The 224622-nt window shown below is 44.2% G+C and overlaps 1 protein-coding gene across 3 annotated transcripts; it reads right to left on the bottom strand.

The window, feature by feature from the left end:
• Positions 1-6129: 6129 nt before the first annotated feature.
• On the bottom strand, positions 6130-201874 carry SYNPO2 (synaptopodin 2). 3 transcript variants are annotated; one of them, XM_033938008.1, is made up of 5 exons: positions 201678-201874; positions 112576-112727; positions 77431-78077; positions 38890-41018; positions 6130-8672 (listed from the first exon to the last, which is right to left on the bottom strand). In XM_033938008.1, the coding sequence occupies exons 1-5, from the start codon at positions 201780-201782 to the stop codon at positions 8148-8150; spliced, it is 3558 nt and encodes a 1185-aa protein (XP_033793899.1). In that variant the 5' UTR covers positions 201783-201874; the 3' UTR covers positions 6130-8147. The 3 variants fall into 3 exon arrangements, with proteins under 3 accessions (XP_033793899.1, XP_033793907.1, XP_033793916.1); XM_033938016.1 differs by lacking the exon at positions 201678-201874 and adding an exon at positions 120976-120993; XM_033938025.1 differs by lacking the exon at positions 6130-8672 and having other exon boundaries at positions 37821-41018; positions 201678-201870.
• Positions 201875-224622: the final 22748 nt, after the last annotated feature.

Genomic DNA, 224622 nt, shown 5'->3' with positions numbered 1-224622 from the left:
TGCCAAGTATTTACATCTTGGGCCCGATAGTCAGAAAATCTGAGCTACTAAATTTGTGTCCTATTTTCAACTAGACTTTCAGCTGAAAGTTTATCTTCATTTGGGAGCTTCAAAGTCCAAGCTAAAAGCCCACTTTTTGGAAGATGCTTTCAACTCTTAATTCCCACTCACTGTAAGCAACCTATACCCATTGTATTATTCCCTCTGCCAGGAAATGTCTTGTCTATCTGTCCAAATTAGATTGTAAGCTCTTTTGAGCAGGGACCGCCTATTGAATGTTAAATGTACGCCTTTCAGTGCTATAGAAATGATAAATGGAGCAGATGAGAGCATGCCAGGGAGAAGAAGGACCAAAGCTTGAAATCCCTAAAAGGACCCTAGGAGGCGTAAGGTAGTAGTGGTTGGTGATTCCCTTCTAAGGGGTACAGAAGCGTCCATCTGCAGACCAGACATAATATCCCCCAAGATTTGCTGTCTGCCTGATGCCAAAATCCAAGATGTTATGCTGGCTGCTAACCAGGCAGGAATTTTAGCCTCTACTGGTCATTTAAATTGTTCTAAATATCGGGCCCTTTGAGTAAATGTTTATGCACTTGACACAACTTCTTTGACACATATGGAAGGTCCGTGTATATAAGTGTCAACTACAGTCTTTGCATATCTATAGTATTTCTGTGTTCAACACGTTTGTAGCATATCTGTGTCTGCTTTCATTGAGGAAGGGATCGGTTCATTCCCTCTCACCTTGTCCTCTAGGAATGAGAAACCTAGTAGGGAAAAGAGAGTGAGAATATTCGAAAAGATGACATCCTCAGTCCCGTGCTTGGCAAAATCATTTTATTATGTGAGACAGGAGCACAAGCCAGTGAACTGCACTTCCCCTTCTGTGGTTTTTGCAGTGAACAAAGAGCTAAGTGAAGGGGAAATTCCCCGAGGTTTCCCAGTGGTGCTAACGTCTCACTGCCCTAGAGCCCATGGCAGGAGTCAAAAGCAAACCAGAAACACAGCTACTAACAAATGGGGAGAGGAGTTAAACTTCAGCAAGGGATGCTAGAAACATTGCTGAGAGTTTTCTTTGGTGAAATTCTGGCAGGGACGACTCATGTGCATGGCACAGTTAAGGGTGTGAAGATAGGCAGGAAGGACTAGATATGAAGCCCCTGGTACACAACATTTTGATTCAAAAATCCGTGTCAAAAGCTACAAAGCAATCAGTGTGTGTGTGTGGCTCTTTCTCTCTCTCAGGCACTCAGATCACAGACATGTCTATATTTGGTTTCAGATGAGGCTACCTCACTGCACAGCGATGAGTCCATGCCAGAGAGTGCCAGGTTTGCTTTTGCTGTTAACTGACAGGCCCATCTCTTTTCCTCTTGCGACTATTTCCAATAAGTGCCACAGAATAAGCGTTTTAATATGATCAGTTAAGAAGTGTTGCTTCTGGTTTGTCTTGTAGTATCTGGTTCACCAAGCTTTAAAACTACAGAGAAAAAGATAATGGTTACTGTGGATGGGCCTTTTGGTCTTTATCTGCTGTCATGTTTCTATGTTAAAGATAGAAAAACCGTTGTCTAAGGCCTAACATGAATATCCCAGGCTGCTTGAAAACCTGGCAGAGGATATTAGCTCCAGGCAGACTCTTGGACACTGAAGTCCATATTCATTGTCATTTTCATGATCTGCATTATCCCGCTGCTGCGAGCCTCCCTGTTCTTGCCATCTGTGGGGTGTGAAGATGTCAGAATTCCCCCCACTAGCAGCTGTATTTACAATATATGCTGGCTAATTTGCGCCATTTCCCACTACACGATTTTTAACCAGACTCCAACCATATAACACATAATAGGGACTTTCATTCACACCATGCACAGGACCTCAGAGGATTCCTAAGATCTCCCTATCCTCCACCTATGTGCTGAGATAAGAAAGCCCTGCCCCCACAAAACTAGGTGCGGAGTTAAAAAAAACTACTTTTTTTAGCGTCAGAGACAAGTGGAATAGCATACATCTATCAGCAGGTGGAAATAGAGAACTTACTCAGGTGTATATCTTGGATGGAATCCCTCCTGGCCAGCCAGTATGCTCTATCTCCAGCAGGTTGGATGACTGCTATTCCTCTAGGCTCCTGGCTTCAGCTAACGGCTTCAACTTCCTGGATCTGAAAGGCGAAATCCTCCTGTGGCTTAGGCCTCAGTTGAGCTGCGGGGTGTTGACTGAACGGTGCCAACTTTGGGGATAATATCTGGGCCCTCCCAGGTACCTTCCCCATCCTCTCTACCTGAAGAACCTGAATACCTGAGGAGCTTCGTTGGTTTGAGGGCTTCTTTCCCATAAGTAAAAAAAATCCCGAGTCTGGTTTTACCGGTGGTGTTTGCCTTTCAAATTCAGGAGGAGTGTGAACAGTAGTTGTGCTGGGAATGGTGGCAGAAGTAGTTAAGCGAGGTAAGCACCGCACACCTTCAGAAGTGGCATCCACTATGAGTTCAGGAGATGTGGCAGTGGTTAGTTTGACCCAGGAGTATGCGCTGGCGCCATGGGTAAAAGAAGCGCTGAATGAAGTGAAGACGGCGCCCTCACGAGAGTGGGACATGGCAGTGAGTGAGCTCCACCCGTCTTCTTCGGGAGAGGGGGTGGTGAGTGCATGGATGTCACAGGGAGAGGCAGAAGGGGAAGATTCGCAGGCAGGCACACAGCTCTTCTCTCCAGAGTTTGTCCAGTTGCTACACAATGCTTTTTGCTGCAAAGGACAAACCCGGAGGGGGGAGGGCTCAGGTGGTGGAATGACCCAGATATCTTTGTCCCAGCTTCAGTTAGGGGTGGGGGAGGGCCAGCAAGGTGACACACAGCACAAGGTAGTGCAGGATGCAGAGGTTTTTCAGTCTGCTAACTCTGAGCTCTCGTTTCCCCTGTTTGACCCCGATCAAGATATGGAGGTAGTGGAGGTGGGAGCACAGGTGGATAATCCCTCTGTATTGAGACTTTTTTATAAAGAGGAGCTAGTTGCATTTATCTCCAAAGCACTAGAGTGCCTGCATATTTCTCCATCTGACTCAGGGGTGACTAGGGTATCCAATCCCCTGATGGATGGAACGAAGAAGCCTCCTAGAGCCTTCCCGGTGCATGAGGCCTGCAGGAATTAATATCGGAGCAATGAACCACTCCGGAGTCAGGTCTCAAGGTAGCTAAAGCTATGAGGCAGTTGTATCCTGTGATTCAGGAGGATCTAGATAAGTTTCAGTTTCTGAAGGTGGACACGTTGTTGGCAGCCATTTCTAGAAGAACCACTCTTCTAGTGGAGGAGGGAGTGGGACTTAAAGATTCACAGGACAGGAAGCTTGAGTCTACCTTGAAGGCTTCATTCAGTGTGGCAGCCCTGACTCTGCAGACAGTGTGCAGTTCCTATGCGGCACGGGCCTGTCTTTAATGGGTCCAACGGATCACGGATGGTATGGTAGAGTCCGGGGTGGCTATACCTCTGGACTTTCCAGATGTGGAATCAGGGCTGGCATATCTAGCAGAGGCCTTATATGATATAATTAGGGCCTCAGCTAAGCAAATTTCCCTGGCTGTGGTGTCTGGGAGGCATTTATGGTTGCGGCATTGGGCAGCGGACGCAGCCTCTATGTTATGTTTAGTTCATTTGCTATTTAAGGGTCAATTGTTGTTTGCAGAAGACCTGGAGAGGTTAGTTAAGGAATTTGGAGACTCTAAATCTCAGACCCAGGAGTTTGTCTTGGTCACCACTGTCCAGGCCACGTTTTAGGGATACCAGGAGGTATAGCCCAGGGAGATCAACGTATAGGGCATCATATGACCCATCCTACAGTGCCAGGCCAAGGTTTGCTCAGAGGCGATCTGGGCATCCTCCCAAGCCTTCTTCCGCCCAGTCAGATGGTCCTCAGATGTCACGGTCTGCTAAGTGATGGGTCAGAGAATCCTTCCGTTGATTGGGTAGGGGGACGGCTGGCCTCCTCTGGGGCTGTGGGCCAGTTGGTATAAGACATTAGATCCTCATTGTTATTTTTGCGAGTTACGCATTGGATTCTTCTCTTGCGGCATAGATTGTGTTGGAATCCCCTGACTTCTAATTATCCGGTGGGCTACATGGGGTCAAGCAGGTTTTACTTCCTCCTAAGACTGCTTGGTTTTTTTTTTTTTCTTTTTTCAGAGTTTTTGGATGAGAGGACTTAAAGTGCTCTGGCATTATCCATATGTTCTTTATGATTTCAGAGGTCAGTTCACCTCTTTATACTGTTCCTGGTAGTACCTCTAAGGCCTTAGATGTTTACATCTGTTGGAGGCGGCAGATTTGTCCCACCCGGTTTCAGATTTGCTTTGCTACATCCCACGTCTATGGATTCATCTGCTTCCGGTGCTAGGGAAGGTAAAATTATGTCCTAATTGTTCATTTTATTTCCTTTAGACGCAACAGATAAATCCAGGACCCCACCCTGGTGTGTTCTCGGAGGGGGGGGGGGTGTTTTTTCTCTCGCAGGTTGGTTTCCTTGGTGGATCAGGTTGTTCTTTTTGTTTATGGGAAAGAAGTTTGTTGATATGGGGCTGAATTATTCCTGATGCTTTGGCAAGAGCGATACTGGCTAGTCAGGAGGGATTCCATCAATTCTCTATCTCTACCGGCTGGTAGATGTCTGCTATCCCACTTGTCTCTGGATTCATCTGCTGCATCTAAAAGAAAGAAAATTAACAGGTAGGACATAATTTTACCGTCTTACACATGTATACTGAAATAGGGATGCTGTGCCCTTTGTATGTGTGACCCTCAATATGTGCTGGGACAGCAAAGTCATACCCTACATATGTGTATTTGGATAAGAAAACCACATTCTCCATATGAGTGCTGGGATAGAGATACCCTTCATTTGTGCCGAGATAGCCTCATTTTCTTTGTCTATGCTTAGGTATGAAAGTTATGTTCTTCTGTGAGCGCTTGGCTAAGGAAGTCTCACCTCCATTCCATTGGCTTATTGCCACTAGAACCTCAGATGCACTGTGAGCCTGTGAAAAATCAAAATATTATATAAGAATATAATATGGGTTAGATCAATGGTCCATCTAACCTAGTGTCTCGTCATCACGGTGGCCAATCCAGGTCACCCAAATAATAGTAACATTCCTTGCTACCAATCCCAGGGTAAACAGTGGCTCCCTCCTTGTCTGTCTCAATAGCAGACTATGGACTTTTCCTCCAGGAATTTATTCAAGCCTTTTTTAAAAACCAGGTACACTAACCATTAGTACCAGTGATGATTTCACTACTATGAAGTATCAAAGGGTCCATTTCTAGCTCTAGTTTCTTTTTGGGTTAAGAATGTCCCTAAGTTAGGACATCTGGCCTTCATTCTCAGTTGTGTGAGGAGATCATGCTGACATGCTGAATCTTTCTGACAAGTTAGACGAGAGGATAGGTGAAGTCAGGTTCTGTGACGCAGGCAACACTGCTGTGAACTACTTCAAGGGGGAATCTGATTCAAATTACAAATGCCTGTTGGTGGAGATTGAACCTGGGTGTTCTGCCGCTCAGGGAATTGTAATGTGCTTTACAACAGTTTGGTTATTAGTAAACAAAGGAGTAAGACAAGGCTGTATTCTTTCATCATACATATTACATGACAATGAACATGGATTCAAAACAGGAGGAAGGACCATCAACAATCTCCAATATGCTGATGACACCACACTTATAGCAGAAAGGGAAGACTTAATGGTCCAACTGATCAAAATTAAAAAGAAAGAATCAGATCATATTTGGTTATGACGACAGGTACAACTACCAGAAGAAGGCTACTAAAATGGTGAATGGTCTTCCTCATAAGGCGTATGGGGAAGGGAAGGAGGTTTTTATTTTTTCTTAGTTTAGTGATTATATATACTTTTGAGGAAAAGCGGGAGATGGGACATATAATAGAGACATTTAAATATCTACGGAATGTAAATGCGCATGAGTTGAGTCTCTTTCATTTGATAGGAAGCTCTGGAGTGAGAGGGCATAGGATGAAGTTAAGAGGTGATAGGCTCTGGAGTAATCTAAGGAAATACTTTTTTACAGAAAGGGTGGTAGATGCGTGGAATAGTCTCCCAGAAGAGTTGGTGGAGACAGAGACTGTGTCTGATTTCAAGAAAGCCTGGGATAGGCTCTTGGGATCTCATGGAGAGAGAAAGAAATAATGGTTACTGCGGATGTGCAGACTGGATGGACCATTTTGCCTTTATCTGCCATCATGTTTCTATGATAATGAAGGCACAGAAGTCATGGACAGTTTCTGCCTCCTGGGATCAATCAGTAAGAAGGACTCCAGCAGTCAAACAATGCAACAGCATTGAGGTCCGTATCCACTGTCATTTTCATGATCTGTATTATCCTAAGAAAGCTGAACACCTACTGTACTTGGTAGGTCTTAGAGAAAATGTATAAGAGCAAGGATTGTCCTTACAAAGATCCAAATTCTATGTATCATGGTTTGTTCTATTATACTCTATGGATGAACAAGTTGGAGCATCAAGAAACAAGACACAAGACGTACTGATGCAACAGAAATACCATGGACAGCTGAAAATAAAAACAGCTGGATCTTGGACCGTATCAAAACCAAGCTCTCACTTGAGGCACATATAACCAGATTGAATCTTAGAGAAGAATATTATGTTTGGCAAGGCTGAAGGCAAATGAGGTAATGAAACTAAGATCAGCAGCAAAATAGACTGATTCAGTTACATCAACTAAGAAGACTCCATTGAGTAGCCTTTAGAAACAAGCAGAAGATAGGACACACTGGAGAAAGTCAATCTATATAGTCACCAGGAGTAATTCTTGACGATAGCACTTGACCATCAGCATCATTAGAAGTTGGGGGAGTCTGATTCAGATTTCTACTGACCATTGGTGCTCATTGGTCCTGAGCAGGCTGCAGAGGTGGCATGCTTAAAACTTGATACCTTGCCAACTTACAAGCAACATTGATGGTGCATCATAAAGGAGGTGCCCCTCCAAGGCCAGGTGCAAGTGAGGGCATCCTGTGCCATTCTGGCAAGCTAACATGGGGACAGAACTCACAGAGACCACTGAAGGAGAACTTAGGGAAATATTATTTTTTTAAAGGGAAGGAGTTAGAGAGATCTATATGGTTGCTCCAGAGCAGGGTAGGATGAAGAAAAGGACAGAGGCTTCCAGGGAACGATGAACATGCAACTTGGGGGAATTGTGAGGATTCTGTTGAAATCTCCAATAAAATTTCTGATATGGTAAGTGCAACTGCAAAGATCAGGGCTGATAACTGATACATACATCAGTTCTGCTACATTGAGTCAGACCAATGGTCTATCTAGTCCAGTAGCATGTCCTCACGGTGGTCAGTCCAGGTCAACACACCAAAAAGTAGCAACATTCCAGGACACAGCTCACCACGGCAGTCACCAACACGCAAAGAGCTTCAGCTGCTATTGGCACACTTCTCTGCAACTGGTTTGAAGCCAACTGCTCTGTATTTATGGGATAACTCCTTGAAATATAATTTTCTTTCTTTCACATAAGAAGTCCATCAGGCCCAGTATCTCATTTCTAACCATTCCAATCATTGTATTTCCTACTCTGTGCCCTCTACAGCCATCTAGTGCCAGGCACTTACATTCTGCTAACATGCTCTGCACCCACTTTACTGCTCAAGGTACTTTTGTGGGGTCCATTCTCAGCTTTAGTGTGAGAGGCAAGGGGGCATCTCATGACATTCTCCTGACTGCTTTTTCTTTTGTGTGTGCTTACACTGTACATGTGCCCTCTGTTTTCCTCTCCAGCTATTTTCTTGCCACAGCTCCTGCTAGACAGGACACCACTGACACTTAAGTGTGTAAACAGCCATGCACTTAACAGGTGTTCCGAAGGAGAAAGTTACAAGTGACGAGTATCCAGGCACAGGACAGGGAGCTGCTGGACTGTATGAAATCTCCTCAAGAGCCAAAATGACATCTTGAACAAAAGACTGGGACCATGAATGGCCAAGTGCAGGCACTGATACATTTGGAAGGCCACCCACATACATGTTTCGAAAATGTTTCTTTCTTTTTTAAAGAGTCTATATCAGTTCCAGCTCTCTCCCTTCACTCTTCTCTAGCAAAGAGCACACCGCTTCTACTCAGTGCCTCCATGCCCTGGGATAGGGGTTGTAGTTTGAATCAGGCAGGAAGGACAGGAAATTCTCAGGCCTGGTCTCCATGCGAGCCATACCAGGATAGGTGAGAGAATGCTGGCCACGGTATGGATGCCTCCACTGAAGTGATGCACTTGGGGCTGACACACTACTTCTTGGAGGTGACACTACCCCTGGCTGCCTTCTTACACCCAGGCCCACACTGGAGAATGTGCTAGGGGCTGCATAGGAGACTCGCTGCTTCCAGGCTTCTGGAGGTTCAGGCAGAGTTTTGCGCCGTGCTGCAGATACCACATTGGCTGCAATAGATTCCTGAATGTTTCTGGGAGCAAATGCATCATCCACAAGACCGAGAGGAGACTTTGCTGCTGCTTCCCACGGAGACAGCCTCCGGCCAAGAGGATCAGAAATTTGGGCAGAGTATCCGGGAGCAGGATGGAATTGAGCAGGTGAGGTCACAGACATTGTGCGTTGTAGGAAGCCCGGTGCTGATCGACGACCATCCATATCCTAGAAATAAAGAGAGTGCTAATTACTTTTTATATGTCATCAAAAGCATTGAGCAAAGAAAGGGTTTAAGAAATATATGTTTGAACATGGGGCTCTTTCCACAGGCATTAGGTACCACATTAGGTGATATGGTGCAGTGGAGTTAACATCCCAGCTGTTGTGAACATTCTCTGAGGCATCTAATGTCTACTTTGAACATCAGCCTTTAGATTCAATTTAAGTTAATGTTGGGACTTAATATCCTCCTTTTCATTCTAAGAGTAAGATAATAGAATATTTTAAAACATTAACACAAGTATCCCAATGCCTTTAAAAAATAAAAAAGGAAGAGAAGCTGGGTGGGATGGGAAGAATGGCCTTGGAGGCAATGGAGCTGGGACTGAAAGGATGATAAATGCAGTGGAGGATCGATGAGGGCCAAAAGGGTACAGAGGACTAAGAAAATGGTGATGGATAGCGCCGGGAGCCAATAGAAGAAAGAAAGAAAGACATAAAGACAGACAGGGGTCAGGGAGAGAGACAGAAAGAAAGAAAGAAAGAGAGAAATACAGAAAGAAAGACAAACGGGGCAGGGAGAGAGACAGAAAGAAAGACAGGGACAGGGAGAGAGACAAAGAACGACAGGGGCAGGGAGAGAGACAGAAAGAAAGACGGGGCAGGGAGAGAGACAGGCTCAGTTTGTCGGTGTGGTCCGCATAATCGGAGTCGCCTGGCAGCAGCAGCAGGTGGGGGGGCAGGTGCCCAGCGTCCGGGGTCTGCAATGCGATGGTGCGGGCGCACGGAAGGCAGACATTGTGTGAGCAGGGCAGGATGACTGACTCCCGAAATAGGCAGCTGCACACTGGGTTCTTCAACTCTTCCTCCATGGCCGCTCGACGAAATGTGATGAAAGGGTAACGATCCGAATAATTAACAAGCAAAATAAAACTGCAGGGAATGCCTTTTCTGTGACACTTGGTGCGATTCCTATGATCTGTGCTACTGGTGGATGGGTGCACACACTCCCTTAGCCCGTTGGCTCCGGTCCTCTCCTACGTGGACCACACCGACAAACTGAGCCTGCACAGTGAGATGGACAGGGGACGCTATCCACTCTTACCACATCCTCTGGCAACGTGTTCCAGAGCTTAACTATTCTCTGAGTGAAAAAAATTTCCTCTTATTGGTTTTAAAACCTGTAACTTCATCGAGTGTCCCCTAGTCTTTGTCATTTTTGATGGAATGAAAAATCGATCCACTTGTACCTGTTCTCCACTCATGATTTTGTAGACTTCAATCCTATCTCCCCTCAGCTGTCTCTTAAGCTGAAGAGCCCTAACCGTAGCCCTAAATCGAAAAACTGTTGACAGGATTTATTTGGCGTAGTAAACAACTGCGCATCACATTGAAGAAACTTAAAGCAGCTAAGGACAAAGGAGAGGTGAATTTTCCTGACTTTCACGGCTACCATATAGCATTTCTAATGAGACAAGCTACTCTATGGCTTATTCCTCCTCCTACTGAGGAATCACCACGTGGTTACTACTGGAACAACACATTTGTGGAGCAAATATATTAAAATATAATATGCAAAATTACTCTAATAAGAAAGAGAACTTAAATTTGATTATTGTTTCCACTAATAAAGCTATACTTACTATTAATAAGTTAGTACCAGTGAAATGGAGTGCAACTAAACTGTTTCTATTAAAATCCAAGGTAATAATAATAATAATTTTATTTTTATACATCGCCAAAGCCATGAAAAGTTCGAGGCGGTTTACAACAAGAAGCGCTGGACAATCAGCGAAGAGGTCAACAATTCAAAGACATCTATACAATCTTATATAATGGAAGAAGTAGAAAGCTATATAGTTCTTAAGGTTGATGGTTGAATTTGCAGTGCTATAAAATTCTTAGTTTACAAATCGATTGAACAAACTTGTTTTTTATCAATTTTCTAAAACTGAGGTAGGTTGAGGAGTGCGTGATAATGTTACTCAGCCAATCGTTCCATTTGCCTGCCTGGAAGGTGAGTGTTCTGAGCAGGAATCTTTTATAGTGGCAGGCCTTTATTGTTGGGTAGGTGAACAGATGTAATACTATTAGCTGGAAAATATGGCAAATGAAAGGCATATGGAACTTACATCATCTAGTTAAAAATGATGAATGGATGACATTCAATGACATAATGACATTGTATAATATTCCTGGTCACTTGTTTTACCAGCGGATCAAATTAAGGCACTGACTTACAAAGATCTATACAGATTTATCCTCCAGGAATGTTCAACCAGATGTTCTAATGTATTGTAAAAAATTCTATAATGGGAAAGGAATTGCTTCCAGCGGGTATAAGTTAATACAAGTACATTCTTTTGGCAATCCTGAACTGCTGAATCAGCTTGGAATGCAAATTTCGGCACGACTATTGATTCTGACAGTTGGAAAAAGGTTTGGATACAAGCATTTAAAACCTTAAAATCTGCCTTGCTCCTACAATCCATCTACTTTGTTTTGCACCGCGCTCACTGGACCCCACATAAGTTAGCCAAACTAAATGTAGATCAATCTGATAAATGCTAGTCCTGCAATAAAGCTCCAGGCTCACTGCCACATATGCTCTATGATTGTGAACTACTGCAAACATACTGGACATCGGTATGGAAAACAATATGCTCTATACTAGACATTAATGATAAACTGACTTTGAAAATTTTAATAATGGAGTTATGGGAATCTGAGTCGTCACTATCAATGGATGATCATAAAGCTAAAATACTCCGTATCCTTTTATACCTAGCGATTAAGAATGTATTATCATCATGGAAAGACCTGTCTAAGGTTGATTCAAACATGCGGTGGAATTCAGTGTGCATGTCTTTCAAATACGAAAGGGTATTTGCGGAAAAATTAATGTCCACTACGAATTTTACTAAGCTGTAAGAAATTATTGTGTTCTCTCTCATGACATTTATATGATACAAAACTGATTACTACTTTCAGATTACCCTACTTTTGGCGACTGATATATTACTGTTTATGTAGGCATTTAATTCTATTTCTCATGAATCATAAATATGGTAATACTATAGCACACCTTACTCCTACTTGAAACTATGTTTATTGTATAGCTATGTTGAGCTTAGAAAATTGATTTTGCCTTGTTGATGCTTCATATTAGCTATGCTGTATTTGCTCATTGCTGACGCAGAGTTAAACATGGATGTATAAGTATTGTTGCCTATAATTCCAATAAAAAGATTTGAACTAAAAGTATTTCCGTATAAGAACATAAGAAATGCCCGCACCGGATCAGACAGTGGGTCCATCTAGTCCGGTGGTCCGCACCCGCAGAGGCTCAGCTAGGTGTTCCCTGACAAGGACCTTGGTCACCTGTATCCCTCAATGTGTCTTGCAAGAAGATGTGTGTCCAACTTGCCCTTAAATCCTAGAATGGTAGTTTCCGCCATAACCTCTTCCGGGAGAGCGTTCCAGGCGTCCACCACTTGCTGTGTGAAATAGTACTTTCTGACATTTGTCCTGGTCCTGTCTCCCTTCAGTTTCAGTCCATGACCTCTTGTCCGAGTCACATTTGACTTCATCGAGTATCCTAGTCTTTGTAATTTTTGACGGAGTGAAATATCGATCCACTTGTACCTATTCTACTGCACTCAAGATTTTGTAGACATCAATGATATCTCCCCTCAGCCATCTCTTTTCCAAGCTGAAGAGCCCTAACCTTTTTAGTCTTTCCTCCTTCGAGAGGAGTTCCATCCCCTTTACCATCTTGGTCGCTCTTCTCTGAACCTCTTCTAGCGCTACTATATCTTTCTTGAGATAAGGAGACCAGAATTGAACGCAATACTCCAGATGAGGTTGCACCATGGAGTGATACAGGGGCATTAGAACATTCTTAGTCTTGTTAATCATTCCTTTTTAAATAATTCCCAGCATCCTGTTTTCTTTTACAAATCTAATCTATGCCCAGGTGTCAATGCTTGTGCCTACAACATAAACACAGTTTCTGCCACTTCTGTTCGTATTTTACCAGCACAAGACTCATCCCAGCCTACTTGTGTTTATAAAATCAACTTACAGTAGGTACCTGAAAGCATTCTTCAGCTTTGTGATGACTTATAAAATTCCTCTCTTATTGTATTACTAAGCTCTCATGCCAGGAATGTTATGGAAGCCTGAATCTGTATTTTGCTAAATTAATATTATTATTTTAATTTGCATAGTGCATACTAGAAGTGCAAAGATCTGTACTCCTACTTTGTGGATAGGAACTGTCTAAAGTAAACCTACCAGTTTTGTCTCTGAATTTCTGCTTATACAGATAGTTTAGCTAGGTTGTCAGTCCCTATAACGTCATTGACTCTTGACCCAGGTGAGACTGAGTAAAGCAAAGAAACCCCATTCAGCAGCCTTCACTCCCTCCTCTTTGGTGGGATATCCTTGGATCTGATTCTCTCCTAGTTCACAGTGATAATGCAAGTAAAGAGGTTATGTCCAGATCTTAAAATCCTGAACAAAAGTCAGGGAGTGGAGTCTTGGCACTGGGAAAGGGAACGGATACTGCCTTTTTGTTGCTTCGGGCACTGGAGGATTAAGTGACTTGCCCAAGGTCACTCACAACCTCTGGGAGCAGAGGCAGCAACTCAACCAGTCAGCCACAGTTTACTAGTACAGAAAACAGATTGTTAGTGAAAGTGTTGAAGATCATTTTTATGGTGGACTAAAGCTGGCATGTGGCATGCGTCCGTTCTCTGGATAGCTGGGACTTGCAATCAGTGTTCCCTCTAAGCGGGCGGGTGTTGTGAGCAAACTTTTTTCACTGTGAGCTAAAAATATCGGGCGCCAGCAAGTTATGAGCCAAATAAATATGTTGCTTTCTACCACAGAACTTCCTTACGTTTGTATGGAATCTATCCCCTTTCAACTTTAGAGAGTGCCCTCTCGTTCTCCCTGCCTTAGCTACTAAGTCTATTCCCTTCAGTACCTTGAATGTTTCTATCATGTCCCCTCTCAATCTCCTCTGCTCAAGGGAGAAGAGGCCCAGTTTCTCTAATCTTTCGCTGTACGGCAACTCCTCCAGCCCCTTAACCATTTTAGTTGCTCTTCTCTGGATCCTTTCGAGTAGTACCGTGTCCTTCTTAAAGTACCAGTGCTGGACGCAGTACTCCAGGTGAGGGCGTACCATGGCCCGGTACAGCAGCATGATAACCTTCTCTGTCTCTTCAGTCCAGCATCTGCCCCTTCCCTTCACTGTCTGTCTTTCCCTGCCATCTCTCCTCCTGCCCCCCCCCCCCCACCCCCCAATTTGGTCTAGCATCCATCATCTTCCTTCTGTTCCCCTCATGGTCTGGCATCTCTATCCTTCCCTCCCCCCTGAGGTTTTTAGCATATCTCTCTTCTCATTTCCTCCACTCAGATCTGATCATTCTCTGCTCTCTCTTCCCTTTTCTTCTCTGGTCTTCCTTCTCTATTTTCTGCCTCCATCTAAATTAAATTCTTTCTTACTATTTAGTCCCGTTTCCCTCTTTTCACTGTGTCTACACACAGCTTGTCACCCCTTTCCCTCACCCCTCCATTATCTTACTATTTTCTTCCCCCTTTATTTATCTCCTCCTTCCATCCAGTATGTGTTCTTTCCCCACTTCCATTCAGCATCTGCTCTCCCTTCTCAACTGACATCCATCTGCCTTCTGCTCTCTCTCCCTTCTTCTCACTTCCATCATCTGTCCCCTTCTCTCTCTCTCTCATCTCCTCCATTCCATCATCTGCCCCTTCTCTCTCTCTCTCTCTCTCTCCCCCCCCCCCCAACTTCCATCATCTGCCCCCCTTCCCCTCACCTTTGTGGGTCACTTTCTTTCCCCTAAGGGTGGCTCATGTCACAGGGGAAGCTTTGGCCGAGCAGAACCGCTTGATTGACAGTGGAACTTACTTGATTGATGTCGATGCTGGGGCCCGTTGCCGTTTGAAGGAAAAAAAAAAAGGTGGAAAAAAGGAACCTGTAAAGGCGAGAGGAAGGGAAACCTCCAGGACAGCTGCTTTTTGCCCTCCTTCAGCGGCCCAAGAGTTCAGACCAGCAGCGGCAGCTCTGTATGCTTTTAACTTCGGCACAGAGCTGCCCCTAATCAATAGTTTAGCGCGGTTTCATGAGGCAGCCTCGGGGCCTTTGATAGCCGGCCCGCTTCGATGATGCGATGTGGGCCGGCCTAGCAAAGGCCCCGAGGCTGCCTTATGAAACCGTGCTAAACTATTGATTAGGGGCAGCTCTGTGCCGAAGTTAAAAGCATACACAGCTGCCGCTGCTGGTCTGGAGGTGCGGAGACAAGGCAGGAGGCAAACGCGGTGGAAGGCAGGAGTCCCGGCACAGCGACTGCAACAGGAAGTTGCAAGTCAGCTGACGCCGGCCTTTCGTTGCGGCGGGGACCGAATCCTTCGCGGACCGGCAAGATTTTGTTTGCGGACCGGCGGTTGAAGAACTGTGCTCTACACTGTGTGCGCTGTGACGAGAAACTTGTGCGCTGCGAGGTAATATTTTGAGCGCCAGCGCACCCCAGCGCAGCTTAGCGGGAACACTAGTTTGCAATATAATTTGGGATTAAAGGTCTCTCTTGCTGAACATAAGGCACTCCACTCACTACTAGTACTGGATGAATATTGACCTACAACTATTGCAAATGTAATATTTTTTAATCTCAGAGCTCGTAGATAGAGAATGACACAGGGGTCAAATTTTTCCCCATACCTGTGGGAACTCATTTTCCCGTCCCAGCGAGTTCTTTTCCTGTCCCTGCCCCATTCCCGCAAGCTCCATCCTCATCTCCACAAGTCTCAAACACTTTAAAATCATAAGTGTTCGAGGCTTGTGCAGTTAAGGCAGAGCTTGCAGGAATGGAGCAGGGAAAGGGACAGCGACAAAACTCATGGGGCAGGACAGGAAATTGAGTTCCTACAGGGATGAGGACAACTTTGTCCATTTGTCATTCTCTACTCATAGGTTTGGAATTCTGTTTTGTTTCAATCTAACATCATTACACTGTTTGACCTGATGCCTATAAACAGGACAAGCGGAATATAATTTTTTAAATTTTTTTTAAAAAAATCTGTATCACTGTATGTGCATCATCTACACCCCTCCCCTGTTCCAGCAGGGGAGAGAACTACAGGAGGAGCAGCGCTGACGGTGCTCGGCACCAACGGCCAGATCGGGAGCCCTTTCCAGCAGGGCACCTAGCATCATCTACACCCCTCCCCCATTCCAGCAGGGGAGAGAACTACGGGAGGAGCAGCGCTGACGGCGCTCGGCACCAACGGCCAGATCGGGAGCCCTTTCCAGCAGGGCACCTAGCATCATCTACACCCCTCCCCCGTTCCAGCAGGGGAGAGAACTACAGGAGGAGCAGCGCTGACGGTGCTCGGCACCAACTGCCAGTTTCACTAGTGGCCAGATCGGAAGCCCTTTCCAGCAGGGCACCTAGCATCATCTACACCCCTCCCCCATTCTAGTAGGGGAGAGAACTACAGGAGGAGCAGCGCTGACGGCGCTCGGCACCAACGACCAGGTCGGGAGCCCTTTCCAGCAGGGCACCTGGCCTTATCTCCACCTGTTCCCCGTGCCAGCAGAGTTTGTGTTTTGCAGAGAACTGGAGAAAATACTCCACCCCTCCCCCGATCCAGCAGGAGAGAGAACTACGGGAGGAGCAGCGCTGACGGCGCTCGGCACCAACGACCAGATCGGGAGCCCTTTCCAGCAGGGCACCTAGCATCATCTACACCCCTCCCCCGTTCCAGCAGGAGAGAGAACTACGGGAGGAGCAGCGCTGACGGCGCTCGGCACCAACGGCCAGATCGGGAGCCCTTTCCAGCAGGGCACCTAGCATCATCTACACCCCTCCCCCGTTCCAGCAGGAGAGAGAACTACGGGAGGAGCAGCGCTGACGGCGCTCGGCACCAACGACCAGGTCGGGAGCCCTTTCCAGCAGGGCACCTAGCATCATCTACACCCCTCCCCTGTTCCAGCAGGAGAGAGAACTACGGGAGGAGCAGCGCTGACGGCGCTCGGCACCAACGGCCAGATCGGGAGCCCTTTCCAGCAGGGCACCTGGCCTCATCTCCACCTGTTCCCCGTGCCAGCAGAGTTTGTGTTTTGCAGAGAACTGGAGAAAATACTCCGCCCCTGCCCCGATCCAGCTAGGGATAACTGTGAGCAAGAGGGAGACACCAGGGCAGCGCCGAAACCAGCGGCAGGTAGTAGAAGCAGCGGCGGAGACTTAAAAGCACAGCTCCACCCCTCCCCCGATCCAGTAGGGGATAACTGTGAGCAAGAGGGAGACGCCAGGGCCACACCGAAAAACAGCCGCAGGTAATATTAGAATTGACTAGGTATTATAACTGTCCAACCCTCAATCCTATACCATACTAGATATGTCAGGTACAGTGACCTTTGCATCTTGCACCACCATGAGAACCACACTTTTAAGTTATACACAAGCAATCCTTCTGATACTTCTGCTCCTCACAGACTGGAAAACAACAGCACACAACATTTATCCAATACCTATCATAGCAAACTCCAGAGGAATTACCCAGCCAAATTGGCATCTCATATTAAACAGAAACACAAACTATCAGCCCTTCACATATCAACCCTCCCCAAAATCAACGACTAGAAACCCAACAAATCCATACAATTCCACAATACTACCCCACCAAAGATCACTCATATACCTGAAAACAACGAACAACTCACCAATAGAATACACCCCTCTCAAATGCGTCTATATGAACAACAGAGCCATTGGCCCTAGAACAGAACTGGATAGAAGAAGATAACCTTGACTGCCTTTTCCTCACAGAAACCTGGCTCACCTCTGATACAGACCCCAGAATAACTGAAGTCTGCCCAAAAAGCCACAAAATGACACTGGTATGCAGAAAAAATAAGAGAGGAGTAGGAATTGCCATCATAGCCAGAGACACATTAAACATACACCTACCTACAAGACAAAATAACAGACCAATACATGGATTTACTTGCCTGTCAACTCTCAAGCACATCACTTAAAGGAACACTCACATGCATACTATGCTACATAACCCCAAGTAACTGGAGCATAGCCAAACCAATATTTGAAGAATTTATGTATCGAAACTCCCTAGCAACTACCTACAACCTCCTCCTTGTAGACCTCAACCTTCACCTTGAAAACCAATCCTGCAAAAATGCTAAAACCGTACTAGCATACCTAGAAGCCTTAACTTATAAAATCTTAGATCCTCAGGCTACACATGAAAAAGGACACCAGCTAGACATAGTAGCATACATGTCCCAACAGACCTCACACCCAGAAATTCAAACCTTAAACGGAAAATGGAACCGTTCCCTTTGGTCTGCTCACTACCCCTACTCCTTCAAAATCAATTGGTCTAGTAACAAATACACTCCAACTACTCAACCACTTGAAGACTACCTTCTTCTCACGCAAACATATAGATCCCACAGTATTCTGGACAAAAACAGACACCATAATCCAATACTACACACCTAAAGACTTCATCTCAAAATGGAACCTGCTAAGTAAGGCCATCCTAAACGAACTAGCCCCAGAAAAACCTAAAACCAAAATCCACAGAAAATCAGACAAGTGGTTTGACAACGAACTACTCCAACTCAAAAGACAATGTAGACAACTGGAAAGAAAATGGAGAAAAAGCGACCAAGAATCCACTAAAACAGCATGGATAGCAACAAACCGAAAGTACAAACAAAAACTGAAAGAAAAAAGGACATACTACTCGAAACAAATTGGAGATGGACCCCAAGACTCAAAAAAGCTATTCCAGCTACTAAAAGTCCTCACAAACACAACATCATACATAGCAAACAACAATAAGCCCCCACCTACAGCCACCCTTTTAGCTACCTACTTCAAAAACAAAATCGCAAATATCAGAGCCTCTTTCAACGGAACACCCTCACACATAGGGACATCATTTCCACCAACAGAAAAAGAATCAGTCGCAGCAGATAGAACCTGGTCCCATTTCTCACCTATAGAATGGGCAGAGTTCAACAATCTTTATAACAAATATAGCCATGCAGCCTGTGACCTCAACCATTGCCCCCCATACCTACTTAAAACATCAAGCACATTATTCCGCTCCCTGCTTCTTCAATGGATATACTCATCACTACTTGAGGGTTATTTCCCACAAGAACTCAGCGGAATCATAATAACTCCAATATTAAAGGACCCTAAAGGAGCAACAGACCAACCATCCAATTACAGACCCATTGCCTCAATCCCATTGTACATCAAACTGATGGAAGGTCTCGTAGCCAAAACTTTAACCTCTTACCTAGAAAATCACAACATACTCCACCCTACACAGTCAGGATTCAGAACCAAATACAGCACGGAGACACTTCTAGGAACACTAATGGACACCTCAAACCTTTTAAGGGTATTTGTACAAATTGAGGGGGGTTTGAGGCAGGGTCTGTGTGGCTGGGGAGTAGGAGACACTCAATGAAGTTATAGGGAAATACTTTTAAAACCAATAGGAGGAAATATTTTTTCACTCAGAGAATAGTTAAACTCAAGAATGCTTTGTGGTAACAGAAGTTAGCATAGCTGGGTTTAAAAAAGGATTGGTCACGTTCCTGGAGGAAAAGTCCATAGTCTGCTATTGAGGCAGACATGTGGTGAAGCCACTGCTTGCCCTGGGATTGGTACCATGGAATGTTGCTACTATTTGGGATTCTGCCAGGTATTTGTGACTTGCATTGGCCACTGTTGGAAACAGAACTCTAGGATATTTTTATTTCTGATTTGAAGAATTGACCATTATGGGAAATGTTTGATTATTGCTGCAAGACGTCCAACTCGAAGCCTGCCAAGATCACACCTCCAACATGCCCTTTAGTTTTGGACGCACTGCAGGTAGAACACCTCGCAAGATGTCCAGAAAGATGGTTTCAAAATTAGCACTTGGACATTTTGCCAAGAAAAACATCCAAGTGCCAATTTATGCCATTTTTGGACTATCTTAGTTATTTTCAAAATGCCCCTAATAGTATGCTATATTACACTGTCAACACAATGTGTGGTAAAACATTTTAATAGATAGAATAGGATATTAGCAAAGATGGAGAAGCAGGAGTAAGAAAATAAGGCAACTAATTTCAAAGAAGTTGCACATGAGATCAGAAAGGTGTTTGAGTATTATCTTAGCTATGTCCTGCTTTAGTATCACTTCGGTGTAAACCGCTTAGACATTTTGAACTTGCAAATCCCTGATGCAGGCAGCAGGAGAGCTGTTTCAGCATATGAGCTTGTGACTCTTACTACCAGGCTTGACTGTGTCCTGGGTGTCTATCATAATTAGATTGCAAGCTCTTGCGAGCAGGGACCATCTCTTGCGTGTTTAATGTACAGTACAGTGCTGCATGCATCTGGTAGCACTAATTAGTCGTACTAGAAGCTTCAGAGCAGCAGGAGAGAAGAAAGTTGAAATGCTTTTCCTGATGATTCAAGCCAAATACTCCTGGCACTCTTGGTTCCTTAAGAATTACCATTAAACTGCACTCTTCAGCCCACAGCTAAGTTTGATTATTATATTCATTTGGCTTAATTGTGTCAGTTAAGGTATGAGCTTGTCAATTCAGCTCTAAAGTTCAAATATATATAAACAGGGAATTTGGGCCCTTTATTTTGTCACCTACTGGAAAGGAACTGATGGCGAGTGAGCCACTAAGACTTTCCAGTTTTATTAGAATATTATTCATAGGTTGATTAGTTTTGAGTCTCAGTAAGGCTTTTTTTGTTTTGGACATGGAAGGACAGGATTGGGTGATGCATGGGTATTTCTGGCACCCTGGCCTGACCTCCCAGCACCATCCAGTGTTGTCTGCATTTCTATTTTTCCCATTACACACCCATGCTACTTGCTTCGTCATTAAGGAAATGCAGTCCAGTGCTCAGATCTGGTATCAACTACAATGTCTGCTATTAGGAAGAAACATTTGCCTTTGATTGCACAGAATCTCTTGAGAGTGATGCAGACAGCGTGTGGTTGTTTTTAGAGGGACCGCTTGTGGGCAATTCAAAACAGGAAAATCCTGGACTCTCTTTATTTCACTCATCAGAACTCACAAGGAAGGGGGCCACACTGGACTTGATACTTAACAAAAAAAAAAAAAGGCACCTGTGGGAAACAGCCAGCTTCAAAGCAAAAGACTATGAGGGGCATAATAAAAAAAACACCTAAGTCCCCTTTTGGCCTAACGCCTTAATGGAATTTGCTCAGAGGAAGGAATGGTGAGTAGTAGACTCCCTCAAAGATTGGTCCTGGGGCCAATTCTGTTCAATATGTTTGTGAGCAATATTGCCAAAGGGTTAGAAGGAAAGGTTTGCTTTTTTGCAGATGATACCAAGATTGGTAACAGAGTGGACATCTTGGAGAGAGTGGAAAACCTGAAAAAGGATCTGCAAAAGTTGGAAGAATGGTCTGGAGTCTGGCAACTAAAATTCAATGCAAAGAAGTGCAGAGTGATGCATTTGGGGTGTAGTAATTTGAGGGAGATGTATGTGCTGGGAGGCGAGTGGCTGATATGCATAGATGGGGAGAGGGACCTTGGGGTGATAGTGTCTGAGGATCTGAAGGTGACAAAGCACTGTGACAAGGCAGTGGCTGTAGCCAGGAAGATGCTGGCTTGTATAGAGAGAGGCATAACCAACAAAAGAAAGGAGGTGTTGATGCTGCTATACAGGTCATTGGTGAGGCCCCCCTTGGTGTATTGTGTTCAATTTTGGAGGTTGTATCTGGTCAAGGATACAAAAAGACTTGAAGTGGTCCAGAGGAAAGCGACATAAATGGTAGGGGGTTTGCGCCAAAAGAAGTAACTAGAAGACCTCAACTTGTATACTCTGGAGGAGAGAAGGAACAGGGGTGATATGATACAGACATTTAAATATTTGAAAGGTATTAATATAGGACCAAATCTTTTTCGGAGAAGGGAAATTGGTAAAACTAGAGGACATACATTGAGGTTGAGGGGTGGTAGACTTAAGAATAATGTTAGGAAATTATTTTTTCATGGAGAGGGTGGTGGATGTCTTCCCAAGGGAGGTGGTGGAGAGGAAAACTGTGATGGAATTCAAAAAAGTGTGGGATGAACACAGAGGATTGCTAATTAGAATTTGTATGGGCTAACTTTCACAGTCTGAATCCCGCAAATAAGATGTTTGGAATAGGCTGGAGTGAGCTTCAATGGCAATTCCAGTAGTTGAAACCTAAGGTCAGTACCAGGTAGACTTCTAGGGCCTGCCGGAACTCCCACCATCTCCATCTACCAAAGATCGATGGCAGGAGGGATACCCAGTCCCTCCTGCCAGAACCGCCCCACCACTTCCTGAAGATCAATGGCAGGAAGGATGCCCAGTTCCTCCTGCCAGAATCTCCCTCCCGAACATTGCAGGCATTCCCCACGCTGGCCTCCCCCCACCTCCCATAGGAGGGGCCTTAGGCACCTGGGCCAACCAGAATCTTAGGCCCCATTTGTAGTGCATTCTGGAATGCACTGGGAGAGGCCTATGATTATGATTGGCCAGATTCCTTAGGCTAATCCGGGGGGTGGGGAGCTGATGGGGTCTGGGGGGCTCCGGTGGGGGGATACCCATAATGTTTAGGAAGGGTTGGGGGTTCCAGCAAGAGGGAGTGGACATCCTTCCTGCTGGCAATCTGGGGGGGGGGTTCCAGAAGTTGCTAATGATGTTCAGGGGGAGAGTTCCAGCAGGAGGGACTGGGCATCCCTTCTGCAGGTAGTCTTCGTGAGGGGGGGGGCAGGTTGCCTCTAAACTTATTGTGGCAGGGAGATCCCTTGCCATGATAAGCTCAGCGGCAACCTGATTCTCTAACCAGCGCCTGTGACATGGACACTGGTTAGAGAATCAGGTTATTATGGACAAACATGATACTCTATCGGCGCCCATGTATGATTCTCAAAAGCTGCTTAGGCGGCTTCTGAGACTGGGCATCCTATGCAGAAACTGGCCCCTAAAGTTTATGGCCCAAAAAGAAATAGATGTTTTAATTTAATTATGAATTGTGATTATAATGCAGACTGGATGGATCATTCAGGTCTGCCATCATTTACTATTTGCAGGATTATCGCAACTCCGGCCAACTGATCTTGTCCTTCCCAACCTTGAAAAATGTGTAGCCCAAGCCAGGGCTACAAATATAAAATATAAGACATCCCACTGCAAATCCTTCAACTATCAAATTGCAAAAGTGTGGAGCTCATCCCCATAGAAATCTGGACGACTGCCACAAAGGTCTAGACCAGGGGTGTCAAGGTCCCTCCTCGAGGGCCGCCATCCAGTGGGGTTTTCAGGATTTCCCCCATGGATATGCATTGAAAGCAGTGCATGCAAATAGATCTCATGCATATTCATGGGGGAAATCCTGAAAACCCCACTGGAGGAGGGACCTTGACACCCCTGGTCTAGAACCATGGCTTTTCAGGAAACATCTGCTGGGGCTTAAGGAAATTTAGACTTTCAACTGAATGTGTACTCTGCAACATAATGTTAGTAGAAACTTTCTGTTTTCGTGATCTTATTTTATATTGCATGTACAAATTTATGTAGCCTGTATAACTCTAGGTAGTTTGTCTCTTTCGAGTTGATCTGTCCCCTGCGGTACTGACTGCAGCGTAAGTACTCACCTCAGACTCAATAATGGAGTGTTTACTTACCACACCAGGATGAGAATGGGTTCCCTCCCCCAACTCACCTAGTTTAAAGCCCTTTGGAGCAGATGAGCCAGTCGTCTACCGAAGACATCCTTCCCTCTTCTGGTTAGGTGGAGCCCATCTGATCCCTGGTCACTCTTCATTGACTCTTTTCTAATTCCATGACCAAAACTGAACACAATACTCACGGTGAGGTTGTACCATGGAGCGATTCAGAGGCAACATAATATTTTTGGCTTTATTTACCATCCCTTTCCTAATAATTCCTAGCATCTTGTTTGCTTTTTTTGACAACTGCTACACTCTGGTCAGAAAATTTCAGCATATTGTCTACAATGACACCTGGATTTTTTTCTTGGGTGATAACTCCTAAGGTGGACCCTAGCATCAAATAACTATGATTTGGATTATTCTTCCCAATGTGCATCACTTTGCATTGTTCCATTTTAAATTTCATCAGCCATTTGAAAGCCGTGTCTTCCAATTTCCTAAAGTCTTCCTGCAATTTTTCAGTCCACAGGTGTTCTGACAACTTGGAATAGTTTTGTGTGATCTGAAAATTTAGTCACCTCATTTGTCATCCCAATTTCCAGGTGATTTATAACTATGCTAAAGAGCATTGACCCCAGTTCAGATCCTAGTGGCACTCCACTATGCACCCTCCTCCATTGAGAAAAATGGCCATTTAACCCTACCCTCTGTTTTCTACTACTTATCATTTCTATAGTGCTGCTAGATATACACAGCACTGTCCATTAAAATCATTCAAGAAAGACTTCCAGCTTACAATCGAATCAAACAGGAAAAGTAGAGGGTTAGGGAGTTTGTCAGGCATGAGTACTTTGCAAGTGAGTGTGGGTTAGGAGTTAAAAGCAACCTCAAAAAAGTGGGCTTTTAACTTGGATTTGAAAACTGCAAGGGACAGAGCTTGACGTAGACTCAGGCAGTCTTTTCCAGGCGTATGGTACAGAAAAAGAGAAGGAATGTAGTCTGGAGTTGGCAGTAGAGGAGAAGAGTACAGATGAGAGAAACTTGCCCGATGAATGGAGTTCACAGGTAAAAGTATAGGGAGAGATATTGAGGAACTGCAGAGTGAATGCACTTGTATGTCAATAAGAGGAGTTTGAACTGTATGTGGAAGTGGAAATGGATTTGGAGTCAATGAAGTGACGTGAAGAGAGGGTTGATGTGAGTATAGTGACTTTGGTGGAATAAAAGTCATGCAGCAGAATTTTGAATGAACTGAAAGGGAGAGAGATGGTTACGAGAAAGACCTATGAGAAGCAAGTTGTAATAGTCTAAGTCAGTGGTTCCCAACCCTATCCCGGAGGACCCCCAAGCAGTGGCGTACCAAGGGGGGGGCGGGAGGGGCGGTCCGCCCCGGGTGCCAGCCCTGAAGGGGTGCTCCCGGCCTTGCCGTTCAGTCCCCCCACACCCCCGAAGGACCGCTCGCCCCACTGACCTTCCTGCACCACCTGTGAAGCAGCCGCAGCAGGATCGCGAGGTCAGCTATCCCTGAGCTGCTTGGGCGCTGCTTCCTGCGCCGCGGTCCCGCCCCTCCTCTGACGTCAGAGGAGGGGCGGGAACGCGGCGCAGGAAGCAGCGCCTAAGCAGCGCAGGGATAGCTGACGTCGCGATCCTGCTGCGGCTGCTTCATAGGTGGTGCAGGAAGGTCAGTGGGGCGAGCGGTCCTTCGGGGGTGGTGGTGGTGGTGGTGGGGACTGAACGCCAAGGCCGGGAGCATAGGTAGTGCTGCTTCATAGGTGGTGCGGGGAGGCCAGAGGGGCGAGCAGTCCTTCGAGGTGGGGCGGGTGGGCAGGCGTTCAAGGGGGAGGGGGGTGACAGGCAGGCAGGCCTTCAAGGGCGGGGACAGGCCTTCGGGGGGGGTGTGCAGACCTTCATGGGGGAAGGACAGGCCTTCAAGGGGAGGCAGGCAGGCCTTCAAGGGGGGACAGGTCTACAAGGGGGGACAGGTCTACAAGGGGGTGGGCAGGCCTACAAGGGGGTGGGACAGGCCTTCAGGGGGGGTGCAGGCCTTCAGGGAGGGTGCAGGCCTTCAAGGGGGAGACAGGCCTTCAAGGGGGGGGACAGGCCTTCAAGGGGGGAACAGGCAGGCAGGCCTTCAAGGGGGGGACAGGCCTTCAGGGGGGTGCAGACCTTCGGGGGGGTGCAGACCTTCAAGGGGGGGGACAGGCCTACAAGGGGGTGGGACAGGCCTTCAAGGGGGGGACAGGCCTTCAGGGGGGGTGCGGGCCTTCGGGGGGGTGCAGACCTTCAAGGGGGGGGGACAGGCCTTCAAGGGGGGGACAGGCAGGCAGGTCTTCAAGGTGGGGGGACAGGCCTACAAGGGGGAGGGGCAGGCCTTCAAGGGGGGGACAGTCCTACAAGGGGGTGGGACAGGCCTTCAAGGGGGGTGCAGGCCTTCAAGGGGGGACAGGCAGACCTTTAAGGGGGGACAGGCCTTTGGGGGGGACCCTGGTTTAGAAGTACACGGAGGGAATGGGGTGTTCAAAGAGACGTGCATATGCCAAACTTTGGGGGGGGGATGAAGAAATAATGGGTCTGAAAATAGAGGAGAGGGAGAGAAATGATGGACCATGGGATTTAGGGAGGGAAGGAACTGAAAGGGAGAGAAATTGGACACAAGGGATGGTGTGGAGGAGGGATAGAGATACTGGATAGGAGGGTAATTGGGAAAAGAAAGGGAGAGATGGTGGACTCTGGGGTGGTGGGGAAGGAGGGAGAGATGCCGGATGAAAGGGTAGTTAAGAAAAGGTGGTTCTGTGGAGGGAGATGAAAAAAAGGAAAGATACCAGACTTCCTGGGGAGGGAAGGGAAATGGAAAGGGAGGACAGAGTTGGCAGATGGATGGTTAGCATGCAGAAAGAAGAAAGAAGGAGACCCTGGCAAGCAAGTTATCAGAAGAAAACCAGAGCCTTGGACCAACAAGATTTGAAATATAACCAGACAACAAAAGGTAGAAAAATTAATTTTATTTTCTGTTTTGTGATTATAACATGTCAGATTTGAAATGTGTATCCTGCCAGAGCTGGTGTTGGACTGCAAACGTGAGCTAGGATTTAACAGAAAGAGGAAAAGTCCTTTTTGTTTCTTTATTTTATTTACACCACAGCGCCAGTGTGGTTAGGAGAAGCCAAAGGGGGTGAAAAAGCTATAAAACCCACCAGGAGTTTTGAAAAAAATCACCCAACTGGGCAGGAAAATCGAATTGAAAAACCAATTCAATAGGGCTGAATCGAATCAAAATTTTTTTTTCCTGTATCTGGCAGCATTAGTTTGCGCTACTGTCTTAGACTTTAGGACCTGGGATTGGGGAGAGATGGCATCCTCAGTACTTTATAATGCAAGTGAAACGAGGATTTGGTCAGACTTTTGAAGGGTCTGCAGAAAAAAAATATTGTATAGGCCGGGGACATGAAAAAGCAGGAAATGGGAACTTTTCTTCCTTCTATTTTTGTGAATGGAAAGGCTGAGGATGTCAGAGAGGTCAGTTAAAATATGTGCTTTATAAGAAAATATAATAATGTGTTTTATAAAGTTTATAGCATAGCTGGCCTACCCAGTGAGGTGTTCCTAGTGGTGGTGGTGGCAGCGTGTCAATGTGTTTCTTGTTTATAAAACATTAATCTCAAATGAACCCCAATTCATATCAAAAATGATAGTTCCATATAACCCTTCTCGATCCCTAAGATCATCTTTATCTAATCAGCTCTCAGTCCCTTCATTAAGAATAGTCGGCACTAGACGTAAAGATATGTTTTCAGTGGTGGCTCCCTCATTGTGGAACTCCCTCCCAAATTTTATCAAAAATGAAAAAGACCTTATCTCTTTTAAAAAATTGTTAAAATCTTACTTATTTCAAGATGCATTTGATTTATGAAATGATCTATTTTAGACTCTCATATGTCTCTAATATTCTTTTCTCTTGCTTCATCCCAAATATACCTACTGTATTATCCATTCTATGTAAATTTTAACAAATAATGTAATTGTAACTTTCCCCTTCCTTCCTACCTAATCATGTTTGTCCAAATTGTTTTGTCAATTGTATAACTTAGATAAATTATATGTATTACCACAATCTGCTGGTTTTTAAATTGTACATCGCTTAGAAATTTTTTATAAGCGATATATCAAATGTAAATAAAACTTGAAACTTGTTGAGAGGAAGAGGTGGTCTGGGAAATTCTGCTGAGCAAACTCCGGGCCCATTTCCACCCCCCAGTTAGTCCACTCCACTCAACTGGTTCACACACTGAGTGGGTCTTTGGGTGTTGTGTTGGGATCTCTTCCAGTGGTTTATCAGTATCTCATTCTGGTCCAAGGAAGGAAACTTTGTTATCCTTAGCATTGACCTACAGAATATGTTTGTAACAGCGCTGCTTGTGTGGCATTAGGCTATGTAGTGATCGAAAGAAAAAAAACAGACCTTTGCACATTTTTGCACTATATGGTGGGTGTATGAGGAGATTCACATTTCCTGCACAGCTAAGTCCATGTGAAGTTACCTTGTGCTGTATTTGACATCTAGCAAGGTCTCTGTTTGAAAGGAAAGATCTAAACTTAAAAATGAAGTGGCCAGAAGTTATGGTAAAAGCAGATAGTGTAGCTGGTTTTAAGAAAGATTTGGACAAATTCCTGGAGGAAAAGTCCATAATCTGTTATTAAGACATGGGGGAAGTGTCTGCTTGCCCTGGATCGGTAGCATGGAATGTTGCTACTCTTTGGGTTTTGACCAGGTATTAGTATCCTGGATTGGCTACCATGAGAATGGGCTACTGGGCATGATGGACCATTGGTCTGATCCAGTTAGGCTATTCTTATGTTATGTTCTCATCTGTAGGGGCCTTTGTTTTCACTTCTTATTTTAATGTATTTTTTTTCTGGGAACTTATCAGTGTTTTTTATAATGGGAACAAAAATGGAAGAGAATTAATGTGTGTGGAATGGGGGGGGTAACTAATTTCTTCAGCTAAATAATTCAATCCACTTCAAACAGACATAGGAGAACTCACGCACCATTCACACACCCTCCAACCAAAAACGTCAAAAGAAAAAAACTGTTCGACAACCTCCTAGCCATTCGAGCTGCAACACTCGACCCCCAACTCTACAACCAATTGACATCGACCACAGACTGCAAAACCTTCAAAAAGAAATAAAAACCCTTCTATTCAAAAAACACATAAAACTGAACTAACACAATCAGAACTGTCCCAAGCATCACCTGCAACTACTCCATATGTACTTCTGATGTCATGACAATTCAGACATAATTTATGTTATGTTATGTTTGGAATATAAGAAAATTTTCACTGCCTGTTTCTATTCTGACCATTTATTCCGTTTCATGGTCATTACAAAAAATATTTTTTTACATGGGGGGGTGTCAAAAAATAATGGGCCCCGGGTGCCACATACCCTAGGTACGCCACTGCCCCCAAGCCAGTCTGGTTTTCAGGACAGCCCTAATGAATATGCATGAAGCAGATTTGCATGCCTGGCACCTCCATTATATGCAGATCTCTCTCATGCATATTCATTAGGGCTATCCTGAAAACCCGACTGGCTTGGGGGTCCTCCAGGACAGGGTTGGGAACCACTGGTCTAGGTAACATAGTAACATAGTACATGACGCCAGATAAAGACCCAAATGGTCCATCCAGTCTGCCCAACCTGAATCAATTTAAATTTTTTCTTCTTAGCTATTTCTGGCAAGAATCCAAAGCTCTACCCGAAATCTCCGTCAAAACCTACTGCAGCCCATCTATACCCTCCCAGCCATTGAAGCCCTCTCCAGCCCATCCTCCCCCAAACGGCCATATACAGACACAGACCATGCAAGTTTGCCCAGTACTGGCCTTAGTTCAATATTTAATATTATTTTCTGTCACTGTTCAAAAAAGCGTGGGATGAACACAGAGGATCTAGAATCAGAAAATAAGTGAGAGATGATATCCATTTCTTCAAAGGGTTCATTTTTAGAACTGTCCAATAAGCAGTTCCTAGTCCACTACAGAACATTGCTTCCTATGCCATGACTTTCTATACTAATTTCCTCAGGAGTCTTTCATGAGGTTCTTTGTCAAATGCTTTTTGACAATCCAGATACAAAATATCAACCAGCTCACCTTTATCCACTTGTTTATTCACACCTTCAAAAAAATGAAGCAAAATGGTGAGGCAAGACATCCCTTGACTGAACCCATGGTGAGTTTGTCCCATTAAACCATGTTTCTCTACATCAGTATCCCGCAAACTTTCTTGAGCCGTGGCATACTACAGGTAGTGGCCATGGCTCGAGGCACCTGGAAGTGGATATTGTCATGATGACATCACATGCATGCATTACATCATCATGTCGATGTCTGCTTGTGTGTGAAGGCCCTCCAGGTGTGCCTTGAGACGCCAGTGGGGGGTGCGAGACGGGAAGAGGGCCAGAGAGAAGGATAGGTGCTGGCACCCACTGATTGCCTACGGGACATGCCTCTCGCCAGAAGAGGCACGTCCTGTAGGCAGTCAGCTGGTGCCAGCGCCTCTCATAGAAACATAGAAACATAGAAGATGACGGCAGATAAGGGCCATAGCCCATCAGGTCTGCCCACTCTACTGACCCACCTCCAAGTCTACTATCATAGGGATCCCACTCCTGGTGACAGGTTCCCTTGGCTTAACCCTCTAAGGGATCCCACATGGGCATCCCATTTGCTCTTAAATTCTTGCACGCTCGATCACCTGCACCGGGAGCTTGTTCCAAGGATCAACCACTCTCTCGGTGAAGAAATATTTCCTGGTGTCGCCATGAAATTTCCCGCCCCTGAGTTTGAGCGGATGCCCTCTTGTGGCTGAGGGTCCTTTGAGAAAGAGAATCTCTTCTTCCATCTCGATACGGCCGGTAATATACTTAAAAGTCTCGATCATGTCTCGTCTCTCCCTACATTCCTCGAGTGAGTACAGCCTCAAATTTTTCAGCCTTTCCTCGTACGATAGATCCTTGAGCCCCGAGACCATCCTGGTGGCCATCCGTTGCACTCAGCACATCTTTTCGGTAGTGTGGCCTCCAGAATTGCACACAGTATTCCAAATGAGGTCTAACCATGGTTCTGTATAATGGCATTATGACTTCAGGCTTCCAGCTGACGAAACTCCTGCAGACGCAACCTAACAACTGTCTTGCCTTAGATGAAGCCTTCTCCACATGATCAGCAGTTTTCATGTCTGCGCTGATGATGACTCCCAAGTCTCGTTCTGTTGAAGTTCTAGCTAAGGTCTCACCATTCAAGGTGTAAGTTCTGCACGGATTTCTGCTGCTGAGGTGCATGATCTTGCATTTCTTAGCGTTGAAGCCCAGCTGCCAGGTCGAGGACCAAAGCTCCACAAATGTAGGTCCTGTGTCATACTATCGGGTGAATTGCCGTCTCTCACTATATTGCATAGTTTGGCGTCTTCAGCGAATAACGTTACCTTACCTTGAAGCCCCTGAGTTAGGTCCCCTATGAATATACCGTGGCACACCTGAAATCTCAGGAGGAACACTATTATGCCTTGGCACATAGTTTGAGATACACTGCTCTACATGGTCTGTAATTTAATTTTTTTATAATAGTTTCTATTATTTTGCCTGACACTGAAGTCAGGTTTACTGCTCTGTGATTTCCCAGATCAACCCTGGGACTCTTTAAGTGTTGCCATACTGGAATAGACCAAAGGTCCATCAACCCCAGTATCCTGATTCCAATAGTGGTCAATCGAGGTCACAAGTACCTGGAAATATCCCAAACAGCAAAACAGATTTTATGCTGCTTATCCTAGGAATAAACAATGGATTTTCCCAAATCTATCTTGGTAATGACTTATGGACTTTTACGAGGAAGGAAATTAGCCAAACCTTTTTTACCCTGCTACGCTGCTTTCACCACATTCTATGACAGCAAATCCAGAATTTAATTACACTGACTGAAGAAATATTTTCTCCAGTGCATGTCCCTTTGTCCTAGTATTTTTGGAACGAGTGAACAAGTGATTCACATCTACCCTTTCCACTCCACTCATTATTTTATAGACCTTTATCATATCTTCCCTGAGCCGTCTCTTCTCCAAGTTGAAGAGCCCTAGCCCCTTTAGCCTCTCCTCATACAGAAGTCATCCCATCCCTTTTACCATTTTCGTCATCCTTCTCTTTACCTTTTCTTCTTCTGCTGTATTTGTTTGAGATATGGCGACCAGTATTCAAGATGTGGCCGCACCATAGAGCAATACAAAGGCATTATAGCATTCTCATCTTTGAGGGTTTGAACGCATCTTCAACAATGACATCTAGCTCATTTTCCTGGGCAGAGACCCCTAACACGTAGCTATAGTTTGGGTTTCTCTTTTCCATAATGTATCACTTTGCACTTGCTCACATTAAACGTCATCTGCTATTTTGACGCCCAGTCTTCCAGTCTCACTAGGTGCTCATACAATTTTTCACAATCCTCTTGCAATTTAATAACTTTGTGTCTTCAGCAAAAGAGATTATGTTCGTACTTTAAAAAATATCTTTGCCAGTAGATAGATGTGTCATTCTAGACAAAAGAGTTATCTTCCCATGGCCACAAGCCATCTGCAGAAGGAATTCACTCCTGATTTTTTTCTATGTCTCTCCTGCTTCATTGTGAGCTCTACTGCCACCTGCAGTTAGTACCCAAGCATGCTAAGTTCAAATTAAGGATGTGAAGAAAGGATAAAGAAGGGACACCCCATAACAATAGAATTGTTCTGCTTTAACATAAAACACACTAACAGGTAATGAATTAGCAACAGCTAACAGAAGCATCAAAGGAGCTCAGATAGTACCCCTGGAAACACTCAACCCATTATTTAGTATTCTTCAAGGCCCAAAGGACAGACTGGCATCCAAGATAACTTGGAGAAGCATTAACAGAATGAGACAGTAGGCAGGTGCAGGAAGGACAGGGAAGGAGACTAGAATGACACACCTATCTACTGGAAAAAATATTATCAAGATAAGGACATAATCTCTTTTTCCAGTGCAACAGGTGTGTCATTCTAGACAAGCAGGATGTACAAAGGCAGTCCCAGGAATCTAGGCTGGGCTGATTGCGCCAGCCTATAACACGGAGAAATCAAAGACAGAGTCCTCTCATGCCAAAACATCTACCCTGTAAAACTTTGCAAAGGTGTGTAGTGTAGACCACAGTTCTTCAACCGCCGGTCCGCAAAAAAATGTTGCCGGTCCGCAAAGGATTCGGGTCCCCAGCCGCAGCAAAAAGTGCCGGCGTCAGCTGACGTGCAACTTTCCTGTTGCCGTCGCTATGCCGACACTCCTGCCTTCCACCTTCTACTCCTGCCGCGGTATGTCTCCGCACCCCCAGACAAACAGGGGCAGCTTTGCATCATCAAAGCGGGCCGGCCTACCAAAGGCCCCGAGACTGCCTCATGAAACCGCGGCTAAAATACTGCTTAGGGGCAGCTGTGTGCCGAAGTTAAAAGCACACAGAGCTGCCGCTAGCCTACATAGAGGAAACATTTGCTGGAGAGGGAAGGAGGGGAGTAGAGGTGCTCCTAGACAAGGGAGGGGAAGGGGCTACTGCTGACAGGGGAGAAGGGAAAGGGAAGGGACTAGAGTTACTGTTGGATAAGAGGAGGAGGAAAGGGAGAAGGGGTACTCCTGGACAAGGGAGGGGAAGGGGCTACTGCTGACAGGGGAGAAGGGGAAGGGATGAGAATTACTGTTGGATAAGGGGAGGAAGAAAGGGAGAAGGTACTGCTGGACAGGGGAGGAGGAACATTGGAAGGAAACAGCTGGCAGGGAGATTAGAGGAGGGGAAGGAGTCAGGATGGAATGGAGAGATCAGATGAGGGAAAGGGGAGAGACAGAGGAATGACAAAGTAGAAAGAGATTGATGCTGGGAAGGGGGATCAGATGAAAAATAAGGAAAGAGGGACAAAGATGCTAGATCTGGTGTAGGAGAGAGGGGCATAGAAAGAATGCAGATACCATATGGAAGGGGGAGGGGTAGAGGGCAGACAGTGGATGGAAGAGGCAGATGCTGGATTGAAGAGACAGAGGGCAGACGCTGGATGGAAGAGAGTAAAAAGAAGATGAAAGCAGAAACCAGAGACAACAAAAGGTAGAAAAAAATAATTTTATTTCTATCTTGTGATTAGAATATATCAGATTTAAAATATGTATCCTGCTAGAGCTGATGTTAGACATAACTGTGGAGTGCAAAGCCCAGGCAGTGCGTCTTTAGCTTCCAGCTGGCTTAGGGCTCTCTCTGACCAGGAGGCAGTTGCCCTAGTTCCACTCCCCTAACACCATTCCTGACATGTGTGACTATGGTATTCTGTTAGCATGATATTTGTGTAGCATTCTGTAATAATTTGGCTTATTCAGTTTTCTTGATAGTAGAGGGGATATATGTGAAGGAGAGGGGAGACGGGGGTTTTGTTGATCCTTGCCCTGTATTATTTATATTTATAAAATGACAATTGTACAGAATATTGTTTCTTTTTATACTTTAATAAAATATGTTCAATATAAAATCATAACTATTTGAGGCTTGTGCGGATGGGATCAGATGGTTAATGGGACCGAGCTCGCGGGGATGGGGCGGCAATGGGGTTTTTAAAAATTTCAGTCTTATTAGTTTGCCGGTCCACAAAATAATTATTTTATTTCCGCCGGTCCATAGGTGTAAAAAGGTTGAAGAACACTGGTGTAGACCATGTTGCTGCTTTGCAAATCTTCTCTGGAAAGACTGCTTGAGCCTCGGCCCATGAACCTACACTTCTGGTCAAATGCACCCTAACAGAAACAGGAGACTGTTTCCTACAGACAATATAGACTGAAGAAATGACCTTACAGATCCATCTGGAGATCGTGGCCTTGGAAGCAGGAGCATCCCACTTGGATGAATGAGCCAGAACAAACAGATGGTCTGAAAGCCTAAACTCATTAATGACCTCAAGATAGCGAAGGAGCACTCTTCTGACATTCAAATTCATCAAAATGTGGTCCTGCTTCCTAGAACCCGTAGGTTGAAATACAGGCAAATGCACTTCCTGATTCACATGAAACACCGAAACCACCTTCAGCAGAAATGAAGGAATAGTGCACAAGGAAACTCCAGTCTTCTGAGGAAAGGCTCTTGACAAAAGAGCACCTGGAGCTTCGAAACATGCCAATGTCATTGCGACAAGGAAAACCACCTCAAGCGTCAAGTCCATTAGGGACGCTGTTTCCAAAGGCTTAAAAACCTTATCAAGGCCTTTGAGAACCACATTGAAGTCTTAAGCGGAGATCTAACATGGAAAACACCCCTCAGAAATCTGGTAACATCTGGATGAGATGCCAACATGGAACCATGGTCCCAAGCTCTGAAACAAGAGAGCCCAGTGACTTGGACCTGAAGGGAAGCCATGGTGAGGCCCTTGTCAAGGCCTGCTTGGAGAATAGCCAGCATCACCAAGACTGGAACCAAGAAGGTCTCCACTCATTCTTGGATACATTACATTACATTACATTACATTAGGGATTTCTATTCCGCCATTACCTTGCGGTTCAAGGCGGATTACAAAAGGTTAATTTAAAAAAGCAGAGTTACAATGATTAGCTAGAGAGGTAAGTTGTAGATCTTATAAACATTTAACGTGTTGTTGTGGGTGAGGTGGTTTGTAAAAGAATTAAAAGGTGGTCACAGTGGAGGTTTTTTTGTTATTATTAGTGCGGTAATGGGTAGATCTAATGTCAGTTTTAGAGTTACTAAGAGGTCGTGATGTTATTGCTGCTTCAGGAATTTCTTGAAAAGTATGGTTTTTATTTCTTTTCTGAACGTCCTATAGTCTGGGGTGGTCATCAGAAGGTTGGAGATTTGGTTGTCCAGTCTTGCGGCTCGAGTGGCTAGGAGGCCGTCGTGTAGTTTTGTTCTTTTGACTTCCTTGATTGGGGGGGGTATGAATGGGGAGTGCGTTTTTCTGTGTCTGGTAGTGGGTGCTTGGATGAGGCGATTGTTCAAGTATGATGGGCTGTCTCCGTGTAGGGTTTTAAATAATATGCAGTAGAATTTGAATTGGATTCTTCCTTGGATTGGAAGCCAATGTGAGTTGATGAAGGCTTCAGTGATGTGATCATGTTTTCTCAATGAATAGATGAGTCTCAAAGCTGTATTTTGGATTGTTTGGAGTTGTCTAATCGTCGTTGCAGGGCAAGGAAGGAAGAGGATGTTGCAGTAGTCCAATATACCTAGTATTAGGGATTGCACTATAAGTTGGAATTGTGTTCTTTCAAAGAATTTTCGGACTTGTCTCAGATTTCTCATGATTGAGAATGATTTCTGGATTGTTTTATTTATTTGCGGTTGCATAGTGCCGCGTCTGTCTATGGTCATGCCAAGTAGTTTTATGGTGGTTTGGATGGGGTATTTGATTGCATTTATATCTAGGTTGATTGTGGTTTGGACCTTGTCATTTTCGAAATGTCATGTTGGAAAGTTTTTCACGCCATAGCTTCGGCAGAAACAGTAGTTGACTTCTTAGACTTGAGAAGGGTGGCAATAACTATTTATTTATTTTAAAAATTTCTAATAATCAAAATACATTTCCCTCCCCCCACCCCACCGGATGTGTAAGGAAATCCCAAAAAATACGTGACAATTATTGTGATGCAACAAATGCAGTCAATGGGCTCCACACTCTATTAAATGTACTACTAAACCCCAAACACTCTGCATTCATTCTCTGATTGTTTTATGTATGTATTTAATAGTACGTTTCATTACTAAAAAACATAAACTCCACTATTTATAACTGAGAGCACTATCCCCATGGAAGAAAAAACCTCAGGTTATGTTTTAGGCAGAGCCTGAATGCTCAAACCTCCTCCTCCCACATCATCGGCAAAAACCTTCTGTAGGGGTAAGAACTAAAACAGCGATCGCCTCTATATCGTAAGGAACTGAGTGATATTTAAATTAAAGGCTGTTTCTTCAGGGCTTGTAGACTTTCACTTTCCAATATGTTTTTCTGTGAAAATAAATAAATACAATCTGTGTCTAATTCATTCACCGTGAAATGCTGAATGTACTCACTGAATTGCTTGCTTTTGCTCACCCGCATCTTGTCGCTGCAGCCATAACTCATTGATCTTTTAAAGAGAGCTACATCTACAGATAGGGAAAATACTTAGACTACCTGATTCCTGTTCAACGTATTGTAAACTGCTTTGGGTGAACCTCTTTATGAAAAAGGTGGTTAATACATCTAAACAAATAAGATCTGATGCCACACATATCTCATAAAGGAATGGAAAGTTAAGGAAAATGCATCAGGATTGTGCTGTACACACAGCTCCCCCAATGGAAATTCTACAGTCCATGTCTGGAATCCACAGCAAGGAGAGGCTGCCGAGACCTTCAGAGCTCTTTGCCTGAGATTCCAATAACTGACCGAATTTTGACCTTATCTGAGTCACGCAGAAACTTGCAAACTGATTTTACAATGTGCTGTCAAAGAGGGAAGATTCTTCTGACTGGCAGACATGGGAGAGCTGAATAGGAAAGAGAACAGAGAGAAATCCAGAAAGTGTCTTAAAAAGGGAAACTTCAGGGAGTTTGGGGAAAATGGATAGATGTTAGGAGGGGGATTCAGGTACTCATTCCAGAAGAGAGACTTTTCTGCCAACCTCATCCTGGTGCATTATGGGATTTGGAATGGACTACAAAATCTACACAGCTTTGGGATGTAATTTTAAAACCAAAAAGTTTCCCTTCTGGAATGGGTAACCTACAGGCCTAGTATATTGCAATTGTACAAAACCAGCTGTACTGAAGGCTTGCAAGTGGTGCAGTCACACAAGGGAGGATGGGGCTTAAAACTCACTCCCTGTCCTGTTGTGGCTGTGGGGGGTGCTAGAGAGCTTTGGACTCTCCTGCTAAAGTCACTATATTTATTATCATAAGATGCAGTATTTATGATTTATGATATGAGAAACGTGCAGCCATCGTTGGGCTACATGACAAGAACAATATTACTGATATACTAGGATGATGCAATGGCCCAGTGGAAGGCATTTTCTGCTACCTAGATGGATCACAGCCCTTGGGGAAGGATTCCCACTCATCACAGTCAGGTTTCAGTTCCATCCCTTCTGGCTATAGATGGTTACATCTCCCATAGCAGTGTGTAGAACCATTCCCTGCGTCATATCCTTACTCTAGACCTCCTCCCCCACCATACTCAGTCCCACATTTTCTTCATCATCACCAAAGCCTGATCCCATTACTTGCCCTTCTCCTGGTACATGGAAGACAGACAGAAAGCAGAGTGAAGGTGAGAAGAAACAGAGTCAAAGTAAGAGGCAGAGAGAAAGAGATGATGTAAGCAGGTCTTCTTTTTATATATTATACAGCTTGAAAATCAACTTACATTGAGCCAAAACCTTTCATCTGCTTCACTCCTGACTGCCTATCACTCGACCCCCCCCCCCCCTCTAACATACTCTTCCATCCTCACCTGTGCTTGGAAAGTGACCTGTGGTCATCCTAGGGAGGGAAGGCGTTTACCTACTTCTCCTGTCCCTGTTATAACAAGATGCAGCCATTCACAGGGCACCATGTAGCCAGAACTGGAAGTCCACCCGCTCAACCCAAACAGGGTGTTCTAGGCATGGAAATGTGACTCTGCCTTTCTTTTAGGAACTCCGACCCTATAACTGTGTGAAATGGACTCCTGCTAGGATTAACCTCTTCTCCCTGGTTGCTGACCTCTCTGGTGCTCTATGAGCACCACTCACCCCAAAACAGAGAGGGTCAGAAACAGTGCTATCATAGCAGAAGAAACAATTTTAAAAGGGAAGTCTGTAGCTGGGCACAATATAGCAAAGTGCTCTTTTCCTTTACATGCCTGCAGTTTGCAGTTACCTTAGAACTGCAGCCAGATAAATGGAGAAAAGGGCTATCACAATTCCATTAAATCTGTCCTTTAACTGTACCTCCCAGCAACAGCCACACCTGGAAGTAGCCAAAGGTGGTCGAGAAAGAGAGCTCCAAACCGCACAAGACAGACTTGTGGCTTTTGGGGTTTTCATTTTAAACCAATGACTGTTACTGTAATGGCACTTGTACTTGTGGGCCTTGAGCACACAATTCTAAAAAGACATTTTATAAGACTGCTTCCTAATAAGTAGCTGTGGGTCCTGTCTAGGGCGGTGATCTCCCTGAAGAGAAGTCCCTATCTTTGCTTATGCTGCCGCTAATTTGGTATTCATTTCTGACTCATTTGAAAACTTTGGACCCAGAGGTGCTATTTATGATCAATAAAGCTTGGACTGTAAAAGGCACTCAAGGTAGGCCAGACAACCACTGCAAACGATTCATTCCAAGAAAAGAGCTCTCAGATGTAGACATCAGATTACTCTTCACCAACAGCTGGCTTCCACACCTGGGCTGTGACACCAACTTTCTTGGCGGAAAACTTTGGCCTTGGAGGAGGAATCATAGATGATGCCATGGGCTCTTGCTTGGAAACCACTGGATATTCCACAGACTCATAGGATTCATTTGCTGGGGTAGACAGGAAGGATGGCTGTGAGCTGTAGGCTGGCACAGAATACACTGATGATGCCCTGAAGTTAGTATGAGAGCCATCACTAATTGGCTTGGAGGGCTGTGCCCGCTTTAAGGAAGCTGGGCCATCAACTTTAGGAGAATGCTGTGGAATCACATCTTCCTTGGCTTCTGAAGGAGGCTGGAAACTAAATAGAGATGCATTGAGTTGATATGGTTGATGTTTCATGACATCTAAAGCATCCAGAGTTTTTGTAGGTTTCTTCTTGGTTGACTTTTTAGCTGCCATTGACTTGGGCTGAGATTTGGAAGCTGCCAGAGGATACATTGGGGACTGGATGGGATTATATGCCACTGGTGGAGGTGCTCTAACATTGGAAGAATACTTCCATGAAGGTGGTAAGGATGGAGTAGGAGAAGAGGAACGGACCTTGTTGGCTTGCACAGTTGATGAATCTACTACATACTTTTCCATGCGAGATTGCCTCTTGGCAAACAGCTCTGCTCCTCTGCCTTTCAGAGCTGGCATCTCATAGGCTGTTCTCCCATTTCCAGGTGGTGTTTTGGGAGTGTGCCTTTGGTTTGCTGCTGCTGCTGCTACTGTTTGAGCCCCTTTAAAAGGACCAGTCAAGTTAAGAGTGCTTGGGGGCTGGTAATAATGATGAATATGATGTGCTGAGCTCACTGGTACAGGAGCATTATCTTCAGATATGTTTTGGTTTGGGAAGACTGGAGGTTGAGTTGAAGCCACAGCAGGTGAAACTGGAGTTACAGCAGTAGGAGAGGCTTTAACGGCGGGCTTTGGAGCTACAGGCGGTGGGGTCTTCTGTTTGGCTGCTTGGATATGCATAAAATTGCAAGCCTCCGCACCCAAGCTGAGGTAATCTTCTTCAGGCCCTGATTCATTACCAGCTCCAGGACCTTTCTTTCCTTCTTGATTTTGAACAAGAGATAACAGGGCAGGATTGGGACTTAATTTGGGAGATTCTTTAAAAGTAAACATGGGTTTTGCAGTGCTTCGCTTCTTGGCATCTTGCAGTATTCCTGTTTTTTTGACTGGCACTGCAATTCTTTCATCTCGAGATGCTATCTGTTCCATTGACTCAGATGGTGACCATACTAATGGAGGAGCTGTACCAGCTACTGGGGATGTCATTTTGTAGAGAGGAATGGGTGGTGGGCTGATAGAGGAGTAAGGAGGGGGTGCAGGCAGGTCTGAGAGAGGGCTAGTCACACTTCTGGTAGGAGAAAATGGTGCTGCTGCCCGATTCTGCACTGCCGAGAATGGCTTGGCTGTTCTGTTTAATGCAGCTGATTGCACAGCGGCAGCCATCTCCTGCTCCCCACCAATTCCATTTGCCATCCTCCCATAGTTGTGGCTTACTTCTATATAGCTCTTGCTCACACAGGTCTGGGGTTTTGATGTGCTACTCTGTTGTGCCTGATAAGATAAGACGTTTTGGACACTTTCTGCCGTAGTGGCTTCTCGTGGCTCGTCCATGGGTATCCTCATGCTTTTCATCTCCTCTTGTTCTGCTGCAATCTGATCCATTCTCTGTTTTCTTCTGGCAAACATCATCACCCCTTTGCCCTTCGTTTCTGGAAGGCTCTCCATCTGGTCTCCACTTTTTAGTTTTCTTTCAACCTCTAGCAAATTGCTGTCCCAATCAAACTTTACAATCTGGGTTTCGTCCTCAGGATCAGAGTAGAAATCGTCATCAATGTCAGACTCACTTCCTCCAAACAGAGTCACCTGAAAAGCCTGGTCTTTATTACCTTCCACACCTTCGTCTCCCTCCTCTTCCTCAGCTTCGTCTTTCTCTAGCTCCCCAGTGCCGTAGCTAATTAAAGTGTATTTCTTGGCCCTCTGGCGACGCTTCTTAAACATCAGCACCCCCTTGGAAGTTGGGTTGGGGGCTGCCGTCAGCAGTAGGGCGATGCTCTTGCATTTAGACTTCGCTTCCTTCAGCTGCTTTTCTGATAGGCTCTCACTGCGCCGGAGCCCTAGGAAAAGATCAAAAAGAGATTATAAGTCTTTGCATCAATCAGGACAACAGAAAATCTGATCTGAAGAACAATAAACTGCCAGGTGCTCGTGTGCCATCCATCCTCACTCTGCCCCTTCTGAGCAGTGAATTGAGTCTACTGAGATCACTATTTATGATTTCTAGAAGCACTGAAAATATAAAAATAGGAGATTTTATCTATGCTCAATGGAACTTATAACCAATTATACAAGCTATACAAGGCAAATAGGACAAATAAGAAAATTTGAGTTTCATCTATTATGGGAGGCAAAAAAAAAAAAGTAACCCCTTAGAGATTTTTGCTGTTTTCAATTAGAAATTTACATACTTATTTAGACATCATACTTACATATTACAGCATGATTTTTAGTGACAGCCAGTAACAGCTCTGATGCTTATAGAATTCCTAAAAACTGCGCTATGGTTTTTTAAAAGGGGGAGGGAAAAATTATGTTCTTACCTGTTAATTTTCTTTCCTTTAGACGCAGCAGATGAATCCAGAGACCAATGGGATAGCACACATCTACCAGCAGGCGGAGATAGAGAAACTGATTAACAGGTGGTCCTATTGGTTGGCATTCCTCCTGTATCTTCAGTATAGCTCCTTGCCCAAGCATCCGTAACCATCAATAGGCATAACATGTAAAAAACTTCTTTCCCATAACAAATCTCAAAAGAAACCAGAGGCGAGAAAGAAGCCACGCTGCTACCCCCTCTGACTCCCACTCCCTGTGCCTGCCAAAGAAGCTAGGAAGCTTAGAATTTCGAGATGAGGCCATCAGGTCTAGTTCCAGGAGATCTCACTTCCATACAAAGAACTGGAACGTCTGAGCCAAAATTCTCAATATCCAGGATGTAGAAGATTTCACTATTACTAACATTTACACTTTCTAGAGTGTACACAGCGCTGTACACTGTAACATACAATAAATGGGCCATGCTCAGATTTCGCGGAGAGAAAGTCTATCCAAACTTTGTTCCTGACCTGTAAAATGATCTGCCAACAGAAGAGGAAGATGAGGGTCCACCCATTGAAGTAGAACCACAACTTTACCCGCCAACTGAGTACATCACCTACTGCCCAGGCTGTAGAGAAATACCCCCATCATAATACTGACTGAAAAGACCTTCAGCGTCATTCCAGAAGAATGGTCTGAAGCTCCAGAAACGGTAGCCTGACCATGCTCCAGAGTAGAAGAATGAACAAGTACTGAGTTGCCTCTTAAGACCAGACTCACTTTCAAATCCCTCTTTTATAAAACTCCAGCATTCATTTATAAACTATTAATACCTTATTCTCCAAATAGAATACTGAGATCCAATGAACAGAATTTATTGACGATTCCATCTCTTAAGGTTATTAATACAAGACGGCAATTTATCTTTTCTGTTACCGCACCTCAAACTTGGAACTCCCTTCCCATTTACTTAAGGGAAGAGCGCAATCTGGAGAAATTCAAAAGTAATTTAAAAACTTTTCTCTTTAGAGATACCTTTGATACTTAACTAAGCAGTTCACAGGTTCAATTATATTTTTTATTGTATTATACTATGACTTTTATTTGCTTCCCTTTTTGTATTTTTCCTTGATTGTCCTGCTTTTCTTTAATGATTTTGTATTTCACCTCCCTTCTTTCTTTGTGTTTATGAGTTTGTTAAGTTAGTCCATTAGTCCCCTTGGACGTTATATATAGTTATGTATTGTATTGTCTCCCAAATATTGTAATTTTAATATGTTCATCACTTAGAAATACGATTAAGCGATTAATCAAAAAACTATTAAACTTGAAACTTGACTCCTGGAGCTGTGGATGGAATGCACCGAGCCCCCCAACCTGACAGCCCAGGATGTTTGGTGACCATGAGCTAGTCCAGCAAAGATCGAGGCATGCCTTTGAAAAGAGAAATCTTGCTGAGCCACCAAATCATACAGAGCGATGCTTGAGGAGCCTACCAAATAATTGGAGCCCTGAGATACCGGGAACCACCGGAACAAAAGCGACCATTGTAGCGTTATAATGGGAAAGCAAGCCAAAGTTCCCAGTGGAGTCAGCAACATGGATCCTAGAACCTGTATAGAATCCCATACTCTTGGTCATGGTGACCGAAGAAGAATGCAAACCTGAGACTGTGACCCATCGCCTTAGTCTCTGGGAAGAAACACATTTCTCTCCTATATGAATAAAACATCTCCCCGATATACCTATAAATAGTATAGGAGAAAAGAGCACTGTGCAAATTTGAAGATTCACGTCCAAAGAACTGAGGAAAAGAAACCACCCTTTTCGTGTCAGTCAAATGACCCGACTGGAAGACGTCCAAATCAAGCGATCAGTCAAGAAGAAAGTAAGTGAATCGCCTGGTAGTGCCAAAACGGTACCACTGCCCACATTTTCTAAAATGTTCGTGAAGCCTTGGGTAGGCGAAATGGCATGTGCCAAAACCGAAAGCACTGCTCCAAGAGAGGCAAGCAAACTTAGTGCCGATTCGGAGTCCATAGTGAAAATGTAAATATTCTCCCAATTTTTCTGCAGAAATGTGTAACCCTGAGAAACTAATTCAGCAGAATGGGAACCAGCCTGCTCAATGCCCCCGTCTTGGGCACCGTGCAGTAAGTGGAACAACGTCCCTTAGTTCCCGAACTACAAGAACTGCCCTGAGGACCAGTAACACTTAAAAGGGAAACACAAAACATAGAGATCCAAGAACGAACCGGAAACATGTGGAGGATGCAAAGTTGCAAGCATCCTGAAAAATGTTCAGAGCCCCCTGACCTGACATTATAGAGTCTTCCCCCTCATGAGAAATCCTGAAGAGTCATTGGAAGAAGTCAAGATCCCCTCAGAATGAAGTGCAGAAGGTCAGGGAATGGCAGGATGAGAACTGTAGGATCTGTAAGAAGAAAGAAATTCTCCTAGGAAAAATCAAGGTTCACAATGTAAAGAGGAGTATACTGGAACCATGAAAACAGTACTAACTCCATGCAACGTGAGCGAAATACATATGTCCTTTAAAGTGAATACGTACTAGACGCAATTAAGATGCTGCATCTATCTCCCCATGGAAAACAACAGCATCCTAACAAGTATCAGACAAAGCTCACATCGCTAATGAGAGCTTCAGGGATGAGGCTAACAGCCACATAGCACGTGATCCTCCGCGGGTTTGATAGAATAGGTAACTGGCTCCTGGTTAGATGGAGCTGTACAGCCCTTCCTGTCTGGTCAGGGGGTCCGTCTAGCATGTGCCATGAGAAAATGGTGACAGGAGAAACCAGTGTGATAAGCATAGAAATCTGAAGTCCAGGCCCCCTCAGAAATAGAGAAAGAGAGTCCTGGCCACAGGAAGATGCAAAGTGTCATTATGCCCATAGAGACAGCCCGAACTTGGAAACTGTTAGTACTACCTTTAGGCATATATATCCTACTAGTGTTTTAGCCCATTACATGTGTTACAGTAACGGGTGCTAGAATAGCCCCACCTATACCCTGTCCCCACTCATACTCTGGTTCTTCCATGCCCGGACCCTGCCTCCCACTAATCCCAGTTGCACCACCTCACATTTCACCATTTCCGTAGTCCTCTGTACCCTTTTGGCCCTCATAGATCCTCCACTGCATTTATCACTTTTTTAGTCCCAGCTCCATTCCTATCTATCCTTCCTTCTCTTGCCTCTAAGACCATTCTTCCTTTCCCTATATTCCACCCCCAACCAGCTTCTCTTCCTTTTTTACCCTTTCTCTTGTACCCTACCCCAAAGCAGTACTCCTTCCTTCTTCCTGGGAAACCCCCTCCGCTCAGCTTCTGTCATTCTCCATGGAGTCCTGCTGACCTGCTCATTCCTACTCATGATTTTATTTCCAGCTTCTCTTTCCTAGGACTGTCCAGCATTCATTCATCATTTGTTTACTCCTTCCTTCTCCCTATCCTAGGTTATCTCCAGCATGTCTGTCCTTCATTCAGCACACATGTAATTTACAGCATGTCACTCCTTCTTCTCCTGCTCCCTTACATAGAAACATAGAAACATAGAAATAGACGGCAGATAAGGGCCCACGGCCCATCTAGTCTGCCCACCTTAATGTCCCTCCCCTACCTTTGCCCTGTGAATAGATCCCATGTGCCGATCCCATTTGGCCTTAAAATCAGGCACGCTGCTGGCCTCAATCACCTGTAGTGGAAGACTATTCCAGCGATCAACCACTCTTTCAGTGAAAAAGAATTTCCTGGTGTCACCTCGTAGTTTCCCGCCCCTGATTTTCAACGGATGCCCTCTTGTTGTCGTGGGACCCTTGAAAAAGAAGATATCTTCCTCCGCCTCGATGCGGCCCGTAAGATATTTGAACGTCTCAATCATGTCCCCCCTCTCTCTGCGCTCCTCGAGCGAGTATAGCTGTAATTTGTCAAGCCGTTCTTCGTATGGAAGATCCTTGAGTCCCGAGACCATCCGGGTGGCCATTCTCTACACCGACTCCAGTCTCAGCACATCCTTGCGATAATGCGGCCTCCAGAATTGCACACAGTATTCCAAGTGGGGCCTCACCATGGATCTATACAATGGCATAATGACTTCCGCCTTACGATCTTCAGAATGTTCAGAAGGCCCCGGAAACAGGATGTTCCGCTGTAGGTGGCGTCCGACTTGCCACCAAAGCACACCCAGAGCCTTTCCTCACAACAACGGCACAATACCCGCATGGATCCCTCGCCCTGCTGCTCCCATAGCAATGGCAACCCCGACACAGCTCTCTCCCGGCAGCAAGCGCACCCTTCCCCCCAAACCAAAGCAAGATCGCATCACCGCTTCTCCTTCCAGACGGTAACGCCCACCTTCCGACCACGGCTGTCTCTTGGCAGTGGCGGTGATCAAGACAGGCTGCCGGCGTCAGCGCTTTCCCTCTGCGAGTCCCGCCTCTTTTTTCAACTTCCTGTTTCGGCATAGGTGGGTCTTGCAGAGGGAAGACCCTGACGCCGGCAGCCTATCTTGATCGCCTCCATTGCGAAGTCGCCAAAGAGGGCCACAGGGAAGCACCCCATACCTCCTTTAGCGTCTGCACTCCGCCAACAGCTGCCTCGCCTCGAAGCCCTCCTTCTGCCTTAGCGCGCATGCGCACTCTGCTGGCCACATCCCGACAGATCAGGACTCAGGGAACATGGGTTAAGAGTACGCATGCGCACTTAGCATTTTATTATTATACATGCCACTACTAGACACATGCAGCTCAGCACAGAGGCCCAAATAAGAAGGACAGTTACCAACAGACAAAGGCTCAATCTGCAGGGACCCCAAGAGAGAAAATGAGATACCCATGTGAAATACAGGGCACTATCTTACTGCTGCTCTCACTGTGCCGTGATTTGCCATATGTCGACCCAGTCTAGAGACAAACCGAGACTGGGTGACCTAGCACAGGTGAGAGTCTCTCTGGTAATCTCCTTGAGTGCTAACCCCAGAATCCGATTAAACTAGCAGCTTCCTTCAAGGGAATACAGCAGGAACACAGACATAGACATATAAATCTGCCCAAGCTTGTCCCAAAGCTTGTGAAACACGTACAACTTGTCTGAACCGGAAAGGAGAGAAGCCGCGGCATACCCTGACCAAAGTCAGCTGGAAATAAACTACCGGAATGCTGCAGCTCTCCCACCAGCGCCGGAGACCCAAGCACACGCTTGATTCTCGCCGACACATGGCAGCTGCATCAACACTCCTAGAAACATAGTCGGATTCAAGCCCCGCAAAATTTACCCCGCCATGGCCTGCATAGAAAGAAAATCAGACTCGGGGAATAACTAGAAGAACGGTGCGGTGCTTCCCACAGCGCCGGAAAAAACATGTCCCATCTCATGCGCGCTGCTATAAACTGGCACCTGCACAATCAGCTGCACATGACCGTGACAAATACCGAAGAAAGAGAGCCTTGGAATAAACAGGACTACTACTGCTGCACTGAAATCCAACGAGGAGAACAAGTGCGAGCATGAAATTGCACCGCTACTGCTGCGCTGTAACCAACAAGGAAACCAAGCGAGTGCATGCAAAGGGCGGGGAAGTCCCAGCTCCCTCAATGGATTTCTAGTCATAAAACTTAGCCTCGATAAAATATCCATTCCTTAAACGTACGTTGACCGAACCCACAGTACTAAGACTCCCATACTGAACCTGAAGTTCAAACAATAGTAAAAAAACACATACATACTCACAAGCTTGTTGTTAGGGCCGGTTAAAGCCAGTAAGAGCTGGTTGTCCAGCACTAACAGGGCAGAATGTAGTAACTGTGGTCTCCCTTTTTTTTTTTTTTTTTTAAATAGAGAAGGGAAAGAAGATAAAATCGAGACCCAGTCAGACCCTCTAGCAATGGAGGGAGGGTGAGGCAGGGACCTGGGGGGGCCCAGGTATAACCCCTAAAGCCGGCACCGTTCAGTCGGACACCCCTGTTTCACTGAAGAGAAACCTCAACAGGAGAAAATAACTATTCAGTCACAGCCAGAATCCAGGAGCTAGTTGAATAGCGACCATCACCTGCTGGGAGATAGAGCATACTGGAGATACAGGAGGAGTGCCAGCCAATAGGACCACCTGTTAATCAGTTTCTCTATCTCCACATGCTGGTAGATGTCTGCTATCCCATTGATCTCTGGATTCATCTGCTGCTGTTGCTAAGGAAGGGTTAATTATCTTACGCTCTGTTGATTTTACTGCCATTTCAATGGCAGATTTACTACCTAGTGATTTTTGTGTGTTTAATATTCGAGCTAAAACACATTAACAGCTAGCTATGAGAAAGCAAGTGAACAAACTAGTTCAATAGTATTTTATATACAAATTAAGCACTATTTTGCTACTGAACATCAGACTCTCTTGGTGCAGGCAATTATATTGTCCTCGCTTGATTATTACAACCTTTTGTATGTTGGTTATTCTGAAGGGTTTTTAGATTATCTTCAATTAAATTTACTTCAGGGGATAAAACGTGTGATAGTGTTACCATTGGTTACCAATTTGTGCTCTAAGATATTTATTTATTTATTTATTTAGATTTTTATCCCGTCCTCCCAGTAGCTCAGAACGGTTTACAAGGAAACATTCACAATGGAGTGAATTGGGCATACAAGATTATACAGTAGATTTAAATACTTGGACATACGAGACTGTACAGCAGTTTAGATATAGGGACTATACAGCAAATTAAGAACAGTAGTTTAAATATAAGCAGTTTAGTTTAGATACAAGTTATTTGAGTATAGGCTGAGAGTGGACTATATAGAAATTTAGGCAGAAGATTGGAATGGAGAAAGAAGGGAAGAGGTGGGGTTTAAGGGGGTTGGGTGAAGACTGAGGGTGACCTTTAGTTGAAGAGGATGGTCTTTACCATTTTCCGGAATGTCATTAGTGAGTTCTGTAGTCTGAGTTGAGGGGAGAGTTGGTTCCAGAGATGGGGAATGTAGTGGCTGTAGGAGCATTTGCGGGCAGTTTCTGAGAGGAGGGACCTTCCGGGGGGAATGCATAGGCGTATCTCCGTTTCTGAGTGAAGGGTGCGGGTGGGGATGTAGATGGGTAGCTTGGATTTTATGTAGGAGGGGGTGGTGGCATAAATTCTTTTGTGTGCTATTGCCAGGGCCTTGAATGCACAGCGTTGGCTAATTGGGAGCCAGTGTTCAGCGTGGAGTGCTGGGGAGATGGGATCATGGTAGTTGAGGCTGTGTAGGAGGTGGATAGCTGCATTTTGGACCGTTGGAGGCGCTTGAGATCTTTTTTGGTTATTCCATTAAATAGAGAGTTGCAGTAATCCATTCTGGAGAGGACATATGCGTAGAGGAATTGGGTTAGGTCAGGTGTGGAGATGTAGGGTTTGATCCTTCTCAGTTGGCGGAGGTAGTAGAAGGAGGTAGAGACTACTTGGGATATGTGGGTGGATAGGGATAGGTGTTTGTCTAAGGTTACTCCTAGGCTGCGTACTTGATCTGTTGCCGTTAGTAGAGTGGAGTCCCCTGATAGTGTTGGGCGTGTGTATTTGGTGTTTTTTTTCCTGATCCATAAGAGTTCGGTCTTAGAGGTGTTCAGTTGTAGTTTGTTGTTTGTCATCCAGGTTTTCATGTCAGAGAGGCAGTGTTGGAGGTTAGCAATTTGGGACGATCGGTTTTCGCCTAGAGGGAGGAGTAGCTGGATGTCATCGGTATAGGAGTGGATTTTAATGTTGTACTTCTGCACTATATCAATGACAGGTCTGATATAGAGGTTGAATAGGAGGGGGGATAGAAGGGCGCCTTGGGGAACGCCATATTTGATAGGCTTGGGGTTAGATTTGTGCATCCTTAGTAGGACAGTTTGGGTCCTTTGGTGGAGGAAGGAGGTGAACCATTGGAGGGCAGAGTCCTTGATTCCAAGGTCATAGAGTCTGGATATGAGGAGGTGGTGGTCGACCGTGTCAAAGGCAGCATGGGTCCTTCATGAGATGGCACCATCTTATTTGCCTGCTTTAGAACTGTTAGAGAGTAATCATTTCCCCAAATATTTGCAACTTTTATTTCCATTTTCATCCTTCTCATAACAAGCTTTAAATCCTGCAATGCTCTCCTTGTGGCTCTGAGAACAGAACCTTATTATCACCCCATTTTATCAAGCCGCATTAGGGTTTTTTATTGCAGATGAGTGTCTGAGGTTTTACCGCTGCGGCAAGCGATTAAAAAACTCTAACGCAGCTTGATAGAAGGAGGTGGGTAAATAAGATTCCATAAATTATTGAAAACATATCTCTTTAAGACATCATTTTATTTGCCGAGTGTATTTTAGGTATTACTTAAGCTGTCTAAGGAATTTATGTACGTATGTAAATCAGGGAGGATTGCTTCCTTCTATTTAATTTTATTCTACTCCGCATTAATAACTTTTGACAATGATATTGTATTGTAAATGGGCCCCTTTTACAATGTCACTGTAAATGCAAAAAGCCTATTCAATTCCTATGGGCTTCAGTGCATGTAACATGCCAGAATCACTACAGTGGCTTTGTAAAAAGAGCCCAATGTGTCAGAATTTCAGTCACTGTGAATGCTTGAAGGGGCAAATTCTATAAATGGCATCCTGATTTTAGACAGCGGAAGGTGTCTTACTGCTGTCTAACCAGCCAATCGGGATGCATGTTTTTAGAAAAAACTTACCAGAGGCAGGCGGCCTACGCTGTAGGCGTTTTCGCGGGTCTAGGGAGACATGTAGGAACAACTAAGCTCACCCAAAGATGGGCGTGGGTGTGGTTTCACTGGCCTTAGGCGAGTTTAAGCAGCCATAGGCATCTCCCTCGAACCACAACAGTCGTCTGAAATGTAGGCCGCTGAGCCGATCGTGGCAAAGAAATCTCCCTGTCGCGATCAGCTGAGCGGCTGTGGCAGAAAACCCCCAAGCCTCACCTCCCTCTTGCCACCACCCCTGAACCCCCACCCGACACTGTTCCTGGCAGGAGCGATGCCCACTCCCTCCTGCAAGCAGACTCCTCCGAACCCATGACCCATCCAATCTACAACCCCCCCAACTCAAACTCCTCACCTCAGCACTCCTCCCAGACTTGAACCCTCCACCCCGGCACCCCAAATCCCCTGACTCCTTCCCCGTACCTTTGTACTCCCTCCGGCTGCCAGGCCTACCTTTTCACAATGGTGGGCCTTCCCCTTCCCAGGGAATCCACAAAAGTGGAAGTAAGGAAGAAGTAAGGAATTACAGACTTTTGAGGTAAGCAAATTAATGGAAACGCTTTTAAAACAGAGAATGACCAAGTTTCTGGAATCCTGTGGATTACAGAACTGGAGGCAACATGGATTCACTAGAGCCAGGTCTTGTCAGATAAATCTTATCAATTTCTTTGACTGGGTGACCAGAGAATTGGATAGAGGATGTGCACTAGACGTGGTGTATTTAGATTTTATCAAAGCCTTTGACAGTATTCCACACAGATGTCTAATAAATAAACTGCATGCCCTCGGGATGGGTCCCAAAGTGACAGGCTGGTTCAGGAACTGGTTGAGTGGAAGGCGACAGAGGGTAGTGATCAATGGAGATCGCTCTGAGGAAAGGGATGTTACCAGTGGTGTGCCTCAAAGTTCTGTTCTTTGGTCTATTCTTTTTAACATTTTTATAAATGATATTGCTGAAGGGTTGTTGGGTAAGATTTGCCTCTTTGTGGATGATACCAAAATCTGCAATAGAGTAGACAGGCCGTATGATGTGAATAACATGAAGAAAGACCTGTAGAAGCTTGAAGAATGGTCTGAAATTTGGCAGCTAAAATTTAATGCTAAGAAATGCAAGGTCATGCATTTGGGCTGCACAAACCCGAGGGAAAGGTTCAGTTTAGGGGGTGAAGAACTTATGTGCATGATGGAAGAGCGGGACTTGTGTGTGATTGTATGTGACGATCTTAAGGTGGCCAAACAGGTTGAAAAGTTGACGGCGAAAGCTAGAAGGATCATAACAGGCTCCAAGATGGCCGCACACTGGAAGTGCTGAGGAACACTCCTCAGAGTTCGACCGATATAGGAAAGAAAATTTCGGGGAGTGAGATCACTACCTACCAGGAATACCGAAGAGACGAGGCCGGAGTACCGCTGCTGCCTCTCGGCACACCGGAGGAATTTCGGTTGGGAATATAGATGAACTGTTGAGGAGGATGCAAAGTGCCCCGTCGGAGTCAATAGTTAATCCGCTGGAGATGCTGGGAGAAGGCGGGACTGCGGCGACTCTGCTTGGGCCAGATACCACTCTTAACCCTGACGCAAGAGCACCGCCCTCGCAGCCTCGGACCACAAGCTCTCCACGGAGTGGGGAGACCCCGCGGATCGGATTGTCTCCTCCTCTGGAGGCAAGTATAACATCGGAGAGCCTGGGAGATGGGGAATTTCGGTAGGAGAGCCCCATTATAGAGACTGAGGCAATATCAACGCTGAGTGAAGGACATGCCCAGAGGGGAAAATGTCAAGCAGATTCAATTGACGATGAGCATTTTTTCACTAAGAAAGAGGAAATTCCTATAACTAAACCTGCTGAAGTGACCCTGGAATCATTATGGGATTTTGTGGCTAACTTTGGTAAAGTCATAAGTCCCCATTTTCAATATATAGAAGGGAAACTAATTGAACAAACAAAAGAGATAAAATAACTTAAAAATGATATGCTTTCTTCTAAAGTAACTAGTGGAAAAATGGAACAGTATCTTTTAAAAACATTCAAGAGACATTAATCAAAGATAATACAAATCTTAGGAGAAAAATTGAGTTTTTGGAAAATAACGCTCATGGTAACAACCTAAGATTGATTAATTTCCCAAGGGTCGCTATGGTGTCCCCTAGAGAAAAGATTAAACAATATCTACAGGAAATACTGGGAGTTTCGGAGGAATGTCTACCTCCACTCTCTCAGGTTTACTATTTGCCTACAAAAAATCAAGTTCAACGTCAAGTGATTAACAACCAGGAGGTATTAGATGTTTCAACTTTACTTGAGACATCAGATAAAGAAATGGCAAATCCAGCGACATTAATCTTAACGGTGGCTCTTCAGCCAGATAAAGCATGGATTTTGAGACTATTCTTCAAAAACAGACAAAAAGAATTTCATGGACTTAAAATTCAGATGTTTCCCGATCTCTCACATGAGACGCAGAAGCGCCAAAGTGAATTTCTTCTTTTGAAGCCAGGTGTTTTAGCTTTAGGGGCTACATTTTACTTAAGGCACCCTTGCAAGTATATAGTGTATCACCGTGAAATTAAGTATGTTTTCTTTGAACCTTCTCAGCTAACTAATTTCTTGGCATTATCTCGTTTGAAGGAAGAACATCATTAGTTCTTTAGATTAATTTAGGCATTAGCTCTCAGCTCTACAGTTTTATATCCTTGACTATTTTCTTAATTTTCTCGCATTTTGTTAATCTTGGATCCTTTTGTAGGACTTGAGTAAAGTTAAACATATATATATGTTCTTTTTTGGTTGGTTTTTTTTTTTCTTTTCTGATTGTTGTAATGTCAACTTTGATGGAATTTGTTCTCATGTTTAACTTCTTTCTGTACAAGTTAATATGATTGATATAAGTTTGAAAATGATAAATAAATAAAAAAGAAAGCTAGAAGGATGCTAGGTTGCATAGGGAGAGGTATGGCCAGTAGGAAAAAGGAGGTATTGATGCCTCTGTATAAGACTCTGGTGAGACCTCATTTAGAATATTGTGTACAATTCTGGAGGTCACACCTTCAAAAAGATATATAAAAAGGATGGAGTCGGTCCAGAGGAAGGCTACTAAAATGGTGTGTGGTCTTCGTCATAAGGCGTATGGGGACAGACTTAAAGATCTCAATCTGTATACTTTGGAGGAAAGGCGGGAGAGGGGAGATATGATAGAGACGTTTAAATATCTATGTAATGTAAATGCGCATGAGTTCAGTCTCTTTCATTTGAAAGGAAACTCTGCAATAAGAGGGCATAGGATGAAGTTAAGAGGTGATAGGCTCAAGGAAATACTTTTTTACAGAAAGGGTGGTAAATGCGTGGAACAGTCTCCCGGAAGAGGTGGTAGAGACAGCGACTGTGTCTGAATTCAAGAAGGCATGTGGGATCTCTCGGAGAGAGAAAGAGATAATGGTTACTGCAGATTTGCAGACTAGATGGGACATTCGGCCTTTATCTGCAGTCATGTTTCTATGTTTCTATACTGGGTTGTATGCCAGATACTAAAGGCCAAGGGTGGTTAGGAGGGGTTAAGCGTCCGTCCCTTAGGGCAGATTCGATTTTGTATAGGACGCCAGTGTGCGATTCTCAGCCACTTCTTAGGCGGCTGCAGAAACTGGCGTCCTATACAGAATTTCCCACAAAGTGTCCACTCCCAGCTTTAACACAGGCTTTCAGTCACATTGGGAAGTTCTTAGAACATAAAAACATAAGAGTTGCCATACTTCAAGAGTCCGAAGGTCCATCAAGCGCAGTATCCTGTTTCTAACAGTGGCCAATCCAAGCCACAAGTCCCTGACAAGATCCCAAAAGAGTAAAACAGATTTTGTGCTGCTTATCCTAGAAAAAAGCAGTGGATTTTCCTAAGTTCATCTTAGTAATGGCTTATAGGCTTCTAGAAAATTATCCAAACTTTTTTTTAAACCCTGCAAACTTAACTGCTTTCACCACATTCTCTGGCAACGAATTCCAGAGTTTAATTACATATTGAGTGAAGAACTATTTTCTTGGATGTTTTAAATTGACTACTTAGTCGCTGCCTTGCATGCTTCCTGGTCCTAGTATTTTTCAAATGCAATTCACATTGAACCGTTCCACTTCAATCAGTATTTTATAGACCTGTATCATATCACCCCTGAGCTGTCTTTTCTTCAAGCTGAGGAGCCCTAGTCGCTTTAGCCTTTCCTCATTTGAATTTTGTCCCATCCCCTTTATCATTTTCATCGCTTTTCTTTGTACCTGTTCTAACTCTGTTATGGAAGAGAAAAACCTCCAAAAAGCTACATAAAGTGGCAGATAGACATTTTTTTCTCCAAAATGTCCAAATCGCTATTCTCAAAACCCATTTTGTAGACGGTTTTCTATGCTGTTCATCTAGATCTCAATGTGGCATTTTTCAGCTGGGACTGGGGCAAGTTAATGATTTGGATATTTTTCTGTAAGAAAGACCATTGTAAAAAGCGCCCAAGGTAAAAATTTGGACCTTTTAGGCTAGACTTGTTTTAATAATGAATAAGTGCCAAAAAGATGTCTGTGTATGGCCGTTTGGTGGAGAATGGGCAGGGGAGGGCTTCAATGGCTGGGAGGGTGTAGATGGGCTGGAGTAAGTCTTAACAGAGATTTCGGCAGTTGGAACCCAAGCATAGTACCGGGTAAAGCTTTGGATTCTCGCCCAGAAATAGCTAAGAAGGAAAAAAATAAAAATAAAAAATAAAAAATTTAAATTGAATCAGGTTGGGCAGACTGGATGGACCATTCGGGTCTTTATCTGCCGTCATCTACTATGTTACTATAACTGATCAGTTGACCACAGGATGGATTAAGGCATTACCCCCATCTTAATCCCCCAGTGGTCACTGACTCCCTTCCACCTACCAAAGGCTTGAAAGAAACAGTGCATACCAGCCTGTATGTTATGGCAGCAAGCAGGGTACTAGAGATGGGGACCTAGACCCATATTCCAGTCTGTCTAGTACACTTTTGGTGGAATATGTGAGCCCTCAAAAACTTATTGTATTGAAATATAGGTGACACCTGCAGCTATAAGGTCTATTGGTGTGGTGTAAGTTGGGTCCAGTAGGTTTGGGGTGGATTTTGGAGGTGACTTTTCATGTGCAGTTCACTGCAGTGGCCCCTGGGGCCCCACTGCTCTGCTGAAATGTCCTAACCCCCACTCACTTATAAAGCACTCCTGCCTAGGAAACTGACTCCCTACTTGTTCTTTTTGTCTGTTCGATTAGACTATAAGCTCTACTAAGCAGGGATTGTCTCTTGAATGTGTCTAGCAGTGCTATATAGTAGTAGCAGTTGTACATTCTGTATGGCCAGTCTACTGCTGGCTCCTCCTACAGCCCAATGGCTTGTTTGTATGTGGTTTTCTTTTGGACATTTTTTTATTTTTCAAAAGTGGCTCAAATAGATAGCTGCAATGAGCACAAAAGCATCTTAGAAATGGCCATTTTCAAAATTAAAAGATAGGAGTTTTCCTCTTTTGAAAACGGTTATGTTTATTCCTGGATTTGGGGATGTTTTCTGCAAAACATCCAAAATCGGATTTAGACACCATATTAAAAAGAACATAAGAACTGCCATACTGGGACAGACCAAAGGTCCGTCAAGCACAGTATCCTCCATATCTATTTTGAGATGCAGCAGCCAGAACTCCACATAGTATTTGAGGTGTAATCATACCATGGAGTAATACCAAGGAATTATAACATTCTTCTTTTTGTCTTCCATTCCTTCCTTGATAATTCCTAACATTCTATAATATGCCTTCTTAGCCGCCACTACACAGTTGATGGATTCAACGTATCCTCAAAGATTACACCTTCCTAGATCCTTTTCCTGGCTGGTGGAACCTTGCATCACATAACTATAGTTCGGGTTCCTAATTCCCATATAAATCACTTTGCAGTTGCTCACATTAAATGTTATCTGCCATTTTGATCCCTAGTCTCCCAGTCTCGCTAGGTCCTCTTGCAATTTTTCATAATCCAATTGCGATTTAACAACTTGGCGTCTTCAGTGAATTTATAGTTTATATATTTCTATTCCACCTTTCCCAAAGCAGGTCACAACAAATACATACATAACCATCATCATGACAACACACGTATAAAAAAACAATTACAAATGATAAAATGACTAATCAAACGACCAGCGCTCGCTCACATAATTCAAGATTCAAAGTTCAGGTACCATACTTCATTTTATAGAAAAGATGTTGTTTCAATAATCTTTTAAAATTCTGCAAGTTTTTCTGCTGGCAAATAAATAACGGAAGCTCGTTCCATTTCCTGGGACCTTTACATGAGAATATACTGGCCCTAGACACCTTCAACCTTAATTCCTTAACAGTTTGAATCTATAGATCCACACGGTCTACAGAACGCAACTGATGGAGCAGAAGATGCAGCAGAATGTTTTCCACCAAAGTGGTCCTAGCACAAACCCTTGGAGAACCCCGCGTTCTACCGTCTCTATTCAGAATACTGGCCATTTAACCCTACTCTCTATTTTCTATCATTTAACCAGTTCTTAATCCACAATAGGACATCACCTGCTATCACATGACTTTCTAATTTCCTGAGGAGTTTTTTTGTTGTATGTTTGCATTGTTCCTCACCTAGATTTGTAGATAGGCGGGTTACAAATAATTTTTAAATAAATGCCTTTTGAAAATTCAGATACACAATATGGACTAGCTCACCTTTATCCACATGTTTATTCACCCCTTGAAAGAAATATAGTAGATTGGTGAGGCAAAACTTCTCTTGACTAAATCCATGTTAACTTGAAATAAACATGTGGATAAGGAGAGCCAGTTGATGTAGTGTACCTGATTTTCAGAAAGTTTTCAACAAAATTCCTGATGAGAGATTCCTGATAAAATTAAAACTCATGAAGTCTCTTAGAGTTGGATCTGCTCCAGGTAGTGATGGTTTCACTGTAGAGTTTTACAAATCATTTCAAAGTACCCTATTACCTCATCTATTAAATTTATATCAGGTTCAACTGACTAAAGGTTGCATTACAGGTACTATGGCAGAATCATTAACTATTGTTTTGCTGAAGCCAAATAAAGATCCTATGTTGGGTTCAAATTACAGGCCTATTTCTTTGATTAATGTAGATGGCAAACTGTTGGCTAAGTTATTGGCTTTGCGCTTGGCCAAGGCTCTCCCTTATATTATTGGTATGCACGAAACGTGGTTTGTTGCTCAAAGACATTCTTCAAATAATACCAGGTTGGCTTTTCACATGTTAAATTTAACAAAAGTCATGGATGATCCAGCCTTCTCTGTATCCTTGGATGCAGAGAAGGCCTTTGATCGTGTGGAGTAGATCTTTATGTATCAAGCAATGGATTGGTTTGGTATTGGTTCAGGATTTATACAAATGATTCAAACCTTGTATAGTTCCCCTTCTGCCAGATTATCTATAAATAATACTTTTTTGTAGCATTTCTGTCTGGAGAGGGGAGTTAGACAAGGATGTTCGTTATCTCCTTTGCAGTTTGATATTGTTTTAGAACCCTTGTTATTAGCTATACAACAAGCAAAGGAGATCCAGGGTATTCCTTATGCAGGTCGGGAATACAAGGTCTCTGCTTATGCAGATGACATATTGCTTCATTTGAGGAATCCTGAAACAACCATTCCACATTTACTAGATTTGATTGAAAGATTTGGAAAATTTTCAGGATATAAAATAAATTGGAGTAAATCAGAGATTCTTCCGCTTAATGTACATTGTCAAAAAGGATTGTTGGATTCATTCCCTTTTCTTTGGGTATAAAGTATTTAGGAATTTTGATTTATAAAACGCTGGAAGAAATGATGAAAGTAAATGAAAAATCCTTATTGCTAAAGGTCACAGAAATGTGTGAGCAATGGAACCCATTACATCTGTCTTGGTGGGGGAGAGTTCAGACGGTTAAAATGATGATTTTGCCTGTGGTATGTTACCAGTGTTTTTTCAGGGGTCCTTTTACAAAAAATTAAATAGTATTCTTACAAAATTTATTTGGCTGGGGAAAGCAGCAAGAATTGCTTTAGTATCCTTACAAAAGCCAATTGTACAGGGTGAGGCAAATTTTCCCAATTTTTATAGGTACCATCAAGCCTTTATAATGCGTCAGGGTATGTATTGGATCCTCAATATTGTATGAAGATGAAAGTGAGGTTATTCAAACCTTGACAAATCAAAAAATTCACCTCACTCTATAAGAAGAGGAAATCAAAAAATTATTACGGCTAAATCTCCGAACTGAGATATGCCACAACCTCCATATCCAATATGTTGTATGTCTTTAATTCCATCATCTTCTAATCATTTTGGCATCTGGTGGTTCATTCATTTATTGATCCTTAATAATGCAGAATTACTAGCATGCCCCGACGGGACCCGTTTCGCCCACATAGGGCTTTATCAAGGGTTCACAGTAGGTGCTCTGCATAATACACAAAAGAAGTTTTAATACAACCTATTTTAATTTTTTTAAACAAATTAATTTAAATGAATCAATTTATTAAATATTATTAATATCCAAATCTATTAAGACTGTATAAACTGTCTTTCAAACCATATACATTATCATTCATATTCAATCGTTCTTATTTTTAAATGGAAAAGTTAAATATTTATAATAAAATGTTCCTGAAAATATAAACTTACATTCATAATTCCTATACATTCAATTTCTTTAAAATGTTATCAAGTCAGAAATTCATCATTAATTTATACAAAAAATATATAAAACATGCCTCTATTTAAATTAAAGTAAATCTAAATAACTCACTTATAAATTTAAACCAATCTCCATATTAAATAATAAACTCATTTCTTTTTAAAAATATATAAATCCAAAACCATTCTTAAATAGTTACTCTAATTATTTAAAACTCATTATCTACAAATTGAATCATTAACTCCTTTATTTTAAAATTACTTTAATTGATTATATAGATCCAAAATCAATTATAAATAGTTACTAACCTTGTTCAATTAATCTCTTAATTACTCTAATTCTTTCAACTAGTGGTCTCATTACTCCTATATAATTAGTAAGTGCTTGTTATGTAAATTAGAGATCATTCTTTATAAAAATGCTCAAAATATTTATGTAATGTTTTAATATTAAAACGAATTATCTCTATACTTTTGTCTAATATTACCTCTTTCAAGGAGTGTATTTTAAGGCTCAATAAATGAATGAACCACCTGATGCCATTGGCTTGTCTTACTTCTGAAATGATTAGAAGATGATGGAATTAAAGACATACAACATATTGGATATGGATGTTGTGGCATATCTCAGTTCAGAGATTTAGCCGTAATCATTTTTTGATTTCCTCTTCTTATAGAGTGAGGTGAAGTTTTTGATTTGTCAAGGTATGTATTGGATCCTCCCAGAGCTCATGGAAAATCTTCCAGACTGGGTATGGTTGGAGTGGCAACTCCTGTCTCCATTGAGATTGTGTCACGTTTTGAGTTTCAAGTTACTTAGGTTGTATAAGGACAATAGAACATAAGAACATAAGCAGTGCCTCTTCTTTAAAACAGCCTACCGGCTGTAACATTTGTTTCCTGTGTCTCTCTCTCTCCTTAGTGTTTTGTTATTTTTTTCAATACAAGTTTACAAGTTTATTAGTGCATTTGATTGATCGCCTATTAAAATTACTAAGCGATGTACATAATCTAATACAATTAATAAAAGAAGGCTGACATTTAACAAAATTGTTACATATTTACAAACATGACTCGGGAGGAAAAAGAATAAAGTTACATTTTAAGTTGTTGGTAGAAAAACAAGGTAAAAACAAAAGGAAAGGGTTATATAAACCATAACATTATTAAGAGCATCTTCAAAAAAAATAAAAATTTCAAGTATAAATAAGTTTCTAGGAGATATAAAAATTTCAAGTTTTAAACGCATCGTTAAATAAGTATGACTTCAATAATTTTTTAAATGTTATAATGTCTTTTTCTGTTCTAATGTATTGTGGTAAGGCATTCCACCATTGAGGCCCCTTGACTGTGAACATATCTGATCTTCGTGTTCCAATAATTTTTAAAGAGGGTACTGAAAGAAGATTTTGTCCTGAAGAACGGAGTGGACGTTGGGTGTTATGTGGGGTTAAGTATCTGAGTATAAAAGAAGGTTCGTTTGCTGCTAATGTTTTAAAAATGAGTAGTATTATTTTGAAAGAGATCCTATGACTGATTGGTAGCCAGTGGGCATCTATTAGTAAAGGTGTAACGTGGTCATACTTTTTTGCGTTATATATCAGTTTGATGGCCGTATTTTGTATTAGTTGTAATCTCCTTTTTTCTTTTTGGGTAATATTGAGAAGAAGAGCGTTACAGTAATCGAGTTTTCATATTACTAAAGAATGTATAAGAATCTTAATTGAAGCCCCCTGTCCTTCTGTGAGTGTCTGTGTGTCTCTCTCTCCTTGTCCTCTGTGTTTTGTGATTATTTCAATCTGTCTCTTTAGCCCCCTGTCCTTCTGTGAGTGTCTGTGTGTCTCTCTCTCCTTGTCCTCTGTGTTTTGTGATTATTTCAATCTGTCTCTTTAGCCCCCTGTCCTTCTGTGAGTGTCTGTGTGTCTCTCTCTCCTTGTCCTCTGTGTTTTGTGATTATTTCAATCTGTCTCTTTAGCCCCCTGTCCTTCTGTGAGTGTTTGTGTGTCTCTGTCCTTGTCCACTGTTGTTTGTTTGTTTTTTTAAATCTCTGTTTAGCTCCTGATCCCCTGTTCACGGATCTGGGCCGTTTTGTAGGGCCGGGTCTGGTGGCGCCGTGTAGGGCGGAAGTGGGAGGCGGGACCTCAGCACCGGCCGGGCGGCTCGCGCCGCCGGCCCCCAGGAGGTCCCGGGCGGCGGCGGCGTGCCATGGTGCAGGAAGAATAGAGATCGGATCAGGGAACACGGCACCGTGAGAGCCGGGTGAGAGCTGCTACCCTCAGCTGTTTTTGTTTTTTTTGTTTTTGTAGTTGAAAGCCGCCGCCGCCGCAATTAGGGTTCGCCGGCCGCCAGCGCTCAGCCGCACCGTGAGAGCCGGGTGAGGAAGGCCGCCGCAGCTGTGTAACTTTTTTTTTTAAAATTTGAAAGCCGCCGCAGAACTATGCACAGTGAGAGGCGGGGCCATAGGAGGATGGGGAAATACATGGAAGGACAAGAAGCTATATTGCACTGATGGGCTACATATTACTACAGCAGGAAAAAGAAACCTTGCAGAGAAATTTAGACAATATTTTTCTAGGCATTTAAACTAGAAGGTGGGGGTGGTGTATGTACGAAGGACAATTATAGAGACTACCCCCGGCAAAAGAAAAGATGTGATAGTAGTAAAGATTGCAACATAAACAATATCAGCAACTCATTTCTTAGCATTGCAATGGAAAGTGAAACGACACAAAAATCCATAAGAAAAAGGAGATTATCGCTGAAAAATAGCTGGAAAGCGATGACCACAAATGCTCGCAGTCTAAGCAACAAAGTTCATGATCTGCAAGCCCTGATATTAGAGGCAGATCTAGATATTGTTGCTATCACAGAGACATGGTTCAGTGAATCACATGGATGGGATGCAAACATACCGGGATATAATCTTTTTAGGAAGGACAGAGATGGTCATAAAGGTGGAGGAGTAGCTCTCTATGTAAAGATCAATATCCAAGCAACCGAAATGCAAGGGACCTGGGGAGAGGAAGAAGCGATATGGATTGCTCTGAAAAGAGAAGATGGAACTTCTATCTACGTGGGTGTAGTCTACAGACCTCCGACTCAATCGCAGCAAATTGATAAGGATCTGATTGTGGATATCCAAAAGTTTGGAAGGAAAGAGGAGGTTCTGCTGTTGGGAGATTTCAACTTGCCGGATGCGGACTGGAATGTTCCGTCTGCAGAATCGGAAAGAAGTAGGGAGATTGTGGATGCCTTTCAAGAGGCTCTGCTCAGACAAATGGTGATGGAACCCACAAGGGAAAAAGCGATATTGGATCTGGTCCTCACAAATGGAGAGAGTATCTCTAATGTTCGAGTGGGTGCTCACCTGGGTAGTAGCGATCATCAAACGGTTTGGTTTGATATAACGGCTAAAGTGGAGAGCGGCCGCACGATACTTAAAGTCCTAGATTTCAAACGTACGGACTTTAATGCAATGGGAAAGTACCTGAAGAAAGAGCTGTTAGGATGGGAGGACATAAGAGAAGTGGAAAGACAGTGGTCTAAGCTGAAAGGAGCGATAAAAATGGCTACGGACCTTTATGTGAAGAAAATCAATAAAAACAATAGAAAAAGGAAGCCGATATGGTTCTCCAACCTAGTGGCTGAGAAAATAAAGGCGAAAGAGTTGGCGTTCATGAAATATAAAAAAAACCAAGACGAGGAGAGCAGAAAGGACTACAGGGTGAAACTGAAAGAAGCCAAGAGAGAGATACGTTTGGCGAAGGCACAGGCGGAAGAACAAATGGCTAAAAATGTAAAAAAGGGAGATAAAAATTTTTTCAGATATATTAGTGAAAGGAGGAAGATAAAAAATGGAATTGCTAGGCTAAAAGATGCTGGGAACAAATATGTGGAGAGTGATGAGGAGAAAGCAAATGTGCTAAACAAATACTTCTGTTCTGTGTTCACAGAAGAAAATCCTGGAGAAGGACCGAGATTGTCTGGCAAAGTTACACGAGAAAATGGAGTAGATTCTGCGCTGTTCACGGAGGAGGGTGTTTATGAGCAACTTGAAAAACTGAAGGTGGACAAAGTGATGGGACCAGACGGGATCCATCCCAGGATACTAAGGGAGCTCAGAGAGGTTCTGGCGAGTCCTATTAAAGACTTGTTCAACAAATCTCTGGAGACGGGAGTGATTCCTGGGGGTTGGAGGAGAGCGGATGTGGTCCCTATTCATAAAAGTGGTCACAGGGATGAAGCAGGAAACTACAGGCCGGTGAGCCTCACTTCAGTTGTTGGAAAAATAATGGAAGTGTTGCTGAAAGAAAGGATAGTGTACTTCCTTGAATCTAATGGGTTACAGGATCTGAGGCAACATGGCTTTACAAAAGGTAAATCGTGCCAAACGAACCTGATTGAATTTTTTGATTGGGTGACCAGAGAGCTGGATCGAGGACATATGCTAGATGTAATTTACTTGGATTTCAGCAAAGCCTTTGATACAGTTCCTCATAGGAGGCTGTTGAACAAACTTGAAGGGCTGAAGTTAGGACCCAAAGTGGTGAACTGGGTCAGAAACTGGCTGTCGGACAGACGCCAGAGGGTGGTGGTTAATGGAAGTCGCTCGAAGGAAGGAAAGGTGACTAGTGGAGTCCCTCAGGGTTCGGTGCTTGGGCCAATCCTGTTCAATATGTATGTAAGTGACATTGCTGAAGGGTTAGAAGGAAAAGTGTGCCTTTTTGCAGATGATACCAAGATTTGTAACAGAGTAGACACCGAAGAGGGAGTGGAGAATATGAAAAAGGATCTGCAAAAGTTAGAGGAATGGTCTAATGCCTGGCAACTAAAATTCAATGCAAAGAAATGCAGAGTAATGCATTTGGGGATTAATAATAGGAAGGAACCATATATGCTGGGAGGAGAGAAGCTGATATGCACGGACGGGGAGAGGGACCTTGGGGTGATAGTGTCCGAAGATCTAAAGGCGAAAAAACAGTGTGACAAGGCAGTGGCTGCTGCCAGAAGAATTCTGGGCTGTATAAAGAGAGGCGTAGTCAGTAGAAGGAAGAAGGTGTTGATGCCCCTGTACAGGTCATTGGTGAGGCCCCACTTGGAGTATTGTGTTCAGTTTTGGAGACCGTATCTGGCGAAAGACGTAAGAAGACTTGAGGCGGTCCAGAGGAGGGCGACGAAAATGATAGGAGGCTTGCGCCAGAAGACGTATGAGGAGAGACTGGAAGCCCTGAATATGTATACCCTAGAGGAAAGGAGAGACAGGGGAGATATGATTCAGACGTTCAAATACTTGAAGGGTATTAACGTAGCACAAAATCTTTTCCAGAGAAAGGAAAATGATAAAACCAGAGGACATAATTTGAGGTTGAGGGGTGGTAGATTCAGGGGCAATGTTAGGAAATTCTACTTTACGGAGAGGGTAGTGGATGTCTGGAATGCGCTCCCGAGAGAGGTGGTGGAGAGTAAAACTGTGACTGAGTTCAAAGAAGCGTGGGATGAACACAGAAGATTTAGAATCAGAAAATAATATTAAATATTGAACTAGGCCAGTTACTGGGCAGACTTGCACGGTCTGTGTCTGTGTATGGCCGTTTGGTGGAGGATGGGTTGGGGAGGGCTTCAATGGCTGATGGGTGTAGATGGGCTGGAGTAAGTCTTAACAGAGATTTCGGCAGGTGGAAGCCAAGCACAGTACCGGGTAAAGCTTTGGATTCTTGCCCAGAAATAGCTAAGAAGAAGAAAAAAAAAAAAATTTTAAATTGAATCAGGTTGGGCAGACTGGATGGACCATTCGGGTCTTTATCTGCCGTCATCTACTATGTTACTATGTTACTATGTTACTCGTGTTTCCGCGACAGATCAGGGAACAAGACTTTTGAGTGCGCATGCGCGGCCTAGCATTTTATTATATTAGATACATCAGTTTTGGAGATCCATTTGGGATCAGGTAAACAAAGTAATGGAAAATCCAGTGGCACTAACATATGACACTGTGCTATTTGGCATTTTGATGAGAGCTAAAAGCCAAATATCATCTCATAATAACAAACTTCTCTTTATTATGACAGGAATTGGAAAAACTGGGATCAATTGAACTATACCTTTTGGTGGGAGTCTCTGTGTCACGTTTTTAAAACATAGTAACATAGTAGATGACGGCAGATAAAGACCCGAATGGTCTATCCAGTATGCCCAACCTGATTCAATTTAAATTTTTTTAATTTTTTCTTCTTAGCTATTTCTGGGCAAGAATCCAAAGCTTTACCCAGTACTGTGCTTGGCTTCCAACTGCCGAAATCTCTGTTAAGACTTACTCCAGCCCATCTACACCCTCCCAGCCATTGAAGCCCTATACAACAGGGACATTATAAGAAGTTTCTGAAGATTTGGGAGCCTTTGACAAAGTTTTGTAAAGAGTGATTATTGATTTTGCTCTTTGGTCATGCACGTCCAGGGTGGGTTGGAACATATTTTTAATTTCTTAATTTAAGTGTACTTTTTGAATATAATTAGGGGGGTGATATATCTATTTGTCATAGATTACAATTTTAATTGTATTTAAGTGCTTTTATAGTGTAATGTGATTCTATTATATGTTGCACTTACTTATGGCTTCAAAATGAATAAAGATATTTAAAAAAACAAACAAAACAAAAACAACTCATGGGATAGAAGGCAATGTTCTGTTATAGATTAGGAATTGGGTATTCGATGGGAAATAGAGGGTAGGGTTACATTGCCATTTTTCTCAATGGAGGCGGCTCCACAGTGGGGCAGGAGTTTGTACTGGGACTGGTGCTATTCAATATGTTTGTAAATGATTTGGAAATTGGAATGGCTAGTGAGGTCATTAAATTTGCAAATTTATTATTCCGTTTTCTATACCCTTCTCCCCAGAGAGCTCAGAATGGTTTATATGAGTTTATTCAGGTCCTCAAGCATTTTTCCCTGTCTGTCCCACAATCTAGCTAATGTACCTGGGGCAAAGGGGGGATTAAGTGACTTGTCCAAGGTCACAAGGAGCAGCATGGGTTTGAACCCACAACCCCAGGGTGCTGAGGTTGTAGCTTTAACCACTGTGCCATACTATTCAAAGTTTTTTTTTAAACAAATGCAGACTGTGAAAAATTGCAAGCAGACCTTAGGAAATTGGTAGACTGGGCATCTATATGGCAGATGAAATTTAATGTGAATAAGCCAAATCATAGTTATCAGATTGCTAGGGTCCATCTTAAGGGTGAGCATCCCCCCCCCCAAAAAAAAGATCTATGTGTCATTGTAGCTAATACACTGAAATCTTCTGCCCAATGTGCAACAGCGGCCATACAACCAAACAGTATGCTAAGAATCATTAGGAAAGGGATGGTAAATAAGACTAAGAATATTATACAAGGGGCCACTGAAAAGTTCTCAGCCCAACCAAGAAGAGAATGATGTGGAGCCATGACATTTACAAGTAATTCCACACTTTTCATTTCATTTCATATCATTAAAGGTGAAGTGATACTAGTTTTATTCCTTGACATTAAGGTCCTCTTTTATTAAAATGCGCTAGCGGTTTTTAGCATTCAGCACGGCTCCTGGTGCTAAAAACTGCTAGTGCAGTTTAGTAAAAGGGGGTATAAGTCTGCTTTTGATTATTGCACAAGGTGGGTATTTGTGGGACGGTACTGTCTTGGATGGAACGTTTCCTGTCTGCTCAGACTTTTTCTGGAGTGCAAGCGGGCTTGCAATTCTGCTATTTGAATGCTGCCCTGTGGAATTCCTCAGGGCTCACTGCTCTCACCTATCAAACTAAACGAAACGAAACCTGTAGAGGGCCATAATCAAAAGGAATGTCTAAGTCTGTTTTCAAATCATCCAAAGTAAAAAAAAACAGCTTAGGACACATTTTCAAAAAATACGTCCAAATATTTTTTAGTTTCGAAAATCGTCCAAGTATATGTCCTGCCGATCTAATCATCCAAGTCACTAAATCGTCCATCTTTATACCACATTTTCGTCCAAGTCAAAAATGCCTAGAACAAGCCCTGTTGGACGTGGGAGGGGGTCTGCAAAGTGATACATAGAATACATAGAGTATGATGGCAGAAAAGGGCCGACGGTCCAACAAGTCTGCCCACTCAAAGAACCCTCCCCCTAAAAGAACTCTCCCCTAAGCATTTCCCCGGAGTGAACCCACATGTTTATCCCGTTGTTTCTTGAAGTCGAGCATGTTGCTGGCTTCAACTACCTGATGTGGAAGACCATTCCATTGATCAACCACCCTTTCAGTGAAGAAGTACTTCCTGATGTTGCCATGAAGTCTCCCACCCTTGAGTTTGAGCGGATGTCCTCTGGTTGCCGTGGGACCTGTAAGGAAAAAGATATCTTCCTCCAATTCAGCACAGCCTGTAAGATATTTGAATGTCTTAATCATGTCTCCCCTCTCTCTGCGTTCCTCAAGATAATATAACTGCAGCCTGCTTAGACGCTCTTCATAAGGGAGATCCTTGAGTCCTGAGACCATCTTAGTGGCCATTTGCTGAACCGATTCCATTCTCTTCACATCCTTTTGATAATGTGGCCTCCAATTCTGAACACAGTACTCCAGATGAGGTCTCACCATGGACCTGTACAACGGCATTATAACTTCAGGCTTTCGGCTGAAAAAACTTCTTCGGATGCAACCCAGCATCTGTCTAGCCTTGGTTGAAGCTTTCTCCACCTGATTGGTAGTCTTCATATCTTCACTAATGATTACACCCAGGTCCCATTCTGCGACAGTTCTTGTTAAGGTTTCACCATTCAGGGTGTATGTTTTGCAGGGGTTACTGCTACCTAAGTGCATAACTTTACACTTTTTGGTGTTAAAACTCAGTTGCCAAGTATTTGACCATTTTTCCAGTAAAAGTAGGTCCTGTCTCATAGTGTCAGGCACTGTTGCGCTGTCCACTACGTTGCATAGCTTAGCGTCATCGGCAAATAATGTAATCTTACCTCAAAGTCCTTGGGGCAGGTCTTGTACAAAGATATTAAATAGTATCGGACCCAAGACCGAGCCCTGCGGCACTCTACTGGTCACTTCCGACATTTCTGAGGGAGTACCATTTACCACCACTCTCTGAAGTCTACCACTGAGCCAGTCTCTAACTCATGCAGTCAATGTTTCTTCTAGTCCCATTGTATCCATTTTGTTCAATAACCTACGGTATGGGACACTATCAAAGGCTTTACTGAAGTCTAAATACACTATATCCAGGGACTCTCCCCTTTCCTCACCGAACACTTCTCTCTTTTCTCACTCCCAATTTACCCCCCCCCCTCTGAAATCCTTATCAAACCGTATTTTGCAATTTGGGACATATCTTCTAATATGCCCCTCTGAAAATTTCCTAAACTGTATATTGTAATTTTTCGATGTATTTTTATAATTCATGACCTTTTTCCTAACAGGTCCTCTCGAAAATGTCTTAGCGTACTGTACACTTTATACTTTCACATTCTTAAAGTTGATGTACTCTGTATTTCCTCTAACTATCTGCATATTGTAACTCGCTGAATGTCCAGCTCTCTTGAATGTAAACCGCCTAGAAGTCGCAAGATTGTGGCGGTATAGAAAAATAAAGTTGTTATTATTATTATTATCTAGTTCTTTCATTACCCAGTCAAAGAAGCTTATCAGATTGGATTGACAAGACCTTCCCTTTGTGAATCCATGCTGGTGGGGAATCCTTCAGCCTCACGTCATCCAGAATCAAATCCAATCTGTTTTTAATCAACGTCTCCATAGGTTTACACATTATTGATGTGAGACTCACAGGTCTGTAATTTTCAGCCTCTGACCTCCATCCCTTTTTGTGGAGCGGAATGACGTTAGCAATTTTCCAGTCCAAGGGGACTTTTCCCTTGTTTAGGGGAAGATTGATAAGCGCAGCTAATGGCTCTGCCAGGGCCTCTCTCAATTCCCGAAGTACCCTGGGGTGTAGATTATCCGGTCCCATGACTTTGTTCACTTTTAGCCTCAATAGCTCATGGTAGACGATGCTTGCGGTAAACTTAAAGTCCCGGAACGGGTCCTCCGAGCACTCCCTTGTCTGCATCTTCGGTCCAGATCCCGGTGCCTCACAGGTAAAGACCAAGCAGAAGTAGCCATTGAGTAGTTCGGCTTTATCTGAGTCCAAGTCTACATAGTTACCGTTAGGTTTCCTGAGGCGTACAATCCCGTCAGTGTTCTTTTTTCTGTTGCTAACATACCTGAAAAATGATTTCACCCCTTTTTTAACATGCCTAGCTATATTTTCTTCCATCCGGAGTTTGGCTTCCCTGACTGCTGTTTTAACAGTTCTAGATTTCACCAGATAGGCTTCTTTATTTTTCAGTTGTTGTAATTGTTTGAAGGATACAAATGCTCTTTTCTTCTGCTTTACTAGTTCTGAGATCTCTGCGGAGAACAACTGGGGGTCTATTATTTCTCCGTCTTTTACTCACGGTTTGTATGTAGAGGTTGGTTGCTTCCTGCAGGGTAGATTTCAGAGCCGACCACAGTACCTCCACATCGTCCGTCGTGTCCTGGTTTTGCAGCACCTCATAGACAAAATCTCCCATGCTCTGGAATTTAGCTCCCTTAAATTTAAGGACCTTTGTCGATGTATTTGTCCTTGTGACTCCCTTCCTGAGGTGAAACCACACCATGTTGTGGTCACTGGAGGTTAAAGCATCTCCTACCGAAACCTCCGTGACACTGTCTCCATTGGTGAGTAACAGGTCCAGAATCGCCTGATCCCTGGTGGGCTCCAATACCATCTGTTTGAGGCATGCTCCTTGTATGGATGCTAGTAACCTTCTGCTGCTGCTGGTCGTAGCGATAAGTTTGTTCCAGTCTACATCAGACATATTGAAGTCCCCCAACAGCACAGTGTCTCCACGCAGAGTGATGGTCTCGATATCTCCGATTAATTCTTTGTCTATGTTGTCTTGTTGTTTTGGAGGTCTGTACACAACACCAAGATACAGGCATTTGTCATTGCCCCTGGCAAGGTTCACCCAGAGGGATTTCCCGGTATACTTGACGTCTGCACCCTCACCTGGAGTACTGCATCCAGCACTGGTCGCCGTACATGAAGAAGGACACGGTATTACTTGAAAGGGTCCAGAGAAGAGTGACTAAGATGGTTAAGGGGCTGGAGGAGTTGCCTTACATCAAAAGATTAGAGAAACTGGGCCTCTTCTCCCTTGAAAAGAGGAGACTGAGAGGGGACATGATCGAAACATTCAAGGTACTGAAGAGAATAGACTTTGTAGATAAGGGCAGGTTGTTCACCCTCTCCAAGGTAGGGAAAACAAGAGGGCACTCTCTAAAGTTAAAAGGGGATAGATTCCATACAAACGTAAGGAAGTTCTTCGTCACCCAGAGAGTGGTAGAAAACTGGAACGCTGTTCCGGAGGCTGTCATAGGGGAAAACACCCTCCAGGGATATAAGACAAAGTTAGACAAGTTCCTGCTGAAACAATGTACGCAGGTAGGGCTAGTCTCAGTTAGGGTGCTGGACTTTGACAAGAGGGCCGCCGCATGAGTGGACTTCTGGGCACGATGGACCCCCAGATCTGAACCAGCAGCAACAGTTCTTAAGTTCTTAGTTTATCTAGATTTTTCAGAAAGCTTTTGACGAAATCTCTCATGAGAAGCTCCTCAAAAAATTAAAAAGCCACAGGATTGGAGGATTAGGAAATGGTTGATAGAAAGCAGAGGGTAGGGGTTAAATGGTTAGATTAGTGACAACCTCTTTTCAGTTTTAACACAGACAGATAATTGCCCATAGAAAAAAAATAGCCCCCCCAAAACTGGAGACCTGTCAGTAACACAGTTACCTAGACCTTCCGATCTGATTCTGGCATGCAAAGTTAAGTATCATTCGGATGGCTGATTTTAATATTAATGCCTTCATTTGCATGCCAGAATCGGAGAATAAGCGATCGTACGGAAAACCACGCATTGGGTCAGCAAATATGATTGATTGCTAAACCAGTCAAACCAGTTTAGTGGCGATCGTTAGATGATCGGAGACTTTAGTGCATCTAGCCCTAAATTTCTCTGTATGTGGATTAAGAAAAATTGCCGATTGGGCATCCAAGTGGCAGGTGAAATTGAATAAGGGAAGTATAATCCAAATCTGATGCTAGGGTCCATTTTAGGAGTCAGCACCCAAGAAAAAGATCTAGGTGTTATCATAATCAATATGCTGAAATGTTTTGCCCAGAATGCAGCTGCAGCCAAAAGAGCAAACAGGATGCTAGGAATTATTAGTGAAACTCTCATGGGACAGAGCGTAGAAAAGACGTGTTTGTGAACAGTGGATTTGAACCCAGCAATTATCTGCCTATATTAAAACTGAAAAGGGGTTTCTGTCTCTCACTTATCTGACTGCAAGGGAATTTATGAAAGTTATATGGCTGAGTGTGCAGAAGGCATGGGTAACTCCATATGCAAATCATGCACTGAGGGATGAACACCCAGACACTTGGATGAAATGTTATGCATTTTAAGAGGTTTTTTAATGAATGGGAATAAAGCTTGTAGGCTCAAATGAATGTGAACATGTGAACTGAGCAGAGCTAGGAAGTTCTTCTTTACCCAACATGTGGTGGACACCTGGAATGCGCTTCCAGAGGGCGCAATAGGGCAGAGTACGGTACTGGGGTTCAAGAAAGGATTGGACAATTTCCTGCTGGAAAAGGGGATAGAGGGGTATAGATAGAGGATTACTGCACAGGTCCTGGATCTGTTGGGCCGCCGCGTGAGTGGACTGCTGGGCACGATGGACCACAGCGGAAGCATTGCTTATGTTCTTAAGCAGATATCTACTCTCCACAAGTTCGAAAGAGAGAAAAATAGTGGGAGTGTGAGAGCCACTGGAATCTATGAGTTTTCACTGTATAAAGTGATATCTGTGCATTATGCTCAGTTGGGAGGTAGCTCCCTACATGGGAAACTCTGTCACTGGCTGACACAGAGCTCTTTTTAGAGCTGGTATTCTATGTACCAGCAGAGGTGTACCACTAGGGGCACTCTTGAAGAAACAGATCGGGGAGCAAAGATTTCAGGGTAGAAGACCAACAGCCCTTGTGAGCTGGGCTGAAGGCGGGCAGTCTAGAGTAGAAGAAAAGGGCCTTTAGAGGCACTATTAGTGCCTGAGAGCTGAAAAGAACAAAAGCAGCCCTGTTACTACTACTACTACTAATAATTTTATTCTTATATACGGCCAAAGCCATGATAGTTCGAGGCGGTTTACAACAAGAAGCGCTGGACAATCAGCGAAGAGGTCAAAATTCAAATTCATCAATACAATCTTGCATAATGGAAGAAGTGGAAAGCTATATAGTTCTTAAGGCTACAGGTTGAATTAGCAGAGCTATAAAAGATTCTTAGTTTATAAATTGATTGAACAAACTCGTTACTGATGGTCGCCAAGCCCTGTTGAGGGCTGGTAACCGGGACCCTAGCAGGAAGCTAGCCCAGAGTCTCCTCTCAAATGAGGGGAATCAACACTAGTAGACCAACAAGGGAAAAGGCTCCCTGGAGACTAGCGGTGGAAATGGAACATGATTGGCAGGGCTAAGAGATATTTATTTATTTATTCCACTTCTATACCCTTCTACCAGGGGAGCTCAGAATGGTTTACATGCATTTATTCAGGTACTTAAGCATTTTCCCTCTCTGTCTCAGCAGGCTCACAATCTATCTAAGGTACCTGGGACAGTGGAGGATTAAGTAATTTGCTCAGGGTCACAAGGAACAGTGTGGGTTTAAACCTACAATCTCAGGGTACTGGGCCACACTCCTGGATAACCACCACCAGCTGGGAAGGACAACATCCGCTACTCCTAAGAGCTTCCATGGATTGGGTGAGAATTTGGGGAGTGGGAGAGGGTGAATTGGAAAGGAGGGGTCTAGGTACACAAAGGCTTTTGGAAATGCTGACTTTGAAGGTAAGAACATAAGATTTGCTGCTGCTGGATCAGACCAGTGGTCCATCGTGCCCAGCAGTCCGCTCACGTGGCAGCCCTTAGGTCAAAGACCAGTGCCCTATTTGAGTTTAGCCTTACCTGCATACGTTAAAGGTTCAAGAGACTATAAGCAAAGGGTTTGAATATCTGAATAGTATATAAACACTTTCGAATTAACTGCGCAAGTATTGGTATAAGTGTGGAAGTATTGGAATTGTTGAAAGCTATTCTTGACCATTTGTTTCATGATTAGGCCTATCTACATAGCTCAAATAAATCAGTTTAGTTTATTAGCAAACCTTGATCACAGAAGCTTTTTGAATTTTTCCTGGGGGGAGAAGAGGGCGAACCCACCCACTAACACTTCTTTTCCCCAGGTAGAGGCACCAAGCACAAACCAATTGAGGAAGGAGATTTCATCCAAGTCAGGCCCTGGACCCAGAGCTACCCTTAAGGGAGTGTTACATTAGGAAAGAGTTGGAAACTAACACAGAGAATATCACTCCATGGTACGACTTCACCTTGAGTGTTGAATGCAATTCTCATAAAAGAAATATAGCAGAATTGGAAAAGGTTCAAAGAAGAGCAAGCAAAATGCTAAAGGGGATGAAACAAAAGACTAAAGAGGTTGGAGCTTTAACATGGAAAAGAAGCAGCTATGGGACATCCTGAGAATGGGAAAAGGGAATAGAGGAGGAGTGGTTAGTGCAGTGGCACTGGCTTTGATTCCCATTGGAACTCTAGGCAAGTCAATTAACCCTTAATTGCAACATATAAAATGCCTGGGGACACTCAATGAAGTTGCATGGGAATACTTTTAAAAGGACATTTTTTTTGTCACTTAACAAATAGTTAAGCTCTGGAACTTGTTGTACAGGATGTGGTTACAGTAGTTAGGGTATCTGGTTTTAAAAAAGGTTTGGACAAGTTCCTGGAGAAAAATTTATCGAGATAGGGGAAGCCACTGCTTACTCTGTGATAGCTAGCTTGGAATCCCGATAGTACAGTATTTGGGTTTCTGCAATGGTACTTGTGACCTGGACTAATCTAATGTGGCCATTTATTTAGATTTCTATCCCATCCTCAGAATGTGTTACAAAAGGACATTCAAAGTGTGGGAGGAAGACATGAAGCTAAAGACAGGGACTACAGAGGGCAAAAGAACGATAAAAGGAAGAAGGGATCCCGATAGAAGCTTACAAGGATTCATCTGACTGGAAACCCATAATTCAAGGCTTTCTGATTCATCTTCTGGTACAACATAGTTCATTTTTTGGAATAAATAGATATGTCTTTCCTTACACTTACCATCTAAAGCAGGGGTGTCAAAGTCCCTCCTCGAGGGCCGCAATCCAGTCGGGTTTTCAGGATTTCTCCATGAATATGCATGAGATCTATTTCATTGTATGCTAATAGATCTCATGCTTATTCATTGGGGAAATCCTGAAAACCCGACTGGATTGCGGCCCTCGAGGAGGGACTTTGACACCTCTGATCTAAAGTGAGTGTATATATTATAAACAAAAGCAACATTTTTATTTCTCCTTTGCCTGCCCCCAGCTTAGTAGGTTGTCCCACCCTGGGGAACTACCTTTTGGCTAATGTGACAGATCTAATATTTGATACCGCCAATTGCCACTAGGAAGCGCTACAAAAATCCCACTTCCAATGCAATCTACTACTACTACTTATCCCTTATGTAGCGCTGAAAGCAATCCATTGTACCATTTAGGAGGAGGAAGGAATAAGAACATAAGAATGGCTGCTGCTGGGTCAGACCAGTGGTCCATCGTGTCCAGCAGTCCGCTCACGCGGCGGCCCTCAGGTCAAAGACCAGTGCTCTAAATGAGCCCAGCCTCTGCGTACTTTCCAGTTGAGCAGGAATCCCTGGAGGATGTTTTCCTGTAAGTCAGACTCCGGAAGAGCGTCCCAACTCTCCACCACTCTCTGGGTGAAGAAGAACTTCCTTACGTTTGTACGGAATCGATCCCCTTTCAACTTTAGAGCGTGCCCTCTCGTTCTCCCTACCTTGGAGAGGGTGAACAGTTTGTCTTTCTCTACTAAGGGCCTGTTTTACAAACTGCGCTAGTGACTGCCGTGCAGCAACAGCCTCGAAGCCTTTGAAATCTCTATGGCCTTCAGGGCCTTTACCGAGCTGCAGCCACTAGCGTGGCTTTGTAAAACAGGCCCTAAGTCTTTGGCTTAGGGTTACCAGATGTTTGCGAAAACCTGGACATGTCCTCTTTTTAGAGGACTGTCTGGATGCACAAATGGACCTTCCAAAATTCAGTAGTTTGTCTGGGTTTTGGAAAGCCCTGATCTCTGGCCGCATCTGGAGGGCCTCTGAATACAAATGAGCACATTAAAAGGGTATCATTTGACCTTCTTTTCTTTTACTTCTATTTATTACCTTGAAAAGCGGATTAACAAGGCTACCACCCCACCCTTCTCTCATCGAAATGCATTGGGCCATTTTGAGGGGGGGGGGCATTTTTGAACACAACGTGCCATTTTACCAATTTTCCCCATGTGTCAAATTTTGACCCTCTCTGTTATCTATACTACGGAAGCTGAAACTCATTCTCCCCCATTTATTTTTTTTGGGGGGGAGGTATTTCTCTGGGCCCCCCAGTCCAATTTGGCCTATTGCTGAACTCATTGTGTCTTTTTATTGTTTTTTGCCTCATGCCAAGTTTCATCCCATTCCATTAAATTTTTGGACAATCCCTGTTGTATAATTCTAAAAAGCACTGAGATAAATATTTATCACAAACAATGAAGTGAAATGTAAGAATGGACTGATTTACTGAGCCAGAGAATCCTCAATTCAGTTAAGGGGTTGGGCTGTGTGAAAGCTATTTCTGCTTGATTACTTCTTCCATTACAGAGCAGAGTAAATGTGGATGCTGCTGTCCTGTTCGTTATCAACCCTAATTGCTCCAAAGCCTGTGTATAGCCAGGCTGATATGTTTTTAGTAACACTGGCTTGCCAAAATAGAGCTAAATAGAAGGCCAATTTGGGAATAGAACTTGCAGAGGAAGAGGCAAACTCCATCACCAGCATGTTAGGTCTCCAGGCTTCCATGTGTGGCTTGAGAAGGAATCTTCGGCCTCTCTTTGCTAGCAGCAGCCTAGGGCCATTTTTGCCTCCTCAGTGCTTATGGAATAGGGCAGAAAGGAGATCTGTAAGCCACAGACCACATACTACAGTCCCCTAGCGGCACCGACTTCTGGCTGTGCTGTAAAGGGGACTAAGGGTGAGTGGAGCATGGGCAGCCGAGATCCTGGCAGTGAAAAGTACATGTTATTAAGGTTACCATATGGCTCCAGAAAAAGGAGGACAGATTAAGACATCCAGGTTTTGCTTCCATTGAAAACAATTTGTCCTCCTTTTTCTGGAGCCATATGGAAAACCTACGTATTACTCCACTGCATCCTGACTCTGCTTTATGGGTTGTTGGGTTGAAGCTGATTTTTGCAGAAGTCCCAAGTGAGCGAAGCAGGAGAATTATTACTCTGGATTTTTTTACTCATACTAAGAAAGTGCCAAGAAGGCTCCTTTCATAATCCAGTGTACTTCTGAACAGAAGACTCAAGTGTGACCAGATTGAAAACTTAGATTTATTGCCATGTCAGAGAATGCAAGCGCAAAACCATCCTAGACAGAATGTATTTATCATAAGAACATAAGCGTTGTCCATCCTGGGACAGACCGCAGGTCCATCAAGCCCAGTATCCTGTACCTAGCTCAATCAGATGTGATTTGCACATGTACATTTCTGTCAAAGCAAACATTTCCCTAGGTGAAGCTGTTGAAGAGATCTGAAGGAAGGCCAACAGGCTGTGGAGACCCTACCTAGACAGTGCCTGAATCTCTTTGGCCTCTACCTCTCAGAACCTCCAACAGCTGATCACATTGAGCCTTGGACCCCCTCCACCTTCCTTTTTAGATCATCATTGTGGGCTCTGAATAAATCTTATCTTGGTCTTATACAAACTATCAGACCCTGATAAAAAAAAAACCTTGCCCCCCAACCCCCTCCTCTGTCTGAAGTGAAGCCAGCACAACAATAAATCCTTGCACCTATCCAGATGGATCAGACAATTCACTTAAAGAGAGTCCAAAAGCCTGTGATCAAACTAATATGGACAAGCAGTCAGTGAAGCCTGCGGCGATCAGGTAACCCGCAAGCCTTGCACATGCTGATGTCTGTCAAGCAGCTGTCCTTCCCTCCTCTGGGCTACTTATAACTCGGCATAAAACAGGAGAGAGAGGCACGGTTAACTCCGTTTCAAAGAATCCATGCACACATAGAAAGTTTCCTCACTATTGTTTACAAAATCCTTTACTTGAAACTTTTATTCCTTATTGGCTTTACTTTGCCACAGATGAATTGGTCAATAAAAAACTAAAGGACAAATGGAATAAGTGGAATGAAGCTATGATATATTTCATCCTAGCGAGTACATCGGTCAGCATTGCCTTGATGGGAACACTTACTTGCGTGTCTGGCTCGGTGCTTGTGAGGTCTGCTGGAATCCCAGGCTGAGTGCAGCTGGTCTCCTATCTCCTGCTGACTGCCCTCTGAGCAAACTGCAGAGAGGGTTTCTGGAGGAGGTGCTTGTGCCTGCCCCCCGCCTCCTTCCACTTGAGATTCAGCACTCCCCTTGGCAGGCAGAGCCCAGGACACTTCCTTATCCCTATCGGAACAGCCCAGGATGACTTGTACTCGGGGCAGAGATGGCGTCTCAGCCTCCGCTCTGACAGGGACCACTGCTGACCCTTTGTTACCGACAGAACCATTTTCAGCTCCTGAAGGGTGATGTCTCTCTGCAGAACTGATGCTTTTCCCTCCATCATGTGCAAAGTCTACATGCAGATGCACCCCATGAACAGAAGCCTCTGCCTTGGGACCTTCAATGACTTTAGGTGTAATTCTGTAGCACTCTGTCACCTTCTGTGCATGTCTTCTCCTCTGAAGGCCAGTGCCATTCTCCACCTTTCCACTGCACTCAGAGACGGAAGCTGGCTCTAGATAAGGCTTCCTTTCCAGCATGCTGCATGTCTTGTAATCCTCTCGGTCCACAGTCCCATAGGTTCTAGCCTCTGTGCCGGGTAAAGGAGCCCCATTTCTTCCACTGGCTGATCTGTAATAATGAGAATAAAAAGAGGAATTAAATATGTCAGAGGGAATCTTTCCTCCTTGTTTCTGCAGGTTTTATATTCTTGTACCAAGCATCAGTACCCAGCTTTTTCCAGGTCCAAATGGGTTCATCCTCTGTGCTTTAAAGCCTATCATACAATTCCTAACTCTAGATGGATTCTGTAGTGAGTATAATGTCTCTGACCATTAACTCCACTAATTTGTGTCAGGAACCTAAGAAATGAAGAATGTGCCTCTGGTGCCCTCATCTCGTACACAAAGGTCAGTTATGAGTGTTGCTGTCACCTAAAACTAGAAACCAATAATCAAGGTAAAGCAAATTCAACAGATGGCATTCCACAAAGGAAAGCTTGTTATGGACCATGCATGACTCCTCACGGAACTCAATGGAAGTCCTGCATCACCAATTTGAATAAACACGTGGAGAAAGGTGAGCCAATGGATGTAGTACCGTGTTTCCCCCCCAAATAAGACAATGTCTTATATTAATTTTGGATCCAAAAAATGCACTAGGGCTTATTTTCGGGGTAGGTCTTATTTTTTTCATGTACATGATCACCTCTCCCTTCCACTCCTCTACCCCAATTCTTCCTCTTCCTTTCTCTCCCTCACATGTGCTGCATCTTTCTATCCCTCTCTCCCATCCCCCCCGCACAGAACCACGCCAACCCTCCCACCACGAGACCAACATACCTTCCTCCAAACAGCAGCGTTGGTAGCTCTCTAAACAGGCTTTTTTGCAGCCTTCTCCCGCAGGGGCTTTTCCTGTGCCGTGTTGCTGATGATATCATTGATGATGTGGCAGAGGGTAGAACCCAGTGGGAGAAGACCGTGAAGCAACCTGTTTAAAGTGCTACCGATGCTACTGTTTGGAGGGAGGTATGTCGGTCTCGCGGTGGGAGGGTCAGTGGGGTTTGGATGCGAGGGAGAGATGGATAGATGCTGCACAGGGGGATGGGTGGGAGGGTCAGCAGGGTTTGGCTGTGGGGGAGGATGCGTTGCAAATCCAGGGATGGAGTCGGGGAGCCTCGGGGACATTCGTATGGGTTTCAGGGGTGATCTAACTAGGGCTTATTTTTGGGGTAGGGCTTATATTACGACATAAGAATAGCCTTACTGGGTCAGACCAATGTTCCATGAAGCCCAGTAGCCCGTTCTCATGGTGGCCAATCCAAGTCACTAGTACCTGGCCAAAACCCAAGAAGTAGTAACATTCCATGCTACCGATCCAGGGCAAGCAGTGGCTTCCCCCATGTGTTTCTCAATAACAGACTATGGACTTTTCCTCCAGGAACTTGTTCAAATCTTTCTTAAAACCAGCTACTATTAAATCTCTACCTACTTCTTCCATCTGTGAAGGAAGCCTGTATATCATACCAATGTAAATACATTCACCATTCCCTCTTTCCAAATTAATCCACAGTACCTCTTCCTTGGCCTGCAGATCCTGCAATTGTGTGGCTTTAATATGATCTTTAATATATAACACTACTCCCCCCCCCCCTCCTTTTCTTTCTACCCTGTCTTTCCTGAACAGATTATAGCCCGGTATAACTACATCCCAGTCATGATTCTCTGTGATTGCCACTATATCCAACTCCCCTTCTTCCATCACAGCTTCTAGATCCAGAATCTTGTTTCCCATACTTCGAGCATTAGTATTTACTGTTTTCCAGACATTGCCCCCCTATAGAGGTATTCAATAATTTACTTACCTGAGGGCTTATACTCACCCAGGAGCTTTGATCACCCTGCCCCATCATTTCTAGTTTAAAGCCCTCTTCAGTAGATTAGCCAGCTTGATGGAGAAGATACTTCTTCCCTTCTTTGATAGATGAACACCATCCCTGCTCAGCAGCCCTTGGAAAATCATCCCATGGTCCAGGAAGCCAAAACGCTCTCAACGACGCCATCCATGTAACCAAGCATTCATCTCCAGGATGCGAGCTTATTTGCCCTGGCTTTACCCTCGACAGGGAGGATGGACGAGAATATCACCTGCGTACCTGACTGCTTCACTTTCTCTCCCACTTGTGACACGTTCGCAGGGATACCTGGCAGTATCGTTAATGCTAATGTGGATAAGCAGCATCGGATAGTAGTCATCAGGCGTGATGAGTCTTGGCAAGCTCTCAAGTTTCAAGTTTCAAGTTCATTAGGATTTTATGTACCGCCTATCAAGGTTATCTAAGCGGTTTTTACAATCAGGTACTCAAGCCTTTTTCCCTATCTGTCCCGGTGGGCTCACAATCTATTTAACGTACCTCCATAACATCTTGGATTTTGGAACCAGGCAGACAGCATATCTCTCGTGACATCATGTCTGGTCTGCAGATGGATGCTTCTGTACCTCTCAGAAGAGAATCTCCAACTAGCACTACCTTACGCCTCCTTGTGGTCACGGATCTAGTAATTTTGGGGATTTCAAGCTTTGGTGCTTCCTCTCCTTGGGATGCTCTCATCTCCTCCACTTCCAGGACAGTATACCGGTTCTTCAGTTCAAGGGTGGGGGGAGTCACAGTACCAAACAGGGCAGGGTTGCATAATGTGAGTCCAGCTGCCTTCCCTCAGCACAGCCTCTTCTTTCCCACTGCTGAAAATCTTTCACACCTCATGAACCATTTCTTCAATGTACCTCTCATTCTCATGGAGGCTTCTCAGTCTTGCCACCTCCTCTCTCAGTTCCTTTACTTCCTTCATGAGGGATTCTGTAATTCATTGTATAAGAGCATCACATAGAAAGAATTGAGACTACAAATAATACAAAATACGGCAATAAAAATCATCACCAATTCTAAAAAATATGATTATGTGACACCACTTCTGAAAAAAGCACACTGGCTGCCGATTTCCTATAGAATTACATATAAAAATCCAGCAATCAAATGGACCAAGATTTCTAGGACGTTAAGATCAACAGAGCAACTTACTATTTCTTCCCTGAAAGTTATTGGCACCAGGTGGTCAACCATTTGTTCTGTTCTAGCTCCTCAACTTTGGAATACTTTACCAGGTTATTTGTGAAATGAAACATCATTGGATCAATTCAAAGGCTGCCTTTGAGATATGGACAAGAGAATTCTTCTGGGATTAAGGCTCCATATTCCTGTATTTTCATTTGTCTCCATTTGCTGGATTCAACTCTTCATTTTGTCCTTATCTTTCTCTTTACCTCTCGCCCCACCCTGATGTTCTATCCATATAGGTTCTGTCTTTGCTTTAATTATTGTAGTTCATCCCTATATCCTTTTGTACCAGTCCGGAGTTTGTTTGTTTATATTATTTTGTATTAATTTATTGCAGTTTCCTCCCCCATTTTTAGATTTGTAATACGCTTTGAAATATTTGACAGTGCGTGCATATCAAATTTTAATAAAAACTTGAAACTTGAAGCTGAAGACAGCTTGTACATGGAACTCTGCCTGGGTAACACTTTCTGTCTGCACAGAGACAGAAGCTGTAACCTGAGCAGCAGCTTTGGTGATACGATGTTTCCCAACCATACTGTGGTGCAGAAATACTTACACCTGGAAGAATAAAGAAAGGGCAGAAAAATCCTACCAAAGTAATGCCCTGTTCCTGGAGAGCCTATAAATCAAAAAGCTCTACCTTGGAATAGGTGAGAGGGAATTAAATTAACATCAGAGCCTTTCCTCAACAGCTATTTGTACCCAAATCTGATGATATACCCTGAAATGCAACCTAAATCATTAATCTAGGCTAAAACACTGTTTTGTAATAAACTCTAACAGACTCTAAAGTCTACACTATTGCCTGACTGATTTTGCTGAGCAACCTCTCTCTTAGAACCAGGCTTACTAAGGGTTAGGCACAAGGCCAGCATTCCTCCCTCAAGGGTCACCTGTGGAGTCTGAGCTCTTAAGAAAGTCCTCAGAGTTCAGTCTCAAAATGTCCTTGTAATGAATTGTTATACATTGTGAATGTCCTTTTGTACCCTGTTCTGAGCTCCCGGGAGGACGGGTTAGAAATCAAAGCAAATAAATAAATAGTTTTGAGTACAAGTTTTTTATGAACCATTAACAGCTGGAGAGTGCGTGACTCAGTGGTTAAAGCTACAGGCTCAGCACCCTGAGGTTGTGGGTTCAAACCCACCTTGCTCTTTGTGACCCTGGGCAAGTCACTTAATCCCCAGGTACATTAGACAGATTGTGAGCCCACCAGGCAGACAGGGAAAAATGCTTGAGTAAACCATTCTGAGCTCCCTGGGGGGGAGAACGGTGCAGAAAAGGGAATAAATAAATAATTCACTCTGCAACTGAAAGTTATTGCAGCTTCCAGAGAAAAGAAGAAATATGATCATATTTATCCAATCGACACAAAAGCTGAACAGATGAATTTTGCAACACCTGCAAGGAATAAACCAGAGCTGCTGGTAGTCCCAAATATAGTACATTATAGTAATCCAAACCAGACAGCAGGGCCAGCAGGGCCAGCTTAACCGGGTGTCAAACGCCCGGGCCTTTGATATCACTGACCTCTAAGTCAAGCTATAGGATGCACTTGAACACTCTCCTCTGAGACTGCTGCCTGATCCTGATAGGATGCAGATTCAAAGGCCAGCTTCCATGAGGGGGAAGGGCCACATCAGAGAAGGGAGGAAGGAAGTGCAGCATTTCCTTCCTGCTCCGTTCATCAGGCAAGTCTCTCTTATCTGAACCTTCTTCTCTACTGCCAACTCCAGACTACATTCCTTCTCTCCTGTTGCACCATACGGCTGGAACAGACTGCCTGAGCCATTATGTCAAGCTCTGTCCCTTGCAATATTCAAATGCAGGCTAAAAGCCCACTTTTTCAAGGTTGCTTTTAACTCCTAATTTCAACCATACCTGAGAAACTCCTTGACCCCCTGCTTGTCCTTTTTGTTTGTTTGATTGGATTATAAGCTCTACTGAGAAGGGACTGCCTCTTGAATGTTTTAATGTACAGTTCTGTCCCCATATGTCTAATGACGTAGACCACCAAGCATTTTAGTAGCCTTCCTCAACCAGTGATCTCAAACTCGCAGCCTGGGGGCCATATGTGGTCCACCAGTACTATTTTGTGGCCCGCGGTCTGTACTAGTGCTGCCTGCTCTTTGCGGCGTCCTCCAGCTCTTACCTTCTGATAATTATTGCAGCCTGCAGAGAGGATTGCTGGTACTGTAGCAATCCTTGCAGGCTGCTGTCGTCCTCAGCAGCACATTCCCTCTGCCGTGATCCTGCCCCTGACATCAGAGGAGGGACAGGACCGCGGCACAGGGAAAGTGCTGCGGAGGCTGATGGCAGCCTGCAAGGAACGCTACAGCACTGGCGAGCCTCTCTGCAGGCTGAGGTAATTAGCTGAAACTAAGACTGGGAGGCCAGGGGGGAATATGCAGGCCTTCGGTGGGGGGGGGGGGGGAGATTTATAAATTATAAAGAGTTTTACCTCATGTAAAATTGTCATTTGTTTAATAAGACATTAACTAATTTTTTTCTGCGTCCTCTAAGTACCTACAAATCCAAAATGTGGCCCTGCAAAGTGTTTGAGTTGGAGACCGCTCTCTAGACTGACTCCTCCCTGCAGTGATTCTTTTCAGAGAATCCACAAATGTTAGATTCATTTCTTTGAGGAGGTAACGTTACAGGAACCCACAGATAAAATAATCTTACAGCTTAACATTCTTCAGTCATCTGGAGAAGCTCACAAAAGCCAATAGTAAAACATTGTGAGGGTGTTGCTTCCTGGATAATATCAGATGGCCTGGGAGGATCCCTTGTGGTGGTGGTGGTGGTGGTGGAGAAATGAGCGAAACAAAGATGAAGGTACCTTTTAGGATAAGGACCTCCGCTAGTAGTGCAGAGACTTGAGCCAGAGACTGAAGAGATTTAAAAAGGCTTTTATTAAACAAGCATATATGCTGGACTTCTGGGCAGAACTGGCTGCATAAACAGAAGACCCTGAGAATTTCAAACACAAAGATTATATAGGGTCCTAACCAGTCCGAACCAGTTTGACCAGTTCTGACCAAAAGGTAGGAGCAAAGAGAAAAACAAAACCATAAATCCATCCTATAATCTACACATCTTAGGCTAACTAGCATCTACATTCCTCTGCCTCCTGGCTGTACCAGGCACTAAGACAGATACATAGTACAGGCCTGCATGCATACGTGATTTCTCAGAGCAGTAAAATGGAGTCACAAGTTGTTCTTTATACTAATTATGACCCATTGATCTAAAAGGAATTTCTTCATCTACACTGTGACCCAGCCATGTCAGCTAGCTAGGGATCCTTCATTCCCAACTTTTCTTCTGTAGGCTAGCTGACTAGCTGGGTTACGGGAGGTCAGGGCCATCTGTATCAGAGGTGGGGACTGGGTGATAGGAGGAAAGGGCCAGGACTAGGGCGGTGGTACTTTTGTCAATCGTAGTCCTAATAGTATGGTTAAGGGTTTTCAATAAACATGGTAACAGGCAAGGAAGAACACAAAATATGACAGAGAATACCAGGAAAATTATGGTGAGGGCTTTAAAGAGTCCCGGTTTGGAGGCCCAATCAGTCAGTGAGTTAAGTCCAAACATATCAGCAGAAAAACCCTTCCAAGTCTGGACAGGAACGTGAGCTAATCTGGTAATTTTATCTATGACCTCTTCAACCACAAATCCTTCATCATCTAGTTGTAGACAGCAGTTGGAGAGATTGAATTTGCCACATACCCCTCCTTCAGCGGCCAATAGATAGTCTAAGGCCAGTCGGTTCTGATAGATGGCGGTACGCATCATAGTGTTCGCTTTGGCCAGGGCTCCCAGGGCCCTAGCTGTTTCATTGGTGATAACTTCTAAAACTGCCTGCAGTCGTATGAGGCGGTTAAGCATGTAGATTGGGGTCCGGTACCCAAACATACCATCATCAGCCCAAGTAGCAGGACCGTAGACAGCAATGATGCGCTCCGGGGGCCAAGTGTCATCCCATTTACCGATTTCCAAACTTCTTTCAGGACGGGCCCGTTGATCGAATACTGGGACAGCCAGATGTTCTCCTTCGGATAACGGGAGGAGGAAGAAGGCTGGTTTGATAGTGCCCAGAACACAAGTGCCAGTCCAATTTGAGGGTAGAGTGGGGTATGCCGTTTTCCCACAGATCCAGTAGTATCCTTCCGGTGCAGCCCAAGGGGCAGAAGCAGGCAGGTTGAGGTAGACATTTAATGTGGTAGCGTTGCCAGTAGTATTCCATCGTCTGGGTATTTTTAACTTAGGATCTCCGGTCCAATAAGTCCAACCGGGCTGAGAGGTGCTGTTTTTAGTCCATAAGGATTGGCACTGCAGGTGTCCAACACGAGTGGTAAAGGATGGTCCGAGACGCTGTATGCAGTGTTTTGCCAGAATGGAGTTTTTCAGGGGCCAGCTGGGTGCCCGCTGTAAGTTGGGGGTGTAGTTGAAAGACGGGAGGCTGGCCAGCCGGAGCATGGAAACCTGTTTAGCCTCCCATGGCCATTTCTCTCCCATATTTGTGCCCCCGCAGACATAACAGTTTGTCAGATTTAAGGTGGCTCCTATGGCTTCAGCGAACTGTATGAAAAGGTTGCGGGTGGTGGCAGAGGGCACAAAGTCTTGTTGGTCTAGTTTCATATGTTCATAAAAGTCAGGAAACACAATGCTGTGTTGTTCAGGGATCCGGTGTCTCTCAACGAGTTTGATGTGTAAGACAGTACCAGGGTCCGTGCCCTTACCGTATATCTGTAGGCCCACAAGATAGCGAGCTTTCCGGAGGCTATCATCGAGGTTCCATTTAAACGGCTGTAGGATAGTGAAGTTAAGTGGATTACAGTTCTGGAGGCCACAGTCAGAGGTAGTCACCCCCTTGGATAATATGGCTCGGGTGGTAGGCAGTCGGGTCATACCCCAAGTAGCCCAGGATACACATCTCCAGTAGTTACAGTAGTAGTGTTCGGAAGACCCTTCACAGTGGGACGGCTTCTGTCCCGCCAGGCACATGTATTTATCATTGTGCATATATTCCCTCCTCCATGCCAGGGCACCACAACGTCCAAGGAAGGTGGGGTTTTGGTCCATGGCATGGCAAGCATCAAAGAGGACTGAGGCCGGGACATAGGGATTAGTGACCAGGGTTTGTTGAATCAGGGGGCCCTGATCCCAGACTGACCTGACCTCTATCCAAGTATCCCTATTAGTTGCTTTGGGGTCGAAACAGATCTGTGAGTCTCCATTATTACATATAGAATATTCAACCTTGTTATATATACATACAGGGGTCACTAGTTGACCCTTACACTCATAATTAGTTTGAAATCTAATAACATTTTCCGTTTTGCCCCCATTGTCCACTAGTGCCACACAAGGGGCACACCCAGGCGTGGGAGGGGTAGGGGACATGGACAATGTTGGCAAGACGCAAATCACAAGCAGTATATACACAACAGAGTTCATATTAAATATCTTGACAGATCTCTGGATCAGACGTGCGTGATTACTCTTCCAGAGTGTGGGGCAGCCGTGTGATTTTCAGTTGAAGGTCAGTAGGCCCTTTTTCACAAATATACTCAGCAGCGGGCTTCACACGGCTGTAGTGAATCCAAGACTCGTGGCGGGACAATTTGACAGCTGTGGGAGAAGCAAGTAAGACAGTGAAAGGCCCTGTCCAAAGGGGTTTCAGCGGTTCTTTCTTCCATACTTTTAGCCACACTTGATCCCCAGGTTTGTAGAGGTGAACAGGGGTTGTAATTGGTAGCGGGGCTCTAGAAATGACCCAGTTCTGTAATTTCATAATGGTCTTTCCTAGCTGCTTTATCTCTGCGTCTGTGATAGCGTTCCCTATCTGTTCAAGAGACTCAGGGTCTGGGCTGACTATCGGCGGAGGTCGGCCATACATGAGCTCAAATGGGGACAACCGATTGCGTTTACCTGGGGTACAGCGGATGCGAAATAGAACAGAAGGAATCAGTTTGGGCCATGGCAGGCGGCTTTCCTCTGCCGCTTTTCCGAGGAGGGTTTTAATAGTTCTGTTGATGCGTTCAACTTGGCCAGAGCTCTGGGGGTGATAGGCCGCATGTAATTTCCAGGTGATTTGCAGAGCCCGAGAGACAGCTTGTGTGACTTGTGATATGTAGGCGGGGCCATTATCGCTGCCAATCACTAGGGGCAGGCCATAGCGAGGGATGATGTCATGGAGTAAAGCCTTTACTATTTCCCTACTTTTCTCTGTGCGCACTGGGTAGGCCTCTGGCCACCCAGTGTGGGAATCAATGAAAACCAGGAGGTAACGGAACCCATGGGAGGGGGGCAAGTGGGTAAAATCAGTAGAGAGGACTTGCATGGGGTGTGAACCGATAGGCTGGTGACCAGGAACGGGGGACCTGACAGAAGAGGGGTTGTGTCGGAGGCAAATGACACAGCGGAGCAGGACATGGGAGATGAGTTGAGAGAGATTCGGGATATAGAAATTCTGTCGGAGAAGAGTGCGGAGAGCTGGGTTACCGGCATGAGAAAAATCGTGTGCACGTTGGACAACAGTGAGGGCCAGGAGTTGAGGGACGTACAGGAGGGGGGTGGATGTGTGAGAGGAAGGTATAGTAATCCATCCAGATGGGAGGGTGCAATGGCCAGATTGCTGCACGGCCCACTTGCGCTCGGGGTCAGTGTACTGGGGGGAAAGGGAATGAAGGAAAGGTTGAGGGGAGGAAAGGGATAACAGAAGAGGGGGTGTGGACGGACCTTGGAGGGCCGCCTGGCGAGCCGAGCGGTCAGCCAAGGCATTACCGCGGCTGATGAAGTCACGGAGGCGACGGTGGGCCCGGCAGTGCATGATAGAAACTTTGGAGGGTAGCAAGATAGCATCCAAAAGGTCCAGGATGAGTTGGTGGTGTTGGATAGGGGATCCAGAGGAGGTGAGGAAGGAACGCTGGCGCCAGAGGGCAGCGTGGGCATGAACAGCTAGAAAGGCATATTTAGAGTCAGTGTAGAGGTTGCAGGTGTAGTTAGCACAGTATCGGAGGGCAGCTGTGAGGGCCACAAGTTCGGCTGCCTGGGCTGAGGGGGCAGGAGTTAGGGAACCCGAAAGGATAACTATATCTGTAGTGGTCACCGCATATCCGGAGCGACGAGTCCCGGACTCGTCCAAGAAGGAGGAGCCATCTGTGAAAAGGATATAGTCCGGGTTGGACAGTGGGCGATCAGAAAGATCAGGGCGGGAAGAGTAGACAGAATCGATAGCATGAAGACAATCATGTGACAAGGAAGAGGGGGCTGCGGTGGAAAGGAGTGACAAGGAAGAGGGGGCTGCGGTGGAAAGGAGTACAGGAAGTAGGGTGGAGGGATCAAGGGGGCTCACAAGGACGAGGGAAAGGGTGGGGTTCTCAGAGAAGAGCGCAGTATATTTCAGGAGACGCTCATTTGATAACCAGAGGTGGGCCCGATAGTCCAGGAGGGAGAGGACATCATGCGGGACATGAACCGTCAAGTGCTGACCAAAGGTAAACTTAGAGGCATGGGCTACTAAGTCAGCGGCAGCGGCTACGGCCCGGAGGCAAGGGGGCCAACCAGAGGCGACAGGGTCAAGTTGCCGGGAGAGATAGGCAGCAGGGCGTTTCCAAGAACCGAGGGTTTGCAGAAGGACTCCTGAGGCAATTCCGGACCGTTCATGACAGTATAAGTGGAAAGGTTTCTCAGGATCGGGGAGGCCCAGAGCAGGGGCCGACAGAAGTGCAGAGCGCAGGGAGTCATGGGCCTTTTGTTGGGCGGAGGTCCAAAGGAAAGGTGAGCGATCAGGCCCTTTGGTAGCCTCGTAAAGGGGTTTAGCCAGAGTGGCAAAGTCAGGTATCCAAAGACGACAGTACCCAGCTATGCCGAGGAAGGTGCGGAGAGATTTACGGTCAGTCGGGGTGGGCAGAGAACACAGTGCCTCAGCCCGATCAGGTGGTAGGGAACGCTGGCCCTGTGAAATGGTGAAGCCGAGGTAGGTGACTGAGGGCAGAGAAAACTGAGCCTTCTTGAGGCTGACCCGATATCCACAGTCGTATAGGTGGAGGAGCAGGGAAAGGGTGTGTGTGTGCGCTGAAGAGAGGTCAGGGCAACAGAGGAGGAGATCATCAATGTACTGGAGAAGGCAGGCAGGGGGTGGAAGGGAAAAGGAGCTGAGGTCTTGGGCTAATGCCGTACTGAACAGGGTTGGGCTGTTTTTGAAGCCCTGGGGTAGTCTGGTCCAGGTTGCCTGGGTAGGGGATCGGGAAGGGTCAGGGTCCGGTCGCTCAAAGGCGAAAATGGGTTGACTGACCGGGGCCAGTCGGCAACAGAAAAAGGCATCCTTAAGGTCCAAGACCGTGAAGACAGTGGCAGAGGGTGGGATATGGGACAGGAGGGTATAGGGGTTGGGAACCAGAGGGTGGATATCAGTGGTGCGAGAGTTAACTGCACGAAGATCCTGGACAGGGCGGTAGTCAGGGGGATCTCCAGGTTTGAGAACCGGGAGGAGGGGAGTGTTCCAAGGGGATGTACAGGGACGGATAAAGCCATCTCGGGCAAGGCGATCCAAATGAACAATGATAGAGGTCAAAGCCCGTTTAGGGATATGATACTGTTTGATTGAAACTGGGGTGGCAGCAGGTTTCAGGTCAATCACAAAAGGAGGAATGTTGTGTGCCAATCCAGGAGACCCAGACTCAGCCCAAAGATCAGGAGGAACAGTAAGGAGGTAGGACGGGACAGCGGGATGAGGAGCCGGTTCCCCGGAGGGAGACTGCATGAGGGAACAGAGGCGGGAAGACAAATGCCGATCTAGGGGTTGACTAGCGAGGAGAGGATCGTCAGGAATGTGCAGGGAAAATCCTCGTGTGGTTATGGAAATGGAAGCGTGCAAGGCCTGTAGGAGATCGCGGCCCAGCAAGGGGATAGGGCAGGAAGGCATATATATGAACCGGTGAGGGATAGCATGGGGGCCGAGGGAAACTGGCAACGGTTCAAGAATGGGGGCAGCGGCTTGGGATCCCGTGGCGCCGGAGACCTCAATTGTATCTGGGGAGAAACGACTGAGGGGTTTAGTGAGAACGGAGTGCTGAGCACCTGTGTCAACCATCATGGTGACTTTGTGGTTCCCTATTTGGACATCGACCAAGGGTTCAAGGGAACCTAGGGAGTAGACGGGCAGGACATGGGTCAGTCGTACTCCCGAAACCGGTCTGTCTCAGTATTCACCATCTGAATCAGGGGCAGTGTCCTGGACCATAGCGATACTAGGGAGTGGTCGGGGAGCCAGAGAGGGACCGGCACGGGGTCCAGGCCTACCGGAAGCGGCTGGGGGTCCGGATCGGGGATTAAACCGATCCTGAGAGGGTCGATTAGGACATTCATTTTTCCAGTGTCCTGATTGTTTACAGTAAGCACATTGATCTCGGGCCAGATCAGGGCGGGTTCCTGGACCCGGTGTGAACCCTGGACCAGCGGGAGCAGAAGGGGGGCCAACCTTATAGGGAGTGCGGAGGGCTAGGGCAAAGAGGTCTGCCTTTCGGCGGAGACAGCGATCAGCTTCCCGCCGAGCGGCAGTGTCGCGGTTCATAAAAACACGCTGAGCTATTTCTAACAGCTGGGTAGTTGTCATGCCAGCGAATCCCTCTTGCTTTTGAAGCTTACGGCGGATGTCAGGCTGGGCTTGGCTGACAAAAGAGGTATTTACCATGCGTAGATTTTCAGGGAGTTCCGGGTCAAAAGGGGTATAAGTACGATAGGCTTCGGTCAGGCGTTCAAGAAACGCAGCGGGAGATTCATCAGGTTTTTGCATGATTTCGGCTACACGAGTAACATTTATGGGTTTCCGAGAACTCTGAACTAAGCCCTGTATAATATATTTGCGATACGAGTCTAGTAAAGTCATGTGGGCAGGTTGGTCAGGTTGCCAGGAGGGATCTGTGTCAGGGAAATGTATCGTAAGCCAGTTGTCAGGATTCGGGTCCACGGAGGCTAAAGTTTGGGCATGTTTCCGGGCCTCAGAAAGGGCTCGGCGCCGTTCTTCAGTGCTCAATAGGCAGACTAAAAGTTGCTGACAGTCTGCCCAAGTGGGCAGGTGGGTCTGGAATATGGAGGTAAGGAGATCAATAGTAGCTTGAGGTTTTTCAGAGAAGGGCGGACAGTTCGTTTTCCAATTATAAATATCAGTGGTTGAAAAAGGGGTGTATACCAGATGGGTTATCGGAGGTCGGGGAAACCCTCGGTCATCCGGGAGCTGGGCGGTGAGAGTATGTCGGAGGGGAAGTATGGCAGCGGGCTTATCAGGACGATGTCGAAGACGAGATTGCAAGGGGGGGCTGCAGGATGCCTGGGGGTCAGGTTGAGGGTGGAGGGCTTGTTGGGGAGGTAAATCAGGGGATGGGGGTAAATCGGGATCCTGAATATCACGGTCACCAGGACCGACAGGAACGTTCAAATCGGGTCGAGGGGTATACGAAGGAGGGGGCGCTGAGGGTTCCAACGGATCCGGTCCACTATCTAATGGCTCGGATAAAACTGGGCAGTTTTCCTGGACCTTCCGCCGGAGGGCCATTACATGCACTAAGGTAGCTTTGTCCAATTGGGGTTTAAGCCAGGAAGGTTTTAGTCGGACCGTATCCAACCAACTATCTATATAAGGGAACTGATCAGGATGTCCCTCAGTGGGACTGGTGACACGGATATATACCTGACGTATAATATTCAAATCCAGAGTACCCTCGGGGGGCCATCCTACACCGAAAGTGGGCCATTCATATGCACAAAATTTAGTGAGGGTAGATTTTGTCATTTTAGGGTCGCCATAATCGCCAGAAAAGGCGGTAGTAAAATGGTTAAGCATAATCTGAAGGGGGTCGGTGGGCTTGGTGCTGCTCTGACCCATATTATACAATCTGTATATGCACCCTACAAAAATTCCAATTTCCAGAAACCAGAATCCTATATACCTCCCCGCGCTTCACGTCGGATTAAGAAGTTACTAGACAGGAAAGGTAGAGACAGGATAGAGAAGAAATCAACTTCTCACTTACCAAGACAGGTCCGGTACCGGCACAACAAAACCAGGAGCCAGAAATCTCCACCGATTCGTTCCTTCTCGAGGTGCAATCCGTTGTCTTCGACGAGAAAACCGTTCCTGGTCAACCACCAGGTTAATGCCGGCTATTACGGGTCTCGTAGGAGGCAAGGTTTGAAATCCTCCGAGGGAGACGATCGTGCCAAACAGGCTCAAGTCTGTAGATCAAGTCCCTGTTCGGCTGCGCCAAATGAAGGTACCTTTTAGGATAAGGACCTCCGCTAGTAGTGCAGAGACTTGAGCCAGAGACTGAAGAGATTTAAAAAGGCTTTTATTAAACAAGCATATATGCTGGACTTCTGGGCAGAACTGGCTGCATAAACAGAAGACCCTGAGAATTTCAAACACAAAGATTATATAGGGTCCTAACCAGTCCGAACCAGTTTGACCAGTTCTGACCAAAAGGTAGGAGCAAAGAGAAAAACAAAACCATAAATCCATCCTATAATCTACACATCTTAGGCTAACTAGCATCTACATTCCTCTGCCTCCTGGCTGTACCAGGCACTAAGACAGATACATAGTACAGGCCTGCATGCATACGTGATTTCTCAGAGCAGTAAAATGGAGTCACAAGTTGTTCTTTATACTAATTATGACCCATTGATCTAAAAGGAATTTCTTCATCTACACTGTGACCCAACCATGTCAGCTAGCTAGGGATCCTTCAAAAGACTAAGCACATTCCAAGCTCTTCTTCGCCTGAATTAATAGAGACAAGGCTCTCTTTTCAATCAGAGCTGCATCCTGTTAAGGTTTTTTTGTTGTTGCTTTATTTAAAATTGCATTGCAAACCTTTTTTTAATTTAAGCTAGTAGATATGGCACTTCTTTTTTTCATATCTTTAGTATTTGTTATGATGGATGATTGGGTGAGGACTTTTTTATATTGGAGTTCATGCGGATTGGAGCGCAGAGAGAGGGGGGGACATGATCGAGACGTTCAAGTATCTTACGGGCCGCATCGAGGCGGAGGAAGATATCTTCTTTTTCAAGGGTCCCACGACAACAAGAGGGCATCCGTTGAAAATCAGGGGCGGGAAACTACGAGGTGACACCAGGAAATTCTTTTTCACTGAAAGAGTGGTTGATCGCTGGAATAGTCTTCCACTACAGGTGATTGAGGCCAGCAGCGTGCCTGATTTTAAGGCCAAATGGGATCGGCACATGGGATCTCTTCACAGGGCAAAGGTAGGGGAGGGACATTAGGGTGGGCAGACTGGATGGGCCTTGGGCCCTTATCTGCCGTCTATTTCTATGTTTCTATGTTTCTATGGGTTGTTTAATTACTGTAGTCAATTTTCTATACTATTCTCCCAGGAGACCTCAGAATGGTTTACATGAATTGATTCAGGTACTCAAGCAATTTCCCTTTCTGTCCCAGCTGGCTCACAATCTATCTAATGTACCTGGGGCAATGTGGGGATTAAGGACCAGATTCACTAAGCCCACCGATCAAGTTCCGACCATTTAGTGATCCCTTTGCGACCTGATTTCCCTCCGACCAGATTCACTAACCTCTGTCCCGATTATCCTGTGATCCGCGAATGCAAATGAGGGGGGAACGGCATTCAAATGTAGGCAGGCAGTGATTCACTAAAAAAAAAAAAAAAAGAGGAACACCAACTGGGCTGGCCGATCCCAAAACAAGCAACTGCTAAAGACCAGTCGCACACGTCTCTGCTGACTCTCCTGCTCCACTGCCGCCCTGAAATCCCTGCCAACTTCCAGCCCTGCTCTCTGCCCCGCTCCCTGTCCCGATTTTCCTCCCTTCCCTGCAGCACCAGCCCATGGTTTTAACCCGCGAGTTAAAACCACGGGCTTGCAAGTAAAAAGTACAACCCCCCTCCCCAAACATACACATACAAACATCAAATGCATGCGCCGACCATCTACAGGCAAAGTAGATGGTCTGCGCATGCATCTGGATCACTAGAGAGCGATCCGTATAGTCAGGCGTTTCTCTGATCGCCCCCATTTGAATCAGTTGGCCTGCGTCGGATTGGACACAGAGCAGAGTGAATCGGGCAAGTTAGTGACTTGCCCAGGATCACAAGGAGCAGTTTGAGTTTGAACCCATAACCTCAGTGCCACACTCTTAAGCATGTAAACCACTTGGATTGTGTTGCATTGAAGTGGCATATCAGTTGTTTTAAACATTTATTTTAGTAAGGGTTTTTGTGCAGTTGCTTCACTAAGCAAGGAGGTCAAAAATCACCATAGATGCATTATCAAAGAAGGATTTTGATATCTTCAATAAAGTAGGAAAGGCTTCCTGATAGATGACTTATGTAGATTTGAGGTGAAAAATCAAAAAGGAATGGAGGAACGATCAAACTAATTCAGAAACAACTCCACAAAAATAGTCGCACAGGTTTTCTTAAGGTGCGCTTCCTGTAATTAATATCACCTACTGAAGAAGTGGTCAGTATACCATGAAAGGCGGGTCTACATTGGAGGGGAGTTTATTTTGAAAGGTGCTCACTTGGTTACATTGCTTTTAATTTCTCTCTCATTAGCTTTCCGGACATTTTTTAGGCCAGAGATTGTCTGGCTCTCTTTAAACCTGAGACTTTTTCCTCTGTTTAAGAAAACCTGTTTTGCTTTGAGCAATGCCGCCAGTGTGATTATTTTTGTAGAGTTGTTTTTGAATTAGGAAGATTGAAGTTGACCAAGCTTTTGATAAACCTTGGTTTTGGTCCCAAAACTTTTTCAAGCTCATTTGGACTTGCAGCCTGACTGAGGCTTTTTACCTTCATCCTCTGATCTTAGTGAGTGACAGTCCCCTACTTGTGGGATTTAGCCTGCAGATATCTTCAGAGTTTGGCATATACAGAGCCCTCTGCAAATGACAGTGTTAATGTGTTAATATTTTTCTCCATCAAAAATGAAAAAGACTAGGGGACGTTCAAAGTTACAGGGAAATACTTTTAAAACTAATAGAAGGAATAGAATAGTTAATATAATACTTCGGGACAGTAAGGGAATTTTTCAAGTACCTTTCTTATTTCTAATCTTAATGTATATTTTCTGTAAACCGCTTAGAACCTAACGGATGTAGCGGTATATAAGAAATAAATTACATTACATTACATTACATTAAGCTCTGGAACACATTGCCAGAGGATGTGGTAACAGCAGTTAATGTAGATGGGTTAAAAAAAGGTTTGTACAAGTTCCTGGAGGAAAAGTCCATAGTCTGCTGTTGAGAAAGACATGGGGGAAGCCACTGCTTGCCCTGGATCTGTGGCATGGAATGTTGCTACTATTTGGGTTTCTGAAAAGGTACTTGTGACCTGCTTTGGGCACTGTGGACACAGGATACAGGGCTAGAGGGACCATTAGTCTGACCCAGTATGGTTATTCTTCAGTTCTAATGGCTGAGAATCCCACAGGTTTCTCCAAAACGGTTTCAATCAACAGCACGACAAACTTAGAAAAATACTAGTTTGGTCATAGTATTCATAAGGAAAAGACAAAGACTGTGTCTAATTTCAAGAAAGCCTGGGATAGGCACACGGGATCTCTTAGAGAGAGGAAGAGATAATGGTTACTGTGGATGGGCAGACTGGATGGGCCATTTGGCCTTTATCTGCTATCAGGTTTCTAGGTAACACAGTCCAAAGAAGATTCTGCCAGATCATTAGATCCACATTCTGATTTTCTAAAAATCTAAATCAGACTATTTAAATATGTTTCTGATTTTTTTGGTTTCCCTTCCAACGGCACCTAGATTAGCCAGGGAAATCCAACAGATTTCTTTGTTTGAGAATGTCAAGATCTCTCTCTTTCTTGGATCCTTCTCAGGGGCTGTGACGAGTTTCTCCAAGAACCTCCAGAAAAAAAAAAGCTAGATCTCCTATGCAAAAGCTTTGCTGATGTGTCATGGAGTTGCCCACATCTTAAATGCAATCTCTACTGGAAAATAATGGCCCAGAAATAGCAGCAAGAGCTGAGCACAGAAAGTAAATCAGTGCCTGTAATGCAGACACCCTCACACCCTTCCCTTTTCTAACTTAATGACTCTCTTTCTGATTAAAGCATCTATCTCCACTAGGAAAAAATACATGACATCTCTGTACTGAATATGGAAAGGTCGGCAGAGAGCAATTGACCTTCCGTGCTGACTACAACTGGGTTCTATCACTGAGTGGAAGCAGGGCTATGCATCATTTGGTTCAGGATGACTGAACACTAATTCCTAAACATTTCCTTGTAGGATGATGAGTGCAGGTTAGGAAGGAGGGGGGCAGCAAGTCAAATGTTATCCTTTCTTGGAAAAGCAAAGACGTTTACCCAGTCGTTGATATTAATTACCTTTAGAAAATTAATCAAATGATTTGTGAGAATCTGAGCAGGCTTAACATGTTTCTAATTACTGCATTCATGATAACATATAAAAAAATAAGGACATTTGTATTACCCATTATTTGAACAGGTTTTTTATTAGAATGGTACTGTTTTTAAGTATCTCCCTACTTCTAGAAGACCCCGCTATAGTAGGGATAACCCAATCAACATTTGGCATGTTAAAATCACCTATTAGTAAAACTTTAATATGATATTTAGCATATAATGCTACTCCCCCTCCTTTTCTTCCTACCCTGTCTTTCCTGAATAGATAATAGCCTGGTATAACTACATCCCAGTCGTGGTTCTCTGTGATCGCCACTATATCCAACTCATCTTCTTCCATCACAGCTTCTAGATCCCATACTTTGAGCATTAGGATATTCTGCTTTCCAGACGTTGCCCCATTTTCCCATCTGTGTAGAGGTATTCAGTGATTTACTCATCTGGAGGCTTTGATCACCCTTTTCAGTAGATTAGCCAGCAATAGAATGGCCATTGGCTTTTAGATACGGTATTTTGACCATAGTAGACCTGTCACCTTTCCCAAGGCCATATCTGGACAGTTTCCTCCTCCTCCTTGCCAAATCCCAGCTTCCTCTGCAGTCCAGCTTGCTAGTCTTTAAGCCTAAACTTTGTTGTTCTAAAATGGTCCCAACAAGATCTGCCGTTTAAATTATGTCCAAAGTTGTATGGCAAAGTAGGTTGATTGTGTATAAAGCACTTCTCTCCTTTTGCCAGGTAAAGTTGTGGTGCAGGAAGAAAGAAAAGAAGGAGAAATCTTGAATCAACAGGTCTTGACCTTGTAATGTCTAAACTAAACTAAACCTTAAGCTTATAGACTGCATCTTCTCTATAAAAATAAAGCTTGACACAGTTTACAATAAACTTAAAAAGAAAAAATACAATAAATTTGGATAAAGTGAAAAATAGGCAAGAGTTTACAGCTTAGAAAATAACCAAGTTTTCAGATGTTTTCGGAATATTTGAAAAGAACCCAAATCAGGCAGCTGTAGAGGGAGATTATTCCAAAGCTCAATCATTTTGAAATGTAGAGCCTGGTCACAACAAACAACCTTCAGGTAGACAAAGAAATGAACTTTGGGCTATATTCTATATATGACATCTAAAAAATTGGTGCCAGAAAGGACGGTACTAAGCACAACTCTCTACAACGCTCTTGAAGCTTATAGAATCATGCATACTTGACTACCATTTAGGCACAACCATTTATGCCAATGAAAATCAGGCCTAAATACCTGCACCTAGGTTGTACTTGAATCGGGCATGTTCGATAACAATGTACCTAACTTTACGGAACGCCCATGACCCTCCCATGCTCCTCCCTTAACCACGCCCCCTTCTGAGATCCATACACACACCACTTTAGAATACACTTAGAAAGTTGTGCATGCAAATTCTACTTAGTGCCAATTATTGTTAATTACTAATGATCAACACTGATTGGCTTGTTAACAATTAAGTTGCATAAGCAAATCGCCAATGTGCAAAGATCTACCTGCGGAACTTTAGTCACACTATACAGAATCTGGCCCTAAATGGGTAAAATCCAGGTATTTAGCATCTAGGATGCCAGCATTAACACCAACTCTATGACTATCGTTAAGTACTAAAGCCAAAACACTCTCGACGACACCGTAAAACATAGCCACACATTCATCTCCAGAATGCGTGCTTCTCTGACCTAGCTCTTACCCTCGACAGGGAGGAAGGACGAGAATACCATCTGCACACCTGACTGCTTCACCTTTTCTCCCAGAGCCACAAAATCACTTTTGATATGTTCACAGGGGCCCAGGCAGTATCGTTTGTGCCGTTGATGAGCAGCATCGAATAATAGTCATCAGTCTTGATGAGTCTTGGCAATCTCTCCGTAACATCTTGGATTTTGGTACCAGGAAGACAGCATACCTCCCGGGACATCTTGTCTGGTCTGCAGATGGACGCTTCTGTACCTCTCAGAAGGGAATCGCCAACCACACTACCTTACGCCTCCTTGTCACAGATCTAGTAATTTTGGGGATCTAGTAATTTTTAGTCCTTCCTCTCCCTGGGATGCTCTCATCTCCTCCACTTCCAGAGCAACATACCGGTTCTTCAGTTCAAGGTCAGGTGGAATCACTGTGCCAATCTTGCGTTTTTGGTTTTTTTTTTTACAATCTCTACCTGTTCAGGGCATCTCCAAGCTATCGGGAGCTGCCCCAACGGAAACCTCACCTTTGGCAGCAAAGGAGGGAGACTGGGTCGGCGTGGGAGACAAGCTCTGTCTCCCGACGCCCCCCGTGGCTCTGATTCAATTCTCTATCTCTTCAGGGAAGCTCCACTGTTATCAGGAGCTGCCTCAACGGAAACCTCACCTTCGGGTTTGACCAACTTCACCTTCGGGGTTGACCAACTTCACCCTTGGGTTTGACCAACTTTTTCAAATTCTACTCTACCTACCCCCGAACCACAGTGCCTCCCGACTTGGACCGGGAGCAGCAGCAGAAGCAGAGCGGGAGCAGTGCAGAAGGCACACAGCCATTCCGCGCCATCGAGCGCCTTTGCAAAGCGACCTACCAACTCCTTCAATCCTTACTCTTAATCACAGTTTTCATTCCCAACAAATCCTCTCACAGCACCAAATCTCTCTATAGTACCTACACTAAAGTCTCTCTACAGCACCTACACTAAAGAAACTCATACTCCTACCCATCCAGGTACAGAACTACAACTTATTCACAGCTAACCACTCGTCCCCCATCATCCACCCTCTGCCACCAAAATGAAGCTAATCCCACAAACACACACTCAGACCACCCTACTGATAATCCTCCTCATTACCAGTTGGAAAGCAGTAGCAAACAACTTACCTACCACACCCACAAGCTCCATTGCAAACAAAATCCAACACCATAACAGAAGAACCTCAATAGCTAGACGCTCAAACCACCAAACCAATGCTCAACATCCCATCACCCTAGCCTGGAGAAGAAGATCAATACTTCCCAAGACCAAACCTCAACCTCCTGCTAAAACACTCATCTACCCTGAAACGACTCACAATTATCAAACAGATATCACCGCCCTAATATGTGCCTACGTAAACATCAGAGCCTTAGGATCTAAAACAGAACATATAAAAAACTGGATGAAAACCGAAAACCTAGACTGCCTTTTCCTCACAGAAACCTAGTTAACCTCGGACGCAGTTCCTAGAATAACAGAAGTATGCCCTCAGGGATACAAAATAACAGTGACCTGCAGAGAGAAAAAAAGGGGAGGAGGACTAGCAATCTTAATCAAGGACTCCCTAACCCTAAATATACTCAAAAAAACATCCACCCCACAAATGGACTTCCTTGCCTGCCATCTCTCCAGCATCACACTAAAAAACTCACTAAACTGTATGCTCTGCTACATAACACCAGGAAACTGGACCACAGTAAGACCTGAATTTGAAACCTTCATATACCAAAACTCATTAACAGCAGAATACAACCTCATCCTAGGAGACCTAAACATACACCTTGAAGACCAAGCATCCAAACCAGCAGAAAACTGTTTATCATTTCTCAATGCCTTATCCTTCCAAATCCTAAACCCACAAACCACTCATGAAACAGGACACCAACTCGACATCGCAGCCTTCATGACCCATCAACCATCCACCATCCACCCCAGAAATTCCAAACACCTAATGGAACCTGGTCCCCATCAACTGGACCAAGAACAAAACCACATCCCAAAAATCCCAAAAAATAACCTACACCTCACGCAAACACATTGAGCCCTCCAAATTCTGGACAAAAATAGATGAAACAATCCTGGACTGTGACCCCAAAGACTTTATCTCACACTGGAACAATCTGACCACCAACATCCTTGATGAACTAGCCCCACAACAAACCAAAACTAGAACTAGCAGAAGATCAGACCAATGGTTTGACAACAAACTACTCGAACTTAAAAGACAATGCCAATGACTAGAAAGAAAATGGAGAAAAACTAACCTAGATCACACGAAAACCGCCTGGAAAAAAATTAACAAACAATACAAATTACTACTAAAGGACAAGAGAAAAACACACTACACCAATCTAATAGGCACAGAAACCCAAGATACCAAAAAACTATTCCAAATATTAAAAGATCTAGCAGACACCAAACCCTACATGACCACCAACAATACCCCACCCCCCTCAGCCACCCTCTTAGCAGAACACTTCAAGAACAAAATTACAAATGCCAGAGCCACCCTCAATTGTACCTCATCCCACCTAAACGAACTCACAATTCATCCCACAGAAAAAGAATCAACTGCAGCAGACAGAGCATGGTCTCAATTCCCCAACATACAATGGTCCAAACTCAATAAACTCTACAAAACGTACAGCCACGCATCCTGTGACCTCAATCACTGCCCATCATATCTCCTTACAACCTCCAGCGCAAAATTCCATACTCTACTTCTGCAATGAATACAAACCATGCTCACAGACAGCCTTTTCCCAACTGACCTCAGCGAAATCATCACCCCAATACAAAAAGATCCAAAAGGACCAACAGACCAACCATCCAACTACAGACTCATTACCTCAATACTTCTATACGTCATACTAACAGAAGGACTCGTTGCCAAACTCCTCACCAACTATCTAGAAGACCATAACATACTTCACCCCATGCAATCTGGCTTCAGAACCAACTTCAGCACAGAGATATTACTAGGCTCCCTTATTGACACAGCCAGACAACACTTTAGCACAGGAAAAAAATACTTCTCAAACAACTGGACCTGACTGCAGCATTTGACCTGGTAAATCATGACATCCTACTGCAAATTCTGGACGCAATAGGTATCTCAGATAAAGTATATTCTTGGTTTAAAGCCTTCCTAAAATCCAGAACATACAGAGTAAAATCAGATAAAGAAAAATCTGAACCTTGGTCCAACCCCTGCGGCGTACCACAAGGATCCCCACTATCCCCTACTCTCTTCAACCTATACACTGCCTCTCTCGGAACATACCTAGATAATCTAGGCATAACCACCTATAGTTATGCAGATGACATTACCATTCTCATACCTTTTGATCAGCCAAAGATTGCCATGACAAACGCACCACACTGAACACTAGAAACAGTAGTGACCTGGATGAAAGATCACAAACTGAAACTTAACCCAGACAAAACCAAATTCATCCTCCTCGAAAATGACAGTCCCACCCACCACTGTTCCCTCTAAGCTGAGCAGGTGTCCTCCAGCTGCATTGCTACCACTAGGGGGTGGAATATTTTCAGTCGCTAAGGACAGGTATGTTCCCTGGAGTCCTGCAGAACTTGCCTGTCCCTCACAATTGAAAAATGTGACAGTAAAACAGCACCCTCTATTGGTGAGACTGTGGGTGGAGGACTCCTGCTCAGCTTAGAGGGAACACTGCGGGCCGGGGCCGGGAGGTAACCCATAACAGGATGGGGCAGAGGGTGACGCTGGGGTTTGGGGTCTTGATGTGGCTGCTGACGGAGCTGCTCAGTACTAGTTCCTGGGGCTCTCCGCAGAGGGATTCATTAGTGGGCACCCCTTTGGGGAGTCTTCTCTCTGAACACAGGCCTCATGGTGTTTATGTCCCCTGGCTCTGTCCTGGCCAGCTCCGAGACGTGAGGCTGCACCCCGTCGCAGTTCAGTGCAAAGAGGCTAAGATGGTGAATTAATAGAGGACATAGAGAATATCACACTGCGCGGAGACACAGTAATACTAGGAGACTTCAACATGCCTGATACAGATTGGAACACACTCTCCGCGACTACAAGTAGCAGCAAAAGAATTTTAACCTCCATAAAGGGTGCACGTCTCAAGCAATTGGTATCGGAGCCCACCAGGAACCAGGCAATACTAGACCTAGTACTCACCAACGGAGATAGCGTCTCGGAAGTCTCAGTAGGTGATACACTGGCCTCCAGCGACCATAATATGGTATGGCTCAACCTCGAGAAGGGTTTCCCTAAGTCACACACAGCAACGAGGGTTCTCAACTTTAGAGGCACAGACTTCAACCGCATGGGAGAATTTATCCATCAAGAGCTATATAAACAGGTAAAAGCTGACAATGTGGAGGATATGTGGTCGACTCTAAAGTCCATCCTACATGAAGTGACAACCCGCTACATAAGAACAGTAAGTAAACGCAGGAGAAACAAAAAACCCCAATGGTTCAGCAAAGATATTTCAGACCTAGTTAAAAAGAAAAAAGAAGCATATATCGCCTACAAACATTTAGGAAAACAGGAGGCGAAAGAGGACTATCTAGACAGATCCAGAGCTGTCAAAAAAGCAGTCAGAGAGGCCAAAATCCAAATGGATGAAAATCTAGCACAGAACATTAAGAAAGGAGATAAATCTTTCTTTAGCTATATTAGTGACAGGAAAAGAAACAAAGATGGGATTGTACGCCTGAAGCAATCGGACGGTAACTTTGCAGAATCGGATTCTGCCAAGGCAGAACTACTAAACAAATATTTCTGTTCAGTCTTCACATATGAGGCACCGGGAGACGGTCCACAGCTTCAGACGGGAGATAACCAGAAAGACCCGTTTCAGGATTTCGAATTTACGCCAGATAGCGTCTACAGCGAACTATCAAGACTCAAAGTGAACAAAGCCATGGGACCAGACAACCTACACCCCAGGGTACTCAGGGAGTTATGTGAAGTCCTGGCGGAACCATTATCTGTGCTTTTCAATCTTTCCCTACGCACAGGAAGAGTCCCCTTGGACTAGAAAACCGCCAACGTAATCCCACTCCACAAAAAGGGCAGCAAGACAGAGACAGCAAACTACAGGCCAGTGAGTCTCACGTCTATAGTGTGTAAAGTCATGGAAACACTGATCAAACGGAATCTTGACACAATCCTAGATGAGGAAAATCTACGTGATCCCCACCAACACGGGTTCACCCAGGGTAGATCATGCCAATCCAATCTTATTAGCTTTTTTGACTGGGTTACTAGACAACTGGATGCCGGGGAGGCACTGGACGTGGTGTATTTGGACTTCAGTAAAGCATTTGATAGCGTCCCACACCGAAGGTTATTGAACAAGCTGAAATCAATGGGCTTGGGAGACACTCTAACTAAATGGGTTGGGGACTGGCTGAGCGGTAGAGTACAGAGGGTGGTGGTGAACGGTACCCCATCAGAAGCGTCGGACGTGCTCAGTGGAGTACCGCAGGGCTCAGTCTTGGGCCCGATTTTATTCAACTTATTCATAAGAGATATGACGCAAGGGCTTAGGGGAAAGGTATCACTGTTTGCCGATGACGCCAAAATTTGCAACATTGTAGGCAACAGCTTATTACCTGACAATATGACACAGGACTTACTGCTGCTGGAAAGATGGTCAACGACTTGGCAGTTGGGCTTCAATGCTAAAAAATGCAAGGTAATGCACCTGGGTAAGAGAAACCCGCGCAGAACTTATGCACTAAATGGAGAGACCTTGGTTAGGACCAAGGAAGAACGTGATCTAGGAGTGATTATTAGTGATGACATAAAGGCTGCCAATCAAGTGGAGAAGGCTTCCTCCAGGGCAAGACAAATGATGGGTTGTATCCGCAGAGGTTTTGTCAGCAGGAGACCTGAAGTCATTATGCCATTGTATAGATCCATGGTGAGGCCTCACTTGGAGTACTGTGTTCAATTCTGGAGACCACACTACCGTAAAGACATGCTGAGGATCGAGTCGGTTCAGCGAATGGCCACCAGGATGGTCTCGGGGCTAAAGGATCTAACGTATGAAGAAAGACTAAAGAAGTTGCGACTGTACTCACTTGAGGAACGAAGAGAAAGGGGAGACATGATTGAAACGTTTAAGTACATCACGGGTCGCATTGAGTCGGAAGATGATATCTTCTGTCTTATGGGTCCCTCGACCACCAGAGGGCATCCGCTGAAGATCAGAGGTGGGAAGTTTCAAGGAGACTCCAGAAAGTACTTCTTCACCGAAAGAGTGGTGGATCAGTGGAACAAACTCCCACTGCAGGTTGTTAAAGCCAGCAGCGTGAAGGATTTTAAGAGTAAATGGGATGCTCACGTGGGATCTTTAAGGGAGTAAATTCGGGAGCGAATACTTTGGAATGGGCAGACTTGGTGGGCTATAGCCCTTTTCTGCCACTATGTTTCTATGTTTCTATAACCAATATAGAAATCATCTCAATCAACAGAGATGGATCAAGAATTGGTTGGCAGGTAGGAAGCAGAGGGTAGGAGTGAAGGGCCACTACTCGGACTGGAGAAGGGTCACGAGTGGTGTTCCACAGGGGTCGGTGCTCGGACCGCTGCTGTTCAACGTATTTATAAATGATCTTGAAACAGGGACGAAGTGTGAAGTAATAAAATTTGCAGACGACATCATACTATTTAGTGGGGCTAGGACTAAAGAGGACTGCGAAGATTTACAAAGGGATCTGAACAAACTAGGGGAGTGGGCAACGAGATGGCAGATGAAGTTTAATGTAGAGAAATGTAAAGTCTTGCATGTAGGAAACAGAAACCTGAAGTACAGCTATATGATGGGAGGATTGATATTGGGTGAGAGTACCCAAGAAAGGGGCTTGGGGGTAATAGTGGACAAGACAATGAAGCCGTTGGCACAGTGCGCAGCGGCAGCTAAGAAGGCGAACAGAATGCTAGTTATAATCAAGAAAGGTATTACAACCAGAACGAAAGAAGTTATCCTGCCGTTGTATCGGGCGATGGTGCGCCCGCATCTGGAGTACTGCGTCCAATATTGGTCGCCATACCTTACGAAGGATATGGCGATACTCGAGAGGGTTCAGATGAGAGTGACATGTTTGATAAAAGGTATGGAAAACCTTTCATACGCTGAGAGACTGGAGAAACTGGGGCTCTTTTCCCTGGAAAAGCGGAGACTTAGAGGGGACATGATAGAGACTTACAAGATCACGAAGGGCATAGAGAAAGTGGAGAGGGACAGATTGTTCAAACTTTCAAGAACTTCAAGAACGAGAGGGCATTCGGAAAAATTAAAAGGGGACAGATTCAGAACCAATGCTAGGAAGTTCTTCTTCACCCAAGGGTGGTGGACACCTGAAATGCGCTTCCAGAGGGTGTGATAGGACAGAGTACAGTATTGGGGTTCAAGAAAGGATTAGATAATTTCCTGAAGGAAAAGGGGATAGAAGGGTATAGATAGAGGATTACTATATAGGTTCTGGACCTGATGGGCCGCCGTGTGAGCGGACTGCTGGGCACGGTGGACCTCTGGTCTGACCCAGCAGAGGCACTGCTTATGTTCTTATGTTATGTTCTTATCCCATCCAAACCACAATTAAACTACCACGAATGACTATTGACAGATGCTGCACCATGCAACCACAAATAAATAAAACAATACAGTTATGAGAAACCTAAGACAAGTCCGGAAATTCTTCAAAAGAACACAATTCCAGCTTATAGTACAATCCCTAATCCAAGGTCTACTAGATTACTGCAATATCCTCTACCTCCCCTGCCCTGCTGCTATGACCAAACAACTACAAACAATCCAAAATACAGCCCTGAGACTCATCTACTCATTGAGGAAACACAACCATATTACAGAAGCATACATCAACTCACACTGTCTACCAATCCAAGAAAGAATACTATTTAAATTCTACTGTATGTTATATAAAACCCTAAATGGAGACAGCCCAACCTACCTGAACAACCGCCACATCCAAACCACCTCAATCAGACATAAAAAAACACATACCTCATTCATCCCCCCCCCCCCCCCCGATCAAAGAAGTAAAACGGAAAAAACTATACGATGGCCTCCTAGCCACTCAAGCAGCAAAACTAGATAACCAGATCTCCAATCTACTGATAACTACCCCAGAAGATGTTCTGGGGTACAACAAGATGTTCAGAAGATGTTCAAAAGATGTTCAGAAGATGTTCTGGGGTACTACAAGATGTTCAGAAAAGAAATAAAAACTATATTCTTCAAGAAATTCCTGAAACAGTCCTAACATCACATATACCGTCCTTCCTCCCTCCCTCTTCCCACCACACTGATACTACCAGACTTACTCTTTACCTCTCTAGAAATGACAAATAATCTTCCATTGTAACCCACCGTTTATAATTCTTTTGTAATCCGCCTTGAACCGCAGGGTAATGGTGGAATAGAAATCTCTAATGTAATGTAATGTAGAAAAGGAAAGATATTAGCCCTTAGGTGGGGGGAGTAGAAGGGAAGAGAGAGGGAAGAAGGGGCACAGGGCTGCTAGTCCAGGTAAGAGAAGGTGCTTTTGCCACTGGTTGGAGGTGGAATGATGGAGCTGTTGCTGGTAGGGGTGATGGGGGAAGGAGGGGGAAAGAGAGGTAGAGTTGGTTGGGAGAAGAGGGGGAGCTGCTTTTGCTGGTTGGGGTGGGATAGAGAGGTGCCACACTGGACTGGAAATGGAGGAAGATGAAGTGGGAGCTACTGATGTTAGGGGTGAAAGGAAAAGAGGGGGCTAGAGCTGGTTGTGGGGGAGAGGACACTTCTTCTGCTGGTCAGGGGAGAGAATTGCCACACTGGACTGGAAACGGAGGATGGTGAAGGGGGAGCTGCTGCTAAAATCAAAGCTATAAGAACCCACCTCGGACCTTCACTGCCTATCTTCTCTGCTCAAACTAATAACGACTCAACTCAACTACCTTTCAGCTCTTTCACCAATTTTAAAACGCCTTCTCTAGCTCAACTATTTCTTATTCTACAATCTATAAACTCCCCCAATAACCCTTCGGAAAGTATTCCCCCAATACTTCTTAAGAAATTTTTCTCCTTTTTTGGCCCTTACCTATGGGAAATGATCTCTAAGTCTTTCTCCGACTGCCTCGTCCCCGCAGCTTGGAAGACAGCTCTTGTTTTTCCAAAACTTAAACAATACAATACAGATCCTTCCTTACCCAACAATTACCGTCCAATCGCCAATCTACCTTTAATCACTAAACTCACTGAAAAAATTATTCATTCTCAACTGTCCGAATTTTTTGATCAAACTAACGCTTTACATCCTTATCAAACCGGCTTTCGAGCTTCATATTCTACTGAATTATCATTACTTGGCCTTATCACAACTATTCAATACTTTCATGACCACCTCAAATCTGTCATACTAATTTCCCTCGACTTATCCGCAGCCTTTGATACCATAGACCACTCTCTTCTTTTATCTAGACTAAAAGATTGCGGTATTACAGGTCACGCTCTCACTTGGTTTATATCTTACTTTCACGAACGCAGTTCTAAAGTTCATGTAAAAAACCAAACTTCTTCCATGGTATTACAAACTTTCGGAGTGCCTCAAGGTTCCATTCTATCTCCGTTATTGTTTAATATCTTTCTATCCCCCCTTCTCTCTTTAGCCCAATCAATAGGATTCACAACTTTCGCCTATGCAGACGATATACAACTTCTTCATCCAATCAACACATCAAACATCTCAGATATAAAAGATTTAAACAATAAATTAGATACTATAAGCGACTGGCTCTTCTCAAATAAACTTTCACTCAATATTGATAAATCCTGCGGTCTCCTTCTTCCCATTAAAACATCTGAATCATTATTAGGACCAATTTCTATCAAATCCTTACCACTACAAATGGTTACCAAAGTAAAATTACTAGGCGTTATCTTCGATAGAGAGCTTACATTTCGTGATCACATAAGTTCAGTCGTAAAAATTTGCTTCTTTAAATTACGTATCATTCGTTCACTCAGTTCTATTTTAGATACCGACTCAATTAATATCCTTATTCACTCCCTAGTTATTTCCCACTTAGACTACTGTAACTCTCTTTTTAATGGACTACCCCAAAAAGAACTTCGACATCTACAACTTATACAAAATACGGCAATAAAACTTGTTTACAAAAAAGGTAAATTCGAACACGTCACCCCTCTTCTCAAAGAGGCTCATTGGCTCCCTATCACCCACCGCATTATCTATAAAATTATCCTGCTCTCCTTCAAAATCAAACTTTCTCATTTGCCTTTATTTCTTGACAAATTACTAATACCTCAAAGTTCCCCCCGTTCTCTAAGATCAACCGACCAAAAACTTCTTTTCATTCCATCCTTAAAAGAATCCTATTATACTCGTAAAACCAACTTTGCAATAACTGCACCCACATTATGGAATTCTCTTCCTCAATTTCTCCGCGACGAACTTCAATTACCCAAATTCAAGACTAAGCTTAAAGCTTTCCTATTTCAAGATGCCTTTGATAAATCATAATCTAAACTTTTTTTTTTATATATTTTTCTCAGCCTTATCCTCATCAACCATGCACCCTTACCCTTCTCGTTCTATCCTTCCCCCTCTATCTCATTTCTTCTAAATTATGTAACTTTTCCCTTCCTCCCCATTTATCCTCACTTTCCAGTTTGTCAGTTTACGTCATTTACGTTCACTTCATTTACTTTTGTGCACTTACTATTATTTCTTTCTAATTTTTTCTCTCTTTTAAATTTTATTGTTAACCGGTCAGATATTTGTTTTATGATCGGGATATTAAAAACTAATAAACTTGGAAACTTGGAAAAGAAAGTTGTTCAGAGATGCTAGGGTCCACCTTGGGTGTTAACGCCCAAGAAAAGGATCAGCGTGTCATCATAGACAATACAATGAAACCATTTGCCAAATGTGCAGTTTTGGGCAAAAAAGCAAACAGGTTGCTAGGAATTATTCAAAAAGGGATAGTTAACATTACATTGTACTTATAGACCTCATAGCCATTAGTTTACAAATGATTACCAACAATGGTCACAATGGGAGAAATAAAATAAATTAAGTAGTCAGATATTTTGTAAAAAGATAGGTCTTCAGTTGTGTTCTAAACTGTTTGTAAGAATAAGCTGTAAGCAGGAATGTTCCAAATTCTTTATCATGTAGAGCAGCTTGGGACGCTGACGTATGGTTTAGAAATTTCTTACTTTTGCAGTCCTGAACAGAAGGAGAGTTAAACAAGGGATGAGTTTTTCTACTATGTCTGTAAGAAGCTAAAGAAAATCTGTTAACCAAATAAAGAGGAGCTGTACCTTAAAGAGCCTTGTAACAAGACTAAAAATGTTATAATGCCCCTGTATCGCTCCATGGTGTGACCTCATCTGGAGTATTGCGTTCAATTCTGGTCTCCTTATCTCAAGTTTCAAGTTTATTAAAATATTTGTTATACCGCTTATTCAAATTTCTAGGCGGTGTACAGCAATAAAAAAAGTAAGAGTTTTTCAAACAAAACGTTTGGGATTAAAATATTAAAAACAAGACAGTGTTAATCTAATAGACATTGACAAAGAGCACATAAGTTGACTACACAGATGGGAAAGAGGGAAGAACTACAATATTTTGTGTAAAGTGAACATTAAGGGTAAAAACAAAAGGTGGGTAGAGAGACTGGCATTAGTTTAGTCCTGAAAAGGACAGTTTTATCCGAAAGCATCCTTAAATAAAAAAGTTTTGAGGTTTGCCTTAAATTGCTTTATTGAAGTTTCCATCCGTAAATGGTGAGGCAATGAGTTTCATAGGGTAGGCGTGGTGACGGCAAAATTATTAATTCTTAAAGTATTGATAAGTTTAAGAGATGGAACGAAGAGATTTGGCAGGGTAATAAGGAATAAGGAGTCGGTCAATAAATTCCGGTTGACTGTATGAACGAGTGGTGAAAATTAATAATAAAATTTTATAGCTAATTCTGTGTTCGACAGGTAACCAGTGAGCATTAATTAGAAGGGGGGAGACATGATCGTATTTCCTCGCACCATAAATGATTTTGATAGTGTTTTGTATAATCTGGAGACGTCTTATTTCCTTTTTAGTGATGCCCTTGTAGAGGGCATTACAGTAATCTATGCAAGAAATTACTAAGGAATGAATTAATGTATTTAGGGATGATAGATTTAATAGTTTGGAAAGAGAACGTATCATTCTGAAACGGTGAAAATATTTCTGGACCACTGTATTAATGTGATTATGGTAGGAGAATTTGCAGTCAAAAGTAACTCCCAAAAGTTTGAGAGTAGAAACCACTTTGATTGGGAGAGATTCAAATTTCAGAGGTGCCTTAAGAGTTAGTCCCTCTTTAAGGGGGAAAATCATCAGTTTAGATTTGTTAATGTTGAGTGACAACATGTTGGCATCAAGCCATAGTTTAATTTTTTCGAGTTTTAGATTAATAGAGACAACTTCATCAGAATCGTTCAGATCAAAGGGGTGTATTAATTGCAGATGTAGTGGCGCTAGAAAAAGTTCAAAGAAGAGTGACCAAGATGGTAAAGGGGATGTTACTCCTCTCGTATGAGGAAAAACTAAAATGGTTAGGGCTCTTCAGCTTGGAAAAGAGACAGCTGAGGGGAGATATGATTGAAGTCTACAAAATCCTGAGTGGAGTAGAACGGGTACAAGTGGATCGATTTTTCGCTCTGTCAAAAATGACAAAGACTAGGGGACACTCTATGAAGTTATATGGAAATACTTTTAAAACCATTGGAGGAAACATCTGTAGTCTGTTATTGAGAAAGACATGGGAGAAGCCACTGCTTGCCCTGGATCGGTAGCATGGAATGTTGCTACTCTTTGGGATTCTGTATGGAATGTTGCTAGTCCTTGGGTTTTGGCCAGGTACTAGTGACCTGGATTGTCACCATGAGAACGGGCTAATGGGCTTGATGGACCTTTGGTCTGACCTAGTAAGGCTATTCTTATGTTCTTATGTTTGGGGGCTTCCTAGAAGAAAAACTGTACCCTGGCACTGCCATGGTAATCTTTGTTGTTTGTTTTGAATTTTAAAATAAAAGAAAAAAAGTAATCAAGTGAAAATAAAGAAGTAGATAAGAAAATAAATAAATAAATGGGGCTAGGGGGCTGAGTGTACTTGTGTGCCTAGGGGCCCTCAAAGAATTAATCCTGTCCTGTTCATTGTATCATTCCTTCTGCTAGAAAGTCCCCAATAATGAGATGTCCTATCTGTCCAAATTAGATTGTAAACTCTTCTGAGCAGGGACCGTCTACTGCATGTTAAATATACAGTGCTGCATACGACTTTCAGTGCTATAAAACATAAGAATTGCTGCTGCTGGGTCAGCAGTCCGCTCATGCAGCGGCCCTTAGGTCAAAGACCAGTGCCCTATTCTGGTTCAACAGGAACTTGTCTAACCTTGTCTTGAATCCCCGGAGGGTGTTTCCCCCTATAACGGCCTCCGGAAGAGCGTTCCAGATTTCTACCACTCTCTGGGTGAAGAAGAACTTCCTTACGTTTGTACAGAGTCTACCCCCTTTTAACTTTAGAGAGTGCCCTCTCGTTCTCTCCACCTTCTCTCTTTCTCTACTAAGTCAATTCCCTGCTGACTGTGAGAGAGCTGAAAGAGAATCTGTGAGCCTGGATTCCATATCCGTTTATCCAGTTCTGACATCTATGACCTCTCTTGTACCCACACTTTTCATCTTCCCTCTCCCCAACAGCGAAGACCCCACAACATTTTCCAGAGCCATTTGTAAAGCTCTCCATATTCCTTCCCTGACCCTGCTCCATCAAAGCCCCTCTGTGTTAGCATCTGCCAGCCATATCTCACATTCTAAACTCACCTTCTATCTGTATTGGTTAGGGTTACCATATGGCTCCATAAAAAGGAGGATGGATTGAGAAATCCGGGTTTTATTACCATTGCTATCAATGGAAGTAAAACCTGGATGTCTCAATTTGCCTTTTTTCTGGAGCCATATAAGTCTGTGCTGTCTTACATTATCATAATTGTGGCTGTGGTGATGTAGGGTACTCTAGGAGTTGATGGAAGGATAGTCATACCATGAGCTCACTGAATCTCTGGGCCATTGAGGTCATCTTGCATGACGCACACTAGGAGGAAGGCCAACAGGCCTCCTCCCTATCCCTGGATATATAGGCCAACACATAGTGTATGGTCTCACTGATGACCAGTGCATAAGCTTCCACAAAGAAGTCATTCACCATTTCTGTGAACATAAGAGGTACAGTAATGTTTCTGGAGAACTGAAAGGACTTTATACCTCTTAATCAGCATCTGGAGAGCATCTGTTCTGCTGTTGATGAGCATGATGATCTGCGCCTGCAGGAGGTCCGCACAAGGCTGGCCATTGATAGCCACCACCTCATCACCCTCGAACAACCCTGCACTCCTGGCTTTGCTGTTGTCCAACACCTGGGGGTGGGGAGAATAAGTGCAAGACGTTAAATACAACATTGTTTCAGATTTCTTTGAATTCAGTCAAATATTATTGTGCTGCAAGGTGTCCATTACATAGAAACATAAGAGTATGATGGCAGAAAAGAGCCGTCTGCCCACTCAAAGAACCCTCCCCCTAAAAGAACCCTCCCCCTAAGCATTTCCCTGCAGCGAACCCACATGTTTATCCCATCGTCCTTGAAGTCGAGCACGTTACTGGCCTCAACTACCTGACGTGGAAGACCATTCCAGCGATCAACCACCCTTTCGGTTAAGAAGTATTTCCTGATGTCACCATGAAGTCTCCCGAGGGGAGAAGACATATTACTTTGGAAGCTTGCTATATCTGACAAAGTAGACTCTTAGGGGCTGATTCTACAAATGGGCATCCCAAATGTAGGTAGTGGTAGGCGGCATACCCGCTTTCTGGCATCCTATTGGAATGCACATTTGTAGAAAAAACTCAGGTGAGGAAGAACGCCTACACTGTGGGGTTTTTTTTGCGGGTATAGGAAGATGCATAGGGACATTTAAGCTCCCCCAAGGGGAGCGTGGGCATGGTTTCACCCAGAAGTGGCCATGGGCATGTTCAAACATCCCTATGCATCTCCCTAGAGCAGCAACAGATGCCTGAAATGTAGGCCTGCAAAATGCTGGCCTTCATTTCAAATCATAAAAGTAAATGCACCTGGCTGAGCTGATTGCGGCATGAGAATCCCCCCACGGCAGGACTCCCCAAAACCACGGCAGATCAGCTGAGGTGGCTGCAGCAGAGGACCCCCCCCCCCCCGATACCCCCGAGATCAGGAGGGATGCTCACTCCCTACTGCCTGACACCCCCTACATCCAAGATTGTCAGTAGGGATGCCATGGTTTATGTTAAGTTAGCTCAGGGGATGAGAGAGAGAAGGGAAAATGTGGATCAGAGGTGGGGAAGGGACTAGAAGAAAACCAAATTATGAAAGGGGGATGGGGTGGAGGTGAGGTAGAGATAGACTGAGAGATGGTGGGCAATGGGATGGATGGAGGGATTTTATAGAGGTTTAGGGGGGGTCCCCAGGGGTAGACTGTGTGTGGGGCAGCCCATTCCTCCTCTCTCCTCTACTCCCTCTCATGTAGATAGAGACAGGTTGTTAACCCTCTCCAAGGTAGATAGATAGATTAAAAACTGACAAATATCTGGGCCCGGACAGAATCCACCCTAGGGTATTGAAAGAACTAAAAGAGAAAATAACGAAACTACTACAGCAGGTTTGCAATCTATCCCTGAAAACAGGCGTGTTCCTGGAGGATTGGAAGATAGCTAATGTTATGCCCATCTTCAAAAAAGGATCGAGAGGCAACCTGAGGAACTACAGACCGATAAGTTTGACTTTGGTTCCGGGGAAGATGGCGGAAGTGCTGATAAAAAAAACAGCATCGATGAGCATCTAGAAAGGAACAAACTGATGAAAACAAGCCAACATGGCTTCTGCATGCCAAACGAACTTATTGTACTTCTTCGAACAAATTAACAAACAGATGGATTTCCAAAAAGCCTTTGACAAGGTACCCCATGAATGACTACTGCGGAAACTGAAGAACCATGGGGTGGAAGGAGGCAAAGGGTGGGTGTGAAGGGCCACTACTCGGACTAGAGGAGGGTCACGAGTGGTGTTCTGCAGGGGTCGGTACCCGAAACGCTACTGTTCAATGTATTTATAAATGATCTAGAAACAGGGACGAAGTGCGAAGTAATAAAATTTGCAGATGACACCAAACTATTTAGTGGGGTTAGGACTAAAGAGGACTGTGAAGATTTACAAAGGGACCTGAACAAACAAGGAGAGTGGGCGAAAAGATGGCAGATGAAGTTTAATGTAGAGAACTGTAAAGTCTTGCATGTAGGAAACAGAAACCCGATGTACAGCTATACAATGGGAGGGCTGGTAATGGGTAAAAGTAGCCTAGAAAAGGACTATAGGGTACTGGTGGACAGGACAATGAAGCTGTCGGCACAGTGCGCAGTGGCTTCTAAGAAGGCGAACAGGATGCTAGGTTTTATCAAGAAAGGTATTATAACCAGAACGAAAGAAGTTATCCTGCCATTGTATCGGGTGATGGTGCGCCCGCATCTGGAGTACTGCATCCAACATTGGTCGCCGTACCTTAAGAAGGAAATGGCGATATTCGAGAAGGTTCAGAGGAGAGCGACGCGATGGTAAAAGGTATGGAAAACCTTTCATACGCTGAAAGATTTAAAAAACTGGGACTCTTTTCCCTGGAAAAATGGAGACTTAGAGGGGACATGATAGAGACTTACAAGATCATGAAGGGCTTAGAGAAAGTGAAGAGGGACAGATTCTTCAAACTTTTGAAAACTACAAGAACGAGAGGGCATTCGGAAAAATTAAAAGGTGACAGATTCAGAACCAATGCCAGGAAGTTCTTCTTCACCCAAAGGGTGGTGGATGCCTGGAATGCGCTTCCAGAGGGTGTGATAGGACTGAGCACGATATTGGGGTTCAAGAAGGGATTAGATAATTTCCTGAAGGGTATAGATAGAGGATTACTATACAGGTCCTGGACCACCGCTTGAGCAGACTGCTGAGCATGATGGACCTCTGGTCTGACCCAGCAGAGGCACTACTTATGGTCTTATGTCCACTCTCTAAAGCTTAAAGGGGATAGATTCCGTACAAACATAAGGAAGTTCTTCTTCACCCAGAGAGTGGTGGAAATCTGGAACGCTCTTCCAGAGGCTGTTATAGGGGGAAACACCCTCCAGGAATTCAAGACAAAATTAGACAAATTCCTGCTGAACCAGAACGTACGCAGGTAAGGCTAGTGTCAGTTAGGGCACTGGTCTTTGACCTAAGGGCCGCCATATGAGCAGACTGATGGACACGATGACCACTTGTCTGACCCAGCAGCAGCAATTCTTATGTTCATGCATTTTTTCCCTCTCACACACTTCCTATGGTCCTGTGTCTCTCTCTCTTTCCCTCCTCCCCGCAGTCCAGTGTCTCTTACCCCACATGCTGCCACTTTAGTTATACAGCATCATCTCTTTCAAGGTAGCCTGCCTCTTGCCTACCTCAAAGCTATTTCTCTGTACACTGCTGCAGAAAGAAAGCTTCTAGGTTGTCAAGAGGTGAGGTTGCCTTGAAAGAGTTGATTCTGGAAAACTGAAGTGGCAGCATGTGGGGAGGAAAAGTGAAAGAGACACCACACCACGGGGAGGAGGGAATAAAAAGAGAGAGAGAGACATTGGACTGCATAGCCTATAGGGGGGAATGCTGGGCAGTATATGCACTGCCACTGGGGGAGCATGAGCTAAGAATGGGGAATTAGGCCCCTGAGGCCTCCCCATAGCAAAGCCTTTGGAGAGGGAAGAGCATAGCAGAGATATTGGACCCAGGGGATACAGGCTGGATGGAAGGGCAGTTGGGAAAAACAAGAACTGTGTTGGAGCAGAGGATGAAATAGAGAAATGTTGGACGGTGGGAGAATGGGAGTGATGCTGTATCATAGAGCAAGAGGAGGGAAGAACATCAGGAAAGAACATTTAATCAAACGGAGCTCTGTCGAGCCATGACAGGAATTCCCTGCACTCCGAACTGTGACGAGAACTTTATATGCTTTAGATAAGTTTTTGATTCATATTACTTGCATACTTGTTTCTGACCACATTTTTTGACTATTTGATATATATTTTTGTGATTTTTGATTAGTTTTTCAATTGGGGAGGGGTTTTTGATCCGTCTTCTTTTCCCCTTTCAATATTGACCTAAGTTTCACTGGTTGCTTATATGCATCTTCACTGAAAGGGTGGTTGATCATTGGAATAATCTTCCATTTCAGGTAGTTGAGGCCAGCAACGTGCTATATTTTAAGAAAAGATGGGATCAACATGTGGGTTCACTTCGAGGAAGTTCTTGAGTGGGCAGACTTGTTGGGCTGATGGCCCTTTTCTGCCCTCATATTCTATGTTTCTAGATGATGTATGGGGCAGGACTTATTTAGGTTATTAATCTGGTGCTGGTCACCTATGAATTTCCTGCCTGGGGCAAAAAACATTTTATGTATTTATTTTTTGGCCCGTACTGATTTGTCCTTTCATTAAATATTTAATCATGATTTTTTGATTCAGTGCTTGGTCGGTTTTGAAAAGGGACTTGAAGTTTTTTCTGCCAAATTTCTGTTTTGTAGCATTTATTATTATATTTGGCATATTCAGGTTTGTTTGTGGCCTTCTAGTGTAGAGAATGACACAGGGACAACTTTTTCCCCATCCTCCTGGGAACTAATTTTCCTGTCTCGTCCCCGCAAATTATTTTCCTATCCCTGTCCCATTCTTGCAAGCTCCAACCTCATCTGCACCAACCTCAAACACTTTAAAATCATAAGTGTTTGAGGCTTGTGTGATTAAGGCAGAGCTTACATGAATGGGGCAGAGACAGGGACTGCGACCAAACTCAGAGATCGGACAGGGAAATTGAGTTCCTGCGGGGACGGGGAACAGAAATAAAGATTTGTCCCCATGTCATTCTCTAGTTCAGTTGCTTACCAGACAGCTGATAGGGGGTGAGGGCCCTGGGTAAGGGTGGGCACTAAATTTTCTTCCCACCATGCCCCATGCCTTCTGCCCAAATACCTAAGTTGATAGGCTTCTCAAAGCTCTGTGGCTGAAGATCTCTTCCTCCATTCCGGTGGCCAGAACTCTTCAAGCTCTGCAGTTGGTGGCAGCTCAGAGACACTCCTGGCTGCCATACTGGAGGAGGTGGTTTTCAACTGGCAAGGGAGATGGTGAATTTTTGGTGGACATGGGACCCCTGTGTGTTCAGTACAGAAAGAAGTGCATATCGGTTTTTATTTCTCCAGTGTTGTAATACCTGCTGAGTTTAAATTCTTCGGGTTCCCAGTTCAATTTCTATTTCTATTTGTGATCCCTTGTTATGTATTTGGGAAAGGTCTGTCTGTGTTTTGTGTGTAAAGAAGTCATTTAAAGTTGTTTGTTGCAGGATTCCAGGTCTCGTTGCATCTTTGTCAGGTAGAAACCGCTGTTTCAGCCATCATGCTGTGGCTTTCTTCAGGGTATGCTCTGAAGTCTGTAGTGTGACTTTGGAAACAGTGTGCTCACTGATCTGATTGGAAACAGGGTAGTACACCAATTTGAATTTTGGCGGGAAAGTCAGTTGGTCAGAAATTTGAATTTTGTGGTGAAAGTCCATAGAATGGAAAAGTCTCTGGTAGGTTTAAACCGTGCCGAGCTCTACGCTTGTGGAGATGGTCGCGGTATACAAACCTAAAGTTTAGTTTAGTTTAAAGCTGTTCTCTCCGTGGAGCTGGGTTAGATGTTCTTTCAAGGTTTCCACAGCTGGCATTGTGCTTGTTGTAGGATTCTGGGTCTCTTTTCCATTCTAAGGACTTTCACAACAAAATTCAAATTTCTGACCAACTGGCTTTCCCGCCAAAATTGAAATTGGTGGACTGCCCTGTTCCCAATCAAGTCAGTGAACCCACTATTTCCAAAGTCACACCTCAGACTTCAGAGCATACCCTGAAGAAAGCCACAGCAAGATGGCTGAAATGTCAGTTTCTACCTGACAAAGATGAAGCGAAACCCGGAAACCTGCAACAAGTACAATGGCAGCTATGGAAACCCTGAGAGAACATCTAACCCAGCTCCATGGGGAGAACATCTTTTAAACCTACCAAAGACTTTTCCATTCTATGGACTTTCACAACAAAATTCAAATTTCTGACCAACTGGCTTTCCTGCCAAAATTGAAATTAGTAGACTGCCCTGTTCCCAATCAAGTCAGTGAACCCACTATTTCCAAAGTCACACCTCAGACTTCAGAGCATACCCTGAAGAAAGCCACAGCAAGATGGCTGAAGCATCAGTTTCTACCTGACAAAGACACAGCGAGACCTGGAAACCTGCAACAAGCACAATGTCAGCTGCAGAAACCCTGGGAGAACATCATTTAAAGTTGTTTTATCTGTGGTATGAATAGGAGGTGAGGATATTGGGGGAAAGGTGCAGAGAGGAGGGGGAATCAGGATCCCCCTCTTTAATTTCTGCCTTGGGCCCAAGCATGTCTAAAACCGGCCCTGGGTGGGTGGCTGAGCAGGAGTCAGAGATGTGATGAGTGATGTAATAGAAAGGCTTGAAAGAAAAACATCCACATTTGCAGATTACCCAAAAATTTGTAAAGAAAAGATACGTCACAAGGACTGGAAGAAATATTTTCCAAGTTTTATTCAAATTTGATATTCTGCCAATCATGAAATATCTAAGCGGCTTTCAATATAATTCTAAAAGTTATTTTAAAATGGAGGAGTGTATAAAGAACAGAACATGAATGTGCAGAAAAAAATGGTAAAGTCAAAATTAAAATAAAAACACACACTGGAAAGCACGTAAAAAAGGGAAGGTCTACAGCTCAGTCCGACAAGCTGTTTCCAAATCACAATCTAGTAAAAATAACTGTGATGGACCATTGGTCTGATCCAGTAAGACTATTCTTATATGTACTGCATTTCCTTGAAGAAGTGAATGAACATATGGATAAAGGTGAATCGGTTGATATTGAAGATGGATTAGAGAAATTGAGAAACTTGTATGGGAGGAAAAAGCCTCCTTTCAGGGAAAACCTTCCTTAGGATAATCATTTCATTGGCAGAAAAAACCATCCCAAAGTTCCTCCTGTAGTTAAAATTTATCAACTGTAATTGTTTAAGTCTTCAAAGTTTATCAGACAGTTCAAATTTGAATCACACTCAGAGTCACTCCAACAGTTATTTATTTATTTTATTTTATTTATTTATTTAGATTTTTATCCCGTCCTCCCAATAGCTCAGAATAGTACCTGCTCTTAAATACGGAAGAACTGGTTGGATTGAATGAGGTCATTTTTTCTGAGGGAGGTTAACAGAGTGGTATTTGCTCATTAGAGCTATTTAGAGTGTGATATTATCAACGGAAGCAGGGCTGCAGCCATCTTTGCAGAGAGCAGAGTACGGTGATGAGGGCGTGGATAAGGGTTTTGGTAGTGTGCTTGGAGAGCAGGGGTCAGTTAAGAGTATTTATCTTCAAAACTTGATGCTGCTCACTTATGCGGTGTCTCTGATGGTGGAAGAATTTCTAGACCGTACCTGCAAAAATCGTAAACCATAAACAGCAGCATCTTTAAAATATAATTCCTCGCTCTAATCCATACTTCAAACTTCTATGCTGTGGCATGATACCGTGTTCTGCTCTCTGCAAAGATGGCTGCAGCCCTGCTTCTGTTGATAATATCACATTCTAAATAGCTCTTAGAAAAAATGACATTATTAAGTCTTGGAATTCAATCCAACCAGCTCTTAAATACGGAAGAACTGGTTGGATTGAATGAGGTCATTTTTTCTGAGGGAGGTTAACAGAGTGGTATTTGCTCATTAGAGCTATTTAGAGTGTGATATTATCAACGGAAGCAGGGCTGCAGCCATCTTTGCAGAGAGCAGAGTACGGTGATGAGGGCGTGGATAAGGGTTTTGGTAGTGTGCTTGGAGAGCAGGGGTCAGTTGAGAAGGATGAGAAAGAGAGAGCCTGGCTGGGAGGGGACATTTGACAGCATATGGCAAAATCCAACGGTGCGTGTTTTGACCTTACGAATGTTACAAAATATAAAATGTGGCACCTGATAGAAAAAGGTTGGATAAGCCTGGTCTAGATAGTCAGATAACCATCCAGCCACCAGGTTTTCTACAATGTTCACGAAAATTGAGATATTAGCAACTGGCCTATAATTGAATGCGTCTCTAGCATCCATAGAATTATAGGCTCATGGAATTGCAAGCTAAACTGCACACATAAGGTGTTTGTCTCCAGCAGAAAGAGCTTGAGAATGAAAAATGCTTCAGGTCCTGTTTGAAGAGTAGACTAACTTGGACTCTTAAGAATCGTTTGTCTTGGACATTAAAGATTAGCCTGCCTTTGGTTTCATTCCAGAAAACTCGGATGCTTACATTTGCGCAGGAAAAAGATAAACATAGAATACCATTCCATATTTGTAGGTGTTATTGCTCTTACAAGAGGAGGATCATAAGTTGCCAGTTACATTAAAAGTCATCCTTTTCAAATATGAAAAGTGCATTTACATATATTGAACAGATGGAAACAAACAGTTAAACATGGAGCAATAAAATCACATGCCTAGTACTGTCTATCATAAAATTTATATAATTCATTTACCATTATCTGTTCAACTTGTGTTTCCAGGAGATGCTTGGCTTTGTAAGAGATATCAAAAAGTATTAGCTGTATGATAACAATTGGAGAGGGGAATTTTCAGGGGAAGAAGGTGATAATCCATTTCACTGAAGAACAGGGTAGACCTATGGTAGAAAAAGAAGGTCCACAGAGAAACCTAAAATGGGTAAATGACAGGGTGAAACAGCAGAGAAGAAGGAGAGATAGGAGAGACTTCAGTTGCATTAATAAGGGATTTCCCAACATTATCCCCTTGCCCAGACCACCCACCCAACTCTTTCCCTCTCTCCAGTCCTCTCATTCTGCTTCTACCTAGTGTTGTCATCCCACCTTCTACCCCCACTTACTGCTCTTTTCCCTCCCTCTATGCTCTTATCTTGCTGCAGATCTGGAAACCAGAATCAAAAAGAAGCTTTTCTTAATTGATTACCGTAGTTCCTGTGAACAGAAAGAGCTAATTAGCCATAGGAGGCAGAATCTAATAAGTTCGAATCATTAACATGAATCCTTGCTTTATAAGTTGTTCTTACTAGACAATGTTTCAGCTGCATTCATTGAAAAAAATGCTTTGACTCCAATTGAAACTCTGCACGCAGATTCTCAAATGATTTAAAGTCATTGTCTTGAACAAGCTGACTCACAAACCAAATTCCTTTACATTGCCATTCTAACCAATTAAGAACCATATCTTGAATCTTAATTTCTAGGTTAAACCCAATAGATATGTACTCCTATACTGGACACATTGGCCCGGATTCTTTATAAGACGCCCGGGAAGAGAGTCCTATACAGAAATGGAGCCTACGCACAGTCATATATTCCTAGACTGAATTGATCTGCGTGTTTTTAATGCTCCTTGCTCCAGTCATGAGCCAAAAACCTGTTTTCTAATAACTTATTTTACCATAAATAGTGCATTTCAGTTCAAAACCTTTTTAGTTCAAAAACTTTTTGATAAAACTTTTTCTAAACCTTATTCATTTTTTACTTTTTTGCTTGTTTGTGCACTACTCCGTGAAACTGAAAACAGTGACTCCAAAATCACTTATCTTTAGGGACGCGGCCAGCGTTTCGCGGAGTTATGTTCTTATCCGCTGCTTCACCCTGAAAATGATGTCAGAGAGAGCGCCAAAAAGAAAGGCGAAAAAACAGTGTGACAAGGCAGTGGCTGCTGCCAGAAGGATGCTGGGCTGTATAAAGAGAGGCGTAGTCAGTAGAAGGAAGAAGGTGTTGATGCCCCTGTACAGGTCATTGGTGAGGCCCCACTTGGAGTATTGTGTTCAGTTTTGGAGACCGTATCTGGCGAAAGACGTAAGAAGACTTGAGGCGGTCCAGAGAAGGGCGACAAAAATGATAGGAGGCTTGCGCCAGAAGACGTATGAGGAGAGACTGGAAGCCCTGAATATGTATACCCTAGAGAAAAGGAGAGGCAGGGGAGATATGATTCAGATGTTCAAATACTTAAAGGGTATTAACGTAGAACAGAATCTTTTCCAGAGAAAGGAAAATGGTAAAACCAGAGGACATAATTTGAGGTTGAGGGGTGGTAGATTCAGGGGCAATGTTAGGAAATTCTACTTTACGGAGAGGGTGGTGGATGCCTGGAATGCGCTCCCGAGAGAGGTGGTGGAGAGTAAAACTGTGACTGAGTTCAAAGATGCGTGGGATATACACAGAGGATCTAGAATCAGAAAATAATATTAAAAATTGACTTGCACAGACTTGCACAGTCTGTGTCTGTATATGGCCGTTTGGGGGAGGATGGGCTGAAGAGGGCTTCAATGGCTGGGAGGGTTTAGATGGGATGGAGTAGGTTTTAACAGAGATTTTGGCAGTTGGAACCCAAGCACAGTACTGGGTAGAGCTTTGGATTCTTGCCCAGAAATAGCTAAGAAGAAAAAATTAAAAAAATTTAAATTGAATCAGATTGGGCAGACTTGATGGACCATTCGGGTCTTTATCTGCAATCATCTACTATATTACTATGTCACAAGTACCTGGCAAAAACCCAAATAGTAGCAGCATTCCATGCCACTGGATCCAGGGCAAGCAGTGGCTTCTCCCATGTCAGGCAAGATTTCCCTTGACTAAAACCATGTTGGTTTTCTCTCTTTAATCCATGCTTCTGTCATTTTGTTCTACATAATAGTCTCTACCATTTTGCCTAGCACTGACGTCAGACTCACCAGTCTATAATTTCACCTTCTGGAACCATTTAAAAAAATTGGCATCAAATTAGCCACCCTCCAGTCTTCCGATACTATGATGTATTTTAGAGAAAAATTACAAATTACTAACAACATCAATTTGGGATGTATACCATCCAGTCCAGGAGATTTGTTACTGTTCAGTTTATTAAACTGACCCATTACATCTTCCACTGTAACCGAGATTTGTTTGAGTGTCTTTGATTCATCAGAATTAAATGCCATTTCTGGCACTGGTAACTCCCTCACATCTTCCTTGGTGAAGCAAATAATTCATTTAAACTCTCCACTATGCTTTGTCTTCCCTGACAACCCCCTTTATCCCTCGGTCAGCTAGCAGTCCAACCAATTCTCTTCCCGGCTTCTTGCTTTTAATATACCTAAAACTGTTTTTACTATGTGTTTTTGCTTCCAGGGCAATCTTCTTTTTAAGGTCTCTCTTTGCTTTTCTTATTAGCGCCTTGCATTTGACTTGACATTCCTTGTGCTGTTTATAATTATTTTCAGTCAGATCCTTCTTCCTCTTTCTGAAGGATTCTCTTTTAGCTCTAATAGCTTACTTACATTACATTACATCACAGATTTCTATTCCGCCATTACCTTGCGGTTCACTTGTTAACCACGCCAGTTGCCTTTTGGTCTTCCTTTCTCCTTTTTTAATTCATGAAATATATCTAGTCTAGTCTTCCAGGATGGTATTTTTGAATAACGTCCTAAATTTTTGTCCATTGCAGCTGCTCCTCTAAGTTTCTTTTTTTTAACTATTCTCCTTATGTTTTCATAGTCGCCTTTTTTAAAGTTAAATGCTGTTGTATTGGATTTCCTGTGTGAACTTATTCCAGGGATTATATCAAATCTGATTGTGTTAAGGTCACTGTTATCAAGCGGCCTGAGCACCATTACCTCCTGCACCAATTCATGCACTCCGCTAAGCTCTAGGTCTAGAATTGCTTCGCTTCTTGTTGGTTCCTGAAGCAGCTGCTCCATAAAGCAATCCTTGATTTCATCAAGGAATTTTATTTCCCTAGCATCTCTATATTACATTTATCCAGTCAATATTGGGGTAGTTGAAATTACCCTTATTATTGTGTTACCCAGTTTGTTAGCCTTCCTAATTTCTGATAACCTTTCAGCCTCTGTCCATTTATCCTGATCAGGCAGATGGTAGTACACCCATATCACTATCCTTTTCCTCTTTATACATGGAATTTCTACCCATAGGGATTCCAAGGTGGGTTTCAGCTTCTGTAGAATTTTCAGTCCATGCAATTGAAGGCTCTCCTTAACGTATAACACTACACCTCCACCAATTTGATGCACCCTATCTTGGCAATATAGTTTGTACCCCAGTATGACAGTGTCCCATTGGTTATCTTCCTTCTACTAGGTCTCAGAGATGCTTATTATATCTATCTTTTCATTTAGTGTAATATATTCTCACTCTCCCATCTTGTTTCTTTGGCTTCTGGCATTAGCATACAGACATTTCAAACAATGTTTATCATATCTATTTACAATTTGCTTAGCAGTTAGCATGGATAATTTGCAATCTTTAAAATCAGCCTGCTCTGTATTTAAGGAAACCTGTGGCCTATATTGCAATCTAACTATTGGGATGCTCTGCCTTCCCTTTTATGATGATATCTTTTAAAGATACCTTGTTCCGAACCATGTTCTTTTCAGCGACTGTCGGTCTTCCCCCAGTTTTTAGTTTAAAAGTTGCCCTTTTTAAATGTTGACGCCAACAGCCGTCATAGTGTCTGTGTGTTTTTTAAATTTTATTAGCCACTTCTTCAATCTTGTCTCCAAACAGATCATCCCCCCTTGTAAGGAACATCTGAAATGCACTTCTGGACTAAAGTTTCTAGATCAGAAACCCTGAGCCAAGATAAACGGCATATAGCAATTACCACTGCTGATATTCTAGGAGATACATTGAATGCATCAAATACATTTCTAGCTAGGAACTTCCTGGTAGTGAACAAGTTCATGGATAACTGTTGGAATTCTTTAAGTTTCTCTTGGGGAAAGAACATAAGAATAGCCTAACTGGGTCAGACCAATAGTCCATCAAGCCCAGTAGCCCATTCTCACGGTGGCCAATCCAGGTCACTAGTACCTGGACAAAACCCAAGGTGTATCAATATTCCATGCTACCAATACAGGGCAAGCAGTGGCTTCCCCCATGTCTTTCTCAATAATAGACTATGGACTTTTCCTCCAGGAACTTGTCCATACCTTTCTTAAAACCAGCTACGCTATCCGCTGTTACCAAATCCTCTGGCAACATTTTCCAGAGCTTAACTCTTCTCTGAGTGAAAAAAAAAATTTCCTCCTATTGGTTTTAAGAGTATTTCCCTGTAACTTCATTGAGTGTCCCCTAGTCTTTGTAATTTATGATGGATTGAAAAATTGATCCACTTGTACTTGTTCTACTCCACTCAGAATTTTGTAGAATTTATCTCTCCTCAGCCGTCTCTTTTCCAAGCTGAAGAGCCCTAACCGTTTTAGTCTTTCCTCATACGAGAGGAGTTCCATCCCCTTTACCAGAATTGAACGCAATACTTCAGATGAGGTCGCACCATGGAGCATTAGAAGGGCATTATAACATTCTTAGTATTGTTACTCATCCCTTTTTTTAATAATTCCTGGCATCCTATTTGCTTTTTTAGCCACCGCTGCACATTGGGCAAAAGGTTTCATCGTATTGTCTACGATGACACCCAGATCCTTTTCTTGGAAGTTAATCCCATCTGGTAACTGTGATTCAGGTTATTTTTCCCAATGTGCATCACTTTGCATTTGTCCATATTAAATTTCATCTGCCATTTGGACGCCCAGTATTCCAATTTCACATCCACCCAATCTCATTTGCGTGGGCCAACAGTCTTCAGTTCTGTTATTGCCACTTTCAGCACCAACTTATTTGCACTCTTCTTGCACTCATCCATTGTCCAACCGCACTCATCCATTCTTATGTTCTTATTATGCCTGCTTGTCCTCAGAGAAATATACTGTAGCTACTTCATGCAAGGTTCCAAATCAGGAGTCACTGTCCAGGAAAAGGATCTAGGTATCATTGATAATGATATGTTGAAACCCTTTGCTCAGTGTGCAGTGATAGCTAAGAAAACAAATAGAATCCTAAGAGTTATTAGGAAAGGAATAGAAAATAAAAATAAGAATGATATCATGTCTTTGTATTGCTCCATGGTGTGACCGCACCTCGAATACTGTGTTCAGTTCTAGTCATCACATATCAAACATTATTTAGTAGACTGGAAAAGAAACAGAGAAGGGTGACAAAAATGATAAAGGGGATAGGAAGACTTCCCTATGAGGAAAGGCTAGAGCGGTAGGGCTTTTCAGCTTAGAGAAGATGGCTCGGGGGTGTCCAATCTTTTGGCTTCCCTGGGCCGCACTGGCTGAAAAAAATGTTTCTGGGGCCACACAAACACGCAAATGCTGCAGCGAGACAGAGGAGGGAGCCGGCAAGACAGTAAACACCCGGGAGCAGCAGAGGAAAACACTGCATCGCCCTCGACCGGGGCTGCACAAAATTCTTCACAGGGCCGCATGTGGCCCTCGGGCCGCAGGTTGGACACCCCTGCTCTGGAGAATGACATGATGACAAAATTCATCACCATTCCCCAGTGGTGTACCTAGCATATGTGGCACATGGGGCTCATTGTTTTTTGACCCCCCCATCTGTATGAAAAACATGATTTTTAGTAACAATCCAAACGTCACACTAGAGTATACCTAGGAAAAGGCAGCATCTTACATACTGCAGTGAGAAGTACATCAATACACCCATTGTAAAACTAAACAAGCCAGACTAGTACAGATCAATCCTAAAAGAAAACCATGTCTTTCGAACACACAGAACAAACCTTCACCTAGTATGGAATATGTAATCACAAACTAACCCCTCCCCCTTTTACAAAACTGTAGTGTCTTTTTTAGCTATGGTGGTAGAATTCTGAGCATCAGAGCTGCTACCATCACGGCTGGTGCTAAAAAAATGCTCCACAGTTTTGTAAAAGGGGGGATAAGATAGATACATAGACAAAGGTTAAATTGAACCAGCAAGAAGCTGGACTCTGCATACAATGCAACAGCACAAACAGTGACACATGTCTCCTAAAGCAATAAATAAACAGAAAATTTTTGTTCTACCTTTGTCTTCTCTGGTTTCTGCTTTCCTCATCTTCTTGTAACTCTCTTCCTTCCATCCACTGTCTGCCATCTCTCTACCCCTATATGGCATCTTCTCTCCTTCTATGCCCCTTCCAGAAACTGTATGCCTCCACCTTCCATCTCTCCTTTCACCCCCATTGGTCTGGCATCTCTCTCCTCTCCTTCCCTCTCCCACACCTCTCCTCTGCAATCCCTTTTTTCCCTCATTTTCCTTTTCAATTTATTTTCTGCATCTGTCTAGATTATGTTCTTACTACCCTCTCATCAATTTACTTTTTTACTGTCTACCTACAGCTCGCCACCTCTTTCCCTCATCCCTCCAGTATTTCACTAACTCAATCCTTTTCCCCCATCATGTGCCCTCCTTTTATTTATCCCCTCCTTCCATCATTTGCCCTCTTTCTCTACCCCTTCCATCTAGTACCTTCTCCTCTCTCTGCCCACTTCCATCCAGCATCTGCTCCCCTCTTTCTCTCCTCCCATTTCCTTCCTGCATTTGCTCCTTTATCTCTCCCATCCGCACTTCCATCCAGCATAGGCTCCCCCTCTACCCTCCCCACTACCATCCAATGTCTATCCTTTCTTTCTCCATCCACCCCTCTTCAATTAGCATCTACCCCCTTTCTTTCCCTCCAATCCAATTCCATCCAGTATTCTTTCCCCTTATGCCTCTCTCCCCTTTCCCTGCATACCAATTCCATCAGTACCACCCTTCCATACCACCCTACCCCCTTTTTCTCCCTCCACCACTCATCCATACCAGACGTCCTGCTCCCTTCATGCAGCAAGGTCCCGCGATGAGTACGGCTGCCGGCTCTGCTCTGGAAGAAGTAAGTTACATCGGAGGGGGTGAACCCGGCAGACGCAGTCATTGTGGGACCTTGCCGAAACTCCCTGCGTCTGCCGGGTCCACCCCCTCTGACGTAACTTACTTCTTCTGGAGCAGAGACGTAGACGTACTCATCGCAGGGCCTTCCAGCACCTCAGCATGGCTGTCAATTCTGCTCCAGAGCAAGTATTGTACATTGGAGGGGGTGCACCGGCAGCCGTGCTGAGGTGCAGGTCTTTCTCAACAGTAGGGCAGGACGTTCCGGACCCGGACCGCTATGTATCCCCCTAGGGCGTGCACCTGGGGCGGACCACCCCACCCCCTTTGGTACGCCACTGCCATCCCCATCCCCCCGGATAGGCCTTGCATTGAAGAATGCTGGTGTAGAAGAACTGAGGTTAAGATAGACCCTAAAGAATGATGCGGGATGGTTTCCAGCCACTGACCCTCAGTCCTTGCATTGAAGAATGCCAGTGTAGAAGGACTGAGGTTAAGATAGACACTAAAGAATGACAGTCTGATCTCATAATGCCTCATTCCACTAATGTCTAAGAGCCAACCTCATCAGTAATGTCACAATGGCTTCATTATCCTATACTTGGCTCACATAAGAATCAGAGGATGAATAGGCCCAACCACTGACCCTCAAGCCTTGCATTGAAGAATGCTGGTGTAGAAGGACTGAAGTTGAGATTGACACTAAAGAATGACACAGGATAGTTTCACGCAGTTATCTGCAGGGATGGGAATGGTGGTGAATTTTGTCACCGTGTCATTCTCACTCTATAAAATACTGAGTGAAAGTAGAAAGGGTATATGTGAATTTGCTTGTTTACTCTATCCAAAAATACTAATAATTTCATTGCATGCCCCCTAATACTAAGTAGTAAATTTAAACAAATCAGAGAAATATTTATTCACGTAACCTGTAATTAAACTCTAGAATTCATTGCCAGAGAATGTAGTGAATGCAGTTAGGTTAGCAGGGTTTTAAAAAGTTTTGGATAATTTCCTAAAATTAAACGACACTTCTCCCTCCAAAGTCATGGTTTCAGCAATCGCGGTTTCGATTATTCAGTTTTTAGCTTGCTGGCTCCTCCCCCCAAATGACGTCAGCTTGCACCGTGTTTTGCCTCTCCTTCAGGAACAGGCCAGGTCTCCCACCACGTTATTGGCAGTTTTTCTGTATTCACGGGTCTATTAATCCCCTCTCACAGCGAATTCAGACATAATTAAGTTAGACTGCTTGTTTGGAGTTGCTGTTTTGTTGAATCTATTAGGTCCAAGTCCTGCCTGTCTTCTACCTTAGACTTGCTCATTTCTAACGAATGATGCCATAAATTCTCTGACGAGCCACAAGCATTCCCTGTATCAATTACCCAGTCACCTGCCCACTCACTCTATCATTCATCTTACCACATAGAGTTGACAAGGCAGAGCTCTCATTACAGATCCAACTATAAGACATCACATCACACTTTTATCTCCAAGCCCATATGCAGATGAACAGCATTTGAAAATTCTTCTCTACTGAAGCTGTGAACAGAATATTTGTTTTCGGTCACAGAAGCAAGTGGAGGCCTGCACGCGTGTTTTGCTCCCTTGTCTCTCTGGTTGTGCTCTCTCCATGTGTCTGCTTATTTATGTGTGTTCTTTGCCTACTTTGGTCTGACTGCCTCTACCTACCTACCTTTCTTTGCTTCTGCCTGCTTGCTTTTTCGGCTTTCCTTCAGAGACAAAGCTTAATTAAATGTGTATTAGAGATGCTCCTGATCTGGCCAGTTGAAATAAACCAGAAGGATTTTTTAAATTTATTTTATGGACTAAGATGTACTTTCAAGTCGTTGGAAACTTTTGGGCAGATCTACAAATAAACAAATGCTGCTGCTATGTTCAGGCTGACTTCCTGGCTGGGGACTCTGCAAACTGCTCTTTGTCAACTCTAACCATGACATCTGATGATGCTGTAGAGAAGAGTTCATATTCCTATTGTACAACTTCCCATTCCTCCCATCAATTTCTTACTAAAGAATCTGACTTACAAGATGCAATACTGAGAAAGTCCTTGTTTGAAAAGATAAAAATGATGGTTTTCTAGAAAAAGCCAAAAGAATCTCCAACACATATCATGATTTTACCTAAATAACAAAGTAGAACACACTCTAGACCAGTGGTTCCAACCCTGTCCTGGAGGACCACCAGCCAGTCAGGTTTTCAGGACATCCCTAATGAATACACATGGAGCAGATTTGCAGGCCCACCTCCTCCATTATATGCAAATCTCTCTCATGCATATTCATTAGGGCTATCCCAAAAACCCCGACTGGCTGGTGGTCCTCCAGGACAGGGTTGGGAACCACTGCTCTAGACCAGTGTTTTCAACCTTTTTACACTCGTGGACCAGCAGAAATAAAAGAATTATTTTGTGGACCGGCAAACTTCTAGAACTAAAATTTAAAAACCCCGTTTCCGCCCTATCTCAGCGAGCTCGGATCCCACAAATCATCTGTTCCCATCCGCGCAAGCCTCAGTTATGATTTTATATTGAATGTATTTTATTAAAGTATAAAAAGAAACAATATTCTGTACAGTTCTCATTTTATAAATACAAATAATACAGAGCAAGGATCAACAAAACCCCTGTCTCCCCTCCCTTTCACATATCTACTATCAAGAAAACTGAATAAGCAGAAATATCATGCTAACAGAATACTGCAGTCACACATGACAGGAATAGCGTTAGTGAAGTGCAACTAGGGCAACTGCCCCCTGGTCAGAGAGTGCCCTAAGCCAGCTGGAAGCTAAAGAAGCACTGCCTGGGCTTTGCAGTCCCCAGTTATGTCTAACACCAGCTCTAGTAGGATATATATTTCAAATCTGATATATTCTAATCACAAAATAGAAATAAAATTATTTTTTTTCTACCTTTTGTCATCTCTGGTTTCTGCTTTCATCTTCTTTTCACTCTCTTCCTTCCAGCATCTACCCTCTCTGTCTCTTCAATCCAGCATCTGCCCCTTCCATCCACTGTCTGCCCTCTCCCCCTTCCATATGGTATCTTTCTTCTTTCTATGCCCCTCTCCCCTTTCCATCCAGCCTGTGCCCCCTCTCTCCTTTTTACATGATTCATTCCAGCTTCACTGCTCTCTTAATTTTTATCTCTCCTACACCAGATCTAACATCGTTGTCCCTCTCTGCTTATTTTTCTGCTGACCCCTTCCCATCATCAATCTCTCTACTTTCTCATGCCTGTCTCTCCCCTTCCCCTCCTCTAATCTCCCTGTTTCCTTCCTTTTTTCCTTCTCCCTTCCCTCCTCCTCCTGTCCAGCAGTAACTCTCTTCCCTTCCTCCCCTCTCAGCAGCATCTCTTTTTCTCCTTCCCTCCAGGTCCAGTAGCACTGGCCATTTTTTTCCCCTTGTCCAGAAGCTTCCCAGACTCCTTTCCCTCCTCCCCTCCCAGCAGCATCTCTCCCCCTCTCCAGGTCCAGTAGCAGCTGTCCCTTTTTTCCCTTGTCCAGAAGCTTCCCAGACTCCTTTCCCTCCTCCCTTCCCAGCAGCATCTCTCCTTCTCCCTCTCCAGGTCCAGTAGCAGCTGTCCCTTTTTTTCCCTTGTCCAGAAGCTTCCCAGACTCCTTTCCCTCCTCCCCTCCCAGCAGCATCTCTCCTTCTCCCTCTCCAAGTCCAGTAGCAGCTGTCCCTTTATTTTCCCTTGCCCAGCAGCTTCCCAACCTCCAACAGTGGCTTTCTCACCTCCCAGCAGCTCTCATTACTTGCCAGTGCAGCGATTCAGGAAGGCAGCCTCAGGTCCTTTGTTGGGTCGCGCTGCCTCTGAGGCTGCCTTTGTGAATCGCTGCGCTGGTAAGTAAGGAGAGTGCTGAGAGGGGAGAAAGCCACTGTCGGAGGCTCCCCATGATCTCTTCGGCCCAGCGCGGACCAGCTGAAAATATCTCGTCGATCTTGCTGGCCCTGCGCGGACCAGTAGGAAATTGAAGTTAATCAATCTCGCCGGCCCTAAGGAGACCGTCAGAAATTTCCTGCGGACTGGCATCAGTCCACGGACCGGTGGTTGAAGAACAGTGCTCTAGACCACTATTCTTCAGTGCAAGGCCCGGCAGCCAATGGCAGCCCCATTGTCATTCAGATTTTTTCCCCAATACTCTGCTTCTCTATCCAAGCTTAGGTCAGAAAGGGGGAAGTATATGGGAGGAAGAACTACAAGCCTGAATGATATTTATCAGCAGAAGGAGAGAATGCATTTGGAAACACCCACCCCCATTAAAAAGTTTGATGGACACACACTGGCAGTTCTCCTTCAGCTCATTTGAATGTCAAGTGGCCCCAACAGAAAAATTAGTAAAGACCACTGCTCTAGTCTAGACTATGTGTACTTTGGCCTGACACTGAATGCAACTAGATACTTCAAACTGGTAAAAAAGGACCTTTTGTGCATTAAACTATCCCATGGCCAATTTCAACTCCTCAGCAAAATCATCCTTCAGCCAGTTCTTCTATACAATAGTGCTGTCATTAATCCCAAACAATACAATCCAAGAGAAACCTTATGCTTCCATTTTTGCAGATGCTCTGGGTCCCAGGAAACACAACAAAACTAAAATGCATCCTCTTACTACCCACCACACACATGATATTCAAATTCTTGTGCTTTTCCCCAGTAACAGCAACAAGAACACAATCTGTGCTTTTCAGAGTCACTACTAGATGCTATGCTGAAAAATGGACCTGGATGTGGAGGAGGGTCTAGGCTCCGACACAGTGAGGACTGCTCTAAACAGTCTGTTCTGTGAATGAATGGATGATGCCTAGGATGGTTTGTTAGAAGGGAACAACTGTATTTCCCTGAAAATAAGACAGTATCATATTAATTTTGGGCTAAAAAAAATGCACTAGGGCTTATTTTCGGGGTAAGTCTTTTTTTTCATGTACATGATTCACTTTCCTCCCCTCTCACCCATCCGCTTGTGCCTTCCCTCTGCAGCATCTTTCTATCCCTTTCTCCCTCCCATCCCTCATGCAGCAGAACCCTAGCACAGCTTCTATCCCTCTGTTCCATGCAGCTGAACCATTGAGCAACCCTCTTGCTCCTACCCCCGCCGCGCAGTCGAACTCCCGCTGACCCTCCCATCTCTCCCTCCCATCCGAACCCCACCAACTGCGAGACCTATATACCTCCCTCCAAAGAGCAGCATCGGCAGCACTCTAAACAGGCTGCTTCGTGACCTTCTCTCGCCAGGGCCTTCAGTGCGCCACGTTACTGAAGACATCATCAGTAATGCAGAAGAGGGAATGCCCCAGCAGAAGGCTGCGAAGCTGCCTGTTTAGAGTGCTGCTGATGCTGCTTTGTAGGTCTCGCGGTTGGAGGGTTGGCGGGGTTCAGACGGAAGAGATGGAAAGATGGGAGGGTCAGCGGGGTTTTGGCTGCATGGCAGGGACAGGGACGGGGGAAGTGGGGGAAGGCGGGGGGGAAGCGCTGCTGCCGGCGAATCTAGGGACATTTGGGTTAGGCTTCCGGGGACTAGGGCTTATTTTTGGGGTAGGGCTTATATTAAGACCTACCCTGATAATCATGCTAGGGCTTATTTTCAGGGAAACACGGTAAGTCAGAGCAGCTGAAGATAACAATATTCAGTCTTCAATAGACCAGTAGATTAGTCTAACTGGGAAACAGCGTTTAACACACTTCATGATTGCCACACAGGAAGTCCAGGTTTGCACCCTGATTTATTAATTTAGCAGTTAGACTAACACAACTCACTCACCTTTGCAGCAGGTGCAGGAAGAAACAACTACGATGTTACAAAAAAAACTGATGAACATTTTTTTACTATTATTAATTATTTCTCTAGTGCAAATAGATGTACGCAGTGCTGTAGAGAGTCACAAAGAAGACAGTTCTTGCTTGACAAAGCTTACAATCTAAACAGCCAAGACAGACAAACAGAATGTCATGGATACGGTTAATCTGCTGGCTGGGTTGGTGGGAAGTGGGGAGAAGGGTTATGGATTGAAGGCAATATCAAAAAGGTGGCTTTTCAGTCTATTTTTAAACAAGGTAAGGGCTTGACGGACAAACTTGGGTAATTTATTCCAAGCATAGGGGGCAGCTAGATGACAGGAATGAAGTCTGGAATTGGCAGTGGAGTGGAAGGGTACAGCTAAGAGCAGCTTATCTGAGGAACGGAGAGAGAAGCGAGGAGAGATATTGAGGGGCAGCAGAATGAACACACTTGTAGGTCAGCAATAGGAGCTTGAACTGTATGCGAAGGAGGATTTAAGGAGAGGGGCGACATGAGTGTGAATTGTTATGCACATTTCTATCTGCAGGCTCTGAGATAAATGAAAACAGCAGAGGCCTAGATTTAAGTCAATAGTCTTCGCTAATATGTAAGCCGGAGGTAGGGGTCCGAAAGGGATGAAGGAGAGCAAAAGATACCTGCCTACATGGTGCTATGACACTGACCAATGTGTGTCGATGTCCATCTCTGGTAGATTTTTGAGTCTAGCGCTGAAATGAGTGCTCAAAATCTCCCATATTGCCACACACTTCATGCTTCCAAATTTAAGCCCGGATTCTCTAAACGACGTCATTTTTTTAGGCACTTGTAGGTGCCCAAGTTCAGTGAAAAATGCTGTTTAAATGATGTTTTAAACTGATTTTCAAGGTATCTACCAGCACCTAAAAACTCAGTGCCCAAATCATGCCTCCATAGGTGCTTTATGGCGCCTAATGCCACTGTAGGCATGGCTAATGCTGGAAATGTAGGCCTGGAAGACTGATCCCCTAACCAGCACCGTAGCATGACTGACACACAATCAGCAGCTGTTTTTAAGACAGTCACCAACAATGGCCCTGGTTGAAGAATCCGGACCAAAGTTAGGCACCTAAGTTGGATGTGGAGCCCAGATGCATGTGTAAACTAATTATTCAATTATTGGCATTCAACTGGAGTAAAATTGGCACATGGTTTTATGCCTGCGTCTTATATGCACTTTCTATAACACTCCTTGCCCAAAATGTCTTGCACACAACCCCAAAGGTGGCATGGCCATGGGAATGGTGTAGGTGTTTCAGAGGCATTCCCAATATTTAGGCTCAATGTTATAGAATTCTGAGATTACACTGCCAATTTGTATGCCAGGATTTACACCAGGTATAAGTCCTTGTGCCCAAAGTTGGGGGTGTGAATTTGCTCTGTTGTACTACAAAAGGGGCTCTGTCTAGAGTGCTCTCAGTGGCTTAGTACGGGGGAATGGGGGAGCGGACCACCCCGGATGCCATCTTCACGGGGACACTGGTGCCTCTCCTCCTTTCTGCCTCCACCCCTTGCGTACCTCTTGAAATGTTCGCCGGTTCAAGCAGCATCTTCTACCTGCTGTTCGTGTCGACCTCAGCTCTCTTACGACTTTACTTTCTCTAGAGTCAGCCTAGTCTGGGCGTAAATGAAGGGAAAGCAATCCGGTAGCCAATTTGATAAAGTGTGTTTACCGATGGCAGCCCCCATTGTTACAATCAAAAGAAACAAAAGATTGGGAGGACTGTTCATGGGCTTTAGTCTGCTCCAGATAGGCCAAGGTTTGCCTGCTGTTCAAAGTGTGCAGTGCCCTTTCACCTAGATGGACAAGGGGTTTTGGGTTTTGGAAAGAAAGAAAAATTCATTTATTAAGATGGAACCACAACACCACTTTAGGGTGGGTGCAGAGAATCACCATGTTATGATGAAATCTTGTATAAGGTGCATCAGCTGCTAGGGCCTGAAGCTCGCTGACTTTGCACATTAAAGTGACCATCAACATAAACAAAACTTTCCAGGTCAGGAACTTCAGGTGGCTCAAAAGGAGCTTCATCAGCTGGATAAAGACAATATTGAGGTCCCATGACACTGTCAGAGGTTTGAGTGGGTTTTGTTAAAAACAAACTTTGCATAAAACGAACAACAAGAAATTCCTGTGAGATGACAGAGTTCTGTGGTTCGCAAACACTGCCACACTGTGCACCAAGTTCTTCAAATATAGGATCATGTAGAGCTGGTAGGACTGTATAGAGAATATAAGCAGAGCTCCCTGAAAAAGCTTCCTTCCAAAAGACTCCAGAGTTGAGAAATGGGTCCTGGAATCATAAGTTGAGGACGTCCCACATGTTGGCTCTGGGCTTGTCCATGATTTAGATGGGACAGACCCTGCCATCTTCCGCAAAAGGTGATACAAGAGAGCTCCTTTGGGGTAGATTTTCTTCTTTCCTGAGATGGAGGGGGGGAGGGGGGTACGAGGACACACCAAGGGATCCCCTTCCTCTGAGAGGTACTCTGGTTCTACTTCACACTTCCAAGAGAAGTCCTTATTAGAGCTGGCAAAGTACTCCTCATGACAAGGCCAAGTCTATGCCTGCCTCAGATCACTGGACTCATGGCTAAACTCTGAACAATATTGTCAAGGGACAGGCCCTCTCCTGAATGCCAAGGTGGTTTCCTCTGATGATGAGGAGCTGGAGAGGAACATTTAGCTTGGCTAACACCAGCTCTGATACCCAACAGGCTACCGATGTCAATGAATACCCGATGAACAAAGGATGGACCACCAAGATCAGCTTGGGTGGCACTATGACTGACAAAGATGCCTTCAATATCACAGGATCGTAGCGGACCAAAACATACTCCAGTTCCTCCTGTAGCATGGCTTGCAGCTGCACTTCAGAGATAGGCATCAGTAAATGTTGAGCCAGTGCTGATGTGGTGACAACCTGAGAAGATGAAGGGGCTGAATTTGAGGCCTAGTCCCAGCTCCAAGGTGACTGTTGCTTCAACACTGACTCCATGGAGGTGATGCTCAGATACTGGCAATGTCAGTGCCCCAGAGCTCCTAGGACTATGCTTCAAAGAGGGCCAATGTTGGTGCTTCTTTGCCCTTGCTTGATGCCTGACATTAGGTTTCCTTGGTGCCAAAAAGGATGAAATTGAATCTTTTTGTGTCTTTAGTATGGTTTCCAAGGCTGCTCGGCATGGACAGGCATTATTGAAACTTGACATCAAGGTAAGCTGAGACCTCCTTGGTGCTGGAGTGTCCCCAGTGTCTGGCACAGTTCGGGAGCCATAGGGACTGATACAACTGGTAATGTTGATGGACCAGACTTAGATGTGCTAAAAAGACTCTTGTGCAAGGCATTAGACCCTTTTGGGTTCTTTTCTGCATTGTAAAACACAGTTTACAATTAGAGGCCTTATGTCCAAGCTCAAAGCAATACAAGCATCAGTCATGAAGGTCAGTCAAACAGATGGTCACACTGAGAACACTTCTTAAAACAACCGGGAGTTTTGGGCCACACTGGAGGAAAAATAGCCAAAGCAAAATCAAATAGCTCAATTCTAAAAAGAGAAGAAAGTCCCCAGTTCACAGAGTAAGAAGAACTGCTTTATCCAGGAAAGAACAAAAAGCTCCAATTCACCCAAGAACTAAAAAACAGGACTTAAGAAGTTAAGAACATAAGAATTGCCGCTGCTGGGTCAGACCAGTGGTCCATCGTGGCCAGCACTCCACTCACGCGGCAGCCCCCAAGTCAAAGACCAGTGCTCTAAATGAGTCCAGCCTCACCTGTGTACGTTCCAGTTTAGCAGGAACTTGGCCAACTTTGTCTTGAATCCCTGGAGGGTGTTTTCCCCTATAACAGACTCCGGAAGAGCGTTCCAGTTTTCTACCACTCTCTGGGTAAAGAAGTTCAAGTTTCAAGTTTATTTTTAACCTAATGAATCGCTTATTAAATTTTACTAAGCGATGTACAAATTAAAACAAGTAAAATATAAATTTATATCAATTTAATCAGTAAATAACATGGGTTAAACAGACTGACATACAAACTTACAGATACATATGGAGAAGAAGGGCTGAACTACAATTATTATTATTAGGTATAGAAGAAGACATAAACGGTAAAAACAATAGGAAAAAGGCGGAGTAAAAAGTTTTGTTTTTGTTTTTAGAGAGAGAGAGAAAAAAAAAATCCCCTTTCAACTTTAGAGAGTGCCCTCTCGTTCTTCCTACCTTGGAGAGGGTGAACAATCTGTCTTTCTCTGCTAAGTCTATTCCCTTCAGTATTTTGAATGTTTCGATCATGTCCCCTCTCAGTCTCCTCTTTTCAAGGGAGAAGAGGCCCAGTTTCTCTAATCTCTCACTGTACGGCAACTCCTCCAGCCCCTTAACCATTTTAATAGCTCTTCTCTGGACCCTTTTGAGTAGTACCGTGTCCTTCATGTATGGCAACCAATGCTGGACGCAGTACTCCAGGTGAGGGCACACCATGGCCCAGTACAGCGGCATTACATTACATTAGTGATTTCTATTCCGCCATTACCTTGCGGTTCAAGGCGGATTACACAAGAGTTGTCAGGTTACAAGAATTGTAACATTACATAAGAATTGTCGTAAGAATTACATAAGAATTGTTGAGAAGTTAAGGAGATACATGTTGGGTAATTAGAAACATTTTAGATTAGATAGGGGTGGAGTGTGGCATGATAACCTTCTCCGATCTGTTCGTGATCCCCTTCTTTATCATTCCTAGCATTCTGTTCACCCTTTTCGCTGCTGCCGTGCATTGCGCAGATGGCTTCATCGACTTGTCGATCAGAACTCCCATGTCTCTTTCCTGGGAGGTCTCATCCTGTATTCGTGCATGAGATTTTTGTTACCGACATGCATCACTTTACACTTATCCACGTTAAACCTCATTTGCCATGTCGATGCCTATTTCTCGAGCTTGATTATGTCACGTTGCAGATTTTCGCAATCACCCTGCGTCTTAACTACTCTGAGTAACTTTATATCATCCGCAAATTTAATCACCTCACTTGTCATACCAATGTCCAGATCATATATAAAGATGTTGAAGAGTGCGGGTCCAAGCACTGAGCCCTGTGGCACCCCACTGGTGACGCTCTTCCAGTCTGAGTATTGTCCATTTACCCCCACTCTCTGTTTCCTATGCTCCAGCCAGTTTTTAATCCATGTGAGTATTTCACCCTCGATTCCATGGCTCACAATTTTCTGAAGTAGTCGTTCATGTGGAACCTTGTTGAATGCCTTCTGAAAATCCAAATATACAATGTCGACCGGGTCACCCTTGTCTATCTGCCTGTTTACTCCCTCAAAGAAGTGCAGCAAGTTCGTCAAACAAGATCTGACTTTGCTGAAACTGTGCTGGCTGGTCCTCATCAGACCATGTCTGTCAAGGTGATCAATGATGCAGTCCTTTATTAGCGCCTCTACCATCTTTCCCGGTACCGAAGTCAGACTCACCGGTCTGCAGTTTCCCGGATCTCCCCTCGAACCATTTTTGAAGATCGGCGTAACATTCGCCACCTTCCAGTCTTCTGAAATCTTTCCCGATTTGATCGACAGATTGGCTATTAGTTGAAGCAGTTCAGCTATAGTCCCTTTCAGTTCCTTGATGACCCTCGGATGGATGCCATCCGATCCTTGGGATTTATAACTCTTAAGCCTATCGATCTGCCTGCATACCTCTTCTAGACTGACATTCAACCCTGTCAGTTTCCCGTCTTCTTTTCCAGCATATAGCCTGATGGGTTCCGGTATGCTGTGTATATCCTCTTCGGTAAATACAGACACAAAAAATGTATTCAGTTTCTTGGCGATTGCTTTGTCCTCCTTTATTCCATGGTCCTTTAGTCCAATGTCATCCAACGGTCCCACCACTTCCTTCGCGGGTCGTTTCCGCTTAATATATCGATAGAACAGCTTGAAGTTTTTCGCCTCATTGTCTCTTTTGGCCCCTTGCATTGATGTTGTTTGTGCTTATTCCAGTTTTCGTCCGTTCTTGACCTTTTCCATTCCTTAAACAGAGTTTTCTTGTCTTCACCTCTACAGTGAGCCATTTGATATACTGGCCATCAGCACAGTTATCTGAGCAGTTCACAATCAATTCACAGTCTAATCAGGTACTCTAAGTCAGTGTTTCTCAACATGCAGTATGCGTACCCTTGGAGGTACATGGGCTGCTTGTTCAGGGTATGTGGCATGGCCGCTGCACAGAATATTCCCTGCCCATCAGTCCATCGAAGCTGCGCTGCCACCGCCAGTTCTCCCCTTGCTGCCGGCCCTACCTGCTGAAGCCGCTGCGGGGATCCCTGCCCACCCCCCTCTCCTCCCTCCCGAAGCCGACCCACAGGGCTTCCCTTCGATGTCAGAGCTGACATCAGAGGAAAGTCTTCCAGATCAGTGGGGGAGGGGGAGGTTCCCAGTTACTTTCTTGCTGCACTCGCTTTTTCTGCCTTCAGCGGATTGTTGGCAGGACGTGCAGCTGGAAGTGGTTCATATGCTGCACATAGCTGACCCAGAAACCTTCTCTTCGATGTCAGAGCTGACATAGGAGGGAAGGCTTGTGGGTCAGCCACGTGCTGCATGTGAATTGCTGCCTGCACGTCCCCCCCAACAAGCCACTGAAGGCAGAAAGAGCGAGTGCGGCTCGAACAAGTAAGGGGACACGATATTTCTGGGACAAAGGGAGAAAGGAGGGGGGAAGAGCATGATTCTGGGACAACGGCTGGAAGGCAGGGAGGGGGAGGGGGCATGAACTCAACTCAGAAGGAAGGGAGGTGGTATGAACATGGGACATTAAAGAAAAGAAGGAAGGAGACACTAACTTGGGACATAGGAGGGAATGAATAGAAAGGGAGAATTGTTGAGCATGAATGTGTGAGTGAAAGGGAAAGATGGTGGCACATGAGGAAAGGAAGAAAGAGGAAAATTGGGCATAGATAGAGATAGAAGAGAGGTAGAGATGCATGGGGAAGAGAAGGATGAGAGGGAGAAATGTTGGATATGGTGGTGGAGAGGGAACAGAGAGATAGATTGAAGGGGATGCAAGGGGAGAAATATTGGACATAGGGGGAGAGTGTGGCATAGTGGTTAAAGCTACAGCTTCAGCACCCTGAGGGTGTGGGTTCAAACCCACGCTGCTCCATGTGACAATGGGCAAGCCACTTAATCCCCCCATTGTCCCAGGTACATTAGATAGATTGTAAGCCCACCGAGACAGACAGGGAAAAATGCTTGAGCACCTGAATAAATGCATGTAAACCATTCTGAGCTTCCCTGGGAGAACGGTATAGAAAATTGAATGAATAATAGTGATGGAGGGAGAGATGTGGCATGGTGCTGGAGAAGGGTGATAGAAGGAGAAATGGGCATGGGGCTAGTGGGCAGGGGTGAAAAATGCTGCACATGATACAGGGGATGAGAGAGGGAGAAATGTTGGACTCATGGAGGGACAGAGAGAGATGTTGGTTGGGGAAGGGAATGAAGTCCGAAGGAGAGGAAGTGTAAAGGAGGCAGAAAGAAAGAAATATTGGATGCACAGTCAGAAGGAAGTGCAACCAGAGACTCATGAAATCACCAGCCAACAAAGGTAGGAAAAATGATTTTATTTTCAATTTAGTGATCAAAATGTGTCTGTTTTGAGAATTTATATCTGCTGTCTATATTTTGCACTATATTTTTCTGTTTTTCTATAGTTATTACTGAGATGACATTGCATATTTTACAGTCATCTGCCTTGACGTCTTTGAACCCCCCCCCCAAATATAAATAATTAACATTTTCTCTGCATACAGTGTACTTTGTTTTGTTTTTATTTTGTGGTATGTTAATAAGATTATATTGTGTGTATATGAAAAATGTATGGAAGAAATTGCATTACAATTAGAACTAGTATTGTGGGGGTGGAGTCAGGGGCGGAGCCTGGCAGGTCTGGGACAGAGATTTGGCGGGGGTACTCGGTTGATATTTTTTAGACTTAGGGGGTACTTGCCTTGAAGAAGTTCAGAAACACTGCTCTAAGTATTTTAAGAACACAGGAAACCTAATGCTCAAAGGCCAGTTGAAAGTCTCACATAACCCGTAAGATTTTCAAAGTAGATTCAACTGAAAGAAACCAGGAAATAAAAAGCCAAAAGTATTTTAAAAATAAATTTAACTATTAAGCTGTGAAATATCTTGTTGGAAGATGTGGTCAAGTCATTAGCAGATCTATGTTTAAAAAGTAATGAGTAAGTGATGCAGTAGGATATGGAAGAGGCTGGGGAGCAGAATAGGAACAGATGGGGAAGGGTAAAATTGAGGACTATTGAGTGACAAGTGAGAAGAGACAAGAGATGTTTCATATTAAAGCATACTTTGATAACTCTGCCTTCAGAATCTTGGTACAATCCCTCGTATTAAGTCAACTCGACTACTGTAACATCGCCTACTTAGCAATCCCCCAAAAGAATATGCGACGCTTACAACTAATGCAAAACACTGCGGTCAGACTAATCTTCGGTCTAAAGAAGTTCGATCACGTGACACCATACTTCAAACAGCCACACTGGCTGCCGATGGAAGCTCGCGTAAAGTTTAAGCTCGCCTGCCTCTGTTTTAAAGTTTTCTACGGTCTAACCCCTAAATACATCACTGACCTCTTCTCCTTCTCAGCCAACAAACACAAGAGAAGCTCCCACTCGCACTTCGTTTCTCCCCCGGTTAGAGGATGCAAACTAAAAAAACACCATGAGCATCTTCTCTCACATCAGGCTGCTCTATGGGGTAAAGACCTAGAACAACTCCTATTGCTTACCACTTATGAGGTATTCAGGAAACACCTCAAAACTCACCTATTCCTGAAATACCTAGACAGCTGACCCACTTCTCTCTTTCCTCTCCCTAACGGTGTTCCTGCCCTTTCTCCCTATTGTTCCCACATCCCTTAAGTCAACTCAACTTGTACTTCACTAATCTTTTGTAAACCGCATAGAACTTAACGGTACTGCGGTATATATATATTCTATTCTATTCTCCATAAGTGCATGTTGAATAGGGAAGTCTTGGGTTCGAATCCCAGCTCATTCATTAACAGTCAAGTTACCTTACTGTATCTCTGAAGCCTAATGGTTAGTGCAGTGGGATAAGGTACTGGGTTTGATTCTTACTGGAATTCCTTATGATTCTGGGCAAGTCACTTAACCCTCCATTGCCCTGGGTACAAAAAACACCTTAAATTGTGAGCCCACTAGGGACTGCAAGAGGGAAGGTGTGGCTCAGTGGTAGAGCTGATGCCTCTACATTCAGAAGTTGTGAGATCAAATCCTGGTACTGCTCCTTGTGATCCTGGGCAAGTCAGTTACTCCTCCAGTGTCCACCACAAAAAGGCAGTATACAAGTCCCCATTCCCTAATGTCTAGTAGTGCAATCGAAATGATAAGTAGTAGTACCTGCAACTGGGTTCTAATTCATTGTGACATCTTATGCCCTTTGGAAGAAGTTATGTCATGTGCAGGCCTATATAGCTTTCTCTCATTGGAAGTAACCTGTAATTTGTTGCCAGAGAATATGATAAAAAGCAGTTAGCTTAACAGACCTTAAAAAAGATTTGGAGAATTTCCTAAAAGAAAAATTCATAAGCCATTATAGTCTTAGGATAAGCAACATAAAATCTGTTTTGCTCTTTTGGGATCTTGCCAGGTACCTGGATTGGCCACTGTTAGAAATAGGATACTAAGCTTGATGGACCTTTGGCCTGTCCCAGTATTGCAACATTTGTGTTCTTATGGTTTTGACATGTTCTTGGAGGAAATATTCATAAACCATTATTAGTTATGTTGGCTTGAGAAATCCACCATTTATGTATGGCTAGGAGCAATTAGGGATTTATGTAGTTCTTAGGACCCTTTCAGGTATTCGTAATCTCTCTGAGATAAGATACTTGGCTTAATGGACTTTTGTTCGGATCCTGTATAACACATGCTATATTCTTTTTTGGAGACTTCCCCAGACCACCAAGTGGTATATTATTTCTCTCCTCTAAAAACAACATTACTGTGCCAAAGACAAAGTGCCTCACAGTTCTTGATTCATGGGGCTCCATTATGCATTAAGTGGGTGAGTGGATGCTAGATCATGCTACTCCAGAGATTGGCATACTGTGTGGTCTTGAGCTAGCCATGTAACACCTAACATTGCTGCATACATGACACACCTTCTACTCCGTGCACTTGAATTTTGCAGAGGGATCTATTCTTAGTCTGCTGCTTCTGGTGGCCAGCTATATAAGGCGATGCTGGGAGCTGACTGCTTTTATGCAATACACCAGGGCACATATACAGAGAAAGAGTGAGTGAGTTGGGGAGATGCTTTCTTCACTATTTCCACACACACAATTTGAACCTCAGTCCCAGGACTATTCCCTACTTATGCAAGCAAATAAAATCTAGAAGCAGATAAGGGATTGAAACTTATGTACAGAAGCACCAAGGCTAATTCAAACATTTTTCTACAGAAACATCTATAGGATAGAAGTAGCATGCCTTTATATTTCTGTGTCTGATCTAAGGCTTTAGCCTTTCTAACTATAGCTATTCTGATCTCAGTGGACTGTATTAAATGCAGAATTGGCACAGCTGACAGCAAACAGGCTCAGAGTCAGCAGTTTGCAAAGGCATCTTAACCAGCAGTGGAGCAATTGCACCCTCTGGTGGCAAAAGATCTTTTCTAGCTCCAACTTCACATCGAAAGGCTGTCAAATTGCTATAGGAAGGAATGGCATCTTTGATTGATGAAGTTGCCTTAGGGCAATAACCCATGTTATTAGCCCCTTAAAGGGCTGTAAAACTGGATGTTTTGCCCTAATGTAGTACTAAATAAGTTATCCCCACCTTACATAGTAATGAGATGCAAAACATGCAAATTCATTACTATGTAAGTGCTATAACTCAAATTGTAGTGCAAATCATGTTATAGCACTAAAATGTCAATCATTCAAAGAAACAAAAACAAACAAAGCACTGTGGAGTGACGATGTTCCTAAAATGGACTTTATTAAAAAAGTAAAAGTTCAAAAGTACAATAATATAATCCACTCAAAGATAAAATAATCCACATAAAAAATCTAAAGGACCTATTTTGCTGAAGGCGGATTATTTGATCTTTGAGTGGGTTATATTATTGTACTTTTGAACTTTTACTTTTTTAATAAAGTCCATTGTAGGAACATCGTCACTCCACAGTGGTTTCTTGGTTTCTCTGTGGATTTTCTCTTTGCTTTGATCATTCAACGCTCCCCTTCCTTTTGTTTTCTATCCTATATCAATTGCATTTCCTCCCCATATTGCTTTTGTCTGTGGAAGTCCATTATTAGTTACGCCATTTGCTTAATGTTGTTTTATGTTTCTTTTTAATTGTATTGATATTGGCATTTTTATTTTATTTTTGTTTTCTCCTGCATATTTTATCTGTATCTCGCTTAGAAGTCAGATAAGCGATAGAATCAAATTTTAATAAAAACTTGATGGTAAAATAATCAAGTGCAAAACTGAGTTGTTTTACTATCCTAGGAACAAGGTACGGCCCAACGCTGCACGATTACATCTATCATGGATCACTCCCTGCATATAACTCCCCTATACATCATGTCCCCCTGATCACAATCACCCCAATGTCCAGCCCCCACACATAAGCCCTCTTGTGCACAATCCCCCCCCCCCTCACACAACAGACCCCCAAATCCCCAAAGGACTACCACTAGAGGCAATTTTTCCTTATAAAAAAAATGAGCCCTAGCTGTAGTCCTGCAAAATTACCACTAGGGGCATCATTTTGAGGGAAGGTGTCAGCAAGGGCAAGAGTATCAAGGAATTAATCCTATCCATAGGATCCACTATTCTACCAGGCACAGCCCCGCGGGCTCCCTCGGGTAGAAATAACATATGAATAGCCTTCCTGGGTCAGACTAATGATCCATCTAGCCCAGTGGCCAATCCAGGTCAGGGGGCTTGTAGATTATGATCAAGTACGGCAGGTGAAGCACTGCAGGCCCTAAAAGATGCAGCCTGGCAGCCCATGCTTGATATTACTTCTACTAATTATTTCTAGAGCACTACCAGATGTACAGAGTCATGAAGGAGACAGTCCCTGCTTGAAGGAGCCTACAGTGTAAACAAACAAGATAGACAGGATGCCATGAATTCAGTTATGGGGAATAGTTAATCTGCTGACTAGGGTGGTGAGCAGTGGGGTTATGAACTGAAGACTATATCAAAAAGGTGGGTTTTTAACAAGGGATGTGATGGACAAACTATTCTGCATTTGAAGTGACTTACAGCAGTGTTAACCATGGGAAGCAGCAACCTCTAGTACAGAGAAAGCAAAGTTACTTACCTGTAACAGGTGTTCTCCGAGAACAGCAAGTATATATTCTCACATATGGGTTATGTCACACATGGATCCCGGCATGGACAGTCAAAAAGTGTACTGTCACATTAAATTTTAAGGACTGCCCTTCTTGCACATGGGACCTGCAGTTCAGTATGAAAGCTTAGCAGCCCACTCAGGGAGGTGGGCAGGTTATCTATATATATAAAACCCCTAGCTGCGCATGCGCACTCAACTGCGTGCTTCCGTGATCTCTGATCTGTGAGATGTAGGTCCGTGGCCGCAGGAGTGTGCATGCGCGAGTCCCCAGCCTTACTGCTTCCCAGCCGCCAGCGTTGGACTCCCTGCTCGCAGTGTTGGCTCCTCTCATGAGCCGCACCAGCGTCGGAGAAGGCTTCCAACGCTGGCGGGGATCGAGAGGAGCCCTGCGACACTCGCCCAGAGCAGGCCAGACCGCGGACCGGGCAGGGAAGCGCTGAAAGAGACTCCAGCTGCGAGCCGCTCAGTGCGACCAGGCAGGCAGTCACGCGAGGGAGGGAAACAGAAAAAAAAACCCGGTACATGCAGGGAGAAGCTGAGCCTGCCTACGGGAAACACGATAAGGGAAGGGGGGGGGTCCTTGGAGCAGGCTACATCACGGGAGGGAATGGGGAATGGGCCAAAAGGAGCAGGCTACATCGTGCTAAGAGTAGGGAAGGTGGGTGGGGGAAAATGCTGATACTGCTGCACAGGGACTTGGAGGGGAAGGGAAATACCTGGAGGAAAGACACAGGGAGAGGGACAGAAAGACAGAGAAAGGGGGCCAGGGAGAGAGAGAGACAGTGGGAGGGAGAGAGACAGAAAGACAAACACACATATATTGTAGCACCTGTTTATGTTACGGGCTTAATGACTAGTGAGAATATATACCTGCTGTCCTCGGAGAACACCTGCTACAGGTCAAGTTTTCAAGTTTATTCATTATTTGATTGATCGCCTATCATAATTACTAAGCGATTTACATATACAAAGAGTACAGGATAAAACAATAACAATAATATAAATAAAAATATAAAAATCATTTAAATATTGGACAAATTACAAGAGGAAACATTAGGATAGAGGGGAAAGAAATACAATTTATCATAGGAAAGGAGAGAACATTGAGGGTAAATTACAAAAGGAAAGGGAAAAACAAAATAAATTTGGAAATAATATCTTTAGATGACTGGTATGATTGGTAGTAATAAAGAGCAATTGGCATTTCAATTAAGTATTGAAAGCGTCTTTAAAAAGAAAGCTCTTAAGTTGGTTTTTGAATTTATCAAGATTTTTCTCTACCCTTAAATATAGTGGGAGAGAATTCCATGTTTGTGGTGCTGTAACGGTGAAGATATATTGTCTTCGGGTATTTATGAATTTAAGAGTAGGAATAACCAATAACAACTGTTCATTGGATCGTAAAGTTTTTTGAGAAGAGTATGGAATTAAGTCTTTATAAATAAATGATGGAGTTTTGTATAGCAACGATTTAAAGGTGAGTAAAGATAATTTATACAATATTCAGTGTGCAACTGGGAGCCAATGAGCCTTTTGCAGTAGAGGGGTGACATGATCAAACTTTTTGGCCCCCATAATTAATTTAATAGATGTATTTTGGATAATCTGTAGTCTTCTGATTTCTTTTTGGGCCATTCCTTTGAATAGAGCATTACAGTAGTCAATTTTTGAGATGATCAATGAATGGATTAGTATGTTTAAAGATTTGGGACAGAGGAATTTTGATATTGAGCGGATTTAACGTAACCTGTAAAAAGTAGTTTTGACCACATAGCTAATGTGGTCGTGATAAGATAAATTTTCATCTAGGATGACTCCTAAAATCCTGATTTTGTTTATTTGTTTGAGCGCAATTCCCTGAATATTGATAGGAACCTGTATTTTATGATTTTCTTTCCAGGGAAAAAGTAACGTGTTGGTTTTATTAATGTTTAAGGACAGTCTATTCTTTTCCAACCATAGATGAATCTGTTTGAGTTTGTCATTAATAGCAGCGATTTCAGATGGATTATTGGGATCGAGGGGATATAAAAGTTGTACATCGTCAGCGTAAGCGAAAACTGTGAAACCGATAGATTGACAAAGCGTCATAAGGGGTGAAAGGAAAATATTGAAGAGAAGGGGAGATAAAATAGAACCTTGAGGAATGCCATAGGAGGTAGAGAAACTTAATGATGTGGAATCTTTGAAAGAAACTATAGAACTTCGGTTTTCAAAATAGGACCTAAACCAAAGGTAAGTAACTTTGCTTTCTCTGAGGACAAGCATTCTCTCACGTGGGACTCCCAAACTGCCAGGATCATGTCTCTAGGAAGAGGGTTGTTGCTGACAAAAATCCCCCCAAACTCCCCCACTATAAAATGAACCCTGTGAAATGAATGATATGATGGATGAAATGAGGAAACAAAGATCTCAGATACCCCAAACAAAGACACTCATTCGGGGCAAAAGGTTCTCTCCCTAGTCAAAAAAAATCTCATCATCAACACAGATATGTGTGAAAAAACAAATTCAAATGTAGTGCTCTAATTTTTTATCGATGCCCATTTTTTTCTTTGTTTAGCATAAGATTCTTTTATTCCCTTTCTAGCAACACTTAATCCCCCATTGCCCCAAGTACATTGTGAGCCAGCCAGGACAGATAGAGGAAAATGCAAAATTCATGCAAAACCATTCTGAGCGTCCCAGGAAAAATGGTAGAGAAAACAGAATAAATAAATTAAAAAAACACTGAATTGATCACCACAGATGAATGAGAAATGCTGACGTCAAGCACTGAGGATCACAATAGTCACATTGATGGTAATTTAAACAAAATTGCAAAGCTCTTCTCTTTTCTCAACTGCAGCCTAACCGTTTCCTCAGGGGAAATACCAGGGATGTGGGCTTCCATTAGGCAATCAAACAGAGCCTCTTCAGTTTTATCCAAAAGTTAAATTGAAGAGATTACTCTTACCTCCCTCACCCATTCATATGCTTTGCGAAGAGCTAGATCTAGAATTGCTTCACCTCTTGTTGGTTCCTGAACCAGCTGCTCCATAAATTAGTCCTTGATTTCATCAAGGAATTTTATCTCCCTAGCAGTCAATATCGAGGTAGTTGAAACCTCCCTAATTTCTGATAATATTTCAGCATCTGTCCATTCATCCTGGTCAGGCGGACAGTAGTACACTCCCTATCACTATCCTTTTTCCCCACATACACGGAATTTCTACCCAAAGATATTCCAAGGTGTGTTTCTGCTCCTGTAGTCCTTTCGATTCAAGGCCCTCCTTAACAGATAATGCTACGCTTCCACTGATTTGATCCTTCCTATCACTACGATATAACTTGTACCATGGTATGACATTGTCCCATTGGTTATAATAATAATAATAATTATAGTTTATATACCGTAGGACCGTGACGTTGTATGCGGTTTACAATGATTATAAATGTTACAGTTTGAGTAGAATTAACATAGTTAATATCTATTAACAGCTCTAGAGATCAGTTATTGTGGGAGAGATTAACATAAGAACATAAGCAGTGCCTCCACCGGGTCAGACCATAGGTCCATCCTGCCCGGCAGTCCGCTCCCGCGGCAGCCCAAACAGGTCACGACCTGTCTGAATCACCAGAAGGGGCTCCCTTGTCACCTTGGTTTCTCATTGAAGTCCTATCTTCCCATCGAAGTCCTAACCCTCCGGTCTTGCACATGCACGACCTGGTTGGGTTTCTATACTTATTACCTGGTTAGCTTTCTACACTTGTGTTACATCCCAGCTCCTCCCTCAGTATCCCATGATCCCTTTATCCCTCAGGATTGTGCAAATCAGTTTCCTATATACTTTAAGAACAGATATGTTTTCAAGTGTCTCCTAAATTCCCCATAGGTATTGGCAAGCGTAAGTAATTGATTCAGATCATTGCCCCATAAAGCTGCTTGATAAGAGAGAAGATGTTGGTGATGTCTTTTAAATTTACATCCTCTAACCGGGGGAGAAACAAAATTCAAGTTTGAGCTTCTCTTATATCTATTGGTTGAAAAGGAGAATAAGTCAGTTATGTATTTGGGGGCTAGACCAAATAGTACCTTAAAGCAAAAGCAGCCAAATTTAAACTTCACACGTGCCTCCATCGGCAGCCAATGCAGGAGTCGATAGGAGGGAGTTATATGATCGAACTTCTTCAACCCAATGATCAGCCTGACTGCCGCATTCTGCACTAGTTGTAATCGCTGCATATTCTTCCACCAGGTTTCAGAGATGCCTATTATATCTATCTTTTCATTTAGTGTATTCCATAAGAACATAAGAAGTGCCTCTGCTGGGTCAGACCAGAGGTCCATCATACCCAGCAGTCCACTCACGCGGCGGCCCAACAGGTCCTCTATCTATGCCCTTCTATCCCCTGTCCAATCCCTTCTTGAACCCTAATACCGTACTCTGTCCTATCACGCCCTCTGGTAGCATATTCCAGGTGTCCACCACCCTTTGGGTGAAGAAGAACTTCCTAGCATTGGTTTTGAATTTGTCCCCTTTCAACTTTTCCGAATGCCCTCTCGTTCTTGTAGTTTTCGAGAGTTTGAAGAATCTGTCCCTCTCCATTTTCTCTATGCCCTTCATGATTTTATAGGTCTCAATCATGTCCCCTCTAAGTCTTCTCTTCTCCAGGGAAAAAAGCCCCAGTTTTTCCAGTCTCTCAGTGTATGAAAGGTTTTCCATACCCTTTATCAAACGTGTCACTCTATTCTGAATCCTCTCGAGTATTGCCATATCCTTCTTAAGGTACGGCGACCAATATTGGACGCAGTATTCCAGATGCGGACGCACCATCGCCCGATACAACGGCAGGATAACTTCTTTCGTTCTGGTTGTAGTACCCTTCTTGATTATACCTAGCATTCTATTCGCTCTCTTGGCGGCTGCTGCGCACTGTGCCTACGGATCATTGTCTTGTCCACTATTACTCCCAAGTCCTTTTCTTGGGTACTGTCACTCAATAGTATCCCTCCCATCGTATAGCTGTACCTTGGGTTTTTGCTTCCTACATGCAAAACTTTACATTTCTCTACATTGAACTTCATCTGCCATCTCATCGCCCACTCCCCTAGCTTGTTCAGGTCCCTTTGTAATTCTTCGCAGTCCTCTTTAGTCCGAGCACCACTAAATAGTTTGGTGTTGTCTGCATTTTTATTATTTCGCACTTTGTCCCTGTTTCTATATCATTTATAAATATATTGAATAGCAGCGGTCTGAGCACCGACCCCTGCGGAACACCACTCGTGACCCTCCTCCAGTCCGAGTAGTGGCCCTTCACTCCTACCCTCTGCTTCCTACCCGTCAACCAATTTCTGATCCATCTGTGAACGTCTCCTTTCACCCCAGGTTCTTCAGTTTCCGAAGTAGGCGTTCATGGGGTACCTTGTCAAAGGCTTTTTGGAAATCTAAATATACGATGTCTATGGGGTCCCCTTTGTCCATCCATTTGTTAATTCCATTGAAGAAGTGCAGTAATTTCGTTAGGCACAATCTCCCCTTGCAGAAGCCATGTTGGCTTGTGATTAGAAGTTTATTTCTTTCAAAATGCTAATTGATGCTGTCTTTTATCAGTGCTTCCGCCATTTTCCACAGAAACGAGGTCAGACTAGGGCTGACTGTCTCCTGCCGGAGGTTCCACTTTCCAGTCAGGCACCCCTGCAGCAACTACCGGCAGTTGCCGACTCGAGGAGAGGTCCTCTCTCCTCAGAATAAGACCGAGGTGAGCCGCGGTGGAAAGAGGGCTAACTGTCTCCTGCCGGAGGTTCCACTCTCCAGTCAGGCACCCCTGCAGCCACTACTGGCAGTTGCCGACTCGAGGAGAGGTCCTCTCTCCTCAGAATAAGACCGAGGTGAGCCGCGGTGGAAAGAGGGCTGACTGTCTCCTGCCGGAGGTTCCACTCTCCAGTCAGGCACCCCTGCAGCCACTACCGGCAGTTGCCGACTCGAGGAGAGGTCCTCTCTCCTCAGAATAAGACCGAGGTGAGCCGCGGTGGAAAGAGGGCTGACTGTCTCCTGCCGGAGGTTCCACTCTCCAGTCAGGCACCCCTGCAGCCACTACCGGCAGTTGCCGACTCGAGGAGAGGTCCTCTCTCCTCAGAATAAGACCGAGGTGAGCCGCGGTGGAAAGAGGGCTGACAGTCTCCTGCCGGAGGTTCCACTCTCCAGTCAGGCACCCCTGCAGCCACTACCGGCAGTTGCCGACTCGAGGAGAGGTCCTCTCTCCTCAGAATAAGACCGAGGTGAGCCGCGGAACGCGGCCCGCGGACGCATGCCCAAGGCCGCGTGGCCGAAGGGGCAGGACACGCCCCTTTGGAGCCCCTTCAGAGCCAGGAGGAGCGAGGAGCAACTTGGAAGAATAATGGGAAAGCATAAAGCCAAGATTATTTCTTCATCACCTTCTAATGTCTATGGACCCATGGATCATCATCTTTCAGCTTTACAAGCGATATCTGAAGGTAAGACTGATGCTCGATCCCAATCTGCTTCTCTTTCATCTGGCGAACCCACGCCCCCACCTCAACCTCTAACTTCATTACCGGAGAAGGCTCCCCTTGCAGAAGCCATGTTGGCTTGTGATTAGAAGTTTATTTCTTTCAAAATGCTAATTGATGCTGTCTTTTATCAGTGCTTCCGCCATTTTCCATGGAAACGAGGTCAGACTAGGGCTGACTGTCTCCTGCCGGAGGTTCCACTCTCCAGTCAGGCACCCCTGCAGCCACTACCGGCAGTTGCCGACTCGAGGAGAGGTCCTCTCTCCTCAGAATAAGACCGAGGTGAGCCGCGGTGGAAAGAGGGCTAACTGTATGTATATATATGTATGTATACGAATGCTAGAAGTCTAGGTAACAAAATGGGGGAACTAGAGACAATAGCAAGACATGACATATTGGATATCATTGGCATAACAGAAACATGGTGGAATGAAGAAAACAAATGGGACACAGTACTACAAGGATACAAACTGTATAGAAGAGATCGAGTAGGGCAGAAAGGTGGAGGTATTGCTCTATATGTTAAGGAGGGAATAGATTCTGTTGAAATGGTTACAACAGAAATGAAAGAGAAGCTTGAGTCACTCTGGATCAAAATTCCTGGTCAATATGGCGCAGATACGAAAATTGGCCTTTACTATCGTCCCCCAGGACAGGCGGAGGAAACTGACTCAGAAATGATGGAGGAAATCAAACAAGAATGCAAGACAGGAAATGTAATTATATTGGGAGACTTCAATTTCCCAGGGATAGACTGGAAACTAGCAACCTCCAACTGCGGCAAGGAGGCCAAGTTCCTGGAGGTGCTAGGGGATTGCTTCCTGGAACAAATGGTAAAAGAGCCGACAAGAGGCAACGCCACCTTGGATTTGGTCCTAAATGGCCTCACGGGACCGATAACAGAAGTGGAAGTCGTGGTTCCACTGGGAACGAGTGATCACAATGTAATCAACTTTAAACTTGACATCGGGAAAGGGAAACATGCCAAAACTTTAACCACCACCTTAAACTTTAAAAAGGGTAAATACGATCGCATGAGAGCCATGGTAGAAAAACGACTCGAGAAGATGGTGGACAAACTTGAAACGGTAGATCAGGCATGGTCCCTACTGAAAAATACTATCACAGAAGCACAAGATCTCTACATTCCGAGGATTTCCAAAGATCGGAGAACAAAGAGCAAAAGAGAACCGGCATGGCTTACCATACAGGTGAAGGAAGCCATAAAAGAAAAGAAGGACTCTTTCAAAAAATGGAAATGCATAAAGACAACCGAAGCCTGGAACAAACATAAAGATGATCAGAAGAAATGTCACAAGGCGGTGAGGGATGCCAAACAGGAGTATGAGGAAAAAATAGCCCAGGAGGCCAAAAACTTCAAGCCCTTCTTTAGATACGTGAAAGGGAAAAAACCTGCAAAAGAGGCAGTGGGACCCCTGGACGACCAGGGAAGAAAAGGGTACATCAAGGAAGATAAACAAATCGCAGACAAACTAAATTCCTTCTTTGCGTCCGTCTTTACGAAGGAGGACACCTCAACAATACCTGAAGCGGAGAAAGTGTTTGCAGGAGAAATAGAAGACAGCCTCACCACAGTTGAAGTGGACTTAGACCAGATATACTATCAGATCGACAAACTTAAAAGTGACAAATCCCCTGGACCGGATGGAATTCACCCGAGAGTCTTAAAGGAATTGAAGGTTGAAATCGGAGAGTTATTGCAAAAACTTGCAAACCTGACAATCAGAACTGGACAGATACCGGACGACTGGAGGATAGCGAACGTCACGCCAATTTTTAAAAAAGGATCGAGAGGGGAACCGGGCAACTATAGGCCTGTGAGTCTTACGTCTGTCCCCGGCAAGATGGTTGAAGCACTGATCAAGGATAGCATAGTCTGGCACTTGGACGCACACGACTTGATGAAACCCAGTCAACATGGATTCAGGAAAGGGAAATCATGTTTGACGAATTTACTCCAATTTTTTGAGACTGTGAACGAGCAAATTGATAGTGGGAAGCCGGTGGACATAATATACTTGGACTTCCAGAAAGCGTTCGACAAAGTTCCACATGAAAGACTTCTCGGGAAACTACAAAGCCATGGCATAGAGGGGGATATACAAAGGTGGATAGGCAAATGGCTGGAAAACCGAAAGCAGAGAGTGGGCATAAATGGGAAGTTCTCCGACTGGGAGAAAGTGACTAGTGGTGTACCACAGGGCTCGGTACTTGGGCCGATCCTTTTTAATATTTATATCAATGACCTGGAGGAAGGAACAACCAGTGAGATCATCAAGTTTGCAGATGATACAAAACTATGCCGGGCAATCAGATCGCAGGAGGATAGAGAGGAACTCCAGAGCGACTTGTGTCGGTTAGAAACATGGGCGGAGAAATGGCAGATGAAGTTCAATGTGGAGAAATGCAAGGTAATGCATTTAGGCAATAAGAATGCGGAATACGAGTATACAATGTCAGGTGCAACTCTGGGGAAGAGTGAACAAGAAAAGGACCTGGGTGTACTGATAGATAGGACCCTGAAGCCGTCGGCACAATGCGCGGCAGCGGCGAAGAAGGCAAATAGAATGTTGGGCATGATAAAGAAAGGAATCTCGAGTAGATCGGAGAAAGTTATAATGCCGCTTTATAGGGCAATGGTCAGACCACACTTGGAATACTGCGTCCAACATTGGTCTCCCTACCTAAAGAAGGATATAAAACTGCTGGAGAGGGTGCAGAGACGAGCAACAAAACTGGTGAAGGGTATGGAGAAACTGGAATACGAGGATAGACTTATAACACTAGGATTGTTCTCCCTAGAGAAAAGGAGACTGCGTGGGGATATGATCGAGACCTTCAAAATACTGAAAGGAATCGACAAAATAGAGCAGAGAAGATTATTTACATTGTCCAATTTGACACGGACTAGAGGACATGAAATGAAGCTAAGGGGGGACAGGTTCAGGACTAATGTCAGGAAGTTCTGCTTCACTCAGAGAGTGGTTGACGCCTGGAATGCCCTCCCAGAGGAGATTATTGCGGAATCGACCGTCCTAGGCTTCAAGAGCAAACTAGATGCATATCTCCTTAAGAGAGGCATATAAAGATATGATGGACTATAAATTACGCCAGGGTACACCTGGCAGGGCCTCCGCGTGCGCGGATCGCCGGACTTGATGGACCAAAGGTCTGATCCGGAGATGGCAGTTCTTATGTTCTTATGTTCTTATGTCTCCTGCCGGAGGTTCCACTCTCCAGACAGGCACCCCTGCAGCCACTACCGGCAGTTGCTGACTCGAGGAGAGGTCCTCTCTCCTCAGAATAAGACTGAGGTGAGCCGCGGAACGCGGCCTGCGGACGCGTGCCCAAGGCCGCGTGGCTGAAGGGGCGTGGCCGAAGGGGCAGGACACGCCCCTTTGGAGCCCCTTCGGAGCCAGGAGGAGCGAGGAGCAACTGGGAAGAATAATGGGAAAGCGTAAAGCCAAGATTATTTCTTCATCACCTTCTAATGTCTATGGACCCATGGATCATCATCTTTCAGCTTTACAAGCGATATCTGAAGGTAAGACTGATGCTCGATCCCAATCTGTTTCTCTTTCATCTGGCGAACCCACGCCCCCACCTCAACCTCTAACTTCATTACCGGAGAAGGCTCCCCTTGCAGAAGCCATGTTGGCTTGTGATTAGAAGTTTATTTCTTTCAAAATGCTAATCGATGCTGTCTTTTATCAGTGCTTCCGCCATTTTCCACGGAAACGAGGTCAGACTAGGGCTGACTGTCTCCTGCCGGAGGTTCCACTCTCCAGTCAGGCACCCCTGCAGCCACTACCGGCAGTTGCCGACTCGAGGAGAGGTCCTCTCTCCTCAGAATAAGACCGAGGTGAGTCGCAGAACGCGGCCCACGGACGCGTGCCCAAGGCTGCGTGGCTGAAGGGGCAGGACACGCCCCTTTGGAGCCCCTTCGGAGCCAGGAGGAGCGAAGAGCAACTGGGAAGAATAATGGGAAAGCGTAAAGCCAAGATTATTTCTTCATCACCTTCTAATGTCTATGGACCCATGGATCATCATCTTTCAGCTTTACAAGCGATATCTGAAGGTAAGACTGATGCTCGATCCCAATCTGCTTCTCTTTCATCTGGCGAACCCACGCCCCCACCTCAACCTCTAACTTCATTACCGGAGAAGGCTGACTCCATTTCCCAGTCAGGGTTGGACTTAGCCTCCCCATTACTTTCAGAGTTGGACTCTAAAAATAATTCAAAAGGGGAACATTCCTTTATGGTCTCTCCTGTTTCAATGCCTACCGGTCCTATTCATAGGCCTGAGGTGGGCAATAAACTAATCACTTTGCAAGATGTCTGGACTGTTGTTAATAGAATTGAGACTTCACTACAGGGCACAGTAGTGCAATTATGTAAGTTTTCTTCAGAAATAACGAATAAAGTGGCTAAGCATGATACTCAATTGGTAAATATGGGGAAAAAATTAGACAAAATAGAATCATCTGTTTCTGTAATGCAATCTTGTATGGTATCTCAAGTAAAGGATAATACTTTGTTACATTTACAGTTGGAGAAAATGGAGAATGCTTTGAGATCCAGGAACCTCAGATTTCTGAATTTTCCTTTCTCCCTTAGAATTACTTAAAATGTATTTAAAAGATGTACTATCCTATACTGGTCTAGAAAGTTTTTGTCCAGATAATCTTTATTATTTACCCAGTAGTATTATAAAGATTTCAGAAGAAGGGGGAAAAGATCAATTAGTGTCTCCTGATAGTTTGAATATTTCCCAATTTCTTGAGTCATCTAAAGACTATATAGCCAAAAGAGCAACATAATTAGTCACATTTAAAACTGAGATGGAAAAACAAGATATTCTTAAATTGTTCTTTCTAAATAAAACTGCTTTGTTCTGTGGTCAACAGATAAATGTTTTTCCAGATGTCTCTAAACAGACACAATACAGGAGGAAGCAATTCCTACAACGTAAGGATAAAACCTTGAGTGTAGGTGCCTCATTTTTTCTTAAATTCCCCTGCAAGTGTTTGGTGGTATATCAAGATACCAAATATATTTTTTTAGATCCAACTCATTTAGAAAATTTTCTTATAGATAAACCTAAGTTGGATATTTTGCCTGTTATTAATGCAGAGGTTGAGATGGAATGATAAATGGAATTATTATTATGCTTGACTCTAGAGTGTATCAGTGTTGAATATGTTGATGATGTTTAATTATTGCTTGTTAAAGGGCTCATCAGGAATAGCCAGCCCCCAATAATGTGGACTTAAAGATTATTCTGGGGTTTTTTTTAATTTTTAATTTCCTGTGTATTTGTTTAATTTTGCCTGAATTTGTTATTTGTTGTAACAATTCATAAATTTAATAAAAAAAAGAAACGAGGTCAGACTCACTGGTCTGTAGTTCCCCAGGTCACCTCTTGTTCCCTTTTTAAAGATGGGCACAAATCCTCCGGGATCACTCCTGTTTTCAGGGATAGATTGCAAACTTGCTGTAGTATTTCCGCTATTTCCTCCTTAAGTTCTTTCAGAACCTTTGGGTGGATTCCGTCCGGGCCCGGCGATTTGTCAGTTTTGTTTCTTAGGCTTCTGGCATTTGCATATAGGCATGAAGGAGTTCTTGAATTGACTGTCATAAACTGTATTCTGAACTGTAAATTGTGAGTTTGAATCTGCAATTAAGTTCCAGTTATCAATTGTACCTCAGTGTCAGCTTGATTTAATCAACTGAGTGAAAGATTGCGTGGGGTGATTGAACCCCTGGGAAAAGTATCTTCTGGCTTACCTACACCCAGCTCAGAAACTGATTTGATTTAAAAAATTAAATGATTTTTGTAAGCCCTGGTCATGGGTGAGCTATTTGGTGCCCATGGATGGTGTGTGAGACTATAAGAAAGAGAATGCCAGAAAGGAGCCGATGAATCTTATAGCTGTTAAAACAATACCTGATGATTTTGAACTGTAAGGCTGGGGGTTTTCTTTTCCTTGCCCTATCTGCACACTTCTGTCTTCCTCCTCTGACTCATAGGATAATCATTTGCAGAGCATTAGAGGCCTCCAAGCAGCCAAAAGTATATTGCAACAACTTCCTTTTATGGGCATCAGACCTGTTTCTAGTGATAAAGTTTACTTTCCATTTCTGTTTAAAGACGTTCAACAAAATTGTCCCAGTAATAGCTGTAAAACACACTGCCTTCTTTATATGGCCTACAGAAACACTGTGAAGGCCGGGGCTTTAGTAACAGTGTTATTTTTAGAGTCATATACAGCCATAATACAAATGACGGACAGATACTTCACAGAAGGACGCTAGGTATTATAATCTAGCAAACTGTTATACTTAAGCATAAACACAAGAATTATCTCCAAGCTTTGAGCAAGTGCTTGTGCAGCAAACTACAGGTCAGGAGAACTCCTGGAATTCTATTTTACAGCTTGCTTCACATCCTATTTGCATGGCGTTAAGCAAATCACTTTATTTCCCTCTCCTGTGGCTTACAAATTAGAGCAGGCCTATAGGCCACGATTATGATCCCATACTAATTATGTGGAAAGTTTCCTTCACAGTCTAAATAAATACAGTAGATTTTTGCATAAAATCCGCTATAATAAAACCCTTAGCACGCAGGCGCACTTGAAACTCCGTGCGTCCATTCTTTGTGCTTCCGCATGCGCAGTAGGAGCCTGCAAGGACACACGGAGTTTCAAGTGTGCATGTGTGCTAAGGGTTTTATTATCCCCATCGCAAGAAGGAGCTTTTGGTGGTTTCTACATCGCCCTCCCTCTGTGATGCTGCGTAGATGGCTGAAGCCTGGCTGGAGGAGCTGCAAGAGCTCTGCAGAGGCAGGAGGTGCTGGATTTGGGGGAGGGCGTGGGAGAAGGGAGAGATGTTGGATTCAAGTGAGGAAAGTAGAGAGAGAGAGAGAGACAGATGGATGAGAAGGGCAGAGGGGCTACAAGGAGAGATGGTAGGGGATAGGGAGAGATAGACTTCAGGGAGGATGGAGGGGGCAGGAGAGAGAGATGGCCTTGGGGAAGGATGGAGGGGACAGGAAAGGAAAAGATGGCAAAAGGATTGAAACAGAGTCAGAGAGAGAGATGGCTCCCCAGTTGTAAGAGACGCTTTCTCATGGTGTGGAATTCATATATACATAGTAACGTGGAGGGGCATTTCAAAAAAATCATCTAAGTCTATCTTGGACGTTTTCAGCTGAACGTCCAAAGTTGGAGGTACAAAAATGACCATTTTCAAATGACAAACTGCTGGACGTACAAATATCATTTTTTTTCTTTTTGAAAATCATCTACTTAGACATTTAGGCTGCCAGACAGTCTTAACTTTATACCCCATTTTTGATCATAAAAACATCCAGATTGAAAACATCCTAAATCTGACCATTTGGATGTGGGTGGGGTCAGCATGGCCACATAGACATCCTGACAGAGGGCACTGCTGTGAACTTCACATAAAGGTGTCAGATGTATCTCTCAATATAACCCCCTTATAATCTATTGCTATACCCTCCCGTGTACCACCCCAATACCATTTATGACTACAGGTGGTACCTATATGGCAGTATAGTAGGTTTTAAGTGGGCTCACACATTCTATCATAAATATAGTGGTTGGATTGGCTTATGGGCCTGGGTCCTCCTCTCTATGGTTCACTAGCCCACCCACCAGGCTACTTAAGACACCTGTGTGCAGCTCTACTAGGCTTCCCCATACCAGATGCAACAACATAAGAATTACTCCTGCTGGGTCAGACCAGTGGTCAATCTTGCCCAGCAGTCCGCTCACGCAGTGGCCCTTGGGTCGAAGACCAGTGCTCTAAATGAGTCTAGCCTCACCTGCGTACATTCCAGTTTAGCAGGAACTTGTCCAACTTTGTCTTGAATCCCTGGAGGGTGTTTTCCCCTATAACAGACTCCGGAAGAGCATTCCAGTTTTCTACCACTTCCTTACATTTGTACGGAATCTATCCCCTTTCAACTTTAGAGAGTGCCCTCTCATTCTCCCTACCTTGGAGAGGGTGAACAACCTGTTTTTATCTACTAAGTCTATTCCCTTCATTATCTTGAATGTTTCAATCATGTCCCCTCTCAGTCTCCTCTTTTCAAGGGAGAAGAGGCTCAGTTTCTCCAATCTCTCACTGTACGGCAACTCCTCCAGCCCTTTAACCATTTTAGTCGCTCTTCTCTGGACCCTTTCGAGTAGTACCATGTCTTTCTTTATGTATGGCGAACAGTGCTGGATGCAGTACTCCAGGTGAGGGCACACCATGGCCTGATCCAGTGGCATGATAACTTTCTCTGATCTGTTTGTGATCCCCTTCTTTATCATTCCTAGCATTCTGTTTGCCCTTTTTGCGCGGACGGCTTCATTGACTTGTCAATCAGAACTCCCAAGTCTCTTTCCTGGGAGGTCTCTCAAAGAACTGCCCCGGACATCCTTTATTCGTGCATGAGATTTTTGTTACCAACATGCATCAGTTTACACTTATCCACATTGAACCTCATTTGCCATGTCGATACACATTTCTCGAGCTTGATTATGTCACGTTGCAGATCTTCGCAATCCCTCTGTGTCTTCTCTACTCTGAATAATTCATATCATCCGCAAATTTAATCACCTCACTTATCGTACCAATGTACCTTTTTATTCTGATTTTTGTGTGGTGGAAGGGGGTCAGGGAGAACTGGGGGAGTGTGGGGGTGTCTTACCTTGATGCATGCAGCAGTCATCTGTTCAGTTAGGGCACCTTTGTGGCACTTAGACACTTCTAAAACAGGTCTAGCTCCAAACATCTAAGTTCCACCCAGAATGTCTTGGAAAAAATTTGATTATTGCTGCAAGATGTCCAAGTCTAACCTGCCCTTGGGCCCGCCCATCTCATGCTCTGGATGTGCAGAGACTGAGATACCTTGCTAGACGTACAGAAAGACAGTTTCCATTATCGGCACTTGGACATCCTGGTGATTAGGACAGACAAGTGCCAATTTAGGATGTTTTTTGGATTTTTGATTATGAGACTGTTGATGCATACATAAAAATAATAACTAGTACAGAAATTTGCCTGATAGTCTTACAACTTAAGTCAAGAAATCACAATGTATGAAATAATTCCGTGAATAACCAGGTTGTAATAGCCTTAAGAAAACCTAAATAGTTGTTGATTTCAGTTATTTCTATGCTGTAGAAGGTCCAGCATAACAAAATACCCAATTTATCAGCACTAACAAAGAAAGTTGAAGAAATGAGTGCTGTGAAGATCATAACAGCTGTTGGGACACAAGGGGCCATAGGTGCCTACCACATGTCAATCACTCTTAGGCGGCCATTACAGAATCGAAACTTAGCGGTACTTAACTTAAAACTTAGGCACCTGTAATGTAGGCCAGGGTTTTAAAGGCTTATATTATAGGCGCCTAGCAGAACCTAAGTCACTCTCCTCCCCTAAGCATGCCTACTTTACTGTTGGGTGCCTATCTTTTGTAGAATTGCGCCTAAGAAGATAGGCACCTATCGCCCAATTAAATTTTTTTCCCCAATTATGAGCTTGTTAAAATTGAAGCTGTGTTGACATATCTGAGAGATATTTGGGGAGAAGAAAAGGAGATTATGTACTTACACACTGGAAAGCTCTTTTCCAGTAAATAGGTGAGACATTCTAGACCAGGGGTGCCCAACGCGTCGATCGCGATCGACCAGTAGCTCAGGAAGGCAACTCGAGTCGATCGCACTCGTGTTGCCGTCCTGATCTACGGGCCGATCAGCCTTCCTCTCCAGTGTTCTCCCTAGGGCCTTTTAGCTGGGCGGTCCGCCCAGCTGTCATCTGCCGCTGCTGAACATTAAAAACCCCCCCAAAAAAACCGGCTTGGAGATTTCAGCCCCTAGCAAACTTATGCTCCGGGCTCTAACGTGTGCGTACAGGCTTCTCTTCTCTTCCCTCCGAAACCGGAAGTTATGCCCGGGGAGGGGGAGGGGGGAGAAGGGAAGCCTGCACGCACATGTTGAGAGCCCTGAAGCAAGCGTTCGCTACGGGCTAAGGCGGGAGACAGGTTAGTGAAGCATTTCCTCTTCTTGCTGCCGGGTCCTGCCTACTTTCTGTTTCCGCGAAGGCAGGACCCGGCAGCATTTCCCCCAACAGTTCCTCGCGATGCTGGTCGGCCGAAGCAGGGAGAGGTTGGGGCGGCGTCGGCTTTTGGGCGTGTTATTGGCGTCGGCTTTCGGGCCTGTTATTGGTGGCGGTTTGGGTCCTGGTCCCCGATGGCAGTTTGGGTCCCTGATGGCAGTGGCAGTGTCTTGGGGAGGGCAGGGAGAAAGAAAGAAAGAAAAAGGGCAGGCAGGGAGACAGAAGGAAAGAAGAGAAACAGAAAAAAAGGAAAGGGAGGCAGAGAGAAAGAAAGGGCAGGGGAGAGGAAGGAAAAGTTGGGGGAGGGAATGAGGTGTGGAGGAGAGGAAGCATACAGGCTGAAAGAAGGGAAGAAAGACTGGATGCACAGTCAGAAGAAGAAAGTGCAACCAGAGACTCATGAAATCACCAGACAAGGTAGGGAAAATGATTTTATTTTAAATTTAGTGATCAAAATGTGTCTGAATTTATATCTGCTGTCTATATTTTACACTAAGGTCCCCTTTTACTAAACCGCAATAGAGTTTTTTTAGCGCAGGGAGCCTATGAGCGTCGAGAGCAGCGCTGGGCATTCAGCGCAGCTCCCTGCGCTCTAAAAACTGCTATCGTGGTTTAGTAAAAAGGGAGGGGGGTATATTTGTCTATTTTTGTATGGTTGTTACTGAGGTGATAGTGCATAGAGTCATCTGCTTTGACCTCTTTGAAAAACCCTGGAATAGGAATGATAATTAACATTTTCTATGCGTACAGTGTGCGTTGTGTTTTTTTTAAATTTTATTGTTGGTAGATCATTTTGACTTGGTCATTTTAAAAGTAGCTCGCAAGCCCAAAAAGTGTGGGCACCCCTGTTCTAGACCATAGGGTTATTTCCACTTATTTGCATGAGCTGCAGAAGAAATCCATTCCAGGTTTTTCACTCTGCCTCCAGAGTACATCACAGGCTAGTTTAGCATCCTCTTGCAGTCAGTACCCAAGCAAAGAGAGACACACCCTTCTGTGAAGTAAAGGCACCTGTAACGACAGACTAAACTATTCTGCTCAAACAACGAAACAGTGCTGTTAACTGCTAACAGAGGCATCAAAGGAGTTCAGAACTACTCCCACAACAGGTTTTACATATGTACAAACTCTTCTTAACCCCCCAAAGGGTTGACCGGTCTCCAAGAAATAGATTGGATAAGCAGAAGGCGACTAAAATCTGAAATCAGTAGCTGAAATAGGCACAGCAAGGACAGGGTGGGGGGGTGGGGGTCTAGTGTTAATATATAATCTCATTTTCCAGCGCAATAGGTGAGACATTCTAGACTATAGGGACGTACAAAAGCAGTCCCCAAAGAAAGCTAGAATGGGCTTGATGCGCCAGCCCTGAAGACCGAGGATCCAAAGGCAGAGTCCTGTCTGGCAGCAACATTCACTCTGGCAAACGTATGAGGAGAAGACCACGTTGCTGCCCTGCAAATCTCCTCAGGAGAAACAGATCTAGCTTCCGTCCACGAAGAAGCTACACTCCTGGCAGAATGCACATTAACAGAAATAGAGGACAGTTGCCCCACAAGTGAACTAAATGGCTCTACGGATCCACCTGGAGATTGTAGCCTTAGAAGTAGGAGAAGCCCATATAATAAAATGATCCACCACAAACAAGTAGTCAGAAAGTGAAACCCGTTAGAGACCTGCCAATAATGCAGGAGCACCCAGCGCACATCCAACTTCTTTAGCAGACGATCCTGATGATTGGAACCCTTCAGCTGAACAACCAGCAAACATACTTTCAGATTGATATGGAAAGCTGAAAACCACCTTCGGCAAAAAGGAAGGAACTGTCCGTCTGGAAACTCTAGTCTCAGGATCTCAGAGCAAAGGATGTTGCCATGACAACTCCTGCCATTCAGAAACCCTATGGACCCAAGAGAGAGTGACCAGAAAACCACAATCTGGAATGTTAAATCCAGGAGAGAAGCATCCCTCAGCAGTTCAAAAGGAGCTATGATAAAGCCAGACAGAATCACATTAAGGTCCCAGGATAGAAGCGGATTTTTAATGGGCAGCCAGACCCGAAGATCTTTCTGTAAAAACCGAGCAACATCCAGATGAAATGCCAAAGAGAACAGACAATCCTGGGATCTATAACCAGATAGATCGGCCACTGAGATCCACAGAGATGCCACCATGAGGCCTTTATCCAGACCCACTTGGAGAAAAGCAAGGACCTGCGACACCTGAGTCAAATAAGGGTCCACCTGTTCCTGGTCACTCCAGTGCTCAAAAGGTCTTCTGTACCTTAGTGTAAGCTGACACCATGGATGACTTGGTAGACCTAAGAAGCTTAGCTAAGACAAGCTCCGAATAGCCTTTATTTATATATATATATATTTATTTATTTTTTTATAAGGTTGCGCGCTCAAGAACTAAGCTGTAAGAGCAAAATGACCCAGATCCTTCAAGGCAACCGGGCCTGGGTAAGAAGGTCAGGAAAGATGATCAGGCGCAGACTGTATACCACCTGCAACCACATCAGATCTGCGCACTATGGCCTCCAAGGCCAATCGGGCATTACCAGAATGATGCGGCCGGGGTGAGTTGCAATCCTCTGAAGGATCCGGCCAATCAGCAGCCAAGGCGAAAAACGTATAGAAGAACTTCGAGGCCACAGTTGCTATAGAGCAGGGGTGTCAGTCCCTCCTCGAGGGCCGCAATCCAATCAGGTTTTCAGGATTTACCCAATGAATATGCATGAGATCTATTAGCATACAATGAAAGCAGTGCATGCAAATAGATCTCATGCATATTCATTGGGGAAACCCTGAAAACCCGACTGGATTGCGGCCCTCGAGGAGGGACTTTGACACCTCTGCTCTAGAGCATCAAGTCTCTTGCTTCTAAGCCGGATCTGCGACTGAAGAAGCGTAGTGCCTTCTTGCTTTGTGCCACGGCCATGAGGTCAGGGCGAGGCTGCCCCAGCGCCTCATGATCGCCCGAAACGCCTTACTGCACTAGGGTCCACTCGCCCGGAACTCTAGACTGACAGCTGAGGAAGTCTGCTTGAACATTGGCCACATGCGCTGCCGTCAGTGGCAGGAGATGACTTTCCACCCAAGGAAAAGAAGTTGAGTCTTCTGAGCCAACAAGAGTTCTTGGTTCCTCACTGATGATTAACAGAGACCACTGCCATCAATGATCGACCACTTCTGTGGTGACAAAGTCTAACAGTCCTGAAAAGGATGATGACTTGAAAAGGATGATCCCCTCCCAGTCACAAAGGTTGACATCTGTGCTTACTACAATCCAGGAGGCAATGCTTAATGGAACATTCTGGCAGAGTGATTGAGGATGAAACCAACAGGTAATACACACTCTGGCCTCCAGAGTGCACGGCAGACTCAGCTCTAAGACATCTCAGTGGGGCCCCCAGCAAGAGAGGAAGGCATTCTGAAGAGGACTCATGTGTGCCTTCGCCCAGGGAACCACATCCAGCTTGGCAATCCTAGAACCCAAAATCTGTAGGCTGTCCCACGTTGAAGGGGTCGCCATCTTCAATATCTCTGAAATCTGTGCCCAGAGTTTCTGTTTCCGAGCCTTGGGCAGATAAACATAGCCCGCTGCCGTATCGACTATTCCAGCAACTGCGTGGGCGTCAAATGGCTCTTTTTTTTAAGATTGACAATTCAGCCCAGGTCTTCCAGTACATGGAACACTGTCACTACCCTAGTGTGCCCCTTTTCCAAGGGCACTCTGAGCAACCAGGCAGCCAAATAAGGGTGAGCCTGCAACTCCATCTTCCTCAGAAAAGTAGCTACTACCACCATCACTTTGGTGATGGTCCGGGGTGCTGTCGCCAGCCCAAAGGGCAGGGCCAAAAACTGATAATGTTGATCTAGCACATGAAACCACAGAAACTTGTGGTGATCTGGAAAAATGGGAATGTGCAAATTTGCCTCTGTAAGATCCAGGGAGGCCAAAAATTTCCCCAGAGCCACTGCTGTAAGGACCAACCACATAGTCTCCATCCAGAACCAAGGAAGCTTAAGAGCCGGATGGAAGTGCTGCAAAATCAGAATCGGTCTCCAATCTTTCAATCCTCTCTTAGGAACGATAAAGCAAACAGTATCTGTCTGAACCCGAATGTTCACTTGGCCTTGGCTCTACTGCTTGAATATCCATCAACCGCTGAGCATCAGCCTGTACTGAGCTTGCTGTTTCTGAGCTCCCGTCAGGAGAAGACACAAACTAGTCTGACAGAGGCTGGGCAAATCCAGCTTGTACTTCAACTGAATAAATTCCACAACCCACTGGACTTTAATAATGTGCATCCAAGTAGGCCGAAACTCCGAGAGCCAATCCCCTATTCGCAGAAGGGCCCTCGGCTCCCTGGCATCATTGAGTCATACAGGCAGGTCTGGCAGGAAGAGCGGTGGTAGACAGAGCATGCCTGTAGCCTGGAACCCTGAAAAAATCTCTGCAAAAAGGATGGAGAATCTTGCCTGTAGTCATGAAAATTTTGTCAGGAGCCACACAAAGGAGGATGCCCAGAACCCTTGGGTCATGCTCTACTATCCGTCAAGGTCTTCAGGTGATGGTCCATTACCGAATTCATGAGGTCAATCAGACCCTTGCCAAACAACTGCCCCTGAAAAATGCTTGAGTACCTGAATAAAATTCATGTAAACTGTTCTGAGCTCCCTTGGGAGAACGGTGTAGAAAATAGCTGCGCCAGAGGTGGAATCACCAGCCCACGGCCTAACCCAGAGCATTCGGCACCTTCAAAAGGTCATAGAAGCCATCCCAGCCCACAAAGGTTGAGGAAAAGGCGTTTGTAGCTAAGCTAGACATAGTCACCGCAGCTCCAATGCCTAAATTAGTAAGTTCAAAACGTTCCGGAGAACCACATCCACCCGGCTGTCTTGCATAGCTTTCAACACAACTGTCCCGTAACTAGGGAGAGAGGTGTGCAGGGTCACCGGAGCCATCAGAGAATCTCCCTTGGGTGGACGCAAGCTGGACATAGCCTGAGCATTCTGTAAAGGACCCTCCTGAACTCATATCCGGATGCCAGGAAGCATCACAGATTGCGAACAAACGCTGGAGAGCCAGGGAGAAAAAGTTGAAAAAATGAAAAGAGTTCCTGTAAAGATGCAGCAATTAGATCTGGTAATGCCTCAAACTTAAACAAGCACCTGATAGTCAGATCATCTCCAGGATCCAGAGCCCAAGTCCAGGATTACCAAATCTGGGAAATGGAGTACTGTCAAAAAAGGATCAGGGAGGTCCAGATCAGCCGCTGGAACCCCTGAAACAGTCTGGGAAAGAGGAACAGATGGTGCAGGTGGAAGTGCAGAGATCCCCAAGAACACTCAGCCACTGAGATATGTAGTAAGGGAACAGAAAAGCACCCAGCAGCCAGACTCCTGGATTAAAATTCAGACCAGCTAAATCTCTTAAATTCTGAGAAGGTATCTGGACCCTGGGGCATAGAGTCACCCTTAGATAACTTTGTCTGGGTGACGGGGAAGCTGGATGTTGGGGAGTCCCTGGACATCATATGCCTGGACTTTAGCAAAGCGTACCACACCGCAGATTGCTGAGCAAGATGAGTTCTATAGGATTGGGCGACACATTGACGAAATGGGTTAGGAACTGGCTTGGAGGTAGGCTTCAGAGGGTAGTGGTGAACGGCACCCCCTCCAAAATGACGGAGGTGATCAGTGGAGTGCCACAGGGCTCAGTCTTGGGCCCGATCCTATTCAACATCTTTATAAGAGACTTGGCAGAAGGGCTCCGAGGTAAAATAACATTATTTGCCGATGACGCCAAACTAAGCAATGTAGTGGGCAAAAGCACAACAGACAAAAATTCAATGCCCGACAACATGATGCACGACCTACTCCTTCTGGAGTGCTGGTCTAGGACCTGGCAACTCAGCTTCAATGCCAAAAAATGCAAAGTCATGCACCTGGGCAGCCAAAATCCATGCAAGACTTATACCCTTAATGGCGAGATCCTAACAAGAACTGAAGCAGAACGAGACTTAGGGGTGATTGTCAGTGAGAACATGAAGGCTGCCAATCAAGTGGAGCAAGCTTCATCCAAGGCAAGACAAATCATAGGTTGCATACGCAGAGGTTTCGTCAGCCGTAAGCCGGAAGTCATTATGCCATTGTATAGATCCATGGTAAGGCCCCACCTGGAATACTATGTGCAATTCTGGAGGCCGCATTATCGCAAGGATGTGCTGAAACTGGAGTCGGTCCAGAGAATGGCCACCTGGATGGTCTCGGGACTCAAGGATCTCCCGTACGAGGAACGGCTAGATAAATTGCAGCTATACTCACTCGAGGAACGCAGAGAGAGGGGAGACATGATCGAGACGTTCAAGTATCTCACGGGCCGTATCGAGGCGGAAGAAGATATCTTCTCTTTCAAGGGGTCCACGGCAACAAGAGGGCATCCGTGGAAAATCAGGGGCGGGAAACTGCACGGTGACACCAGGAAATTCTTTTTCACTGAAAGGGTGGTTGATCGCTGGAATAGTCTTCCACTTCAGGTGATTGAGGCCAGCAGCGTGCCTGATTTTAAGGCCAACTGGGATCGACAGTGGGATCTATTCACAGAGCAAAGGTAGGGGAGGGTCATTAGGGTGGGCAGACTAGATGGGCCGTGGCCCTTATCTGCCGTCTATTTCTATGTTTCTACTTGCACTTCTTAGGCCGCGGAGGGTCCATCTCACGGCAGACAGACGAAGCCACAGAACCAAGCCCCGAAAACAAATGTGGCTACCCCAATGGGCTAGCTGAGCATGTAATCACCTGCTTTTGTGAAGGGGAGGCTGAATCAGTAATTACTGCCCTCTCCCGACCATGGAACGTGGCGCAAAAATGCTCAAAAGGTGACAATTTTGCACAAATTTGGTATGAATCCATAATAGGAGACCCTAAGGACTCAATTCCAGCAGTTTTCTTGGCAAAATTTTGAATTTTAAAGAAGCAGGGAAAAATTGAAAAAAAAGATTGTTAAAAATCCAAAATGGCCGCCGGACCCGAATTCGCACCAAAAATGTGCTACAAACGGCACTTCCTGAAATTAAAAAATTACAAAAATAGCATATTTCAGGTGGGTGAAACACAGAGGAACACTATGAAACCTTCAAAACCCCTCAAAATTAACTTTTAAAAATCGTTGGAGCCTGTCAGCTCCTCTGTATTCACCTGCTTCCAGCCTTTTCCATGGCTGGATCAGAATTCACTGCCACACTGCTGGAAATACATCCTTCAAACTGATCTTCGGGCTGCCAGTCAGACACTGCTGTCTGACTATGCCTCCACCCCTGCGGACCACTGGACGTACACCTGGATGGGCGGAGGCACAAATACACACCCAGCGCGCTGCGGAATACCACCGAGCCCCCTAAGCAAGCTACACAGTCTGCGCTCGACCCCCCCCCCCCCCCTTAACAGGGAGTGAGACAAGGTCAGGGATGCCCTTGAACGCCAAGGAAGACTAAGCAAACTGGCTAACAGGTACCCTGAAGGGATCGGCCTGTCAGCTATAGACCGAAATCTGTGAATTCTCAAGCAGAGCTTCAAATCCATTTCAAATGTGAAATACCCACGAAAGGGATGAAACTACGTCTAATTAAAATAATTAACTGGGGAAAGCAGAATCCATACAGCTGTAGTCAGGCTTGCAAAAGAAAAGACTGCTAGAGGGTGCTAAACTAGCCTGTGATGTACTCTGGAGGCAGAGTGAAAAACCCGGAATGTATTTCTTCTGCAGCTCATGCGAGTAAGGGGAAATAACCCTAGGGTCTAGAACAGGGATGTCAAAGTCCCTCCTCGAGGGCCGCAATCCAGTCGGGTTTTCAGGATTTCCCCAATGAATATGCATGAGATCTATTTGCAAGCACTGCTTTCATTGTATGCTAATAGATCTCATGCATATTCATTGGGGAAATCCTGAAAACCCGACTGGATTGCGGCCCTCGAGGACCGACTTTGACACCTGTGGTCTAGAACAGGGATGTCAAAGTCAATCACAATAAGGGGCCGAAATCCAAAACGCAGGCTATATTGCGGGCCAGACCCCATGCCCATAATAGTACTAATTGTAACACTATTTTTTCCATTGATTTTTCATATATACACACAATATAATCTTAACAACACATAATGGTTAACCACAAAATTAAACAACACAAAGCATACTGTATGTTTCTCAACATTCATTCCTACCAGAACACAGATAACCCCTATGCAAACACGGGACCAAAAACTAAAAAGTACTAATATATACAAACCAAACCCTAAGATTCAAGACTGTATTCTGTACAACCCCAGAGAAAAAAAAAGAAACAAATGCATTTCTTCCTGAACAGTGCAAAATATAGACAGCACATGTAAATTCTCAAAATTGACACAATTCAATCACTAAATTGAAAAGAAAATCATTCCCCCTACCATTGTTGTCTCCCTCCTGCGACGTCAGAGAGAAGGCTTCTGGTTCAGGCAAGGATGTACATAGGAGCCGCCGCCTGCGGCTTTGTGCACTGCGGCAGTGAGGAGGGAGCCGGCCAGAAGATAACACCGGGGGTGGCAATGAAAATGCATAAAACAGCCAGGAGGGCAGGCTTGCGGGCTTTGAGTGTGGTCTAGAATGTCTCACCCATTGCACTGGAAAATATTTATTAAGTTTGAGTAATAGCTTTATGCTTACATATCCCTGAAACACATACTGTGGACATCTCTGTGTGAGGCACACACTGCAAATGATACAGAATCCTTTTACTCACAAGGGAGCTCTACACTAGCTCAAATGTCATTTCAATTTTCTTAATCCAAGTAATCCACTATGAATAGCTCATAAACTTAATTCCTTTTTGGTTACTATCTAAGGGGCTGAGCCTCAGATCCCTGTGTGTTGTATGTGAGGGAATTAACCTCACTGGCTCATGCTCCCTCCTGCCCTGTTCTTAATCAAAAACACTTAAACTTATGGTTTTTAAACAAGGACTTCACTTTTAGATCCTAGGCAGCGAAAATCGTTGTTATTCAATATTTCCTGCTGTCTCTGCGCTAATCCCTTCGCCAACGTTAAGCTAGCTGTCCGTTTCGCCCTCAGGCTGCGTCAGGGCTATGGACCAGTATAATGTTGCGGCTCTATGATTCACAAGCTCACCACGGCAGACTAAAAGTGTTTTTGATTAAGAACAGGGCAGGAGGGAGCATGAGCCATACAACACACGGGGATCTGAGGCTCAGCCCCTTAGATAGTAACCAAAAAGGAATTAAGTTTATGAGCTATTCATAGTGGATAACTTGGACTATGAAAATTGAAATGACATATGAGAAGGGTATTTTTTGAAATGAATATATATGTTCTTTCTTATCCTGTATATAATTTTGGTCTCTCCACTAGCTCCCATTCATGGTTTTAGAGATTAGGAAAGCTGGAGAATTGGGCGACAGGATAATAATTGGTGATTTCAATTGCCTAGTCACACTAGATGAGATAAATCAATCACACAGAACACTAGGGCCCAGATTCTCTAAAAGTGCGTCCCGATTTTAGGCAGCTGTAGGCGTCCTACAGCTGTCTAATCAGCCAATCGGGATGCACGTTTTTTAAAAAAATGCTCCCCAGGCAGGCCGCCTATATTGAAGGTGCCTCCGGGAGCCTAGGGAGACCCGCAAGACGCCTAAGCTCACCTAAGGGCCTTAGGCGGGCCTTAGGCGAACCTAGGCGGCCCTACGCGTCTCCCTAGTAGATGAAGAGAAGCTTAAAATGTAGGCCAGCAAAATGCTGGTCTACATTGTAAGTAGACGCAGCCGCTATACTTATGGCAGCAAGGGATCTCCCTGCTGCAATAAGTATAGCAGCCACGGTCACAGCCGCCTGTCCCATCGCCGACAGGAGGATGCCAGTCCTCCTGCCGGAACCCCCCTGGAACCGCCCTCCCCCCCAAACTGGTAATCGCGGGCAGGAGGATGCCCAGTCCTCCTGCCGGAACCCCCCTGGAACCCCCCCTCCCCCCCAAACTGGTAATCGCAGGCAGGAGGATGCCCAATCCCCCTGCCGGAAAGCCCGACGACCCCCCCACCCCCAAAACTAACCTCCCTCCCCCAACTAACCTTTACATGTTGGTCGGCTGGACGGGTCTTGCTGCCGTCCAGCCGACGGGCCCGCCTCGTGGAAATGAGACGGGCCCGCCCCTTCCCGGCCCATCCCCGCTAAATCTAAGGCCTGATTGGCCCAGGCTCTAGAAGCCTGGACCAATCAGGCCTTAGGCATAGCGGGTCCGCCCATCCCCACTAATCCTAAGGCCTAAAGTCATCATCAACATCTTCTCGCACATCAAGCAGCATTATGGGGTAAAGACCTTGAACAATTGCTTGTGCCTACTACCTATGGAGAATTTAGGAAACGCCTGAAAACACATCTATTCCTGAAATGCTTAGGAAACCAACCTATTCAATCTTAGTCCTTAACAACCAAGCGCAAGAACCATCTGTCGCTAAATCTGTACTTTGTTTATTCACTTAATCTGTAACATTTCTAATCATTGTAAACCGCATAGAACTTCACGGTCTTGCGGTATATAAACTGTTATTATTATTATTAACAGCTGCTAGAAAGCATAGCCAAAACTTTGCTACTTTTTTGGGTTTTCATTTTGAACTGCTCCAGTGCATTGAACTGGAGTCTATTTACTGGATATTGTTTCATGAACATTGTTTGTACTGTGTGCAAGAAACATAGCACAGGATTTGAACTTATTTGGCCGGTGGCCTCAATAAATCCTTATTTTGTTTTGGACGCCATTCTGACTTGGTGTCTGTTTGTTGAGTCCCTTTACGCACCTGCACCTGCGCTACTATGCAGTTGCCTAGGGTGGTGGAAAAGACCTGAAGGGAAGATTATTGTTGCTGCCCAAAAGAACTAACCAAGCCGGTTAGGTGCCGAGGGGTGACACCAAGAACAGAACCTTGAGGAACACCACTGGTAACATCCCTTTCCTCAGAGCGATCTCCATTGGTCACTATTCTCTGTCGCCTTGCACTCAACCAGTTCTTGATCCAGCCCAAGGGCACTCAGTTTATTTATTAGACGTCTGTATGAAACACTGTCAAAGGCTTTGCTAAAATCTAAATACATCACATTTAGCGCATATCATCTATCCAATTCTCTGGTCACCCAGTCAAAGAAATTGATCAAATTTGTCTGACAAAGACCTACCTCTAGTGAATCTATGTTGCCTCCAGTCCTGGATTCCAAAAACTTTACCATTCTCTGTTTTAAAAGTGTTTCCATTAATTTGCTTACTACAAAAGTCAGACTTACTGGCCTCTAATTCCCTACTTCTTCTTTACTTCCACTTTTGTGGAGAGGGACCACATCCACCCTTCGCCAGTCCTCCGGTACCACTCCTGACTCTAGAGGCCCGTTGAAAAGGTTAGTCAGCGGAGCTACCAGAACTTCAGCATCAGAGGATGTATACCATCCAGCCCCATTGCTTTGTCTCCCTTTATTTTAGCTAGCCCCTCACAAACACAACCCTCTGAAAATCAGTCAGGATCTATTACTCCTCCATTCCTATTCACGTTTGTCTTCTGTGGTCCCGCTCCCAGCACTTCAGCAATTCGGCCTTTTCTTTATCAGCTTCTATATATTTCTCCCCTTCACCTTTAAGTCTTATAATGCCACTTTTGTACTTCTTCCTATCACTAATATATCTAAAAAAATGTCTTGTCTCCCCATTTTACTGTGTCAGCAATTTTTTCTTCCCTTTGTATCTTTGCTATTCTGACTACAAGACCAGCCTCTCTTAACTTTTCCAGATATTTTTGCCTGTCTTCCTCTTTCTTCAATCTTTTGTAGTTCCTTGGCCTTCTTTTCCTCTTACTTTTACTTACTTGTCTCACAAAAAGGTTTGTCGCCCTTACAATCGCTCCTTTCAGTTTTGCCCACCGGAGGCAGTGGCTTCCCCCATGTCTTTCTCAATAACAGACTATGGCCTTTTCCTCTAGGAAATTGTCCAAACCTTTCTTAAAAACAGCTACGCTATCTGCACTTAACACAACCTCTGGCACATTCCAGAGCTTAACTATTCTCTGAGTGAAAATATTTTTTCTTCCTATTGGCTTTAAATGTATTTCCCTGTAACCTCATCGAGTCTTTGTCATTTTTGACGGAGTGAAAAATCGATCCACTCCACTCAGGATTTTGTAGACTTCAATCATGTCTCCCCTCAACTGTTTCTTTTCCAAGCTGAAAAGCCCTAACCTTTTTAGTCTTTCTTCATATGAGAGGAGGTCCATTCTCTTTATCTATTGTGTCCTACTGAAAAGATGAGGAATTCAAGTGTGTTTAGTGTGATCGCATCTATTAATCTCAGGTTGAGGTTGGATTTGATGATGAAAGCTACACCTCCAGCTCAAGGGTTGGTAGCCAGGGGGGTAGAACATGCCTAGGGTGACTCCATTGTTATCTTTAAGCCAAGTTTCTGTAGGAAGATGTCCCAGTTATTATCTGTGAGGAGGTCACTTAGAATGGCATCTTTGTTGTTTATGGATCTTGCATTTGCAAGGGCAATTCTGAGGCTTGTTTGTGAATGTGATATGGGGGTGGTAAGGACACGTTTAAGATGCTGGGCATCATCAAGAGGGGCATATCAACCAGGACGCGGGAAGTCATCATGCCGCTGTATCGAGCGATGGTGCGCCCACATCTGGAATACTGCGTTCAATATTGGTCGCCGCACCTCAAGAAGGACATGGCAGTTCTTGAGAGAGTCCAAAGGAGGGCAACGAAACTGGTAAGAGGGCTGGAAAACTGCCCATATGCTGAGAGGCTGGATAAACTGGGGCTCTTCTCTCTGGAAAAGAGGAGGCTCAGGGGGGATATGATAGAGACCTTCAAAATACTTAGGGGCATAGAGAGGGTGGACAGGGACAGGTTCTTCAGACTAAAAGGGACGACAGGTACGAGGGGGCACTCAGAGAAACTGAAGGGAGATAGGTTCAAATCAAATGCAAGAAAGTTTTTCTTCACCCAAAGGGTCGTGGACAAATGGAATGCGCTCCCGGAGGAAGTGATCCGGCAGAGTACAGTACAGGGATTCAAACAGGGATTGGACAGATTCTTCAGGGAAAAGGGGATCGTGGGGTACTGAGGGAGGTGCTGGGGTGTTGCATAAGTATAGACAGCTCACCAGGTCGTGCAGGTGCAAGGCCGGAGGGTTAGGACATTGATGGGAAGATAGGACTTCGATGAGAAACCTAGGGGGCAAGGGGGCCCCTTCTGGTGATTAAGGCAGGTCATGACCTGTTGGGCCGCCGCGGGGGCGGACTGCTGGGCGGGATGGACCTCTGGTCTGACCCGGCAGAGGCACTGCTTATGTTTCTTATGTTCTTATGTTTCTTATGTGCTAGGGGTTTGTTGTGGAGGAGGTGGCTTAGCTCTCCATATCTGCCCTGGCCTGTGATGACTGGGGAATGCATGTTGGTAAGGAGAGATGTTGTCCAGAAGTAGAAGAGTGAGGTTTGCAACATTGGTGTTAAGCAGGTAATGAAAGACTAGACAGTGTCTCTGTTGTAACAGTCTTAGAGCTATGCTCTCTATACTCTTACAATATGTGATAGTGTGACTAGTTGAATAGAGTCCTTTAGTCCTTAACAGTTAAGAGCATGAGTTGACATGCTGGGACAAAGGCCCATTGAGCCCTGTATCATGTTTCCAAGCGGCCAATGCAAGTCACAAGTCCTTGACAAGATTCCAAGAAGAAAAACAGATTTTATGCTGCTTATCCCTAGGAATCAGCAGTGGATTTCCCAATTCCATCTTAATAATGGCTTATGGACTTTTCTTTTAGGAAATTATCCAAACATTTTTTAAACCCTTCTAAACTAACTGCTTTTGTCACATTCTCTGGCAAAACATTTCAGAGTTTGATTACACATGGAGTGAAGAAATATTTTTTTCCAGTTTGTTTTAAATTTATTACTTAGTAGCTTCATTGCGTGACTCCTAGTCCTAGCAATTTTAGAAAGAGTAAAGAGGAGCGATTCATGTCTATCTCTTCCAATCCACTCAGTATACCTCTGTCATATCTCCCCTATCTGCACAAGCCTCAAACCCTTGAAAATCATAAGTGTTCTGACAGGAATGGGGCAGGGACTTACGGGGATGGGATGGGGAAAAATTTGTCCCCGGGTCATTCTCTAGCCACCTCAGGTGAGTACACTTTTGCCCATTTAGAAACAAGGAAATCTTCTACAATTGAAGACAATTTCCTGGAGTCCAGCACTCTAATAATAATGTTTGAAATCTGATGTTTATATTAAACAGAGAACTCTATATTTGAGCTTAACCTCTAACCTAGTTTTCTGCCCCACTGGGATTTAAGAAGCCTTAAGATTGCATCTCTGCCACACAGAAAAGCCCAAGGGTTTATCTCCCTGAGAAGGGCAACTGCTTCAAAGACCTGTTTCAAGGTTTTATTCCAAAGCTCTGATTGCTCATCAATAGAGCCACTGGCAAAATCAAAGTATCTTGCCAGAATCTTGAGTGAAAGTCGAAAGGTCCCGAGTAAATCTCGCAGGTGAAGCCAGTTCCACTGATCTAGGAATTACCTTAAGTGAAAATACTAATAAATAATGGTCAGTACATAGCAATGGAAAAATACTCTGAACAGATAAAACCTCAGTGACCTTGTCAGTTGAAAAGACAGCATCGAGGGTTTGGCCTGCAGAATGCTAAGGAGTGGGGATTTGGTTTAAATCATTTTTGATTGAACGGATGTTTGTAGTGCAAAGTGGTAGCAATATTTCTTCCACTATGCAGTTGAAAAGTAGAGTGCCACAAGGATCAACACTGTCAGCACTGCTTTTCAATATATACATTGCCTCACTAGGACAGGTCTTGACAAAATTAAATGTCCATTATCAAATTTATGCCGATGATATCAGTTTTCCTTCCCAGCTAAAAATGGATTCAATCAAGTAAAGACTAGATTGATGGTCTATATGGATGAGAAGTGGATGGATAGAAATATGTTGATGTTAAACCCATACGAAGCAGAGGTTATGTTTGTGAGGACTGATGAGCAGTTACTGCAGTTAAAAGAAATCAAATTGACTGGAGGTACAACTCTCAATCTCTCCATATATGAGATGGCTTGGTGTCTACCTGGATAGTCATTGAACAATGAAATATCATATCTTGAATGTTATTAAGATGAGAATACTATCCGGAATAAAACCAATGCTGGCAATGTTGGATTTCCAGATAGTGATCCAAAGTCTTGTCATTACAAAATTAGATTTTTGTAATGCCTTGTTTCTGGGTATTACAAAATCAAGAATACAAGCCTTATAGGTTGTGCAAAATACAGCTGCAAGGATGATCACAGGGGTGTCTCATTAAGAGCACATTTCTTCAGTACTTCAATAACTACATAGAAGATCTTGACAGTTATACATGTCATGTACTTTATGGGATAGCACCACAGTACCTGATTCAGACCTTCAAAAAAATATGTTCCAACTTGTAGTTTGCGTTCACAATCTGCAATGAAACTATCATTTGAATGTGTCCGGGATGTGCACTATAAAAAGACATGGATATCAGCTATTTCTGTAGCTGGCCAAAATTGTGGAATGCACCAAATGGTCCATTAAGATTATGTTTTAATTTTGGGTCATTCAATAACTCATTTATTTGTAAAAGCCTTCTATTAATAAGGAATTACTGCTTTGATGTACTTCTTTCCTAGGATCATTCTTGTTGTTGAATTTATTTATTACTGAGTTTGTATTTTAGTATGTTTTTATTTGAATTTGTATTTTTTTAAATGTCTTACATTTTATGTACGTATACTTTGTAATCCGCCTAGTTGATAGGCAACATATAAATTTTTATAATAAATAAATATATAGTCACAACTGTGTTTCTTGAAGAAAAGAAGTCAAGTCATCCACAAAAGATACTGTGACATTCTCCAAATGTAGAATTAGGTCACCCACAGTTACCAAGTGTGATTAGTGTATGGTCATTTATAAAGCATGCAGCGATCTCAAAAACAAAGGAGGGGGTACATAAGTCACCAATATCACAATAGGGTCTACATATTAGCAATCAATTACTTCCCCAAAATCTGCCAGATTGGTGCAACTGTTGCCAGCAATGGCATGGAAATCTATGGCATAGGTACCAATATATCAGAATGATTTGGGGTGACAAACACAATACAAATTGCCCTTCCCTGGACACCATGATGGAGCTAACTCAATAAGAGGGGTGCTCAGCACCCACTGACACCTAAAGAGCTAGCTGCTATGATCTGTGGCCATCCCTCTATTTCAAGCCAAGGAGAAAGCTGTTAAGAGGAAATGTGACAACATTTAAGTTAAGAGTCAAAAGGGGCACACTGCACTGCATGGGAATTCAAGCAATGAAATAGAATCAATTGCTACCCACTTTAATATAGAGGGGAACATATAAGACAAAATAAGTAGACAAAGACTGACCTACAATTAAACAAAAGGGAGAGGGTTGAACTACTAAACCCAGACAAAACAAAATTCATTCTCCTAGAAAATGATAAGACCCCTTCCATAACAAACCTAGTAATCAACTCAACCACATTCCCCATGCAACTCACCCTAAAACTACTAGGAATGACGATTGACAGGAGCTGTACCATGCAACCACAAATCAATAAAATAATACAGAAATCCTTCACAATCATGAGAAACTTAAGACAAGTGCGAAAATTCTTTGACAAAACACAATTCTGGATCCTAGTCCAGGCCCTAATGCTGGGTCTCCTAGACTACTGCAACATTCTCTATCTCCCCTGCCCCGCAAAACAGTCCAGAACACAGCCCTGAGACTCATTTACTCACTGAGGGAACATGACCACATCTCCGAGGCATTCCTCCACTCACACTGGCTACCAATTCAAGCAAGAAAACAATTCAAGTTCTACTATCTTCTATTTAAAACCATGGACGGCATCAGCCAACATACCTAAACAACCGCCTAATCCGAACCACCTCAACTAAACAGAGGAGAACCCACGCTCCATTCACATACCCCCCAATCAAAGAAGTCAAATGGAAAAAACTGTACAATGGCCTTCTGGCCACACAAGCAGCGAGATTAGACCACCAACTCTCTACTTTGCTGATAACGACCCCAGACTACAGAACATTTAGAAAAGAAATAAAAACCATACCCTGATTCCCAACAATCGAAACCAACCTAAAGCATCTCTACTCTCTAAAACAACCTAACGCCACAAGAACCACCTCATCTCTACGAACCAATCTATCTATTCTATAATTCCTCTGGAAATGGCCAGATAGATCCTTTATGTAATCCGCCTTAAACCGCAAGGTAACGGCGGAATAGAAATCACTAATGTAATGTAAAGTCAAGAACAGAGAACATTAGAAGGTTAAAAAAAAAATGAGGGAGAAGGGAGAGAAAAGAAGAAAAGAAAGATTGATCTTATTCATTGCCGCAGCTTACAAATTTGAGAAGAATGTGGGGGCATTAATGCTCAAAGGCATCTTTAAAGAGGAAATTTTTCAGTGCCCCTTTAAATTTGTCTAGGTTATTTTCCTCCCTAATGTGAATATGCAAAGAATTCCAAATGATGGGGGCCGTCACTGCAAATGTTGTTGTGTGGCGAGTGCTGATAATCCTTAGCAAGGGTACAAATAATAAATGTTGGGTAGAGTTCTGGGTGGGACATGAGGAATGAGAAGTTTATCAATAAAGGCTGGTTCTTTAGTTTTATATGTTTTGAAAGTTAATAAGGCTATTTTGTAAGCTATTTGCTGCCTTTTTAATACAGTCAAACCTTGGTTTGCGAGTAATGCGGTTTGCGAGTGTTTTGCAAGATGAGCAAAACATTCTCGCAAATCTTACCTCAAAAACCAAGGCATTGCCCCCAAGAACCGGCATCGCCTGCCCGCACCCACCTAAACCCTTTCTGCGATCGGGCACTGGAATCAACCCAAAGGACGTGCCTGTGCCCAAAGAGCCTGCCGCTTGCTGCTGATTCTGCTGGGTCTTCAGCATCTGCGCATGCTCAAGGCCTTCTGGCTCCCGCTCTCTCTGAGATTCTCGGTGTTTCGGAGAATCTCATTAGAATCTCGGAGAGAGTGGGAGCCAGAAGGCCTTGAGCATGCGCAGATGCTCAAGGCCCATCAGAATCAGCGTCAAGCGGCAGGCTCTTTGGGCACTGGCACGTCCTGTGGGTTGGTGCTGATGCCCAATCATGGTAAGGATTTGGGTGGGTGGAGAGGGGTAATGCCAGTTCCCGAGAGTGGGGTGGGCAAAGCCGGTTCCCAGGGGTGGGGTGGAAGCATGCCAGTGGCCTCGGGGGTGTGGGGTCTTTTGGGGATGTGGAACAAATCATGCAAGTTTCCCTTACTTTCTATGGGGAAACTCGCTTTGATATACGAGCACTTTGGTTTACGTTCATGCTTCTGGAATGAATTATGCTCGCAAACCAAAGGTTCCACTGTATATAGAAACATGACAGCAGAAAAAGGCCAAATGGCCCATCTAGTCTGCCCATCCACAGTAACCATTATCTCTGTCTTCTCTCTGAGAGATCCCACGTGCCTTTCCCAGGCTCTCTTGAATTCAGACACAGTCTGTTTCCACCACCTCTTCCAGGAGACTGTTCCACGCATCTACCACCCTTTCCATAAAAAAGTATTTCCTTAGGCCCTCTCATTGCAGAGTTTACTCTCAAATGAAAGAGACTGAACTCTTGCACATTTATATTATGTAGGTATTTAAACGACTCTATCATATCTCCCCTCTCCTGTCTTTCCTCCAAAGTATACAGATTGAGATCTTTAAGTCTGTCCCCATATGCCTTATCATGAAGACCACACACCATTTTAATAACCTTCTTCTGGACTGACTCCATCCTTTTTATATATTTTTGAAGGTGTGGCCTCCAGAATTGTACACAATATTCTAAATATGATGGCTGTAATTTGTTATTTCTCATTTGGATGTCTTATTGTACTCCACATAGAATTGCAGGATAAGCGGAATATAAATTTTTAAAATAAAATAAATTAATAAATTCTGTAGTGGATGGGAAGCCAAAGGGCCTTTTTCAGTAGTGGGGTGACGTGATCATATTTTATTGAATTGGTAATGATTTTAATTGCTGTATTTTGGATCTGCATTGTTTCCTGGAATTTTCACTTGATTTTGAGCCATGAAGTTCTCTTAGCGGTATGGCAGTGGGCCTTGTCTTGTTCAATGACCTCTTTCTTCAAGGTTTTCACCATACCAAGCTTCTATTTGGGGAAGTAGCCATGTTTCTAGAACCTTCTGATGCTGGTCCTGCCACATGGTCCCCTCAACAATAAGCAACCAGCTTAGGCCATGAATGCTAATTGCTCCCCACATCATCACAGAAAGTGGATGTTTGACTCTCTAAACTATACAGTGTTTGTGAAACTCCTCTCCTGGATGTCTATTCACCAGCTGAGCACGATAATCAAGGATCTGCATTGTGCACTTATCCGAAAAGACAACCTGTACAAATACAATAACGGCACAACATGATTTCACTATGACTTGAGCAGCTGAATGAATAATTATGTATATCCTTAGTATTGTTGGTTCTAACTATCAAGATCTATAATTCCTATCCATTATTTTAAGTTGTAGATTGTGCAATGCCTTGATCTACTACCTTAGTGAAAGGCGGTATAGTAAGTTTGAAATAAATAACAAAAGTTTTAAAATTAAGTATTTATTCAAAAGGAAGTGGTTCTGAAGCTGTGAAATGATTTTAAAATTTATTTTCATAAAATTACCTTGGCCTAGTCTAATGCAATCAAGGATGAATATTTATAGACCCAGGATAATCTTTTCTTCGTGGTTTCTGTGAACAGCAGCTTTCTCAAGGGATAACACACCTTCAAACCTGCTCTAAAAAGATGACTACAAACAGTTCTCACACTTGCTACTGCATGTTCTCTCCACTCCTGCTGTAAGCAATGCAAACTCGCTTTCCTGTTCTACAGACACATGTTGATCAATATTCAGTCATTCCTGGTACTGGATAAGGGCTTGCCAACTTTTTCCAACAGACACTCTCAAACTGTGGTGAGATGTTCCGAACACCCCAAAATGAGATGTTTCACCTTTGATGATCCAGTGCAGGCTAGAAATTGGATCATCAAAGGTGAAAAGAACTACAATGACAGCATTCAACTTCAAAAAAGGGAATTATGATGCCATGAGGAAAATGGTGGGAAAGAAACTCAACGGCAACGCAAGGAAGATGGAGTCCATAGAAAAAGCCTGGTCCCTACTCAAGGGCACGGTGCACAAGGCACAGAACCTGTACGTCCTCAGGTTCAGGAAGGGGTGCAAAAAAAATCGAACAAAAAACCCAGTGTGGATAACAAATTCAGTGAAAAAGGCGATAAGTAACAAGAAAGCATCGTTCAAAAAATGGAAAAAGGACCAAACAAAGGACAACCAAAAGGAGCACAAAGAACACCAAAGGGAGTGTCACCGAGTGGTTAGGAAAGCTAAAAGAGAATATGAGGAGAGACTGGCGGGGGAAGCAACAAACTTCAAATCGTTCTTCAGGTACGTGAAGGGGAAGCAACCGGCAAGGGAGGAAGTGGGGCCATTGGATGATGGAGACAAAAAGGGAGTGGTAAAGGAGGAAAAAGAGATAGCTGACAAGTTGAATAAGTTCTTCACATCAGTCTTCACGAGGGAGGACACATCCAATATTCCAGAACCCGAGGAGATCGTAAATGGGGATCGGGATGAAAAGCTGGTCCAACTAGAGGTAAGCCAAGAGGATGTCCTCAGGCAGATAGACAGACTAAAGAGCGACAATCGCCAGGTCCGGATGGCATTCACCCAAGGGTACTCAAGGAACTAAGGAACGAAATAGCAGAGCCACTTCGCCAAATATGTAACTTATCCTTAAAAACTGGAGAGATCTTGAATGGGGAAGACAGGCAATATACTTTTTACTCTGCTCCTCACAACTCGTACTCGAGATTGGATTATTTCTTACTCAGTAACAACCTCTTGAATTCAGTATCACATGCAGATATTCATGAGATATCAGTCTCGGACCATGCTGCCATAGAATTAACTATTGATGGTGACTCCTTCTCATCAAAAGGGAAGACATGGCGGTTTAATAATGCTTTATTACTTGAAGAGGACTTCATGAAAGATGTTAGAGCAGCGATTTCTGAATACTTTAAGTTTAATACTACAGTTGATGTTAGTTGGCCGACCTTATGGGACGCTCTTAAAGCCACGCTCAGAGGCTCCATTATTTCTTACCAGGCTCGTCAATCTAAACAGCACACCAAACAACTCTTAGTTCATGTAAACACCATTAAAGAATTGGAACGGAATCATCAAACTAACCCATCTGATATGAAAACCTTACAGCTGTTACATCATGAGAGACTTTGCTATAATTTACTACTAAGTAAAAAAGCTGGGAATGCTCTTTTCATGCAAAAAGCTAATTATCATTGTACTTCAAATAAAGCTGGCAGAGCATTGGCTCAATATCTGAAAATTCAGGGGGAACGTTTAACTATATCTGCCATCAATGGTGAGGATGGGTCTATTACAACGGACCCTCTTTTGATCTCCCAATCATTTAGTCAATTTTACGAGCGGCTGTATACTTCGGAAGTCACCAATCCTGACCTCTCGAAGATATTGACAAAAGCACCTCATCCTACTCTTACAGGCGAGGATAACACGGTCTTATCTATGAATATAACAGAGGCTGACATCGGCCTGGTTTTACATCACATGGCTAAACGGAAAGCCCCCGGTCCCGATGGTTTCACATCTGAATTTTATGCTGCTTTTCAAAAGGAACTGGCTCCTCATTTAATTGACCTCTTTGATTACTTTATACGTACTGGAGATGTGAGAGGTACATTTACTGAAGCAAGCATTATAGTATTGCCCAAACCTGGCAAGGATCATCGTCAAGTGGCCAACTACCGTCCGTTATCCTTAATCAATGTTGATGCAAAAATATACGCAAAAATCCTTGCATCCCGCCTGCAGTCCTTGCTTCCTAAATTAATTGGTGCTGATCAAAATGGCTTCATGTTGAATAGACTCTCCAGTGACAACTCACGCATGTTTGCGAACGTCATACTTCATGCTAATACACAAATATCTCCACTAATTGCTTTAGCATTAGATGCCGAAAAGGCGTTTGATAGAGTGGAATGGGATTACCTCTTCATGGCTCTTCGGTGGTTTGGCTTTGATGATTCTTCCATTCAAATGATCAAAGTTCTATATTCAGCACCTACAACAAATGTACGCATCAATGGTTACTCATCTGCTCCATTTAAACCAACTAGAGGTACGAGACAAGGGTGCCCTCTGTCACCCCTGCTCTTCAACCTGGCATTGGAGCCCTTCTTACATTCCATCAGAACTAATGATCGTATTTGTGGGGTACGCTGTGGAGAAGCTGAAATAAAGTTCTCAGCATATGCTGATGATGTTCTCCTGTATTTATCACCTGAGTCCATCCCTGCTCTACTCTCTCTTATCGATGATTTCTCCGTGATTTCTGGCTACAAACTAAACAACAGTAAAACGGAACTTATGCCCTTAAACTCTCATGTTCATAAGCATTTACTTACTCAATATGGTTTCCGATGGTCTGACTCATCATTGACTTATCTGGGCATCCCGTTTGGCAAGTCTCTAGATTCCACCATTGAAAATTGCACATCTCAGCTATTGCAGTCTATCAAGTCTCAAATTCTTAAATGGAATCCACTGAATCTTTCTTGGTGGGGTCGATTAGCATCGATCAAAATGGTGTTGACGCCTAAAATTTTATATACTCTGTGCATGCTGCCTACACTTTTACCCTTGTCAGTTTATAAACAACTGGAATCATTACTTACCAAGTTTTTGTGGAACAATAACATACCCAGAATTGCTCTACACAAATTAAAACAGGGAAGAAATAGTGGGGGTGTGAACTTCCCTGATCTTCTGGATTATCATTACGCCTTTTTGTCTCGTCAAGGTGTTCGCTGGCTACTATCTGAAGACTTCACAACTGATACCAATCGCTGGCTTGATTTTGAACGAGCAAGATACTCTCCTTGCAGACTACAACTACTCCCCTTCATGCTGCCACCTGCATCTCCTATCATTCGTGACCACATTCTATTATCAATGATCCAGGTTTTTAAAAGGTTGGAATCCTCGCTTGATATTAAATGGTTGGACACAACATCTGCTCCCCTCTGGCGCAACAGCTCAATCCGTATTGATAACAATATTGTGGATTGGAAATTATGGCAGTCTGCGGGGGTATATCACATAAACCAGTTATGGGATGAAGAACAGTGGATCTCTTTTGACCAATTACATGCTAATTATGGTTTGAATGATACTCAGCAGTACCACTGGTTACAGCTTAAGCACGCTATTGCGTCACACCTTAAACACCATACACTTCTCAATACTGTTCCACCACTGCTTCCGCTCTGTGCGTCCTTTCATAGTCCCAAAAAAGAAGCATCTAAATAGTATAAACACGCAAGACTTCAGAAATATCAACATCCACTTGATACGGAACATAAATGGGCATTAGATCTTCAACTGTCATTGGATGAAAATCAATGGGAACATTTGTGGTCACGTACCCATTCTATTAGTAAATCTGCATCCTTTCTCCAAACATCCTTATTTCTCAATCATAGGGCTTATTGGACTCCTAGTCGCCTGGCTCGATTCAAAGCAGGAGAATCGGATAAATGTTGGTCCTGCAACTTCTCTCAGGGTACACTTAAGCATATGCTATTCGACTGTCCGTTGTTACAACAGTTCTGGATAAGGGTTATAAATGACATTAATCAGCTACTTCAAACGTCCCTTCCTTGTTCATATAATTCTGTTATCCTAGGAAGTGTCAAATCATCTGACTTTTTGCACGAAGACGAGGACTGTCTTATTCATCTTCTCCTCTTGATTGCGGTCAAGATCATCCTTTCTAATTGGAAAGATCTGGAACGAGTGAGCTATGATAACTGGTGGAACACCATTTGCCTGACAGTTAAATACGAAAAAATAGCTGCTGAAAGATTAGGCTTGATGCATAAATTTAACAGGCTTTGGGGTCCATTATTACAATATGCTGATTCTCCATTTAAATCTCTAGCATAGTTCTTATCATTCAAGATGAAATTACATTAATATGCTCTTTGACTATACCTGATGTTATTATCGATAATCATATTTCCTCTTTGCAGCATTATCTCAATGTTATTGATGCATTATTAGGGTACGTGCTTCTCCTTAGATTGTGTACAGTCATTACATCACTGTTTAAGTATAAGATATACTGATCTGTTCATTTCTCCCTTTTTCTTTTCCCTCTTCCTGGAAATTCTAATCCTTTATATTATTGATCCCCTGGTTTGGGGCATTGCTTTCTGATATGATATGTATCAATATGCGTATGGATGCAATGTTTTGATGTTTTACATCTGTATTATTTTATGTTATGAAATACAATCTTAATAAAAACTTATTGAACTTAAAAAAAAAAAAAAAACTGGAGAGATCGCAGAGGACTGGAAAATAGCAAATGTCACGCCCATCTTCAAGAAGGGTTCAAGGGGTGACCCGGGAAACTACAGGCCGGTGAGCTTGACCTCGGTCCCGAGAAAGATGATGGAAGCACTGATTAAGGACAGCATTTGTGAACACATAGAAAACAATGGACAGCTAAAGTCGAGTCAGCACGGCTTCTGCAAGGGTAGGTCATGCCTCACCAACCTATTGTACTTCTTTGAGGGGGTAAACAGGCTGCCTCGACGACCTCGAGTCCTTCTCGAGGCAAGGCATTGGCGGATCAGCTATCTTTATTCCTCCTTTCTTCGTCAGATGGCTATTGACTTGGACCTTCAATTAGATGCTGGTTCTAAATACTCTAAGGAGTATCTCGAAGTCATGCATCTTCCTCAGCCTCCGGCAGAGTCACTTAAGCTTCCTCTTCACAAACTTTTGTCTCAGACTTTTACCAGATGCCTGGAGACACCTAATGCAATTCCAGCTGTTCCAGGCAAATTGGACTCCAGATATAAAACTCTTCATTGCAAAGGTTTTGAGAATTCACAGTTATCTCACCAATTCCTACTTGTGGAGTCATCATTGAAAAGGTCTCATCCTTCCAAGCTTTATGCTACCGTTCCTCCTGGAAGGGAAAACTATGGACAAATTTGGACATCGCATCTATCAAAATGCCATGATGTCCTTTAAAGTCCTTAATTACAATTTCCATTTTATCACTTATTTTGAGTTCCTCATTGCTCTTTTGCCTAAATTTCTTAATTATTTAGATACTCAAAAGCACTTTGAATTTCAAGACGTCTTAGCTTCTCTATCACAACTCAGATTACATCTACTTCAGTCTTCTTACGATGCCTTTGAGTTGTCTGCCAGGGTGGCAGCTTGTTCTGTAGCAATGTCCTAACTGTTTCAATCTGTCAGTATATGGGAGATTTTCCATACCCTTTATCAGTTTAGTTGCTCTTCTTTGGACTCCCTCAAGTACTGCCATGTCCTTCTTGAGGTACAGCGACCAATACTGGACACAGTACTCCAGATGCGGGTGCACCATTGCACGATACAGTGGCAGGATGACTTCCTTCGTCCTGGTCGTGATACCCTTCTTAATGATACCCAACATTTTGTTTGCTTTCCTTGAGGCTGTGGTGCACTGTGCCGACGCCTTCAATGTTGTGTCTACCATCACTCCCAGGTCTCTTTCAAGGTTACTTACCCCTAGCAGTGAGCCCCCCATTTTGTAGGTGAACATCGGGTTCTTTTTCCCTACATGCATGACCTTGCATTTCCCTATGTTAAAGCTCATTTGCCACTTTTTGGCCCACTCTTCCAGTGTCGTTAGGTCCCTTTGGAGATCTTCGCAGTCTTCCGTGGTTTTAACCCTGCTGTAGAGTTTGGTGTCATCCGCAAATTTAATAACCTCACATTTTGTTCCCGCCTCCAGGTCGTTAATAAATATATTGAACAGGAGTGGTCCCAGCACCAACCCCTGCGGAACTCCGCTCGTGACCCATTGCCAGTCAGAGTAATGGCCCTTTACTCCAACCCTCTGTTTCCTGATGATGAGGCTTCAGCAGGAAAAAAGGCATCAAAAGAATAGGGAGACTTTGACGAAGCAATCGAAACTGCTGAGTCCTCGAGGTGTGGAAGTGGAGACCTCGATCGAGGAGTCAGTGGTCTAGTAGAACTGGAAGATGTAAATCGAGGCTTAGTTGAAGAAGGACGCTCTTTGGAAGAAGAGCTATGCCTGGAGGTATGCCTCGATGAAGGCCTCGAACGTCGGTGAGAACGGTGCTTGGAAGCAGATCTCGAGGTTCAAGGATACTTCGCCCCATAGATGGAAGCAGTCGATGGCACCAAAGAATGGATGGGGTTGGAAGCTGTGGATCGAAGCTCCAGAGGCTTAATGGAGGAACCTCGATGCGCTCCCAAAGACTCAGCTACTTGTATGGAGTATGAAGAATCCTGTTGAGGCACTTACAAAGAATCTGCTCCTTGCTTTACATAGAAACATAGAACATGACGGAAGAAAAGGGCCACGGCCCATCTAGTCTGCCCACACTAATGGCCCACCCCCTAACTACCTCCATGAAGAGATCCCACATGCCAATCCCATCTTTTCTTAAAATCTGGCACGCTGCTTGCCTCAATTACCTGTTGTGGAAGATTATTCCAGCGATCAACCACCCTTTTGGTGAAGAAATATTTTCTGGTGTCGCCATGAAATTTCCCACCCCTGATTTTCAACGGATGCCCTCTTGTTGCCGTGGGTCCTTTAAGGAAAAAGAGATCCTCTTCCACCTTGATACGGCCTGTGACATATTTGAACGTCTCGATCATGTCTCCCCTCTCTCTGCATTCCTCGAGTGAGTACAGCTGCAACTTACCCAGTCATTCCTCATACGGGAGATCCTTGAGTCCTGAGACCATCCTGGTGGCCATTCGCTGAACCGACTCAACTCTCCACACATCTTTTTGATAATGCGGCCTCCAGAATTGTACACAGTATTCCAGATGCCAGACCAGACACTCACAGAGACTCTGCTCCCTGCATAGAGTGTGTAGTCTCAGTCTGAGGCATAAGAAGAGGCTCAACCTCACTGGAGTCTGCAGAATGCCCAGGCTGGATTAGAGTAGCTAGCTTCGATTCCATATTAGTAAGGAATTGAATGAATTGCTGCTCTAACATGGTCTGGAAAGAAGCCAGCAAGGATGGATCCGCGTCTGAAACCAGACCACCTGCTTTGGCTGGAGGTTCCACAGAGGCAGTGGAAATGTGCTTCGACTTGGAAGTCTTAGGCACCTTAAGCACCACCGCTGGAACTTTCTGCTGAGCTATCTGATCTGAGGATACAGGGGAAGATACAGCAGACTTCATCGAGGAAAGAGCCGCTGCAAACGATGGTCTGATGAGGCTCGAGGTCGAAGCAGTGGAGGCAGGAGGAGCTTCGATTGAAGGTGAGACCGAGGTCGGCTTCGGAGTCAAGGTCAAATCCATCCCGAAGAGCTTCTCCACTGAAAGCAGATGACGTTTAAGGGCTCGAGGTTGATGAATAGCACAGCGCTCGCACGACTTCAGGTGATGGTCTGGCCCAAGGCACTTACTATGTGGGTCCGTGAGAGAAATTGCACGCTGAAACTGGCTACACTTCTTGAAGCCTGTTGTTGGCCGGGACATAGGAGGAAAAACAGCCACTGCAAGGTCGAAGCCCCTGGGCTGCGGCCAAGCGGCCTGCCCCAGCAGCCGAACGGAAGAAATAAAAAAAATATATATATATTTTTTAAAACAAGAAATAAAAGAAATAAACTAAATACAGCGATTTGTGAAGAAAAAACAACACAAACCGCGGTGAGAGAAGGCACGAAGTAAATAAGTTGAACGCAGAGAGTCAAAGACGGACTTCTCGGCTCCACGGACAACTGAAAACTGAGGAGACGTGCCCTGTGCTGGGTGGGAAGGCACTTGCAAATGACTCGAAACTTCTAGTTTCTACAAGCAAGTCTGCTTGCGAGGCTTCCGAATCGGGGCTCCATCAGTGACGTCACCCATATGTGAGAATAGGCTGCCTGCTTGTCCTGGGATAATCTATTTTGCTATTTGGGATCTAGCTAGGTACTTGAGACCTGGGTTGGCAACTGTTGGAAACAGGATACTGGGCTTGATGGACCTTCGGTCTGCCCCAGTATGGCAATTCTTATGTTCCTATACCAAACACTAAAATCAATAGCAACCTGGATGAAAGATCACAAACTGAAATTGAACCCAGATAAAACGAAATTCATCCTCCTAGAAAACAACAAAATACCAACCATAACCAACATTGAAATCAACACAATTAACTACCCCATACAAACCACCCTAAAACTGCTAGGAATAACTATCGACAGATGCTGCACCATGCAACCGCAAATCAATAAAACAATACAAAAGTCATTCTTAGTCATGAGAAACTTAAGACAAGTTCGGAAATTCTTCGAGAAAACTCAATTCCAGCTCATAGTTCAGTCCTTAATACTAGGCCTACTTGACTACTGTAATATCCTCTACCTCCCATGCCCTACAACCATAACAAAACAACTACAAATTATCCAAAATTTCCCCAAATTATCCAAAATGACCCCAAAACACAGCACTAAGACTCATCTCATTAAAGAAACATGATCACATTAAAGAAGCATATCTCCAATCGCACTGGCTTCCGATCCCAGCAAGAATACAATTTAAATTCTACTGCCTACTATTTAAGACTTTATACGGAGACAGTCCAAACTACCTGAATAACCGACTCATCCACAACACGCAACCAGACATAGGAAAACTCACACCCCATTCTCATACCCCCCAATTAAGGAGGTCAAACGGAAAAAACTATATGATGGCCTCCTGGCCACTCAAGCAGCCAAACTAGACAACCAAATTGCCAATCTACTGACGGCATCCCTCGACTACAAGACTTTTAGAAAAGAAATAAAGACCAAACTCTGAAAAAAGAAATAATACCGCAAGTCTCAAACTCCACCTCTCACTAAAGCCAACTACTCCAAACAAATAACCTTACCCATTTCTTACTCTTTTTGAAAATGACCAATTTTTTTTTTTTTTTTGTAAGTTCTTGGATAATTCTTTTGTAATCCGCCTTGAACTGCAAGGTAATGGCGGAATAGAAATCCCTAATGTAATGTAATGTATTCTTAAACTTATTATAATCTAAGCTAATACACAACTTATTAATCAAAATATACCAAAAGGTTTCAAGGCAATTTACATTCAAACAGGCTGTAAAATCTATGGGAAAATACAAAAGCAATCAATAATTAAAATATCATCATAGCATTAATATTACAAATCATATAAAAGTTTTCAAATTTTTACAAAACCTTAAATAATTGATATCACTCCTAATGTAAACAGGTAGATTATTCCAAATTGTAATGACAGCGTAAGCAAAAGGGAAATTGAGCTGTTGTTTATACCATACTCCTCTAATATATGAAAAATATAGTACCGGCAATAAAAAGTAACATAGAAACTGACGGCAGAAAAGGGCCACGGCCCATCCAGTCTGCCCACAACAATGACCCACCCCTGCCTTCCTCTATGAAAAGATCCCACGTACCAATCCCATTTTTTCTTAAAATATGGCACGCTGCTGGCCTCAATTACCTGCAGTGGAAGATCATTCCAGCAATCAATCACTCTTTCAGTGAAGAAATATTTTCTGGTGTCACCATGAAATTTCCCACCCTTGAGTTTCAGCGGATGCCCTCTCGTTGACATGGGCCCCCTGAGAAAAAAGATATCTTCTTCCACCTCAATACGGCCCGTGACATATTTGAACATCTCAATCATGTCTCCCCTCTCTCTGCGTTCCTCGAGTGAGTAGAGCTGCAACTTGTCCAGCCGTTCCTCATACGGGAGATCCTTGAGTCCTGAGACCATCCGGGTGGCCATTCGCTGGACCGACTCAACTCTCAGCACATCTTTGCGGTAATGTGGCCTCCAAAATTGTACACAGTATTCCAGATGGGGTCTCACCATGGATCTGTACAATGGCATTATGACCTCGGGCTTACAGTTGACGAAACCTCTGCGGATACAACCTATGATTTGTCTAGCCTTGGATGAAGCTTTCTCCACTTGATTGGCAGTCTTCATGTCTTCACTAATGATTACCCCCAAGTCACGTTCTGCTACAGTCCTTGCTAGGGTCTCTCCATTTAGGGAGTAAGTCTGGCATGGATTTTTGCTGCCAAGGTGCATGACCTTGCATTTTTTGGCATTGAAACTTAGTTGCCAAATCCTGGACCATTGTTCCAGTAGGAGTAGGTCGTGCGTCATACTGTCGGGCATTGAGCTTATGTTAGGCACTGTGCTTTGGTCTGTTGTTCTCTTGCCTACTACATTGCATAGTTTGGCGTCATCGGCAAATAACGTAATTTTGCCTCGAAGCCCCTTAGCCAAGTCTCTTATAAAGATGTTGAATAGGATCGGGCCCAGTACTGAGCCCTGCAGCACTCCGCTGATCACCTCCGCTACTTCGGAGGGGGTGCCGTTTACCACCACCTTCTGAATTCTGCCTCTGAGCCAGTCCTTATCCCATGTAGTTAACGTGTCACCTAATCCCATTGAACTCATCTTGCTCAGCAACCTGCGGTGTGGGACGCTATCAGATGCTTTACTGAAGTCCAGGTACACGATGTCTAGGGACTCCCCTATATCCAGCTTTCTTGTAACCCAGTCAAAGAAGCCAGATTGGACTGGCAGGACCTTCCCTTTGTAAATCCGTGTTGATGGGGATCTCATAGATTCTCCTCGTTCAGGATCATATCCAATTGGTGCTTGATTAGAGTCTCCATAAGTTTGCTCACTATCGATGCGAGACTCACCGGTCTGTAGTTTGCAGCCTCCGTCCTGCATCCATTTTTGTGGAGTGGAATGATGTTAGCTGTTTTCCAGTCCAACGGGACTCTTCCTGTACTTAGGGAAAGATTGAAGAGCGCGGATAATGGTTCTGCCAAGACGTCACTTAACACCCTGAGCACCCTGGGGTGCAGTTTGTTTGGTCCCATAGCCTTGTTAACCTTGAGATTTGATAGCTCGTAATAGACGCTGCTGGGCGTAAATTCGAAGTTTTGAAACGGGTCTTCCAAGCTTTCCCTTATCTGCAACTGAGGGCCGGATCCCGGCGCCTTGCAAGTGAAGACTGAGCAAAAGTATTCATTTAAAAGTTTGGCTTTTTCAGAGTCCGATTCTACATAGTTCCCATCGGGTTTCCTAAGGCGTACTATCCCATCTGTGTTTCTGTTTCTGTCACTAATATACCGGAAGAAGGATTTATCGCCCTTCTTGATGTTCTTCGCTAGATTCTCCCCCATTCGGAATTTGGCCTCTCTGACTGCTGTTTTGACCGCTTTTGACTTGGCCAGATAGTCTTCCCTAGATTCCTGCCTCCCTAATTGTTTGTAGGAGATGAACGCTCTTTTCTTCTTTTTTATGAGGTCTGAGATCTCCGCAGAGAACCATTGTGGTTTATTGTTTGTTCGTTGTTTACTTACTGATTTTATATAGCGGTTGGTTGCTTCGTGCATGATTGCTTTCAGAGTTTAATTTCCTCTACCTCATCTGTTTCTGCCTGGTTCTGCAGTGCTTGACGGATGAAATCTCCCATGCTTTCGAAGTTTGTGTCCCTGAAGTTGAGGACCTTGGTCAATGTGTTTGATTTAGTGAAACCTTTCCTGAGGTTGAACCATACCATGTTGTGGTCACTGGAGGCCAACGTGTCGCCTACCGAGACCCCTGTGACGCTTTCTCCAAATGGTAAGTATCAGGTCCAGTATCGGCTGATCCCTGGTTGGCTCTAATACCATTTGCCTGAGTCTTGCTCCCTTCATAGAGGTTAACAGCCTTCTGCTGCTGCTCGTCGCAATCTGGTGGAAAAATAATGCAAATGAGCCAAAGAAGCAAAATCAGATTATCTGAAGAGTCAGTCTGTAACATATGATGAACTATGCAAGCTGAATTAAACTTAATTTGCCTCTCAACCAATAACCAATGGAGACTCTTATATGCTAATGTAACACTTTCATATCTTTTTAGACCAAAAATTAATCTAACCGCAGTATTCTGGAGCAACTGCAATTTTTTTGTTCAATTTTGATGTTAAGTTCAAATATAAAGAATTATAATAAAGTTGAGATAACATTAACATCTGAAACAACAGTGCAAAATGATGTTCAAAAAAGCACAACTTCACTAGCCTAAGTTTCCTCTAAGAGGGCAAATACAGAAGAAACTGGGAATCAGTCTGCAGAATTAAGACAATGAGGGATTTCTTGGAAGAAGTAATTACCGGTAGTTCATAGTGATTTTATATATCCACTGTTGTAATATTGTTATTTGACTATGTATGTTGCATTATTATCCAACAATAGCCATACTAGGTCAGATCAATGGACCATCTAGCCCAGTATCCTGTTTCTACAGTGGCTAATGCAGGTCATAAGTACCTGGCAAAACCCAAACAGTATCAACCTTCCAAGCAGTGGTTTCCCCCACATCTATCTCAACAGTAGATTATGAACTTTTCCTCCAGGAACTTGTTTATACTGTTTTTAAACCCAGCTATGCTAACCACTGTTACCACATCCTCTGGCAATGAGTTCCAGAGCTTAACTATTGAGTGAAAAATATTTCCTCCTATTTGTTTTAAAGGCATTTTCGCATAATTTCATTGAGTGTCCCCTGTTGTCTTTTTGCTCTTTGATAGATAAATAAGGTTAAAGAATTGAAGAGAGGTTTTGCAGAAACTGGGTACAAGGGAGGTCTGGATAAGGACATGGAAGTAGTAGCAAGAGAGGGTCGGGGAATGTCTTTTAACACATTTGATGAATTGAGAGGACGGAAAGCTACAAGTAGTTGGTTTGACCCGTGCCCTTCATAGTTAGTGAAATAGCCGGTAGCAACAATGTTGGTTTATAGGATTGTAGATGCATCACTTTAAAAAGACTGCTTAAAACAACACAAAGCACTCAGTGATTACCCCAGTGTTGTAGGAAGAGTCATTAAACTGAGTTTGGGATTGAGGTAGTAGCCTATATCTAATATACCTTTTTGATTAAACTAACAGACAAAGTTGGTCAACCAATCTGTAGACCTTTGTGAGGAAAAGGGGGTTTGACCAATATCAAGCAGAGTTTAGGTCAGGACATTATCAGGTTGAAAAGGTGACGGCAAAAACTAGAAGAATGCTAGGCTTCAAAAAGATATAAAAAGGATGGAGAGGGTCCAGAGGAAGGCTCTAAAATGGTGCGGGATCTTCGTCATAAAGTATATGGGGACAGACTTAAAGATCTCCTTTGGTCCCTGTTTCATTTAATTCACAAGAAATCTTTCATTCTAGGAGCTCTCAGAAATATAAACTTGGCTTTCCCACTGTTAAAGGAATAAAAACTATGGGCAACTTTCGTCGATCATTTTTTTTTTTATTCGTAAAAGTTTGGAATGACCTTCCTTCTATAATTAGAGTTCTCTCTCATCTACCCACTTTTCGTAAAGCATTGAAGACATATTTATTTCAGAAATTTACTAATTATTTTTCTTTTCAAATAATCAACCATAAAAGATAAAATTTTGGCCTAAAAGATATAGTTTTTGCTCTAATCTCTTGTATAATTTATTAATATTTTGTTAACCGAGTCGAGCCCTCCTGTTGGGATGAATCGGTATATAAAATCAAAGATTAGATTAGATCTCAATATGTATAGGTTGGAGGAAAGGTGAGAAACGGGAGATATGATAGAGACATTTAAATACCTACGTGGCGTAAATGCGCATGAGTTGAGCCTCTTTAATTTGAAAAGAAGATCTGGAATGAGAGGGCATAGGATGAAATTAAGAGGTGATAGGCTCAGGAATAATCTAAGGAAATACTTTTTTACAGAAAGGGTGGTAAATGTGTGGAACAGTCTCCCGGAAGAGGTAGTGGCGACAGAGACTGTGTCTGAATTGAAGAAAGCCTGGGATAGGCATGTGGGATCTCTTAGAGAGAAGAAGAGATAATGGTTACTGCAGATGGGCCATTTAGCCTTTATCTGCCATCATGTTTCTATGTTGAAATAATGGGATATCTAGATAAAAGAAATACATGTACTTAGTTTTATTAGATATGTCTAGTGTTTTGGATTTGGTATATCAGGAACATCTGCTGAAGTGGTGTGAGAAGATAGTATGGACAAAGTAGATTACTTCTTTCTTAGCAGGGAGATGTTGTTTTTTTTTAAAAATAGGAAAACTGTGTCTTCCATGCCTTCTGGAGTATAGGGTACCTCAAGGTTCTGCATTATCCCTGTTATTAGCATCTTTTCATGCCTATTGAGAATGACCTTTTACTTTTATGCAAATGATGGGCAAGCACTGCTTCTAGGAGGAAGGGATATAGGTGCTAGAGAGAGAGAAATCAAGATAAATCTAGGAATTATTGTATAGTGGATTAGTATTGCATTAAAACAAAAATTGATCACAAGGCCTAGTAAATCCCCCTTCCCACCCCACTCCTACAATGGGAGATTGAGGAAGAACAAGTGAAGAAATCTGAGGTGAGGGATCTAAGGATGCTTTTTGATGGTTCTTTTCATCTTTGTTCTCAGGTATCTGAAGTGGTATATAATACATTCCTGAAGTTCAGCAGATGTTTAGGGTAGTAATTCAGACATTCACCCTACCCTCATTGAATTATTCTAATTGTTTAGATCAGGAACTACTGGACAATTCTTGCAAGTGGTAAAAAACATGCAGCAAAGGTAATAATTGTCTGTATAGATACAGCGCCAAACTTGTTAAAAAATAGGACCTGCATGGCTATCAATTTGGGCTACCATTAAGATGTATTTTATTTTAACACTATTTTATTAACATGCTATTTTAGTACAGGTCCCATTGCAAGAAATGAGACCAGGTTACTAATAACTGGATTGAATGATAAAGTAACATGTCTTAATGGTAACGCACTTTGATACCTCCTTCCCTCTACTTACTAATAACTGAGGATGATGGTACAATAACATCTTAATTTAGCCCATATTGATAACTTTCTCGCCCTTTTAAGGTCTTCATAACGCCATTACTGAAGCTCATGTATTGTAACACCTTTTCTGAATGGACTCCCCAGTCATTAGCAGCAATATAGAAGCTTCTAGTAAACAATATGATGCTTTTCCACAAATTGATTGGAGATAGCCCTTGGTATCTAGCAAATAGAGTGCAATGGCATTACTTGGTGAGAGCTCTGAGGTTAAACCAAGGCTCCAACATTAAGAGTGATGCAACAAAGTGTTGTGCTATTTATTTTATAAATTTTTTACCCGCCTAACACTTAGGTGGTTTATAATTTAAAAAAACCCCCATATATAATTGATTTTCAACAAACAGCTTATAAACATAGTACATGCATAGGGCATACTTTATGAGATGCCTTGAATTATGACTTACCATGCCTCCAAAATTAAGCTAGAGAGGAACTATTTGAGCTTTTGTAGCATTTTGATGGGGAATAAAGGGATTTTCCTTATGCAAAGTATAAAGCTACGCTAACTGGAGAAGATTAGAGTTTAATAAAGGTCTACATTTGTGTTTTAATTTACTGTGGAGTTTGTCTTGTTTACTAGTGGTGCAGTATAGAAGAAATAATCCCCTCTTTTACTAAACTGCAATAGCAGTTTCTAGTGCGGGGAGCTGCGCTAAATGGCCCGCGCTGCTCCCAACACTCATTGAGTTTCTATGAGCATCAGGCCATTCAGCGCGGCACCCCGCGCAAGAAACTACTATCACAGTTTCGTAAAAGAGGGAGGTAAATGTTTGTAACTCACAAAGAACTGTTTACGATAGGTGAGATAATAAAAAAAATAAAAACTACCATGTATCATTGTAGCCTTACCTTTCGTCCATTTCTAACCCACTTATAAATGTTATCCTTAGACTGTTTTTCTTTCATCCAATGCCATATGAACAGCTTTTCTGAAATCTTTTTTTTTTTTTTTAATATTTATAACCTGAAAAACTGTTCAGGAAACCATCCTTAGCAGTGAACAAGCAAATGTTCACGGGCATCAATGTAGACAAGACAAGTTTCAAATGGCATCTGAACTGAAGGTAGACTCCGTCAGCCCCCACATCTTCTAGTAATGAATTGCACAAGCATGATCTAGTGACAGAAAAAGCAGTGGCACAAGATACTATGAATTTAGCCATCTTAAGAAAAGGAACCCTAGGCAAGACTTGATTATTTCTGACTTGACAGTAGAAACTGGTAAAGATAGCAAAGACTGCTCTCCTTCTAGGCCTTGCAAAGATCTTGAATTTGACTGTTTACTACTGGCAGCCAGTGAAGTACAGGACAAGAATAATGTGGTCCTAAACGTCACTACCAAATACCATTCAAACCACAACATTCTGTGCAACCTGAAACACATGAAAATGACATTCTCGAACTCTCTAATGCCACTACAACAGTCTAAACTACATAGCACTAGACTGTAATATGGATGGAGACCAAAAATAGCTGAATCTTATCACCAAGGTCTGTAGAAAACCCTCCCAGTATAATTTTAATTTGATATTTCAAAAGATGTTTTTCCAGAGGTAGATGAGCGTTTCATAATTCATATTAGCTCCGTCTTACGTATGATTAATGCTATCCAATTGCACACATCCAACAAACTCTGGCTCTTGACTCCTTGTTGAATCTTTCTAATTATTTCATTCTCAACATCATCTTTTTAGGATAGTTTATTTCCTTGGAACTGGTCTATAGATGTCTGCATATGTTTCAGATCCCCTAGATTCAAGTTTATTTAAAATTTCTTATACTGCTCAATCAGACTTTTGAGCGGTGTACAATAAAAATACAGCTTTTGTCATATAAAATAGGGGTAAACATTTGAGAAATAAAATCTATATAATAAGTTTAAAAAAAGACAAATAGAAACAAGCGAGAAAAAGGGAAGAACTACAATATTTTTTTTAAAAAAGAGAACAATTAAGGGAAGAAAATTGCCATCTGCAGTCAGCATGTATTTAGCCCTTACAAGGGCAATTAGGTATCGAATGTGTCTTGAAACAGAAATGTTTTTAACTTTGTTTTAAAGTGAAGCAAAGATATTTCTTCACGGATGTAGTTAAGAATAGAAATCCAGAGCGATGGTGCAGTTACTGCAAAGTTATTTGATCTTAGTGTATTAATTTGCTTTACAGAAGGTTTTGTGTCATGGAACGGAGTGTTTTAGATGGACAGTGGGGAATTAGTAAACTATTGATAAAATCTGGTTGGTTACTTTGGCGTGTCTTAAATGTAAGTAATATAATTTTGTAACTGATCCTGTGCTTTACGCAGGAGGGGAGGAAACGTGGTCGTATTTTTTGGTGTTAAATATAATTTTTATTGTGGTGTTTTGTACAATTTGGAGGCGTCTTAGTTCTTTTTTTTGTTATGCCTTTATAAAGGGCATTGCAATAATCAATACATGATATCACTAAATGGGAAAATGAGCCAGCCTGATTGTGCTTGAGGGACAGCTGTCCTCTGACCATAAGACATACAGTCATCAAATGCTCTGTATATTGCACTAGGTGGCAGGATTCAACCATGGAGACAGTGCTTTCATGGGAGGTTTCGGGAAGAAAAACTGCTATGAGTCTGAAGAAATATGACTTTCGTTTGCTATATAGAGGGAGTTCTGTAATAACTGACTTACGATTAGTATAACTGCATTGATTCCGCTTTTGCACTTTCTCATTCTAAACAATTCATCCTGATTACATAAATTCACCAGGTTTACTGTTTTAAGAGACAACCAGGCCAAACAGCCAGAAAACATGTTTCTTCTCTGTAGTCTAAATGATCCATAAACTAGCCTTCAAAGAACCACAGACAGCAGACTTCCCCAACCCACTGAAGTTTAAACATATGTATAAAAGATAATGTATAGTCTTGCTCTCAGGAAAGGTTTTGAACTTTAAATGTTTGTAACACATGCACACACAAATATGCATTTAATTTTCTCTCAGTCAAGGTGTGCTAAATGGCGAGCCATCCATACCCGGTGCCTGCTCCAGGTATTGCCGCAATGCTGCTTGAATGGAAGTAATGAGATGTTTGCCTTGCTAAACCCACTTGAACAATACCCTGAAACCCATCAGCAAAGAGTCTGCAAAGCCTGATAAGCCAGCACTGCGATATGTTCTTGCACACACAGAAACATTCTTAATTTATGGCATACATAGTCTTACTTGGATCAGCACTGAAACAATAGTTCTGACGGAAAAAACTCAGCTTCTGCCCTGCACTATTTCAGCAAAGAAATCTTCCTTAAGACCATTTTCCTCATTACCTTACCTTGGAAACTTGCAAAGGCTGCTTGTGCTCCTTCCCACCTTGCAGCCTAAATCCCCAAGGTGCCCCTCCATTCATTGTGATGCAAATATAATCCCCGGTTCCCATTTTCTGTAGCAGTTAATTTGGCTTTTGCTGGGGGCACAGTAAAGTTTTTCCCAGCTGTTTTGTGCTACTTAGCACCTCTCAGCTACAGCAGCTCTCTGTCCTCTGGTCCGTCAGGGAAATGAGAAAGCTCCCACAGACAAGGCTACAGCCCACTGCTACGTCACACTCAGCCTGCCTCCAGAGAGAGAACAGTGCACAAAGTGACAGAAGAGTAAACAGAAGAAACTGACAGCAACATCAAAAGAGTGAAGCAGAGCCAGGCACACAGACAGTGCTGTGGTCTGCTTTTTATTTGTAGCCCATCTTTCCAAGAGATGCTCAAGATTGTTTACCTATCAAATGAGGATCCCAAATCTCTGATTAGCCAATGAGATATCAATGCAAAAAGCAAAGTTGAGCTGGCTGTGGAGCCTTCCAGCTTTTCTTTCATTAGCGGCAGCAGGGCTCCAATTTTGATGCAGCTCCCTTTTATGTTACCGGGACCGCATCACACCTGATGGCTTTGTCGGCTCCTTCCCTCCAGGCCCTGGCGGGCCGCACCCCAATGCCGATCCATTAATCTCTTCTTCTCTCCGGCGGAACCATCCATCCATCTCTGTGTGGCCCTATTTTCCCAGTGCAGAATCTCTGGAGTGCTCCTCCAACCCAGTTCTGCCATCTCCCGCCCTCCTGATAGACTTGAAAGATGATGCCGGTAGTTGCAGGTGGGAAGAAAAGGGAGTGTTAGCTCCTTCATCCATTCTGTTGCCTTCAGGATCTTCACTAGAGATTGAATTCTCAAGTAAAGTTCTGGGTGTCATTATAGATTCAACACATTCATTCAACGACCACCTTAATTCTCTAGTTTAAAAAAAATGGTTTTTTAGTCTCCATATGTTGAGGAAAGTGAGAGCCTGTTTCCATCAACAACACTTTGCTGCCCTCGTTCAATTAATCATCCTTTCAAGCCTGGATTATTGTAATTCGGTTTATTTAAGCTTGACCAAGAAAAGCTTTCAAAGACGTCAACTGATCCAGAATACTGCTGCTAGGCTGATCTTTGCAAAAAGTAAGTTTAAACACGTCTCTCCACTCCTACAAAAACTTCGTTGGCTTCCAGTAATTTCCAGGGTTTATTTTAAATGTGCCTGCTTAACATTTAAGATCTTGCATGGCATCCTTCCTGTCTTGGAATTCTATAAGATCTGACATTACCAGATCTACTCAAAAGTTTAAATAGTCCTTTCCTACATTGGCAAATTAGGGAAGTCTCTACTTTTCAAAATTACTGAGCTGTGGAATAATTTTCCTATTCAACTGCACAATCTGGGCTCTTTCCAACCATTTCGAGAGGGTTCAGAGGAGAGCGACACGCTTGATAAAAGGGATGGAAAACCTTTCATACGCTGAGAGATTGGAGAAACTGGGTCTCTTTTCCCTGGAGAAGAGGAGACTTAGAGGGGATATGATAGAGACTTACAAGATCATGAAGGGCATAGAGAGAGTAGAGAGGGACAGATTCTTCAAACTTTCGAAAAATAAAAGAACAAGAGGACACTTGGAAAAGTTGAAAGGGGACAGATTTAAAACGAATGCTAGGAAGTTCTTCTTTACCCAACGTGTGGTGGACACCTGGAATGCGCTTCCAGAGGGCGTAATAGGGCAGAGTACGGTACTGGGGTTCAAGAAAGGATTGGACAATTTCCTGCTGGAAAAAGGGATAGAGGGGTATAGATAGAGGATTGCTGCACAGGTCCTGGACCTGTTGGGCCGCTGCGTGAGCGGACTGCTGGGCACGATGGACCTCAGGTCTGACCCAGCAGAGGCATTGCTTATGTTCTTATACATCTGAAAACTTGGCTATTTTCAAAGTTGTAAATTCCGCTCCTCTCCATACTATTCCATAAGAATATAAGAATTGCCGCTGCTGGGTCAGACCAGTGGTCCATTGTGCCCAGCATTCCGCTCCCACGGCGGCTCTTAGGTCAAAGACCGGTGCCCTAACTTGGACTAGCCTTACCTGCACACATTCTGGTTCAGCAGGAACTTGTCTAACTTTGTCTTGAATCCCTGGAAGGTGTTTTCCCCTATAACAGCCTCCGGAAGAGCGTTCCAGTTTTCCACCACTCTCTGGCTGAAGAAGAACTTCCTTACATTTGTACGGAATCTATCCCCTTTTAACTTTAGAGAGAGTGCCCTCTCGTTCTCCCTACCTTGGAGAGGGTAAACAACCTGTCTTTATCTACTAAGTCTATTCCCTTCATTATCTTGAATGTTTTGATCATGTCCCCTCTCGGAGAAGAGGCCCAGTTTCTCTAATCTCTCACTTAACCATTTTAGTCGCTCTTCTCTGGACCTTTTCGAGTAGTACTGTGTCCTTCTTCATATATGGCAACCAGTGCAGGACGCAGTATTCCAGGTGGGGGCGTACCATGGCCCGGTACAGCGGTATGATAACCTTCTCCGATCTGTTCGTGATCCCCTTCTTAATCATTCCTAGCATTCTGTTAGCCCATTTCGCTGCCGCCACACATTGCGTGGACAGCTTCATCAACTTGTCGACCAGTACTCCCAAGTCTCTTTCCTGGGGGGTCTCTCTGAGTACTGCACCAGACATCTTGTATTTGTGTATAAGATTTTTGTTCTGTTCTCCTTTCTAATTTCTTGTAAACAGTGCAGAGCTCTACTGTTATAGAGAAGATGCAGTATATAAGCCTAAGGTTTAGTTTAGTTTGAATATCATACCCACTGACAGAGTTGGCCCCAATTGGGCAGAACAAGAGGAATCTTCTTTCTGATTCCTGCTCACTGACTAAACCTCAATCGGAAACTTGACTGCCTCGGACTGACCGAAACCTGGCTGCTAGAAGAAGATGCCATCTCTCCATCACAAATTTGCCCCAAAGGTTATCACTACATCTCACAAACCAGAGATATGAAATGAGGTGTGTGTGGGGGGGGGGGTGTCTAATTTTTTATTTATTTATATATTTATTACAACCAATAACAACTTCAGGCAACTTCACTAAATATCAAAGAAAATATTACAAATAAAAGAAATTATTCTATTGAAGTACACATTATTTGGGCTATGTATCTCATAGAAGGGATCACATACGTACAAAGAAAATAAAATTATCTTTCAACAAATAGGCAATATCTAATTAATATCACTTAATATCAACCTCTGTATGAGTTTCAGGAAAATTATCAGATCTAGATTTAACTTGAAGAAAGATTTCCAACTGAGATGGATTAACAAAAATATATTTATTATTCCCATAAGTTATCAGACATTTGCATGGGAATTTAAGAAAAAATGTAGCTCCCACAGCCAAGAAACAACAACGAAAGAGACCAGGTGGTGCTCAATCCTATTTAATTGTAACAGACTTGACACAATCATGTTTCAGTCATAAAAGGCCTGCCTCAGGAGGAGTCTTGCTGTTCAAACGTAATAGGTAAAATGTACTGATTCACTTGCTCAAATAACGCATTGAAATGTCAAAAGAAACACCGTCTATGAAAATGATAGCGTGGGTAGCTGTACAAAAATGTATACCTAACTATTCCTCCCCCCAGTCCATGCCTCTCTCACTTCCACCCCCCCCCCCCCCCAGGAAGGGGGCCCGAGCAGAAACAGAGAATTCTTCGTGAACTTTCTTCCTCCAGCTCTGAGATCCTTATCACCTTGCAGATGCTTATTTGTGGTTTCACAACGCTGTACATCTTCAGGATGGCGACCTTGTACATATTCTTATGCAGAAAGTTGGCAAGGGTAACCTTCCAGCACCCCAGCTGTGCCCGTTTCCCATAGCTTCTGTCTTGGTACCAGGCCCCTACATCTCTCCTCCCCCTTCATCCTGCAGGGGTTGTTGCTTGTTATAAATGTTTTATGGCTTTTCAGGGTGCCTTGCATATGTCATACAGCACTGATAACGGCTCAGCACAAATGAACAATGGCCACAGAACCTTGGAGAAGTATCCTCCCAGCAGGGAATGGAGACAAGAACTCTGCAGCAAAGGCCAGCTGGGTTAGCATTTCAAAGGATACATATGTTCACAGACAGCAAGGTACAGGCTATTCCATCTGGTTAGCTTGAAAAAGAAAGCTGGTTTAGGCTGTGAGAAAATATATGTTAAAAATGTCTGTACTGTCCAGCATACACAAGTGAGGCCAGTATCAGTACCCACTAGGAGTGTTCTTAAGGCAGGCAAAGCTGAAGAAATGCCCCAAGCACAAAAATCTTGAAAAAAGAACTAAAAACACCAAATAAAATAATAAAGAAGAGAGAACAGAACAACATACTCCTGCTGGCACGCATGCAGAAGGAAAAAAAAAAACCCTATAGGTGGCACTAGAGAGCACAGTGAAGTACAGCAGAGGCCCAGATACTACCCATCCATCTATTCTAGAATGCCTCACCTATTGCGCTGGAAAAGCACAGTTACTTACCGTAACAGGTGTTATCCAGGGACAGCAGGCAGATATTCTTGACTGATGGGTGACGGCACCGACGGAGCCCCGGTACGGACAATTTTAGAGTGATTGCACTCTAAGAACTTTAGAAAGTTCTAGCTAGGCCGCACCGCACGTGCGCGAGTGCCTTCCCGCCCGACAGAGGCGCGCGGTCCCCAGTTAGGATAAGCCAGCTAAGAAGCCAACCCGGGGAGGAGGGAGGGACGCAAGAATATCTGCCTGCTGTCCCTGGATAACACCTGTTACGGTAAGTAACTGTGCTTTATCCCAGGACAAGCAGGCAGCATATTCTTGACTGATGGGTGACCTCCAAGCTAACAAAAAGAGGGATGGAGGGAAGGTTGGCCATTAGGAAAACAAATTTTGTAATACAGATTGGCCGAAGTGTCCATCCCGTCTGGAGAAAGCATCCAGACAATAATGAGATGTAAAAGTATGAACTGAGGACCAAGTGGCAGCCTTGCAGATTTCCTCAATAGGAGTGGAACGGAGGAAAGCTACAGACGCTGCCATAGCTCTAATCTTGTGGCCCGTGACAGAACCTTCCAGAGTCAGGCCCGACTGAGCATAACAGAATGAAACGCAAGCAGCAAGCCAATTGGATAGAGTGCGTTTAGATACAGGATGACCCAACTTGTTAGGATCAAAGGACAAAAACAGTTGAGGAGATGATCTGTGAGGTTTGGTGCGATCAAGATAGTAAGCCAGAGCACGTTTACAATCCAAGGTATGCAAAGCCTGTTCACCTGGATTAGAATGAGGCTTTGGAAAAAAAACAGGTAGAACAATGGATTGGTTAAGATGAAATTCAGACACAACCTTAGGAAGGAACTTTGGATGTGTACGGAGAACAACCTTATCATGGTGAAAAACAGTGAAAGGTGGATCCGCCACCAGTGCATGGAGCTCACTAACCCTCCTGGCAGAAGTGAGAGCTATTAAAAAGACCACTTTCCAAGTTAGAAATTTGAAATGCGTTGTGGCCAATGGCTCGAAAGGAGGCTTCATTAACGCAGAAAGAACCACATTAAGATCCCAAACAACAGGAGGAGCCTTAAGAGGTGGTTTCACATTGAAAAGGCCCTTCATGAACCTTGAAACTAAGGGATGAGCTGAGAGGGGTTTTCCATGAATCGGCTCATGAAAAGCTGTAATAGCACTAAGATGGACCCTTATCGAAGAGGATTTAAGACCAGAATCAGATAAGGACAATAAATAGTCCAACACCAGTCCCACTGCTGTAGAAATGGGATTATGGTGATGTAACAGGCACCAGGAAGAAAATCAAGACCACTTTTGTTGGTAACATTGAAGAGTAGACGGTTTCCTGGAGGCATCAATAATAGAACAGACAGGCTGAGAAAGGAGAGCATGAGCTGGAGTCAGCCCGAGAGATACCAAGCTGTCAGGTGCAGAGACTGTAAGTTGGGATGAAGCAGTGTTTGTTGATGCTGTGTAAGCAGTGAAGGAAACAGAGGAAGAGGTATGGGTTCCCTGGAACTGAGTTGAAGTAGAAGGGAAAACCAATGCTGTCTGGGCCACCGTGGAGCGATGAGAATCATGGTGGCTTGTTCCCTCTTGAGCTTGAATAAGGTGCGCAGCATGAGCGGAAGAGGAGGGAATGCATAAAGGAAGAGATTGGTCCAATCTAGGAGAAATGCATCGGGTTCCAGACGGTGAGGAGAGTAAAGTCTGGAGCAAAACAGGGGCAGTTGATGGTTGTGGGGAGCTGCAAAAAGATCCACTTGAGGAGTGCCCCATTGAGAGAAAATGAACTGGAGAGTCGAGGGGTCGAGAGTCCATTCGTGAGGTTGAAGGATTCTGCTGAGATTGTCTGCTAAGCAATTCTGTTCCCCCTGGATGTAGACTGCCTTCAGGAATAGGTGACGAGCAGTCGCCCAGGTCCAAATCCTTTGAGCTTCCTGACATAAGGGACGGGATCCCGTCCCTCCCTGTTTGTTGATGTAGTACATTGCAACTTGGTTGTCTGTGCAAATGAGAAGAACCTGAGGAAAAAGGAGATGTTGGAAAGCTTTGAGGGCGTAAAACATCGCTCTGAGTTCCAGGAAATTGATGTGGTGTTTCTTTTCCTGGGTGGTCCAAAACCCCTGAGTTTGGAACTCGTTCAAGTGAGCTCCCCATGCATAGGGGGAGGAATCCGTGGTGATGACCAGTTGATGAGGAGGTAGATGGAACAGTAGACCTCTGGATAGATTTGATGATTTCAACCACCAAAGAAGCGACTGTCGAAGAGACGAGGTCACAGATATGTGTTGTGAACAAGGATCCGTCGCTTGTGACCACTGAGTCGCCAGGGTCCATTGAGGAGTACGCAGGTGGAGACGTGCGAAGGGAGTGACATGTACTGTGGAGGCCATGTGTCCCAAGAGCACCATCATGTGATTCGCAGAGATGGAAGGTTGCTGGAACACCTGCTGACAGAGATGAAGGATGGTGTGAAGGCGGTTTGGAGGAAGAAAAGCCCTCATCTGAACAGTATCCAGAATGGCTCCAATGAATTGAAGTCGCTGAGTTGGAATGAGGTGCGACTTGGGTAGATTGATTTCGAATCCCAACAGTCGAAGGAAGTAAATGGTCTGATCGGTGGCTTTGTGAACGGACTGAGGAGAAGGAGCCTTGATGAGCCAGTCGTCCAGGTAAGGAAAGACTTGAAAGTTGTGGGAGCGGAGATAAGCTGCGACCACAATCAGACATTTGGTGAATACCCTGGGCGAGGAGGCTAGGCCGAAGGGTAGCACCTTGTATTGGTAATGATGTTGATTGACAAGAAAGCGAAGATATTGTCTGGACATCAGATGAATTGGAATGTGAGTATACGCCTCCTTGAGATCGAGGGAACATAGCCAGTCTTCCTGAGAAAGAAGAGGATATAGGGTGGCAAGAGATAACATCTTGAACTTCTCCTTGACCAGACATTTGTTGAGATCCCTGAGATCTAATATTGGTCTGAGATCTCCGGTCTTTTTGGGTACAAGAAAGTACCGGGAATAAAATCCCAGGCCTTGCTGGTCCAGAGGAACTGGTTCGATGGCATTGAGAAGAAGGAGGGATTGAACCTCCTGAGCGAGGAGGAGGGACTGAGCCTTGTTGGAAGCAGACTCTTTTGGCAGACTTACAGGTGGAGGAGTCTGAAAATTTAGGGAGTAGCCGTGGGCGATGATAGCAAGTACCCACTGGTCGGAGGTGATTGCTGCCCAGCGAGATAGAAAAATGTTTAGTCGACCTCCTATGGGCTGAGGTAGAGGACATGAGGGAGGAAGACTGGCAATGTCCTGGAGAAAGGAGTCAAAAGGGCTGTGTCGACTTAGGTTGAGTAGCCGGTTTGACAGTGGGCTGCTGTTGTTGACGAGCCTGTTGCTGCTGCTGACGCTGTCTGCGAGGTTGAGGAGGATGAGGTTGAGCCGGTCGAGCAGAAAACCTCCTTTGATATGAAGATTGTTGCCTGAATGGACGAGGAGGAGGAGGTTTCTTCTTGTTTTTCAACAAGGTGTCCCACCTAGTTTCATGAGCGGAGAGCTTTTGCGTGGTGGTATCCATGGACTCCCCAAACAGCTCATCCCCTAGGCAAGGCGCATTGGCAAGCCGGTCCTGATGGTTTACGTCCAGTTCTGAGGCCCGCAGCCATGCTAATCTTCTCATTGCTACAGAGATAGCAGTAGCACGAGACGTCAGTTCAAAAGTATCATAAATAGAACGGACCATAAACTTCCTGAGTTGCAAAAGACTAGAGGTACATTGCTGAAAAGCAGGAAGTTTACGGTCCGGAATATACTTTTGAAAAGAGGTTACCTGTTGAACGAGATGCTTCAGGTAAAATGAAAAGTGGAATGCGTAATTACCTGAGCGGTTGGCCAGCATGGCATTTTGGTAAAGACGCTTTCCAAATTTGTCCATGGCCTTTCCTTCCCTACCAGGAGGGACAGAGGCATACATACTGGCGCCCGCAGATTTCTTTAGGGTTGACTCTACCAACAGAGATTCATGGGGAAGTTGGTGTTTGTCAAATCCAGGTATTGGAATCACTTTATACAGAGATTCCAGTTTTCTTGGGGCTCCTGGGATTGTCAAAGGAGTTTCAAGATTTTTATAAAAAGTTTCCCTCAAGATGTCATGGAGGGGTAACTTTAAAAACTCTTTAGGAGGTTGGTCAAAATCCAAGGCATCCAAAAATGCCTTGGATTTTTTAGAGTCAGACTCTAAAGGAATAGACAGAGTGTCTGACATCTCCTTTAAAAATTTAGTGAAGGAGGAGTGCTCTGGCTTAGCAGTAGTATCCTGCACCGATGGTTCCTCCTCATCAGATGTGTAATCCTCCTCGGTACCGAGGGGCTCATCTGAATCGTCCCACAAGTCAGGGTCCCGTACCGATTGTAAACGGCCCTGGGAAAGTGGAGTCGATGTATCAGTATGTTTAGTCTTGCGTACCGATTTACCAGACCGAGTGGAGACGGTACCTGGAGAATGTAGTACGGTACGGGGTTCAGAGAACTGTACCGGTTCCGACACCGTAGGAGTAGCACGCCGTTTTGGTTCTGCTGACAGAACAGGCATGGACAAAGATTTTTGCGGTGCCGAAACAGTCGATGACAATAAAAGAGGCTGTTCGACAGACGGCACCGAAGGCTCAGTCGGTACCGACACTGGAAGGTTCGGAGACAATAGAGCCGGGAGCAACTGTTGGAGTTGCTGCTTAAGCTGGACCTGGAGGATAGAGGCAATGCGCTCATCCAACGTTGGTCCCGATGGCACCGGTACCGGTTTTTTCTTGCTCGGTACCTTCGGTGCCGCTCGACGCTCGGGTGAAGTCGATGCCGATGACGAGGCAGAGACTTCAATGGGAGCGGAGCGTTTTCGGGGCCGGCGCTCAGTCTGCAGGACTTGGCTCACTGCATGCTCGACTGGCGGGCCTAGAACAGTAGGGGAAGGCTTCTTAGCCGGCTTACCTACAGGAGTCGACACCGACGATGGATCTGGCGGTGCCGAGGTAGTCGGAGTCGATTTGGAGGAAGTCGTCGACGTCGATACCGGTGCAACTTCCATAGCGGTACCGAAAAGGATCCGCTGCTGAATTTGTCGATTTTTTAAAGTTCTTTTTTGTAAAGAACTACAGCGGGTGCAGGTTTCAGCCCTATGGTCCGGACCCAGACACTGGAGGCACCACTTGTGTGGGTCGGAGAGGGAGATAGGGCGTGCACACCGCTGACACTTTTTGAAACCCGGTGACGGGGGCATGAAGGGAAATACCGCTGTAGCAAAATCGAAGCCCGAGGCTTCGATGGTGCCAACAGGCCCCGCCGGGTCAGATTCGACAAAAAAATGAAAAATAAAAAGTTTTTTTTTTTTTTTTTACACAAAAGGTAAATAAGAAGGAAAGAAATAAAATATGAAGAGAAAAATACGCGCGAGCGGGAAGGCAAGTGAAATAGAAAAAAAACTTCCAACAGCCGTTGGAAACACGCGTCTTCTTAGCTCCGCGGAATTAAGAAAACTGGGGACCGCGCGCCTCTGTCGGGCGGGAAGGCACTCGCGCACGCGCGGTGCGGCCTAGCTAGAACTTTCTAAAGTTCTTAGAGTGCAATCACTCTAAAATTGTCCGTACCGGGGCTCCGTCGGTGCTGTCACCCATCAGTCAAGAATATGCTGCCTGCTTGTCCTGGGATAATACCACTATTCTGTTGTGAATTGAAGGAGGAAAAGCGTCAGAATATACGAATACAAAGACCCTTTGGTATAGATATCTATCTATCATAGGCATTAAAACCTCCTTAATATATTTTATATAAACAAATATCAATGTCAAACAAATAGTGAAAACGCAAAACGTATCTTTAAAAATGACTCAAATATTAGCTGTGAAGTGGACCCTAGTCTGGTCCGGTGAATTTTGAATGTTTTAGGGACTAAAAAGCACTACATTCACAATGGAACAGCTCCAATGCTGCAAATAGAAAGTGTAAATATCAACACTCATTTCAGTTCAGTTTAGCATGTTCTTACTCAGCCATGAAATTGTACAAATAAGGTGCCCAGACTTTATGTCACACTCCAAAAATTGACTAACCAATTAACCCCTCCCCTTTTTATTTATTTATTTCTAATATTTCTAGACCACCTAAAACTAAGCGCTAAAAAATGCCATCACGGTTTTGTAAAAGGGGGCGGGGGGGGGGAAGTAAAGCTCAAAAAATAATCTTCCATCTACAGTATAAAAACAGAAGTACAGCACCTCAGTATATTTATTTTATCTGTAATGGGCAGACTAGATGGGTCTTGTGGTTCTTATATCACAATTTTTGGTTATGTTATAAATAGGCTTTGTATCTCATCAAACCCTAATCAATCAGGCTTGCTGTTTCTTTGGCTGGTAAACTAGTAAGCTATGATATGGATAATCAGGGAGAAGTGGGAGCTCAGAAAATGAAGATACAAATATAACTCTTGTTTTAGGACTTCTAGTAATCTTAGTTGAATCTAAAATACACAGTTTAATTGCTGTTTTGTTTAGATATGTTAAATATGAGGCTACAGCAACCCCAAGAGAGAATTAAATTGATGGCTCTATCCAAAAATACTACAGAGCTCCTTTTCCTCTTCTACTGAGTGGTTGTAGGAAAATTATATAAACATATGAAACTTGAAACTTGCATACAATACGTGAATCCAGTAAACTGAAATATTAACTGGGAAGGAGTTTTCCAGGGTTCCTCAGATATTATTTGAAATCTTTTTTTTTCCTCAGAATGCTCTTGCTGGCATGGAAATGTTTCTTCTTCATTTGGAAAGCTACCAAACTGAAAAAGATTAAGGTTACAATGTCAAACTCCATGGGACTACAACATCCTGACTTACATTAACTGTGCAACTGCTAGGACCAGTACTACTGCAGTGATTAGTCAATAAGAGGAAAACCTGTCATGGCAACTGGCAACTCTTGTGTGGAAACCCACACAAGAGGGTCCATACTGGACTAGTTACTTACGAATGGAAAGAATGATTCTGATGTTATACTGGGTGATCATCTGGCATCGTGTAGTTCAATATTGAGGCATGCATGGAGAGGGTTCATTCAACAGTGAGGGTTCCAGACTTCAGGAAAACTAAGGGCTCCTTTAACTAAGTCTGATAAGGGATTTAAAAAAATAATTTGACATTAGCTATTCCTCTGTCCAGAAAATAGTGTACAAGTGGAGGACTTTCCAAATTGCCAATATGCCCAAGCAAGTTGATCCCCAGAGCAGACTGCAAGATGGTAAAAGAAGTCTCCAAAAATTCTAAAATGTCCACGGGACCTACAGCAGGCTCTTGCTACTGTTGATGTGAAAGTGCATGCCTCTACAATCAGAGAGTGCATAAATTTAACTTGCATGGGAGGTGTGCAAGGAGGAAACATTTGCTCTCTAAGAGAAACATCAAGGCTAGACTGAAGTTTGCCAGAGAGAACATAGAGTGGCTAAGCTCAAGTCCTACAAAGATGCAGTAGTAAGAACAGGCAGAGCCACAAACTTGATTAAACGCAGGACGGCAGGATCATCATCAGGATCTGGAGCCCCCAAAGGATCTTCAGATCCAGCACACAAGACTGGATCCCCTGATCCAGGAAGGGCTGCACTGAATGAGAGAAGTCAGGATCAGCAGCCAGATCCCCCAAATCAGGAGCAGGCAGATCAACAGCAGGATCAGGCAGAGACAAAGACATGCCTGAAGGCACACCACCCAAAAATGTCCTGGGAGGGAAAGAAGACTGCTCAGGAAAAGAACATGCTTTTTTCTTTTTTAACACCGAGTACAAAACCTCATGTTTTTAGAAAAGGAATCTGGATCCTGGGGCAAGGAGTCGCCCTTAGATGACTTAAATTCATATGTCTTAGACTGTGGAGAGTCCACAGCCAGGCTGACCGAAGAACCAGTCGTGCCGAGCTCCAAAAGTAATGGAGGTCATCCCACTGGGCTGGCTGAGTGTCTGATTACCTGCTTCTGTGTGGATAAAGCTAAGCCGGTCGCTACAGCCCCCACCCCCACCCCAGCTGCACCACACGGTACACGGTGCAAGGATGCTCTAAAAGTGCTAAATTTGCACAATCCTGGCATGAATTCAAGGACTCTATCCCAGCAGTTTTCCAGGCAAAAAAATCACAGTTTTGAAGAAGGAAAAAAAGATTGCTAAAAATCCAAGATGGCCACCGGCACCAAATTTGAACCAAAAACGCAATATTTCTCACACTTCACAAAGTCCAAAAATTGTAATTTTAGGATTTTTCAGAAGGGAGAAGACAGGGGAACATGCAGAAACTTAGAAAACCCCACTTTTTAAACTTTCCCCGACGTCTCTCACAAGCTGTCAGCTCCTTCTACTCACTGTGACCTGATACACTGGAATCTACCTGCTCACAGCTCTTACTCATTAGCTGTATAAGAATTCACTACCACAATGCTGGGAATGCTCTCACAAAGCTGATCATTTTTACATTTTATATTAAATTTCTTCCCCTTTTCCCAATGTTATTTTATGTTATGTACTTTTACGATATTTTAACATGTTTAATATTAATTTTTATTAAGAACATAAGAACATAAGAACATAAGCGTTGCCTCTGCCGGGTCAGACCAGGGGTCCATCGTGCCCGGCAGTCCGCTCCCGCGGCGGCCCCCCAGGTCCATGACCTGAAAGTGTTCCCTACCTAACTTAAAATACCCATACCCTGTTCACTCAATGTCCTGTAAGGTAAATCTCTATTTGTACCCTGTTATCCCTTTCGCTTCCAGGAAGTCATCCAGTCCCTTTTTGAACCCCAGAATTGTACTCTGTCCTATCACCTCTCCGGGAAGCGCGTTCCAGGTGTCCACCACCCTCTGAGTGAAGAAGAACTTCCTTGCATTCGTTATGAATCTGTCTCCTCTCAGTTTTTCTGAATGACCTCTTGTTTTAGTTGTCCCTGCTAGTCTAAAGAATCTGTCCCTCTCCACCTTCTCTATGCCTTTCATGATTTTATAAGTTTCTATCATGTCCCCTCTCAGTCTCCGCTTCTCCAGGGTAAAGAGCCCCAGCCTGTCTAACCGTTCGGCATATGAAAGGTTCTCCATACCCTTTATCATCCTCGTTGCCCTCCTCTGAACCCTCTCGAGTATTGCCATGTCCTTCTTGAGGTATGGTGACCAGTATTGGACGCAGTATTCCAGATGTGGGCGCACCATTGCTCGATACAGTGGCAGGATAACTTCTTTTGTTCTGGTAGTGATACCTTTTTTGATAATGCCCAGCATTCTGTTCGCTTTTTTTGAGGCCGCTGCACATTGTGCCGCCTGCTTCATTGTGTTATCCACCAATACCCCCAGATCTTTTTCTTGACTTCCTTCCCCGAGTACCCTCCCTCCCATCGTATAGCTGTACATGTAGTTCCCCTTCCCTATGTGCAAGACCTTACATTTCTCCACATTGAAGCTCATCTGCCATTTTTTTGCCCACTCACTCATTTTGTTCAGGTCGCTCTGCAGTTCTTTGCATTCTTCAACAGTTCCGGCCCTGCTGGAGAGTTTTGTGTCATCCGCGAATTTGATAACTTCGCACTTTGTCCCCGTTTCTAGGTCATTAATAAATATATTGAACAGCAACGGTCCCAGCACTGACCCCTGTGGAACACCACTTGTAACCCCTATCCAGTCAGAGTAGTGCCCCTTTACTCCTACCCTCTGTTTCCTGTCCGCCAGCCAATTTTTGATCCATCTGTACACGTTTCCTTCCACCCCGTGACTCCACAGCTTCTTCAGTAAGCGTTCATGGGGCACCTTGTCAAAGGCTTTTTGGAAATCCAGATATATAATGTCTACTGGGTCACCTTGGTCCAATTGCTTACTTATCCCCTCAAAGAAATGCAGTAGATTTGTCTGGCATGATCGGCCTTTACAGAAACCATGCTGACTCGATCTCATCAGATTATTTTTTTCTATATGCTCGTTGATACCTTCCCTGATCATTGATTCGACCATCTTCCCCGGAACAGAGGTTAAACTCACCGGTCTGTAGTTTCCCGGGTCGCCTCTCGATCCTTTTTTGAAGATCGGTGTAACATTCGCTATCCTCCAGTCCTCCGGGATTACCCCTGTTCTCAAGGACAGGTTGCAAATATGCTGCAGTAATTCTGCTGTTTCGTCTCTAAGCTCTTTTAGTATTCTCGGGTGGATCCCGTCTGGGCCCGGAGCTTTGTCCGTTCTTAATCTATCTATCTGCCTGAGAACGTCTTCGAGGCTTACCTCCATGCATGATAGTTTCCCCTCCTGATCTCCCCTGAAGATTTTTTCCGGTTCTGGCACATTGGATGTGTCCTCTATTGTAAAGACCGACGAGAAGAACTTGTTTAGCCTACCAGCCACCTCTTTTTCCTCTTTCACCACTCCCTTCCGGTCACCCTCGTCCAGGGGCCCCACCTCCTCCCTCGCTGGCTGTTTCCCTTTCACATACCGGAAAAATGGTTTGAAATTTTTTGCTTCCTTGGCTAGTCTCTCCTCATACTCTTTCTTGGCTTTCCTGACTACTCGGTGACATTCTTTTTGTTGCTTCCTGTGCTCTCTCCAGTTTCCTTCAGTTTTGTCCTTTTTCCACTTCCGAAATGATTTTTTCTTGTCTCCTATCACTTTCTTTACTTCACTGGTTATCCATGCAGGGTCCTTTGTCTGATTTTTCTTGGAACCTTTCCTAACTCTTGGTATATATAGGTTTTGTGCCTTGTTTACTGTGTCCTTGAATAGGGACCAGGCTTGCTCCACAGTCCGCGTTTCCTTGGAGCTGTTTCTGAGCTTTTTTCTCACCATTTGTCTCATGGCATCATAGTTCCCTTTCTTGAAGTTAAATGTTGTTGCCTTGGTTCTCTTTCCCATAGGTAGTCCTACTTGCACTTTGAACTGAATCATGTTGTGGTCACTGGTTCCTAGTGGTCCCATGATCTCCACATCCTTCGCGGGGCCTTTCAGCCCATTGAGGATCAGATCCAGAGTCGCTGATCCTCTCGTTGGTGCCTCGACTAGTTGTTCCATGAAGCAGTCCTGTACTGCTTCCAGGAACTCCGTTTCCCTTGCACATTTTGAGTTTCCGAGACACCAGTCTATCCCAGGATAGTTGAAATCTCCCATAACTATGGTGTTTGGGTTCTTGCATTCCCTTCTCAGCTCGGCTACCATTTCTGTATCTTCAGCTTCAGTTTGCCCAGGTGGACGGTAGAACAGTCCCATCTTTATCTCGGCTCCGTTGCTTCCTGGTACTTTGATCCACAATGCCTCCAGTTGGGCATTTGTCTCTGCTGTGTCCACAGTGGTTGAGTGAATTGTATCCCTTATGTATAGTGCTATTCCTCCCCCCTTCTGGTAAGTCCTGTCTTTTCGGTAGAGTTTGTATCCTGGCAGTACTATGTCCCATTTGTTTTCCTCGTTCCACCATGTTTCCGTGATCCCTATGATGTCTAGTTTCTCATTATTGGCCATGACCTCTAGTTCCCCCATTTTGTTCTTTAGGCTCCTTGCATTTGTATACATGCAGTTCAAGTCCTGGCATTTTCTCTTCCTTTCTATTTCATCTTGCATTTCATTCTTCATTTTGTCCCCTTCCTGGCCTGCCAACTCCTGAGTATTGTCTCTTTTGGCCTTTCTTTGTGGTAGATTCCTATTGCCTTCCCCTTGTGGCATGTTCCTATTGTCCTCCTCTTGTTCTCTCTCAACATCCAATCCCGTTTTGACTTCCCCTTCCAGTATGTTCATCCTGGCCCCCTCTCGCTTCATCTGACTCCCTTGTTTGTTCATAGTCTGTTGCTTGCCACTTGTGTCATCCCCAAAATCTTTCCCCTCAGTACCCTCATTAGTTATGTATGTTTACCCTAACTTTGTAATTTTTAGCTGTACATTGCTTAGAATTTGGAATAGGCGATTAATCAAATATAATAATAAACTTGGAAACTCCACTGTCCGACTATGCCTCCATCCCAGTGGACCACCAAATGTGCACCAGGATGGGCAGAGGTGTGAAAATGTAGACGGCATGGTGCAGAACACCGATGAGCTCCCTAAGTGTGCCTAAGTCTGCACGCGACCCCTGCTTAACAGAAGGTGAGACTGCTTCAGGGATGGCCCTGAGCTCCAAGGAAAACTATACAGACTAGCTAACAGGTACCCAAAAGGGATCGGCCTGTCAGCTATAGACCGAAGTCTGTGAATTCTCAAGCAGGCAGAGCTCCAGATTTGCTTCAAACATGAAAATGTCCACAAAGGGGACAAAACTACATTGAATTGAAAACAATAAAATGGAGAGAGCAGAACACACACAACTGCAGCCATGTGTGCAGAATAGTGCTGCCCGATTAAGGAAAAAAATTTTTCATTCGATTCAGCCTACTGAATTGGTTTTTCTATTCGATTCGATTTTCCTGTCCAATTAGGTGTTTTTTTCAAACATCCTGATAGGTTTATTTTATAGCTTTTTCACCCGCTTTGGCTTCTCCTAACCATACTGGCGCTGTGGTGTAAACAAAATAAAGAAACAAAAAGCACAGTTACTTACCGTAACAGGTGTTATCCAGGGACAGCAGGCAGATATTCTTGACTGATGGGTGACGGCACCGACGGAGCCCCGGTACGGACAATTTTAGAGTGATTGCACTCTAAGAACTTGGAAAGTTCCAGTAGGCCGCACCGTGCACGCGCGAGTGCCTTCCCGCCCGACAGAGGCGCGCGGTCCCCAGTTAGGATAAGCCAACCCGGGGAGGAGAGTGGGACGCAAGAATATCTGCCTGCTGTCCCTGGATAACACCTGTTACGGTAAGTAACTGTGCTTTATCCCAGGACAAGCAGGCAGCATATTCTTGACTGATGGGTGACCTCCAAGCTAACAAAAAGAGGGATGGAGGGAAGGTTGGCCATTAGGAAAACAAATTTTGCAAAACAGATTGGCTGAAGTGTCCATCCCGTCTGGAGAAAGCATCCAGACAATAGTGAGATGTAAAAGTATGAACTGAGGACCAAGTAGCAGCCTTGCAGATTTCCTCAATAGGAGTGGAACGGAGGAAAGCTACAGATGCTGCCATAGCTCGAACTCTATGGGCCGTGACAGAACCTTCCAGTGTCAGTCCGGTCTGAGCATAACAGAATGAAATGCACGCTGCCAGCCAATTAGACAACGTACGTTTAGAAACAGGACGTCCCAATTTATTCGGATCAAAGGACAGAAAGAGTTGGGGAGCTGATCTGTGGGGCTTAGTACGCTCTAAATAGTAAGCTAGAGCCCTCTTACAGTCCAAAGTATGTAGAGCCTGTTCTCCAGAATGAGAGTGAGGTTTCGGAAAGAAGACAGGCAGAACAATGGATTGGTTGAGATGGAATTCAGAGACAACCTTCGGGAGAAACTTTGGATGTGTACGCAGAACCACCTTGTCATGATGAAAGACCGTAAAAGGTGGATCTGCAACTAGTGCATGTAGCTCACTGACCCTCCTGGCAGAGGTAAGAGCAATAAGGAAAAGTACTTTCCAAGTGAGAAACTTGAAAGGAGTGGTAGCCAAAGGTTCAAATGGAGGCTTCATTAAGGCGGAAAGAACCACATTGAGATCCCAGATTACAGGAGGGGCTTTAAGAGGTGGTTTCACATTGAAAAGACCCCGCATGAATCTGGACACCAAGGGATGAGCCGAGAGAAGTTTTCCATGAACTGGCTCATGAAAAGCAGCAATAGCACTAAGGTAGACTCTGATGGAAGTAGACTTAAGGCCAGAGTCAGACAAAGAAAGTAGATAATCCAACAGTCTCCACAGCAAGGGAAGTGGGATCATGTTGATGAAGAAGACACCAGGAAGAAAATCGTGTCCACTTCTGATGGTAACATTGCAGAGTGGCCGGTTTCCTGGAGGCATCCAGAATGGAACGAACGGGCTGAGACAAAGAAGTATTATGAGAAGTCAGCCCGAGAGAAACCAAGCTGTCAGGTGCAGAGACAGAAAGTTGGGATGCAGAAGTGTCTCCTGATGTTGCGTAAGCAGAGAAGGAAACAGCGGAAGAAGAAAAGGCTCCCTGGCACTGAGTTGAAGTAGAAGGGAGAACCAATGTTGCCTGGGCCACCGTGGAGCAATCAGAATCATGGTGGCTCTTTCCCTCTTGAGCTTGAACAAGGTTCGCAACATGAGAGGCAGAGGAGGGAAAGCGTACAGGAACAGATTGGACCAATCGAGGAGAAATGCATCCGCTGCCAGACGGTGAGGAGAGTAGAGTCTGGAGCAGAATAGGGGCAGCTGGTGATTGTGAGGAGCTGCAAAGAGGTCTATCTGAGGAGTGCCCCACTGAGCGAAGATGGACTGTAGAGTTAAAGGATCGAGTGTCCACTCGTGAGGGTGAAGAATTCTGCTGAGCTTGTCTGCTAAAGAATTCTGTTCTCCCTGAATGTAGATAGCTTTCAGAAAAAGTTGGTGATCTGTGGCCCAAGCCCAAATCTTCTGGGCTTCCTGGCACAAGAGGCGAGAGCCTGTCCCCCCCTGCTTGTTGATGTAGTACATCGCAACTTGATTGTCTGTGCACAGCAGGAGGACTTGAGGAAAGAGAAGATGTTGGAAGGCCTTGAGGTCATAAAACATCGCTCTGAGTTCCAGGAAATTGATGTGATGCTTCATTTCCTGGGCTGTCCAAAGTCCTTGAGTTTGGAATTCGTTCAAATGAGCTCCCCAGGCATAAGGGGAGGCGTCGGTGGTGATGACAAGTTGATGAGGAGGTAGATGGAACAGAAGACCTCTGGAGAGATTTGAGGATATCAACCACCATTGTAGAGACTGACGAAGAGACGATGTCACAGATATGTGTCGTGAGCAGGGATCCGTCGCTTGGGACCACTGGGTAGCTAGGGTCCATTGAGGAGTGCACAGGTGAAGACGTGCGAAGGGTGTGACATGAACTGTGGAGGCCATGTGACCCAAGAGTATCATCATTTGCTTGGCAGAGATGGAACGTTGTAGAAGCACCTGCTGACATAGAGACTGAAGAGTTTGAAGACGGTTGGACGGCAGGAACGCTCTCATGAGGACTGTGTCTAACACCGCTCCAATGAATTGAAGTCTCTGAGTGGGGATGAGATGAGATTTGGGTAGATTGATCTCGAACCCCAGAAGTTGGAGAAACAGGATGGTCTGGTTGGTGGCCAGGAGTACTGTCTGATATGAATTGGCCTTTATCAACCAATCGTCCAGGTAAGGAAAGACCTGAAGGTGGTGAGAGCGTAAAAAGGCCGCCACCACAATCAGACATTTGGTGAACACTCTTGGAGAGGAGGCAAGGCCGAAGGGCAGCACCTTGTATTGGTAATGACAGTGATTGATCATGAAACGGAGGTACTGTCTGGAGGTCAGATTGACCGGTATGTGAGTGTATGCCTCTTTGAGATCGAGGGAGCATAGCCAGTCGTCTTGATTGAGAAGAGGGTAGAGAGTGGCTAAAAAAAGCATCTTGAATTTTTCTTTGACTAAGCATTTGTTGAGATCGCGAAGATCTAGAATTGGTCTGAGATCTCCTGTTTTTTTGGGGACTAAAAAGTAACGGGAGTAGAATCCCTGTCCCTTTTGATCTAGAGGAACTTCCTCTATGGCGTTCAAAAGGAGGAGGGATTGAACCTCCTGGAGAAGGAGGGAAGACTGAGGAGTGTTCGAAGCAGACTCTCTTGGTAGACTTTGGGCAGGCAGGGTCTGAAAGTTGAGAGAGTAGCCGTGGCGGATGATGTTGAGGACCCATTGGTCCGAAGTGATAACTTCCCACCGGCTGAGGAAAAAAGTGAGACGGCCACCTATAGGTTGAGGTAGGTGGATAGATGTTTGGATGCTGGCTATGCCCTGGAGAATCAAGTCAAAAGGGCTGCGTAGATTTTTGCTGTGGAGGTGGCTTCACAGGTTGCTGTTGCTGTTGCCTAGGAGTCTGTCGTTGTTGCTGACGTTGACGCCTAGGTTGCTGGGGAGCTGATGGCAATGGACGAGCCACATAACGGCGTTGATAGGCCGACTGCTGTCTGAAAGGTCGTGCCGGTGGAGCTTTCTTTTTCGTTTTGAGCAGAGTGTCCCAGCGAGTCTCATGGGCGGAGAGCTTTTGGGTGGTCGAGTCCATGGATTCCCCAAAGAGCTCATCCCCCAGGCATGGGGCATTAGCCAACCGATCTTGATGGTTGACATCAAGCTTGGATACTCTAAGCCAGGCAAGGCGGCGCATGGCCACAGACATGGCCGTGGCTCTAGTGGTAAACTCAAACGTGTCATATATTGATCTTACCATAAATTTACGGAGTTGGAAAAGAGAAGACGAGCAGTGGTGGAAAGCCTGTCGTTTCCGCTGAGGAAGGTACCTTTCAAAGGAAGCCATGGTGGTAAGGAGCTGCTTGAGATAAAAAGAAAAGTGAAAAGCATAATTACCAGATCTATTAGCTAACATTGCATTCTGGTATAATCTCTTACCGAATTTGTCCATGGCTTTGCCCTCTCTGCCAGGAGGGTCAGAAGCATATACACTGGCTCCCGTGGACTTCTTAAGTGTAGATTCCACAAGCAGAGATTCATGTGGAAGCTGTGGCTTATCGAATCCAAGAATAGGGATTACTTTATATAATGAATCTAATTTACGGGGAGCTCCTGGGATGGTCAAAGGAGTCTCTAGGTTTTTATAGAAAGTTTCCCTCAGGATGTCATGAAGAGGGAGTTTCAAAAATTCCTTTGGAGGCTGATCGAAGTCAAGGGCATCAAGGAAGGCCTTGGATTTTTTAGACTCAGCCTCCAAAGGAATGGAAAGAGATTCACACATCTCTTTCAGGAAGGAAGTGAAAGATGTAGAATCCTGTTTTGAGGATGGATCTGGAGCAGCAGGATCATCCTCATCCGAGGAACACTCACCCTCAGAAAGAAAAGGCTCTTCGGAGTCACCCCACAGATCAGGGTCCCTAATATGGGAGCTACGGAGTAGAGGGTTCTAGGTGTCGGGATTTGCGTGCCGACTTACCCGACCTCATAGATACGGTACTGGGAGATGTTACCGACTGCAGCGGTGCCGAAGTCTGCACCGACTGATGCTGGGCTCTCGGTTCCGGTGCAAGAACTGGCATCGATATCGATGAGGCCGAGTGAACCGGTACCGAGACAGTGGACGCAGACAATAAAGGTTGCTCCACTGCCGGTACCGGCGGCTCAGACCGGGACCGGAAGGTTCGGTGCCAATAGAGCAGGAAGGAGTTGTTGTAACTGCTCCTTGAGCTGCGTTTGTAGGACGGCTGCAATGCGCTCATCCAAAGAGGGCACCGGTACCGCCTTTTTCTTTTGCGGTACCTGCGGTGCTGCTCGACGCCCTGAAGATGAGGAGCCCGAGGTCGAGGGACTCACCTCGATAGGGGCGGAGCGCTTCCGCGGGCACCTCACGGTCGGCAGGACTGGGCTCGCTGCAATCGAGACCGGAGGACGCTCCAGCGGGGAAGGCTTCTTAGCCGGCTTACCTGGATGTTGCGATGCCGGCGCGGTATCGCGCGGTGTCGACGAAGTGGGTGCCGACTGTGATGGGGCCGATGCCGGTGTCGATGCCGCAGGATCGGACATATCGGCACCGAAGAGTAATCGCTGTTGTATCTGGCGATTTTTTAATGTACGTTTTTTTAATGTGGCACAGTGGGTGCAGGTGGAAGCCTGATGCTCAGGACCCAGGCACTGTAAGCACCAGTTGTGCGGGTCCGTGAGGGATATAGGCCGTGCACACCACTGGCACTTTTTAAACCCTGGCTGGGGGGGCATGAAAGTGAAAACGGCTTCTGCCAAATCAAAGACCGAGGCCTCGATGGTGGCAGTAGGCCCCGCCGGGGCAAAACCGAAATGAAGAAAAAAATAAAGAAATAAAATCTCGGGTTTTTTTTTTTTTAAGAAAAAGAAAAGAAAGAAGGGAAAAAACTCCCAAAAAGGTTTCGCGAGCAGGAAGGCGTATAAGAAAAAATTTCAACAGCCGTTGAAAAATGCGACTTCTTAGCTTCGCGGAAACTAAGAAACTGGGGACCGCGCGCCTCTGTCGGGCGGGAAGGCACTCGTGCGTGCGCGGTGCGGCCTACTAGAACTTTCCAAGTTCTTAGAGTGCAATCACTCTAAAATTGTCCGTACCGGGGCTCCGTCACCCATCAGTCAAGAATATGCTGCCTGCTTGTCCTGGGATAAAGGACTTTTCCTCTCTCTGTTAAATCCTAGCTCACGTTTGCGGTCAAACACCAGCTCTAGCAGGATACACGTTTCAAATTTTTTTTCTACCTTTTGTTGTCTGGTCAATATTCAAATCTTGTTGGTCCCAGGCTCATGCCAGGGTCTCCTTCTTTCTCCCTGCTAATCATCCATCTGT

The sequence above is a fragment of the Geotrypetes seraphini genome, chromosome 1, assembly GCF_902459505.1.
Source record: "Geotrypetes seraphini chromosome 1, aGeoSer1.1, whole genome shotgun sequence".
NCBI lineage: Eukaryota > Metazoa > Chordata > Amphibia > Gymnophiona > Dermophiidae > Geotrypetes > Geotrypetes seraphini.
The sequence above is the reverse complement of the archived record's forward strand: the minus strand, read 5'-3'. Positions and strand labels throughout refer to the sequence as shown.

Excerpts from the sequence above, each read along its gene's own strand:
- SYNPO2 (XM_033938008.1), bottom strand. The coding sequence starts at position 201,782 with ATGGGAACCGGGGATTATATTTGCATCACAATGAATGGAGGGGCACCT. Across the intron at positions 78,078-112,575 it reads CTCCAGATGCTGATTAAGAG|ATCAGCCAGTGGAAGAAATG; the intron begins GTATAAAGTCCT and ends TCATTATTACAG. Across the intron at positions 8,673-38,889 it reads AAGTTGGTGTCACAGCCCAG|GATATGGATGGTCGTCGATC; the intron begins GTGTGGAAGCCA and ends CTTTATTTCTAG.